This window comes from Caretta caretta, chromosome 7 (genome assembly GCF_965140235.1).
Source record: "Caretta caretta isolate rCarCar2 chromosome 7, rCarCar1.hap1, whole genome shotgun sequence".
Classification (NCBI taxonomy): domain Eukaryota; kingdom Metazoa; phylum Chordata; order Testudines; family Cheloniidae; genus Caretta; species Caretta caretta.
The window spans coordinates 90602384-90863946 of NC_134212.1; the positions used below are offsets into that span (position 1 = coordinate 90602384).

At 41.2% G+C, this 261563-nt stretch overlaps 2 protein-coding genes and 1 long non-coding RNA gene across 16 annotated transcripts; 1 reads left to right on the top strand and 2 right to left on the bottom strand.

Annotated features, from left to right (window-relative positions):
- Window positions 1–1125: 1125 nt before the first annotated feature.
- Window positions 1126–209267, bottom strand: SGMS1 (sphingomyelin synthase 1). Of its 14 annotated transcripts, XM_075130922.1 has the most exons (13): window positions 208843–209267; window positions 159306–159432; window positions 113911–113970; window positions 93281–93359; window positions 56117–56173; window positions 50989–51108; window positions 43716–43754; window positions 35348–35487; window positions 34143–34996; window positions 17945–18062; window positions 8474–8627; window positions 6722–6888; window positions 1126–2713 (listed from the first exon to the last, which is right to left on the bottom strand). In XM_075130922.1, exons 9-13 carry the CDS (start codon window positions 34781–34783, stop codon window positions 2534–2536), a joined length of 1260 nt encoding a protein of 419 aa, XP_074987023.1. In that variant the 5' UTR covers window positions 34784–34996; window positions 35348–35487; window positions 43716–43754; window positions 50989–51108; window positions 56117–56173; window positions 93281–93359; window positions 113911–113970; window positions 159306–159432; window positions 208843–209267; the 3' UTR covers window positions 1126–2533. The 14 variants fall into 14 exon arrangements, with proteins under 14 accessions (XP_074987023.1, XP_074987025.1, XP_048712914.1 ...); XM_075130924.1 differs by lacking the exon at window positions 159306–159432 and having other exon boundaries at window positions 113911–113968; XM_048856957.2 differs by lacking the exon at window positions 159306–159432 and having other exon boundaries at window positions 113911–113972.
- On the top strand, window positions 136696–177552 carry LOC142072808 (uncharacterized). The gene is made up of 3 exons (XR_012669382.1): window positions 136696–136756; window positions 175585–175699; window positions 177447–177552. It is a non-coding gene; the product is annotated as an uncharacterized LOC142072808 (long non-coding RNA).
- On the bottom strand, window positions 184065–186974 carry LOC125639565 (uncharacterized). The gene is made up of 3 exons (XM_048856973.2): window positions 185567–186974; window positions 184675–184921; window positions 184065–184261 (listed from the first exon to the last, which is right to left on the bottom strand). The coding sequence occupies exons 1-2, from the start codon at window positions 186087–186089 to the stop codon at window positions 184710–184712; spliced, it is 735 nt and encodes a 244-aa protein (XP_048712930.2). The 5' UTR covers window positions 186090–186974; the 3' UTR covers window positions 184065–184261; window positions 184675–184709.
- Window positions 209268–261563: the final 52296 nt, after the last annotated feature.

The following is a 261563-nucleotide window of genomic DNA, read 5'->3' on the forward strand; positions in this document are numbered from 1 at the left end:
GTGTGGGTGATCCCCAAAATGTCACAAAGCCTAAGCCATTATCAGTAGATATGGGGCTAGGTGTTTCATCAGAAGATGAACTGTTTTTTCTTACATTTGTCTCTTCTCTTGATGCAGCTGTAATTGCATACTGTCTAACAAATCTGTGGACCGAGGCCCTTGTCACCACTGTACAGATGGCAACGATAGGAACATTTCCCATAAAAGGAAATGAGGATGGATAAGTGCACTCTTGTTGAATGCAGACAGCTTCTCAGGAAATTTGATATCTTTGGCAGCATAGGTGTGACAATGAAGCTTGCAATCCATTTAGAGTCGTCATGCTGCAATAGGATGATGTCCCATTTGCTCTGCATAGGATATGAAGAGCTGGTAAGAAACTCAAAAGGGTTTTGTTCTGTCCAGGTAAAAGGCTCATCCTTGTGAGCATGTGACTTTGGAAGAGACTGACAAGTATGTAGACTGATTTAGGTGGAAATCAGATAAGACCTTGGAAAGGTGCACTTTTTTGTCATAGATTATAGCATCTGGGGGATCTGTTATCAGCATGTGCAGTTCCCCACTACTCTAACAGAGGTGATGGCCTCTAACAGCCACTTTTGCTGAGAGGTGTAATAACGCAGCAGGAGGCTAAGGGTACAAACGAGGGACCCATAAGAGATGACAACAATAAATAAAGGAGGAGGTGGATTCCTGATAAGGGGAAGCCCTTCACATGTTGTCCTGGCACATGCACCAATTCAGAGATGACAATATCCTGTCTGAGATCCATACTAACTTGTCCAGATGGTGAACCTCAGAGAGGTAGATTGACTTGAGCTATGCCTGTGTGTACAAGCAATCATGTCACCTAGGAGCTTGAAGCAATTCCTCATTGTGGATCACGGATGATCCTTGTTCGCCACATGGAGGTCTGTCAGACATACAACCAGACTTTTAAATATTACTACTATTCCATAGTATTAATGCACTGACTTGTAAAATGTGAACACTGGCTAAAAATGAATGCTGTTTCGATAAAGTCCAATTCTGAATCCATTCAATAAAACACAGAAAAGTAAAGACAAGGCTCTGGAGTGTAAACCTACCGTTAAATTTAAGACATATTGAAAAGATAAAAGAAAATACATTTTTTAAAAGTCTCTTTATTTTCCTTCACCATTATTGTTTTACAATACAAATATCACCTTGTGAATACACAAAAACCCTACAGAAGATAACTCTGCTTCACATAAAATACCGAACGGCTATCTTCTTCATTCTTAAAAATCTATTTTGTTCTGCACATTGGCAAGGATATAATAGAATACTTCCCCAAACATACAGTATGTATGGTAGGAGTGAAACTTAGAGGTACATGCAGCTTCTGCACAAATATATTTTAAAGAAATAGATTATTTTTGTTGTTTTTCAACAACATTTTCATTAAAGGATGGAGAAACTATTCAATTTGAAGTCAGTGATCAGCTGTAAAACTCCTGAAAAAGGGAATCCATGGCTGTTGTCTTGACAGTTAAAATCCAGCTACTGAGTAGATAATAAAATCAATTTAAATCTTACATTTTACTATGACCTGCCCACAATGTGTGAACAAGATCTGAGCCTTTGATTTGGTTTTTCCCTACTAATAGCAATTTCAACATTATAAGTAAATTTCCAGTTTAATTTAGTTATAAATGTAAAATTTATTAATGTATACAGTACATATAATTGTGTTTTCATGGAATATTTTATTTTAAATAAGAACATCTAAGACTGCCTACTGACCATACAATCAAGACAAGAAAGGCACTAGAAACATAGACAAATCTCTCTCTTCCGAGAAGCATTTTTTATTTTAACTCTCTTTTCTCTGACATGTAAAAATCTTTTTAAATTTAGTTTTCATACATATTTTGAAAAATAAAGTTAGGAAATACTTAGAAAATCACTTTACAACAGAATATTATTTTTTGCACTTTTTGACACTGTCACTGCAGATTTTACAAAATCAAAAGTTACTAAACCTTTCTGTGTCTTATCATTTTATTTGAAACATTGGTGCAACAGGTAGAAAGAGGTTTAATTTTTCCCCAGTCAGGTATTTAGAAACCTTCATATACACATTTGCTAGAAAATGGCTTACAGCCCAATCTTTGGGGCAAGAGATATGAAAAGTATGTTTTCCCAAGAAAATAATATGTTTTATTCCCAGATGTGACTGGAAAGACCAGAACCTATGATATAAAAGTTTTCATTTATGCTGTTGCATCCATATACAAAGGAACATGGTGATGGGTAATGTAAATCCCAAATCTATTAACAAGAAATGTATACAGTGCATGATAAGTTAAATTTTCTTTATTGTTGTCCAACGCAGATCCTTTGGAGAAAAAAAAAAAGATCACAGTGCTTTCCAGGTAACTGAACAGGTTAGGTGAAGGTAATGGTTAAAAGATAAAAGATTAGGGAGCAGTTCACTTTTTTATGGCATCTTCTCTCATGGAGTTCTGAGCACTTTGGACAGTTCCTTTCCCCCCACTTTTTACAGCTGTTATGTGTCATTCACCAATCTGCCGTATTTAGTTTGCCTACCGAGATACAGCACTGGCCAGGGGAAGGGCCAATGGTAAGAACGAGGTACAATTCCTTGAACATTCTTTTCAAAGTACTGGAAGGGCCTGTACCACCACACCCGTGCAAGGAGGTTAGTCTGGGAAGCTTCTTTTAGCACCTGCACAAAGATAATTAGGAAAAAATAATTACAAACAAGCACAGCAATTTCTCTCATTACTTTAATGCACACTGTTTGCCACCATCTTCTGCAATTCTCCACAAATTTATTGTTTAAATTTACATAGTACTTGCCTCCTATCTCTATGCACATTTACATTAACAATATGAACACATACCAAAACCAATCTACATTGACAAACTTCAGCTGGATAAAAATAATTATTGTTCACATGCTTCCTATCCACTGCCCCCGAAAACTCTCCTTGAACATGTCCTAATAGTCAAACTGCAGTTCCACTGGGCCAAGTGAGTAAGCAAGTTATGGATTTGGGAGCCCTATGAGAACTCTCTGTCCTCTAGGGGTTGTCAGTTCCACACTAACATCAAGTCTCAACTGTCAAGGAGTTGTCCTAAGTGAGAGAATTTTTATATACAGCTGGAGGATCCAAACTATGAAGAACTTTCCAGATTAAAAGAAACATCTGTAACAATACGATGTATAAAGCAAGCCGGTTTTATGGAGCACAGGCATGTTTCCTGTGTGAAACACCAGTAAATAATTTGGTGTTCAAGCAACGCAGTAGGTAAAGTTTCTGAGTGGTTAACCCTTAGCTTTTCAGCAACCCAGTCTGGAGGTTATTGAAGCATGAATGACTCTGGAGATATTCATACCCAAAGGGGAAAGTCACAAACTGGCAAAAAGCACACTTGGCTTCTGGAATCATCTGGGAATCCAGAAACAGGTAAGGAATCAACACAATCTAGGGTTGCCAACTCCAGGGCATGTCTATACTGCCCCACAGTTTGGACTAACGGGTGATGTCAGTAGTAGTGCTCCCCTGGTAGAAGCTGTGGGAGCAAAATTAAAGGTCCTGAGGTCACACTAATGTTGCATCAGTGAGAACTCAGGACCTTTACATTGTGACTACGGCATCCACATGGGGGAGTTAACAGTGCAGTACTTTGGTGTGCGCTGCTATTCACATCACTCCTTAGTCTAAACTGGGGGGCAGTGTAGACATGTCTTCAGTAACAAAAGAAAGACATACCCAATACAGTTAAAGTGGCTAACAACCTCTGCCATAACCTCTTTTTGCTTTCTCTAATCCTCAAATACCTCTTGACTCTTGTCTTGGGTCAATTTAAGCCAGCTATAGTTCAACCAAGTCAACTTTTGGACAGACACTGAGGCAGCACAGCAACCATGCTGTTTGGAAGGTTCGATGAATTAGTGATTCCAGTGCCAAACTGGGCAAGCACCATATTAGCCCAAGTAGGAAATATAAGCAAGTGGCCCATATAACAATATTTCATTTTCATTCTATCTCGAGAGGCTCATAGGCAAGATAGACCCATTCCAGTGAATCCAGGTTAGAAATGGGAGACCTCCTTCATCTACAGTCAGATGCAGCCAGCACAGCGGTGCCAATTTCCAAATTGCATATGGGCTAATGCTGAACCACATACTGGACAGGAGAAAATAATGATGATGTACTGTAATTGAACCAGCTTTCAGTAATACAGTGAAAATAGAGGTATAATCCACGATCACGGATGGCAATAATCATATTACCAATTTACCTTGTGTTACACAGCATGAACTGTGATGTAGACCCCTTGTCTTGTGCCTCTGGTATAAGATTCCTAACAAGACTACAGAACTAATATCACACACTTGATCTATACCATAAAGATGATTTCTTCCTATCTAGAGTTCTCCTACTCTTCAGGAAAAGGACTGAAGTACCCAAGTCCTCTGAAGTCAATCCTGAGCCTCCATATTCCCAAACTGTACAGCACTGCTATTCCATCACCCTGAAATGGCAAATGAAGTATCACAGTTGCTGCAACTAGATGCCGAGTAAGGACTCTCAAGACAAAGTGAAAGGACATTTAGAGAATGATTTATTCCTCAGCTGAACGTAAACGCAACAGTCCACAACCATCGCTACTATGTAAGTCTTCCATCACAAAAGAACCATCCTGCCTGGGCTAGTTGGTATCAACACACACAATATTTGACGGATTACCTTTAGTCTCTATTCCTAAGCACACTTAATGATTCCCAGAACCAGTATATGCCGATATATCATCACTGTGAAAATTGGATGACAGGATAACCAATGTTTTTCTGTGCAATGAAGTACAGCATTTCCCATAACAAGACTTTTGTAGTGTAATTTCCACTACTATGCTTTAAGTTAGCTTTCACTTCACCAGTTTACAGTTGCAAAATGCACTGATTCATTTTTCGAAGAGCAGTAAACCTATCAGTACCAGGTTTGTATTATAATATAAAAAGTACTGTAATGCCTTAAGCTTGCATTACTTTTTATATTATCAACTTAAAACGATTTTGCTGCTGGCATTAATTGTCAAGACCATATATCGCCATATTTTCATGTCATAAACCAACATCTAGCAGCTTTCTTTTCCAACAAACAAACAAACAAACATATATATATATATTCCCCCTAGTCAGAAGCTTTGGGTATAAACTAGAAGTGATGGAACATTGATGATTCACAGAACATTCATACTTCAGCACTGCATATTGGCCCTGAATAAGCATATGCTCAAGTGCTATGCCGAACTGGAGCCATAGCAGGCATATAAGGAGAGAATGTGTTAAAGGATATCTAATCAGGATCTCAATTTTCCAAATATAATACTTTTACACTGACCTATTATCTTAGATCAAAAGAGACTCCATTCCTATCTTAGATTTTCTGAAGATCAGCAAATAGTTTTGAGTAAAAATAGGCACTACATTTTTGCCCAAGTCTGAAGTCAGTCAATGGATTTTCCATTTAAACCGGGACTCTACATTACTGAGCCTTGGCAGACTAAATTAAAAATAAGTCAGTCAGCATTGCTATCGGTTTAACTCCACAAGACCCTCGAACACATGACGGTAGCATTAAAATAATGAGATTTTAAAACAAAAATAAATTGTTTAGGTCTGTCTTCTGATTTTTGAGCTTTAGAGTTGTAAAAAAACAAATTCCTCTACCCACTCCACATCCCTCTCTGCTTCGTCCCCAAATTTCTCTTTCTTTCTTTCTTTCTTTCTTTTTCTTTCTGTTTCATATTTCTGGCTCCCTCCCACCAGCTCTCCTTTATTCTTCAGATCACTACAGCCTCACGTAAGCTCCACTATCTCCTGCCTGGACCACACATGAAGAATGTGGACAGCCTAGGCTGAACAGATAGCAAGTGTCAAAAATCGAGACGGTGGTGGGTGGTAATAGGTGCCTATGTGAGAAAAAGACCCAAAAATCATGACTGTCCCTATAAAATTGGGACATCTGGTCACTCTAGGGCAGCCTGGCTTCTGTCCCATTATTTTCAATGTGAAAAGGACAGCCACCTTTACTAGGTGCAACTTCACTTCCACTTGCAGATGCTTTAAGACAATGGCTCTTTTTACTCAGAGCAGCCTGGCTTCAGTCCCATCAAAAGTAATCGTGACAGACATTTCTGAAATGGCTAAAAGTGCACGAGCAAGCTACAGCATATCTGGAGATCAAGAAAAGCTTTACCCCTCTATCACCCCCATTAAATTATGAGTTGTGCTAATACCGTAAGAGTGGACAATTTTGCTTTCTTCACCTTGCCCAAAATTCAAAAACACACATCCTTCAAAAGTGAAAATTAAATAAAAAATGAAGGCAGACTGCTTGTTTGGCAGGCTTTCCCACATTTTTGGTGATCACGATAAGAGTGATGGAGCCCACTGGCAGGGAAGAATAAACCTGTCATGCTTCTCTGCCATCACTGGAAGTTCTGTAGTTTTTTATTTTAAGTGTTCTGTACAAGTTTGGATTTTAGGAATTCTTGGGGTTTGTCTTCTGTTCTCTCCCGTAAGGCACAATGTGAGGGGAGAACAATCCATCCATATTTCCTGGTTAAAAGTTTCAAAACAACATATCATAATTCATCTATTGATGTACTAAAGAAGGAGATGAAGAACCAAGGAGAACCAAATATTTGGGTGAAAACTCACTTGCTGATTGGCCATTGTGTGATACCACCAAAAAAGTCTTGTAGTGATGTAGTAAGCCACCACCACATCCACAGTGTAGTGGTCATGAGCCAAGAGAATACAGAACATCCCAATTATGCTAAGAGCCCAACAAATCCAATGATACCACCAAAGTCGCCGAGGTGAATCTGAAAGCAAGAAAAATAATCACTATTTAATCACATAAAAGAATGCTGATAACATTACTTAAACACACTAATTTATTACTCTGGAAGCCAGTAATTTATAATTAGAAGCAGGAGACTGTTAGACAACAACAACTGTGCACATGAATTGCACAATAAGACTTTGAGTGCAAAATAACAAAATATTTAATGTTTACCTCTCAATTTGAAAAGTAATCAGTATATTTTTTTAAAATGTATTCATAGGTGTGGGAGAGAGAGCGAGAGTCTGGAGCACTGCGCCTGCTGTAAGATCTGAAGCCTGAACCACAGTCATCAAAGTTAAGGCATGTCATGAACCAAAGTTAAGCTTTGAACTTTGGTTCAGCCATGTATTACAGCAGATGCTACAAGTTTACTGTCTGACGCATGACCTTGGCAAAAGTATTGCTAGTGTTGCTAAAACTCAGGCTCCTAAGAAGCAACAGATACTGGGTATGTGTGTAGACACACTCTAAAAAAAATTAGCCCGGGTACATCCTGACACCAGATAAGGGGGGTTTGACATTAGTGATAAATAGGGATGTTTAGCCGAGATGCTTGGAGCAAGATACAAGGAGAGGTAACAAGCAGATGTCATGAAACACATAAGGTGGTACATAAGTTGTTAGTCTACAAATGTCAGGGTACTTCACCATAACCCTTTATGTGGCCTAGGGGAAAGCAGACTCTGGCTGCTGACTACCACTCCTTCCCATTGGGCACTTGTGTTTGCATACTTGTAACCACTAGTACTGTGCCCTGAGAGCAATAAATCTTTGTCACTGAACAGTGCATGTGGTCTTTCTTTCTGGGTAGTACTATCAAGGTCTGCTGAACCAACTCTCTTTGCAGGGCTGGGATAGCATACGGAGAGAGCAACATGCATGCCAACTGACAACAGTCAGATACTAAAAAAAGGAAAGGCTAATTGAATCCCCAAAAAATTACACCAGTGACTATTTTGCTAGTTTATCTCAGTCTATAAAAACAGAAGTATGTATAACCTTATAAAGTACTTTGGGATTGTAATTATACATACTACAAGGCTACTGTAATTCCTTTTTTTCCTATATCCTCTTCCCTACCATATTGTGTGTATATGTAAACTTTTGGGCCTGATCATCTCTTCAGTTGTATGCATACAACTTCCAGTATCTTTGGGAAAGTCACTTAGGTTTTTTGTGCCACATTTCCCATTCTGCAAAACAAGTATGCTAATATTTACCTACTAAACTGAGGTATTGTGAGGCTTGTGCTTTTCAACGATTAAAATACTTGGATCAAAAGCACTATATTCACTGAGCATGAAGTATGTTTTATATCATGTTCTAGTCAAAATATACTTTAATAAGAATGAATAATCCAAGTATAACTCATACAGTAGTGTTATTCCATTTTCACCTGTTTTCTTAGTCAATAAAGCATATATTATTGTCTTACATTACTGAATAGACTTGAACAAGCTGGGTTTTTCACTCTAATTCTATTAATGGATTGAGACAGTGAACATTCTTTAATCATTAATTATATACAAAATTAAATTCCATAAACATTGTAATGAACTTACACTCTTTGATAAATAAATATGTAAGCGTTAACATGACTGTGTGGCCGCTGTACAGATAGTCACCACACATGTTGTGGGATCCTGTGATAGATAATCCCCCTCCAGCAAGCAATTTCATTATCCTTCTCAGGTGAGACTCCCAATCTCCAAAGAGCTGGTGGAAGAAGAGAAGAACATATTTAACCAAGATTATTTCATACTGCATTAAAGATATGAAAAATTAACATAGATTAGGAGAGAAGGCATTACCCTACAGGGTAATGTCAAGCATCTCCAATTCAATGCTGAACAAGCCTGACTCCCAGTGATGCTAATAGGACTTGAGGATGCTTACTAATTTGTGTGATCAGACCCTTTATCTCGGTAATTTTACACATGAGCTATTTAATGAGAAAAAAAAACGACTGGTTCCAAAGACTACTGCCAAACATCTTTGAGGCATAAGAATGAGACTTTAAGACTACAATACATAAAAATGGAAAAAAAATGAATTGTTTTCAGATTATAACATGGAGAAAACACTACTGGGATGAAAATGCATGCAGTGTTACTTTACTTAAATAGATTTATATTTTCTAAGATAGGAAACCCAAAATTATGGAGACTTCCCTTAGAGAAAAATTTGCAGGGCCTTCCCCTTTCTCTGCAAATAGCTAACGGTTTGGGGAGAAAAGGAAACTAACAAATAGCCAGCCTTAACTCATTCACTTTCAATTAAAATAATCAACATGACATATCTTTTTGGTATTATACTGGATCAAAGCAATAACTCCATAGTTACTGCCATTACATCTAGCAATTAATATGCCATGATTTTAGAGTGTTATCAGTTATGGTAACACTAAAATAGGTAACATGAAATCATTTTCTCTGGTATTCATAAGTATTTATAAGTGCTGCCATTTATGACATTCTTCTGCAGATGTTTTGCTGGCAACATTCAATATTGTTCATTACTGTAAGGAAAAAATATTCTAATGGGAGCTTTAAATTCAGGTAATTGTTTAGTTTTCTCAGTGGGAGCTACACAGCTATACCTGAGAATACTTTGTAAGCGCCGTAGATATACTGTAGAATCCTGGGAAAGTCGGAAAACAACTCCTAGCAAAACAGCTTTTCTATCTCCTTTACAGTTACATCTCCAGAAAATAGTGAAGTGGTCACTCTTTCTCATAGATGAATGGCAAAGGAATTAAGTCAACCAGGCAAATAATTTGTACAGCAATAGTAAAAGGTCCTCCAAATTTAGCTTATTTTCTAAGAATGAGACAGAACCCAGAAGTTAAGGTCAGGCAGCCAAAATACAGAACTGACAGATTAATCAAATGTATGTAGTCTTGCCTAAATCCAATTCCTAGAATACAGGGTTTTTTGGAGCTACGCTGGTTTCTATTGGCAAACAGATGTGTTTGTGGAGGAAAAAAACAGGTTATTTTACTACATGAGCTATCATGCAACTTACTTACTTCTTCCAATGAATAATGGACCAATGCAAAGCAAAATTCACAATAAAAATTCAAACATTTAACAGCAATGAAATATAAACACAATAGCTATAAAAACATGGAATAGTTTCCTGGGATTACAAGATGACACACGAAGCCAGTGGTTCCCAAACTTGTTCCGCCGGTTGTGAGGGGAAAGCCCCTAGAGGGCCGGGCCGGTTTGTTTACCTGCCTCGTCCACAGGTTCGGCCGATCGCGGCTCCCAGTGGCCGCCGTTCGCTGCTCCAGACCAATGGGAGCTGCTGGAAGTGGCGCGGGCCAAGGAAAGTATTGGCCGCTGCTTCCAGCGGCTCCCACTGGCCTGGAGAAGCGAACCGCGGCCACTGGGAGCCGTGATCGGCTGAACCTGTGGACGAGGCAGGTAAACAAACCAGCCCGGCCCACCAGGGGCTTTCCCCGCACAACCGGCGGAACAAGTTTGGGAACACTGCATTAAGCAGATCAAGCAGCAGGAACATCTATCTGTAGCACTAGTAAAATCCTATACATTGAATGCCACAGATTGCAAAAATGTACTTTACATACCAATGTCTCTTTTCTTTGAAAAAAATCTCATCTAACACATATTCTGAAGTCCAACGCCTCCACAAAAAATAAGTATGTTAAACAGAAATCAAATTCTTCCAGTGACAGACTGCAATTTTTAGGTGTTTTCATTAAATCTGGTAACCTCCCATTTTCCTTTTAATTTGATAATGATAAACTGTAAACAATTAAGATGAATTAAATAAAGTCCCTTAGTAACAATATTGTTCCTACAGAAATTAATCCAATAGTAAATTGGATGAATTGTCCAATTTAATGAGCTTGATTGAACAGTAAATACCACCTTAACAGTCATTGTGGTGTGATAACATCTGAAATTTGACACAATGGTTTCGGCATAAAGAAGAGCTGTAAAGCTGTATAGTTCTGGTTACCCATATTCCCCTATTATTACCCACTCCTCATATGGCTACCACCCAGTGTATCCAGTGTTGGAAATGCCTCCATAAATTATGTACAGCATTTCCAGCTCTGTTGTATCATTTCCACAAGTTGGCGCAAACATCAGCAAGGAACATAGGACATTGGTTGTACGTGCAGTGAGTGCTAGATAACTACATTTGCTCACTTTGTGGTATGGCCATTTCCCTCTGGCTGTGGAGCCAGGCCACCTCGGCACAGATTTAATACAATTCAGGGCCTCCTTTACCAGGCTGCTGAGTGTTCAGGAAGGTAGAGCAGATCTCACACAGAAGACGAGGAAACACCATCACTTACTGGCTGTTGTTCACTATTCCCATCAATGCAGAAAAAACTGAAAGCTGGTGCCTTAGCTGTCTCCTGGGGAAAGTCAATCTGCGAACTATCTATACCCTCCTATCTCCCCAAAAAAGGAAGATAAAACCTGTATTCATTACACTCCTCTGAAGAGTGACTGAAAAACCCATTTTTTTCCAGTAACCCCCTCTGCAGCAAGGATAGGGAAAGAGCAATTGACACAGTGGTCTATGAACGGAGCAAAATTCTCCTGCCTATCACAAGTATTCAGATGCATTGGGATGAATAGGATGGGTAGGTGACTATGTGGAGAGGCTGGGGAGACTGGTTAGAAAAAAGAAGAAAGAGGGATTTTGGGAAGAAGTGAGATTACTGGAGAGAAGAAGAGTAAGAAATGGAGAGATAATAACTGACGGAATAAAGGAAACAATACAGAGAATGCAAGGAAAGAGAAACCGGTGCAGGGGTGGGGGCGGAGAAAAGTGTTAGCAAGGGACAAACAGGTAATGAGAACTGAACAATGGAAGAAATCAAACATTAATAACTACAGTATGAAAGAAAAGTGAGATGTGAAAGACAGGAAAGAAGCTTTAAAAAAAGGCAGAGTGGCAGAGTTTTCAAAAACATTTTATTAAATAGAAAGATGATTGATGAAGTACTACCACAAACTAGACACATTCAGACTGTTTCCACAAACAAAAGCTTATTAAAAACCAGCTAAAACTGCTAAGAGCAAAACATATTCACACAAACACACAATACAAAAGAACTTACAAGTTCTGGAAAACTTGTTTGTAATACTTTAACATCCAGTCACAACATTAAACATACTCCACCCCTCTCCCAAGGATACAGACACACAAGAGACTCACCAAATTAATCCAACTCACACTGTAATGAAAAGCTTAACCTTTTTCAGCAACACTATAATTTATATTTATAGCAGACATAAATGGGAAAGCGTGTGACATGTTGTTCTTTCATGTGGGAAGCATAAGTTTGGAGTTAAGGGTTCGGCATTGCAGTGTCTCCCTGCCCCCAGCCTGAAGCAAGAAACAGTGTACAGGCTTCTCTGACCTCTAATGAAGCTCTGGTTCTTCGGAGGCTTACTATCTCCCTCTAGCTTCAGCTAGCCCACTGGCGTGGAAACCCTGTCTTCCACCCCAAGCACAAGGGATTATCAATGAGAAGGACAGGGCTGACCCGTGGCCATCTTTTATAGTTAGCCCTTTTCTCTCCTCATGATTCCTACTGTTGACCTCTGTCCACCTATGCTCCCTGGAAGACATGGATGCATTGAAGTATCCATATACCACATATGTCCTGGGACTTGCTTCCCGTTCCTAGCAGCACTGGCAGTCTGACGAGCCTTCTCTGGCTCACCGGAGTGGGCTTCACTGCCAGCAAACCACAAGCAGTTTGACTGTAAAATCTAAGAGGCCTCAGAACATTAGTCTCCACTTTTCATTTTGAAAGAAATTTAACTAGTGTAGCCCACAGAGGAGCTGCATGTGCATGCGTGCAAATTTACTTCAATTTAAACAGTAGGTGGAAGGGCCAGGTAGATTTCCACATATCTGACTGGGTTTATCCCTTCCTCTTGATGTTTAAACTATCTATGCAATGAATGATTTAGGCTCAAAGATACTTCTGGAGATTTTTTTGTTTTGTTTTGCCTTTGGAATGTACCATATATATATATACACACACACTTAAAAATCTATTTCTGAAGATTCCACTCCCCCTCCAAACAAAGGTTTTGGCTCCTTCCAGAAGATCATTAACTGTTTTATGGAGTGTTTGTAAGATACTGCCTGGGCTGCTCACACCTGCTAGAGTGACTCCGATCAGATATTTTAATTCATTCAAAAGAGGCCACTAATGGAAGTAATGGAATTTTTTTACACTTTGTTGCAAGCATAACAGGGGCATATTAGTCACTCAAAGAAAAGACTGTATTGCATGCCCACAAACTACTGGAAGTGTAGGATCTAACGGCTTAGTATATTAACCAGCTAGGATCTAATGGATTAGTGTAGTAACCAGATAATTCTTCATGCTGTATCTTAATCTAATTTTAAAGAGGTTCACAGCCTATAGTAGCCATGGTAACCACTTAATAATTAGAACAAAACATGTACTACTTAAATCAGTCACTACTGAATACATTTGTCTTCTGAAGACTAATATTTCTTTATTTTAGAGCTCATTCTTGTTTTAAAAACTCAACAGAAGGCATGAATTGTACTTTTCAGACAGTTCTAACATTAAGGATCTGTTTAGTGTCTTTCGTGGTGATTATACTTCCTGCATTACTCATAAAAGCCTAGAATTCTCCCAAACACCAAATAATTTATTTCAAATCATGTTTGACTCAGATAAGGAGATGAGAAGGGGTTTTCGGGATTGAAAATGTTCTGTATTTTACAAGGAAGTCCTGAGAAAGATCAAGAGAGGCTAATCAATATATCAAAACTCTGCAGTAATGCAGTACAGTGCAGGTTAGTCCTTGTTATAAAGGTCATTTAAAACATTGGCAAATCTGCCTAATTTCTGTTGAAATAAAGAATGTTCCTTTTCAGAAATGGCAGATTTACTCAGTTTGGAATTATAGTATCTGTTTTCTTTTTGTACTTATAGTGGCTCACTGTTTAATTGACTGATTACACATGTTGCCAATTTCTCCTTCTCATGTCCCTACCCATTCCTCCATTTACAAAGACTTATGTCTCCAAGCAGCCACATACGATTTGGCAAAGACTGCACTGTCGTCATATAAGCAGAGCTAATTTCCATCATTGGTCAGCACACTCATTGGAACATTTTCTCTTGGAAACCAAACATTTTGGGTTTGTCTACTTTAAGAACATGTAGGCATTTTTCTGCATCAGTGCAGTTCCACCCATAAAAGAACAGTAGCAATACTACTGTAAAGTAGGTTAAGGGGTTTTGGACTTTTAAGATGGCCTATAACTAATTCTGCTCTGGAAGTGGAGTTTCACCAAACCAGAAAAATGTGGACGAAGCCGTAGAGAGCTTGTACGTGGGAGGTTTCAAATAGGCTGATTAGATTATTTCTCTCAAGTTTAATAATTACCATAATTAACATCTAGGCTGGCGAGGGATAGGAATGCTATGGAGAGACTGAGAAAGCACTACAGCTTGTCTTCAGTTTTTGTATCGCTTAAATTATATTGGTTTCAAACTGGTATAATATAACCCCCTTAGTGCAGATGCAATTATACCCATATAAAGGTGCTTATGCTAGGATAGCTTAGTCTTGTAAATTTAGGGGAGTAAGTAGAGCTGGGTGGGAATTTGCCATAAGAAAATCATTAAGATGGAAAATTTACTGTCCACAAAATCTAATTTTTTTATTGGAAAATTTCTGTTTTTCAAAGACTCTTTGATTTTCTACTAGAAAAATGGAAACAAGATATTTCTCATTGGGTCAGTTTGATACAAATTGGAATATTTTACTTTGTTTAACTAACCTGTAATGCTTTGTTTCAAATCAATTCAACAAAACATTAAACTGCTGTGACAAAGCTCTGTCCTTGCCTCCGTGGGTCCCGCATTTCCTGGCGGATTTCGCTAGCCTCAGAGGCTCACTGTGACCCTCCACGTAACCCTTCTCTTTCTAGAAACAAGGGAAGCCATTTTCATCATAAGCCAGCAAGGGAGGTGAGGAGAAGTTATCCTTCCTTGCACAGTCTCTGTTGTCTCCCAGTCTCAGTGATTAATCAGGGGGCAAAGGTTGGGGGGGAGAGGGGAGAGCCCGGGCCCACCCTCTACTCCGGGCTCTAGCCCAGGGACCCTAATAGTATCAGCTATGGTAGCTGACCTTTTAGAAACATGACATGTACAATTCCCTGGGCTACTTCCCCCACAGCAGCCCTCACTTCCTCAAGCTCCACTTCACCCTTACCTCAGGGCCTCCTTCCTTGTGCCTGATATGGTGTGTAATACTCAGTCTCTCCAACAGCGCAACTTCCTCCCACAACTCCTGACATGAACACCCACCTGACTAACTGGGAGGTTTTTAACTAGCTTCAGCCAGCCCCTGTTTGGCTTCAGGTGTCCCAATCAACCTAGCATTCTACCTGCCTTCTGGAAAGTTCTTAATCGGCCCCAAGTGTCTTAATTGACCTGGAGCAGCTGCCATTTCACTTATCCTGGTACCAGGGATTTGTTTAGCCTGGAGCTAATATATCTATCTCCCACTACTTTTCTATAGCCATCTGGCCTTGCCCCGTCACACTGCACTTTCCTACTAGTGCATTGCCTCATGGGACCTACAGGTCAGGCTCTCTGGAGGACTACAAATCCCACAATGCCATCTGGACTCCTCTTTGATGAAACTGTATGGGGACTTGTGAATCGCAGATATAGTCCAGCTGTGAAGCTTGGTCCTTGGGGAGAATAGAGACCATCAGGCTCCCAAAATACAACTTCCATGTTCACCTAAGTGGTGAAAGAACAGGTTAAGGACAATTTAGAAAAGCTGGACATGCACAAGTCCATAGGGCCAGATCTAATGCACCCGAGGGTGCTGAGGGACTTGGCTCATGTGATTGCAGAGCAATTGACCATTATCTTTGAAAACTCGTGGTGATCAGGGGAGGTCCTGGATGATTGGAAAAAGGCAAATATAGTGCCCATCTTTAAAAAAGGGAAGAAGGAGAATCTGGGGAACTACACACTGGTCAGTCTCATCTCAGTCCCTGGAAAAATCATGGAGTAGGTCCTCAAGGAATCCATTTTGAAGCACTTGGAGGAGAGGAAGGTGATCAGGAACAGTCAACATGGATTCACCAAGGGCAAGTCATGCCTGACCAACCTGACTGCCTTCTATGATGAGATAACTGGCTCTATGGATATGGGGAAAGTGGTGGATGTGATATATCTTGACTTTAGCAAAGCTTTTGATATGGTCTCCCACAGTATTCCTGACAGAAAGTTAAAGAAAAATGGATTGGATGAATGGACTATAAGGTGGATAGAAAGCTGGCTAGATTGTCGGGCTCAACAGGTAGTGATCAATGGTTTGATGTCTAGTTGGCAGTCAGTATCAAGCGGAGTTGCCCAGGGGTTGGTCCTGGGGCTGGCTTTGTTCAACATCTTCAATAATGATCTGGATGATGGGATGGATTGCATCCTCAGCAAGTTCGCGGATGACACTAAACTTGGGGGGAGAGGTAGATACACTGGAGGGTAGGGATAGGGTCCAGAGTGACCTATACAAATTGGAGGATTGGGCCAAAAGAAATCTGATGAGGTTCAACAAGGACAAGTGCAGAGTCCTGCACTGAGGATGGAAGAATCCCATGCACTGCTACAGGCTGGGGACCAACTGGCTAAGGGGCAGTTCTGCAGAAAAGGGCCTGGGGATTACAGTGGACGAGAAGCTGGATATGAGTCAACAGTGTGCCCTTGTTGCCAAGAATGCTAACGGCATATTGGGCTGCATTAGTAGGAGCACTGCTAGCAGACCAAGGGAAGAGATTATTCCATTCTATTTGGCACTGGTGAGGCCACATCTGGAGTATTGCGTCCAGTTTTGGGCCCCCCAAAATTGGAGAGAGTCCAGTGGAGGGCAATTAAAATGATTAGGGGGCTGGGGCACATGTCTTATGAGGAGAGGCTGATGGAACTGGGCTTATTTAGTCTGCAGAAGAGAAGAGTGCAGGGGGATTTGATAGCAGCCTTCAACTACCTGAAGCGGGGTTCCAAAGAGGATGGAGCTAGGCTGTTCTCAGTGGTGACAGATGACAGAACAAGAAGCAATAGTCTCAAGTTGCAGCGGGAGAGGTCTAGGTTGGATATTAGGAAAGACTATTTCACGACGAGGGTAATGAAGCACTGGAATGAGTTAGCTAGGGAGGTGGTGGAATCTCCATCCTTAGAGGTTTTTAAGGCCCAGCTTGACAAAGCCCTGGCTGGGATGATTTAGTTGGGGTTGGTCCTGCTTTGAGCAGGGAGTTGGACTAGATGACCTCCTGAGGACTCGTCCAACCCTAATCTTCTATGACTATATGTGTCAATGCGCCACAATGGGGAAAATACAGTTTAATGTCGAACTAACTTGCAACGAAGCATCCTACCTGAGTTCAACCAACAGAAACGAAACACTAATTTCAGGAATGATGAAAGGTTTTGTTTCGATCGAAAAAGGAGAAAACATTTTAATATTTTTGAAATTAAGTTTTTTGGAATATTTAATTCCATGAAAATTTTCCAAATGTTAACTTTTCTTTTCCATTCGGGATGAAAATACAAATGCTGAAATACTGGAATTTCCCATGAGATGGAAATTTCAAATTTTGCTCAGCTCTAGAAGTAAGCTACAGTGGTATATGGCACCTCTACATCAGTAACTGCATCTCATTATAGGATGTACAGATGCCACTATCTCAGAAAAAAAACAAAACAAAAAAGTCACACCCCTAATCAAAATAGTTAAAAATTGACACAAACACTGTAAATTAGGCCTGAGAAGGGAGTGCTTTGCATTGTTCAACAGCTAGCACCCCGATTGACAAATTTGCAGCATTGACGATCTGTGAAAAAACGTCCTTGCCATTCCAACTTGTATGAGAGTTACAATCAACAGGTCTGTTCACAGTTATTAAGGATCTCTGGCGTGTGGAAAAAGGAAAAAGAACAGAAGCTACCAAATGGAATTGCAGTGAGAAAAACTTACCTTTGGAGAACAGTTGAAATGCATACCGGGTACTGGCAGTGTAGTTACATACATCGTAATACACCGATATAGGTATAGTGTGCCAACTATACAGAAAAATCTTCTGCTAATAATAGACCTGGAGAAAGGGGGGAAACAAGTGTCATTCTAAGGAAACAAATTCTACCAAGATTTGTCTAAAAACATGAAAGGCATCAGTCTAGAATATCATGTTGACAATTCAAGCTCAGTAATTTTAATAATGCTTTATGCATCTACATCAGCTTTCATTTAAAACTATTAAAGAACTTTACAAACAGTAGTAAATAGAAGGTATCTCCCATTTTACAGGTGCAAAACAGGCACAGAATGCAATTAAGATTACACAGTAACTCAGTGGCAGAATTAAGTGGCAGAATTAAGACTAAACTCCAAATTTCTAACTTTTAGTTCTAAACACTAACCTACGATCGCTTCCTACCACCATTCCTCATAAATACAAATAACTCATAGTTTAAAGATAGCAAACAAAGCCAGTCCAAAACTAACATAGGTTTCTAGCCAGAGGCTGAATTCCTTTAATCTCTACAGAGTATCTCTGCATCTACGAACAGTGAATTATCTTCCAAAAGGAGCAATCATATTCGATTTACTCATATACATTAAAAATTGTTACTCATGAAAGAGAATCAGCAATCTAAAATACAGAAATACAATTATTACAAAGCTGAATTAGACCAACCAATGACAAAAGGAGGTTGTTTACTAATATCGGAAGTCCTTTGAAATATGTGGTCTGTATCTGTATTCAACACATGGATATGCATGAGCATGCATCCGAGTCCAGACATTTTACCGAGCGGCGTCCATTGGCCCTCATATCCATAGTGGGTCTTCTTGTGTTTTCGAGTGAGGATATAAGAGGTACTGCTGGTTGACGTCCCCTCAGTTTCTCTTCTCATGGTGAATCCAACCAGACCAGAAGCAGAGGGGACGGAGGGCAGGTAGTGGAATACAGATAGGGAGTGGAGGGTACCCTCAAGTCTTTTAATGAATGAAGAGTCAATCATTTTCTTATTAAAGAGGTTTGACTCATCAAAGGGAAGGTCCTGCATAGTATTCTTCACTTCCCTGGGAAAGCCCAAGGATTGCAACCAAGAATCCCTCCTCATAAAAAAACCTGTGGTCAAGCTTCTGGATACTATAACTGTTGCATCAACTTCAACCTGAAAAGCTCTTTTTGCCACCAACTTGCCCTCCTTTAGAAGGCTCACCCAACCTCGATCGGCTCAGGGAAGGAGCACATCTCTTATGGACAGTTCTTGACAGGCATCTGTCCTTGCGCCCATGGGAACGCCCTTTATTCTCATGGGAAGCCCTGAAGGAAGAGTCTTTGGTCTTTGAAATTGAAGGCTCTGCTCCTAGGCATGTGCTCATTTACTGAGGCTGCTGTAGAGGAGGGTTTCCCTGCCCCAGATCAGAGGGGGGCCTCAGGGCCTTCTCCATTAAGGGTTTCCTAAGATGAAGCTCACAGGGTTTGCAATTTATTGGTGGAAATGATCAACAAACACAGAAGAAATGTGTGTCTCACCCAGACAGTAGACACAACATTGGTGTTCCTTTTTGACAGCGAAGGATCTAGTGCAGGAGATGCAGTTTTTGAAGCCTGGGACTTTGGGCATAGGCCCAGACTGCAGGGAGGTAGTCCCCGGTCCTGGGAAGCAAAGTACACAAATGACACTAAAACTATAGCTGTACTAAACTAAAAAGAATAACTATATACTATTTTATCTGCAGGATCTCTGAAAGCTGAAGAAAGAGAGAACATTGAATTCTGACTCAGGACCATGCGGCGGTAAGGAACTGAGGGGGTGTCAACCTGTACTGCCTCTTCTACTCTTGCTCAGAAGCATGAGGAGACCAACTGAGCATATGTGGACCAAGAGACACAGCTTGTTAAAATCTCTGAACTCAGGTGCATGCTGCACATGTGTACCCACATGAGGAATACAATAGGAACCAGCACTTGAAGAAGAACTGGAGGTTTAAATACCATGGATCCACAGTGGACTCATGAAAACACAATCAGTCACACGTTTCAAAATTTACCTCTATAATTACATCTGCAAGTTTTATCCATTCAGGTTTGAGTGTGAAAAACTGATCATTAGCTGTCACCCTAATTGCAAATTCATGTTAAAAATGAAATGCAGGCTTTGCAAGTACCAATGGCACACAAAATACAAGTATAACTTTAGGTTGCAGGTTGAGGCCAACCCAAAATTTGGCCCACTTAGCCTTCTGCTGCCAACTTTCAATGTAATTATAGTAGTAATAACTATAATAACAGTAGCAATAATATTAAATATTGGCAAGCACATATATGATACATCAGGATTAAGCCTCACTGTGCTGAGGAAGAGAATCACTCTGAGATATTCTCAAAAACAACAGATAAAGGTTAGAGGAAAGAAACTTAACATAGAAGAAATCTGGTGAAGAACTGGTACAACCTTATGTTAGTTACATGTTATGTTGGTTTTGCTTTCGTAAAATAATCAGCATTTAAAACTGAGGAAATGATGGCAAACTAGGCTTGCAGTTTCTCATCCAGCCAAAAGTAGAATTCTTAGGTAAGATCAAACATTATCCTTTCTCCCATACTGTCTCTACTTGTGTCATAAATATAAAGGGAAGGATAAACACCTTTAAAATCCCTCCTGGCCAGAGGAAAAATCCTTCCACCTGTAAAGGGTTAAGAAGCTAGGATAACCTCGCTGGCACCTGACCAAAATGACCAATGAGGAGACAAGATACTTTCAAAAGCTGGGAGGAGGGAGAAAAACAAAGGGTCTGGGTCTGTCTGCGTGTGATGCTTTTGCTGGGGATAGAACAGGAATGGAGTCTTAGAACTTAGTAAGTAATCTAGCTAGATATGCGTTAGATTATGATTTCTTTAAATGCCTGAGAAATTAAGCTGTGCTGAATAGAATGGATATTCCTGTCTGTGTGCCTTTTTGTAACTTAAGGTTTTGCCTAGAGGGATTCTCTATGTTTTGAATCTAATTACCCTGTAAGGTATTTACCATCCTGATTTTACAGATTTTTTACTTTTTACTTCTATTAAAATCCTTTTTCCTTGTTCTTAAGATCCAAGGGTTTGGGTCTGTGGTCACCTATGCAAATTGGTGAGGATTTTTACCAAACCTTCCCCAGGAAGTGGGGTGCAAGGGTTGGGAGGATTTTGGGGGATAGACGTTTCCAAACAACGCTTTCCTAATAAAGAAACCCAGATAAATGTTTGGTGGTGGCAGTGGAAGTCCAAGGGCAAAGGGTAAAATAGTTTGTACCTTGGGGAAGTTTTAACCTAAGCTGGTGAAAGTAAGCTTAGGAGGTTTTCATGCAGGTCCCCACATCTGTACCCTAGAGTTCAGAGTGGGGAAGGAACCTTGACAACTTGCCATACAAGGCCCCAGGTATATTACTCTATCATTATAGCACTTTCCATAGAATACTTTAAGAGAAGCTGTCTGCAAGAAGATTATATAGTAAACATACTGAAAAGTTATCCCTTCCCACTCTTGCTGCTCTCCTTCCCCAGACTGTCTCTGTTAAAGTAAAAACTTCGTATTTAGGCAAGGATTCCTAAAGCATTTACTTGTGACTGCTTTCAAATTTCACTTTTTTAAAAGCACTTAATCCAGACAAAAACACATCTAATACCATTTAAACAAGTAAAGTTTCAAAACAACCAGTAGCAAACTGAACTCTTGTGAAACTCACAAATGGCTGACAATTTGATTTTTAATGGCTTTTGGCAGAGTCAATTAGTTGCAGTACTATTGATCTGACTACAGCATGACTCAACAATGCTAGATTAATATTACAAAAGAGATTTAAATGCTTTGATGGAAAAATTTCAAACAATATATTGTGTACACACATATCTTTCAGACAAAGAAGGATTACTTCCTCTTGAAACAGTAAATATTTTTGCAAACAGGAATACACTAAAGAAGGTTTAAGGTTGTACTATCAGACTATATCTCCATGGATGTAACTATTGCAAACTGGGATAAGGGCATTATTCCATTAGAGAGATCAATTTCACTAAGGAGCAAAAGCTGAACTCAAGGCTGAACATCCACTTTATTAAACTATATATAGCTCTCTGATTTTAGTTCTATTTAAACTAACTGGTTTAGCAGACTCTGGGCTAAAGACACAGAATAAACTGTAAAAGGCAAATGTGAAGTAAAAATTCAATACCACTGTTTTTCTCAGGCTGGAAATACTGACAAGATTGCTGCAACTATGTATACCATTATAGCACACCAAAGGAGAGAGACTCAGACAATATTTTTAAGTTCACTAATTAACAAATGGCTACTAACTTGTAATATACTTCTGAGACCCAACTGTGAGGAGTTGCACTAGAGTGTAATGGTTTTATGCACTGTAGGTAGATAGCTTAAATTACAGGTGGATTCTGCAACCCTTAGTCATACTCAGTAGAGCTGTGCCAATTCATTTTTTGGTTTGCTAATAGTTCTGGAAAAATAAAAAAAATTTGGCTCTGGTTGAATAGAAGCCAATTTTTATTTATTTTATTTTTTTTAGCATTTTCAATGAATTGAAGTCTGAAAACTTTAATTTAGGGTTGAACAAAACATTTAATTTGGAGTATTTTTAATAAAAGCAAAAAATGAAGGCTAGATTCACAAAACCCTTTATATGCAGTACTTCAGTGATTAGGGCATTCATCTGGGATGTGAGAGAAAGGAATTTCAATCTCCACTCCGGAGCTGGGACTTGAACCTAGGTCTCCCCGCTCCCCAAGATACGCTAAGCACCAGGCTATTGGCTATTCTGAGGGTCTCTCTCCTGTTGAAACTGTCGCACTTTATACAAAATACTTATACATTTACTGTGATAGACTGAATGACTCCATAGCTCCAATGGTTAGGGCACTGGGCTATTCGGTGTAAGGGGGGCAGCACCACCACTGTTTTTGAGAATGGGAATCTAGCCTGAAAAGTCAAAATATGTTATGAACATATGAAAACCAAACAACCAAAAAACAAATAAAATACTCCATTGCGCACACGTTTCTCCTTGGGAAGAGGATAAGAGAACAAACACATGACAGACATTAGTTACGATGCTTAAACCACTACTGGCAAGCTCGCAAATACTATGGTGATGAAATCAGTATATAAGTCTATACACAATAGAACAGAATCCTCTCATATAATGCTATTGATGCATGCATCACTAGTGGGCACAGTTTGCTCTTCAAAAACAAAAAACCCAAGCTAATTTAATTTACATTTCCTAGATTTATGAACGAAATGTTAGTATTAAATTCAGGATGGTTCAGGGTGTGTGACTGTAATGAGCAACATTTTCAAAGACTTAATTACCGGTTAATGAGTTAATGACAGCATAGAGTAAATGACTAAATATTATTAATGTTGGCCAAAAATATCCTCAAAGTTCTATATTATTATTTTCCATTTTTATATCATTATATATTATATAAAAGCTAAGAATTAAGCCTCTTGGCTAAATAACTTATTCATATGCCATAGCATTATTGTTGAGAAAATAAAAGCTAGTCAAATTAGATTATCTCAGATAAATCCTCTTGTTAAATGTATTTAGGATTAAATCTATTTATTATGGTTTACAAAAGTTAAAGGAAAACTGATTCATGGGGAAGTATGATTTTCCAGTTAGAGAAGTAGTCAGGGAGCTTGGAACCCCAACACATATTCTGGCACCAACTCATTATGTACCTTTGAACAAGACTCTGATTCAGCAAAGCATTTAAATATGCTTAACTTCCCTAAAAAGGGATGCTTTCCTGAATTGGACCCTGAACTTCAGGGCCTCACTGTGCCCATACAAAAATGGAGATAATGTTTAAACAACAAGTCAAAATGTCATTTGATATATTAACATACAACCTATGGTAACATATCAGGGACTTCCCAGTTATCTTCACTATCCAGTGGAATAATTATACCTATGAATGCTTTTTTCTTTGTCTCCATGGTTACTTTGTCATCTCAGAAGATCAGGGATTACTTCTGATAGTTTGCCTGAGAATAATCCAAATGGTCTTTTAATTACTAACAGCTATAAAGGTAAAAGGCAATGAAGGAAGTTGTATTATAAATATCCTACTTATGATGTCAAAGATTTCTGGTCTCCTTGTTAAAAGGCTAATCACTTGATTGAGCATATATGGGTTTGGAATACTTACCCAAATGCCAGGTTTTTAAACTCATAACATAGCTCTCTGAATCTTCTTCCTCTAAAATGCTCAATTAGTTATGTTTCTGTAGGGAGAAAAGTTTAGCCACAAATCTAGGAGGCAGCCAACTCAAAGAACTGTGGTTCATCAAGATGTTGCAATCAGTGTGCAACCCACACTGTAGATCCACATGAGCCTCATGCACACAAAATCAGATTTTTTTAAATCAATGTGCCTCCTTCCTTGTGCTCCTCTGTGAGGTCAAAAGGGCAGAGAGGCTATGACCCTGCTTCAGTTCCCTCACCATTCGAAAGCTGTGATAGCTAAAGACTGAAAGTGGAAATGGAATGTGGAGATGAACAACAGCTTGAAGACCCACAGTTACTATAGCAAACGTAACTACTCTCTTGAGTCCGTGTCTATGGATCCCACTGTTGGTGACTGGCAAGCAGTATCCCCTTAGGATAGTGAGAATGAGGAGTGTCAGCTATATGCAGTATTGTAGCCATGTTGGCCCAAGGATATTACAGAGGGTGAGGTAATATCTTTTACTGGACCAACTTCTGTTGGTAGGAGAGACAAGCTTTAGAGCTACACAGAGCTCTTCCTTGAAAGTTTGTGTCTCTCCTACCAACAGAAGTTGGTTCAATAAAAAATATTACCTCATCCACCTTGTCTCTCTAAGCTGACACTCTCTAATGCCAGCTGGAAGAGCTGAACAGTGATTGTAGTCCTGCGCTCCTGAATTTGGCATCTGATCTAGCCATTAGGCTCAATGCATAATGCTTGATAAAGGTCAGTGGGTTACTCCACATTGGTGCCTGGCAGATCACGGAAGCAGGCAGAGGATGTTGTTTGAGCTGTGATGGAGTGGGCCTTGATGTTCAGTGGGAGAGGTATACAGTGAGATATCTTGTGTTGTCCTCATACAAAACAAAATAGTAAAATGTGAACTAAAGACCATACTTAACAATAGTTATCTGTTAGGATATAGATATTCAGGCCTGTCTGTAAAGGCCTATACTCTAAGAATTTAGGTGTATTCTTATCACTTGGCTAGTTACAGAGGTATAAAAGAAAGAATCAAAATCACTGTCTGCCCGTGTAAGGTCCTTCTCTTACTGTGACAGTCTGAGGCCCTGTGCTTCAGCTAAGATCTTTGGCTAAGCAACAGAGGCAGCCATAAGCTGGGAAGCAACCGGTCACCTCCTCACATTCCAAACTAGTCACATTGAAAGAAGGTGCTATTGGGCTGTTAGGAATACACTCCTGTCCTGATAATGCCTACCACCTCCAGAGAAAGGGAAGTGCCTAGAAAATGTAAAAGGAAATTTAGTTTGATAGCATCCTGTCTGGCAAGAACTCACTTATCAATAGCTGGGATGTGAAATCCTCATTTCTTGTTCTATCACTGTAGTCCTCATTTCCCTATTGTTTGTCTGTATAATCTCTGTCTGGTTCTGTGATTGTTTCTGTCTGCTGTATAATTAATTTTGCTGGGTGTAAACTAATTAAGGTGGTGGGATATAATTGGTTAAATAATCATGTTACAATATGTTAGGATTGGTTAGTTAAATTTCAGTAAAATGATTGGTTAAGGTATAGCTAAGCAGAATTCAAGTTTTACTATATAGTCTGCAGTCAGTCAGGAAGTGTGTGGGTGTGCGTGGGGGAAATGGGAACAGGGAATGGGGGTGGGGAAATTGGAATCATGTTTTGCTAAAGGGGGAAATGGGAACAGGGAATGGGGGTGGGGAAATTGGAATCATGTTTGGCAAAGGGCAGGAATGGGAACAGGGACACAGGTGTAAGGCTCTGTGGTGTCAGAGCTGGGAAGGGGGACACTAAGGAAGGAAACTGGAATCATGCTTACTGGAGGTTCACCCCAATAAACATCGAATTGTTTGCACTTTTGGACTTTGGGTATTGTTGCTCTCTGTTCATGCGAGAAGGACCAGGGAAGTAAGTGGGTGAAGGAATAAGCCCCCTAACATCTCCTTTCCTATCTAATCAAGTAGGTCTCTCCAACCCCACCCCAAGATCAGTCTGTTGTAGAGCTGATGGCTTTACAGGAATCAGGAACCAAACTTTCAGGAAAACACCTCCATGCCACAAGATGTTTTCTCTGTGAATGGATTCAGAGTGCACCTTCCCATTCTGTGCTATAGTCTTTTATCTTTATTCATAGACAGGGCGAACCCCCATCTGTTGTAATGGTTTTTTTTTTTTACTTCCAAGTGGTTTTGTCTGTTTGCAATTGTCTCTGATAGTTTTCCTTTGATAGCCTTGGGATGGAGCAACTCTATAGTCAACAGAGCCTTGCATTACATCATTGGCTATCCAGGGATAGGTGACAACTCCCACCTCCTTGAATGGGCCATCCCGGAGACATATTACCCGGTGACTACTCTAAGGACACAATGCATACTTTCAACATAGGCACATTATTCATTAAAATATTACCTGAACATATATCTCACAATAATTATGAGTCTTGAGAAGTTATGTGCTTCATGTAGATACCTTACATGTTACCCCTTATGGATAAATATCCTGCAAGATGGGTGGCAAAGAACAAAAGTCCCTTTGGCAATAGGCCTCTGTGTCACACACCTCTTATTCTTATGGAACCACCTAGAGTTCTGGTGTGAAGCCACTGAGGAGCATGATCTCCTTTGGAGAGGATGATATGCTTCATGACATGTGGGAGGATGATCCTCAGCAAGGCCAGTGTGGCCACGTTGGCATACTGTACAGGCACTGGTCAGGTTGGGGTAAGCCGTTCCAGTGCCACTCCTGCACCAGCTGAGGTGGCGCTCTGACTGGGGGCTTCCCAATACCCTCCTTGGGGGTCATTCTACAATACCCAAGAAGAGGAATCTCTGCTCTAAGCCGGTAAGAAGGAATAGATCAGCAATGGCGAGGAGGAATACATTTCCTCCTCAAAGGGCAGCACGAAGGGTTGATATGGGCCCAGTATCTGGCACTGCTCTTTTAAAAAAACCCTAATCTTGTGCACATGCATATGCACGGTAAGATTGATACTGACACGTATTCAAAGAAAATAAATTATAGAGTGTTGTCTTCATTTATAGGACAAAGTGATTCAGAAATCAGTACTACTATGCTCACATTGCTAGATTTTCATTGAATGTTCTGTGAGAATACATGGAATTATTTTGAACCAGACTTAACTGTACTGTGCTATCAGAAGCTAATACTGTGACAGAATACACCCCTGTATTCACACCCTACACCCTACTGTAATAATCTTTGTACAAGATGTGCCTTGTGCGGTATCATTAGAAACTTATAATTTGGTGGTCAGTACTGTCCTGATAAATTATGCGTGGCAACATTATATGTGGAATTATAAGATTTCCCTGTATGGTGTTATTAACACAATCCAACAGCCTCACCCTGGCAGAACTGAGCAAACAGGTTTGTCCTAAACAAAGGAATGTATGTGTGCCTTAATTTGCATTTAAGCACTAAACAGAGTCATCAAGCTGGAAGGGGAAATAAAGGAAGCTCAAACAGGTGGGGGAAAAGAAGCCAGCCAAGAATATCCTTCCACGCAGACTCTTTATCTGCTGGTTCTCAGCTGAAAATGTTTTTCAAAAAGGGGGGGCCTGAAACTATATAAGGGAAGCACAAACACCCCAAGGCACCCCCCAACCCCGTCTCCCTGCCCATCACATTCTATGCACCTAAGACAACAAAGGAAATAGCCATTGGACTCTCAGGGAGGTTGGGGTGGGGGTGGGTTCCTGACCAGAAAGAGTTTGGTCAGTAATCTTGCTGGAAGCATGTGGTGAGAAATTTTGCTTGAATGTAATATGGTTTGTTAAGTTAGGAACTAGAAATTGTTTTATCTTTAAAAAGAACAGGAGTACTTGTGGCACCTTACAAATTTATTGACTAACAAATTTATTTGAGCATAAGCTTTCGTGGGCTACAGCCCAATTCATCGGATGCATGCAGTGGAAAATATAGTAGGAAGATTTTATATACACAGAGAACATGAAACAATGGGTGTTACTATACACACTATAACAAGAATGATCAGTTAAGGTGAGCTATTACAAGCAGGAGAGAAAAAAAAAACCTTTTGTAGTGATAATCAAGATGGGCCATTTCCAGCAGTTGACAAGAATGTGTGAGGAACAGTTGCGAGGGGGGGGGGGGAGAATAAGCATGGGGAAATAGTTTTACTTTGTGTAATGACACATCTACTCCCAGTCTTTATTCAAGCCTAAGTTAATGGTGTCCAGTTTGCAAATTAATTCCAATTCAGCAGTCTCTCATTGGAGTCTGTTTTTGCAGGGTTTTTTTTTGTAAAAGTGCGACTTTTAGGTCTGTAATCGAGTGACAAGAGAGATTGAAGTGTTCTCCGACTGGTTTTTGAATGTTATAATTCTTGACGTCTGATTTGTGTCCATTGATTCTTTTACGTAAAGACTGTCCGGTTTGGCAAATGTACATTGCAGAGGGGCATTGCTGGCACATGATGGCATATATCACATTGGTAGATGTGCAGGTGAACGAGCCTCTGACAGTGTGGCTTATGTGATTAGGGCCCCCAATCTGAAGCAAATGCTCACCAGCAACCACACACCTCACACCAAGAACACTAACCCAGGAACCTATCCTTGCAACAAAGGCTATTGCCATCTCTGTCCACATATCTATTCAAGTGACACCATCATAGGGCCTAATCACATCAGCCACACTATCAGAGGCTCGTTCACCTGCACCTCTGCTTCAGGCTGGTGTATATAAATCTCCCCACTGTATTTTGCACTGAATGCATCCGATGAAGTGAGCTGTAGCTCATGAAAGCTTATGCTCAAATAAATTTGTTAGTCTCTAAGGTGCCACAAGTACACCTGTTCTTTTTGCGGATACAGACTAACACGGCTGCTACTCTGAAACCTGTTTTATCTTTGTTTTTCTTGTAAACATTTCTGAATGTTATGCCTCATTACTAGTACTCACTTAAAATCTCTCTCTTTGTAGTTAATAAACTTGTTTTGTTGTTTTATATAATCCAATGTGTTTAAGTTGAAGTGTCTGGGTAACTATTTAAGATAAGAGGCTAATGTATATTATAGTGCAGGGGTCGGCAACCTATGGCACGTGTGCCAAAGACGACACGCGAGCTGATTTTTAATGGCACGCTGCTGCCTGCCGAGTCCCAGCCACCAGGCCCGCTCAGCCTGCTGCTGAACCCAGGCTGGGACCCTGGCAGGCAGCAGTGTGCCATTAAAAATCCTGCCCGCCCCGGCCCGCTCTTCTCCGCCCTCGCCTCCCTTCCCCCAGGGCAGGGTGAAGAAGCTTGGTCCTGCCGACTGCTGCTGCAGAGTAGGCAAGCTCCGCCATGCCTCTTCCCCCAGAGTGCTGGTTTCCTGCCCCTCCTCTTCTCTCTTCCTGCCCCTCTTCCTCTCTCTCCCTGCTGCCGAACAGCTGATGGCCCTTGTGAGGGAGGGGGAGAAGTGGAGCCTGGTGAGTTGCTCAGAGCAGGGGGCTGGGAGCACGCCCACGACCCCAGCCCACACCCCCAGCCCTCTGCCCTGATCCCTGCACCCCCCTCACACACCTCCAGCCCTCTGCCCTGACCCCTCACCCACCCCAGCCTCCTGCCCTGACCCCTGCATCCCCCACAACCCCAGCCCTAACTCCAGCACCCCCCCACACATCCTGCCCCCAACAGCTCTTCTCCTGACTCCTGCACCCATTGGCCATTAGATTGACTCGAGCTACGACAGACTGGTAACTATAAAGACCATCTGCAGGATGTGTGTGTGTTTGTGGTGTAACTGAATGCATATGCATATGTATTTTCAATAAATGCTGCATATTACCTTTTTCCCTGAAAAAATCCCATGTGCTTCTTATAACCATAACATGTGTCCTTATTTTCCTTCACAGATGTACCTATTAATAATCATCAAATGATAGCATCTATACACCTCTCATCACCCACATTTTCAACTTTATGTCATGTCCATGCTGGGCATGGTAGCTGTTCAGCAAGAGTAGGTTTAAACTGCAAACAACTTGGCAACAGATCAAGTATAATTACCTGACACATTACCACCCCAGGCAATGACTGGGGGTGGCAAGGCACTGGTTGACTTGTGAGTCATCACAAATATGCGTGGAAAGAAAGTAACATCTAGGAAGGCAATACAAGGAAAATTCATCCTTTCATTTTCTGGAAGTGTAGAAACTTTTGATCCGTAAGGCCACAGGAGACAACCAGAAAATGGGAATTGTTCCTGGACACCAGGGAGGATGTGGGAGGTTGGAAGGTCTCAAATGTAAAGTTCTCTCTCCTCCTTAGGCTAGCTAGCTGATAGGGGCTTTGGGGCAGTTGATACTCATACTGATTTGTTCCCACATTTTGTACCATAGCTCCTTCTCCCCCACCCTTTCAAAAAAAGGAAACACGAATGAGACTGGCACAATCACTTTAAGACCTATAAAAAGAAAGCAATGACAAGAGAGACTCCATGGAGCCACTCAAAAGCAGAATTGAGACCTATTCTTGACAATGTCTTTTTTAAATATATAAACAAGCTATAGAACAGTCCATAGCCCACTTCTCTCACTAGAAGGGGTACTCCTGATCATATTTTATTCTGTTCAACATGTAGCGTACATAAATGTATTACCCAGCATATATGCATATATGAAGCAGGTATTTGTGCACCACCTGCATGAGCACCTTGGAAATTTGGCATTAGATGAAGGGATTCATAGTACTTTGGAGAATATTTTTAAAAATAGTAGATCCTCCTGAAAAGAAGTTGAAGTCTATTCTGCTAGTTAACAGCTCTAATTCATTTTCCTGAAGACGACAGCAAAAGAGCCTTTTGGATGGTTGTACTCTTTAAAATTGCGCATTGCTTCAAGAGCTGGAAGTCTGAATATAGTTTTGATTCCAATTGAAATAATTCACTATTCATAGAAATGGCACCAACACCAAAGAGCAGAATAGCAAAACAGAGGAATGGGTGGAGAAAATGTCTCCCATGCTAGTGGCTGAGTAAAATTTTATTGCATTGAATTTTCCAAGCATCCATATTTTGTTCAGTGTAATGCTTGAGGACATCTGGAAGTCGTTCTCATGCCCACCCACCCTTTAGTGTTGGAAAGACCTTTACATATGTCTGCAGAAAAGCTGGAAAATTACACAATTATTTAAACAGAATTTTTAAAAAAGAGATTTTACCATTGAAATGGTACTCTATCAGAAGTTTGATTTAAAAAATAGTATACAAATTCAAATTTGATAGTGTTTCTTTAAATTGGAGTTGCTCAGATTAATCCCTGTAAACTTTCCTGGAATTGTACTCTTAACAGGAACACCAGAAATTCCCTAGCAAATCAGAGTTATTGCCCACCAAGTCCGTTTTCCTGTCTCTGCCAGTGGTCAGTACCCAGATGTTTCACAGGAAGCTTCAAGAAACTCTGCAATGGACAACTATGGAATAATCTGCCCCAAGATAAAGCTTCTTCTTCACCATGTTAGTGGTCCATGTCTGTTATTTCATATCTGTCAGAAGTTCATATCTGTTATTTTTTAACCTATCTGTCATAACTGCAGGTATTCTCATTTTATATAGAAATGTATAATGCTTTTTTGAATTTTGCAGACATCTTGGTCTCAATCATATCTTGGGGCACCGAGTTCGACATGCAAATATTCACAATGTATTTAAATATTTATTTTAATCAGTTTTAAATTGATTGCCTTTCAGTTTCATTGGATGTTTCCTTGTTCATGTATTATGAGAATAATGTACCCCTCCATTCACTATTAAATATTCATATCGTGTCTACTTGCTCATCTCCTCTTAACTGAACAGTCCTAATTTTCAACTTGCCTCACATGTAAGACTTTTGGTGTATGCCAACACTCTGATAAAAAACCTGTAGCCTCAGAGCCTGGGTCATTTGATATGGGCTCGTGGGGCTCAGGCTTTGGGATTTTTACTGCAGTGTAGACATTTGGGCCCGGACGTTTGGGCCCTCAGCTCTCGGACTTCCTCCTATGAGACACATGAAGGGAGCTTGGAGAGAGGGAGAGCTGAGCAGCTGGCTGTGGAAGAGAGAGTTTCAGTCACTGGCCCATTTCCCTCAGCCCCATACTTCTAAGTTTGCCTGAAGGAAGAAACAAAAATGGCCAACAGAAAATTACTGCTGAGAAAATAAGCCAGGCACCAGACTCTAGGAGAAAAGATGAAGGGGTAGAGGGAACATGTGGACTGTAGAGATGGGAAAGGCAGAGAGTACTGATGGACTGTAGGGAATAAGGGGATTAATTATGGGGGCTCAGATATCGTGGAGTTGGGCAGAGTATGAAACCTTTTCAGAACAGAATGTAGATGGATGAAGGAGAATTGCTTCACTGTATGAAAAGAAAAGGAGTACTTGTGGCACCTTAGAGACTAACCAATTTATTTGAGCATAAGCTTTCGTGAGCTACAGCTACAGCTCATCCGATGCAGTGAGCTGTAGCTCACGAAAGCTCATGCTCAAATAAATTGGTTAGTCTCTAAGGTGCCACAAGCCCTCCTTTTCTTTTTGCGAATACAGACTAACACGGCTGTTACTCTGACACCTGTATGAAAAGAGGAAAGTGAAGAAATGTGCGGGCAGCACGATGGATGAGAATATTAACTGATGGTAGGATGCATGGAATGCCGGGGATATAACTGATACAGTGATAGGGCAATTTTTGGATTTTTTTTTTTGAAAGGGAAATTGTGGGAACCCACTTTGATTTATTAAGCAAATTATATGAAAGTTTCATGCAATTTTCACCCTCAGGCTTTTCTGCCAAGCCCACGTAGACAATTCTGACATACTCTGTAGTCAAGGGCCATGAAGGTTTATGTAGCATTCTATTCCTTTCAATGACACGCTTGAACATGTCACTTTGCTAGTGGCCATACTCTGTGAGCACCCACTGATGTCATTAGTGTTCAATTCTGTCCAATGCTGATTATCTAGACTGCTTTTTGGATGTTTAATAGTTGGTTTCTGGAACTCAAATATGCTTATTCTTGCTCTTTGAAAAGTGACAAGCTATGAAAATCCTGATACTGGTAAAAGTCAATGCTTTGAATGCTTCATTGACAGAGCTTAACAGGAGATAAATTTGATGTTAATCAGTTACCAAACTGGTTTATCTACTGGTAGTCTAAGGTGGACGTTATCTGCCCCATCTCATGGAAGACAAATCCCATATATCTTAAAATGGCTAGCTAAAATGCAGAAATCCCAGAACTATTCATGTGGTTTTATTCACATGATATAGTTTGTACCTTTTGTGTGTTTTTCACTATATTTGTTTGTTTATCTTCTTTTGCACTTTTAAAAAAGAGTGATATAATCTTTTTAGCATACGTCTTCACTATGGCATTAAGTCTGGTTATCTACACTTGAGCTGGCCTAACTCAACTGAGTGGGCACACTGACAAACTGAACATTTGAGGTATGCAGAGTGATTCTGAGAGCAGCTAAGGAGTTGTGCTATTGAGCTGCGTTAATTCGAGCTGCGACCTAGTTTGAGTTAAAAGCACCACCACAGTCAAAATTTAATGGTTTTCGTGTGTGGCCAGGACTTGAATTTGGGGCAACACCTGAGTTCACTCTGAAGTAAAGACAAGCCCACATATTTATACTAACTACAGTATTTAGGATTAGCTCCATTCTGTACTTTATGAACAAAAAAAATGTACACTCCAAAGAAATCTATATAGACTATGTGATAAATATTTAGATTTTTCTGAGTCTGCCAAGAGTACATTGACTTTAAAAAAGTCATCACCCCAAGAAAATGAAACACTTAAAAAGACTACAAAGATTTCAGTTTTATACCTTAAATACCTGCTTCTCCCAAAAGCGATTAGTATATCAAACACCACCATTGCAAAAAATTGTACTTACTTGTATTTTAAGAGCAGCCACTGAATTAACCAGAGTCCTACAAGGATCATGCCATTAATTTCACAAATAGAAAAGGCCCATTGTACACGGTTAAAACGGTCAAAAAATGCATCTGGTAGGGGACGCTGCACCTCCTTGGGAGGCACTCGTTCATGAACGACTGAGATTGTCACTGTGGTAAAGATGAAACAAAAAAGTGCATAAAGAAAAGCCAGTAAAGTCTTCCCCCACTCCATAGGATACTGGGAACGCTCTGGCTCTGGCATGGGGATCTTTATCATCTCCTTCCTATATCCATTTGGCATCCCATTCAATTTGATTTTAGTGCTGAAATCATTTTCACTCGTGGTGACATCTGTACTGATGCTGAGGTGCCCATTGGCATGCCCATTTTTGTGCGCCTCAATTTGGTGCTCCATTTTTAAAGTTTCTATCATGTACAACAACCTCTGCCCACTGTCAGAAGACACACGTGACAAAGGTGGCTTCTTAAAATCCTCCTTAGTTAGATTGATCAAATCCTGCCCAGTGTAAAATTCCAATGGTTCACAGTATTCTGGCACAGCATTCTCCATCAGCCAATTTGCCACCTCTTTGGGTGACCAGATTGCCACTTCTTTCATTTTGTCAGGCAAATGCATGCAGTCTTAAGTTTACTTTAAACCAGGCAGCAGTTGCTATTGTTCCAATATAACAAAAAGCCTCTTTTTGGCTTGTTCATCCTGTCAGATGTGCAGCAAAAACCAGTTTGGCAAGTTGACAAGTACAAGTTTCTAAATACTTTGTACAAATACCAATATACGGTGGTCAGTCCAGGAAATGGTTCATCTTTTTTGCATTTATACTCTTCTTTTCTAGTGAGAAAAAAAAATAAAAGGTGTTAAGACAGTGGTAACCAGTAAGTTTGCGTTTTATGTTCATAAGAAAAAAATAGCCCAAAGAAGCAATATCTAGATAGGAGCATGAAGAAAGAAGTACCTTTTAAAATTCAGACAAATGCATATGACTTTTCTTTTCAAGTTTGTTTCTGAATACTCAAGATAGTTACTAGTTTGATCTTCTGTATCATTTTAACAGTTAATATAAAGTTGTCTGGGGCAGGGAACCTCTTTTTGTTCCATGTTTCTACAGCACCTGGCACAATGGGGTCCTGGTCCAGAACCAGGCCTCCTCGAGCTAGGTAATACAAATAGTAAAATCATTACCTGTTCATCCATCAACTGTGTGATCTTACTGATGTAGCTCCTGTCCTCTTATACCCCTTCCATACTACTGTATGTTATGCTCATTCTTTGGAGTCTGATCCAAATCATGCTCATCTCAAGATGCTTTCACAAGATTTTAGCTGTAAGTATAGGTAGTCGACTGATGATGTGAGATTTCAACCATGTTAAAGATTAAAAATCACAAGTTTTTGGTCCGACTGAAATCTGAACTGGAAAAATAGACCCTTCCAGTTTTAGATTCAACATGAAATCTAAGCAGATAGAGTGGTTTTAGATCCATGATGTAAATATTAACTGTCCAAACTTTGCAATAGTTCTGATATAAAGTTATGGTTTATTATAATTTGTAATTTTAACAGTACATACTGACTTAATTTTAAATAATCAACAAAATAAAATGTACAGTACAAAGCAAAATGCAAGCTATAAGTCATAGAAATGTAGGGCTGCAAGGGTTCTCAAGAGGTTATCAAGTCCATTCCCTCCAAAGCTGAAGCAGAACCAAGTACACTTACACCATCCCTGACAAGCGTTTGTCCAACCTGTTCTTAAAAACTTCCAGCGACAGGGACTCTACAAACCTCCCTTGGCATCCTATTCCAGTACTTAACTATCCTTACAATTAGAAAATTATTCCTAATATCTCACCTGAATTTCTCTTGCTGCGAACTTAGCCGATTGCTTTGTGTCCTACCCTCAGTGAACATGGAAAACAATTGACAACCATCCTGTTTATAACAACTGTTTACATATTTGAAATCTGTTACATTGCCCCATAGCCTTTTCTTCTCTAGACTAAGTATAACCAGTTCTTTCAACCTCTCCTCATAGGTCAGGTTTTCTAAATCTCATATTTTTGTTGCTCTCCTCTAGTCTCTCTCTCCAATTTGTCCACATCTTTCGTAAAGTGTGGTGCCCAAAACTAAACAAAATACTCCAGCTGAGATGCCACAGCCCAGTGCCAAGGTGAGTAGAGTAGAACAATTAACTCCCATGTCTTACACACCTGTCTTACACACATCTGACACACCTGTTAGTATATCCCAGAATATTTACCGTTTTTTTGCAATTGCATCATATTGCTGGCTCATATTCAGTTTGTGATCCACTATAATCCCCAGACCCTGGCCAGTTGTTACTCATTTTGTAGTTGCACATTTGATTTTTCCTTCCTAAATGAGTACTTTGCACTTGTCTTTACTGAATTTGTAAGCTTGTATGATTCAACTCAGAATCAATACTATGCTTCACATCTCAGCTCTTATAAATGTTTACAGTGAAAACAAGAATACATTTATTATCAAAGATTTAAGATTAAAGGGACTGTAAGTAAAAATACTGGAAACAAATGGTTATATATGAATCAAAATCATAATACACTTTCTAGAGACTAAACTTAACTAACAGGTTAACCTCCTGTCCAAAGAAGCTCACCTCTGCAGAGTTTTCAACCAAGTCTGCCTATGGTCCTGTTTTCATCAGTGTAAATGTGATGTCAGTTTACTTCCTAAGTACAGGATAAAGGGGTGTCTGTTTGCCCCTTAGATAGAACCCCAAAGTTCATTGTCTTTACTCTTAGACAGGATAACCCCCTGTAGTTTGTTTTCTCCTGTGTGCTATTTCCTGTTGATTTCACGTCTCTTGGTTAGCATTTGACTCTGTACGTAAAAGGGCATCCACTGTGTTAGTATGTAAGCTAATCATTGTAAGCTAATAGAGAGACAGGTGAATTAACATCTCTTGTCTAACAAGAAACATGTTTTTTTACCTCTGCTGGTGACTGACATCTTGATTCAGACTGTAAGAATATATTTTCAGTATACATGCAAAAGTATCTGTACATATATTTCATGATGATATTAATAGCCAGTGTGACTCCGGCTTTTATTTGAGACCTCACATGATATTGTTTGGTGAACCAGAATGTATATACCAGAATCAGGAGATACCTGTCCCCTTCTATATTCCCTTGACGGGTGGCATTAAGAGGTTCTTGGATCACAGAAGACGCTATTGCAACCAGACGTAACCACTCTTAAAAACATAAAGGAGTATGTACAGGCTAAAACCATGTGATAGATCAGCGTAACGGCAATTTTAGGGAAGTGGGTTTTGCCAAACATCCTGCTAGAATATATGCTAGAAAGCAAACTTCTCCAAAGAGTAGGAGAAGAGTTGCATAATCTATTACAACCTGCTGAGTAAACAGTATGCTTTTAAAAGTTATCTAAAGATATACTAGATTAATAGTTTATGGAAAAATAAATATTTACATATTTTTCACGGGGCCTCTTTTCTCAATGCCAACATTAAATCCACAAATACTCCATGCTGCTAGTAAAGTAGATAGGACTGGGTGATTCTGAGTTGCTGCAAAAACTGCATCTGAAATTCATGGCATTCTGCCTGGGTATTGCTGCTCATATTTTATGAGAACTCTCAAACCTCTTGTCCAAATGCAGAACAAGAAAGCACTCCATGGTACCATCCCCCCATATGTATGGTCTATGTTTGCCACATAGCAAGGCCCAGTTTGGTAATTTCAGCTTCTTGATACCTACAGTAGCAGACTAAACAGTCTTCCATTGCATGATATAAAAGCTTCACAAAGGGTAAGGGAAGAAACATGGGAAAAGCAGGCAGGTAGGGATAGATTTTGAAATCTCTGGGGGGCAGGGAATGGGAACTGCACATTCAGGAAACCATTTGAGTTAATTGATTAATCTGACGCAGAGAAAAATAATCCACATTCACTATTTTTCTACAGATATGAACATTAACTAGATAAAGCCAGATGGACAGTTACTTGTTCCTTTAAGGGGAATCAGGGTCCAGTGTGCATTCTGAAGGTCCACCTGAGAGTAACTGACTGTGTCAGGTGGCTCCCTAAAGGTTAATTGGGGAAGAAAAGGGGATAGGGGAAATGTGGGAAACAGAAACAAGCCCATCGAACCCTCACCCTGATACGTCCTACCTCCCTACACCTGGACCTTCCGCCAAGCCCCCCTCTACCTCCGCCCCCACTAAGCCCAACCCGCTGCTCCAGGACCATCACCCCATCAAGCCCTACTCCCCCAGCACCCAGATCCCCTCCACTGAGCCCCCCATATCCAGACCCCCCTGCCAAGTTCAATCTCCCCACACCTCCCTGCTGAGCCCCAACCACCGTCACCTGGATCTCCTGCAGAGTCCCATTGCCCCTGCACCTGGAATCCCTCAATAAGCCCCTGTGCATCCAGATCTCCCAATAAGCAACCCACATCCAGATTGCCCCACACAGAAACCTCTCACCCCACATCTGGATCCCCTACACACTTGAATCCTGCTGGGATAAGCCTGCCCACCCACACCTGGTATGCCTGGCGCAGAGGGACAGGGCCCTAGGGTGTTTCTGGGGCAGGCCCAGCCCTTGCACTGTGTCAGGGGCAGATGCAGCCTCACTGCCGAGTCCCTGTACTAGGGGAGGTGGGGGTTTCAGAGTAATCTCCCACCTCAATGCAGCCAGTGGCCTGTGGTCCCCACTGCCACGCTGGAGCCACATTTATTTATTGACAAATAAAATTTGCAGAATTTTAAAATATTGTGCACACACTTTTTGGCGCAGAATATTTAATTTTTTGGCACAGAATTCTCTCAGGAGTATATATTGCATTAGTAATGCTCTGAGTTATTCTATCCCCATTAGAGTTAACGTTACACCTTTGAGAATTAGGTTGTCTGGAAAAGTAAGTTTATTAAATCAAGTTCTCATACTTTTGGGACTTACACAGCTTGCATCTTCCACTCTCTGGAAACAGGCTTAATCTCCCAGGCTTTGCTCTTAGTGTCAAACACACTTTCAATCTGCCATACCTTATTCTTAAAAGGAACAACTCCCATTAAGCAAGTGCAAATAATAAATGCAGCTGTAAAGCCAATATTAACACAAAATCCACATCACTTTAAATGCACATCACTTCTACGGGTCACTTTCCTCATATCCCACTGAGGAATACACTAAGAAACTGCATCATCTACTCAGAACACTCCCTACACTAAGACAGGAACAAATCAACATACCCTTAGAGCCCCGACCGGGGCTATTCGATCTACTACCCAAGATCCACAAACCCGGAAATCCTAGACACCCCATCATCTTGGGCATTGGCACTCTGAATGAAGGACTGTACGCATATGTGGACTCTCTACTCAGACCCTACGCCACCAGCACTCCCAACTGTCTCCGTAACATCACTGATTTCCTGAGAAAACTACAAAGCATTGGTGATCTTCCAGAAAACACCATCCTAGCCACCATGGATGTAGAGGCTCTCTACACAAACATCCCACACACAGATGGAATACAAGCTGTCAGGAACAGTATCCCTGATGATGCCACAGCACTGGTTGCTGAGCTCTGTGACTTTATCCTCATGCACAATTATTTCAAATTTTCTGACAATATACACCTCCAGACCAGTGGCACCGCTATGGGCACCCACATGGCCCCACAATATGCCAACATTTTTATGGCTGACCTGGAACAACACTTCCTCAGCTCTCGTCCACTCACGCCCCTTCTCTACCTATGCTACACTTATGACATCATCATCACCTGGACCCTCGGAAGGAAACCCTGAAAGAATTCCACCACGATTTCAACAGCTTCCACCCCACCATTAACTTCAGCCTGGACCAATCTACACGAGAGGTCCATTTCCCAGACACCACGGTGCAAATAAGTGACGGTCACATTACCACCACCCTATACCAAAAACCCACCGACCACTATGCCTACCTTCATGCCTCCAGCTGCCAGCCCAGACACACCACACAGCCAAGCATGGAGGTACAACCGCATTTGCTCCAACCCCTCAGACAGAGACCAACACCTACAAGGTCTTCACCAAGCATTCTCAAAACTACGATACCCGCATGAGGAAATAAGGAAACAGAACAACGGAGCCAGACGTGTACCCACAAGCCTCCTGCTGTGAGACAAGCCCAAGAAAGAAACCAACAGAACTCCACTGGCCATCACATACACTCCTCATCTAAAACCTCTCCAACGCATCATCAGTGATCTACAACCCATCCTGGACAACGATCCCGCACTTTCACAGGCCAGTCCTCGCCCACAGACAACCCGCCAACCTGAAGCATAGTCTCCCCAGCAATGACACACCACACCATAGTAACTCTAACTCAGGAACCAATCCATGCAACAAAGCTCGATGCCAACTCTGCCCACATATCTACACCAGCGACACCATCACAGGACCTAACCAGATCAGCCACACCATCACCGGTTCATTCACCTGCACGTCCACCAATGTAATATAAGCCATCATATGCCAGCAATGCCCTTCTGCTATGTACATCGGCCAAACTGGACAGTCCCTATGTAAAAGGATAAATGGACACAAATCAGATATTAGGAATGGCAATATACAAAAACCTGTAAGAGAACACTTCAATCTCCCTGGACACACAATAGCAGATTTAAAGGTAGCCATCCTGCAACAAAAAAACTTCAGGATCGGACTTCAAAGAGAAACTGCTGAGCTTCAGTTCATTTGCAAATTTGACACCATCAGCTCAGGATTAAACAAAGACTGTGAATGGCTAGGCAACTACAGAAGCAGTTTCTCCTCCCTTGGTGTTCACACCTCAACTGCTAGAAGAGGGCCTCATCCTCCCTGATTGAACTAACCTCGTTATCCCTAGCCCGATTCTTGCTTGCATATTTACACCTGCCTATGGAAATTTCCACATGCATCTGACGAAGTGGGTATTCACCCATGAAAGCTTATGCTCCAATGCGTCTGTCAGTCTATAAGGTGCCACAGGACTCTTTGCTGCTTTTACAGATCCAGACTAGCATGGCTACCCCTCTGGTACTTTAAATGCAATGTTTAGCAAGATAAAATTACAGCAAGAACTCCTGGGTCCTTATATTAACTTTCATACATGTATGTTTTTTCCCCACTCCCCACGAATCAGCAGCAAAGTCTGAACTCACAAACTTCAGAACCATAGCACAGATTTCTTCTACTTCAACAATAAGAGTAATCTGTATTGAAAAAGCATGCTGAACTCCTCTTAGGGTGACCAGATAGCAAGTGTAAAAAATCAGGACAGGGGGTGTGTGATAATAGGTGCCTATATAAGGAAAAGCCCCCAAAATCTGGACTGCTCCTATAAAATCAAGACATCTGGTCACCCTAACTCCTCTGTATGGCCCAGCCCATACAGTGAGCCAACACACCCAGTAGGTTACGCAAATACTTGTAAGGTGACACTGAAACTCTAGGTATTAGGATTTTTGGTTCACTTCCTGGCTCTGGGAGCAAATTTTACGGACAGCATAGCCAGTTGTACCACCTCCTGCATTTGCGTCATCTGCAGCGGCTGAATCTGGCATCTTTGGATGGAAATGCATAAGCTTCTTCCACTTAAGCTAGAGGGCCAGATCTCTTTGTATGAAAACTGCAGTGGAGTCATAAACCTCTGTATACGGTTTAGCTGCTAAAGGGTGACTGAACCACACTCATCTAAGCATCAAATTTGCCATGTTCCTTCTGAACTATTGTGTGGCAAAAGCAATTAGACTTGGCTCAGTTATATCAGAAACTCTAATTCTATTCTCAGTTCTGCCCACAGTGGGTGAATGAGGTTACCTTCTGCAAGGTCTTGGTTATCCAATTTGGGAAGTAGGTGAATAATAGCCTTCCCTCAAGACAGCACTCCTTGGTTTATAGTAAGGCTTGTGGTGTGCACAAAAGATGCAGCAATCAATAGAAGAGCTGGGACTAGAACTCATGGTACCTGGACTTGCAATCTAGTGCACTTTTCCGTAGGTTACAAGCACTGTGGGGGAGTCAATTTCTCTCTTATTTTGCTTCCTCAAAATCATGCAATGGCCTGAACTTGGCACATCAGCAAGACTGCTTGCAGCAGGAGCCGAATCTCATGACTCAGGATAAATCTGAGAGAGTTGGCAACACTGACCAAGGTTGCCAAGAAACACAGCGAAATATCTAAGAACTGAAACCAGCCCGTCTAACTCCAAGTCTCATGCCTGAGTACAAGATCACCTGTTCCTCATTCTTGTTTTATGTTTTCATTCTCTCAGTGAAGTCCTTTCCTATCAAGGCAACAATCATTACAGAAATTAGTAAAGTAACTAATAGCCAATTCAAAGCTGTGAATAGCTATTAACCAATAGCCATGCAGTTTTGAGCTTTCACTTTTATTTTTAAAAAGCTTAATATCTGCACAGGCAGTAACAAAGTATTTCTTAAAACAAAGCTTAAAACAAAGTATTTCTTAAAATAAAGTCACCATCTACATTATATACATTCTAGGACTGCACATTAGCTTGCGGTTTTAGTGACATTACTTTTATTGTTAAGATCCAACAGTAAGTAATCAAAAACAAACAAAAAGTCTTCCAGAAATTGAGTTTATCTTCCTTTAGCAAACCCTGTTTTTGAAGCCTAGTCAAGTCGACAGTGTCTATATAATAAATATTAAACAAAAAGAAGTCAAAGAAGTTACTGTAACAGTCTGAATATTAATCAGTGATAGATTTTTGTGCCTAAAATATATATAACCAAAACTATCACCAATGCTGGCATGAAACAGTTTGCCTTAGTACTTAGGCTGTAAACTCTTTGGGGCCAGGACCGACTCTTTTGCTCTGTATTTGTATGACTATCATTGTGGGGTCCAGTCCATGACTAGAGTTCCTAGACACTGCAGTAATACAAATATTAACAACAGTAACACCAGTACCATTCCACTACCTCAGCGGTAATATATCAACAGGCCAACAAACGTACGTAAGATTAAAAAGAAACTAAGTTTATAGCCAGAGCATAAAACTCTAGTGTGTGCGTTTCCCATCAGGGAGAGAAAATTTATATCTACAGGGCATATTTCAAAATTGCTGCGACTCCTCCCAGGCAGCCTTGCCTCCCGTCATCTTGAGATTGTACCCTGGATGATTGGCAGCTCTCAGGCATACTGATTATATAACAGAAGGCTTTAAAACATTACAGTAAAAGTTTGAGTTGGTTTACAGCACTGCAGGCATCACCAAATGTTGAGCACAAGACTCTTCAGCAATTGTGCTGTTGTATTTTGAGACAGTTGCAACCTCTGAGTAGATTCAAAGCAGCGGTTCTGGAACTAGGGGTGCAGCAGCACCCCCTGGCTTGAAGTGGTTTCCATCATATACAGGGCTTGGAGTTTTATTCTATAGCTTTCAGCACCCCCACTATAAAAATTGTTCCACTGCCATTGATTCAAAGGGTAGCCCGTGGGGGGAACACATTGTAATAATCAGATTAGAGGTAATAAATACCTGAATTACAGTGACGAAGTTCACATTCTGAATGGAAGACTGCAATGGAAGATAAAAAGATACTCTCAACACAGTTGAAACAACTTAAATGTTCACCTTTGGAAAGAAAAAGGATCTTTAATATCACCAAAAAGAAAAGGAGTACTTGTGGCGTCTTAGAGACTAACAAATTTATCTGAGCATAAGCTTTCATGAGCTACAGCTCACTTCATCGGATGCATTCAGTCTTTCTGCGAATACAGACTAACACGGCTGCTACTCTGAAACCTTTAATATCACCTTAACTGATCAGCACATCTTTAACATTCCAGGGAGAGAAAAAATATTTTCTAAACTACTAATATAAATCCACCCACAGTTGAAGAATTCAGTTAAAACCTATACATTTAAACGGTAACACAAACAGAATCACACAGAGATAAATGACACAGGTGAGAAGAACTGAGTTACAGTTACACTGATACCTTAGTTATGTCAGATTGATAGTAGCTAAAACAATTATCTTCAGGTGACATTTGGGATATATGATAAATAGTTATCTAATAAATGCTTTTATAATAACAATCATTCTTTGCATTATTTATGAAAAACTCAAGGATGAAGATCTCTTTCATTCAAACCTCATTTGTCTCATTTCCTTCCATTCAGTTCTTCTATTCATACCCATAAAACTAGTTTATCTACGTAACTTTTCCTCCTCTTCTGCCTGCTTCTCTGAAGTAGTTATGGAGACACTAACAAACATTATTGTGCTAGGCTTTCACCTGACCCACAATTTTGTTAACCAAATAGTTGCTAAGCCTTTGTTATGTTACTATGGAAATACCACTTTATCTGATTCACTATTGACGAATACAATCTGGGCTAACAAAAAATATACCGTACATTGCCAGTACACATTATCAGCACAATACATATATCAGTATGTATTGTGCACTTAATAGTAATAGAACAGCAGTTAAATATAACAGCAGTTATATAGCCTAAACCCTTGCTCACTTACGCTAAGTATCCCATAACTCCTTGCATTCACTGAAGTAAGTTATAGCTTGAGCAAATAGGGAAGCTATCAAGATCAGAACAAATGAATGTTTTACGAGAGCAAAAGGAAAGGGTCTTACTCTCATAGGCCTGTACTGGAATGTCCCAAAGAAAGAGGTCAAGATATATGATTTTACTACCTTAGTACAGACCTAAGAGGAGTCTTCATGTCCTTTGGGACCTGGAATACATGTGTTCAGAACAAAGAGATAAAGGGTACAACATGGTACCACAAAAACAGGTAGAAAGGCTGGTTAAATCTAGTTTCAGATGACGTACACAGTATTTTTACTTGTAAACAGGTAGGGTATAAAAAGATGGCTTTAGGGGAATAACTTTGGGAGCACACCTGCTATGTGCTGCACGGGACAGCTTCCCAGAGCCTGGTATCATACTGAATCTTTTTCCTGTACTCTATTATTATTGGCTTGTAGCAATAAACCTGACTGATATTAGTTATTTGGTCTCTTGAATACATTTCCTAACAAATTAAGTGTAATCCAGCAATTGACTACGTCATTTATCAACACTGTTGAGTTTTCCTAACAAATTACTTTCTTCCCACTGTACACCAGAAATCAATTGTGTTTTCGCATAATATATATAACCAATATTCAGACATCACTCTCTATTACATAAAAGAATTGAAAGAATATTAAAGATTTAAAATCGAGTACTCAAAGCTAGGACATGCCTGAATTAAGGGTTGCCTGTGTATTCAATCCCCTTGTGTGTATGCATTAAGAAACAGCGTTCAATTACATGATCACACACTTCCCCCCACTTCCCACACACAGAAACCTTGGCTCCTACATTCAGCCTTTCTCCTGTAATAATGTATTGCCAATTCTTGCATATTTATCACAAGTCACAACATTCTGAGAGATAAATGAATTTCTGATTTTTATTTTCTCTTGCTCAGGATTTCCATCACCTCTCATTACTATCAATAAGACTGAAGCCACAGACTGCCCTCAATAAAATGACTGACAGGACTCTTTAATCTTCGCAAGTGCAGCTAAGGCTCCCCTTAGCAAAGATGGTCACCTCCCATTGTTTCCAGTGAGGCTGAAACCAGGCTACTTTCAGGTAAGATGGTGGTCCTTTAGGTACCATGTGAGGGGACAGGAGAATGTGGAGGTGCTGAGAATGAAACTGTGGAGGCAACAGTTAGCATAAATGTGTTGGGAAATGGAACAGGTCACTGAAGAGTTGGGCATGTAAGGAGCAATAGACAAACTAAGGAAGGCACATGGGAATGGAGTATGGACGAGAGGGTAGGAGATGGAAGGAAAAGAGAGGGAAACATGGAGGGCAAATGCATGTACGAGCAGGTGGGGGACAAGAGATTGTGGGGAAAAGTGAGTGGGACAGCTGCTTATCCTGTCCAGGTAGAGAAGGGGAAAGAATGGCAGCTCCCCACATGCTAGGTATAGAAGCTAAAGCCTGCTCCAAGTAGTGAACATTATGGGGGTGGAGTGGAGGGAATGCTAGGATGGGAATCCCAGCTACTGCCTTTTTACCCCCAAGGCACAGCCATGAAACATAGGGAGGCTTTTACCCTACAGCAAGGAAAATCCATGTTTAGTTTCTCTCTCAGTCTTTTCCTGACCTTGTTGGACCTACATACTGTGTGACAAAACCAAAGCATTTATGCTGTGCCAACCATCACAATAATGAGGTATCTGCAATACCAGGCACAGGTTGTGTGATAGCAAGTAACTAATTTACAGTAACTACCTTGATGTTTTCAAGTTTACATCACTAAATTAAATGTTATTTAAAAGATCCTGAGATAAAATGAGCTGAAATCTAGGCTATTTTTGAACAGTTGAAATATGCAACCCATCTTCCACATCAATACAGCCATGCATAATAGACTTAAGCTTATTTTAAGAGGAGTGAAATTGACACAAGACTAACATACTACTCTTACACAAAGAAGTCAATTTAAGGTTGCGTGGCCAGCCTGAACACTGGTATTTCCTAATTTTTGAGTGCTTGATTTAGTGATTGAGTGCTTTTTTTAGATTCTTCCTCAGAAACAACTGCTAACAGCAGTAGACTTCCTTCCTATATGTGGACAAAGCCACTGGAGGATGACAGACTTTACTTGTAACCTTGTGAAACTGCTCATTTATCTGTAAAAAGTGGAAAGCAATATTTGCCTGCCTCCCTGCCTCCCAAGTCTATGGATATAAGGTCTTGCTGAATAATAAAGGATATGAATTACACAGGTACCTATACATACAACAGCTAAGACTAGAACTCACAGTCTTCTCCTGATGCCCAGCACAGCATCATTTCCCATAGGCTAAAGGGGTGTCTGCTGCTGTGTCCTGGCCAGAGCTCAAGTTCTACAGAGCCAGGAGGCATGCTCAGTGCAGAAGGAGGGTCAGTGATGCTGGAATATGCTCATTGCAGAGCAACTGTCCGAGGTTTTAGCAGAAAGCCTCTCAAAACATCTACCAATTATGTGCAAATGGCAATTTTTGAGGCTTATACCTTACCCAAATCTGGTTGAATTTTCATGGAGACAATGAAAGACCCCAGCAATAGCCCCGTCAAGATTCTAGTTTTCATTCAAAACCATGGAGAAGCTGGAGTTCAAAGAAGCAATTGAAAAAAATTAACATTACCAAAACTCTCCCTTCCCCAAAATATACCTCTTTCTTGGAAAGGGCTGCACTTTGTCCGAGAATTTCAGCCAGAAGCAGAGAGCGAGAACAGAAAGCTTCCACCCAAACAGTTAAAATTTGGCGAAATTACAAGTAACCTAAAAGAGAAGTGCTTACCATAGGAAGTGTTAGGCAACCTTAAATACATGTGTGTCACTGCTAGCTCCACTATAATAGCATATCTGAGGTGTGAGGCTGTATGGAATATTGGAGACTGTTTATAATATTAATGTTACCAATATTATAAAATTGCAAGGAATCTGACCAGATATGCTGTGTAAGGTATCTGTGAAAATGCTGTTTTCCCAAGTATGATGATCTTGTTTATGTTTGTATCACCTTTGTATTGTAAGTTATAGATATGTATGATATTCATATTTCCAAAATTGTGCTTTGTTTCTGGGTGACATCCCACAGACAGATTGGCATCAGCAATGCCTAGCATCAAGCGTAATCAGCTGTACAATAAACCCATTGAAAGGAGCCAGGGTATACACCTTATGACTCAACAGGACTTGTAGGGGCATGCCTATGGACAGAAAACTTTTGCATGCCCATGTGCTGTATAGCCTGTATTTGGGACACAGGAAGTACAAGCCACATGGCAAAAGGAATATAAAAGGCAGCTGCGCCATCTCCATTTTGTCTTCATTCCTGCTTCTTACCACTGAACTACTTTTCTACAAACTGAAACTCTGAACAAAGGACTGAATGAACCATCCAAGCTGTAGATGTGTTCCAGAAGGACTTTCAAGCTAGCAAACTCACCAACACTGCTAAGAACCTGATATATGGACTTTGAAGTCCCTGTATGTATCTGATTGCTTTACCATTTAACAACTCTCTTCTTGTTCTTTTTTCTTTATAATAAACCTTTAGTTTTAGACACTAAAGAATTGGCTGGCAGCGAGGTATTTTGGGTAAGATCCAACCTAATATTGACCTGGCAATTTGGCTGGCCCTTTGTGGTTCAGAAGAACATTTTGTAATGAGCCGAGTTTTTTTAATAACTTCCCATTGCACTGGACTGAGGTGCTGACTGGGAGCCAGAGAACTGGAATGCAATAATGGGGACTGCGTGATTTCTTTTTTTAGATTCTTGATAACCAGTGTGGGGAATCAGGAACACAGTTTGTGACTGGCTGGTGAGTCTGACTTCAGTGTTCTCCACCAGTTTTGGTAGAATCTGCTCTCATTTTGCAGCCTGCCCTGACGTTGGCATTTTCAGTGAGGGCAGCCCAGGCACCCCTGTGTCAACTGTGGTTTATTTAAAATATTATTTTATTGTATTATTTGGGAAATAGTATGACTATGTAATAAAACACTTATATGCATTATGAAAATGAAATCAAACTACCAGGTTTCTCTGTGGTTTATTTACTTATTGAAAATTTGGCTAATAATTATCTGCACTTACGTAAGCATTGTATCTAATTAACATAGAAGGTAACACACTATTGATACCAGCTATCTGATAGTTTGGAGGGGTGAGGCGCATATCACACCATCAATAAACCCCTGTGTAAATTGAAAATAAAGGGTTTTTCCCTTAATTGCTTGTGAATGATTGCTGTCTTACTGATACTGAAAATGAAACTTCTTTAAGTATCTATAGAAGAAAATGGTTAGATGCACGTATAGTTTCTCAAACCAGAGGTGAGATCATTGCCCAAATCCATAACTGTCTGCAACTTTGCAATCTCCTTCCTTTCTCCCTTGGAGAGCATTATTCTGTCAATCACATATGAAAAAAAAAATTCTGAACAGCAGCACAGCGTACAGCGAAAGCAGTCGAGCTAGGCTGCAGACCCAGTATTTTTATTAAGGTAATTTCCTAAATGTTAGGGAACTAGCTAGTGCCTGAGGAGAAGCTGTGCTTATTTTGTAAATTAGGCAGAGTCTTAAAAGTAAAGATGGACTGCAATGCTGTGGAGTCTGTTCAAGAAACTCCCAGGAAGCCAGGACTTTTACACAGACAGGTCATTGATTACCTACAAAACTGAAAACTGTATGGTGAATGACTGGATAAATGGACACAACTAAAAAGCTTTCATTTTTACAGCTTAAAAAATATAAAGTAAAAACTTCAAGAAAAAGTAAACACTGGAAACCTGACTACTGTTTCAGCTTTATCTAATTACAGATGCTAAAAGTACCTACACATAAATTCTTTGAGTTCCTGCATATATATATATATGCACTTGGTTTAAACAAGCCCTGGGAGTCACATGTAGCACATCACCACGTGTGCCACTGGCAGAATATTGAAACCTGTGAAAAAAATTCTGACCTGTACCTGGCCCAGTGACAACACAAAAAATACTTCTGCCAAGGTATCCTGTGCTGTAACACATATATATAAAAACTGAAACATCTGTCTAACCGTCTTCTGCTAACCATCCAGAGGCACTGTGTTTCTGGTGTTTACTTATGCATGTAGATAGTGAGGTAGGACCATATCTTCTTCTGTGTTCCACATAGGGGACTGCATACACTGTCCACACTCAGCAAATATATAATAATAATAATTATAATGTAGCAGCATATCTCCAACAATCTAATTTTCTTAGTTGTAAACTGCTGACTATACCCACACAAGCAAACAAAACATTATAACTGGCCCTTGATTTTCCCCGGAAGAGGGAGGGAAGAGCTGTGCAGTTAGAAGAATCTCAAGCCAGTAACTTAGGATATTTAATAATTAAAAAAAAATTATTCCAGACCGCTGATGTCATATCTGTCATCTAGAAAAATTGAATTATTAAAATTTCTCTCAGGTTCACAACAAGGTAAGTAAGAGCTTGTGTGGCGCCTCTGTTGAAAAGTATGGGGCTGCATCCCCCCCGAGTTTATATCTTTGCTCACACTAGCAAAGTGGTAAAGCACACATCTTGAGAGAAGAAGACAGCCACCTGACAAGTAGTAACTTTCCTGCACAGGACAAGCCCTGATGTGCCTTTCCAGGCTCAAAAGACCCTATGCAACTATTAGAAAAAGTATCGGGGGTGGCCGTGTTAGTCTGTATTCACAAAAACAACCAGGAGTCTGGTGGCATCTTAAAGACTAACAGACTTATTTGAGCATAAGCTTTCGTGGGTAAAAACCCCACTTCTTCAGATGCATGGAGTGAAAATTACAGATATAGGCATAAATATACTGGCACATGAAGAGAAGGGAGTTACCTCACAAGTGGAGAACCAGTGTTGACAGGGCCAATTCGATCAGGGGGGATGTAGTCCACTCCCAATAATAGATGAGGAAGTGTCAATTCCAGGGGAGGCAAAGCTGCTTTTGTAATGAGCCAGCCACTCCCAGTTCCTATTCAAGCCCAAATTAATAGTGTTAAATTTGATCTTCTGGACTTCCTGCTGGAAATGCCTGATCAAGTAGGAGGAGTGCATCAGGACATAATGTGGGAGTAGGGTTGCCAACACTATTTCAAAAACAAGGGACTGTTTTCTTAGCACCGCCCACCCCACCCCACTTCTCCTCTTGATATTATTATATTATTAATATAGTATTAATAATAAATAATAATAATAAGCAGTACTCACCTACATTTGCCAGGAGTAATTTCTTGCTGCTTTTTGCAGCACTCACCAACTCCCAGTCTTGTTGCACAGAGATTAAAAAAAATAAGGGACGTCCCTTGTAATAAGGGACTGTTGGAAATCCTGCATGGGAGTGAGATAAAAGACAGGAAATTAGGAAACTGCTTTTTTCTCAGATGCAAAAGAGGCTGGGGGAAGAAGAGAAGGAAGTGAAAAAAACCTGGACAAAATCAGCAAGAAGGAGATTAAACTTATTTAGTCAAGAGTGTTTAAAATATATCACATAAACAGATTTTATTTTAAAAACTTTAGTATGTAAGTAAAAAGGCAGAAAATCCTTAATTTAGCATAGCAAAAAGCCATGATTGATGGAGGGTCATCAACATTTGTGATGAGCTTCAGGCAATCTAAGTATCAGCAACATAAAAATGTTTGCCAAACGAAAAATAAAACATTTTGCTGAAGAAATAAATCTGATTATTAAGCTTACAAAGGAAAATGTAAAGGAAACTATGAATAAAAACTATCAAATGGTCTGTGAAATATGTACACTAATTCAAAATATTTTACAAAACCAGCCATAAAAAGTTAGTAGAAAAAAACCCTAAAAAAACAACAGTACAAACATGTACAATAGTCTTATCGCATTTAATGTTTATGACAAAATTAATTTTTTTTCTGCTACAAATTCATTAGTTGGTACCTCAAACAACTATTTCAGTAACAGAGAAAAAAACAGTATCCTCATTCAAACCACTCTTTCCTTATAACTAAGGCAAAAGCAAACAATTTCCTCACAGAATTGAACTTGCACAACTCACAGCCCGAGCCTCACAATGCTAACATTTATTTTCTCTTTTAAATTCAACTAGAAGAATAGGTGACACCCGTTCTTCCAAATGAAAATCTTCTGCAGTGTTTTTTGGACTGTATTGTGCTTAATAAAGCTTCATATGAAAGCAGATGTTCAAAGGATACGGTTTAATATTTTATGTAACAAATATTGTATTACCAGTAACATATTACTTTAAAAAGTAGTTTCTGGTGTGGAAGTTTGTAAACATCCACCGATCCATGCTACAGCGAGAAAGAGGCCAGGAAACAATACTCATTCCTAATTTCCAGCACAAATTAGAAACAATACTTGAACACAGATCTTCTCTATCATGTATTGAGTCACACTGAAAATTGGGTGATTTGGTCTGTATTTCAACTATCTTCTGCTTCAACAATTGGCAACTGTAAAGTTGTGGGTAGGGTAGGAAGAATCCTATTGCATGAGTAGTCTCAGACAACCAAAAATCCAGTTAAGAGACAAAAAATTAATTTCTGATAGACAACTGTTAATCCTTCATTTTCATCCTGGATGAAAAGACTAGAGTTTGATCTGCTGGCCTCTTGCCTCCACTTCCTAGTGAACATGACCAACCTGCAAAACAAATAGGCGCTTGCTGGGTTTGCTATTATACAGTTTTTTCAGCTACTTATGGTGTTGCCCCCTCCCGTCTTGGGAACAATGGGATAGCTCGTTTCTGCTCCCAACCTCCCTGCAACCACAGGCCTGGGAAAGGGCAGAAGAGAAGCCTGCCAGAGCTGCCCCCCAAAGGAGAGACGACCCCACCCCCACCCTCGAGCTGCAGGAGGAGCAGAACTGATGTGGGGACTGGGGATAAACGGATGTGGAAGCTGGGAGTCTGAATTAATTGCTGGCCTGGAGGGGTGGGGGGTAGGGGACACAATTAATTAGAATTTTGGGGAGAAGCTGGAAGCTCTGCACCATTAGGCAGTCAGTGAGAGCTCCAACCCAGGGGCCAAAGTTACTTTATTCAATACATTTACAAGAGTTGGCAACACTTACTGTCACACACATTGGAGGTGGGCAGAGGGAATTCCAAAAAAAAAAAAATCAAGAGACAGACCAAAACACACAATGATAATCTTTTTTTAAAAATGTATGATGGGGGGGGGAGAATCTGACTCGATTTTTGAACTATTGGGCTTGGCAATACTATAGCTGAATTCCATATGGACTTTGGGAAGAGTTCACATTAATTATTATGTATATGCCTTCTCAAAGCACAGGATCCTGTACAGCAGTTCTTTCGTAGAGATTACATGAAACTGTGGCAAAATTAAGGCCAGTTTTCATTTTCAGTCTCAGGTGTTAGTCATGTTAGTCAGTCAGTGCAACCAGGGTTTTTAATTGTAGGTCAGATCAGATCACATGTTTTTTGCCCTTAAAAGAGAGAGAGACAACAAATATAGAACTCAATTTTAACTAACAACCTATGTAGAGAAATCACTCAGACTAGGACTATGGTGATTTAAAAATAAACCAAGACCATATTTAAGATGCAGCATTTCTTGTTACTTAGCTACAAATTATGTACAGTATGTAAATCTTAAACTATCTTAGATAAAACCAAAAACATGTAATTCAGTGGCTATCCATAAAAACTCACTGTCTGGCCACCATGGCAAAATGGCAAATTATGGTCAAGGTTAAGATTTTGTCACAGATAGGTTTACTAAAAGTCAAGGATAAGTCATAGGCAATAATACAGACTAACACGGCTGCTACTCTGAAACCAGGCAATAAAGAAAAATTCACAGAAGCCTGTCCCTGACTTTTACTAAAAATATCCATGATAAAATGGGAAGGTACTAGGCAGATGCCAAATAGCAGGGAGTTCCAGCTCCCCCACCTGAGGCAGGGAACTGCGGGGTTCCCCCCTGCTGCTGGTGGGGGTCGGGGAGCTGTGGGGGTCTCCCCGGCTACCAGTGGAGGCCAGCGAACTCCAGGGGTCCCCCATGGCGCCAGAGCTGAGGGGTACCCAAGGGTGTACCTATTACAACACTGTTGTCCCCTGTTATGGTTTAAAAACATAATTCAGTGATACAATGTAGATGGATCTTAACCATGTGTTTATAATTTAAATTTAGCTTAAGCACATACATATAGGAACAAAACATTTCATTTCAAGTATTAAATTACTTCTACTTCTATGTCTCTATTTTCATGTCTCTTTATAGAGCAAGGAAACTGCTACTGGTATTTAATTTTGAATGTGTGATTCATGCAATTGCTTATGCAAAAGTACTTAAAAACCTAGAAACCCTGTTTTCTTTCTTGGGGTGGATGAAAATTAGACCACTAATGATATATCTTAGTTATATGTTCCTTAACATATTTAGTCTTCTTATGTCAATATTTACATCTTGATATTTAAAATGCAATAAAATTAAACACACGCACTGCCAGTCCTGACAACGATAAAACTCCTACTAACTTCAACGGAAGCAGGTTCAGACCCAAAATTTTCTACTGCTGAGTACAATACTCATGACAATTTGAAGACCTACAGAGATTCATAATTTATTTTGTTTCTCCATGTAAAGTCCAATACAGAGAAAGGTAGTCTAGATTTTAATTTCACATTTTCTATCCAAATTCACTTAAGTGTCTTCTGGCCGAAGGCTGAGTAACATTTCTGTGAAGTTTCGTAGATCCCAATCCACCTTTGATTATGCAAAATCACTGCAGTCTTACTTTCTATTCCAGCTCAGCATTTAACCATATGCACACACAACACTTTGCTTCAAAAGTGTGTAATAGTCACAGAAGAAATTAGTGTTTTCAATGTGCTTAATATTTCTACATGTCATGTGTTAAACAAGTTTTTTTTAAATTTGGAAGAAAATTTTAGACAATTGCACTTCCATGAAGGAAATAAATGGCCATTATGTCTGCCCCATGAGAGCAGTTAAATGATTTTCAAGGCCATAATCTAAATTGCCTGAAGGAAATAGAGCTTGTTCACTGAGCAGTCACAAAATCTGGGAAGCATTTCTTGTTTTAAGTATTAGTAGCAACATATTGTAAAGGTTACTGAGACAGTATATATGTATGAGATTTACACAAATAAAAAAAAGATACAGAAAACAGGATTTCAGACATGTTACTCATATCAACTATAGCACTGTTCTAGAAATTCTGATATTTTAATGAAACCATATAGAGATTAGCATTTCAAAATGAAGTTCTTCTATCCCTCACACATGTTTATTTTCTAACATCTGGTTGCCTACTTTTTCTTTTATCTTCTGTTTTACATAAAGGTATTGGAGTTGTCACCCAGGACTGTGAAAGAAATATTACATTTCTTCCTACAATATTTATAGAAGTATACATTAGCAACCTGTCAACTCCAGTTACTGATTCCATGGCATATGTTGTGTTGGGTTCTTCTCAACCATCATCCCTCTTTCAAATAATTACTTCATTATCTGCCATACGAAGAACTAAAGACTTTCTTTTTTCTGCAGCAGTAGTTTTTAGTCAGTGATGGTGTAACTTGTGTATTTTGAATACTTCACATTAAAGTCACCCAAAAGCTCTAGTGACAGCTAAACCAGAGATTTGCAATGTACAGTTGCAGACTACAGTTTAAAGTACAGTATAAAATACTACTAGATCTCACTCACTTGTCTCCCTACTGGCCTAGAAAGTAGGTTACATTCAAATAATTCCAGACTTAAAAAATGAAAAATACTCTTGGGACATAAAAAAAGAATGATACTTATCCTATTTCCATAAAATTGTTATAAACATACTCAAAACACAGAGCATTTCATTAAATGTCAATCAGCAGGTGGCTCAAATATTCTACAACTCTCAGTAATGAAAAATAGCTATTTTCCCTTATGTGCATTTGTAAATTTAAATACAATGCTTCTGAAGATTTATAAATGCTGTACCCTATAAACTGACACAGAAGCAACTGCTCTGTCCATAACCTTTACTGATTTAATATTTAAACCTGATAGACTCTAGTTACCCTATACCTGACTCCCGGCCTGTTTAAAAACACAATGTATAATTAGGGATCTTTGGAACATAATAGGTCTGATTTCTCTTCACTGATGAGGCAGCAGTAACTTCACTGAAGCTTAGGGTTCCCACCCTCCAGGATTGGCCTGGAGTCTCCAAGAATTAAAGATTAATCTTTAATTTAAAATGTCACGTGAAGAAATCTCCAGGAATATATCCAACCAAAACTGGCAACCCTACTGAAGCTAAGTCAGAGATAGTACAAAATTCAGAAATTGTTCATGAAATCTGCATACTTACAGTAACTGGGCTTGCTTTTTCCTTTCCTATATTTTAAAATTTGGAAGTTTACACCATCTGTAAAAGAAAATTAACACAAGGTTTTATTTGAACAGTTCAATGGTAATATTTCCTCTAAATTATTCTAAAATAGACTGTCTAAAATATGAAGTTTGTAGTACTCTAAATAATATTACCATTATAGAAAGCAATATCCCAATATTTTTTGCAATATTTCATCTGTCTTCCACATTATGATTTTCCATGACTAGGGCTATGATTTTGTCACGGAGGTCACGGAATCCGTGACTTCAGCCTTGGTGACTGGGAGCTGCAGGGTCCCGCCACCTCCTGCAGTAGCAGAGAGCTGTAAGGTACTCCCGACTGGGAGGCAGCGGGCCCCCAAGCTCCCAGGCACCCTGGACAGCGGGGGTACCCCAGCAGCTCCCTGGCCGCCGCCATGGGGTGGGGATACCCTGGCAGCTCCCCACTGCAGTGGCAGCAGGGGGATTCCCACAGCTCCCCACCACTGGGAAGGGGGTAGGGGGACTTTGCAGCTTCCCTCTGCCACTGGGGGCAGGGGATCCTGGAGCTCTGAGTCCCCATGGGTGGTGGGGGCCCCGGAGCGCCAAGCCCCCCCACAGCTGCCCTGTCCCTTGCACCAAAATAGTCTTAGTTCAAGTAAGACTATCCTATAAATAGGGCCCTTATGGAGGGCCCTTCATTTTTATTTTATTTTATTTTTCCCAGGAATTTATTAGTGTTTATTACCACAAGAACAAAAACAGGTGAAAATCAGTGCAAAAAACTACTGTTAATTTTTCTAGGTAAACATCAGCGTTTATTTTGGTGAACCGAAAGACAGGGGGAAAAGTATTCAGTAGATTAATGCTTTGAACTCCGAACATCAATGTGGTTTGCCGCAGAACTAGAACAGAACTCAAAACACAATTCCACCTCTAAGTTTAAGAAAACAATATCTCTCTAATCCCCAAATATGTTGGATCATATTAAAGAAGTTCTGAATTAAAATCACAAATGAGTTTGATTCCCCAGAGTTTAAATTCCAGGGTATTACTAATTAAGAGGTCTCTTGGTTTTTGGTGCTGTTTCTCTTCCTCTATGTGTGAAACTTGCAAGCTGCTAATTGTGTTAGTACATTCTAAGACTGAGTCTATTCTCAAAGCAATTCACAGAGAGAGAGACTCAAAGCAATACTCTAACAACAGAAACAGCACCCAGAGACTCCCCACCCTTTTGTTGTATTAACAATTGTGATTAAAATAGAGATAGAGGATGTATGTGGATGGATGCTTGGTGTGGATAATAACTGAATGATCAGGGAGGTGCCAGCCTAAGAATCCAGTGTCCATTGGCTGAAGAAGGCGTCAAGTGGAAATAACCAGAGGACCCCACCCGGAGGGCAGACTGGAATCCACCCAACAGCCTCAAGAATGGGAGAACCAAAGAACAAGATAACATCTTGGAGCCGTCAGGAATGTGCTATCTGCTGATTGATTCAGCAACAGCATGATGAAGCAATTCCCATAGACTGGCATAGGAAGAAATTCCTATAAAAATAGACTCTAAAAAGTGAGAACTTTGGGGTCTGATTCTGCAAACCAACTTCCAGGAGCATCAGATGAGCATCTGACAAGGCCCTGCTCCCTCCTCATGTCCAGGCCACCTGGCCAGTGGCTTGGCATGAGCAACTCTAAGGCTGGTAACTATGATAACAACCTTGCAGAACCTCTGTGTGTGTGTGTGTTTGTATGAATGAATGTGTGAATAAATATGAGATTGAATGGCATGTTATAGCTATAACTAACTGCTTACTATGATTCTTTCTGTATTCACAATAAATGTGGTATTTTGCCTTTTTCCCTTTAATAAGATCCTGCTGGTTTTTATTTTATTGGTACAACATATAAAACTTTTCATCTGAATAAACAGTTTACTGTTGTAGACTTAGAACTAATTGCCTTTAAATGTTTACGTTTAATAATTAAGCCGCACCATTTGCAGCGCATGCACTCAACTTCATCCTTTTCTCCTGTTTTTGTTTTTTCAAACTTTCAAATACTGTACAACTTTGTGTTCTGAAACATATTCTGATACAGATTTTCATTCTCTTCCCATTTTAGTGTGTCAGATCTTTAAACCGTTATCTGCAAACAGCTTGAAATGTGTATGTGGTGGGTATGAGATTCATCAGTACATTCAGATGCGCACGCGCTACAGAGCTCACATGCGTGCCTGTTTATTGTGTGTATCTTCTAGACTAATACATAGCCTTCCTTCAACAGGCAGCTTTGCATAAACACACAGACTAATGTATGATTGTATTACATATATCTCATGCAATGTATTCTAGTTTCCTAATAAAACAAGTTTTTTTTATATATTTGAATGATTAAAAAGTAGGGTGAAAATCAGAAAAAAATGAAAAATACCTTTTGTAAAACCTGGGAATTTTTTGGTAAAAATCGGTTTAAACTGAAATTCAAGGGTCTTAAAAATAAATTAAAGATGTGACCTTTGGTCCAGGTAATATTTCACAATCTATCAAAACACAACTGGCTATGTACAGTGCCACACAGCTCCAATTTATTTTACTCTGCCTCTGCAAATTACTAATTGCTCCAAAGCCTGTGACCATACAGCCCTTTCTGAATTGTGTAACATTATACATCTCCATGTTGCTCTCAACATTTAAAAAAAACTTAATGAAAGAGATGATCTGAGCTGGATTAGAAACTAAAAAGCTGCTTAAATCCTTTACTTACTGGATACACATGCACAGACATTTGAATAACGATTTAATCAACTAATGGAGGTACGATATTCGAAAGAGTATATTGGTAAGTGGACAAGGTTTACACATCAAAGTAGCTAAAAACCCTGTAAATCCTGAGGGAATTGGAAGAGAGGAAGATGCCAAGCTATATTATCCCCCTCTTATCTGTTGAACACATATGTAGCCCCAAATAAATTCTAACACTGAACAGGGAACTAAAATCTGTGGTTGGTGGATGCTGCAGCTTCATGAATATTAGCTGGAATAAAATCCAAATTAGTGTGATTGTTAATGAAAGTAAGGTGATAAAGTCTGAGAGTTTTGGCCTGGTGAAGATGCCTATACAAGCTTGCTGGTATTTGCTTCTGCTGAAAGAAGTCCTGAAAGCTTCTGAAGCCACAGCTCCATCACATTTGGGGAAGGCAGGGAGAAAGAAGCATGTTAAAAAGATGACACAGAAATATAGTACGATGACAGACAACAATGTAGAGCACAGCAATTTATATATCATGCACTTGTAGTTTTGATTTTTGATTAATGAAGCAGCAGTGGTAATAGGGTATAACTGAGGGACTGTCTACACTTAAAATGTTGCAGTATAGATACTACCTATGCCAATGAGAGGGATTTTCCCATCGGTATAGGTAATCCACCTCCCTGCCTACATGGGGACTGAGGTCATCTTAACTATGCTGCTCAGAGTGTGGATTTTTCACACCCCTGACCGATGTAGTTAAACCAATTGAAGTTTCTACTGCAGACCAGGCCTGAGATACAGGGATATTCCTAAACCAACTGTCAGCAATAAAGACTGGTAAAAATGTTGAAAAGCGAAGTTGAGACATGCCAAATAACCTATTTTCTTCACGTATATAGAAGCAGAGCCTCCTCAGATTCATCAATACAGTGCAGGAACCTGTTTTGGGGTTTGTTTTTTCAGATGATTGACATCAGTACTGTATACCTTAGTGAACAGAACCCTGAATGGAAGCATTTTTATATAATTCATCCTAGTACAGTTAAAGCATGGAAAAAAATTAGACAAATTGAGGTTCATTTAAAACAGTGTATTCCAAAGTATGGGGAGTACAAAGGACTATCAAAAGGGATGTTGCTGGGACTCCACTGTGCTCCAGTCTCAGCTGTCTTTTTTAACATTCGTCTTCACTTGTTATGGTAGCAAAGAAAACCTTGCCACCCAACCCGCAGGTAACCGATGCGGTGATGTCTGCCTGAAACAACAGCTCTTAGTGAACAGCCCCAGTCATTTCAGTGGATGCTAATTCAGATGCCAATGATGATACTTCAAAATGTCAACTTTGTGAACAATTTTGTTCACTGAAACCTGTAAAAACAAGAAGCAGTATCACAATACGAGTATCTACACAATCTACTCTGAGTGACTGTTAATTTTGCCTTGGCCTTCAATACCACATGGTAGGGATGAAGGGAGATGTGTCTGGTTTCATTTTCCTGAAGGAGGCCTCAATTTTCAAAAGGCGGCAAACACTGACTGAAGCCATGCATGATTTATAATTCCAGAAACGAAAGGGTGAGAAAAATATTTTTAAAAACTCTAAGCTTAAAGAATCTGTTAGAAAGATAAAAATCCACATGGAAGGTTATACAAATTGTCAGAAAGACCCTTGTAACTATTAAAACCTGCCATGTAAATAATACTGACATTTTGAAATACTAAGAGAAAAAATGCTCTGGCCTTTTTTGGAACTTATACAACATAGTTTAAAAGTGTTATATTCGTTGCGTTCTGTCCATTCCGTACAGCACAAATACTTAAATGATTTTTTTAAAAGCAAGTGCAGTATTAGCTGACCTAAAATGACATGTCAGTTCAATCTTCAATTTAGTTTTACAAATACCTATATTCACAAGTTCTTACTATGGGAATACTCAAAAGCCCATCAGAAATCCTGATTAAACATGGATGTTATTTTAGGTGGTACAATAAGAGCAAAAAAATTTGCTTTGAGATGTGGATATATTTTATAGCATCAAGGGCAAAAATAAAGCAACTTCAAACATGTTTTTTTTTTTTTTTAAAGTGCTCCAGGCTGAATTATTCTTCAAAAACCAAGTTATAAACCCATATGGGGTCTAAGACAGATATGCTGACTGACCAATATATACAGAACAATAGATAATACTCCGTAGAACCTCAGATATGAACACCTTGGGAATGGAGGTTTTAACTTTAAAATATTGGTAATTCTCAACAAAATGTTATGGTTGTTCTTTCAAAAGTTTACAAATTAACATTAGCTTAATATAGCTTTGAAGCTTTACTGTGAAGAAAAATGCTGCTTTTAACCATCTTAATTTAAATGAAACAAGCACAAAAACAGTTTCCTTACCTTGTCAAATCTTTTTTTTTTTTAAACTTTCCTTTTATTTTCTTTAGTAGTTTATGCTTAACAAAATTCTGTACTGTATAGGCTTTTTCTTTTTTCCCTGCTGCTGCCTGATCGCATACTTCTGGTCACAGGTGCCATCTTTCCTTGGTGCTGGTGGGTGCTCGGGCCCCCTCCCTGTCCCCACCCTGACTTCACCCCATCCCTGGCCCTATTGGACCCCTCCACAAATCCCCGCCCCAGCCTCGCCTCTTCCCCAAGAGTGCCGCGTTCCTCCCCTTCCCCCCTCCCGCCCTGTTTTGAGGTGCAAGTGCTGGGCGGGGGAGGGGGAGGAGAAGCAGGCCGGCGGTGTGCTCAGGAGAGAAGGCGGAGCGGAGGCAGAGGTGAGCTGGGGTGAGGGGGCGGGGCGGGGAGCTGCCGGTGGGCGCAGAGCATCCACCAATTTTTCCCCATGGAAATCGGTGCCTATGCTTCTGGTTGACAGGTCAGTTGGTAACTCAGAAGTTCTATTATACTTCAGTTGCAAGAGAAAAGCATTTCTGAGACACAACTATTAAATTTAAAAATGATCACATGCATTAAGAATTTGCACTTTTACTGTTCCAAGCTAAAAAAAACAAAACAAAAAAAACACCACACCTTCAGTTTCTTTTTTTGGTTCAGGATGAGTCAAGTGTAAATGAATAAAAAGTGATTATTACAGTGTGTGAACTATACTAGACCAGTCACTGCATTTATAGATCTAATGCAATTTATGCTGTCAAGCTTACATACAAGATTGCTAAAAGTGACAATGCACGAGTTAAGCCTTGATAGACACTACCAACCCAGCAGCACACTGTATCAGTGGCTGCAACAGAACAGATAGCACATCTCACTGACCTCTGCCTACGATGAGTAGGATCAGACGGCCTTCTTACTTTCTAACAGTCATGATGGAATTTTTAAGAGATGCAATGTGAGCTGTAATGATACCCACCTTCCTCTTCCATTCAAATTAGTAAAATGGGGGAGTGTAACAGTTTGGAACCATTACAAGATTCTGGGAAAGGGGACCACTGTCAGACCAATCCACCCTTCTCTTGCCACCAGAGGATGACAGATGTAGGGAGAGAGAAGGCATGTACAATATCAGCCCAAGTCCAATGAGATTCCATGAAACACTCTAATCTGAGATGGGTTTGAGACGGTGGCTGAACGACTGTAACAGCACTCATAAAAACCACACTGTTTGCCTAATGGCGGTTCTATTTGAGAGACTCAAGTTTGATTACCAATAGCAGTCTCTTCTTGCCTACTCCATTAAGACCAGGGAGTGCTGCACAGGCTAAGTATCTTCATCTTAAAACAAAAAAAATTACTGATATTTTTGAAGTGCTGTGGTTACAAGTAACACCTAAAATTACTATAGCTGGTAGAGAAAACTGGACAGAGAAAGCATTTCTTTCATTACTTAGCACTTTGTGGATTCAGTTTCCTGTTTGCATAAGATTTGCACCCAGCAAGAAGAAAGAGAAACATTTTAAAATTAGGGAACTGTGATCAAAGTTGTTGAAATTCTCATTATCCACCAAACTGTCAAGTCTTTTTTGGATTCCACCCAACATTTAGTCTACATAACCTCTCGGACAAAGTTTATAGTACACTAGTATTTCCTTTCCTCATATTTAAATTTGTTGAATTTTCAGTCTCTGAATGCCCTCTTGTTCACATATTATGAGAGGGTAAATAAGAATGCTTAATTTCATACCATTCATGATTCAGATGGCAATTTTTTCTGATCACCACAAGGCCGTGATTCTTAATGGGTCAGCTTGCTAGGAATTTAACAATGTTTCAGGTTTCATTTTAGAGAACAGCCTATTGGGTGATTAAATCTGTGGCCTTACTGGTCCAAAATGACAATTGCTGTGTGATTAAAATCTTGATGTCCTAGTGAGATGACAGAGCTTGTAGTTTGGGAAAATCAAGTAAATGACTCTCTTTTAAAATAATGTATAAGAAACTTGTAAATTAGAATACCCTACATTTGGCATCAAAAACAAAGCAGACAAAGTAGAGGGATCATGGCGCAATAGGCAAACACTCAGACCAGATCAACTCTTTTAAGCCTAACTTTAGGTTTACCAGTCTTGATAAATCTCACTATTTTTCTTTTCTTTTTATATCCTCTCCCGTTCCCTCCCGTTCCGCCCTTATTCTGTAACACAATAACATCCATAAAAAATGTTATTTCTGCCAGTACACAGGAATATTGTTCAGTTTTTTATTGTAGTTTTCTGCTTGTTTCATCCTATGAAAACCAACTGCTGTTACAAACCAGCAGCTTCTATCTTTTCCAGCCTACTAAACGCCAAATTTTAAGAAGATCATCTTGGTTACTTGCCTTATTAAAATATGCATTCCAGATAAAAGTACAAAATATTAAATATGGACACACATGTAACCAACAGACTGGTACTGTGGGCTCACAACTAAATAATTTACTTTAATTGGAGTTGTGAGTCCCAAGGTGAGGGCTCATAAACTCTCCTGCCAGTTAATTGACCTTGAGGCTTATCTAAAAGCAACTGTTATAAATGCAATATTTGTTCTTAAATAATGTAGATTTAAAAAAGTATACTTGTTTCATGTAATCCGATACAGCAAAAATTTCTCCCTCCTATGAATTATTCAAGAAAGCCAAGGTGGTAAAAGACTGTTGAACATTAATTGTTGTTTGCAGTGTACAAGACAAACTCTGTGCTGCTCAAAAGCTCTCTCTTTCACCAACAGAAGTTGGTCCAATGAAAGATACTACCTCACACATCCTCTCTCTCTGTTGAACATTAAGTCACTTCTCAGACGATTCTCCAGGTCTCCTTACCAATTAATTATTAAACCTCTTACAAGGAAGAACACACATTAGTTTAATAATTAAATCAGAGTGGCTGAGAGAAAAGTTTCTTTAGAAATCTCCCAATAGCAACGTGGAAAGACAAAAGAATTTTCAGCTGCCTTTTTGAAACCGATTGTTTGAAAATGAGTGAAATACTTAGGCATGTGCACAAAATGGAACAGAGTGTGTTTGCAATCTCTTGAGTCAGTGGTTTCTATTGACTACATGAATGTAGCAGCTCTGCGACCGCTGCTAAACTCCTTCACAAAGTTTCACATGAAAATAGTGATAATATATGTCCCGCAAATCAGGGGCCTCTCTCAGAGCTATTATTCCAGGCTGCACAGATTCAGGCATACCATACTGAATCAATTTTACACTCTTCACATTTTTAAAGGTTATTTTCACAGCTCTGAGGACAACAGACTGAATTTTTTTTTCCCAAAGAAAACTCAGGGCTTCCCTACATGGGGATTTACAAGAAAATTAATCCCAATTAACTAAGGCATTGTCTATACTAAAGGGAAAAGTCGATCTAAGCTACGCAATTTGAGTCACGTGACTAGCGTAACTCAAATCGATGTAGCTAAGATCTACTTACCACGGGGTCCGCACTATGCGACGTCGATGGGAGACACTCTCCAATCGACTCCCCGTACTCTTCTCGATCAGGTGGAGTACAGGAGTAGACGGGAAAGAAATCAGTGGTCGATTTAGCGGGTCTTCACTAGACCTTCTAAATCGACCGCCGCAGCATCTATCACCACAGCACTGATCCTCCAGTAAGCGTAGACAAGCCCTAAAGATATGAATTAAAAGTGGATTAGTTAAACTGCATTAAATCCCTGTGTGGACACTCAAGGTATGTCTACACTTAAAATGCTACAGCCGCACTGCTGTAGCGCTTCAGTGTAGACACTACCTATGATGATGGGAAGAATTCAGCTGTCGGCACAGATAATCCACCTCCCCGAGAGGTGGTAGCTAGGTCAACAGAATTTTTCCAGCAATCTAGAACTGTCTACACCAGAGTTTAGGTTGGTATAGCTATGTCTCCCAGGGGGTGTGGATTTTTCACACTCCTGAGACAGACAGAAATGCTGATGTAAGTATCTAATGCAGACAAGGCCTCATTCAGAACTGATATGGTCTTGATTTGGTTTAGCTTAATTCTCTTTCAAAGTGAAGTAAGCTAAATTTAATTTACGTCATTTTAATTCTGAAGGAGAACACCCACACTGGGATTTAGTGCAGTTTAACTAATTCACTTTTAATTCACACCTTTAGTTAATTTGGATTAATTTTCCAAAGCATCCTTGTGTAGAGAACCCTAGGTTCTGGGACACAAGACAGCAGCTTCAAAAAATAGCAGTGGTTCCACAAAATTCTAATTCAACCACTTAACTGGGAAGTGAATTCTGAATATTCGCTGCAAACCCACTTGAATAAATATACTGTAAGAATAATATTCCAACTGGTCTTCACAATTAGTGCATGTTCTAAAACATTCTCTCACCTGAGTTGGCAAGCTGACTTTTAATTGTACTTGTGATGTTCACTCTACTTCCAATAAACAACACCAAAATGAGTTTAAGTTAGACTGTGCCTAATTGCATGAATGGGTGACCAAGAGAGGGTGGAGGACACAAGAATCCTCCCTCTCCATACTCCTGGAAAGGGAACAAGACAATAAGCAAGGACCAGGGAATTCTAGCACTGACAGAGCTGGTAAAATCTTGGAATTGCCATTTTGCAGGGAATTTCTATGTTTTGAAATTTGTTTTCATTCTGATTTGAGACAAACCCAAATATTTTTGAAATTTTCGGCCCAATGGAAAATCCAAAAAAAAATTCACTTTCTGCTGTTTCAATTTTTGTTTTGGAATTTTATGTTTTTTCTTCATTTTTAATTATTTTTTACATTATTTCATGACATAGTAGAAATTCTGAAATGAAAATTTTCCAAAATGAAAATAAAAATTGGTTTCAAAGTATTTTCCCTGTCCACAGGCACTGTTGCCAAAACTGATGTGTTTTTTTTTTTTTTTAAAAAGTGTTTAGAATGAAAAAGGCCTTTGTAAAAACATTTCCAAGCAGCTCGACAAACAGGGGTAATAGCAATCCTGGAGGTTTGTGGAACGGGAACACAACGTAGATGGTTCAGAGGAGGAGAGATGAAGGAGTGCACAGTACTTTATGTAGAGGTACAACAGATGCCACCACTGACTGCTCAGAGGGACTGAGGGAAAATGCCTCCAAGAGTCTCTACTGCCAGGATGAAACCCTTTCACAAACACATACCCCTCTTTATCTATGTGGCTTTATGCCTTAGCCTGCAATCTACCCAGAACACGGAATAGATCATTGATTAAAATTACTATACTCTTGCAGGGCAGTAAGAAATTACCAAAGAGGGAGGGATCAGAGCTCGTGAGAAAGCTTAGCAAATGGAGAAATAAAAAGGAAGAGCTACAAAGTTTTTAATTTCCTACAGACTTTTTCGTTCAGAATGTATGTGAGCTTCCTATATTTGAAACTATTGCAAAGGTAATAATTTTATATTGGCCAATGAAACACTCCATAGTGTCACACAAAATTTTATATTCCTAGAAACCAGAAGTATTAACCAACACATTTATTTAGCAATGAAAAATCATCTTTGCCTCTTATCGATTTAGCAAGTCTTCTCTAAAAGTCTTATATATTCTGAACGCAAACTGAAGTTTAAAGTTTACAGCATCATCAAATTTACTATAAGAATTCTGTGTAGTTAATTTCCATTATATTCCATTTCTATTTCAACTCATTGTAATACTGGAACACCTGCTTAAAATGTGTATAAAATGACTGTCAACCCCATATGCAATAGGTCTAAAAGTTATAAAAATATATATATATAAGAAAAGCATCACACTTGTTTTCTATTTCCTGAAGACAAAGGTCTTACCAGGGTGCTACCAAGCATTCTGGGCTAAATCTGATTATGTAGGTCCAAAGAAAAGATACTAGCTTCTTCCACAGCTTTCCTATTATGCTATGGTTTAGGTGCTATTTTAAATCCTTCTAATATCTCCTGTTGCTGCATCATGAGCAGCCCATTGCCATGTTGTCTGCTTCAGGCTATACAATATCCTTCACCTAGGTGTGGTGTTTTCACTTGTACTTGTGACAACAAAAAAATGTTTTTGACATCACTGTAGGGCTTTCACCCTCTGCTTTATTTAAGGATGATGTCTGTATGCCATACTTGGTAGAACAAGCTATGTTAAGTCCTTAAAAACAAAACAGACAAACAAACCAACCAACCTAGAAGGGAGATTACTTTTTATGGTAACAACTTAGCCTTTCAAAGGCTCTACTCCAGTCTTGACTCTTCTCTTTCCCTTATCAGATGGAACAGTCTACCTCACTTGGATTGAGAAGAAAAATTGTCGAGCAGCTTCTAATTTTTTTTCTCCTCCTTAAATGTTTAAGGAAACTTTATCTTCAGCAAACAACCTTAAAACTTACATTCCTAACACTGTGTTCAGTTTTCTGATTATTGTTTTAAGGTCTCTGTGGGATTTCAGCAACAATGATGTTATCTGCATCTCTGAAATGACTCAGGTACTTTCTACTGCAAAAACCTTGAATGGAATGAAAAAAATTTCAGTTCCACCTACCTATTTGTTCTAAAAAAAGGCTTCTGGGTAGCAGTCCCTCCCTGTTTCAGAACGTATTGCTCATGGTATTAAAAGCCAGATTCACTGGTATACAGTTAAGAGTCTCTGAGGAATGAATCATTAAACTGTTCATGCTTTGGTTCATTTCTCATTGAGCCTTACATAAGCTACCTAACAGACCTAAGCAGAAAAGGAACTGTGCTGTAAAAATTAGCTAGCATTCAAAACAATGTTAGCTATTTCAGAAAAAAGAACAGGATTACTTGTGGCACCTTAGAGACTAACACATTTATTTGAGCATAAATAAAAAATAAAATAAAATAAATGTATTCGTCTCTAAGGTGCCACAAGTACTCCTGTTCTTTTTGCAGATACAGAGTAACATGGCTGCTACTCTGAAACCAGCTATTTCAGAACTTATTTTTCCAACTTATCTTTGTCATTTTTTGTTTTTGACTTCAGCTCTAGCTTAAAACCTATACCTCAGACTTTTTTCCCTTGACTCAGGCCCACAAGCTGAAACATTGTAAGCTAAAAGGTCGATTGACATTTAAAAAACACCTTATGCTGAAAGGCTCCGAAAACCAAGATGGATCAAAGCAGTGCAAAATTATCGTGCAAAAGAAGCAACGGAATATTTTAGACAGCTTTCTGACAGAACAACAGTCTCAACAGTCTAGTACTGAAATTCTCTGTGAACCATACAAGCCCTTTTTCTTCTTTTCAAATAACGTTTTAAAAATGACTGGAATTGTTCATCTGAAATAAGTTTTATCATTATAAATAAATTATGGCCTCATTCACCAATTAGCTCATAGACTGCTGCAGTAAGCTTTATAATCACTCAAACCAAACTACACTGACTGGATCACTAATGTGCTGATGCTCAATTATTTCTGTGAAGAATGCTACAGAACATTAAACATTAACAACAGTCTAAGCCTACATTACCTTTCTCCAAAATAAATCTAATTCAACACTGTATGCTTCTAGTTTAAATAATCTTGAATTACTGGATCATTTCCCCTCCACTTACCTTCTTCTCTAATGACTGAAATAGAGCTAAGTTATGACATATTTTGGCACAATATACTATTAACTCAATAAACACAATTTACTCAATAAAATAAATGTGCTGAAATTCTATTTTCTTTGATACAATGTTAAACCTGTAGTGCACTTCTCAGGAAAATAATGTGTGATCACTTTAAAATCCCATACAGGACACTGGCAGCACAGAGAGTTTACTAAGAAGTTTGTGTTTTACAGGATTCTGATTTATTGTTTAAGAACTGCCAGAAGAATGCTTATCCTACTAGCTCCTATTCTCCTGCAGTGGACCACCTGAAACAGACTCCCTCCTAACCATGAATCCACATCCTCTCCAGCTATTATACTGTTTAATTATTGGAAGCCCTTAGGATAATATGAAGATAAAAATAAACTTACTTTATTGCAATTCTCTTCCGGGATGTAAGGTTTAATAGGACAAAAATCTCTTCATTGCCTGCAGCAGCCCCAACTTCTCTAATCGCTCTGAGTCACTTTGCTATTTCCTTCCATTCAAGTTTGACTCTGGTTTATTTATATTAGAAAGCGTATACAGAGCTGTGTAGGGTGCTAAAAGATGCAACAAAGCTACTATCGACCACATAGGCAAGGAATATTAAAGTGGTATTAGCCTCAATTTAATGAAGCTTGGTCTACATTACAAAGATAGTTAGATCGATATTAGCTGTCTTATGTCAACTTATGTCAGTGGCTATACTACAGCCTTGCTCCCACCAATTTAAGTGCCCTACTACACAGACAAAATAAATCCACCTCCATGAGAGGTGTAGAGCTTATGTTGGCGTAGGTAAGGCAACAGACACTGAGGGCATGGCTACACTTGCAGATGTAGAGCGCTGTGAGTTAAATCAGCCCTTGGAGAGTACAGTAGGGAAAGTGCTGCAGTGTGTCCACACTGTCAGATTCAAGCGCACTGGCGTGGCCACATTAGCAGTTCTTGCAACGCCACAGAGAGCAGTGCATTGTGGTAGCTATCCCAGCATGCAAGTGGTTGCAATGTGCTTTTCAAATCGGGGGGGGGGGGTGGAGTGTGACAGGGAGTATGTTGTGTGTATGCAGGGGGAGACAGTGGGTTTTTGGGGGGCTGAGATTGTGTCAGCATGATGTCTTGTAAGTTCAGACAGCAGCAGACCCCCCCCACTCCCGCCTCTCTCTCTCTCTCACACTCACAGCAAGCAACATTCCACACTAATGGTTGCTTTGTCCCAGAGCAGATAAGCATGCCAGCTGTCAGAAACGGAGTTTTGAAAGGGCATATCCGCATTCCTGCAGCCGATTCCAAAACAATGACACCTCGTTCACACTGATGCTGGGGCATTTCAGCCAAGGCGCAGCAAGCATTATGCTTCTCGTGGAGGTGGATTACCAGGAGCGCTCCAGCTGCAGCGTCCAGGGGCTCTAAGTGCCTTGCCAGTGTGGACGGGTCATGAGTTAGGGTGCCTGGGGCTGCTTTAATGCACTCTAACTTGCAAGTGTAACGAAGCCCTTAGTTACTTAAACTGGCTGTTGGCTAAAATTGTTGTCAATTTCAGGGAGAGCTGGAACCCTGAAAATGACAAGAAAGGCTGATAGGTTCCCTGCTGTGAACCCCACACCTAGCTCACAGCTCAGGCTGTCACCCTGGGATGGGTGAGGGGCTCCAGCTAGAGCCCAGCTGCCTCCTGGGCTCTGGGCCCTCTCCGGCGCTCCAGACGGGGACCGGGGTCAGGGGCCTGCCCTGCTTCACATGGTTCCTGGAATCAGCGGCATGTCCCCCCCTCCAGCTCCTACTCATAGGAGCATCCAGGGGGCTCTGCAAGCTGCCACTACCCCTGCCAAGCACCACCCCCGCAGCTCCCATTGGCCAGGAACCACAGCCAATGGGAGCTACAGGTGCAGCACCTACAGACAGGGCAGTGTGCAGAGCTGCCTGGGCATGCCTCCACGTAGGAGCTGGGGGGGGGGGGGGGAAACATGAGCTGCTTCTGGGAGCTGCTTGAGGTAAGCACGGCCTGGAACCTGCATCCCTGCACCAGCCCTGATCCCCCTCCTGCCTTCCGACACCCTCGGTCCCAGCCCAGAGCACCCTCCTGCACCCACACCCCCAGCTGGAGCCCTCACCCCCTGCCGCATCCCAACCCCCAATTTCATGAGCATTCATGGTCCGCCATACAATTTCCATACCCAGATGTGGCCCTCAGGCCAAAAAGTTTGCCCAGCGCTGATCTAGATGCTTGATCATAATAGAAGATTTTAACCTAACAAACTCTTAACTACTAGTATTTAGAAAGGTAGATTATGTCCTCTTCTTTTATGAAGGAAAAATAGGACATTAATTTGTTGTAGCACAGAAGGTTGCAATCAAGAAGAAAAGTTATCTTTTAAATTTAAAAGAAAGGGAGAACTACATTTAACTAGAACCTATATAGTGTAGATATTTTTAATGAAACAGCCCACAAACAATGAGAGAAGAGTTTCGTGAAGGAAATCTAAAACTGCAGAAACCTTATCTCAGGCCTGGTCTACACTTAAAAATTAGATCGACCTAACCACGTTGCTCAGGGCTGTGAAAAATGTTATGCCCTGCATGCCATGGTTAAGTCTACCTAACTCCTAAATTAGGCACAGCTACATCAACAGAAGGATTCTTCCCTAGGGAATTTTTAGTGCATACCACTCACTTGTACATGGACAATACATTACAGTGCTTTAGCCGTAAGGCACGTTATCCCACCAAGTAGACATGCCTTTAGAAAGACAATGAAGGAGGATTATTTGGTCTTGGGAGATCTCTGAATTTCTGTAAATTAATGTAAAGAAGAAAAAAATGCATATTTTGGGGGAACCTTTCAGCCTCAGAGTCTTGAGTCCCTATTCAAAATTTTTCTTAATTATTAGTTTGTTATTAAATGAGATACTTCATGTGTAGTTAAAATGTGGTTTGATATTTTCTCTAGCGCATTTTTTTTTTCCTGAAAACATGAAGTAGTCTGAGAAACATATTCATTCTCAAGCCATGGAAAAAAGGTACAAAATATCAAATTATGCCCTTCAGCCCTGAGAACAGGTTGCTCTGGTAATGGCCATATTTATTTGCCACTAAGCCTAAATCCAAATATTGCTTGGTGCCTGAAAGACCTAAAACCACTAGCAGGGATGCTGTTACAACTATATGCCCCAATCTCACAAATTATTACATGCGGATAGACCCCTACACACATGTAACACTTTAGTGAAATCTTAGTTCTGGTCATGAGCAGAAAAAAGGTTTACAGTGTATTTCAAAACAGATAATGATTCAGTTATAGTGATATTTGTGGGGTTTACTTTTTGTTCAGTAACTTTATGCATTTAAACTTTTATCATTGCTTTGGTCTAGATGATTTTTGGGGGCAGATGACCAAAATTTCACAACTCACTCTTAAGTTCATCTTCATCTCAGAAACAGCATCTTTATAAATAATCTTACAAAATATAGAATGAAAGTGGAACGGTTTCCAGAAAAGAGTCAATTAAATGCTCAGATAAGGAAGTGGGTGACAAAGAGGAAAGGAAAGGATAAAATTAAGCGTGCCTATCATTTGAGGTTCTCAATGCACTTTGAACACTGAGCCTTATAACATCTCCCATAAGGTAAATTAACCATATAAAAATAGGCTAGCTGAGGCATAGAGAGGTCAGAAGAATGCTTTGACCTAGATCACAGCATGGTGAAGTTCCATAATGACATCCTGATGGACCCCAGAAGTCCTGATAAGATCACTTTATCCAATTACCAAATCAAGCTTTCCTCTCCTTGTTGAAGGTGGCTAAGTTATGAGGGGGCAATGGACGGGAAGTGTGCTATTACTTGCAAAGAAATAGGGATAAAGCCCTTGTATAGATGTTTTTCTACAGAAATTCTGTTATAATTAACCTTTCCTGAGAACTGGGCCCCTATTTGGAAGATTTTAATATATTCAGGGCTGTATTTCACTTTCATTCATACACAGTATTTTCATTTTATATTTATAGTAGGATTTAAGTGGTTCCAAGTAATAACAGACAGAACAAAGTAAGTTACCAAGCAAAACAAAACAAAAACACACAAGTCTAAGCCTAACACAGTAGGAAACTGAATACAGATAAAATCTCACCCTCAGAGATGTTCCAATAAGCTTGTTTCACAGACTGGACCCCTTCCTAGTCTGGGCCCAATCCTTTCCCCGGTACAGTTCTTGTTAGCTCCAGCTCAGGTGGGAACTAGGGGATTTTTCCTGACTGGAACCCCCTTTGTTCTGTTCCACCCCCTTTGTTTCTTGCCCCATAAACGGTAACTTTGCCGCGCCACTGTGCCGGGGGAGAGGGGGGGGACCATTGCTGCACACAGGCGAGCCGCATAGGGGCCAGGGCGGAAGCTGCAGTCTTGGAGAAGACCCTCTCTTGATTCCCTGCTCACCCTCAGCAGCGAGATATCTTCCATAATTATCACATCCTGTGGAAAGTGTGAGGACAGGAATGATCATCAGCCCCCCACCCCGCCCCCATTGCTGGCTCTCCCCAAGAGCCACGTCCCCAGGGTCCAGCAAGGTCCAGGAAGAGTGATTTACCCAGCCCCTGTTTTGGGGGGTCCTGTGGCTCATTTGTGCTTGCCTCGGGTCAGCCAGTTAGTGACAGATGTGTGAGTACTGGCTGTGTTTTAAATCACTGAATTGGTGTTCTGTGTGTTGCAAACAATAGTGCTTCTGTAAAATGTTGTGTTTAAACTTCACAGAGATGACCTTGGGAGCCCAGCCTCCCTCTTTGTTACTGGCAGCTGAGTGGTTGCACAGAATTAGAAAGCAGCCAAGAAGAACTAAGGAGGACTTTCTGCGTGATGTTATGATGCACTCCGCGGCCGAGAAACAGGAATTGAAGGAGTGGCGGGACAGTGAGAAGAGAGAATGAAAGGAGAACGCGGCACACAAGAAAGCAGCCCCTGCAGCAAAACTCTTTCCCATGCGCCCCTCCCCACATACACCGCCAACACACTCTTATCACCTCCTGGCTCCACTCTCTACCCACAGCATTCCACTCCTCCCTCCTCACAGTCCAGTACTCCCAATATCCACTGCACTCAACACCCATCTCTCTGCAGTTTGGCCCTGCTGAAGTACAGCACCCGCTGCATCATACTTCAAAGGAAAAGGTTGGGTATGATCCCTGGACATACACAAAGAAAGAGGTGCTCTGTGGGATAGCTGCCCAGAGTGCACCGCTTTGAATAGTGCCGCAAGTGTGAACACGCTATTGCGCAGGCAGCTGTCAATGTGAACACACAACAGTGGTTTTCCTTCGGCGCTCTCTGAATGGCACAGTAACCATCGGCGCTGTAACTTTTCAAGTGTAGACGTGCCCTAAACGTTACTCCTGTTAACATAAGGGAGTGAGCTGGATTATGATCCTTCTCATGGCATCAAGAGAATTGTTCAGTTTTAACCATTTACACCTGAGCAGACCTGCTGAAAGGAAATGCAGTTGCACAGCTCTCATTTGAAGACATATATGTGAAGACAATGGGATTGCATGTGTGTAAGAGCTTGGCGTACGTAGCTTTTATTACCAGGAGTGCGAGTGAGAGGGAAACTCATCTTGACTTTCAGATTCCAGGTTAAGTTTGCAGGACTGGCTGTTTACAAACAACAAGATTGTTTCTTTCCTAACTCGCCGTGTAGTATAATTATTGAGGCAAACATGTACCTTAAAAGACTGTTTAAAAAATTACTTTTTTAGAACAGAACACCAGAGTTTAAAATAAGCCTCCTAATATATTTGCACTGCAATACTAGGGAGACCTAAAATATTTAACAAAAAATCTATTCTGGAAAACCCACAAAAGTGACTGATTTATAAGCATCTTACTGTTTAACAATGAAGAAACTCAGTATGTTCCCACAATAATGCATTTCCTTAATCTGAAGCAAACTAAATGCTACCATATGCCTGTTGGGAGGTAATGGGTCCATTTAGAGCTGGCCTCCTTCTCTGCTCAAGGAGGATGACCTGTATTTAAAGGCTCCATATCCTTCTTCCTTCCTCCCAGGTAATTCTTGTCAATCACCCTGGTAGGGAAAAAACACTACCCTTTATCCATCTTGCCTTTTAAACCCCCGGGGAGGGGGGAGGAGTGGGGGGGAGAAGACCCAGCTCCTCAGTGGCCATCATTTCCTGTAAAGTTGGCTAGCAGCCTGTTCTCTTGCCTGTCAGAGGAGGTTTCCTAGCTACACCAGATGTGCACTCCTGAACAGCCAGATCTTTATATTAATTATCCAGGCAGCCCAGAATGGTAAGTTACTTTGTTTAGGAACACAGAGTCTAGCAGCTATGACATAGGGTTCTATAGCTTTAATTTATGTAGCTGACAACATGACAGTAGCTAAAGCTTTCATGGTACGTTCCCTGTCCCATCCCAAATCTCATTCAGCTGCCTTTAATTTAGCTATCTTGGATAGTGCAGAGTCTCAAAATACTACAGTCAAACAAAGGAAAACTGGATCCTTATTGGTATAAAGATTTATATTGGTGTTAATTAAATACACTAATAGTACCACCAGTTATAGCTGAATGAACAAACAAGTGCTGATTTTGAACTTAATTGATTAAATTTTTTAAAGTTTTGTTTTCTGATGCAAAGACAGTAAGAATGATGATTTCTTATCTGTCCAAAGAATCTATTACAACATACAAGATCTTTCAGGTCAAAAAAATCTGTTTTTGTAGGGATAATAGCTTTTTTCAAGCTGTAGGTTGGCTGCCTTATGCTGATTTTCTCAGTTGAATTTACTGAGAAATTTTATTATATGAGAAATAAAACTAAAGATGCATTCTCATATCAATAAACACCCAAAACCTCTTACTAAAAGAGTTATTGTAACTTGAAGTTATGTTCAGTAATTACTTTTATTCACCAAAATCTCTGAAATATGGATATGGGATATGAAAATACATTTCCCATTATCTGATCATTCCTATCTTTGATCATAACTCATGAGAACAGCCTACCAAAATCAGTATAAGATTCTTGAAGGGTTTTTGTTTGAACAGGACATCAGTTACAGAGTCATCATAACTGCAAAACCCCAAATTCATCCATGTAACATATGAGTATCACAGAAGTAATTGTTTCTTAAACTTCATAGACAAAATAAATACTCTGAATAAAGAACCTAGCATTGTAAAGTTAAGTACAGAAACTACAATTTTTAAAAAGCATGAACAGATCCTCAATGCTAATCTCAACAAGCCAGAACCACAGCCCAAATGAATGTTCAGCTAAACCGTTAAGAACCAAACTGAAGTTCACCATATACAATACATTTAAAATGAAATTTCACTGATGAGTTACAGTAACTACTGATTGCCATTGCACAACGTTTTGTAAACTATATTACTATTTTTGCCCCCAGGGCATTCTGCATGGACACTTTAGGCAGCTAGATTTAAAAACCAGGCCCAGAATAAATATCTCCTGCATACACAAAGTCGATTGCCTAGAACAGCATTTATATTACTCCTCTCTCTCCATAATGGCAAGTTTAGATCTATGCAGGAATCTGAATAATTCTTAAGTGTGTGTGATTGTTAGTGTTTTTCATGAGCTTTTTACCTTGGGGACCATTTATGGGGATGAAATAAAACAAGATACAGGCTTCTCATAATATTTCACTATACAGGAACTGAAATACTGTGGGAAAAACAACTATTTCAGACACAAATGTTTCCCTACGCATAAATAAATCTAAAAATGTTCATATATATGATCAACTATGCACCCATCCCTACTCAGGACTACAGAAATGTATGAAACTCTCAGACTCATAGAAAAGTATGGTATTTCTCTAAAGTTGCATTTGCACTGTTTTCCTGTTTAAATTTAAGGTGTTTTCCTCTGTTAAGATGTTTGATCAGTAAAATTTACCAATAAATTTCATCTCAAATTTTAGAATTTATCTGTAAATTTTGGATATGAAGCCCATGTCTGCTCGGTGCCTAAATCACTTCTGAAAAATGGGACTTAGGGGCCAAAGTCACTTGGATACTTGATATTTCCTTAATACTTAGATTTATTTTAAAACTTTTTTTTTAGACACTAGGTTCTATGAAGCAGGAACTCTCTTCCTATGTATTTGTTCAGTGCCTGCCAAAATGAAGGCCCCAATCAGGGTGCTAACAGAATATAAAATGTTAAGATTACTTATTCTTTTTAGATATGCTGAACAGCAATGACACTAAGTATTATTACTATTATTTTGTGATGCTACTAGCAAATGAGTAGTTTAAAAGCACAGTCGTTAATTAAGTCAAAAGACCTCTGATGGGTAGTGACTTCCTCAAGGTCACACAAGGCAGAGATCATATTACCCAAGAAACCCACCTTCCATCGCCATAGTCTACCCACTAGACCACAATGCACTGCTGAATTATGAAAACTGTATTTGCAAATTAGATGCAGGATTTCAAACAACTTCATTATTTATTTTGCAGTGACAATGTTCAACTCTAAGACTTCCCTCTGAGAAAATCTGCAAACGTTCACAATGCTAGCTGATAAAATCATTGTGACAACTCATTAAATTGATAGCACTATAAAAGTACAGTTTACAAAAAGAAGAACATACGTAAAAGTAACTGTCCTTCCTTTTTGTCCTTTAGTCAAGTCAGCACACAGATGATTATAATAGAACCCTAATTTTAGGAACTAATTGTGGATGGAGGACTTCATAAAATTGAACATCTCAGAGCTGCAGCACAGTGCATCACATCACTTTTTTTTCCCATGTAGAGCAATTTCCAATACACTGGGAGCTGCTTGAGGTAAGTGCTGCCCAGAGCCTGTACCCCTGCCCCACTCCTGCGCCCCTGCCCCAGCCCTGATCCCCCTCCGAACCCTTCAGCCCCACCCCAGAGCCCACACTCCCAGTCGAAGCCCTCACCCCTCCTACACTCCAACCCCCAATTTCATGAGCATTCATGGCCCACTATACAATTTCCATATCCAGATGTGGTCCTCAGGCCAAAAAGTTTGCCCACCCCTGCACTAGAGGGGTGGCTGACTTGTTCTTCATCAACATAATGTTCATTATGTGATTTTCTTTCCCCACGAGGAAAAATGGTTCATATTACTGGTCATCAGGAAAAACGAGGTTCTACTGTACTGCCTACTAGATGCTAGAAGGTGTATTGTAAATTAGAGCAGTTTCAAAGCTGCTGTAAATTGTGCTTCCTGAACAACCCCCCACCGGCTCTGCTGCCACTACCGCAGGATTGGCAGAGCACAGCATACTTCTGTTGTGCCCTGGCAAGCCCACTATGCTGGTGGGCCATGAGTGAGTGGGGTAAAGCCAGCATTTCGAGGAAGTATCTTGATCAGATTAGCTAATCTGCCATACTATTAAGCCACTCAGGGGTGGTTTTTTAGGATCTCTATTTCCCATGGTGAACATGTTCCCTGTAGGCTTGCAAAATAATATGTATTCTGGCTAGGATATGGGGGTTTTCCTCCTATTCACTACGAGACCTGGCAAATCAAACAAAGCTGTATCTCCTGCTTGTCTTAGGTGGCCTGGTTCCAAGAGCACATCCAAATATACCAGTAGCGCAAATGAGGAATTGTACAAAGATACATATAGGGCTGGAAAATCCTGGATGGTAAATTGGCAGAGCATGCCACAGAATGAGAATGAATGTCCATTCCTAACTCAGAGCTAGGGATTGTGCCCCCAGGGGAAAGATTTTCAAAAGTTAAAACCTCATCATAGAGCTTTTGTTTATAAAGAAATACCAAAATAGTCATTCCCAAGCGATCCTCTTCAGTGGAAGTACCATGGAAAGCATAAACCCCTATAAAATTGTTATATGGATTTCCCTTTCCTTTTCCAATATTTCTTTTGCGAACTAAATTCTGGTCTACACTGCAAACTTATGTTGGTATAATTAAGCCACCCTGGGGTGTGGAAAATCCACACGCCCTGAGCAATGTAGTTATACTGATCTAACTCCCAGTGTAGACAGTGCTATGTCGGCGAGAGGGCTTCTGCTGTTGACATAGCTACTGCCTCTCAGGGAGATGGAGTACCTATGTCCATAGAAGCTCTCCCGTCAGCATAGATGGCATCTTCACTAGGCACTACAATGGCATAGCTGCAGTGGGGCAACTGCAGTGTAGATAAGCCCATACTTGCAGTGCAAACCTAACCCAATATTTCCCTCTTAGGAAAGAATTATGGCCATGATGATAAATTTAAGATCCTAACACTCTTTGAAAATGGGAATTGGATAAGATCCTTGCATCATTGTATATCCAGAGAAGTCTGTTGCTGTGCTTCTATGGTGATGTGCATCTGCCATTTGAGAGTAAAGTTTTCCGTAGCTATGAATGATAACATTTGCTAAAAATTCATTTTTCTCTTCCAAACCACATGGCAAATCTCTTGATTTCTGTTGTGATCGTCCTAATCTCATGGAACCCCTATTATTTCAATATGGGAACTCAAATTTTAAAAGCAACGGTTTGATAGTTCTCCTTCTAATCCATCTGACAGCCAGTGGTACAAAATGTTGCCCACTGGCCAGACTAATTAGCATGGCTTGGATCAATCCACTTGCCAATAATGATTGGAAGATTTACTTTGCAAGAAGGAGGTCATCAATCTCTGAAGAATGTAAGGTTTGATTACAAAACATTTCTATTCTTGTTATGAGAGTTCCATGTAAAAGCAGTATGTGTTGTGTATGTATCATTAATATCATATAAAGAGCACTGTCTATTGACCTATATAGAATAGCTCCGGACAAGACAGACAGTAAGAGTACAACCAGCACCTAAAGACAGACACACATATCCTAAGAGCAGTGCCAAGCTCAGACTCTGCAGTGCAAGGACAACTCTACCACCTCAACCATCGTTTAAGAATTACCAAAGAACAACTGTCCTCATGAAGGCCTGAATTAGTATCACTGCATGTCTTCAGTTACAAGTGCTGCAGTGATGAATGTGAAACAGGTTCACTTACTAGTGATCCTCAAATTAACCAGTGCAGTGCCGAGAATTTATCAGCATAGAAAACACCAGAAGGTTCAATCATCAACAGAAGGGACACAAAATAAAAGCATGCAAAATGCAAATCAAGCCAAGCTGCCCAGTAACTTCAAAGATGTTAACTGAAATTATTCATTTCCACTTCAGGAAGAGGTTTTACAGAAATTCTGTATAAAAGTAAAAGCAACAGGAGTACTTGTGGCACCTTAGAGACTAACACATTTATTTGAGCATAAGCTTTCGTGGGCTACAGCCCACTTCATCTGATGCATGCAGTGGAAAATACAGTAGAACGATTTTATATACACAGAGAACATGAAGCAATGGGTGTTACCATACACACTATAACGAGAGTGATCAGTTAAGGTGAGCTATTACCAGCAAGAGAGAAAAAAAAACTTTTTGTAGTGATAATCATTTTTGACTGTTACTATTCACAACTTTGTGAGCAGCAGTGAAACTGGCAAAAATCATTGTCACTGAGGCTTGGGAAAGCTGAGCAAGCAACAGAAGCAAGCACTGGAGTTATCCATAGGGTAGGAGAACAGATGCTGGGGAGAAACAGGTGACTGAAGACCTCTTCCCTTCCCAATTCTGATGACAGGCAAAAAGTCAGATTCAGTGGTAAGAGTAATGGTAAAAGGTGGGAGTGAGGTGTAACGGAGAAAGTGTCTTCTCACTTCCAGAAGCTTGAGAAGATAGAGCTACAAATTTATCAGCTACCTAGCCTAAGGCAAATATTAAAGATCAAGCCTCACGGCAGGATTCAAGAAGATCAACCAGATAGGAATTCCCTCCTCTCTCCCAGCAGACTAGGGCTGGAGGGAGGTGTGAGGGGAAATTGCATTCTTGCTAGAATATTGCTGTTTGACCTCAATCCTAGGGTCTCCACTTCACCCCCACTTGCATCTGAAACCTACTTCTGATTAATAGACATATGTCTATATTTTAAAGCCGTGCTTACTGACACCTACTAACTCTATAGTCACACAACTCATATCCTCCTCAGGGACAGAATCAGCAGCTTCATTTTAATGAGATCCAGAAGACGGGCTGAAAATGCAGGTGAGACTTCACTTGTTCCTTCTGCAACCAATAGTCCCACGAGTCACCATTAGTCCAAGTTTTACTTTAAAATATCTTTAAAAGATATTTTTTTAATTTTCTGAATTCAACTTGGTTCCAAATCAGGTACTAAAACATAGCTCCTCTAAGAAATAAACTGATGTGCTTTTTACTTTGTGTAAATTCACCTACAGTAGTTTATCTTTAAATGCAACTTGCCATCCTCCTGGTAAAAGAGTAACCATTATAAAACTTACATTTTATTCTTCACCCAAAATAGACTTACTTGCCTACAATATTTTAAGTTATATTTAAATTTCATCAAGAAATATAAACCTATAAGAAATCCTATATAGATGTTCTAATTAATATTTCAATAAGGGGAGGAGTTTGGGAGAGAAGGAGAAAAATGTATTTGTCACAAAATGAACAAACAGTATCACGTATTATTTGGAAAATAGTTAAACAAAAAAAGTCTAGAGCTAGGGTTATACTCTCCTTGAAACTTGTTCAGCTCAGCAACAGGTTTTCCCTGGCTCCAATGAGGGAAGAATAGCCCCATGAGTCACCAGGTTTTCTATAATACTTGTGTCACCTAGTTAAACGCTAGAACACCGGTTCACAAACTGGGGTCCACATACCACTAATGGTCTATGGAGACCTGCCTATTGTTTTTCCACATAAGCAATTGCCACAGGGATGTTATGGAACTATTAATTGGATGGGAGAAAGTCCACATACGTACCTGTGAGAAGGAAGTGAAGCTGTCCATAAGACTCAAAGTGATATCCAGGCTACGAAAATGTGAGAAACCCCCTGCTCTAAAATACCTTATAGAAAGACACCTACTAATTTATTTCAAAATAAAAAACTATAATCCATAACCAAACACCCAGTATTTTCACCACCATCTTCAGCCTGAACTGAAATCAAATATTCACTAAGGAATCTTGGTAACAAATTTAAAAAAATACATAAAACTGAAAGTGTAAGTAAAAACTCCCTCCCCTTTTGGAGATATTTACTCTTCAGGTAATGACATGAAAGGCAGTTAACATTCTAGCTGGCCATTACTTGACTAAAAGTGGTCTTAATGCAGTTCTAATACGGTGCCATGTTTCAAAAAATCATGTACTCTTGACATTTTAAGATGCAGTAGTATTTTCTTCTCTACCCTTACTCTGTTGTGCAGTCTCAGGCCTTCTGCTATGCTTCGGACACATCTTATGATTAAAACAGGATCGTTCAGAATTTAAGATCTACTGATTTACTGACATTTTTCCATCCAATTCATATGACAGGATTTTTCTCCCTTTGGCTTTGTTGCTAATGGTCTGGGAGTTTCCCTTTTTTCTTATTTTAAGTGTCAACTCATTTAGAGTTTGTCCATTCAGCAAGGACACATATCTATAAGATCAAACTTCAGAATTCCAATTGAGTGTTTCAGCATGCTTTTTACAGATTTAAAAATTTTATTAAAGTTAATGTTGAAAATCAAATTTACACAAGTTAAGAGGGAAGGTACTGTACATACTGGGTCTGGCTTTGGTTATGGGGGATTGCAAGTATAGGTTACAAGGTTCATAAGGTACATACATATCACAAAACCAGCATAGATCCAGATTGGGGTGTGGGAGTTTTTAAAAGTGTCAGTGGATAAATGGGCTCGGGTACGCCACCCATGGACTGTATTAAGAGTCCAAGTCAGTATTGATGTAGAGAGTAAGTACATGGGTGATACTAAGCTCTCTCCCCTCCAAACTACAAAGTTCATGTTACACTTCGTCTCTACTGAATGCTCACAGTTCACACAGTTTTCAAACTGTTTCCTCTGTATTTCACTTTTAAACTAAAAAGAAATCATAGCAAAATCCTCCCTAAAAGCAGCTACAAACACCACACACCTGCTTAATTCCACACGTACAGATAAAGCATTTAAATAAAGCATTCTCACCAAATACACGCCGGGCTCAAGGATTGCTTCTTCTCCAGCTGTATTTTCTCAGTGTACCGTGTACAAATGATGTCAGCAGCACTTAAGACGAGAGGCGGAGAAAAAAGCATACTGGGAAATCCGGTCCAGCTGGAGAAAGCCTGTGACTTATGTGGGTGGGTGGAACTCTTTCCCGTTATAGTTCATCTGATAGAGATGATCCATTTCACTATAATTTGCAGAGCTTAGAAGAGTGGAGATAGACGTGTCTATAGAAAGCAGCTTTCATGGTATGCTGGGTGTGGTACTGCTTAGCTGGTTTAACCATGAAAGCTTTAAAAGAATGAGTCAACCTACTGAGCTTTTAAAACTAAACATTTTCATTGTCTGCTAAAGAAATGCATTCTTCCGCGGATTTTTTTCAGATGAGTTAACACAATCTGGAGTTTTAAATTGCTTCTGAAGTTTACCACAGTTTCATGTGGCAGTTTACATTTCACTTTAAATGTGTTCCAACTCTTACCAGCAAAACAATCACTTATATGTATTTTTTATTAATCAGTTTACAAACTTTAGTACAGCACTCTCAAATCCAGTAATTGTATTGAAATATCTAAATTAATTTGATCAAAGCTAAAATTCAGCATGGCATTGTACATGGAAAATAAACTAATAAAAAAACAGAAAGCAGGGATAAAGTATTATATCACAAAGCTCAGAACCAGGACGGAGACAAATGTTCATTCTCCAGCACACAGACATCTGAATCTAAAGCTGCTGCCCTGACTCGGAAAGCAAAAACTCTAACATGCTCTGACTTCCTTCCAGACTACATAATACTAGATGCAACATATGTCAAACTGCTAGAAACTTGCTGCTGGTTTTTATAAGGCAGACAACACTGTTATTCTGTGAAGCAGTATTTCCTAATCCTCCTCCCCACCTGACACCGGAGAATATTTTGAGGGGGGAGGTGCAGGAAAAAGAAGTGGCTGGGTCAGCCTGGGAGGAGAGACACATACAGAGTACAAATAAATGTGCTGTTGCATGTGATGGCTCCTTGCCAACAAGGGAAATCAGAATCAGAGAAGTGAATGGATGAAAAGGAGGTGACAGCAACTGCATCTGGGCATAGTGCAAGGGTACATGGCAGGATATTCATCTGCCAGTTCAAGCTGCGGTAAGATCAACAAAGGATTTCTCCATCAAAACCTTTCAAATATCAAATATCACCACTACACCACTCTAATACTAGAGGTTACGACACATTAGCAAAAACTAGACTAACAGGAAAGGAGTACTTGTGGCACCTTAGAGACTAACCAATTTATTTGAGCATAAGCTTTTGTGAGCTACAGCTCACTTCATCGGGGTTTGTCACAAATTTAGGGCTTTCAGCATTTATGTAGTATGATATTAGGTTAAACAGATTTTAAAATGAAAAATTAACTCTGAACTAATCTTACTAAAGTAAGGATTCCCCCTAAAGAAATGTTCTTGCTGAGTTTATCTCCTCCAGCATATAGGCAAATAACACAGTGCACAGCGAAGCCAACTTGCAAGAAAAGCCAGACTTTGGCAAAGATAGAAAAGGCAGTTCATTCTCCTGTCAGCTGGAAATCTATATGATCCATTGGCTGAATAAATAAATGGGATGTGTCCAGGGTGATCAAGTTCCCTGATGAACAGATAAAATTCCATGTAAGAAAATGGATTAGTTAATGCTTCTACAAGCAACAAAACTCATCTTGTGTGGTCTGTGAACCTCAGAGAGCACCTACATCACAATTAAACACCTGCAGCTGGCCCATCTTCACAGAACTCAGGCTGTGGGGATATAAAATTGTGGTGTAGACATTTGGGCTCAGAAGAGCCCAGGCTCTGGGACCCAGTCCCCTCAGGGGTCCTACATCTCCAGTCAGAGCCCGAATATACATTGCAACTTTTCAGCCCCACAGCCTGAGCCAGATGATGCAGGCCAGCCGTGGCTGTTTAACTGCTGGGTAAATGTACACAGAGAAAAAAGAGTACCATACTATGTCCCAGCAATCAGTGGAAGCCTGGCTGGAAACCATCTGTTTGGAGGAAGAAGCGCAGCTCTGAAACAATACAGAGAAATTCCCTCCACGCACAGAGCAAATGGATACATGTGTTTGAGGGTAGTATTTCTTACATATATTAGGCCTGTTAGTCTTACCTAGTCTGTCCTCATTCCTGAAGATCCTGGAGACTATCGGGACAAAGCAACCCTTCAGTCTGCATATACCCCTCCATACATTTTTCCATAATATGAGGACACAGAATGATAGGATTTGAAGGGACTGGAATGATCATCTAGTCTAACTCCCTGCCAAGATGCAGGATTTGTTGTGTCTAAACCAGCCAAGACAGATGGCTACCCAGCCTCCTTTTGAAAACTTCCAGTGAAGGAGCTTCCATGACCTCCCTAAACCTGCTATGCTGTAATTTGAACCCACAGCCTCTTATCCCACCCTCTATGGCAAAAGAGTTTTTTCCATCTTTTTAATGGCAGTATTTTAAGTATTTGAAGACTGCTATCATGTCTCCCTTAATCTCCTCTTTTCCAAACTAAATACACCTAGGTCCTTCAACTTTTGCTCATATGACCGCATTCCATCCGTTTGATCGTCCTTATCACTTGCCTCTAGATCCTTTCCAGTTCCTCTACATCCTATCTATACATTGGCATCCAAAACTGGACAAGGTACTCCAGCTGAGGCCTAACCAGTGCCCAGTAGAGTGGTACTATCACCTCCCATGACTTGCATATTATGCATTTTTTAATGTTAGGGATGCCAGAAGACTTCTGACTGCAGAAGACCAAACACCCCTGCCGCGCCTCAAGGCCCTGTCCCTTCCCCAAGGCCCCAGTGCCGCTCACTCCATCCCTGCTCCCTCCATCACTCACTCTTCCCCCCCTTTGCTCATTTTCACCAGGTTGGGCATGGGGTTGGGGTGCGGGAGGGGGTGAGGGCTCTGGGGTGGGGCAGGGGGTTGGGGCGGGGGGGATGGGCTGAAGGTTTGGACTGTGGGAGGGGGGTGCAGGCTCTGGGAGGGGGTTTGGGTGTGGGAGGGGGTGGGGCAGGGAGTTGGGGTGGGGAAGATGGTTCGGGGTGCGGGCGCCTCCCCGAAGCAGCCGGCCTTTCCCTCCTGCTCCTAGGCAGAGGCACAGCCAGGTGGCTCTTTGCGGTGCCCCCGGCAGCAGGCACCGACCCTGCAGCTCCCACTGGCTGCAGTTCCCGGTCAATGGGAGCTGCGGAGCTGGCGCTTGGAGCGGGAGCAGTGCGAGGAGCCCCCATGGCCGTGCCTCTGCCTAGGAGCCATAGGGAAATACCAACTGCTTCCTGGAGCCATGGAGAGCCAAGGCCAGGCAGGGAGCCTGCCTTAGCCCTGCTACGCCGCCAACCAGACTTTTAATGGCCCAGTCAGAGGTGCTGACCAGAGCCGCCAGGATCCCTTTTCAACCACGCATTCTGGTCAAAAACCGGACGCCTGGCAACCCTAGTTAATATGACCTAAAATGTGCTTTTTTTCCAACAGCATTGCGTTGTTGATTCATGTTGAGGTTGTCATCCACCACAACACTCAGATCCTTCTCAACACTGCTGCTGAGAAGACATAGGGGCTTAAGTTAAAACAATCTGGTTTGTCATTGATCTTCGAAAATTTCTGATAGTTAAAAGGTATATGACAGATTTGAAAAAATTAAAAAGCACCCTGTTACGTCAGGGAACATAAACAATCATACAGTGACTGTCAAAAGTAATCTTGGGGTGTGCACATTAAAATGGCTGACATAAGCAGGAACATTTGCAAAATCTTGGAGGAGAAAGTTCAGCTGACAACCAGTATAAGGGTGCTAGGGCCAGTTATTGGAGTTGATTATAAATAGGCTTGAATTTGATTTTTTTATATAATTTTGATGGATAATATCAATGTTTATTTTTAAGATTTTCTATACTTATCAATTTAAATGTTCACAGTTGTGGGAAATTATGGGGGTCAGACAATTTATTTATGACAGTAGACACTGAGATGCAAAAAGTTAAAGCTTTGAATCATTAAAACACAAATTCTCATCATATATGCCAAAACATACTAAATAAATAGCCTTAAATCAAACTCTAAAAAGTTTTCAAGCAGCATTTTTCTTACTTGGCCTATCTGTAAAATTCAATTATCATTGATGGAAATATTTTTCATGCGCATGCGCACAGGGAAATCAATGTTTATCAACATTTACCAATAAAAATATAATCCTTCCAAGCCTGATTAAGGCAAAGAGGGCAAAGTGAAACTCAAATTGGAGAACTAAGTTTATGCCTTTTTGTTTGTTTAGTTGTCCCTCGCCCACTTTACAGTATAATACGAAAAGGCAACCTTAAAGGGTTTTTTAAATTTAATTTGACTTTTTCCACATTTTTTTCCTGCTTGTTTTTTTTCCCTTGGAACTGTCAGGAATGTCAAGTCTAGCCTTCCCTATTTTTGAGGAAGCAGTCTGAGGTCCCAGAGGTGTTTCTCTCAGGCTTTAGTTAAAAGGAATGGAGTGTTTAAGTTTTAATGAAGGCACATTTGCTGCTAATAATTTCCCAGACATTTGATTTTAATTAGTTAAAGAAAACAGTTTTACACAATACAAACAAAATCACTTTCCCTTCTTAGGTTTCAGAGTAACAGCCATGTTAGTCTGTATTCGCAAAAAGAAAAGGAGTACTTGTGGCACCTTAGAGACTAACCAATTTATTTGAGCATAAGCTTTCGTGAGGCTCACGAAAGCTTATGCTCAAATAAATTGGTTAGTCTCTAAGGTGCCACAAGTACTCCTTTTCTTTTTCCCTTCTCAATTAATCAGGTCGGACTTGCATGGTATTTAAGAAAAACAGGGGAGACAATATCTGATTTGCTAATATAAAACAAAAGCATACAAATACTATTTGTAACACACAAACAAATAGAACAAACCTATTCTGGCAGTATCCATGTTTCCTTTATATATCAGCTGCCTTTGACTCTCCTCTCCACAATACACTGATAGATGGATTTACTCAAGCTGGTCTCTCCTTTCTCTGTAAAATCTCAGGGTAATAGTGAATAATTGTTCATCCGCCTCAAGAGCTCACCTATTCAGGATTTCAGCAAGTTCAGGCATGGATAAAGTCCCTATTAGACTGCAGTTTTAGTGGCTGGTAAGAACACCCAAAGAACCAGATAACAGCATTTGCTAAAAATGCTTTTTCTTTTTTCGGAGGAATGGACAAGAATGTTGTGATTTTTTTTTTCAAAGGTAGATCTTATCACAGTTCGTTATCCATGTCTTTGTCACCTCCAGGTTGAATTACTGAAGTGAGCACTACACAGATAATGTTAATCTTAAAATATACTTTAAAATAGAAATGCTTAGATCTTAAAGCCATTCAGAAACTCAGAGCTAGGACAGATCCAGTCTAGACACTTTCTAAGTGGTATTTTCTGAAGGGACTGCTTTGCATTAGTTCTCAATAATCTGTACTATCTACAAAATGATTTCCAGGTCACACTTAAGGTTCTGGTTGTTGCCTCAGCACTGGGGATCATCTGAAGCACACAACAGCTTTTAAAAATCCCTAATTTGAACAGTAGTACATTCTCATCCAGTGGTTCTAGGCTTTGCAACTCACTTCTACCATGATCCACCATAACCTCAGAGAATAATGCAAGACTCTCCTGGTTACCCAATTTTTTCCCCAGAAATAAGGGGTGGACTGGGTTTGGCTGGTATTATGGGATCAATAAAAGGCAGTGTGATTCTGGAACTGAGGTAGTCTTTTTAGGAATGCCTTTTAATATGTTTGACTATTGTGTGCAGTTTAAGTATTGTAAGTGCCCAGCGAGCTGCCAATAGATATTTATTTAGCTTTAAACAAATAAATAAGATAGTAAACTTGGTTATGACATCTCAAAGTATTTGTGAACTCCACTTCATAGCTCCAGCTTCCTGGAGGATAAAAACAAGTGGGTGGCCAAAGAACTGTTACCTTGTGTGTGGTCTCCTAGATTTCAGAAGCGAGATTTGCAAGCACTGGTGCCAGGGACAGAGGTCGCCTGCAGTGAGCATGAGTCAACAATGTGGCTAACTGGACGGGATGCGATATGGTGCGCATCTCAAGGCTGTGTGAAACAGTGACATGTGGAGGAAGTCTACCCTCTAATGATGCCCATTTGTTGTGTTTACTGTTCATGGTGATGTGACTCTATGGTGCTTCGCACTATGAGAGAATGCATGTATGTGTGGTTTCTGTTGGAATAGAGGGAGAACACCTGTCGATACTGCCTTCTGTCATACTGTCTTCACTCTGCTTCATCTCCTCCTTCCCACGTGAGGCTCACTTAGCACAACAATGAATGCAGTATATATGCATAAAGAGGGGAGGACTGACTCTGAAAGCTGTCCCATTTTCCTTGTGCCGGTAATAATTTTATATTAGACACATGAGAGGCTTCTGCTCCAATCACTGACAGCATAAACTTAATATTAAATTAATATTGCAGTAGCTCAAACTATAGGGAAAGAAAAAGCACAAATATCTATCTTTGTTACTTTGCTCACATGACCCAAATATCCCATAACAATTTGTTACATAATGTCAGTTTGAAATCTGATAATTTATCTTACTGAGATAGTATTCAAGAAAAGGGTTCAAACCACTGAAATTTAAATCCCCAAATGGCAGACTACAGAAACTAGAGAGAGGGCTTAGTAGCTCATCTTTTTCTTCCACCTATCAGTGTGGAAGTTGCATAATGGCAGATGAATGCAAGTAATGCACAATACAAGGAATAATCTGAACTACTTATTCTCAATGCTAAATTAACTGTAAACATTGAAGAAATATCTGGGTGTCATTGTGAAGGTCAATTAAAACACCTACTCAACATGCAGCAGCCGTCAAAAAACTAGCAAAATTTTACGATGTGCTTGCAGTGGGACAGAAAATACGATAACTTCAGTGCGCACTCACCTGGAGTTTTGTGTTCAGTTCTGGCTACCCTATTCATCAATCAATGTAGGAATAGAAAGGATTTTGAGAGGGAGGGAGGGAGGGAGCGAGGGAGGGAGAGAGAGAGAGAGAGAGAGCGAGAGAGCGCGCGCGCGCGCGCTGTGAAAGTTAGAGGCATGGAAAGGCTTTCATATGAAAAGAGACTGAAAAGATTGGGACTGCTTTAGTTTAGAGAAGAGGGGGAAAGAGGAGAGACGTGATGGAGGGAAATAAAATACTGAATGGTATACAGATGGTATATTGGGAATTCCTATTTACCTTCTCTGACAAGAACAAGAAGATACCCAATGAAACTGAAAGACAACAAATTTAAAACTGATAAATAAATCCTCTTATTTATATGTAGCACAATCTATAGAACTCATGTTGCAAGATGTCATTGAGGCTTAGTCTGTAAGATCTTTGGGGAAGGCACTACTACAGGGATGACCAACCGGAGCCGGAGAAGAAGCCAGAATTTACCAATGTACATTGTCAAAGAGCCACAGTAATTTGTCAGCAGCCCCCCATCAGCTCCCCCACCCCGCTCCTAGTGCCTCCTGCCCACCGTCAGCCCCGCCAATCAGTGCCTTCCCCTCCCTTCCCACACCTGTTTCATGCGTGCAGGAGGCTCTGCGGGGGGGGGGAGGGGGTGGAGTGAGGGCATGGTAGGCTCAGGGGAGGGGTGGGGGCAGGGCCTGCAGCAGAGCCGGGGTTGAGCAGTGAGCACCCCCTGGCACATTGGAAAGTTGGCGCCTGTAGCTCCAGCCCTGGAATCGGTACCTATACAAGCAGCTGCATATTAACTTCTGAAGAGCTGCATGTGGCTCCAGGGCCGTAGGTTGGCTACCCTGCACTACTGTCTTTTCACTAGTCCCTGTGTGTACAGTGCTTAGCACAAGGAGGCCTGATCTTTAGCCTCTAGCTACTGCCACCAAACAAGTAATAAATAGTAAGACTAAGAGCTCAGTTAGTAGTATTCAAAAACAGACTAGTAATTTTTATATGGATAATGAAGACATCCTCAGTTACTTTAGGCTTCATGGCATAAGGCAGCCTCTCACAGGCATTAGAAAGAAACTTATTCTATGGAAAATTTATTATGGGTATTTTATCAACTTTCTTAGAAGCATCTAAGAGTATCCACTCTGAGACAGGATACCAGACTAGATGGACCATTGGTCTAATCTAGTTTGGCAACTCTTATATTCCCATGTTCACTTCTTATATTTTAAAGTGCTTTTTCCAATGCACCATGCTAACTACTTTTAAAGTTTATCAGAAATGGATAGTAGGATCTCTTCTACACAGGGAAATTATTGGAAAATAAGTCTGCAAATGTGTGCATCTGTTCATTTCAATTACAACTATTAACAGCTGTATTACTTTGAGGTTTTACTGTCTTCAAAACATTTTCAAAGCAATCTTAAGTAATATTTGAAATTAGTTGGGCACAATATAGGTCACTTTAAAACATATGATACTGAAAAGCAATTTAAACAACACCTTCACTCCAACAAGCAATCAAGTCTCTTTCTATGAATATATATCAGTCAACTACCAGAAACCACTTGTTTACTCAACCATTAACAAATTAAACTAAGAAAGAGATCGCTTCTCATTATTAAAATGTTACTGTATATGCTGAATTCTGCCTGGTGAAGCAGGATTTTATTCCACTGCAATAAATGCCATCTAGTGTTTTTTTCAAGAAAAATCACAATCTTTCATTCAGAACTTCTCTCTCTCTCTCTCTCTCTCTGGTTCAGATAAGGGGACCCAAGAATTCAAGCTGTGTAAGAAATCCAATTAGATAAATGATTTCTCAATAGACTTAGGCAGGCAACAATACAACTTGCAGGATTGCACTGATTCATGTCAACTAGTGCAAATGGATTTTGTGAGAGTATGTTATGTGTGTATTTGGCATCAGACTAGGCATGGCCTTATGCTTGCTTGATTCCTTTAAACTTCAGCATCTTTCCTTCTATAGTAGTATTCATTTGACTTTTAATTCAAACTACTTTTAAATTTTAAGTTTACAGAAAGCCAGAAAGGAAAAAAAAAACAGGTACCAAGCTTTATAAATAAATAGACCACACACATATAAAACATATCAAGCAAAAAAAAAGGAAAAAAAAAATCTTAGGATTTTTCACTATTGACTTCAAAGGGAGCAGAATTAGGCCAGCACTGAGCACATCTGAGAATCCACATATTCTCCTATACTTCAACAAACATGGACAAATGATTTTAGAGTTTTATCAATGTATAAAGTCATGCTCCATAGATTTTTCTGCAAGAATTAAATACACCATTTCGGGAATTTTTTCTCGAGATCTTCCTTAAATTGACAAACCATTAATGATTTAGAAGGAATGTGGTTAACAGGCCATTTTTTGGACCACCATCAAATTAAATGATTATTTTGAATGTTTTCCAACACAGATATTTTAAAAGATTTAAATGGGAATTATGAAGGCCTTTTTACATCATCCTTTTTTTAGTGGACAAAGTATTGCCGAGGATCCTGTGAAATGTATGACGAACACAGACATTGTAACAAATCTAAGCATCCACAATTTACTGGGTCAACCAGCTCACAAGCTGCAGTATTTAAATAGGCTGAAATTACTGCTCAAACTAAGAGAGGTATAGTAAAAGAAATGGGAAACTGGGGACAGGAATACATTTTGTACATCACTCTACACAGTGTCCTTTTACCATATGCCCACAATATTGTATGTAGATGTGTTGGTTGGGTTACCAAATACTTGCTCAAGCCACTCACTTGTTTTATGAACCAAAACACATTCAAATAAAATAGCACTAGAAAGGGATCTCAGGCTTCAGAATACTCTTCATATACAGTAGTGATATGAAATTCCAACCACCTGTATCATTCACTGATAACAGCTAACACATTGCAAAATCATTTGAAACAAGGAACTGGTTTTATGGACAGTAATGGAAATTCAATAAATTAGTATAGTTTCCAAGCATGTATCACTCTCAATTTTAGCTCTTAGTGAACACTTGACAAATTTATGACACTGAACAAAAAATACTCTTTGAAAGGAATTATTTAAAATGAAATACTTTTGACCTACCCAATGAACAGATAAATCCTAATTACAGAATTACAAACAAACAGATAAATATGAAAAAATGAATTTAAATAACCACTACTTTTAACCTGTAGGTAAATTTATTGCACTTTTCCCTGATGATTATCCTTGATGCAGGCTAGATGATTTTGTCCAACTGCTTTTTTTTAAAATCAGGTATGATATATCCAAGCTCAGTTAAATCACCTATATAAAGAGAACACTCCTTACCTGTAATCTTCTTTGTTGTACACATCACATCTTCCCTCTAGTCTCCAAATTTGTTAGTGTTCTGCTATTGTATCTCTACCTACCAGAAAGCAAAGAGACAGTTCAGTTCTCACAAACATTTTTGTCATGGATTTAATATCAAATTCTCCTAACACTTCCTTATTTAGATTCAACAAAAACATGTCTGTATGTGCCACAAACCTGTATAGCTTATATAAGAGCTTTCCTTGATTTTACCCATTTATTGCACCAGCATAATTATCCAGCATGTATTTATTCAGTTGCTTTAATTACTCCCTATCACAACCAAAAACAATATCAGGAAATATGGTGTTATAAAAGAGTCACAGGAAGGAATATAGAAAATTCTCTCTTTAAACTATTCTGGTGGTTTTGCGCAAGTTCCTTGATTGTTTCTATTGCCGCCGTTTAAAAGTCAAACAAATACATTCTCTGATCCACCAAGAGATGGGGGCTGCAAAGAACCCTAACAAGACCTTAAAGCTTTGACCAGAAGTTCTTGTATAGGAGGAATATGACTAGCATCCAAAGAATGAAACAGATACTTTTTAAGGAGAAATGGTAGAAACACAAATCCCACACATATTTTTCTGTAATTCTATAAACCTTCAAGTACCAGGTAAAAATAAATTGGGGACTAACTACTAATGATGTGCTTTCCAGAGATGCTGAGCCCTTGCAGCTCCCTTTGTCTTAAAGGGAGCTACAGGAGCCGAGAACCTGTGAAGACCTGATCACTAACTACTGTAATTCTACCCAAAGGTACACAAAAATCAGTGGAAAAAGCCATTCAAACTCCCCTGTCCCACTAGATTACATGAAAAAACTTGTCTAGAGACCTGTCTTTAGAGTCAATAACATTCAGAGACTTGGGAAACACATGAAAGTCCCAAAATAGAGTAAGCACGTCTTGCACCAAAGCACAGACTTGATTCCAATGTTTTAAGTCTGAGATCTCCAGCTCCCATAGTGGATTCAGGGGGGGTGGGGGGGGGAGGAAGAGAGAGAGAGTGATAGGCACCATTTCTTCATCTTTATGAACAATAACATGGTATTGAAAGGAGGAGCAGACGATCAAACGAACAACAGGGAGAAAACAGCATGGAAAGAAAGGGAAAAGCAGCGCATGAGCAGAGCACTGTTTATGGGATGAGCAGTGTGGAAGGAGTATTTGAAGAACTGGGCTTATCACAGAATGGTCTCTCACTGAGATGGTTAATTGATTCTGGCTGGGAGCTTGGTTAAATGCTTGCTTAGAAACTCCAGCCCTGAAAGACTTTGTGAAGCTTGGGAGTTGAACCTTGGCAAAGGCCTGCTCCACCGTTAGAAGACTTAGCCTGGAATTTAAGTTAGCTTTCAGGAACCTGGCCTAGGCAGAGGCCTTCTTCCAACCTTCAAAGGCTCAGTTTAGTCTAGAGACAAGGCAGAGAGCTAAGGAGGAGATGAGAAACCCACATCGCATAGTAGGTCCAAAACTTTGGATGTCAAAATTAGAGATGGAATCATGTCATGAAGCTCAAATCTGGATTCCAGCTTTCCCAGACCTCAGGAGTATTCAGATTCCTGTATTCTGATGTAAGCCTATTTCCAGTCACAATGTTCGGCATGGTAAATGTTGTGAATCCAGATGACTCTTTGAAGAGAGGTGGGAAAGAAATAGGAAGGCAGAGATCCAGCTTCAGATTGCAACCAATTCTGAGCCAAACATGTATCCCCCTTCCTGCAACATCAGTTCGCTGAATGGGAAAGAGAAATTGAGGGAAGTAGGAAGGAAGAATTAAAAAAATACAACATAAAAAAGGAAAGCCATTTAATTTATTTAATACTTCAGCTGATTTAAAATGCCAATAGAATATAGCCTTTATTAGAAGTTGCCACCAAAAATTTGATTTAATTTTCAGACCATTTATACAAGAAAGGTGTTCCCAGCATACTATAGAACACATCTCATGCTTTGGCAACTAAAGTTCAAAAGAGGAATACTGTGTCATACTCCACATGAGTCACTATCTTAAAGTGCAAAGGAAACAGAGTTTCCGTTCCCCTTCCTATACTCTGATTAACTTGGTATAATTCAAAACTAAAAAGTCAATTTATTTCAAGAATTCTCTTTCATGTCAAGTTTTTCCCCAATACAAAAGTGGACTTAAAAGTTCCCTTTATACACATAAATATGCATTTGCTTTGTTAGTGTATATATATCTGTATATGTACAAGTCCAAAACAAGATTTTGATAATTCTGCCTACCAACAATCCAACCCCTTCTGGAAACTCAGATGAATCACAACACCAGTTTTTTTCTTTCTTCAAATGGATCAAGAAATATTTGACAGTATGAGTGTACAGATACTACACAACCTTTGACTTCAGTTTGTGTTTTGGTTTCCTCTTCATAAACATCTAAAATCATGTCTCAAATAAGGACTGAACACAAAGCAAATCTCATCTACAGCCAAGCTCTACAATACAACCGCATTTGCTCCAACTCCTCAGACAGAGACAAACACCTACAAGATCTCTATCAAGTGTTCTTACAATTACAATACCCACTTGCTGAAGTGAAGAAACAAACTGACAGAGCCAGAAGTTACCTACTACAGGACTGGCCCAACAAAGAAAATAACAGAACGCCACTACCCATCACCTTCAGCCCCCAACTAAAACCTCTCCAACACATCATCAAGGATCTACAACCTATCCTGAAGGACGACCCATCACTCTCACAGATCTTCGGAGACAGGCCAGTCCTTGCTGACAGACAGCCCCCCAACCTGAAGCAAATACTCACCAGCAACCACTCACCACACAACAGAACCACTAACCCAGGAACCTATCCTTGCAACAAAGCCCGTTGCCAACTGTGTCCACATATCTATTCAGGGGACACCATCATAGGGCCTAATCACATCAGCCATACTATCAGAGGCTCGTTCACCTGCACATCTACCAATGTGATATATGCCATCATGTGCCAGCAATGCCCCTCTGCCATTGCCAAACTGGACAGTCTCTCCGTAAAAGAATAAATGGACACAAATCAGACGTCAAGAATTATAACATTCAAAAACCAATCGGAGAACAAGTCAATCTCTTTGGTCACTCGATTACAGACCTAAAAGTTGCAATTCTTCAATGAAAGAACTTCAAAAACAGACTCCAACGAGAGACTGCTGAATTGGAATTAATTTGCAAACTGAACACCATTAAATTAGTCTTGAATAAAGACTGGGAGTGGATGGGTCATTACACAAAGTAAAATTATTTCCCCCCCTACGGTTCCTCACACGTTCTTGTCAACTGCTGGAAATGGCCCATCTTGATGATCACTACAAAAGGTCTCCACCCCCCCACTCTCTTGCTGGTAATAGCTCACCTTACCTGATCACTCTTGTTACAGTGTGCATGGTAACACCCATTGTTTCATGTTGTCTGTGTATATAAATCTCTCCACTGTATTTTCCACTGCATGCATCCGATGAAGTGAGCTGTAGCTCACAAAAGCTTATAAGTAATAAATAAATAATTTTAGATAAATAAATAACAAATAAATTTGTTAGTCTCTAAGGTGCCACAAGTCCTCCTTTTCTTGAAGCAAGTCTTATGTACTTCAGTTTTCAAACAGCTTCAGTCTTTTCCCATCCTTACTTTACATCACTGCGTAAGAAGGCTGTCTTTGCTGTTAGTTGTATTATTCCTCTCTGAGATGTTCCAAACAATCCTAGTAATCACTTTTACTCTTAGATTAGTAAACTGGTCTTCCTCTGAAGTTCAGCTGCCTTCTTAAAGAAAGATATTTAACTTAATCTAAGCTTTTTGAAAGTGCTTATTACATTCAGTCTCTCCACAAGAGTACCCAGAAAGCTGAGAGCAGAGAGTTCAATGGGCTGCTTTCTTCCTTGGAGTTGGTTTTCTGAAATGATATTGCATCTTCAGGAAAACAGTGCAGTCTTTCAATGGTTCCTTAAGAAATAAGTCCTCTTTCTTCCTAGGAAAAAGTTTAAAGTCAAAAGGTTTAAAGGTAGTGGCCTGTTAGCTAGGCATCTGTGCACTAACTTCATGCTTTTTGTACTACCTTTTTTATACATCCCTCTTACACTCAATGGTGCAGTGTAGCTTAGTGATGGGTAGATTTAAAGACTGTAATTTCTTACTACTTTGGTTGGAGAGGTCTCTTCAGGGCTGTTTCATGCAGAGAGTCTGATCAGATGTGTTAACAACCCTCTATTTTATCTCTGGATGACAGAATTCATTTGCATCGCAGACACCTATTTCACAGCTCACTCCAGTTAAAACTGGAAAGCCAGATTCACAGAGCCAGTTTCAGCTCCCTGATTCTGTGTGTGGCCCTCCATGCAAGTTAGAGCAGCCTGGGGGTTAACTCTAAAGTGCACAGCTGTCAATGGTCCCCAAGGGACCATGCGCTCTTTTATCCTCATCTGGTGCTGTGTGCGCCACTCACTCCTCTCTAGAGCTGCAGGGTAGATGACCCTGTAAGAGCGGTCTACATGGTCTCTACACGCGCTGGGTGCCCCACCATAAATACTCATCTAGGAGGATAAGGTTGGTTTCCATTCTCTTTGTGAAGACACGTGAGTGAAGAAAATAATTTGCCCCAAAATCTCTCATTAAATTTAATAGTCAGGAACTTTTTTAGATAATACTAATCTAAGATTGTCCTGCTGAATATATATACACACACAACAGCAGCCTTTCGCGATGTACGTTTTTCTGCTGTTGCTAGTCAGGCATGGCTTTTTCTCTTTGGAATATCCTTCATAACTTCAAGATTTTCCCCTGTGGTGGCTGAACTGTGACAAGCCTGATTACGAACACCACAATTTACATTATGGAACTTTAAGAATAACGTCCATAGATTCTTTATCAGAGATAATTAATAAAGTTGTATTGGATAACATACTGTACAGTTACAGTTTCACTATCATTCAGTTTGAAACATTTTCAGAACATAAAAAGTATTATGCATTTCAAATAAAACAGGTATTCAGCACTACCATGATACGTTTCAGATGTGTTTTAACAAAGAATAATGAAGCTAACAATAAGTTTATGAAAAATCTCCATTTCAGTTCAGCATCATATGTTTGAAAGAAATATTTCCACTTAGTGGGGACTTTGTATGGTGACCTGTGGCACACAAAGTTTCATTCTAGATTGGAAGATGGCATTCCCAGCATGGGAAAGAAAGGAGTGGTTGCACTTATTACCTTTACTTCTCCTTGAAAGCAAAGGCAGAGGAGTCATAATCCACAAGATACAGAGGTTACAATGTACAAGGCCTATTCTGTTACAATTCTTCCTCACAGGAAATAAATCCCAAAACAAAGAGGATCTCCCTTTTACAGAGAGAACACATGGTTCCTGAATCTTCGTTACTAAGTGCCACAAGAGGCATACAGCGTAGTAACTAATCTCTATTTGATGTTCTCTTAATACATTTGTTTTTTCCCCAAAATTATGTTTTTTATTGTTTCCTTTAGAATCGTTATCTCATAGTTTGCTTTTGTATATTGATGACATCATAAATGTAGTGAATAAAGTTGTTTTAAAGTTTTTCCTTCTTTCAAAGTTTTGGTGAAGTGAGCATTTTAACATATATTAGAATTTAAAAATATTAAAAATGTAATGCTCTAGGATAGATTCTGCAACTATTACTCCCACTGCACAAGAAGCAACTTACTAGCCAAGTAATTTCTCTGATTTAAAATTGGACTGTGTCTATAGTAAGATACTAGTTAATATGCATAAATTTAAGCATGTGAGTATTGCCATTGAAGTTAAATGTTTGCAAGATTGGGATCTTAATCTTCTGCTCCTGTGATGACTTTTTATTTATTTATTTTTAGAGGGGATTTTATAATTTACTTTTAGAGGAAAATTATCTGACACCCTGTCTGCTATATACACAAGCACATTTTTCGTTTCCATTATACATCAAGAACATATGCACTTTTTCTCAGGTTCAGAAGGAAGTGGGAAGCAGACCAATTAAGAGTCTGTGGGCAAAGATAAAAGGTGTAAAAAATAGGGGCAACATCGTGGCAGAGGTCTACTATAGACCAGCAAACCATGATAGGGGAGGTAGATGATGCATTTCTAGAACAAACAACAGAAATACACAAAAGACAAGAGCTGGTTAGTTATTGGGGACTTTAACTACCCAGACTTCTGCTGGAAAAGTAATATGGCAAAACAGAAAATTTCCAGTAAGTTCTTGGAATGTGTTGGGGACAACTCTTTGCTCCAGAAAGTGAAGGAAGGAACCAGGGGACAGCCACTGTAGACCTGAGTCTGACCAACAGAGAGGAACTGGTAGCAAATCTGAAGGTGGAAGGCAATTTGGGTGAAAGTGATGATGAAATGATAGATCGCACAATTCTAAGGAAAAGAAGGAGTAAGAGCAGCAGAACAAGGACTATGAACTTCAAAAAAGTAGATTTTAACAAACTCCCAGAACTGGTAGGTAAGGTGCCATGGGAAAAAAATCTAATGGAAAAAGAGTTCAGGAGAGCTAGCAGTTTCTCAAGGAGGCAATATTAAAGTAGGATGACCATATGTCCTCTTTTGGCCAGGACAGTCTCTTTTTTCAGCCCTGTCCCGGCCATTTGGCAAAACTGGGCATTTGTCCTGTTTGCTCTTGCCAGCCGATCATCAGGTATTATAGAATATTAAAGAATATTTACATAAGTTAGATGTACTTAAGTCAGCAGGGCCTGATGAAATTCATCCTACAGTACTTAAGGAACTAGATAAAGCAATCTCTGACCCATTAACAATTACCTTTCAAAACTCATGGAGGATGGGTGAGGTACCAGAAAAGTAAATAGGGAAACAAAGAAGACCTGGAGAATTATAAACCAGTCAGCCTAACTTGGATACCTAGAAAATTATTAAACAGTTTGCATGCACCTGGAGGATAAAAAATTATAAGTAATAGCCAGCACGGATTTCTCAAGAACAAACCAATTCAATTTCCTTCTTTGACAGGGTTATGGGCCTAGTTGTTAAGGGGCAAGCGGTAAACAGAGCTGGGTCAATCCTTTATGTCTAGTGGAGACCAGCCCCTGGTGTCTAGCTAACAATTGATCTTTCAAGTTACTGACCCCTTAGGAGGTGCTAAACACCTTATAATTCCATTCAACAGAATATCAGTGCGAGCAGAATGTGCCCAGCTCCTCCCAGGAGGCAGCTTAAAGAACATAAATCATGTCTTGCATTTACATAACTTGTGAATAACTTTCAAAAAGTCACTACGGACATTCTATACTTGGTTAATGGAACCAAGATGTACCACATTTGTGCTTATGTGGGCCACAACAAACCAAAAATTGAAAAACCACTGCACTGCAATCAGAACGAGTTCATGTAGAATGCAGGTTTTCCACTGAAAACAATCTACGTGCCTTCAGTTGATATGCCAGGCAATGCTTATTTATATTTTAAAATAACGAATTTGGCAAAAGAGCACTAAAAATTGAACTGAACACATTGCAAAATGGTTTCTACCTTTTTTAACCATGTTCCTGTCTCACCTAAATATTTATTTTCTCAGATTTAGTCTGCATTTTTATACCTTCACAGCACAATTACCTAAGTGACAATGTTCAGTTCTATTTACACTGTCTATCAGTGTTCAAACATGAATCTCAGTTTCTTATTATCTGGAACTATCTATCTGGAGCCAGCACTTTCCAGTAGAACTAGAATCAGATGCAAATCAAAAAAGATACTGAATGTGACTGGTGTTGGGTGATCTGGGCTAGAGTTAAAAACAGAATTAGCCAAATTTATTGTCTATGCACCCTCTGTGCAACCCCACTGACTCTTTTGGAGTTGCACAGAGCACGGTGGATAAAAATCAATGATTTGTTTTTTTAATTAAAAAAAACGGATTTTTTTTTTATGAAATGCTTTTTGAGGGAAAAAACCTATCTAAAGATAATTTTAATTAAGATATATTATAGCTCAAAGACATCTCATTGTGGAATAGGGATTATAAATTCTAATTCTATAGTATGAGATAATATATTCATGTCATGTTTCAGAAAAGTTTTGTAAATGAGTTCCAATAGTTCATGGATTAGGGACCCAATCTTATGGGGTTCCAGGGGCTTCTGTATAGATTATTTAGGTTAATCTTTCTATCTACCCAATGGGACTCAGTGCTCAGTCTAGAAGATACTACCAGAGATGCTTAGTTTTGCAGTTCTCAGACTGTGGATTTGTGTCTCCAGAGATAAAATGCTTGTTAACAGCAAAAATGTTTTCAAATAAATAAATAAATAATATATAGAGGTGAGAACTAGCAGACCTCAACCCTATTGTCCCTCTGCAAATTTGGGTACACAGAGTTAATCCCTTACCTCTCTCTAAAAGTGCAAAGTTTCAAAAACTTCAATGAATAGAAGATTATTGGGGACGGAATAGATCTGGACAAGGAGAAGAAGTCTGGAAGTAAATGTGAGAAGGGAGGGACAGGCAGTAGAAACAAAAGTGAAACTGTTTCAGCAGCATATTCTAGAAGTCTTGAGGTCTTTCTCAGTGTAGCCTTCATTGATTTGAGATCTACCATACCATACCATTCTCTCACTAGAAGGGAAAACCTATAATGGCAGCAGGCCGTAAAAGAGACCCAGTTTGGGAATATTTTAATGAAGTTCCTCTACCTACGGGTAAAACAGGCATGCGTGCAAAATACAAACAGTGTGACTAAGAAATGCAAGACCTGAATGAAACAACATCATGAGAAGTGTTCCTTCTCAGGAGGAAGTTGCGTTGAAGATGATGAAAGGAACATGTCTGAACATGCAGGATCTTCAGGTTGGTAAACTTTTTTATGGACTGTCTGTCTTGCTTCTGGACTATTCTTGAATTCTCATGTTTGAGCAAAAATTATTGTTGTTACTCTATGGTACTATCATTTTAGATGCAGCTGTTTTAAAAAAAAATAAATAGCTGAAATAGGCAGATCTTCCTTTTACAATTTCACCTTTAAAGTAGTAAAGAGTGTCAGTGAATGTAATGAGTAATACTAAATGAGCAGTATGGTAATAATAATTAAATAACTGCATGGACTTATTTTGTTTAGGAGAATCCATCCTCAACGTTCAGGATTCTGAAGACTATCCACCTTCAAGATCACCATCATTTTCTATAGTTTCAGAGTTATCTGCCAAAGATAGTGTTTCAGTCACATCATATATATCACATAACCACAATATATCATCTGTAGTAAAAAGAAAAAAAATCTCTATCATCCAGAAACAGACATAGATAAGTTTGTTATAAGAACCAATAGATTACAAAAAGAGGTGTAATTGATGAAAAAACTGCTTGGGTTGTTTATGCAACAAACTCTCCTTTCCGTATGATTGAGAACCCACACTTCATTAACATGGTGCAGTCATTAAGACCCGGATACAATCCACCCTACAGAGCAGATGTCACAGGCAAATTGCTGGATAAAGTGTATGAAAGAGAAATTGAGCAGCGTGCAAAAGGTCTAGAGCAGGGGTAGGCAACCTATGGCATGTGTGCCAAAGGCGGCACGCGAGCTGATTTTCAGTGGCACTCACACTGCCCGGGTCCTGGCCACCGGTCCGCAGGGCTCTGCATTTTAATTTAATTTTAAATGAAGCTCCTTAAACATTTTTAAAACCTTATTTACTTTACATACAACAATAGTTTAGTTATATATTGTAGACTTATAGAAAGAGACCTTCTAAAAACGTTAAAATGTATTACTGGCACCCGAAACCTTAAATTAGAGTGAATAAATGAAGACTCAGCACACCACTTCTGAAAGGTTGCCGACCCTGGTCTAGAGGGTAAAATTGTTAACCTGAGTCTTGATGGGTGGCGCAATATCCACAATGATCCTTTTGTATGTGCTTGTGAGACAACAGAAGACTAACACAGCTACCCCTCTGATACTTGACACCATGCAAGGCACTGCATTTAGTCTTATTGAGTGGAAATCCATCAACCTCATGAAGAAACTTGCACAAGTACAGACAGATATCATCTTCCTTTTCAAATGCAAACGGATGGACATCATAACAAATGAACTGAAGGTGAAAAATCCATTGGTCTGTGCAGTATGTAGATAGCAAAGTGAGAGATTATGCCACACACTATCAAAGAAACTGAGGAACCACCTGATCACCAGATCCTATACAGCAAACAGGAAAACATCAAAAAAGAGCTCTCCAACTTGGAGACGCTCATAAATAACCAACCTTCCTTACAAACTGACTTTACTAAAATAAGACAGGAGATCTACATTACACACTTCACCTCTCTACAAAGGAAAAAGGACTGTAAGCTGTCTAAAATCCTACCTGCCACCTGGGGCCACAATAGTAGTACCCCTAACTCGCCCAGCAATATCATCAATCTACCCAGCTACACACTCAGTCCAGCAGACGAGTCTGTCCTATCTCGGGGACTCTCTTTTTGCGCCACCACCCCCACAAACATGGTACAGTTCTGCAGTGATCTGGAAGCCTACTTTCACTGTCTCTGACTCAAAGAATACTTTCAAGATAACACTGAACAGCACACTGATACACAGATATCTTCCCACCAACAGCACAAGAAGAAGAAGGTCACATGGACTCCTCCTGAGGGTCGAAATGACAGTCTGGACGTATACATAGAATGCTTCCGCCGACATGCACAGGCAGAAATTGTGGAAAAACAACATCGCTTGCCTCATAACCTAAGTCGTGCAGAATACAATACCATCCACAGCCTCAGAAACAACCCTGACATTATAATCAAAGATGCTGACAAAGGAGGTGCTGTTGTCATCATGAACAAGTCTGACTACCAAAAGGAGCCTGTCAGACAATTCTCCAATACCAAATTCTACAGGCCACTTTCCTCAGATCCCACTGAGGAATACACTAAGAAACTGCACCATCTACTCAGGATACTCCCTACACTAACACAGGAACAAATCAACATACACTTAGAACCCCGACCGAGGTTATTCTATCTACTACCCAAGATCCACAAACCCGGAAATCCTGGACGCCCCATCATCTCAGGCATTTGGCACTCTCACTGAAGGACAGTCCGGATACGTGGACTCTCTACTCAGATCCTATACCACCAGCACTCCCAGCTATCTCCATGACATCACTGATTTCCGGAGAAAACTACAATGCATTGCTGATCTTCCAGAAAACTCCATCCTAGCGACCATGGATGTAGAGGCTCTTTACACAAACATCCCACAAACAGATGGAATGCAAGTTGTCAGGAACAGTATCCCTGATGATGCCACAGCACAACTGGTTGCTGAGCTCTGTGACTTTATCCTCATGCACAATTATTTCAAATTTGGTGATAATATACACCTCCAGACCAGTAGCCCCACAATATGCCAACATTTTTATGGCTGACCTGGAACAACGCTTCCTCAGCTCTCGTCCACTCACGCCCCTTCTCCACCTACGCAACCTACATTGATGACATCTTCATCATCTGGACTCATGGGAAGAAAACGCTGGAAGAATTCCACCACGATTTCAACAGCTTCCACCCCACCATCAACCTCACCCTGGACCAACACGGAGGTCCACTTCCTAGACACCACGGTGCAAATAAGTGGCGGTCACATTAACACCACCCTATACCGAAAACCCACCGACCACTATGCCTACCTTCATGCCTCCAGCTTTCATCCCGGACACACAACACAATCCATTGTCTACAGCCAAGCGCTGAGGTACAACTGCATTTGCTCCAACCCCTCAGACAGAGACCAACACCTACAAGATCTTCACCAAGCATTCTCAAAACGACAATACCTGCATGAGGAAATAAGGAAACAGAACAACAGAGCCAGACATTTACCCACAAGCCTCCTGCTGTGAGACAAGCCCAAGAAAGAAACCAACAGAATTCCACTGGCCATCACATACAATCCTCAGCTAAAACCTCTCCAACGCATCATCAGTGATCTACAACCCATCCTGGACAACGATCCCTCACTTTCACAGGCCTTGGGAGGCAGGTCAGTCCTCGCCCACAGACAACCCGCCAATCTGAAGCATATTCTCACCAGCAAATACACACCGCCATAGTAACTCTAACTGAGGAACCAATCCATGCAACAAACCTCGATGCCAACTCTGCCCACATATCTACACCAGTGACACCCTCACAGGACCTAACCAGATCAGCCACACCATCACTGGTTCATTCACCTGCACGTCCACCAATGTAATATATGCCATCATGTGCCAGCAATGTCCCTCTGCTATGTACATCGGCCAAACTGGACAGTCCCTATGTAAAAGGATTAATGGACACAAATCAGATATTAGAAATGGCAATATACAAAAACCTGTAAGAGAACACTTCAATCTCCCTGGACACACAATAGCAGATTTAAAGGTAGCCATCCTGCAGCAAAAAAACTTCAGGATAGGACTTCAAAGAGAAACTGCTGAGCTTCAGTTCATTTGCAAATTTGACACCATCAGCTCAGGATTAAACAAAGACTGTGAATAGCTAGCCAACTACAGAAGCAGTTTCTCCTCCCTTGGTGTTCACATCTCAACTGCTAGAAGAGGGCCTCATCCTCCCTGACTGAACTAACCTTGTTATCCCTAGCCTAATTCTTGCTTGCATATTTATACCTGCCTCTGGAAATTTCCACTACATGCATCTGACGAAGTGCGTATTCACCCACGAAAGCTTATGCTCCTATACGTCTGTTAGTCTATAAGGTGCCACAGGACTCTTTGCCACTTTAACAGAAGAAGGGAATGTCTTCCTTACAGAAACAATTGATATATCAGGAAATGCACACACAGCAGAATACTTACAAGAAGCAGCAGTAAAAAGTATAACAAACTGAAAAAAAATTCAAATGTCTAGTATGCAACTTGGTCACAGACAATGCTGCAAATGCATCAAAGATGAGAAGAAATTATTTAGAAGAGAGTCCCAAACTAGTAACATACGGTTGCAGTGCTCATTTGATGCACCTCCTAGCCAAAGACTTCAGTGTTCCAGAAATAAAGGCTAATGTTGTTGAAGTTGCAAAATACTTCTGTAACAACCACTTTGCAGCAGCTGCTCTGAAAAAAGTGGGAGGCACCAAGCTAACTCTCCCACAAGACGTGTGATGCAACTCAGTAGTGGACTGTTTTGAGCACAATATCAAGAACTGGCCTAATCTGAGGACAGTTTGTGAACAAAATCGTGAAAAAATAGATGGCACTGTCACAGCCAAAGTTCTTAACATTGGGCTTAAGAACACATGTCGAGTACCCTGAAGCCTATTTCTGTAGCCTTGAACAAAATGAAGGGAAATAGCTGTTTTATTGCTGATGCTGTTGAAATTTGGAGTGAGTTCTTAAAAAGAGAAATATGCAATGACAGAGTTCAATTACAAGCATTAAAAAAACGAATGGGACAAGTACTAACTCCAGGTCATTTTCTTGCAAATATTCTCAATACTCGGCATCAGGGTCAAGCCTTAACTGCGGAAGAGGAGTTGGCTATGACATGGACACCCAGCAATCATCCCTCCATAATGACAACTATAATAAATTTCAGAAGTAAGGGGGAACCATTCAAGAAATATACATTTGCTGATGATGTTTTAAAGAAAGTCACACCAGTGAACTGGTGGAAGTCACTTAAACACTCGGATTCAGAGACTGCTGAAGTGATAATCTCACTTTTAACAGCAGTTGCTGTCTTCTGCCAGTATAGAAAGAATATTTTCTTCCTTTGGACTAATTCATTCCAAATTGAGAAACCGTCTGGGAAAAAGCAGGAAAGCTTGTTTTTCTTTTCCAGATTATGAACAAACAGGAAAATGAAGGTGAAGACGACTGAGTTAGCTGAGTTAGTCTGATGTTGACCTGGCTGACATAGTCTATTTAATTTTTGTTTTGTTTTTAAAAATATTTCCTCTATTTTAGTTAGAAACAATTTTAACAAAAACAAACCTGATTTTAAAAAACTTGAATGTTTAACTAAATTCAAAAATTCATATGCTTGTTTTGTTAAAATATTGTATGTTTGCTGTTGAAGAAAAAAATCCAGAATACATAATGTTGTTGTTTTAGTTAAATAAAACGATTTAAATGTCTGTCTGGTGATGTTCTCCTCCAAGAGGCATGGCAAAAAAATCCTCCAAATATTAATGATTAACCTGTTGAACTGGAGATAGTTCACCTCCCAATGACTTCATAAATATCTGCTTCAATTACCGTTGGTAAATGAAATAACCGAACAATCATTCATTTTCTGATATAGCTGTAAAACTAATTGGAAAACTTTTCAAAATAAATCACTTTAAAAATGTATAGTGTGTACCTTCTAAAAATGAAACTTACAATTACCTCTGAGATGTGAAGAATACGTATTAAGGTTATAACAACCAACAAATCACTAGTATAACAACTAAATAAATCACTAGTCAGGAAGACTCGATTTAATAATGGATTTCTACATAAAAGTGCACTTTTATGTAGCTATCCATGATTAAATCGAGTCTTCCTGACTACTGATTTAAATCATGATTTAAATCAAATCCACCCTAGTTTGCCCTTCATTGTCACCGTATTTTAGTAGCACATGAAAAGACAGAATCTGACAAAGCAAAATGTTAAAATATTAATACCCAAAATACACTACTTATAGATGCTGTTCAGACATGTCAAAAGACAGGCCCTGCCCTGAGAACTTACAGTCTGAAAGGCAAAGTAAAAAACAAGGATTAGAGGTGGAATAACATTTACAATAAATATGAACAGGGTAATAAAAATAATAAATGCAACCACAGTACAGCACATGATTATTGGTGATCAGAGTAAGTAATAGTGCTTATTGTCATTTAATTTTCAGAATATGTGATGAGGGATACAGTAATATTAGATATCCCTACACTAGGGACAAATGGCACATGCACACACTCAGATTCACGCATGTACTTCTCATGGAAATAACAGGGAGCCACATTGACTCGACCAAGGGCAGAGTATGTCCCATAGCATGTGCACATGCAAGGACCATAAGGCAGAGAAAAGTGCCAGTTATACTGTAGAGTAAACGCTATACTAACGTAACGTAACTCAAAATATTTGGTAAACAATGGTGCAGTTACATCCAACAGTCAGAGGTTAAACAGCATCCAGTCAGCCATATTTCTCCATTCAAAAGACCTACTTTATAAAAATATTGATGATTTATGTTGCAGCAATAAGAAAGGCTTCTACTATCTACCTTTCCACCCCCCTATGGCAAAATAGGACTGAGAAAGCCTGAAGTAACAGACAGAACTAAGGATTTTCTGGTTTTAAAGCTGTATAAAAAGTTAAATAATTAACCGACAATAACCCTCTGATGTACACCTATATATAATATTACTCCAATTTTTACAGATGGGGAACACAAAAACTGAGTGACTTGCCCATGGTCACAATATTTATGGGGCAGAGCAGAGAGCAAAACTAAAGAGTTTATGGTTCCTTGCCTCCCACTGGCCTTCTAGTCCATGTTTTCTATAAACTTTACTCATCTGATGCAGATTAGAAATACAGATCAGAGGACTTTCTGTTTGCAGCTAACCTGCTCTGGAATCTAAATTCTTGCTGGTTTTAGAATGTGAAGAAAACCAGTGTGTTTCACATGGGTCAACAGCTGCAGGCACCCATATCACCTGCTAGCAAAGCCAAGGACTTGGACAATGAAAGAGCTTTTCATATTGTCACAAACTAGGAAATAATTTTTCATTTGCATCAAATTTATAATACACTGCTTGTAACTCTGTGGCTAAAAACATGTTTAACAACTACACAGTAACCACTCTAAAATACAAAGCGTATACCTGCCTTGATTCACAAACCAAATCTAATTACCTAATCAATTCAAATACTAACCTGAGAAAACTTCCATTGTAACCCCTTCTGAAGTGTGAGACTAGGAAGCTGATTATTAAATACAGTTTTCCAATTACAGCTTTGTACACTTGTTTTAGCCAGTCTTCTCCATCCTGGTTTAACCCGATATGAACAGAACCCTCTATAATTTCTGTAAATATTAAAAATTACTATTTGTCCCTTCTATGCCGAAGTCAACCACAGCAACATAACCAGGCGTCAAAACTCAGGAGTATTGTGTCACCTAAACATCCTACCATCGAGTGGTTAAACATTTTCTTAGGCCCAAAGTCAGCAAGTCTCTTAAGCACATGCCTAGCTTTAAACACTTGAGTAGTCCCATTGACTTCAACGTTTAGTACCTTGTTGAACTGGAACATTAATGAATAAAAACGCTGCTGCTGCTCCCATTCAAGTCAAGGGCATAGCCAACCACTAACTTCAACACGTACAAGATCAGGTTCAAAGTTATATAGTTCACTTGAGTTTCTAATGCTGGGATTACAGCAGCATTTTTGAGAACAGTTTTTCTTGACCCAAGCTACGAACCTTACCAAGCTACATGTTATTAAGCAGCAGAAGTGCCATATCTCATCATCAGCCTGTAATAATCAAATAGTTTTGTTAAAAGTTTCCAGATACCACGAAATAGAAGCACAGCCAAGATTTAGGTGAATCATACCCTAGGTTCACTAAGCAAGATGCACAAAAATATTTTAGAGTGACAGGACTCATTTTAATGCTTCCCTTGTAAATTAAGTAGTTAGTCGTTTGCGTTATTCAAATATCGGTTTCATTTTAACTCACACTGTGCTGGACTCTCAGTATGTTACAGATACAGTCCCATATATCTGTGGGCAGGTATGTTAGTATTGTACTACAGGGAAACAAATGCTACAAGCAGATTACTACAACAGGTTCAATTTCAAGGGAATCAGAGACATTTATACTTAATGTAGATTCTCTGTTTAATGTCAAGTACCTTTTCACAGAGTAGCATGGCATAGAATTGATGTTGACAAGTAATGGTGATTTGGATCATGGAAAAGATATTATGGATCTCAAATAGAAATAGAATGCCTATAAGCTTTCAAACTGCATCCTGAATTTTATATGAAATTTAACAGCCATCCCCACAACTCAGGCTTGGGGATTCAAATGATTCTCTACATGTTTCAGGAAGTTACCTATTTCTGAAGTTCAAATTTAAGATTCTAGATGTGCACACTTTTGCTGCAGGTGCCTATTAGTGCAACTGATAATTCTTCATTTTGACTTGCTTCACATTTATAGGGTGGACTACTTTACTATCTGTGAGAGTATCTTCATACTCTCTACGTAGTCCTAAAGCTATTCTCATCATTCCTTTCAACACTCCAAGACCACATACATCTAAGTCTTGCCAATTCTTTCTGCATAACATCTCTAAAATCTCTAAGGACTTTCCTATCCATCCACATAGATAAAACTCTTGTCCAGGCTCTCAGCTTGCATCTCGATTCTTGCAATACCTTTTTCTCTGGTGTAGACAAACATAATCTTTCCCTACACATAACCATTCAGAAGGTTGCTGCAAAGATCATTTTCTAGCCCATCGCTTTGACCATGTCATTCTCTCTTTGCATCCTGTTAACTGGCTCTCTGTTCTCTATCCTATCTAACTACTTGTCTTCCCTTTCAAGGCTCTTCACGATGATCTATCTCCACTCAATCTATCATCTCTAATTCAGCATTGAACGGTCTACTCCCGTCTCCTATCAGCCTTCCTCCACTGCCCACTTGTTAAATTTTCAAACAAGCACTTAACGATACTATCTACACTGCAGTTAGACACATGTGGCTGGCCCAAGCCAGCTGACTTGGGTTCCTGAAGCTCAGTCTAAGGGGCTGTTTAACTACAGTGTATACTTTCGGGATCTGGGGTCCTCCCATCTCCCAAGGTTCTAGAGCCCAGGCTGCAGCCAGAGCCCAAAGATCAAACCGCAATTAAACAGCCCTCTACCCTGAGCCCTGCGAACGTTAGTCAGCTTGCATGGGCCAGTTGTGGGTTTTTAACTGCCATGTAAACATACCCTAAGTGCTCTCTCCCATGCTGCCCTGCATGGAAGAAGCTCCCTGTAAACATCCACAGTTACCTCATCATCCTACCTCATATCTCTCCTTACTACTCTCCTCCACCATGAGGTCTTACCAAAAAAAACCCCAGAAAACAAAAAAACCTGACAAGTAAGTCTGCTGGCGAGCTGAGACCACAGCCTATCATGCTGACCAGTATTATTTCACTGTTTCCTTGTGCTCTCCTGTTAGTCTGTCTGTATCCATCTGTTATCTCTTGTTTCATGCTTAGATTATATGCTCCTTGGTGCAGAAACAGTCTTTTTGTTCTGTGTTTGTACTGCACCTAGCAAAATGGGTCCTGGACCATGACAGGGCTCCTAGACCCTACTATAATAAATATATCTCTAACATAGCTTGCTACAAGCAGCAACACTCAAAGCTGGCCCACACTCTAAGATCCTTTGGACTAGCACTTCTCAGGTTTAAGTTCCTCTTTTTGAAAACAAGTTCACAAAATAAATGCTAGCCACACTGGTGATAATCACAGGGCTACCAGATCACATACAGTCCACAAAATCTGGTATCATTCCCCTCACTATGACCCTTGGAATCCCCTGGACCTCCCAACTAATTGTGATGAGAACCCTCTTTTTTTTGACTGTAGTAGCTTTACAATAACATGGAATAGTTTTATTTTAAATAAACTGAGTAAATAAGCATTACAGAAAGCACCCAGAAGCAGGAAAGGTAAAATATAAAAACTTAAAAAAAATATAGTGATGGTAGAAAAATACCAAGCAGACATTAAACACAACAGACAAACATGAAAAAAGTGATGTCAGTGAGGTTGAATGGATGCCTGAGAGGGGGCAGATCCACACATGAAATCTTGTATTCTGACATCTTCTCCTCACACTCTGTATTACAATCACAGGAAATGGTAGTTTCACACTTTGAAACTTGGTGCTGAAGTATTTGTCTTGGCCTTAGAATCTATTTAATGTTACTATCTCTTACACAGATCACCTTTTACAAGCCTTCAAATGTGAAATGAACTTCCCTACTACTGTATTCTTTGTTTAGAACCATCCAAAAAACCAAACCTAATTTCAACTAAAAGTCCTTCATCCCCTTTTCAGCACAATCATAATTATACATTGAAGTGCATAAAATGGTGAGAAGCAAACTCTCTACTCTTAGTCAGAAAAAAGACTAACCAGTTAGGAAAAAACTAATTTCTGGTTCACATTTTAGATGCAAATGTGAGATAGTATCTTCTGCCAGACTAGAAGTGTATCCTTTGACTACTTATTACCTAGCACAATGGGATCCTGGTCCATGACTAGGGCTCCTCAGCACTCCGGAAATATAAATAAATAAATAAATAAATCAATAAATAATAGTTTAGTGATCCATATCCTGCAATTTCTTCAGTCTCTACTGAAGCCAATCAACACTTGATCAGAGTAAGGTCTGAATAGGGACTGCAAGTCTGCCTCTATGCACCTGAACCTATGAGTAAGGCTGTGTGTCTGTCATGTAGGTCATGGATTCCGTGACTTTCCATAACTTCTGCAGCCAGTGCGGCTGGCTCAGGGGCTGCCCCTTGAGACAGCAGCAGTAGTTTAGGCACGGGAGGGGCAGGGTGTTGGACAGCATTTGCCTTGGGGAGGGGAGCTTCAGGGACATGTTGATAGGGGCTGGATAGGGAGCCTGCCAGCCCTTCCCCCGACAGCACCAGCGGGGGTCCCGGGCCACACGCCGCTGCCCCCCTGCAGAGATTCCGAGTCACGTGCCACCACTGCTGCCTCCTCCCTCCCCTCACCCCTCCACTAGCGCCAGCAGGGGTCCCGGGCTGCGCGCTGCCACCTACCCTCCACCCCAGCACCAGCAGGGGTCCTGAGCTCCATGCCACCGCCCGCCTCCCCATGCCCAGCACCAGCGGGTTCCCAGGCCACCTCCGCTCAGCACCCGCGGCCCCCAGCCTGAGATTTAGTTAGGGGTATATAGTAAAAGTCATGGACAGGTCACGGGCCATGAAATTTTGTTTACTGCTTGTGACCAGTCCATGACTTTTACTAAAAATAGTGACTAAAACACAGCCTTACCTATGAGGTACTGAGCACTTACCTTGGGGCTTTATTTGATCATAGTACAATGATTGCTACTGTATATTACTACTTCTATTTTCTTAAAATAAAAGATACTGTACCGGATATACCACTGTATAATTGTATTACCTTCACACACAACTGTATATTAAACCCAAATTGCCAAATGAAATTTGCGTCAGCATCTCTCAAATAAGTCAAGACATAATGCAAGTGTTCACTAAACGCAGACTCTCTAGACTTTCAATCAACAGCACTTCCCATAATGGATTCAATACTGTCTAGCAATGTGTCTAAGTTCTCAGGTCCCAAGCCTTTGGAGTAACTAGTTTCTCACCTCTAAAAACTCAATTTTAATTGAACTACCCCATAATAATGGGCTTTTTTAATCAACTTGATTAAAAGTATTTTGTCAAAATTTGTTAAATGCTCCAATGACAATTTTCATACAAGTATATTCTTTGTTGAGCAGCACACTTGAAGCAAAAAATGGAAAAGAGAAAGGTCATTTACCTTTAGAGTGTCATTCACCTTCCCAGATTAATCTATCATTCTTCAGACCTCTCTCTCTCTCTCTAAGAGAAAACATAAAACAAAGATCATTTTAACTTTCATGTTCTCCTTTAAACTCTTTGGCTGATTAAGACAGACTTCTTCCAGAGCAAGTACCTTTAAAAAAGTTCACTTTATATACACATGAAGAAATATAATGAAGAAATAAAGCACTTCTGTAGATATGTCTGAAAGTATCTGACGAGAGAGAGAAAGAACAGGAGACAGGAATAAGAACTTTCATTTTATAGTCCTGCATTTACCACAGACTGTAAGCAGTAAACTGGTTCAAGCAGTTAAATTCAGGTACACACTAGCTTCAGCCCTCCAAGATACACAAGCATTCTGAAAACATTCCTACCTATGGCTTTTTGCACAACAGTCAAACTAATTACCTCTACTTGTAATTGACTGAAAAGCTCTGGTTATTTATGACTAACAATGTTTTGCATTTCCAATTTACTTAGAAATTGTATAAATAACCAGTGTTAGCTGATCTTTAACTAGGTCGACAACTTACAACACTATAATGCAAGTGTCAACATACAGGTAGTTTCCCCATTCAATGTTATGTTTAAGAAGTATCCAAGAAAGGTTTTCATAATACACAAATAAAACGGCATTGGGGAAATGTCTTAGTTCTCATTGCATAAGTTACCATAGTTTATAGATATACACTAATATTTGTTGCATGACTTCACTTAGAGGTAGGTCAAACCCAGACTTGGCAAGATAGAATGAAATAAGCTGCACTTGTTTTATGAACTGTCATTCAATTTTATTAGTACTTGTTGCCTCTGCTTGGCCATAGATTGGAGAAAAATGCCACACACTGTAAGTGCCGCTTATTGGTATGCCCTTGTACTCGCCAGCTACATCTAAATCCTGCTGTTACAGAGGCCAGAAACAGTGAATATGATTATTAATGGGCTGCTGAGAACTGATTTTCAGAGGCTATATGGGTTTTATTTCCTAAATCTGTTTATATGGCCTCAATTCTGCCCCCAATTGGATACCCATTACAGTACATTTCTACTCCAAATATTTACATTTACAAGTTATATCTTAATATTCTCCTCAAAATAAAGATATAGCTATTTAATTTTAGAAATCTTTTCAATTTATAAAAGGAGAGAAAAAACTCACTTATGGCTCCTACGACCAACACATATAATAGCCACCCTCAACCTCATTTTGTTAATCTCATTTCTTTGAGGAATATTTTCCAAATAAAACCTTCAATTTTCAATGTAGAAATATCTTAAATATCTTCTCCTCCTACTCTGACAGTCCAAATTAATTTTGGCTTTTTTAGTCAGTTCTCTTTGACCTACTCTTCAGAACTTACTGGGACTGTATTTCCTTAATCATATTTTTGTTCTCTTTTTATCCAGTGCTTCTCTTTTTGTACAATAATAGGCATTACTGTTCACAAGAAATTCAGCTCCATCTCATCTTCAGATTGTTCTCCCTGAGTTTCTTTTCTCAGTGCAAGGGTGGAAGATCTTTTTACTTTCTTCACTGAGAATAAAACTTTATTGCAGAAGGTCAAATCCTTATGTCTCTTTCTAAACTCTTTACTGATTTACTCACTCAGATTCTGCTTTAGCCATAATGCCAGAGAACATAGGTCATTATAAATTTGTGGCCTTATACTAACATACTAACTTTTATTTCCTCATCACTGCATCTTTACTTTTTTTTTAATTAGCATAATCTGGAAATAATATTCCTTGGGGGCTTCTAACACTTGCTGAGGAAAATAGAAAGTTTGCCTTATTACTCATTATTGCATTTGATGAAGTGAGCTGTAACTCACTTACGCTCAAATAAATGAGCTTATGCTCAAATAAATGGGTTAGTCTCTAAGGTGCCACAAGTTTTCTTGTTTCAAGTTTTTCATTTTCTTTTTGTGGATACAGACTAACACGGCTGCTACTCGGAAACCTGCCTCATTACTGAAACCTCACTCTTGAAATGCCGATTCAACAGATCTTTTCCTATACGCGACACAGTGAACTCCTTCTCTTGAGGTTTCCTGACCCACCCTTTTATCATTGTATCTTTCATGAGTCTCAATTTTCTTACCATACCTTCTCTCCCCTCCCTTTGTTTCCCCCACCCATACCTGATTTTATTTGCTAAACACAGTTATCAGCACCTGTGACTAAAGGGCTCACTTTTTCTTTTTCTGGTACATTTTTCATCAGTCAACTCAGTGAGTATGTCTGTTCATTGGCCATTAAGCCCCACTAGCAACTGAATTTTTGTTCATGACACACTTTTCCTTTTCAGCATTTGCAGCCTTTTTGTCAGATACTCCACTAGTCCTTCAGACAAAGGCCATCCTCCTCCTATTACTGGCTCTGCATTTCTTGCCTAAATACTGTTTCATGCTTTTAGGGAAGGTCATTGAATATCTGTAGAGCTGGATTTTAATGGAGGACATAAACATAGGATGGGAGCCTGATGGAGGTGAGCTTTACATCTCCCCTCTTGAAGCCACTTTTCTCGGCTTCCACACTTAGGTGATCTTGCTTTCCCCAAAATGGGCTCTTGTTTACTGACAGGAGTACACTAAATTAAGTTTTATCTTTAGAAAGCCTGGCCTCTCATCAGAAAAACTGGTTTATTTGTGAAAGGGACTGTGTCCTCCACAGGGACAAATTCAATTTCTGTTGCTTGCTATAACAAGCGAACAAAAGGAGGCATAGTAACAGCCCAAAAACTTGCATGCAAATGCCAACTATTCCCTAATGCAGGGAGCTGTCAATGTGAAATTACATTACAATAAACCCTTTCAGAGTCTTGGAACATGTCAAGCGGATGAATGGTACAACTGGAACTTCAGGATTTTGGATTCCTCCCACTTCTAACCCACACAACACCCACCAGCAAGCCCATTTTCGCTTGGCAGCAATAAAGTATAAAACACGATATCATACCAAAATTAAAACAGAAAGTAGAACCAACTGAACACAAAAAATAGCAACAGCACACACTTGCTTCCTGGACTTGAAATGGAAATCAAGATCATTACCATAATTATGGTCAAGCCAATTTATTCAGAAATGCCACAAAGAACATCAGTACCGAAGTGCTTCTTTATATAACGCATTAACATTGGTGTTTTGTTAAAAAGGTAATTTTAGTGCTCATGAGTGGTGTCAGACGGAAAGGATTTGAAAATGAAATAGACTCTTTGGTTCTTGTACCAGAACAGCATAGACAGCAACAGTATGGGCTTCCCCTTTGGTATCCATCCATTGAATCCAATTCTGTCCTAGAGAAATGACGGTAGCATTACCATTCTCAGTTCCTTCATTCAGCCAGCCAGCCAGCCATTTAATGCCAATGTGTTGTTAAGTTTGTATAGCATAGACGTTATCCCACTAGGAAACCGATGGACCAGATATCATTTGAAACATGAGCCTAAGTGCAAAACTGAAGACTCAGGGGAGAAAAAAAAAATGTGTCACTAACATGTTCGTTGTAACAAATGCTATTAATTATTTTTACTAGGCAAAAATTGAAAGCCACTAACCTTAGTTATACTTAAAGCCATACCTTAACTGTAAGGGATATGTAGACTTGCAACACTAATCTTGGAAATTCACATTTACTTTGCATCATGAACATGCTGGGGGTTGTTAATTAAAAGCAAACGGTTTATTCTAAGAAGGAATCTTTTATGCACAATGATAGAAATATTTTAAAAACTGATTCTTAAAGAAGAGACAAAACACCACAGTTTGGATCTAGTACCATACTTCCCCAACATAAGACAGTGTTTGGATCACGGTTTTAAAATGAGCCTATCCCTATTGAAATGTCTTGGACTATAAATGTCTCTATATAGATAAAACCTCATGCATAAATGAGATTTTCCCAACATTTCATAAACTAACTCTGATAAAACCTAGAGGAAAGTTGAAGTCTAAAGCTGCATAAGAAAATATGGTGCCTCTCTCTTCACAGACTTTCCAAAGCTCATGCCACTTGTACAAATTTATTAGGAAACAGAAGAACTATCAGGTATAACTCAATATTAAATTCTGGGTCAAAACAGTGTCAAAACAGAGGGTGTAAAGATGCTGTACAGAGCTACCCCATATGTCAAGGTTCCTTCCCCACTCTGAACTTTAGGGTACAGATGAGGGGACCTGTATGAAAAAAACCCTAAGCTTATTTTTACCAGCTTAGGTTAAAACTTCCCCAAGGTACAAACTATTTTACCTTTTGTCCCTGGATCTTATTGCTGCCACCACCAAGCGTCTAACAAAAACAACAGCGTCTAACAAAAACAACAGGGAAAGAACCCACTTGGAAACGTCTTTCCTCCCAAAATCCCCCCAAGCCCTACACCCCTTTCCTAGGGAAGGCTTGATAAAAATCCTCACCAATTTGCACAGGTGAACACAGACCCAAACCCTTGGATCTTAAGAACAATGAAAAAGCAATCAGGTTCTTAGAAGAAGAATTTTAATTAAAGAAAAAGTAAAAGAATCACCTCTGTAAAATCAGGATGGTAAATACCTCACAGAGTAATCATATTCAAAACACAGAGAATCCCTCTAGGCAAAACCTTAAGTTGCAAAAAGTCACAAAAACCGGAATATACATTCCATTCAGCACAACTTATTTTATCAGCCATTTAAACAAGACAGAATCTAACGCATATCTAACTAGATTGCTTATTAACCCTTTACAGGAATTCTGACCTGCATTCCTGCTCTGGTCCCGGCAAAATATAACACAGACAGAGAGAACCCTTTGTTTCCCCCCCACTCCAGCTTTGAAAGTGTCTTGTCTCCTCATTGGTCATTTTGGTCAGGTACCAATGAGGTTGTCTTAGCTTCTTAACCCTTTACAGGTGAGAGGATTTTTCCTCTGGCCAGGAGGGATTTAAAGGTGTTTACCCTTCCCTTTATATTTATGACATGCTCCCCAAAATCACAAATAGGGTGAAACGCTGGCTGTGATTTCTTCCTGGAGCTCTAGGAGAAAACAGAGTTAATAAGACACATGCACCTCTAAATATACTACCCAGTATATAAAGACTAACAATATTTTTCACATCTCAAGGACGATTTTAACCAGTTGATTCTGGGAAACTTTCATGGGAGAGTGCATCAGCCACTTTGTTAGAAGTTCCTGAGATGTGTTGGATGTCGAAATCAAAATCTTGGAGAGCTAAACTCTACTGAATAAGTTTTTTGTTATTTCCCGTGGCAGCATGAAGCCACTGTAGCGCAGCATGGTCGATTTGCAAGTGGAAACGCCGTCCCCAAACATACGGGCATAGCTTTTCCAGAGCGTAGACAATGGGGTAACATTCTTTTTCACTGACTGACCAGTTGCTTTCCCTCTCAGACAGCTTCTTGCTGAGAAACACTACAGGATGGAATTTTTGATCCAGTCCTTCCTGCATTAAAACTGCTCCCACACCATGCTTGGACGCATGGGTGGTTACTAGGAATGGTTTGTCAAAGTCTGGGGCCCTTAGCACAGGGTCAGACATAAGTGTCGCTTTAAGCTGGTTAAAGGCCTTCTGACGCTCTTCAGTCCACTGAACAGCATTTGGCTGTTTCTTTTTGGTTAGAACTGTCAGTGGGGTGGCAATTTGGCTGTATTGCGGTTCAAATCACCTGTAATATCCGGCCAAGCCTAAGAAGGATTGGACCTGTTTCTTTGACTTTGGGACAGGCCACTTTTGGATAGCATCCACTTTGGCCTGTAGGGGGTTGATAATTCCTTGACCCACCTGGTGTCCAAGGTAAGTCACTCTGTTTAGGCCTATTTGACACTTCTTAGCCTTAACAGTTAGTCCTGCCTCCCTTACGCGCTCGAAGACTTTTTGTAGATGTTACAGGTGTTCTGCCCAGGAATCTGAAAATATGGCCACATCCTCAAGGTAGGCAACTGCATATTCTCCTAATCCCGCTAGGAGACCATCTACAAGTCTTTGGAAAGTGGCGGGTGCATTCCGCAGCCCGAAAGGGAGTACATTAAATTCATACAGCTCGACATGTGTGGTGAAGGCTGACCTTTCCTTAGCAGATTCATCTATTGGTACCTGCCAGTACCCCTTGGTTAAGTCCAAGGTAGAGATGAACTGGTCCCGTCCCAGTTTCTCCAATAGTTCATCTGTGCGTGGCACTGGATAGTTGTCTGGGCGAGTTACAGCATTTAGCTTACGGTAGTCCATGCAAAAACGTATCTCCCCATCTGGTTTGGGAACTAGAACCACTGGAGATGCCCACGCACTTCCAGAGGGGCGGATTACACCCATCTGTAGCATATCCTGGATCTCCCGTTCTATAGCAGTTTTAGCTTGAGGAGACACACGGCAAGGTTGGACTTTGACTGGGTGAGCATTACCTATGTCAATGGAGTGGTATGCCCGTTCAGTCAGTCCTGGGGTGGTTGAGAACGTTGGCGCGTAGCTAGTGCACAGCTCCTTGATCTGCTGTCGTTGCATACGCCCAAGGGTCATGGAGAGGTTCACCTCTTCCATACCACCAGCACTTTTCCCTTCGTAATAGAAACCTTCAGGCCACTCAGCGTCACCTCCTCCCTGGGCTGTAAACTGACAAACCTTTAATTCGCTGGAATAAAAGGGCTTTAGAGAATTAATATGGTACACCTTAGGCTTTCGGTTGGAGGTGGGGAATGCTATGAGATAATTAACAGCTCCCAGGCGCTCCTGGACCGTGAATGGCCCTTCCCACGACACTTCCATTTTATGGGCCTGGAGCGCCTTTAAGACCATGACCTGGTCCCCTGTTTTGAAGGAATGCTCTCTGGCAAGTTTATCATACCAGGCTTTTTGCTCTTTTTGAGCATCCTTTAGGTTTTCTTTAGCAAGGGCTAAAGAGGTTCAGAGGGTGTTTTGTAGGTTGGTTAGTTAGTTCCTGGAGAGGATGTAAACCCCTCCCATTGCTCCTTCACGAACTATAATGGCCCCTTAACCTCGCGGCCATATACAAGTTGAAATAGTGAAAACACTAAACTGGGATATTGTACAGCTTTGTAGGCAAAGAGCAACTGCTGCAACACTAGGTCCCAATCGAATTTACGTATCATGGCCCCCAAAGTCCCATTACATTTCTCCACCAGGCCATTTGTTTGATGATGGTAAGGGGTGGCAACCAAGTGATTCACCCCATGAGCTTCCCAAAGGCTTTCCATAGTTCTTGCCAGGAAATTGGTTCCTGCATCTGTGAGGATGTCGGCGGGCCAACCTACCCTGGCAAAAATGTCTACTAATGCCTGGCACACACTTTTAGCCCTGGTGTTGCTTAGAGCTACTGCTTCCGGCCATCGGGTGGCAAAATCCATGAAAGTCAGTATGTACTGCTTTCCTCTGGGTGTCTTTTTCGGAAAAGGACCCAGAATATCCACAGCTACTCGCTGAAATGGAACTTCAATGATGGGGAGTGGCTGGAGAGGGGCTTTGTCCTCATCTTGGGGTTTTCCCACTCTTTGGCATACCTCAAAAGACCGGACATAGTTAGAAACATCCTTGCCCATTCCCTCCCAGTGGAATGACCTCCCCAAACGGTCTTTAGTCCTGTTCACCCCAGCAAGGCCATTAGGATGATCATGGGCCAAGCTCAAGAGCTTTACCCGGTACTTAGTTGGAACTTAGTTGGAACGTAGTCTTCCTGGTATCCCCCAGAAAGAGTTTCCTTGTATAAAAGTCCTCTTTCTACAACAAACCTGGATCAATCAGAAGAGCTGAGAGGCGGTGGGTTGCTCTGTGCCGCCGTCCAAGCTCTCTGGAGGCATTCATCTGCTTCCTGTTTGGTCTGGAACGGTTCCCTTGATGCTGTAGACATCAGTTCCTTATTGAATTGTGGACCTAGGCTTGGTCCCTCTGGAAGCGATGTAGGGGATGGGGCTGTTTCCGTTGACTGTGAACCGCTCTCCGCTGGTGCACTATGTTGGGGTTCAGGCTCCGGCTGCTCCCGGTTCAGGTTCAGCGGGGCCCTCTGGTGTTGGGGTTGCAAGTACTGGATTCAGTGCTGGCAATGGGTCTGATGCTGGTTGTTCTGCTGGTTCCGGTTCTGGGACTGCTCTGTCTGGGTCTCTGGGACTGGATCCACTACTTCTGTTGCAGACGTTGGCATGGGGTCCAGGTCCATCACCTCTGACCGGGTCCTGGTAGAAGTTTCCGGAACAGAGCTAGGCATGTCGGCTTGCTTAGCCTGGCTGCGAGTGACCATTCCCACCCTCTTGGCTAGCTTCACATGATTGGCCAAGTCTTCCCCCAACAGCATGGGGATGGGATAATCATCATAGACTGCAAAAGTCCACGTTCCTGACCAGCTCTTGTACTGGATAGGCAACTTGGCTGTAGGCAAATTGAAGGAGTTGGACTTGAAGGGTTGAATTGTCACTTGGATCTCTGGGTCGATTAAATTTGGGTCCACGAAGGAAGCATGGATAGCCGACACTTGTGCTCTGGTGTCCCTCCACGCGGTGACCTTCCTGCCCACACTCACAGTTTTCCTCCGCTCCGAGGGTATCTGGGAGGCATCTGGGCCTGAGGACCTCTGGTGTGATTCCGGTGCAATGAACTGTAATCTGTTGGGGTTCTTGGAGCAGTTGGCCTTCACATGCCCCGGCTCATTACATTTAAAACATCGTCCAGCTGACGCGTCCCTGGGGCGAGGTTGGTTGCTGGAGAATGGTATGGCAGGACGATAAGGTGTCTGGAGCATTCCCTGGTGTGTAGTTGGGTCCTTGGGCTGCACCCAGTAGTAGGGTGTGGTCTGAGGGTGTCCCTTCTGGTATCCACTCTAACTGCGACCAGGTTTGTTCCTCTCTCCTCCCTCCACCCATTTTGTTCCAGCTTGCCCCGCCTCTCTGGCGGTCTGGGACTGCTCATATCGATCAGCATAAGAAACAAGACTTTCTGCTGAGTCCATTTCCTTATCCCATAAACACTGTTTTATTTCCTCCTTGGACATAGTCAGGAATTGCTCCTGAGCTATCAAATCACACATTCCGTCAAAGCTAGTGACACCCCTTCCTTAGACCCATTTATCTAACAGATCCTTCATCTGGTTTAGATAAGCCACATTACTTAGTCCAGGCCCTCTTTTAAGGGTTCGAAATTTTACTCTGTACGTTTCAGATGTAATTTGAAATTGCTTTAAAACCAAATCCTTGAACTTATAGTCAGAAGCCTCATCAATAGGCATCTTATTGAATATGTCCAGAGCTCTTCCAATTAATTTTGCGACCAGTGTGGTCATCTTGTGAGCTTCAGGAATTTTATGGAGAGTGCAGAGTCTCTCAAAGGTGAGAAAATATTCAGCAATATCACTGGATTCATCATACCATGGACACAGTCACTCCCATTTGTGGATTGTTGGGGAAGGATGGTTAGGGTTATCCAGTAGATTCCGCTCAGCCCTTACCTTCTCCAACTCCAGTTCATGCTTCCTCTTTTTCCCTCTCCTCCATTTCTTTTTCCCCTCTCCTCCATAGCTCTCCTGTGAGCAGCCTCTTGGTGTTTTTCTGCCTCTATAGCTCTCTTGTAGGCAAACTCTTGGTTTTTTTCTGCCTCTTTCGCTGCCTCCATAGCTCTCCTGTGGGCAGCCTCTTGTTTTTTTTTCTGCCTCTCTCGATGCTTCCAGTTCTCTCCTGTGGGCAGCCTCTTTGGCTGTTTCTGCCTTGGGCTCTGGCATGTTTGCCTCTCTGTTTTTAACTAACTTTATACCCAAGAGTTAGAAATAAAACAAACAAACAAAAAACTTGGCTTGTTTGAGTAGGGGCATTAGGGAATGAGAGCTGAGGAAGCGTTGTTCTAAGTCAGCCATCAAAATGTTGGCATACTGTGGGGCCATGCAGGTACCCATAGCAGTGCCACTGATTTGAAGGTATACATTGTCCCCAAATCTGAAACAGTTATGGGTGAGGAGAAAGTCACAAAGTTCAGCCACCAGGTTTGCTGTGACATTATCGGGGATACTGTTCCTGACAGCTTGTAGTCCATCTTTGTGTGGAATGTTGGTGTAGAGGGCTTCTACATCCATAGTGGCCAGGATGGTGTTTTCAGGAAGATCCCCAATGGACTGTAGTTTCCTCAGGAAGCCAGGGGTGTCTCGAAGATAGCTGGGAGTGCTGGGAGTGTAGGGCCTGAGGAGGGAGTCTACATAGCCAGACAATCCTGTTGTCAGGGTGTCAATGCCTGAGATGATGGGGCGTCCAGGATTTCCAGGTTTATGGATCTTGGGTAGCAGATAGAAGACCCCTGGTCGGGGTTCTAGGGGTGTGTCTGTGTAGATTTGTTCTTGTGCTTTTTCCTGTCCAGATCTCTCCAGAGCTAGACATCTCTAGTGCAGCAGTCTTAAGACAGTATTTTCAAACAATTTTATATTATTTATAGGAGCAAAGCACTGTTGTGACATTTTTTTCCATACTAGAGCTAATTTAAAAATGGGGGATGAGGAAAAGAGATCAGCAAAATATTTCCCATTTTTCATTGAAATTTCAGGTCCGTGAAGTGTGACATCACTTTCCAAAACCTACAAACTCCATGTACTACACAGGGATACACAATTTAAAAATACAAAAACCACACTCCCGTATTAGCTTACTAGCACTGCTCTGAACTGCCATGAAGAATAACCAAGCTTTATTTCCAGTCCATGCTATGCTCTTGCACCTTGAGCCAATATGTCTAAGAGTTGTGCCTGGGCAGCACTGGGGAAGCAAAATGAATAGACAACAGGAAAAGAAACAGTTCAACCATCATTCTAAATTTTTATGTACATGACGCCTAGAGATACAATATTACAACTGCTAAAACATGGGAAATGATTAGAAGCAACATTCTAGGGCTTTCACAATGTTGACACACAGAGGATCATATTACCAAGAGAGAAGATGGCTGCCTGACCCCTCGTCTCCTCCACCCCCACGTGGCTCCCACGTATCTAAGCCATAACTGTCAGAAATTTACTCATTAGAGGAGGGAGATCCTTTTTTGTTGTGTTGTTATGAATCCTGCTGGGAAAACAGAAATGTGCATCAACCTAATCCTGAGTATCCAAAGAAAGGTAATCCAACAGTCTCTCACAAAGGACTTTGTAGCTAAGAAGAACTTTTTAACTACCAAATTTGATCTTTTATCTCAAGATATACATGAGCTCTCTAAAAATGTGGGAAAAGTCAAAGCTCCTTTGACCTATTTAGATAACAAACTACAAAAACATGCCACACAACTGAAGGAGGTTAACACGGAGAATGCTTCCTTAAGGCAAAGACTAACCAGTCTTGAAGAAAAACAGGAAGATCTTGAAAACTGATGATGCAGAAATAAATTGCAGTTCCTGGGGGCATCCTGGAAGGTGTGGAAGGAAAAAACATGATTAACTTTTCCCAGAATACATTCTTTGAGGGACTGGATTTGGATCCCGGTTTACCTTCCCTGGAAACTGAAAGGGCTCAAGTGACAAGGGCCAGGAGGAGAGAACAACCCCAGACCTATCATCTGTAAATTGCTAAGATTTAATGACAAAGTTAAACTGATGTGTTAGGCAAAAAGGAATTCTTGAATATCAGGATTTAAAATTTTCTTTGTATCCAGACTTCTCTGCAAGTTTAAGCAAGAAGAGAGCAACATTTAATGTCATCAAACAAGCTCCCAGGGGATCACATATTAAATACAGTTACAAATATTCTGCGATTTTCATAATGAAGAAGACAGACTCATTGAAATACTTAAATACCAAATCAGATGCTTGGCAAGCACTATAGGAATTGAGACCAGATCCCACTCTGGTAACAGCATGATCCTCTCATAAGGAAAAAGAAATTGCCAAGTAGAAGTCCTGAAAAAAAGGATCTGTGATTAGGAAAATCAGGCAACCCATGCACCCCTTCTCGCTGAAATAACTGGCATTATTTCCAGAGAGACAAGGTGGGTGAGGTCATATCTTTTATTGTACCAACTTCTGTTGATGAGAGAGAAACTTTCAAGCTTACATAGAGCTGACCTGAAGAACAGCTCTCTGTAAGCTTGAAAGCTAGCCTCTCTCACCAACAGAGGTTGGTTCAATAAAAGATATTATTACCCCACTACCTTGTGTCTCTAATATGCTGGCACTGACACGCCTACAACAACACTGCATATAACATACGGCATTATTTCTGACAGAGCTGATGTCTCAGTGGTACTAGGAGGATGCTGGAACACGGTCATGGATGACATCATAGACAAATCTCAGTGCTTTAGGGGAAAAGCTCAGCCCTTTGCAAGCCACTCATTATCCCAACTGAAGGATATTTGGACACAAGCATCCTACAAAGCATGACTACACATATTTCTCTATGGTTCATGCCTCCTATTCCAGATTAAATTTTTTATGATATCTACAGTTCTACCTCCTGCATGTCTGGGGGCAGAAGTTGGTAGACTCATAGACTTTAAGGTCAGAAGGGACCATTGCAATCATCCAAGTAGTATCATCATCTCTGATCATGGTCCAGTTTTTCTTCATATAGACACGGGTCATAGTACTACAGGAGCCTCAAGAGGGAAGTTAAACACACTTCTACTCAGAGACCTTAAATTTCTTCAGATGATTGAAACATCCATCACCAACTTATTGCAGGCAAATACAAATGCCATCTCCTCTACTATAACTTTATCGGAAACACTGAAGGCTACCTTAAAATTTGCATCTGGAAGGAAGGAAGGAAGAAAAGCAGAGGAGGTTGCAAAATAATTAGATGTTGCACTTGCTCAGTACCTCAAAATACAAATACAATGGATGTACCGTCCACCCAGATTCAATTCATGCTTAATAGAATTAAACAGTGGCATTATGAATTGTGGGATAAAGCGAGCAAACTCCTAGCAAGGAAAATTAAAATGGCTTCCTCTAACAACATTATATCCCCCTTGTTACAGAATAGTCTTTCCGTACCAGAACCTGATAAAATTAACATATAATTTGAAGACTTTTGTGAATCCCTTGACATACCTCACAGTGAGTTAAATTCCAGTCTATTTGACAATTTATAAATACATTGTCGCTATCTACCTACAACAAGTGAAGCAAGCAATTGATTTCCTCAATTTGAGCCAAGATTCTGGACATGATGGCTTTACAGCAGAATTTTATAAGACGTTTATCAACCAAATAGTACTGATACTGTCAGAAGTCTAATGAAATATTTACAAAAGAAATAATATCATAAGACATGAGGAAAGCGATGATTACTCTAATTCTAAAAAAAGACAAGGTCAGTCTTAATTGTGGCAACTGCACCCAATTTCTCTGTTTAACACAGATTATAAAATTCTGACAAAGATTCTCATTTCACACTTAAACAACATTGCTCCATCAATCATTCATGCAGACCAGGAGGGTTTTATTTGCTGCATATTAGGGTCAGACAATACTCGGAACATGTTCTACTTAATTTGCAAGGCACAAACAACTGGGGCTATACAAATGGAAGGGCCATACCTCTAAGCAATCCTGAGAAAATTAGGATTTGGACCTAACTTTCTGATCTGGATTGACATTATTTACAAATCACCCTGTGCCTTTGTTTTGACTAATAGTGTTTTCTTCTCCACTTTTCCGTTACATCAAGGAATGTATTGAGGGATGCCGTCCATTGCCTCTACTATTTGATATAGCCATGGAACAACTAGCAGCATAAATCAGACAGAAAGAATTACCACTCCACTGAAAGAATTACCATCACGATAAAGACTACAAGATTAGTCTACAGACAGATGATATTCTTCTCACTCTCAAAAATCCTTCCTCTTTGATTCCATCACTACCAACTGCAGTAAACTATTTTGGTAAGATATTACAAAATCCTAAAGCAACCAGGGTAGGGCTCACCCGTATGTCAAGCCTCTGTGTTTCGGACATTCTAAAAGATCCACCCTGTTTGAGTAATGCCAGGAAATAGATCGCTACAGCATTTATAGTGGCCAAAAGTGTCATTTTCCAAAAATGGAAATCTGCTACTCCCCCCACATTCTTTGACTGACTGAGCTAACCAACACTATCCTCATGGAAAAACTGACAATGTATAGGGGCACAAAATCCAACTGTGAAGACACCTGACCTGGTCCTTCATGAAAGAAGAATTACAAACTGACTTCAGATAGATTAGGCTTCTCATGCTTCATATGTGTGTGTGTGTGGTGGGGGGGGGGGGGTGTTAGGGAATTACTCATCGTATAATTATCTATGAATATTTCGTATTGTTATATTGTTAAATACATATTCCTGTTCTGTTTTCTTTGTCGCTGTATTTGAATGTCTGTATGGATAAATTAAAAGTTCTGTAAAATAAAACTGAAAAATGTTAACACACTGGGCAGTTGCCTACAGCTTTACTTTCTTCGGAACCATCTTTGCAGTGTCATTTTCTTCATCCTTTTTCTAAAATTTCTACTGCCACCTGCAGCTTTTCATTGGCTTTATACCTAATAATTGAATCATGAAACATGGTTTTATGTACTTGCTAAAGATAACTGGTTCTCTCCTTTGAGCCAACCACATTCGCTATTACAACAGCTGTCACATGCAGTTTTGTTTCATTTGCAGCTTAAACAGGCTTTTGCTTGGAACACATCAAAGGCAAGAAATAACGGTGTCTGGAGTGTTTGGGGGCATTTGTTTGTTTGTTTGAAACTAACATGTCACTTTCTCAGCACAATAGCTGCCATCTGCTTAAAAGCTCAGAAATGTCAGTTGTTAATAAAATATACTTCAGATTGTATTTACACTTTTATTTATGGTAAGAAATGTCTTCACTTCTGGACTGAACAAAGTGAAGAGAAGGGGTTTGTTTGTTTGTTAGTTTTTAAGCACAGCAACTAATTAAATGAAACCCAACACCCTCAGTTTCTCTTGGAGAGGTTACAGGCAAATAGGTTACTTTGACAAATTTTATGGGACTGGCCTCAGATCCAAAACTTCTGGTTAAGCCACATGCAGAAAAAATCTTCAACACAATAAAAATTCAACATAATATATGGTGACATTGCACTCCATATGCTTTATGAATGTGAGTATGATTTAACTGGAATACGCTTTATGCAAAAGGTCTCTTGTAAGGTATCATTACAAAGGTAATAACCTACTGAATATATTCATTCTATTTGTATGAATGTATCATTCTTGTATCTGAAACTAGAAATATGAATTATTACTCTGAGGTCCTATTGTAATTATGCAAAGTGTGGGCCATTAATGGTGGCATAGGATCTTGATGGAACAATTGGTCATGAATGGGTTTATTTACCTGCAAGCCTTCCTGTGTACCTGAGGTGGGTAATGAATAATGAGGTCTTACAGTGACATGTGACTATGTCACATGATACTGGAATCCATCTTAAACCTGGTGCTTTTCCATTTAGGAGGAAGGGTGGGAACCCAGAGAGACACAAAGGATTCCCGCCTTTGGCCAAAGATATAAAAGGGGGTGGAACAGAACAAAGGGGGCTGCCAGTCATGCGAAATCCCCTAGTTACCACCTGAGTTGGAACAAACAAGAACTCTACAAAGGGAAAGGATTGAGACCAGATTAAGAAGGAGTCTAGTCTGTGAAAGAAGCTTATTGGAACATCTCTGAGGGTGAGATTTACCTTTATTCAGTTTGTTAAATGTATTAGGCTTAGACTTCAATGTTTTGTTTTATTTTGCTTTGTAACTTACTTTGTTCTGTCTGTTATTACTTGAAACCACTTAAATCCTACTTTTTATACTTAATAAAATCACTTTTGTTTATTAGTAAACCCAGAGTAAGTGATTTATACCTGGAGGAGCAAACAGCTGTGCATATCTCTCTATCAGTGTTATAGAGGGCAGACAATTTATGAGTTTACCCTGTATAAGCTTTATACAGAGTAAAACGGATTTATTTGGGGTTTGGATCCAATTGGGAACTGGGTGTCTGGGTGCTGGAGACAGGAGTACTTGCTGAGCTGTTTTCAGTTAGTCTCCGGCTTTGGGGACATGATTCAGACCCTGGGTCTGTGTTGCAGCAGGCTAGTGTGTCTGGCTCAACAAGACAGGGTTCTGGAGTCTCAAGCTGGCAGGGAAAACGGACTCAGAGGTAGTTTCAGCAAATCAGGTGACAGTCCCAAGTAGGTCTCTGTGACCAAACCCATCACATATATATTATGGGAAATACCACTCCTTCAGCACAATACAGGCTACCAGCTATTCAACATATTAACTGTAGCTACCCAGAAATGTACTGCAATACTGTAATTCATGAAAAAAGGAGCCGATCACTAAGTCATGGCCAGACAAAATGCAACGAAAATGAGATACAGGACAATTACAGCCATTCACTGAAGGAATATTTTACCTGTGCATGCTGTTTTCATATTCATTTCTCCACTGGCTAATTCAAGACCTTCATAATACTCAATTCTAAACACACAGCACAACCCCACTTTATCGAACTCCAGTTGCAACCTTTGGGTTTACACAAACTGAAGTTCTGCTCCTGTAATGTTTAGAAACTGTCGGAGAATCTCCAGAGCAAACCTCTCCTCCTCTTTTCTGGAGACTTGGCTTGCTCTGTATGTTCAGCAGAGACCCTGCTAACTGAACCACTGATTTTACAAAGTATGTTCAAGTACTTTGGAAATACAGGAGTTCCACTGTGTGAGTGTTCCTATGTAGGCAGATAGACATACAAATACACACAGAGAGAGAAAATAATTCTTGCACTTATCTTTCCTTAATTAAGACAAAACACAAAAAGTTAACGTTTCACCTCTCTCTTCTTTCCTTTCCAGAAATAAATTATCTTAGTGCTTGTTTATGGGAAGTGGGTCACATAGAATTGGAACTGAGGGCCCAAGTTGCACTATTCAATTCATTTTTCCATTTGGCTATATACTTCAATTTATTATGAAAATACCACAATCCTGTTGAACTAAAACGCAGGAAAACTTAAGTATGAAAAAAACTTATCATTGTCTTCTGTTGGCAATAGACCTGCCTTTTTCCTGGACCAATATAAAGGAACCTTTTCATCACCTTCCTTTGTCACAATGTAGTCTATTGTTTCTGTTTAACCATGTAGTACTTCTGATGTAAACACAAGAACACTAAGCTCATATTATCATGCCAGACAGTGTATAAATAAAAATCAAAGAGAAGGTAATTCTGTTCCATTATATTAATGACAGTGCTTTGGATTAAAAGCTTGTTCTGAGCATAAAGAAAGACAAAGGTAATTTTCTACTTTCTGTGCATCTACAAAAAGAATATAGATACCATCAAACAGAAATGTTGTAACATTTTCAAACAGTGTATGTCTGTTTGTTCTATATCAGACTTATAAAAACTGTTAACAGTTAAGGTTGCTAACAGCAAACACTACCTTGCTCTCACTCCCAAAATCCAGTAAACCAAAGGTACGCCATAAAATTACATAATCACCCTCACACGTAATCATGTCACACCACTCAAACACAATGTCCCTATCCAAGGTAAATCAAAAATAATCAGCCACAGTAACCACAAAGAGTCAATATTGTGCAAGGCATAAACCTAAACCTTAGAAGGCAGGCAAGTATTTCCCCCATTTTACAAATGACGTAACTGAGAAGTTGCACAAGGTCATTTCTGGCTGAGAACAGAACCCACATATCTATAATGGCAGACCCAAGTCTAATCCACTTAATCATCCTGCACTACAGAATCAATGTGCCATATCTAAGAGCAACCACACTAAGGAACAGAACCCAGGTATCCTGATTCCCAAGAGTCCATTTTTTGTCTAGCAAGTATTTGTCACAGTCATTGCCAGTTTTAATGAAAACTACAGCCTGAAAGGTGTGCAGACACTCTGTGAATCACATTTTAAGATGGCATCTTGACAAGGAGAGCGGCATGAAATAGCCAAAAAATCCACATTTATACAATTTCAATTGCACCTGCTACTAAAGCCTGCAGAGACTGCTTTCTAGATAATCCGAAATAGAGGAGAAAATGTTTGATATTCTGTTCCAAAATTTCTTCTCTTCTTCAGTTCATCCAAAATCTTATTTGCAGGGCAGGTGCCTGTTTGTTTGCTGAATTAATGAGACTGGTGTCATTACATCAGGATTTGCACTATATATAATATTTAAAAAGAGAGGTGACTGACAAAAGAAGTACAGAAGAATTTGGCTTTTATCAGTTTCCAAAAAAATAATGCTTTTGTTTTCACCATGCTACAAAGCTTTCAAGATATGCAACTCATTAGATTTGTAGTCTATGAGCTTTTAGGTCAATCAAACGCCTACACTGTAGTTAATTAATGTAGTATATTTATAACTTCACTTTTAAATGAGATTTTTAGGCACAGAATGGAAAAATATATAATCTATTAAAAACAGCAGTTTATATTAGTATTTCTAAACACAGTAAAACCATTAACTTCTCCAGAGAGATTTTAGCAGGCTACATATATTTCTAATTATAAGTTGTTCAGTAGCTACATACATAAATTAATAGACTGAAAACAGCTGATGAAACAAGTGTCATGTCACAAGTTCCCAAGAGCAAGCTCTTTCAACACCAGGCACTTCATTTAAGTAATTCTCTCTCATGTTGACTCCCATATTCACTAAACACCACTAATGTTTGACAATGCATAAAACCTTGGTATTGTGCACTTTCCAACTAAGATCAAAAGACTTCAGAACCATTAATGAATTTAATTTTACAGCAATCCTCTAAGGGAGGTGATATTATCCCCATTCGACCCATCAGGCATAGGGAAATAGGGCTCAATCCTAGGAATAGCCCAACTGAACTAAATAGGATTACTCACGTAAGTAAGGGCTGTATGATTGGGCTCAAAATGACTGACTTAAGATCACAGAGAATGTCTGCTACACAGCATGTATAAACAACATGTGAGATCCTGGTCCCATCAAAGTCAATGGGGTTATGTCATTGGTGACAGGATTTCACTCCGAGTCTCCTGTCATTGAATCTTGACCTTCAGTCATAAGACCATCTTCCTAAAATGGCCATTTTATTCCAACCAAAAGATAATACATTCTCAAAGGTAAAACCTAGTTTGCAAATCCTACAATTCAAACATGCAAGCTTAATATTTTAAGACATTTACTATTGTGTGGCAGCGGTGGCTGTTTCAATTCCTCAAACAGCTATAGTCACAAAATGAGGGGAAGAAAACTTCCAAAGGATCTAGTTGAACAAGGTTTTAAATTCAAAATCGACACTTAAACTGGCTTGTTCATTTTCGTCTGTACTGTCAAAACAACTGACATAACCTATTATGTCAAAATGTAGCCCTGCACCTTCATAGCTTGAAGGCTACATGTGGTACTGCTAAGGTACTACAAGACTGGTTAGGGACCAAATCCCATTAAAATAGGTGAATGAAGTAAAATAAGACCCACAATACCAAGAGTGAACTTAAAACATTAAAATGCTTATCAATTTCAAAGATGAATAATTTCCAATAAAGTAAAATAATTCATAACAGGCATCAGTTCCTATGAAAGTTAAACAAATCCTCTTAAAATTCACGTCTTTCTTTTCCTAGGAAGAAGAAGAACATGAGAAGAGGAGATTGATTTTATGTTAACTCTGAAAGCAAAGTAGCTTAAATCACAATTACCTACAGCTTTTGAAATTTAGAAATGTTTGCACTGTTGATCATAATTTTGCAGCCAAACTACCATCATATAAATGAATTGTAAAGAAAAGATGTCTAAATTTTGTTTCGCCGAAGAAAAACCTACCTAGAATGAGGGGGGATTTGATAGCTGCTTTCAACTACCTGAAAGGGGGTTCCAAAGAGGATGGCTCTAGACTGTTCTCAATGGTAGCAGATGACAGAACGAGGAGTAATGGTCTCAAGTTGCAGTGGGGGAGGTTTAGATTGGATATTAGGAAAAACTTTTTCACTAAGAGGGTGGTGAAACACTGGAATGCGTTACCTAGGGAGGTGGTAGAATCTCCTTCCTTAGAGGTTTTTAAGGTCAGGCTTGACAAAGCCCTGGCTGGGATGATGTAACTGGGAATTGGTCCTGCTTTGAGCAGGGGGTTGGACTAGATGACCTTCAGGGGTCCCTTCCAACCCTGATATTCTATGATTCTATGATTCTATGATTCTACCTGTTACATTTTGCAGGTTCACAGGGTTTGCAGCTGACTAATGGAGTAGAAGATCTGTCATGAAACCAATACAACTTCTAATAAGTGGGGTCTACTTTGGCAAAATAGAACAGTTATTCCATTATACTCACAGCCTTTAAGTTTAGGACCCCTAAAAGAAGCATTCCACTTACGAAAACATACATCTTTGCTTTCTGTGTAGGCTATATTACAGCAAACATCTAGAAACTTATTACATAAATTAGCATATGTAAACACAGTGACAGTAGAGCTCACCAAGTTTTTCAGAACGTTCATAGCTGTATCAGGGGACAGGTAGCCTGGCAATGAAGTCACCGAGTGGGGGGTTTGTGGCTACCGGAAAAAGGGTGCTGGAGGTTATAAAATCCTGTGCAAAGTCTGCATGTTTGTTTACTTTTACGGTTGTGTGCCTCTGAAGAGTTATACTGTAAACCAGGAAAAATCACACATTGGGTGGGATTCTGGGGTACATGCAAGAGTTGCTGAGGAGGCTTGGGGGATTCAGCACTACTTTCAGGACTTAGCAATTGGACTGTGGGGGATTCCTACTGCCAAAAGGGTGTCAGACATAAGATCTGCTCCTGGAGTGTCTCTCTAGAGCTCTACAGTGAGGTACAGTTTCTAAATTCTGCCTGGCCCCAACACGCATGTGCAGTTCCGCATTTCGATCCCCCTCGCAGCAGTCTGGCAAGTGTCTAGCCAGGGATGTTCAACCAGATCTGTGAAATACAGTACCTAGACACAAGGGGCGGAGGCGGCATTCTGTGGTGGCCTAAAGCACCACTATAATACAAATAATTAGTATGAGAAACTCATTTAGCAAAAGACAAATAAAACTTTAAAAAATACAAGAAAGAAAAGTGTGTGAATAACACATTTAAAAATTTTCACCAATGAGAAGTCATACTTTAATCCATTTTTCAAACGGTTTAAAAATAATGCAGATCTGGCTTGCCAAATTCCAATGCACCATAAAAAGGAGAAACTGACAACCTAAATCCCTGGAGAACAGCATTTATGCCAGAAACGGTAACAAAACTGCAGTGTTAAAAAGCATTGTAAACATTTCCATTTTGAAAAAAATAAATTTGAATAACTAATACATTTTCTACTAGGAACCAGAACATTGAATACTGAAGACTCTCCACAAGAGATCTAAATTTAGAAGAGTCAGCATTAAAGTTAAAGCAGAAATTCTTAATTAGAGTAACAATGCTAGTAGACCTTCTGGTACTCTGGGGAAGGGCAGAAGTGGATCTTCAGGTAGGACAACTCTATGAAGTAAGTCCTATTTTTATATGTCATCCAGAACATGTTAACATGGTTTATGAAATTACGTATTTAGAAAGTTCATTAAAGTCTTAGAGAAATCTACATCTGGTACTGCCAGCCACAAAAGTAAGGATGACAACAAAAATATCTAAGCACAAAGGGGAAAAAAAAGAAAGCAGGAAAAGCTTCTTTCATGTTAGGAAAAGGGCAATTTATTTTTGAACTGTTTGTTCAATCCTGAATATCCTCTCCTTCATCCATTTGAAGACCAGGTTGCATTACATCATTTGAAACCTCTTATAAACTACAACTTTCCTAAGAGATTGCCTTCTCCACCCTCTTAACCTTAGTGACATTGTGGTAGATTGCTATACATTAACAAACAAAAACAAAAAACAACCTCCCATTTTCACCCAAACTTAGGTAGGTCAAATCTGAAACAAATAAAATCTTTAGCTTTTTTATCTTTAACCATTTTATATTCCACATTTGCAATACCAGCAAATGTAGTAATGGGAAAATATTTAACATAGAAAGTCAAAGGGATCATATAAATACTCCTAGTCAATTTTGACTATCTATCCTGGTCAGTTAAGTTCCAGAGTGCAAACTTCATACCTGCAATAAGTTACCAATTTATAGGGCAGGTCTACACTTAGAGCGGCATACAGAGTAAATCCACAGCACTCCCAGCAGTATAAACAGCAGTGTAGACAGCGAGGCACTGCTTAGGTGAGTAGAGACACACCAGAATTCTAGGGCAGGGTTTCTAAGTCTTTTTCTTTCTGGGCCTCCACTCCGCTCCTCCCACCAACATGCTATAAAAACTCCATGGCCCATCTGTGCCACAACTGTTTTTCCTCATATAAAAGCCAGGGCCAGCACTAGGGGGTAGCAAGCAGGGCAACTGATCAGGGCCCCACACCACAGGGGGCCCTGCAAAGCTAAGTTGCTTGGGCTTCAGCTTCAGCCCCACATGGCATGGCTCGCGGTTTCAGCTTTCTGCGCTGGGCCCCAGCAAGTCTAATGCTGGCCCCGATTGGCAGACCCCCTGAAACCTGCTCACAGCCCCCAAGGGGGCCAAAGACCCTGGGCTGAGAATCACTGTTCCAGGGCTTATAACCCACACAGCTGTCTACATACCCAAGCCATGCCTCCAACATCTTCTAATATGCTATTATTACAGTGTCATGCTGCCTCCCCCTGCTGGAGCCTTCCCCTGGTGCATTGAAAGTCTGGCAGGTGGAAGCTGTGGGCACCCCTTCCTGCTGTGTTTCCCCTGCAAGAGCCTTTCACTGCAGTGTGTAGCTACACAATGCAGCATGGACACAGCCTGCCTTTCACTGAAGCATGTAGACAAGGCCACAGTAAGTACAGGAGACTATTCTCCCCATATCTTAAAATAAAATTTGTAATATTGTTAGGGCTGAAGAAACGCCATACTGAATTTGTTGTATATTAAATTTTAGGGTAATCCACATAAACAATATTCCATGCCTGTCTCTTCAGGTTTAATCAAATATGAGCCCAAAGAGCTTTAAGAGTGTATGAAAACATAATAGGAACTACCAGCAAACAAGAAGTTAATTTATTTTCCTATCTGTCACACTGTAAAGTGGCAAACTAACAAGCTAAACTTTGCTAAGAGCTACATGAATAGCTTTGTATAAGATGGTAACCCATTTCCAAACTAAGTCTTCATTAATATCTAGTATCACAAACCTACTTTTTTCCCTCATATCTCCCCATGGGTCTATATGCCAGATTTGTGATTTTTTTTTTTTAATAAGGAAATTAAAAAGTAAGAGCTGTTGAAATAATCCGTTTGTGTTGAGTGACTGGTAACCACAACACACACAAGGAGATGGGTTTTGTTCTAACAGATGCATCACTGGTGTGCATATTTCTTAGTTTTCAATGCTTCAAACAGCAAATTCCTTTCTATGAAGGACTACAATACAGTTTGTTTTTAAAATGTCCATTTTACCATGTGCAAGTTTGAGAGTACACAACTGAGGAATATTTACCTATTCATTCTTGTTTCTCTGTGACTTTTTGGAGTTTTCATGTTGACAAAATGCTCAGTTGCAGAAACTTATTTTAAAAACCTATCTGCTATAGAATAAAAAACTCCATATATTGCACAAGTCGTTTTGCAGTGGCAGAGCATGTTCTGCAAGCACTGAAGAAAATAATAAGCCAGAATAATCAATCAAAATTATTTCATTTCTCTAGTTTTATTATTCATTTCATTGGTCTTGCCAGGTCTTTCTGCATGTTGAAAATAAATATTCATGAAACCTCCTACATAGAATTCTTCCTAGTTTTGTGCAGTTGTTAAAGTTGAAGAAAAGACACCAGAAGAGGTCAAACTGATTCTGGTTGTGGTGTTGATGAGTCTCTAAGTCATGTGATGATGCAAAAGCATCTTGTTGAGACAGGATCAGAACTTGAATTGGACTAGTTCAGTGACTTTCTCTCCCCCACCCTTCCTTGCGATGCATCTTGTCTTCAGGAATCTTAGGTTTCATTTACAAAAGGAAGGCTCGAGCTATGGTTCCCAAGTATGGGATCAGCATAACTGAAGCAGTGATATTTGCCTAAGAGCCTGAAACAATTTCTCAGGGATTAGGAGCAGCACAGGTGCTGGAGATGGGGAGGCATGCATGCCCCCCCTCTTTAAACAGGGCCATAGACCTCCCCAATTTTTAAAATCTGAACACGTTCACAGCTGGGAGAGAACATACCATGAGCCAGCTGGCATTTGGGTCACTCTGCGTTGAGCTGCATGCTGGGCCCTCACCTACCAGCTATTGAAACTGCAGCAGTAGCTCCTCTCACTGCCAGGGACCAGCCAGGTCCGGGAACCAGGATGGACCTGTCACCCAAAGGCGAGGGGCTAGCCAGCAGAAAGGATAAAGTAAAGAGTGGGGGTGGGGGAATGGCTCTGAAAGGGTCAGGCTGGTGGGTGACCTCCCTTGAGTGTTCCAGGAAGGTCAGGTTGGTGGGGCAGGCATCTGGAAGGCAGAAAGAAAGGTCTGTTTGCCTCACAGTATTACTGGCCCAGTTTCCCCAGAGAAACACCACAGCTAAGAATTTCTTTCACTTGGCAGATCAGCATCTGGAAGGTTATTCCTCACTGTTCCCAACGGGCCAGAAAGTTACTTTCTAGCACTTGGTGGAGGTGTGAATGGATGTAGTTTCCAGGTTTTTTCCGCGCTTCTGCCTCTACCGACCAACCTAATAACAAAAATACTCAGAAAGGAGAGTGAAATTTTGTTTTATATCCTAGAACAACATGCAAACCACAGCCAAAGTTCCTTCGTGTCTTATTTTCTATCTCCTTTCCTCAGAGAGATCCTCAGTCTCCTTTTATACCCCGAAGTTAAAACCTCGTCTGATATGGCTGCTCACAGTAAAGTCAGTAAAATGGCTCTGCACTTTCACACTGGGTCTGATGTCTGAGCCAAAGGCAAAGGAAGGTATGTGATTCTGAGCACTGTAGGGGATATCACTGAACAGAACACACACACAGCTGACCTGTAAGTTTCCCTTTTGGGATGGGAAGCTACACCTCTGGTTATTCTATTCACATGGAAACTAAATTTGAGTAATGACAGGTTTCAGAGTAACAGCCGTGTTAGTCTGTATTCGCAAAAAGAAAAGGAGTACTTGTGGCACCTTAGAGACTAACCAATTTATTTGAGCATAAGCTTTCGTGAGCTACAGCTCACTTCATCGGATGCATACTGTGGAAACTGCAGAAGACATTATATACACAGAGACCATGAAACAATACCTCCTCCCACTCCACTCGGGAGGAGGTATTGTTTCATGGTCTCTGTGTATATAATGTCTTCTGCAGTTTCCACAGTATGCATCCGATGAAGTGAGCTGTAGCTCACGAAAGCTTATGCTCAAATAAATTGGTTAGTCTCTAAGGTGCCACAAGTACTCCTTTTCTTTTTGCTAAATTTGAGTAGCATTGCAAACCTGTGCACCAGGTCACAATCCCACTCAAAAGTACACCCCCGCTACCCACCATACACAATGTTGCAGTCTTTCTGGCACCACTGATGAGCAATTGTTAATCTCATTCAATTTCTATCTCAAACATCCTTTTAAATCACAACTTTTTCCCTATTTCCCCATCTAGTTTTCAAATTTTCTTTAGGATTATCTTTCCCCTTCTCTCTCAGATACCTCCTCTACTCTCTGTCACCATCCGTTTTCTTCCTTCCTGCCTTCCCAACTCATTTATTTGGCCCCACATTTTCTTCATTTCTCCTAAATTCAGTTGTCCGCCCATCCACTTCACTACAGAATCACAAGGGGAGAAGGTGGTGACAGAGCCAATTATTGCACCTGGGATCTTTTTCCTGAGGCCGTTGGGAAATTAATGGAAGACTGTGTGTCTTTCTATCCTGTTCTCCTGTGGAACTGGTGGGGAGGGTTCCTTTCCCGCCCCCCCCTCCCGGAGAGAAGGAAAACTAAAAGAGGAAAATCTTGTAAGAATATGCAGTCATTTCTCCATTCAGGTGCTGATGCTACTTCACTAACTAGTGGGAAGGCTGAGAGCCCCAGAAACTTCAAAACTGACACCAGCTCCTCCTGACAAGTCTGTTTCAGACTCCAGGGTCAGGAAAGTCTTCATTTTACAAGCCATTAAAAAGAGTGAAAACTGTACCTCTGATCACTCAGGCAAAGGACAAGGAGAAAGAAAGGGACAAGAGCTCTCTTATTGCTTTTGCCAGAAATAGTGCAGCTGAGCTCTATCCACAGCATCTTGGGAAGATTCTCTTTAAAAATAATATGGCTCAGATGGACTGTATGGTTCTTGAGTATGCCATCAGAGTGTGAAGTGCAATTTTAGAACAAGAGTATCCTATGACAGTGCCTTAACATACAACCACACAAGTCATAACTGCTGTAAGACAAGACCACGGTGCACACAGTGAACAGTACAGGTTTTCTGGTATAGGAATTTAACTCATTTTCTGAGGAGGAAACTGTAAGCCTGAGAGGTAGAATAACTTTAGAGCAAGGACTGTTGCTGAGCTCTCAACTAAGGATTCCAGAATCATTATACCTTTAAAAACCTACTAATTAATCCCAGGGCAATAAATTTACTAGCTCCAATGGCTAAACCCATGGAGCTTGTATCTTGGCAAGTGAATTCCTCAGAATTTTTCCTTTTATTCTAAAAATGGCCCCGGAAATTAAATGCAAGAATCTAGAGTGGTTTCCAACCAAAACTCCAGAATCAAATATTCCTGAGTTTATAAGTTGTTGGGGGTGAAAGTTGTTTTCAGGGTAGTGTCAGATTCTAAAGTCAGATCCAAATCTCATAACTGAGTTGTATTTCCATAATTGACTGATACAGCACAATGAACACAACACTCCCACACACCACACACTCTTCTCCTCTCCTCCCCACCCCGCCTCAGCCCAAAGTTACCCCATCCCTTATTAGTGTAGGTGTGGGCAGAGAGAGGGTTCTTTTCAAAATTCAGAGCTGAACTTTGCATCTTGGATCCATCTTCACAAAAAAGTGACTATTAGTGCAACATTAAGTTTACAAAGCCAACCACTCAAAATAATAAACCAATTTTTTATTTTTTCTCCCACAACTATGCCAAATTGCACACATGTAGTATTTTCTACTTCATCTCTTGAAAAAGTAAACATCCAGGTATTGTTCATTACTAGTACCTACTATAAAACACAAAAGACATGTAATTAAGCCAACTCCTCATCACAACAGAAGCCTTAAACTTATCACATTCCTTGACTTGAGTATTTCATTTCAAGACCTTAATGTGGCATTAGTAGTAGGGAGGCTCTAATTTAATTATAATTAAGGTGATTCTGTATTATTACAAATAGCCTTTTCCTGCCCAACCCTTCAAATTACTTCACAAGACTTCATTCTGGCAGCTTGTTTTTATAAATGTTAGACTTGTGCTAACAAAATAACCACAGAGTTATGACTCATCATCAAACTCAACTTCCTACTGTTAAATACAATTGACCTGTTGTGCGTGAAGTCTATAATTATTTGAAAATACAAGAGGTAAGTGGCTACAACTTAAGCATCTGACTCTACAGCTTACTCACATCATTGATACCATTCACTTCAACAGAACTGCCACTAAAAATCTTGAGACCAAGACTGCTAGAGAATAGAAAAAGTTATCCTGAGGAGTTCTGCAGCTCTGGCATTATACTTACTTGTCTGCTTGTCTCTTTGGGAAAATAGTCGTTGATCATGCATTAACCAAGTTTTCAGAAAATCTAAAAATAAGAACAGATTCTTAAATGTGGGACTTGTCTACAAGGTGGGGTATTGTGCTCTAGTGGGGTGTGATTTCTAAAGCGCACTAACGTGTTGCACATTATTTGGTCCATGTAGACTCTGCTGGTGCATTTTAACAAAGTGCTGTTTGAAACAGTATCTACATTAAAGACAGGTTTCAGAGTAACAGCCGCGTTAGTCTGTATTTGCAAAAAGAAAAGGAGTACTTGTGGCACCTTAGAGACTAACCAATTTATTTGAGCATAAGCTTTCGTGAGCTACAGCTCAGAAGTGAGCTGTAGCTCACGAAAGCTTATGCTCAAATAAATTGGTTAGTCTCTAAGGTGCCACAAGTACTCCTTTTCTTTTATCTACATTAAAGTGCACTAGTGCACACCAGCATGGTCTACACAGACCAATTAATGTGCAACATGTTAATGTGCTTAGAAATCACACCCCCGAAGATCACATTTTCCCATTATGTAGAAAAGTCCTTAGATTATCTACAGCTGAAAAAATGTTCCTAAGCAATCTGAATGAGCTATGTGGACAATGAAAGATCTTAAAGAGATGACAATAAAAGACAAGTGACTATTTGGGGAATACGGCATGTCAATTCATTCCTTTTTTAGTAATAGCATTTATGATTCTAACAGTTACTGTGAGTTAGGTCAGCCATTTGTAGCAGGGACCTGAGAGACAGTGACCACATCTATCATTACAAAGTTTCACCAGTAAAATTGCTGCCCACCTACAGTTGCTGACATTAGTTTGTCACTTGACTGTGTTCATACATAGCTGCCTTTGATGGTGCAGCACATCCTCACAGTGACAGATTGTTTCCTGCATTTTAGGTAGGCAGCCCAGTGAACACTGTGCCACTGCCTGAAATTTTTGCACTGAATTGTAGGGTACCAGTGCTGCTCTTGGTGAATTAGGAGAGTTGGGGTCAAATTCCCACAATTTCTTCTGTTCCATCCCATAATCTGTTCTTATTCACTCTGGTTTTCAATCTCTCTGCCATTTCACCATCAGAAGCAGAGATACTGAACAGATTAGTGCAGCAGTCTTTTCTGGTTTAGTGACAGAGTGACTAATTCTCCTGTATGTGTGGAAATACAACTTCCACCACACCAGATGGATTATGCAACAGTGAAAATGAGAAATGAGAAGTGGATGATTCAGAGAGTGAATGACAGTTGCTGGCTGCTGCAGGCATTCACTGACCAGCTACACACGTGGAGAAGCACTTCTGGGTCTGTGAAGGGATGACCAGCAATAGCTGCAGAACTTTTGGATGAGGAAGGCCATGGCTCACAACTCCAAGACTGAGCTCACATCACCTGTCCAGCACAAAGACATTGAAAGAGAGCTGCTTTGACAATTGAGAAATAGGTGGTAATCATGCTCTGGAAGCTTGCAATTTGGCAGTGGACAATCAGTATGGTGTTGCAGAATCTATGGTGGGAGACAGTCATTATTCAGGCGTGCAAGGCCATTAAGTGTATCCTGCTGCATGACTATTACTCTGCATAGTATGCAGGAAACAGATGGATTTAATTGGCTTCCTTAATTGTGGTGGAGCAATAGATAGGATTCATATCCCATAATTACTGGTGTTCCTGCTTCAGACTACATAAACAAAAAGAGGTACTTTTTTTTTTTAAAGCTATTACAACACTGACATTAACATTGGGTAGTATGAGAAAGAACGTGATGCTTACATACTTAGAAATACAGATTTTTTTTTTTTAAGTTCCAAGCAGGAATGTTTTCCTTTATAAGTTTCACTCCCCAGCAACATTCTGCATTTCCTTTGCAATGTCTGAATGAAGATCTATTATTCCTGCAGTAATTCTGCATCTGGGATAGCACTGCCACATCCCCATAAAGCAGAGGTGGGCAAACTACGGCCCTCATCCGGCCCACAGGACCATTCTGCCCAGCCCCAGAGCTCCTGGCCCGGGAGGCTAGCCCCCAGCCCCACCCCTGCTGTTCCCCCTTCCCCACAGCCTCAGCTCACTGCGCTGCCAGCCCAGTGCTCTGGGCAGAGGGGCTGCAAGCTCCTGGGGCAGCGCAGCTGCAGAGCCCAGCCTGACCCGCTGCTCTGTGCTGCTCAGTGTGTGGCTGGCTCCAGCCGGGCGGCGCGGCTGCCTGTCCTGGTGCAGTCGCGCCACCAGCCACCGGTGCTCCAGGCAGCGCGGTAAGGGGTCAGGATAGAGGGCAGGGGAGCTCAGGGGGTGATCAGGGACGTGGATAGAGGTCAGGGCGGTCAGAGGGAAGGGGTGGTTGGATGGGGCAGGTGTACCTGGGGGGGGGGCAGTCAGGAAGGAGGGGAGTTGGATGGGGCAGCGGGGGGGCAGTTAGGGGTGGGAGGTCCGGGGTTGGTCAGGGGACAGAGAGCAGGGGGGCTGGATAGGGCAGGGTCCCGGGGGGCTGTCTGGGATCAGGAGGGTTGGATGGGGCAGGAGTCCCGGGGGGGCCATCAGGGGGCAAGAAGCAGGAGGGGTCAGATAGGGAGAGGGGGCCGGGCCACGCCTGGCTGTTTGGGAAGACACAGCCTCCCCTAACCGGCCCTCCATACAATTTCTGAAAACCGATGCAGCCCTCAGGCCAAAAAGTTTGCCTGCCCCGCCATAGAGTCTGAGGAAATCCAGAGCTTCTCTCCTGAACCAGTGAGCAACATGCAGCTTCACATGAGGCCATACTGGTAAGCATGCAGGAAGAGAAGCATTTCCAAAACATGCTGGGGATTTTAACGGAAAGAGGGCAGGTGAGCTTCTGGACACTGTGACCCCAGGGCAGCAGAGTTCAAAAATTTAACCAGAACCGTGACTGCCACAAGGACAGTGGAATTGTGGGATTGCTGCTGGTACAGGTAATGCAGCATCCACACAGGCATTGAACCACTGGAAGAGTGCCAAGAGGCAGAGGTAGTTTAAATTGACCAACAGAAGTTCACGGTTTGGTAGCAGACAATCAGGAGCAAGGTGAAAGAGCAGGCATGAAACAGGACTCAAAACTGAGTGTGGACTCACAAGGCTACGCTAACAAAAGGCAAATTTTACTGGTAAAACTTGGTAATGTAGACCAAGCCTGCATCTAAAACAACAGTTCTACACTAGTGGAATAATAGAATTGCTATCTACAGAATCATTGACTGTTAATGACACTCTGTGACATTGCACTCCATATGCTTTATGAAAATATGCTTGGAATGTGAATATAATGTAACTGGAATATGCTTTATGCAAAAGCTCTCTTGTAAGGAAGGTATCATTACAAAGCTTATAATCTACTGAGTGTGTTCATCCTATTTGTATAATTGTATCATTCTTGTATCTGAAGCTAGAAATATGAAGTATTACTCTGAAGTCCTATTGTAACTATGCAAAGTGTGGGCCATTAATGGTGGCTTGGAATCTTCACTGATCCCATTAACTAGGACAATTGGTTGTAAATGGCTCTGTTTACTTGTAAGCCTTCCTGCATACAGTGAGTGCCAGCCAGTGAGTAATGAAGTCTCACAGGACATGTGAACATGTCTCGCGATACTGGAATTCATCTTAAACCTGGTGCTTTTCCATTTAGAAGGAAGGGTGGGAACCCAGAGAGAGACAAAGGATTCCCGCCTTGTGCCAAAGATATAGAAGGGGGTGGAACAGAACAAAGGGGACTGCCAGTCTTGAGAAATCCCCTAGTTACCACCTGAGTTGGAACAAGAACTGTACCAGGGGAAAGGATTGGGACCAGACCTGTGTTGCAGCAGACTAGTGAGACAAGGGTTCTGGAGTCCCAAGCTGGCAGTGGAAAACGGGCTCAGAGGTAATTCCAACACGTCAGGTGACAGCCTCAAGGGGGTCTCTGTGACCAAACCCATCACGCCTTCTGCCACCAACTCAATATGGCACCGCAGCATGGAAAATCCAAGAACAGGAGGAGCAACAGTCGAGGTGTTACAGACTGCTTTTTAAAACAGACATGCTCTCTGAGCAAGGGGAGCCATTTCATCACCAGAAACAGAAGGACAAAGCTGGAAGAGCAACAAGGCAAGAGAGGCTTTTCTTTTGCCCCAAGGACACTGACCAGAACCTGAGGACTCTGGGTCATGGCGGAGATTTGCATTCAGGTGTTTGTTTTGTTGGATCTGTACTCTGAGACAATACAAGAGAGTTCAAGTGTGTGTGTTGAAGCAGTTCCTGTGCAATGCCTGTTCCTTACACACCATGTGTCCCTGAGGAGATAAACTGTAAACCAGAGCACCCACAAGGGTGGAGCTCTGGGGGAAGCATATATAAACGACAGGAGAGGTTTGGGAGGTTCAGCACTGGTCTTGGGGCCTAGGGCACTTGGACAGTAGAGTCTTATGTCCAAAGGAAGGGCTTCACACAGAGAATCTTCCCCTGGGAGCATGCCTATAGTCAGAGACCACACTTGGACTCTGCCCAGACTCAGTTGGCTTGGATGCACAGGGGATCTAAAGGTTGGGTCCAATTATAAAACAGCGTGATGACTGGCCACTAGGTGGACTCAACCAGAGTTGTAAGAACATGTGTATTTATTTTAATGGGGTTTTTTTGTTTTTTTTTTGTTTTTTATACATACACACACTTATCTCATACTCCTGCCTTAGGACAAGCATGTTACTATCAGGCTACCTTTAAGGGGACTTCTCTTTGCATTTTTCAAAGGGTGTAAGAGAGAAACCATGAAGTTGAGATATCATGCAAATCTCCTAACATGCTGCTCACATCCCTCACACCTGAAGTATTTATTAGACGTGGGAAAACTTGTTAGTGCATCTTATAAATAATTAAGTATGACTATACACCAGTGGCTATGTAAACACAAAAATAGAAAGAGTTAAATATTTAACAAGACAATAGAAAGGAAAAAAATTCTTGTATGAGAGCTAACCTAACGATGCTGACTATGTAACAGTTAAGACTGCACTACTGTGCATTAATTAAAACACAAATAAGTCACCCTGCTACAACATATTGAATGATCTGTAAACACTTCATCTCAACATCTATGGAGAGAGGGCTATATCTATAGTGTCTAAACCGACACAGGAAGAGAATCTGCTGGAGACAGACAAGACACTTTTATGACTAAAAGCAAAGGGAAGACAATCATTATTACTACTGAAAGCAGTTGCACAAAAACGTGACATAGGACACTAAACAGGCGAGTCTAAATTCAGGACAAATCTGAGAACACAATAAAAAAGATTCACCACATTTTTGAGCAATTTCAAAACTGTAACAAAATGGAAGAAATGAAAACAAGTCAAGTGGACTGCTTACAAACTCGTAATTCTATGGAAAGCAGAGCATATGGATTCAGGCCTAAATCCGTTATTTACAAATAAAAACTTTTGAGTTATGTAGCACTTACATCTCATTTTAGATAAATAGCTTTTTTTACTAGCAGTGTCTGTTTGGCCTGCGCATGCACCCTATGCATTCACATGTGCCCCACAGTGAGGCTATACAGAGCTGTGCAGGTGAACTGCCCTCAGTTCCTTCTCTAGCACAAAGTCCACCAAGGAAACTTTGAAGTAGAGGGGATGGAGGGTGGATAGTACAGCACCCACAGGGGGACACATTTCAAAGAACTACAATTACTGCACAGGGTGAGTAACCTCTTATTTTTCTGTGAGTACCATCCCTATGGATTTTCCACTGATTTCCAAGCAGTATCTTTAGAAGGAGGAAAGAGCTTTGGAATAGAGTCCAGTATTGAGGACAGGACTGCACTGCCAACTGACGTGTCAGAGGCATGGACCAAGGCATCATGTTTGGTGAAAGTACATTCTGAAGACCACGTACCAGCTCTGCAAATCTGTTACTGGAATGTCCTCAAGTGGATCCACAAATGTTGATTGTGACCTTGCAGAACGGGCCAATCCCCTGGCAGGAAGGAGGAGGTTGGCAGCATCATAGCAAGCAAAAATACACCCTGGAATCTACCTTGATAGTCTCAGGTAGAAATAGTGGATCCCTTAAATCTGTATGCAAATAGAAACAGTCTGGAAAGTTGAGAGCCAGTGTCCTAGACTACTGTACCCCTTTCAAGAGTCTGATTTGTCTTGCGTACCCCAGGTTTCACCTCACTCGAAAAACTACTAGCTTACAAAATCAGACAAAATATATAAAAGTGTCACAGCACACTATTACTGAATAATTGCTTACTTTCTCTTTTTTACCATATAGTTATAAATGAATTGGAATATAAATACTTACATTTCAGTGTATAGTATATAGAGCAGTATAAACAAATCATTATCTGTATGAAATATTAGTTTGTGACTTCTCTACTGCTTTTTATGTAGCCTCTTGTAAAACTAGGCAAATATCTAGATGAGTTGATGTACCCCCTGGAAGACCAGTGTGTACCCCCAGGGGTACACGTACCCTGGTTGAGAACCACTGGTCTAGGAGACCTCCAAAATGGTTTGGTCCATCTAGATAGAAGACCAATGCTCTTCTCACATCTAAGGTATGGAAAGAAGCTCCCTGTCCTGAGCTACGTGGTTGGGGGGAGGCACAGGAGAGGAGGTAAACCTCCTCATGGATAGTCTGGTTCAGCTGAAATTCAGACATCACTTTAGATAAGAATTTAGGGAGTGAACCTAGGGAAACCTTGTCCTTGAAGAACACTCTGAAAGGAGGATCTGCCATCAAGGCCCTGAGTTCTCTAACTCTTCAAGCTGATGTGATGGCTATTAAAAAGGCCATCTTCATAGATTCAGTAAGGAACAGATCACCTTTGGATAAAAATCGGTGTCTTGTGAGACCTCTGAGATTTAGACTGACCCACTCCCAAACTTGAGGGAAAAGGTTCCCAAATCCTTTAATGAACCTTTGCATTATAGAGTAAGAAAATACTGAGAACCCTTCTATTGGAGAAGGGAATGTTGTTAACACAGCCAAATGAACCTTGACTGAGCCACCTGATAAAGCTGTTCTCTTCAGCTGCAGCAGATAAACCAGGATAAGCAAAAATGAAGACTATTCAGGTCTGAGTTCCAGATGCTCACACCAAAAGCTAAATCTTTTCCACTTCTGAAGGAAAGTACTATGGGTAGATTCTTTTGCAGTTTAAGAATACCTGCCGTACCTCTCCAGAGCAAGTAGATTCTATCCCCACAAACCATTGAGGAACCATGCCTGTGGGTAGAGAACTTCCAGGCTGGAATGACACACTCAGCCAACATCTTGTCAAAGCAGATCAGGGATGCATGGAAAATTGATCATTGGACCAGGAAACAATTGAAACAGGTATGGGTACAATGCCTGTCTCAGCCATGCTGGGACTAGTAGGGTAACCTTGGCTTTGTCCTGCTTGACCTTGTTCCTCACCCTTAGAATTAGCGGTGTTGGGGAAAATGCTTAATACAGGCCCTTCATTCAAGATAGGAAGGAGGCATTTCGCAGAGCATGGAGGCCTACACCTACACTGTTTAATAGAACAGACAATCCTTTGTTTGTCCAGTGGCAAAGAAGTCCACTTCCAGACATCCCCACATTAAAACAGGTCATATAGGATTTGTGGATTCACTTCCCTCATGAGCTCATGAGAAGTGTCCCTGAAGAGGGATGGGGAAGGTAAGGTTCGGGGGGAGGGATGTAAAGTGGATGGCGTATCCTGATGTAACCCTCTCCAAAACCCATTTGTCTGTAGTAATTTATTCTCCTGCTTGTTGAAAATGGGAGAGTCAGTTTCCATATGGGGGGAGGTGGGCAAACTACTGCAGCTGGTAGACTAAAGAGTGGGGAAGATTCAAAACCTCAACCAGCCCAGTAAAACTAGTCTTTTGATGACAAAGCTGGTTGTGTATTTGAACCAGATAGATTTGTAAAAAGAAAAGGAGGACTTGTGGCACCTTAGAGACTAACAATCCGATAGATTTGTGGTTCTCTTCCTGCAGAACCAGTGCTTCTTTCTGTGGGGGTTCAGTAGGACTTTGGAACAAGAAAAAAAAGACAAACCCTCAACCAGCCCAGTAAAACTAGCTAGTAACTGCCCCTCAGAAATGACAGCCTGACATACTCAGATAGTACGGAAGCTTGCTCGTAGCCATATTTAAGAGTTACAGACTTCCCCACTCCACTGGTACTGGAGGAATCTGTAGCCTGAACAATAATGGATAGAGATGTCAACGATTCCAAGACCATCGACCTGGGGGGAATCAAGGTCTTTCAGGGGCAAACTCTCAGCAAGGTGAGTTGTAGCTCCTCTCTCTGGGACCTTTGGAGGTCTCTGAAGCCTTTCCTTTTCTAGGGGAGGGATAAGCTGACGTTGAAGAGGCAATGGATCTGCCTGGAGACTAAGGTACAGACGGGTTCTCCTGACCTGCCTTGGAAACAGTGTGAAGGAGCATTCCACCATAAGAAGCCCCATCTTGATTTCCCGGTTCTTCCTCATCCTGGATTTAAGGGCTAAACAGAAGTTACACTTTTGTGGGATGTGTGACTCTCCCAGACAGCAAACAAACACTCTTGGCCTCCAGCAAGTCAAGCAGCATTTGAAGCCCAGAGAGCTGAACATGCCCGCCTGAGGAAGGCAATCGTTACCAAAAGGGGGAGAGAGGAAAAAAGGCATAGTCCTCACACTAGTAAAACTAAAAAACTATACTAAGCTGTATACTAAGCTAAACTTACTCTAGAAATTTTTATAGACAAGGTATGCTCAAGGTGGACTCTGCTATAGCTCCATCTCAGGAGCTTTAGTGCGGGGCACAAGGATGTATAGAGCACATGTCCGGACTGAATGAATACTGCTAGCAAAATTCTCCGATTGAAGGTGCGTGGGGCACATGAGAACCAGAAGTAGAGCACCCACAGGGATATTACTCAAAGAAGAAGTTCAGCCTCTGTTTACTCCTTATTTGGGAAACACGGAGAAAAGAAAGGAAGACTGCAGAAGAGTAAAATCCACAGAGATCGGCAAGGATGTCTCTCTACAAAGACGTCCCTCTTTGCACTTAAACTCCATTCACACATACAGTATTTCAACTACAGCATATAAAATACAGCTCATGAGTACTTTTCATGATGATCTCAGAACCAATCAGCCAAAATGCATTTCCACTAAGTTGTCAGCAACCTTAATGGGAAAAGTGAAAAGTTATGACTGCATGCAAAGCCCTATAAAAATCGATACAACCAAAATCAGTAATACCAAGTTAAACATAATTTCACCTAGCCTGACATGAAACAAAATATGAGAACAAAAGTTGTAAAGATTACTCCTGCTCCTAAAAGGAATAATTCAATTATAACAGATCCAGCCAAACACTAATAAAAGCATATTTACGTTAGCATTTTAAAGCTCATCGGTCACTTTTAAAAACCTCAGAATTTGCCAACTGTTACTATTTTTAACTACAGTTAGAAAAAGTAGTAACTCAACTGTAAGATCTTGCCACAGCTGTTGACTTTTAAATTGTTAAACTCAGATGCTGTAAGAAAACTAAGAAATCCAGATAAATTTAAAATAGCCATGGAAGTCACACAAGCAGCCAACAAAGCCAAAGGGGGGTTAGAGGGGAAGTCACAGAGAGGAACTGCTAACAAAAGGGCAGCAAAAATGGTTGTTCATATGTCCTGAGTAAGAAGGACTTGAACCAAGCTCTACTGGAGTCCCTGTATTGGTGACTGTAGACTTTCTCTAATCTGTCCTGAAAGCAATTAAATCCCCATCTCAGGAGTGATTTAGATGGAATCTCAATGTTGAATAATGACATCTCAACTTGCTATCTCAACTAATCTGGAAATATATGGGGGACGTGGTTACTACTCAACTCTCTAGCTTAGGTTAAAGACTATATATATTGCAAGTGAAGCTGGTGAATAATGGATTTTTTTTTAATTTGCTGGTAATTCTGAAAAATAAAGAACAATCTCAGGTCAAACAAAATGTTTTATTTTTTAAAAAAAATCAAAATGTTTTGTTAGATTTTGGCCATTTAAAATGGTTAGATTTTGACCCTTTTGATAAATTTTTAATAAAAACTAGAGGAAATTTTGAAACTGAAAGTCTTTCTAAACTGAAAATACCAAAACATTTAGTTTTAAAATGTTAAGATGAAATGTTTACATTTTGGAGATTTTTTTAGAATTTTTTTAACCTAAACAATGAATTCAACACAAATTAATGAAGTGTTTCGGTGTCACCCAATCTTCACTTTTTTGCAAATAGTTTTGGTCAAAAAATTTGCTCAGCTCTAACTGCAAGCAAGAAATTTAATCTGTTGGTTTATCAGCAACCAATGCAGACAATCAGGGTAATAGTCACTTTATTTGTTCAGCATCGCCTGCTAAATGTTTACTTATTCCCTCACCCCTTTACAAACAAATTACAAGTCTCAGTGTCAGTTTCACGGGAAACCAACTGGAAGACAAGATGAAGAATCCACAGGTGTCCAAACATCCCTCTATGTAATCTAAATCAGGTATGTAAAGGCATACTACTGCAATACTTTACCTATTACTGTCTTGTGACGCGGCACCCCATAATGCTTTATGGAAATATGCTTATGAATGTAAATATGACACAACTGGAATAGGTTTTATGCTACATATGCCATGTAACATATCTCTGCAAAGGTTCTGATCTACTGAATATATTCATCCTATTTGTATGCCTGTATCATTTTTGTATTAGAAGTTATGAATATTGGCTGTGTACTTGTTTGATTTTAAGTAGCCTTAGTAAGGCATTTGGTCAGCTTCTTTAGAAAGGAATTTGCAAGTGAAGTGTCCAATCAAGAAACACTTAACGGACAATGGATCTTGGAAGACTCCAATCCTTATAAGAAGTCTACTTGAGGACATTCAAGGTAGTACATGAACAATGGCTGCCACCGGTAAAGTTCTGAATTATGCATGGACATGTGACTTGTCCATGTGACTCCAAAACTCCATCTTGTGCTGGGATTCTACACAGGGGGAGGGAGGGGTCTCCACCCACAAAAGAAAGTCTATTTAAGCCCCTGGGAGACCCCTCCATTTTGTCTTCAGCTGGCTCAAGAGAGAGCCTCTCCACCCCCAAAGGATACCTGAAAGAAACTGGAACAAAGGACAGTAACCACAGGGTGTCAGTGATTGCTGGACCCAGACTAGAAGGAGGCTAGTCTGTAAAAGAAACCTACTGGAACATCTATGAGGGTAAGATTTCATCATTAATCACTTTCTTACTGTATTAGGTTTAGACTTGTGTGTTTTATTTTATTTTGCTTGGTAATTCACTTTGTTCTGTCTGTTATTACTTGGAACCACTTAAATCCTACTTTTTGTATTTAATAAAATCACTTTTTTATTAATCCAGAGTATGTATTAATACCTGGGGGGCAAACAGCTGTGCATATCTCTCTATCAGTGTTATAGACAGCAAACAATTTATGAGTTTACCCTGTATAAGCTTTATGCTGGGTAAAACGGATTTATTTGGGGCTTGGACCCCATTGGGAGCTGGGCATCTGAGTGTTGGAGACAGGAACACTTCTTTAGCTGTTTTCAGTTTAGCCTGCACAGCTTTTGTGGGATATTGTTCAGACCTGGGTCTGGGTTTGTAGCAGGCAAGCTTATCTGGCTCAAACCAGGCAGGGTTCTGAAGTCCCAAGCTGGCAGGGGAAACAGACTCAGAGGTAGTCTAAGCACATCAGTTGGCAGTTCCCAAGGGGTTTTCTGTGATCCAACCCATCACATGTCTAATCCAGGATAAAGTTATTAGAACTGCAGTTCCCAAACTGTGGGTCGCAACCTCAAACGGGGTTGCAGCGATCCTTTGTGTGTGGAGCACATCATGCTGCTCCACGCAGTGTGAACTTGTATGTATTATCCTGTGCACAACAAGACCTCATATACACACCATACACAGAAGGTCACGCTGTGCGGAGGACACCATTTTTTCATGCAGCATGACCTCACACTTGATGCATGCAAGGTCACCCTGCAGAGGATCCCCATGTCACGAGACTTCACTCATATGGCGTGTGTGAGATCATGTTTTTTCTCTTCAAATGGCATCCTCCATGCTGTCTGGGGTCCCAGCAGGAAATAATTCATTAAAATGGGGTCTTGCCGACAAAAAGTTTGGAAACTGCTGTTCTAATAACTTTATCCTGGTTTAAACAGTAATAGGTAAAATCTTGCAGTAGTATACCTTTACTACTTTGGATCAGGCCCATGACGGGTAAAAAGAAAATGTAACATTTAAAAAAAAAGAACACTGAGACCTATAACTATAGCTATACTTAACATATCGAACAGATTTCTGAAGCCAATAGCGTTCCTACCTGTCAATTTTTCAATGAAAACCCTAAAAGCATATACTTATGTTTGACTGCAAATGTTCATTAGTGAGAATTGATAAACAGCTTCAAAGATGGTTTAAACATCTTAATTTCAACACCATGAAACTTATCCTCACTTGGGATAAAATAAGGGTAGTTCCCCCTAAATCAAATGAGATACTCCAATTTATACCAGCTGAGGGCAGTACCTCTAAAACAAGCAGCACTGATGAGAGAAGGCTGAACAAGCAAAAGTCATTTTAGAAAGCCAAAATCTAACAGCTATAGTAAGACTGTTATACAGTGTCATTGTTATACATGGTCAAATCAAGGCAAATGAAAAGTCCCAGATAGCTCATTTAATCTGATGTTTTTTATATGACATCACATGACTGGCAAGTGTGAGGCAGCATCTTTTTCTAACAGATTTGCAAGAGTATTAAACAAATTAAAGATGAGAAGCCTCATCAAACTGCTCTGAAACACCAAAAACTAAACTGGCAGAGTGCTGCTGCAATGAACGGTCTAATAGTTAAGGTTATGAAAATTATTTCTGCATCCATGAGAAGAGAAAACCAGGCTGGACAAAAACAGCAAAACGCAGAGTTTATATTTATAAACTTGCTTTGTCACATTATCCCCAAACTAAGTCAAAAGGCAAAGGGCAGGTCCTACAGCTACTGCACAGAACCAGGTTCAAATAGAAAATGACTCACGTCTTTGACTGTGGGCTTCATCTGGTATGGAAACAGGAACTGCAATATCAGATCAGACCAGTGAAATAACGAATCCACTCTTCAACAGTGGCCAGTACCATATGGTTCACAGGAAGATACAAGAAAGTCCATACTAGACATTTATGGACTATGATCCATACATTTGCTTGCATATGTCCTACTCCTATGTTTTTCAAACATGATGCAGTGAAGCCTACACAAAGGACTACCTTCTAATAGGAATTTCCCTGTCAGTTAACTCCTTCAGAGTGCTTAAGACTAATTTTACAATTTATTTGAGCTTTTACAGACCAACTTTACAAGGAAAGCAATACATTCTAGTCCCCAGATGACCACTTAAAACCATTTTTAATGTGTAACAGTATTCCTAAAGAGGAGACTGAAACAAGACTTAACAATTCTATCCTTGTGTGCACTAGTTAACTCATTTTGATGATATTTTTACATATGTACAAACTGGAGTCTCACTCAAAACCAAATAAAGCATCTTTTATTGCAGAGTTCCATGTACTTACAATATATTGATGTGCAAGAAAAATGTATAACTTTTTTGTCCTATGCAAGTGTTGCCTATTTTATTGTCAAACATGCAGTGTATTCAAAATATACCAGAAACTGAAATACTTACAAACTGTTACATGAATAAGTCTTTTCACACACAAGTCTGAAAACAGTAGTCTGCAAAAAAACTTCCAACAATAAATTATCAGAAGATACAGACATTTAGTTATATCAGTAATAAATGAACTACAGAGGAAATGAGTATTTGCCGACATAACAAGAATATGACACTGACAGATCAGGTGCCAGTGCATGCTGAAGCCAGGCCAATTCACTTGTGTATTAGTATAGATCAAAATGATTGCTAAATGTCTTAGAGTGTATTTTGTGTTTAAAACTTCCTGAAAACTAATGGGGTGTTACTTGCATTGTTTTCACTTACCTTCAGAAGCAAACATTTACATTGTGTATACCCCTGTAATTAAATAACCCATCAAAGGAGAAAGAAGCCTTATAGAATGCAAGGGCTTGTCTACATTACCCGCAGGATCGATGGGCAGTGATCGATTCAGCGGGGGGTTGATTTATCGAGTCTAGTCTAGATGCGATAAATCAACCGCCGAGCGCTCTCCCGTCAACTCCGGTACTCCACTGGGGCGAGAGGCAAAGGCAGAGTTGACTGGAGAGTGTCAGCTGTCGACCCACTGCAGTGAAGACACCGCGGTGAGTAGATCTAAGTACGTCGACTTTAGCTACGTTATTCACGTAGCTGAACTTGCTTAACTTAGATTGATTCCCCTCTTTTCCCCCCGCCCCAATGAAGAACTGTAAGAGAAAAGAGCTAATTTCAAACAAGTGGTCATTGTGTGGGATGATTGGAGGTCAAAGACTCAAAATGCATTCCTCACTCTCGGTCTTCAAAGGAAAAGCCCACATGGGTAGTCACCCTGTGAGCTTTTTTTCTGTGACAAGAAGCTGTAAGTATGGATTCAGGGAAAGATCCTTCTGTTTGGATTCTTACAGGGAAGTGTACCAGATGCAAAGCAAAGATCCCCAGAGACAAAATGGTACCCTGAAAAGACATTTGGGAAACTGGCAGTTTATTACATCATTGCCATCATTTTGAATTACAAACTATGACTCATCTGTGTATATATTTTACCTGCTTTCACTTCTCAGTAACTCTCACTTCCTTTCCTTAGTTAATAAACCTTTCGTTAGTTTTTACTATATAATTGGCTACTAGCATGGTTCTTGGTATAAGATCTAAAGTACCAGTTGATCTGTGATAAGCGACTAGTCTCTTGGGACTGGGAGCAACCTGATGTGGTAAGTTTTTTTTTTTTTATTTAAGAGACCTATTATCAAAAAGTCCAGTTTCAATAAGTGGTTAAATAGAGTGGAGAGTCTAAGGGGACTGTCTGTGACTCCATGGTAAGATTGGTACAGTGATCCAGGAGTTCACATTTGTTACTGGCTTGGTGAAATCTAATGATAGAACACACTACCAGCATGGTGCGTCTGCCCTGTTTTCTGACCATCTACCCTGAAGTAGGCACTCACAGTTGTGAGCCACTCCAGACAGGGTGACAGACACTAGATACTTAAAGTAGATTTATTCCTCATTTGTATTGCAATAGCCCCCAAACACCCCAATCAGAATTGCTGTTGGATGCTATATAAAAGCATAAGAGGTGCCCCAAAGAGTTACCAATTTAAGATTTAACAAGTGTGCGTAATGTACCGCATGAGTGAAAATGAGTGGCAGAATAAGGGTAAAAATGATACAACGATAAAGATACCATTTCAGCAAGTGTCCAGTTAAGTGTCCATTAAGCTATCAAATGATTTGGACATTTGTTCACCTTTTCCGAAAGAAAATGATGTAAAAAGTTATGAAATTAAACCAACTCATTTCCAGTACTAACAGAAATGCAATTCAAGACATTCTAAGGACTGCATCCTGTTACACAACTATTCTAAATCCTTGGATTTAATTTTCTCAAAAAACAAAGATAAATATTGCCCATATGTTTTTCAGCTACCATTATTTTTGAAAATTGGGGAAAGTGTGCAACCATTAGCTGGTAGTCTTCCAGTTGAGTACAAATCATTTAACAACAAGAATTCAAAACAGAATCCATTGCTAGATATACAGCTGTATCTAGAATCAAACCTTGCTATTTACCAGGGAAGAAAATGTGTCTCTTCTACTGGATCTCTGCTTATACATTCAGCCTGCTGAACTTACATTCATCTTTAATTAGCAGATGACTAAATTATTCATAGCATCTGTCTATGAAAGGTGAACAGAGAAGTTGAATTAACAGGGTGCTAGTGGCTGCTGTTGCCTGGAGAAGATAATGTGTTCCATCGTTAATATTTATGTAACTGAAAAAGTTGGCAAGGATTTTTAATGAGTCTTTGATGAAGTCAAGATCAAAGTTTTACGGAGGTTTGTCCAGAACAGTCTCATTGCTACTACTCTTCAGAAAACAGCAACTTAAAATTATTAGCCCCTGCCACTAGTAATCTACTTAAATGTGAGGGATGCAAAGAAAACCATCAAAATTCCTTCAATGTTAGCAACATGTTGAGCAACCGAATTTAAGTGTTTTTCTTTGTATATGTTTTGTATCTTTGCAATCAATATTGCTGTACATTGACCATATTCACTGTAATATTAATGGAGTCTTAGAATCTAGAGATGCAAAGTGCTATTTCCTTATATATTCTAAAGCATCATCTCCTTTTTAGAGATGGGGAAAATCTATTAGAGAGAGGTTAAAGTTGACCTACAAAAGATTTTTTTAAAGCTAGGTTTGTGCATCTTTATGCTAGATGAAAGACTGAATGTTATTTTTCTATCCTTTAAAAAACAAACAAACAAACAAAACACACCTTAAAAATATCAGAAGCGTCCAGTTTAGTTTTTACTGATTTTCTGGAAGGCGTCCAGGAGATGAAAGGGATGTAAATCTTCAAATGAAGGAGTCAGGGTGCTGAACCTTTAATAAAAGGGCTTCCTTATTGGAAATCTTAGTCGCTGAAGTAAAATGTTTGTTAAACATCAGAGTTTTAACCATTCTCTCTCAAAATCCCTTCTCTTAGCAGCTTTACTTTCATTCCCTTGGCTCATGGTATCACTCTCTCTAGTACTCTATGAAGAGTCAAAGTGCCTAGGTAAGAATTGAAATCCCAATGGAAAAACAACAAGAGACACCTTGCAGGAATTTTTTATACACAACTTAAAGGATCATAAAGAAACAAAAACATGTATACCATAAAGCATCAGAAAAGGTCAAAAGCCCAATTTCTTTTCCTTTTGTAGAGCATCTCACCTGCCAAAGTCACACAGCAAGAAAGGCAAACCTGGTAAGAGAAGCCAGGTTTTGTGTGGCTCACAGTCTGGTACCCTTTCCAATGGGCCACACTGGTTCCAGCAGCAAGGACAGCAAAGGCTTGTTATAAAGAGTCCCATTAGAACAATTACACTTTATTTGCATCTGGTTTTTGGTCTTATATTTCACCAAGATGCTTAATATTAAGAATATTTTCATTTCTAACCTGCCTTAGAACAAAGAATTTGCTGCATTAAATGCTGTAGTTTCTCCCTACAAGCAAAAAGTGTGCCTAATGCAAAAAGCAAGGTGACACAGGAAATGTCTAAGCATATTGCCTTGATTTTCTATCATATTCTCTATTAAGTCAATACTATTGAATCAAAGCTTTGCTTGAAGAAACCATCCAGTACAGCTTCTAGAACAAATAGCAATACTGAATTAATTAGTACAATGCTTCTATATATGGGTGTAAGTAGAGGCAAACAAAGCTCAGACTGCTTCCAGACATGTATTGTCCAAACCGCAGCATCAAAAAGCTGAATGAATGGCAATTAACTAAAAAGTCAAAGAAAGTAGTCCTCCAAACTTTAGGTAATTTTAGTACTGATTTACAGTAGTAGATAAAATATTACCCAAAGTGATGGCAATGAAGCAACTAAATTCACAAAATACCTCTTGAAAGGCAAAATGAGATCTAAATTACAGGTAAGACATCTGTAATGGGGTGGCACTCACCTCACTCGAGCGTCCCCTTGTTCAGGTGTGTGCCTGCACCTCTCAGTCTGTGGTGATCCCTGTCAGTGGTTTCTCAGGTGATCTCAGTGAATTGGCCCTCTGGCCAAGTCAATACACAGACTGTGGGCTTTCAACAAAACAAAACCATTTTCAGGATAAACAGTTCAATGATAAAAAGTCTCAGTCTGCAGTCTTTAAACAGTCCCAGCCCTGGTATTGAACCATACTCCCTGGAGGCAATGGTTTTGCCCTTTCAGCCCTAGCTTCCCAGCTGGGCCACTAATTATCTCAGTTCCCCTTGTGGGGGTGTATTAAAGTCCAATACAGCTCAATGTTTAGTAAATTGCTGACCCTCTTCAGGGCCTTCAGTCCCCTCTCTGGAAATAGAGTTAACTCCCTCCTAAGGGAGTATGCTATTCCACCTGTGGCTGGTGAAGAGGGGACCCAGTAATGCCCACCCATTACTCCAGGTTCCAGCCCAGGAATCTATGAATAGCAGCCACGTGCCGCTGTTTCCCCTTTCAACTTCTCATAATGCTGCTATGATTCCCTGGGCTACTTCCCAGGGATATGATATGGAAGGGGGGGGTTCAGCTGTTGTGACCTGCACTGGATGTGCCATGTTTGTCTTTCTTCCACAGGACAGAAGCGACTTTGTCTGTACAAAGTGCAAGCTGGTCTCCATATTGCAAGAGAAGATTGAAGGTCTGGAGCAACAGATAACGACCCTGCGTTGCATACGGGAAACTGAGGATTTTCTGGACAAAACTCAGGATAGGCTTCTAGGGGCACAAAGCTCTACAGATACAGAGCAGGTTGCACAGAGGAGCCAAGAGGCCAGTGAAGAAGCTTGGCAACATGTGACCTCCAGAAGAGGTAAGCGGAATGTCCGGGTTCCAGTAACACAGACACAGGTAACTAACCGCTTTCATGTTCTCTCCACAGGTATCGTTGCAGAGAGCGGACCAGATGATATGTCTGGGGCGAGAAAGCAGAAGGAGACTCCGCTGGTTGGAAGGCATGAGATGCGCTGTCCTGAGGTTGGGAGTTCCACGACCACCACTCCCAAGAGGAGAAGGCGGGTGGTGGTGGTCGGGGACTCGCTCCTCCGGGGGACTGAGTCATCTATCTGCCGCCCTGACCGGGAAAACCGAGAAGTCTGCTGCTTGCCGGGGGCTAAGATTCGCGATGTGACGGAGAGACTGCCGAGACTCATCAAGCCCTCGGATCGCTACCCCTTCCTGCTTCTCCACGTGGGCACCAATGATACTGCCAAGAATGACCTTGAGCGGATCACTGCGGACTATGTGGCTCTAGGAAGAAGGATAAAGGAGTTGGAGGTGCAAGTGGTGTTCTCGTCCATCCTCCCCGTGGAAGGAAAAGGCCTAGGTAGGGAGCGTCGAATCGTGGAAGTCAACGAATGGCTACGCAGATGGTGTCGGAGAGAAGGCTTTGGATTCTTCGACCATGGGATGGTGTTCCAAGAAGGAGTGCTAGGCAGAGACGGGCTCCACTTAACGAAGAGAGGGAAGAGCATCTTCGCGAGCAGGCTGGCTAACCTAGTGAGGAGGGCTTTAAACTAGGTTCACCGGGGGAAGGAGACCAAAGCCCTGAGGTAAGTGGGAAAGCGGGATACCGGGAGGAAGCACAGGCAGGAATGTCTGTGAGGGGAGGGCTCCTGCCTCATACTGGGAATGAGGGGCGATCAACAGGTTATCTCAAGTGCTTATATACAAATGCACAAAGCCTTGGAAACAAGCAGGGAGAACTGGAGGTCCTGGTGATGTCAAGGAACTATGACGTGATTGGAATAACAGAGACTTGGTGGGATAACTCACATGACTGGAGTACTGTCATGGATGGTTATAAACTGTTCAGGAAGGACAGGAAGGGCAGAAAAGGTGGGGGAGTAGCACTGTATGTAAGGGAGCAGTATGACTGCTCAGAGCTCCGGTACGAAACTGTAGAAAAACCTGAATGACTCTGGATTAAGTTCAGAAGTGTGTGCAACAAGAGTGATGTAGTGGTGGGAGTCTGCTATAGACCACCGGACCAGGGGGATGAGGTAGATGAGGCTTTCTTCCGGCAGCTCACGGAAGCTACTGGATCGCATGCCCTGATTCTCATGGGTGACTTTAATTTTCCTGATATCTGCTGGGAGAGCAATACAGCGGTGCATAGACAATCCAGGAAGTTTTTGGAAAGCGTAGGGGACAATTTCCTGGCGCAAGTGCTCGAGGAGCCAACTAGGGGGGGCGCTTTTCTTGACCTGCTGCTCACAAACCGGGTAGAATTAGTGGGGGAAGCAAAAGTGGATGGGAATCTGGGGGGCAGTGACCATGAGTTGGTTGAGTTCAGGATCCTGACACAGGGAAGAAAGGTAAGCAGCACGATACGGACCCTGGACTTCAGGAAAGCAGACTTCGACTCCCTCAGGGAACGGATGGCCAGGATCCCCTGGGGGACTAACTTGAAGGGGAAAGGAGTCCAGGAGAGCTGGCTGTATTTCAAGGAATCCCTGTTGAGGTTACAGGGACAAACCATCCCGATGAGTCGAAAGAATAGTAAATATGGCAGGCGACCAGCTTGGCTTAATGGTGAAATCTTAGCGGATCTTAAACATAAAAAAGAAGCTTACAAGAAGTGGAAGGTTGGACATATGACCAGGGAAGAGTATAAAAATATTGCTAGGGCATGTAGGAATGTTATCAGGAGGGCCAAATCGCACCTGGAGCTGCAGCTAGCCAGAGATGTCAAGAGTAACAAGAAGGGTTTCTTCAGGTATGTTGGCAACAAGAAGAAAGCCAAGGAATGTGTGGGCCCCTTACTGAATGAGGGAGGCAAACTAGTGACAGAGGATGTGGAAAAAGCTAATGTACTCAATGCTTTTTTTGCCTCTGTTTTCACTAACAAGGTCAGCTCCCAGACTGCTACGCTGGGCATCACAAAATGGGGAAGAGATGGCCAGCCCTCTGTGGAGATAGAGGTGGTTAGGGACTTTTTAGAAAAGCTGGACGTGCACAAGTCCATGGGGCCGGACGAGTTGCATCCGAGAGTGCTGAAGGAACTGGCGGCTGTGATTGCAGAGCCATTGGCCATTATCTTTGAAAACTCGTGGCGAACCGGGGAAGTCCCGGATGACTGGAAAAAGGCTAATGTAGTGCCAATCTTTAAAAAAGGGAAGAAGGAGGATCCTGGGAACTACAGGCCAGTCAGCCTCACTTCAGTCCCTGGAAAAATCATGGAGCAGGTCCTCAAAGAATCAATCCTGAAGCACTTGCATGAGAGGAAAGTGATCAGGAACAGCCAGCATGGATTCACCAAGGGAAGGTCATGCCTGACTAATCTAATCGCCTTCTATGATGAGATTACTGGTTCTGTGGATGAAGGGAAAGCAATGGATGTATTGTTTCTTGACTTTAGCAAAGCTTTTGACACAGTCTCCCACAGTATTCTTGTCAGCAAGTTGAGGAAGTATGGGCTGGATGAATGCACTACAAGGTGGGTAGAAAGCTGGCTAGATTGTCGGGCTCAACGGGTAGTGATCAATGGCTCCATGTCTAGTTGGCAGCCGGTATCAAGTGGAGTGCCCCAAGGGTCGGTCCTGGGGCCGGTTTTGTTCAATATCTTCATAAATGATCTGGAGGATGGTGTGGATTGCACTCTCAGCAAATTTGCGGATGATACTAAACTGGGAGGAGTGGTAGATACACTGGAGGGGAGGGATAGGATACAGAAGGACCTAGACAAATTGGAGGATTGGGCCAAAAGAAATCTGATGAGGTTCAATAAGGATAAGTGCAGGGTCCTGCACTTAGGACGGAAGAACCCAATGCACAGCTACAGACTAGGGACCGAATGGCTAGGCAGCAGTTCTGCGGAAAAGGACCTAGGGGTGACAGTGGACGAGAAGCTGGATATGAGTCAGCAGTGTGCCCTTGTTGCCAAGAAGGCCAATGGCATTTTGGGATGTATAAGTAGGGGCATAGCGAGCAGATCGAGGGACGTGATCGTTCCCCTCTATTCGACATTGGTGAGGCCTCATCTGGAGTACTGTGTCCAGTTTTGGGCCCCACACTTCAAGAAGGATGTGGATAATTTGGAGAGAGTCCAGCGAAGGGCAACAAAAATGATTAGGGGTCTGGAACATATGAGTTATGAGGAGAGGCTGAGGGAGCTGGGATTGTTTAGCCTGCAGAAGAGAAGAATGAGGGGGGATTTGATAGCTGTTTTCAACTACCTGAAAGGGGGTTCCAAAGAGGATGGCTCTAGACTGTTCTCAATGGTAGCAGATGACAGAACGAGGAGTAATGGTCTCAAGTTACAGTGGGGGAGGTTTAGATTGGATATTAGGAAAAACTTTTTCACTAGGAGGGTGGTGAAACACTGGAATGCGTTACCTAGGGAGGTGGTAGAATCTCCTTCCTTAGAGGTTTTTAAGGTCAGGCTTGACAAAGCCCTGGCTGGGATGATTTAACTGGGAATTGGTCCTGCTTTGAGCAGGGGGTTGGACTAGATGACCTTCTGGGGTCCCTTCCAACCCTTATATTCTATGATTCTATGATTCTATGATTCCCCATGGCCCCCTCACCTTCACGAATGCTTCACCCTTACCATAGGGCTGAAGTCTTGTACTCAGTCCCAGTAGCCAGCCAGGAGCTCTCTCTTGCTCCCCTGGTCCCTGCCAGCACTCAGCAGTCCATGGTACTACAGCTCCCTTACTATAACATTTCTTTGCCATTTCTCTTAATTATGCCATTGAAGCTTCCCCAATTTCTACCCTAAGGCCTACAAAAAGCACTAATAATTGTTATGAGGGAGAAAAGGAATAAACATTTTGGATTTAGAAAGTCTTACGCCAATATTTCCAATCTGGATGCCTAAACTTATATTCCTAGATCCATATTTAGACACAAAAATAAATGTGGCCTGATTTTCAGAAGTGTGTCATAAGTCATAATGACATCAGTGGGTGCTGTGTGCACACAGCATGTCTGAAGATTAAGCCACTTCTATTTTAGCACCCTTTAAGATTTAGTAGTCTACCCTTAGGCACCAATGGTTTTCAAACATTGGCTTTAATGTTCACAAAACAGGGTTCTAAAGGTCTCAGAAGTGTAATTTTGATGTGGCTCATAAAGATTATGGATTCTGTAGTTACTTGACAAGCTGGTTCCTTAAATCACAGGACAGTTAAACTTTGTATTGGCAACCACTCTTACTACTCAACTAATGGCTTTAACCCTTATGTACAATCTAAGTGACCTTAGAGAGAACATCTACAGCTTACTTGCAACTTCTTCTTCTTTTGTATGGCTGTACAGAGCCGCAACTACAATTTCACCTAAAGTTTATTAAGCCAGATGGCTATATCAGGAGTGGCAAAATTCATAGCAGGGATGCCTCTTTCATATTTATAAATTGGCAGTAGGTGGCGATATGTTTGATGATCTGTCATGGAGAGCCACACACGCAAGCTGGGGAGTCCTTGATTTTCCATTTGTGCATTAGAGGTCTGCTTCTACCATGGTTGGTACAGATTCGGTTCTGAGTTGACCAAGATGAGCATGGAAGGTCGAACCCAAGAACCTTCTGAGTAGGATCCGGCACAAGGTGCTTATTCTTTAAGTTGTGTTTAGCCCATTCTACTTTCCAAGCCTCCTTCTGATCATAGCCTGATTGCATGAGGCTAAGTGAATGTTCCCAGAAAGATGCTGGGGAGGGGGAGGGGGGGGCAGGCGCACTGTCAAGGTCTTGGTGGATAGGAAGACATCTGTTTTCCTGGATTCGCTGAGCTTCACAGAGTGTTGCAGAAGTTTGGCATATTGACGAGGGAGCAATGTTAGACAAAACAGGTAGCCATGGTGTTGGAGTCAATTTAAGTGTTCCAATGATTCACTGCATCACACATCACTGTATTCAGCTGGCTGTCAACAAGTCATGTGTGGCTGCATCTGCTCCATTCCGGTGCACAATATTCAGCTATCGAATATAAGTGTCATTGCAGATGTTCACAACATTCATGCCAATGCACCCTAGGTTGTACCTGCTAGTTTCTGAATTATGCTGGCTCTTGTTTTTATCTTTGCAGCTACCTTCTCAAGGTGATCATGGAAAGTGAGGGTGTGGTCAAGTTTCACTCCAAGGTATATTGAGGCGTAATCATGTCACACATTTTTACCACAGAAAGCTACTTTCACTGTGTTTTTGGCACTCCTATTATCGAGATGAAAAGTGCTTGCTGCTTACTATTATTTTTCCAGGGTTTGGTTTGAGTCTCCATTTCCAGAAGTATTGTTCCACAATTCGGAGGTCCTCAGTTAACAGCCCTTTCATAGAATCATAGAAGATTATGGTTGGAAGAGACCTCAGGAGGTCATCTAATCCAAACCCCAGCTCAAAGCAGGACCACCCCCAACTAAATCATCCCAGCCAAGGCTTTGTCAAGCCAGGACTTAAAAACATCTAAGGATGGAGGTTACACCACCTCCCTAGGTAACCAATTCCAGTGCTTCACCAACCTCCTAGTGTCATGGAGGTTTGGTGCTTGGATTGTCATGGCAAGATCATCTGCATATCCAAATTTTTGTGATTTAATTGGAGGCATGTCACTTATGTAAATATTAAAAAGGGTTGGCCTGAGTACAGAAACTTCTGGTAGCCCACTGTTTATGGTATGGGGTGAGCCGGTCTTATAATGCAACTAAACCCATAGGCATTTGTTACTCAGCATGGTCCACAGCCGGCAAAGTGTTTGGCAGCAAGGTATAATTTTTGCAAGTTTCAGCATCAGGGCCTTAATCCATACAGTATCATACGAAGATGACAGGTCGACAAATACTGCACCAGTCTTTAGTTTTTTTCTGATAGCCAGCCTCAGTGTGAGCTGTAAGTTCCAGAACTCGGTAGCAACAACTATGTTTTGGTCGAAAGCCTGCCTGTTTGACAGGGATAATTGACTCAGTAAAAGGGCTCTCTCATTCTTTTGATGATGATACGTTCAAATCGGCCGATAGCTTCCTACTTCATCAGTGGGCTTCCCAGGCTTTGGAATGGTAATTACCATTGCCTCACGCCATATTTCAGGGATCTGTACTGTCCTTAAGGTAGCAGAATACAATGTTGCTAGCCATTGGAGTCCTTTGGGGCCAAGATGGTGGAAGAATTCTGACAGAATACCATCAGGGCCTGCCGACTTCCACTTTCATTCCTAGAACCCTGCACAGATACACAATTAAAATCCGTGGGCAGGGGTCACACGCTGCTGCATGGCCAAGACTCCTGTCCGGGAGCATGAGAGGGACAGCTGCCGGTGAGCCTGGTGCCCACACCAGTAAGTAGGGCTGGAGGTGGCACAATCACACTAGAGGAGTTGCCTGGGCTGGGCGCTGGCTCCTGAGAGCGGCAGTCCAACGTACTGCTGCTTTTGCCGTTGCACTTCCTGGTCCGGTTGCTGGCCAAACTCCTGCTGGGCTCAGGCATTGTCATTAGAGCCCTGAAGCTCCGCAGACATCTGCTTTATATCCATGGATATATATTGTGTATCCGTGCAGGACTCTATTCATCACGGCAGGTCCTTCTTTTACTTCCTCAATGCTGATAGTGGAAGGTTCTCCTGAGGGGATTGATTCAAGTGTCTGGTAGAGTTGTTGGTACACTTCTCTTCTTGTGTGTTTATCAAGTGGTCCTTTGTGTGCTCCACCAGTTTGGAGGCTACTGAGTTTGCCCAGATTTTTGGTGGCCAATACTCTGCGGGACTAGCGGACTCAAAGCATCACAGTAGTGTCCAGGCTCGATGGCTTGAATGTGTGAAATCAAGGTTTTGCATGCAGAAAAGCCAGGAATGGCATCTTACTGTGTCAAGGGAGCGTAGTGGGGTTTTTGAAGTTTGAGAGCTCCTGGTCTGAGTGCTGGGTAGCCCTGGTTTTGGCCATTTTGTGCTAGGGACTTTATATATGTTGGTAATGTGGAGCTCCCCTACTTTGATGGTTGTGGTAAATGTGGTCTCCCCTTCAGTTGGTGAAATAACATTAAAATCACGTGTCCTTGATGTATATTGGCAAGCCATATTTCGGATGATAATGGCGAGTCATTAGGTTGTATCCATAGGTATAGTAGTGCCTAGCCCTGTTGGTCACTGCTAACATGGGTCTCTTGCAATATGAGGATGTCAATATTGTGAGTCTTCAGCAGGTTTCCAAGCTACTTGAATTTTGCCAGTAAGACTTCTTCAACATTAAGTTGCAGGATTCTTGGTCCAGGGTCTATTTGATACATTGTGTGGCCCTAAGGAAGAACGTTAGGATTTGTTGAGTTGCGATGACCGGGAGATTACTGAGCCATTGTTTGGTTGCTGAGTTGATGGAATTTGTTGTGAAAAAAAAGGGCTTAAAAAAATTAAACAGAAGGAGATCTTCGTAGACCTTAAGTTTCAACCCAAAAATGTGAACAGACTCAAAACAGCTTTTGAGGGTCATCTTAAAAACAGAAATTTTTAAAGATATACTGGCATTTGCTCATTAAAAAGTCAACTGAATAGTAGATTTAAGTATTTCTAATTGAATGTTGTGTTTACAAATGAACAATTTTTACCTTTTACCTGGCAGGACACTTGTCTGAAGGACTGAGTAACATAGGTACTCCTATACTGGACAGTGGCCCAGCTACTCTGGCATTCTTTCTCAGACAGTGGCTTGTACCAGATGTTTCGGAAGAAGGTTCAAGACGTTTGTGGCAGACAGTTATGGAATAACCTACCCAAGAAGCTTCTTCATAATCCCAGTAACTTTTAGTATGGAGACTCATGAATCCCCATCTTTTTCTCTAATTAAAGTTCACTATATACTCCAACTTTTTGTTTTCTGAGGCCTGGTCTACACGGTTTTTGAGCTGGTATAGCTGTCTTGGTTAAAGTTGAGTGTGATTTTTTTTTTTTTTTTTTGTAAAACTTACCAGTACAATCCCTACTGGGGAGACAGTTATGCAGGTATGTACATGCCTTGTAACAGACAGTAGGGCTCATTCTCCTTCCCAAATGGGAGTAAGCTATAGTGATTGTAAGTGCATCCACGCTAGAGGCTGTACCAGTTTAACTTTACTGACATAGTTAAAGAGGTACCATTTATGTGTTTAAACAAGCCCTTAGCCAATTTCTAATCCATGACATTACCTCTCACTCGATAGCTACTTAATTTCCTTGTTAGCATCTGAGGAATTTTAACAAAAGCTTTTGAAAATGCAAGAAAATGTCATCTCATTCTCCTTTATCCACTATTTTGTAGATATGCTCAAAAAATTCTAATCAGTAAGCGACATAATTTTCTTTTTCAGAAGCTGTGTTGGTTTACCCCATCATCATGTTTAAGCAAGGAGTTTTACCATTCAATTTTTTAATGTCAACCACTTTTCCTGGTGCACAGACTCACTAATTTGCCATTCCCTACTACCTTTGGAGAGCGATAAAAAGCACTTGCTACCATACAGTCCTGTAGTATAGTAGACAGTTTTAATGACATTGCATATTACCAACTGCTCAGACACTTCATTCCTAAATCCCTTCAAAACTCTGATGTATATCATCCAATCCTGGTTATTTGGTGCTATTTTTTGATTTGTTCAAGTACCTCCTCTTCTGACAACAACATCTGTTATTACCTGAAGAGGATAACTTATTACCATAACCTCTATGGTGACGACTAATGCAAAGTAATCATTTAGCTTTTCTGCAATGTCCTTATCCTCCTCAATTGCTCCCCTATGTCCCCCATAGTCAAGCAGATCCACTAATTTGACTGCAGGCTTCCTGCTTTCGATTCATTTAAATTTACTGTTGTTTATGTCTTTAGCTATTTGCTATTTAAATTCCATCTTAACCCCTCTAATTTCCATTTTACATTCGAAGTTAAAGATAAAATGTTAGTGAAGGCTTCTCAAAAAAGGGTTTTGTTAGGTCTCATTTCTATCATAGGAAGACCGTTGGTAGTCTACATTTCTGAATTTTTCTTCACCTTATTTTAAATTAATACTCAATACAGCTGGCAGCATAGGAAATGCATATGACAAGGGCTAGTTGTCTCCTTCATCTTTCTAATAAGGAAAACAGTTGTCAAAGCACCTCATATGCTGCCCTGGCAGGACTTTGAGCACTGGAAAGTTAGTTGTAACATTCTGAAGCCCTCAGAAGGCTGCACTATTATGAATTATTGCAATAAAATAAGGTGACTCAAACAAGTTTTAACCACTAAAATATCTTAGTTTGACTTTTAATGGTATCATGTTTCATGATCAATGAACTACACGTGAAGCTGCCTGAGAGAAAATGAGTTTGAGCTCAAAAGATGCCATTCTACACACAAAATTAATATACTGAATTCTCAATAAAGAAATCCTGCTGGTTAAAATGTAGTGCCTACCTACAGTTGAGACTATTGCCCATGTGACTATTTTCAGTTATGAGAGTCACAAGACAATGAGCACGCTAAAATATACTTGCCTCACACTAAGCCACTTACATAGGCCAGTCAAATATTGCTTTTTTTTATATATAACACAGAACAGCTCCAACTGAATAATTAATGAACTTGTAAGTCTTGCCTCACAGATCATGCTATATAAGGAAACATTTTAAAAGGTGAAAACTGCAAATGACTCCATAAACTGAAAAACTAGTTAAACATTCACAACTTCAAAACACTCAATTTGATCCTCAGAGCAAAAGAGCACCCTTAATAGTGAGAGGGGATGTGAGTTTCAGAGGTCCATTGAGGCACAAGCCTATATATTTGGTTTTAAAAGACTTGATAAAATCAGACCTTGAGTTTAGCCAGTATTTCACTATTATCTTATGTAATATTTTTGCTATACACCTTTTCACAAGCTACTACAATACTTCCAAAGTACTACTGAATTTTGCACCAAATAACTATTCATTTACAATATGAGGTCCACCTTTACCACAGCAACTACATGCTGAGAAAGCACACGTACAGAATTCCAAAGAAACAGTGGTTATTTAACCACTCCAAGTTTGGGTTTAGGAATCTTTTTATTTGTATTGCTTTATTTCTTCATTTTCAGTTGAACCATACCCATCTTGTGCCCCATCACCTGGAGAGAAGTGGGAGGCAGTTTGCGACTGTGAGATAAGCACGTAGTTGTAGCAGAAACACCCAGCCTATTGGCAGTGAAATGGTTAACAATATTGCTATGTAAACTGTCATTGTTATGGTTCAGATTTAATACTCTATTTATATGACTGGAGCAGTTCACACATCAGCTTTTGTTTCAAGATGTCTAGAGACTCATGAAGATATCACATTAGTTTAAATTGGGCTCTCTCATTTTCAAGGTGCATTGTGACTATAAGGACTAGAGATACATAGAAACTCTGCCCTAACAAGTCGAGGCATGTAAAAATAATTCTTATTTTAACATAAAAGTTGGAGGAAAAAAAAAATCAGTAATTTTCCTCTGAATTACAGAGAAACTGAAAATTTCTACTTTACTTCTACTTAACTTCTCTGAGACACTTAACATTTACTAATCTGTAGCAAATTGTGACTAGTTAGAAAGTTTGTCCCTAATTACTATATCTTCCTAATCCACCACTTTCCAATACAGATTTTGGAAGGTACTATCTTATATTTAGGTATATAACTAAAAGTACACTTTCTATGTCATGCATGAAGACCTCCAGTCTTAATGCCACTGCAGACAAACAGTGCTGAATTAGTTCCCTGATTTGTCTAATATACAGATCAAAGGTCTAATCATCTTTTTAAAAAACTGATGCAGCAGTTATACAATTTCTTCTCTGTGTACAAGAGGGTGTCCCTGTGAGGAACAGTGACAGAAAGTGTCATTTCATGTGGCTTTCCTTGAAGATCTGGAAAGCAGGCTGCTGCCAAAGTTCTCCAATAAGAGAATTAATGTTTTCTATTTAATCAAAAACAGTTGAAGATGACACTCAATGAACATGACAGGACTTTGACAGCTGCAGAAAGGGCCTCTTGTGGGATGACAAATAAGTGACTCTTTAGACAGGTTAGAGACAGGACGTCATTTAAATCTGGAAATTGACAACCAGTCATGAAGGCTCAAAGTTTAAGTCTAGTTCATTCTACCACGGCTTCGAGACATAAGGTTTCTTTTGGGCACTGACAGCCTGAGATTCCCCCTGAGGAAGAGGGAATTAAGATATAAGGAATCCAGCTTAGAGGCACAAGAAATCTCCAATTTATATGGGAATTGTCTGCCCCTACACACAAGCCCACATAAGAAAAAAAATCCAGCTTCCTTTATACTGAAATTCAACTTTAAAATATGATGAAATACTTTGAGTTTTAGGCATATGCCTTGATAAGAAACTCACCAACGTTCATTTTGCCAGTGACATAGCACTAGTTGTCAAATCAATGAACAACCCAGTTGCGGTACTTAAAGCCCTGAAAAGCTCAGCATCACAAGTCAGCCTAAAAATTAATTGGGGTAAAACCAAAACTCTTCCAGTTAGTGATTTCAAACACACGGAGGGCTCTAGCATCTTAGCAGGCAACCACCCAGTCAAGATTGGTGGTGATTTTACCTGCTTCAGCTCTGTTTTTGATAATATCAACAGCATCAAGAAAGAACTTGAAGTCCACAGTGCAAAAGCGTAGTCAGTAATGGGGAATCTCATCAAGAATGTCTTTTGCAAACTGAACAGTCTGTTAAGTAGAGAGACAAACTATGGCTACACAACAGTGGTCTGTATTCTGATCTAGGGGACATGGCCACTCACTGTCAAGATTGAAAAGATGTTGGACACCATTCCGATGAAGCATTGTCAAATGAACAAAAACATCAAACAGTATGAATTCAAGTCAAATGAATAGATCCATTTTCTAATTTAACGGTCCTGTGATTTCAAATGGTTGCCCTACGCCAGGGGTGGCCAACCTGAGCCTGAGAAGGAGCCAGAATTTACCAACGTACATTGCCGAAGAGCCACAGTAATACGTCAGCAGCTCCACATCAGCCCCCTGCCCCCTCCAGTGCCTCCCCCTTCCTGCCATGCCTCCCACCTGCCGTGATCAGCTGTTTTACATGCACAGAAGGCTCTGGGGAGTAAGGGGAAAGAGGGCGGGCACAGCACATTCGGGGGAAGGGGTGGAGTGGGGGCAGGGCCTGGGGCAGAGCAGGGGGTTGAGCAGTGAGCACTCCCTGGCACACTGGAAAGTTGGTGTCTGTAGCTCCAGCCCTGGAGTTGGTGCCCATACAAGGAGCCACATTTTAACCTCTAAAGAGCCACATGTGGCTCCGGAGCCACAGGCTGGCCACCCCTGCCCTATGCTCTCCAAGGTGGCATGGTCATATGCACCAAACACCTACCAACTTCCCTGCAAAAATCACCTTTTACTTTGACCCAATAAAAGCAGGATGGGAAAAAAATCCAGAAGACCTAAAACAAAAAGGCTGGATGGAGCCAGACACCTGTCACTCACAAGCCTTTAATCCCGTAATATACCAGATTTGGCTCGGGACAGAATATCACGAAAGCACATGGGGGGGAGGGATAGCTCAGTGGTTTGAGCATTGGCCTGCTAAACCCAGGGTTGTGAGTTCAATCCTTGAGGGGGCCATTTAGGGATTTGTGGCATAAATTGGGGATTGGTCCTGCTTTGAGCAGGGGGTTGGACTAGATGACCTCCTGAGGTCCCTTCCAATCCTGATATTCTATGATTCTATGATTCTACATCATGCATTTAGTGGCTTCTATGCTGTCCAAAAGCATAAGAACAAACCTAATCTAACCTTTGCCCAAATGGCCTCTTCTACATTGCAGAAATTTACAAAACACAGTTGTATTGATGTCAGAATAATGGCAGCCATTGTGTTCACAAAGTTCTAGCAGCCAGACCCATTTTTACCTCCATTTTAATTGAACTTGCTCATAAGGAAGAGTAATAGAAAAGGTAATAAAAAGCGATCCAAGTCAACATAGAGTTGTCAGGCGAACCAATGAGAATTTTGTATAAGTTTTTCCGTATGCATGCAGTTGTTTCACAGTGCTTTCCATCTGAGGATCTCCTAGTGTTATATAAACATTAGTTAACTTAGCCTTTCCATGATTTCTATGAGCTGGATCAGGTCTTATATGAGATTGATACTTTTTCTATTTTAGGTACTTACATAGCCCCCATTACTGTGTAACTGAGAGTCTCAAACACTCTAACGTATTTATCTGCACAACAACCCTGTGAGATGTGTAAGTGCTATTATTCCCATTTCACAGATACGGAACTGAAAGAGAATAAAGTGGCTTGCTCAGGGTCACACAGGAAGTCTGTGGTGGAATAAGATCTGACCCTGGGTCTCCCAAATCCCAGGCTACAACTCTAATTTCTCTCTCTCAGATTTCAGGAAAAATGGTCCACTGGTTCAAGTGCTGTTATGGTCAGAAAGAATTGTGAATATGTAAAAATAACATTTGCTTAATCAAGAAGCTCACTGTGTATATTGCATCATATCTGCTTCCATTACTGGTGTAAAAAACCCTAACATTTTGTCTGATAACACTGCAGAATCAATACAGCTATGGGAGAGTGAGCAGGACTTTTCTGGCTAGCAAATCACCAACATTATTAAACTCCAATGATGAGACCAAATACAGCAGGACTTTCAAATCCCAGGCTGAGTTCACAAGAGTAGCAGTTAAAAGACGTTTTGTTTGTAAGCAAGTAAAATATGCACAAACGTATCCCCGCAATGCCAATTTAGCGTCACTTTCAGAGTAGAATCACTCTTGAATCTAGCTGTTCATACGGTTTTGTGCCCATTCCAAACACAGAATGATTTATATCTTCAGTTACCTCATCCCCCTTCTAGTAACAACTGAATTAACTATTCCTAGAAATATAAAAGCAGCAGATATTTGCAACTGGAAAGGGGTATCTACTAACCAAACCAAAGTGGTGGCTCTTAACCCCTGCTCCTAGGTAGCCAAAATCAAGCTGGTGCCTCCTCCCATTTACCAATACAGGAGGGGCAGAGTGGCCATGACTCCAACAGTGATTTGCAGCCCCTGGTTGAAAACTCATTTTAGAGCAATTATTTCAGGCTGAGATTTTGGCAGGCATCATATCAGTTTGTGTGATTTTCCTATTTTTTAGGTTCTCTCTGCAACCATAAAGGTTAGAAACTTGTTTTTAAACTAGTAGCAGAAAGTCCATGCTGTCACAGAGGTGTAATTTGTAAAGTCGTGTATAAAAAAGCCAAAAATGGGGGCTTTTGGTTCCATGTGCTGTGCTGTAGTAAGCAATATTGCTGTTTGTACATATTCCCCTAAATTTGTGCACAGAGCTATCCCCCAGCTGGAGGTATAACCACCTCTTTATTACCCCTTGTAGCTGTTACTCCCACCTTCTCTGATCAACTGTCACTTTCCAACTGCTACAGAACCTTTGGATTCCAACATTCCATCTGGTTCTCAGACGGGCCGGCCCAGTGATGATTGAACCGGGTGATATTCTAAACAAAAAGAACTCTAAGCCATCCTTGTAGCTGCTTCTATCGCTTCATATTGACTCAGATATTCTAGACTACAGAGTGAGAATCCTGTAAAATCTGTGCTCCTTACAGCTGGTGGTGATTGTGAAGTGTAAGCTGCGGTGAGGGGCTGTATGTGTGTTAGGGATAAATTGTGTGTTCTGGTTGTATTGCTGTGTGGGTGGTTCTGAAGAACTAAGGCAGCTGGGCTTAGACTCCACCATCTGTGCAGTCTCCTTCATACAACCAATGAAACAGTCACATGCAAATTAGCTGCAGAGTAAGGGTTGTGCTTGGTTAACCTACCTTTTTATCACAACAGTCTAGGACTCTTGGCACGGCATAGATACATGCCCTACTGCCATTGTACACAGCACTGGTGTAATCTCTAAAGTCAAAATGGCTGAGAAGTTAAAAACTGGACGGTAACAGACAATGAAAGACAGTGATGATTCAGCCTGGTGCTATTCCGAACAAAGAGAATTCTCAATCAAACATGTAGCTGCTTCTATAGCTTCACACTAATTCTACAGATATAAAAGGTTTCAGAGTGACACACAGAAAGAATTATATTACACAGATGACAGAGTAAAAAAGGGAGAGAAAAGGAGGGTGGTTACAATCTGCAGGTTGAGAAACCTTAAACTACTGGCTTTCTTCCCCCATGTAGGAGAAGGGAACATCTTATTTCTTCAAATCTTATAAATTCCAATATGGAACATCAAATGAAAACTAAACTTTATTTTCCCTGCAGGCCAGCCATTACAGGGCTACCAGTTCAGATGAAGACTCTTCTCCTTGATTTGCATCCTATGTACATTAGATTTAAACACATCAACGGAATCAAAACAACTTTGACCTTTACTACTGTAAGTTTTTTATCTGTATAATGTGTGATGGGTTTTGTTTTTTTGCTATTTAAAGTGTGAAAAAAAAAAAACAGGTCTAGGAAAAAATAACTCAGTTATCCCAGATTATCACAAAGGGCCATTTAACATAGCACCATTGTTGCAAGCAGAGCTCAACAAGTGGCCAAAAACACAATAGACATTACATTTCCTTTTGACTGTAACAAACAGTCTTTCCCATTGAAAAAAAACAACAGGGCAGCAAAATTCCCAGCTGGAGAACAACAAACTAAGGATCTATTCACAGCATTGTCTGAACTGACAAAATGATAATGCTGCTGTCTAATAATATGGAAACGCACAGCAGCTATCTCATAAAATGTCCTCTCTTAAACTAGAATTAACAGATCCACTTGCAGAAAGCATTTCTATTAGACTTTGTTCGTCAGTTCCTAATATATTTCTCCACAACAGAACCTCATCTTAACAAACGTCAAGTCACTTTTCTTCAGACATCCTTTTGGTTTTTCTCCTGGGCATCCAGCAAAGTTCAGTAATATACTTTGTGGATGAACTACGAGAAACTGATGACTTTTTTCTCCAAAGAGATTATAAACCCAGAAGGAACCGTAGCGATCATCTCGTCTGACCTCCTGACTGACAAAGTCCTTGGAACTTCCCTGAAATAATTCCTGTTTGAACTAGAAATAAACAGATAACAGTGTTTGAAATTGTATTTATTAAAAATTCTGAAGCAATTTATTCTTTAAACACAAAAATAGGGGTGTTGGTCCTACTGTCCTGGCCAAATTAAAATTCTGGTAGTTACATTCTGCCCACCTGTGTTACCCATACATTTTCAACTTGATACAGCATTCTGTTTCAGTTCTTGTCCTAAACTGATGTGTTATGTTATATAACACCTTGCTCATATTACAACCTAGCAATGGCCGCATTCCAAAGGTCCGCTATAATCAGTTTATATAGTATGCTAAGTATTTTATTCATCCAAGAAGATCCCAGTGCTATGTAAGGGTTACAGAGAATGGATATTTCAGCAATGTGTGTAATAAAAAATTAAAATTTGATCATCAGACACAGATTAATCTGGTGAAGAATTGGAACAGCTTTGTTACAGGTTTTGTAACTGAGGATAGAAAGAGAGGAAGGAAGCAGAAAAAGGAAAGAAGGAGAAGAGGAATAAGTCACCTGCCTCGCCACGATGAATAGTTTTGGGTTTTGTAGGGATCATGGTAAAGTGAGCTTTAAGGACGGATGTGGAGGAGGTTAAAGTAATAGATATCTGGATTTTATCTAGGATTTTTCCCATGCATGAGGGCGAGAGTAGGAGAAAGCATGGAGGTGTTTAGGAAGGAAGCTGAATGGTGGACTGTAGAAGGCTGGGAATACTGGCAGAGCAAAGGCAGGGATCAATCTCATGATAGGTTACTACCTCATCTAGGGCTGGACTAAGTTATGAAGCATCTTAAAAGTGAAGCAAGAACTTGTATCTGATGCAGGTGAAAGGAGAGCCAGTGGAGGGACTCAGAGTGGGATGGATTACCACAGCTCCTCCAGGATCTAAAAAATAGTGGATGGTGATTAAGGCAAATCAACCAGATTATAAGCTCCCGAGAGAAGTATCACCACCAGGGGAGGCTTGCATATTGTGGTTCAAGCTGGATTCTCTAGTGGCCAACAGACAAAAGAAGGACCTTTGGATAAATATCCTGAATTTCAACTGATTCAGGCCTTCTTTCTGATCCAGCATTCAGACAGCACTTTCTGTCCAAGGGTGGGGAGGAGCCTCCAATCTTTGCAGAAGGTTTGGAAGAACTTGATCTACTAGAGGCCCACAGTATTGATGGGTGACCTATGGTAAGCTTTTAGCATGTGTATAGGAACTTGTATTTTTTTTATGCTTTCACTGTAATGCTTTTACCTTAAGAATAAATGTGCTTGCTCAGAAGAATCTGTGTAGTAACTTATAACTGTGGGCAATATAGTTATCATAGCCTTTGGAGAGAAAGCAAAGCACAGGCACTGGCCTATTTAGGTAGTCTTTAAATCCAGGGAGCTGTGCAGCCTTAAAACCCTTGGTCAGGACAGAGTAAGATACAAGTCTCTGCCCAGGAGCAGGAAACCTTTAAGTGGGTGTCCTCAAGGGACCAAGGAAAGGGAATACAGGTGCAGCAACCCTCTGACAGCCTATTTTATTATTTTTAAGATATGTTGTCTCTGAAGTGCTTTAGCTCTAAATAAATAATGCTTTGCTTTAGGAGGTTGTTTGGTCACTGATTACATGGTCATTGCCCCAAAGAGAACAGAACAACAGGGTCTGGACATAAGTCAGACTTGGTGAGGTGATCACAGTTGATACACAGAACACTACAACCTGCCACCACATCTGAGGGTGGGAGAATTGGATGATTCCATCCCAAGAGGAAGGTGACAGTCTGAGGCCTGAGACCTAGAGGGCATGCACATGGAAAGACCAGGAGGGGTCAGAGGCACAGTTTCCCTGGGAATTAACAGCATGTTCAATAAATCTGAAGATGAATGGAAAGAAGAGGGATTGGGTGATTATTTGAAAGAAAGCATCAAGGGTGGGTTGTTTAAACTAGAGAAGACCAAAGCATGTCTGTACTGGGAGGGAAAGGAACCAGGTGAGAGTGAGGGGCTGAGAAGAAGAAAGAGAGGTGGTTAGAGCTCAGCAGGAGAGAGAGAGAGAGAGAAATTAGCAAACAAGAAAGATGAGGTCACTTGGTCTCTTCTATTCATTTTGTCTTTTCTGTCCTCTCCCAACAAAGGATTAAATGTTCCAGGGCTGCTGAGAGGTACTGACGGAAAGACTAGTATAAAGTGTTTGTGTCACTCTGGTGTTGTAGAGGAAGGATAGTGTGCTGCAGCAGTTCAAGCACAATCCTTCTATGTGAGAGTTTACCACAGAGTGGGTTCTGTACACATATGGAGCAAGAAAGTTTCCCACACTCCTGAACTTAATTTAACTCTGGGTAATGAAATTTAACCTTTGTATACCCAAACACACATCTTAAACATTCATATCCATCCCAAAAGCAACAAAGTAACACACATAACATGTGAAAGAAACTATTACAGAAAAATGTTCTCTGAAGACCAGAGTTTTAAACACTAAGACTATCATCAGTGACAAGGAGCTTAGTATTCTGCACTGGACATTTTTCAACATAAGAGACCTATAATTTGGTACAACTTAAATTCGCCATCCTGGTCCTATAAAGTCAGACAGCAGGAATATTAAGGATGTTACAGTTCCAGGAGCATCAAGAGAGGCCCTGTTTCTAGAGTTCAAAGCTTTCCCATTTAGTGGTGTCTCCTTCCCTGACCCATTCTACTACCAACAATAGTTTGTAGTTTGCACAGAGCGCAATCCCTTAAACCCTGATCAAGGTATTTACCCTGATTCAAGTGAATTGCAGAGGCACAAAACAGAGAAACCAGGAATGAGGAGGACTGAGGGAAGCAACATGGGTGCACTTTCTTACCAAATACCAGGGTACCCATTTATAGAAAACCAACACCCTTGAGTCTCTCCTCTGAATACACTGCTCCTGCAGTACAATTAAACACATTTTTTCTGTAAGATTGAGTGGCCCCTCAATTATTCAGATCTTCTTCACTTCAGTTTGGTAAGATGCAAAGGAGAAATGCTCTTCTTCTGTCTACAGACCTTCTTGGGGCTTAATTTCCTGTAACTCTGCCAATGAATTTAAGCAATGCCCAACCACAGCTAGACCCACCAGTCACACTCTTCCATGAGCAGTCAAATTGGCCATTACCCTCCATCCCCAACACTACCATTTTAAAAACATATTAGCAAAATAAACAAGGGGACAAAAAGCTTGTCCTCTTCTAAAGTAGTGATGTGTAAACAATTTCTGCTATTGCAGTAGCTCTACCATATAGATTTGCAGCAAAATGCTACTAAATAATACACTTTTGAAATTAAAGAAAAATGCCAAAAAAAATTCACTGGATGGCCAGCACTGCACAAAAATACTTTTCACCATATTTCTTTCATTACAGTAAAAGCTTGCTAAGACATGACACAAGCTATTTCTCTATAGAACATTCAAATATACAAAATGAAGCTTTAATTTGTGCTGTCTCCAAAATTTGCCTACTTTTCTACTTCTGACTTCAACTGGAGTAGATCTGGGGCAGTTAAGGAGACTAAATAAGCAAGCAGGCGCTGCGACAGAAGACATTTTGTAACATGTAAAAAAAAAAGAGAAGCAGTTGAAGGAATCTTTACTATGAAACTAGGGTTACCATATTGGAACATTCAAAAAAAGGACACTCCAAAGGGGGTAGGGGATTTGCTTGCGTCCCCCTGCCCCAACTCCACCCTTTCCTCGCCCCCATTCCAACCCCTTCCCCAAAGTCCCCACCCCAACTCCGCCCCCTCCCTATTCCATTGGACCCCTTCCCCAAATTCCCACCCTGGCCTCGCCTCCTCCCCGAGCACACCACTTTCCCCCTGCTCCCCACTCCCTCCCAGCTGCGCGAAACAGCTGTTTCACTGTGCAAGCGCTGGGAGCTAGGGCGAAAAAGCGGGCACACCCTCGACTGATCAACAATCACTCTCTTTCTTGAATGATCAACTCGTCTTTGGGGAAAAATAATAACGACAAAATCCCAGACATTTTTAAGATATTTAAAATTCCTCCCGGACAGCGATTTAAAAACCAAAAAACCGGACATGTCTGGGAAAATACGGACGTATGGTAACTCTAATGAAACAGATTCTTTAAGGAGTGCTTAGCATTCCTAGGAGGAGAGCAAACTAATTCCAAAGAGAAACACGCTTGACTCCAACTATACAAGAACCTGAAGCTACTTACAGTACTTGAACCATGTAGCTGAGGTACATTTAACAGAAAAAAACAAGGCTCTCAAGGATTTGAACCCCACACAGTTTACAAACTGGTTAAACATCACTTTACTTCTGACACTGACAAACAGTCATGCACACCTTTCCTATGAAAAGGCAGGTTCTGAATCAGACTGCTAATAGAGTATTTACAGTGTTACTTTTTCTTTAAAAAGAACAATTGCTTTATACAGCATACAAAAAAGGAAATATATTCCATTGCAAATATTTCAGCACCATTCCAATCAAAAATCCAGCACATGACACTAAAAACTACAGCTTAGCTTTCCATTTTTCTTTACACAAGCAAAAACAAGGTTACACTGGATTGCCTAATCTGTTTTGTGTAACACAGAGCATGCAGAAAACCAACATATCAAAATATCTGCAGTGTTTCCTGAAGTATTTCCAGTGAAAACCCTAATGTTGTATTTTAAGTTGCGAGCTTCAGTGTGCAATGAAAAAAAGAGAGTGAAAAGTCTTCTGAACTCCAGGGAAGTTTGGTCTTTATCTTAAAAGGCCACATTTTACCTCCACCCCCTGCAAACATCCCTGAAACAAAATCACATTGCTTTTCAGGTGTGAGCTATCTCCCCTCCTTCATATATCAAAAAATAATTTGCAAATAGGTCAGTACAAAACTGAAATGGAAAATTAATCACATTTATTAAATCTATTTATATTTTAGTGAGTTCAGGCCTCAAAGTGTGCCAAACTGACAACCATACAGACTGTAGTTCTATCTGAAAATCAGTACAGCATGAACAGTAGGACAAATTTCCCTACACCATTTCCAACCTTCAGCTGGATACTCCACCTCAGGAAATTGAAGAGTAGCTTAATCTCCATGTCCACTCAGTTCCTTCTGCTGACAATTCGAGAGTAGCTGTGACATGAATGCCATCTAGTTTGAAAGAGATCCCCAGCTCAGTTCACACCAACCAAAAGCCATTGTATATTAACTACTTTATCATCACAAAGCTCAAGCTAGCAATTTAAGAGGTGTACTGTATTACAGTGACAGGTTTCAGAGTAACAGCCGTGTTAGTCTGTATTCGCAAAAAGAAAAGGAGTACTTGTGGCACCTTAGAGACTAACCAATTTATTTGAGCATGAGCTTTCGTGAGCTACAGCTCACTTCATCGGATGCATACCGTGGAAACTGCAGCAGACTTTATATATTGTGCCCACATATCTATTCAGGGGACACCATCACAGGGCCTAATAACATCAGCCACACTATCAGAGGCTCGTTCACCTGCACATCCACCAATGTGATATATGCCATCATGTGCCAGCAATGCCCCTCTGCCATGTACATTGGTCAAACTGGACAGTCTCTACGTAAAAGAATAAATGGACACAAATCAGATGTCAAGAATTATAACATTCATAAACCAGTCGGAGAACACTTCAATCTCTCTGGTCACGCAATCACAGACATGAAGGTCGCTATCTTAAAACAAAAAAACTTCAAATCCAGACTCCAGCGAGAAACTGCTGAATTGGAATTCATTTGCAAATTGGATACTATTAATTTAGACTTAAATAGAGACTGGGAGTGGCTAAGTCATTATGCAAGGTAGCCTATTTCCTCTTGTTTTTTCCTACCCCCCCCCCCAGATGTTCTGGTTTAACTTGGATTTAAACTTGGAGAGTGGTCAGTTTGGATGAGCTATTACCAGCAGGAGAGTGAGTTTGTGTGTGTATGGGGGTGGGGGGGATGTGAGAAAACCTGGATTTGTGCAGGAAATAGCCCAACTTGATTATCATGCACATTGTGTAAAGAGTTGTCACTTTGGATGGGCTATCACCAGCAGGAGAGTGAATTTGTGTGGGGGGGTGGAGGGTGAGAAAACCTGGATTTGTGCTGGAAATGGCCCAACCTGATGATCACTTTAGATAAGCTATTACCAGCAGGACAGTGGGGTGGGAGGAGGTATTGTTTCATATTCTCTGTGTATATATAAAGTCTGCTGCAGTTTCCACGGTATGCATCCGATGAAGTGAGCTGTAGCTCACGAAAGCTCATGTTCAAATAAATTGGTTAGTCTCTAAGGTGCCACAAGTACTCCTTTTCTTTTTGTATTACAGTGATTTACTACTCCCTTAATCTAGTCCTTCACTAATTGTTTTCTACACCATATTTACTTCCAAAATATCTATTCTGCTTAGTTTCACTTGTAACCCCTAAGGGCCACACTAAATGAAGATATATATGACATCCTCAGAAAAGTTATAGCAACCTCTCCTCCCCTACGCATAAAAATAGAAGCTTTGCATGAAAAAAACTACACACCAGTATAAATTAGTTACTGTTCTGAGCACGGATGAGTGTACAAAAGAACAAATACATTCAAGGTCAGGTTTTGTGGACGCAGGAATTTCCAGTTAGTTTTATTTCTAGAGCTGTGCAAGTAAAATTTCTCACAATATGACCTGGCTAAAAGAGGAAAGCATAATTTTCAGTTACTGAAACAAAGTTATGCCTCACAGTAGAAGGGCTGCTAGTCAAAGTTTCTATTTAGTTTGTCAAGGCATTTGGTCTCCCCTTGCTTATGAATAATGTGTGTGTGTGTGTGTGTATATATATATATATATATATATTATTATTATTGTTATAATTAGGACTGTCAAGCAATTAAAAAGTTAATCATGATTAATCGTGAGATAAAAAAATTAATCACAATTAATCACAGTTTTAATCACACTGCTAAACAGTAATAGAATACCTTTTATTTAAATATTTTGGATATTTTCTACGTTTTCAAATATATTGATTTCTATTACAACACAGAACACAAAGTTTACAGTGCTCAATTTGTATTATTTTTTATTAAAAATATTTGCGCTATAAAAAACAAAAAGAAACAGTATTTCAATTCACCTCATATAAATTCTGTAGTGCAATCTCTTTATCATGAACTTAGAAAAGTAGATTTTTTTTCCCCACATCTAAGTGCACTGAAAAATAAAACAATGTCAAATTTTAGAGTCTACAAGTCCACTCAGTCCTACTTCTTGTTCCTCCTTTAGTGGAGTCTTGGGGCATGGCACAGGAAGAAGGGGTCAGTCCCCAGAGTAAGGGCCCAATTGGAGGCAATGGTGGGTTCAAGATCCCTACCTCTCTGCCGGTGCCGGAATGGGAGCCACTTTCTCTTCTTTTCTCTCCTCTTCCCACCCTCCGGAGGCAGACTGGGTTACTGCATCTGACTGGACACTGACAAGTCCCTCTGCAGCCCATGCCTCCCTCCGACCAGATGTATGCTATTAACGCGTTAATTTTGTTCTCAGTTAATCGCAGGCATTGACTGAGATTAACTGACAGCCCTAGTTATAACAAATATTTCAATGGGAAAAGGGCAAAGAAAGAGGGATAGCAATGGAATAAAAGAGAGAGAGAGATTCATACCTACCAATTTCCATCCCAAATTCTCTCCCAAAGTGACTGAAGTTTGATCACGAATTAAATAGTGAAATTTCACATTTAAGTTATATTGTCAATACTTTAAAGCTCACTTTTAGCTTCTGTACTCACACTAGCAGAATTTATGCTGCCACAATGATGTACGTTTCACATGTTGCTCTTCCTCAAAGTCACAAGCTATTTTTAAAATGTCCCTGTTGTTATGGCTGTGTTTTGTGTGAAAGTAGTGTGATTAAACAAGCTGTGAAGGGGAGAGGAGAGAAAAATAGGATAGCTTGATCAAGTAAGTAAAAATCTCCAGTCTGCAGTACTGTGTCTTGGGAGCGCTTGAGAAGTTGGGGCCTTGGCTACACTTGCGAGTTACAGCACAAGAAAGCCACCGAGAGTGCTGTACCTCACTCCCCGTCCACACTGGCAAGGCACGTAGAGCGATCTGACTCCGCGGCTACAGCGCTGCTGGTACTCCACCTCAGTGAGTGGAATAATGTTTGATGCGCCCCCGCTGGGGCGCTGCGGTACCAGTGTGGATGCCCTGGCCCTATATTGCGGGGGAAAGTGGGTTGGAGGTGACATGGGGGAACAAGGGAAACAGTTTTGGGACAAGGGCTGCGAAGGTGGGGCGCAGTAGTGCTCCGCCTGCATGGCTACACACACCTGGATCGAGTCTGCTTGGCGCTCCATGATGCTTATCAGCAGCTCTGTGCTTTGTGCCGGCGATCCACGTTCTGCTGGCGGACCCTCCTTACACTCTCCAACCACTCCTGAACTTTTTGATTTTCATTAAGGGAGTGCTGCATGACTTTATGCAGCATGTCCTCTTTGCTTCTACGTGGCCTCTTCCTGATTCTTTGCAGCCTCTCGGCCAGTGATAACACGGACAGCTGAGATCTCAAGGTTGCATCTGTAAAGGCAAAATGTAACACTTAACCAAGGCAGAATTGTTCACGCCAGACAGAGCAATGATTCCCCCATACTTAAAGGAGGGCAAGCACAGTCTACACAATCGCATAATTTGCCTGTCCCAAAGCGAGTGCACATAACCCCTAGGAGCACCAAAATGGTGAGTAAGCATAGGGTCAAGGGGGAATGATTCTTTCATGGCTGTACTGTCCTCTGGGTTTCTGTGCCTTGGGGAGAGCCAACAGCTGCAGGGGTCCCTATACCAAAAACTGTCCCCACATTTTCCACAGGAGTTCATCCTGGAAGGTATCTTGCTGCTGAGGGTGACCTGGGAAGCAAGGGAGGGTCTTCTACTGCAATGCGGCTTCCTGTGTGCAGCAATGGTCCCCCGCCCCTCACAGCACAGTGGTGCAGACACATTAGCCTGACTGGGACAAGGACCACAGTGGCTCTCCCAAGAAACCTGCACAAGCGCATTGTCCAAGTTCTGGCTGAGACCTTTGAAGAGATCACTGAGTCCGATTACTGTGATTTGAGAGAGCACATCAACGCCCTATTCCGCATATAAGCATGCATGCAGCCCTAACCCTCCTCATCCCAAGAGCCCGCACCTAATAACTTCCTTTCCAAAATAAAAGCCGCTTACCAGGAACCTCCTCTGATGTTTGCCCTTCCCCAAGCACCGACCACCGCGACTGGCTACCTTCCTCCTGGCTTGAGAACAGCTCCTGGATGCATGCTTCTAGGGATACTGGGGTATCTTCCTCCTCCTCAGTACCCTCGCTCCCACTTTGCTGCTCCTCCTCCTGCCCTGTTGCACTCGGCTCTGAGGTGTCCATGGTGGTACTCGGAGTGGAGGTAGGGTCGCTCCCAAGTATCGCGTCCAGCTCTTTGTAGAAACAGTAGGTCGCAAGGGCAGCACCGGAGCAGTTGTTTGCCTCGTGGGCTTTGTAGTAGGCATTCTGCATCTCCTTCACTTTAATGCTGCACTGCAGAGCATCACAGTCATGGTTCCTTTCCATCATGTCCCTTGAGATCTGCCCGAAGGTATCGTAATTCCTATGGCTGGAGCGTAGCTGGGACTGGACAGCTTCCTCCCCCCAAACACTGATGAGGTCCAGCACCTTGCCACTGCTCCATACTGGGGACTGCCCGGAGCTTGGAGGCATGGTCACCTGGAAAGATTCACTGAGAGCACTCCACGCCTGGCTGAGCAAACAGGGAGGGGATTTTCAAAATTCCCAGAGAATTTAAAGGGCGGGTCTGATGGTTGGTCACCTGAGGGCAGGGCAGTAGAGTTCAAAGTGATGATCAGAGTGGCTGGAACAGGCATTGTGGCACACTTCTGGAGGCCGATCAGAGTGCACTAACAGGCCAGGACGTCCACACTGGCGCCGCAGCGCTCCAGCGGGGGCGCATCAAATGTTATTCCACTCACTGAGGTGGAGTACCAGGAGCGCTTTAGCTGCAGAGTTAGAGCGCTCTACGTGCTTTGCCAGCATGGACGCATTGTGAATTAGAGCGTACTGGGCTGCTTTAATGCGATCTAACTCCCAAGTGTAGCCATGCCCTAAGACAGACTTTGGTTTGTAATAAATTTCTGAACCTAAAACTTATGCAGCATTTTAACTTGAGGCTTGTGTAAAGTTAGTTTGTAACATTAACTTTTGGGGCATCCTCAGTAGTCTCTTCCTTTTATCTTTACAGAGTCACTATCTATTTGGAAAAAAACTCACATTTGTCTGAAAGTTTTGTACCGTCTGTACTTGACCTATGAGTACTATAACTCAGAAATTAACAAAAAGATTTCTTTTTTTTCCACCTTGTTTATTCTGCATATTTGAGAATACTTTGACAAACCTAAAGAGCTCTGGGTAACCTCAAACGTTTGTCTCCCTCACCAATAAAAGATGGTCCAATAAAAGATATTACCTCATCCACCTTGTCTCTCTGGGTATGTCTAAACTGCAATTAAAAACCCATGGCTGGCCCATACAGCTCACTTTGGCTCATGGGGCTTACTTGGGTTAAGGGGCTATTTAATTGCAATGTTGATGTTCAGACTCGGGCTGCAGCCCAAGCTCTAGGACCCTGCAAAATGGGAAGGTCCCAGGGCCTGGGCTGCACTCCGAGCCTGAATATCTTCACTGCAGTTCAACAGCCCGAGCCCCACAAGCCAACTTAGCTGGCACAGGTCAGCTGCAGGTGTCTAATTGCAGTGTAGACGTACCCTCCAACACTTTGTGTACCGTTTCAATGTCTCCTCTGCATAGGTAAACAGTTCCTCCACTGCTAATAGACTTTGTAAATATCAACCAAAAAGCAAAAAACCCTTACGTACTTTTAAATAACTGCTTACAAATACTTTCAGAGCATATTATTTAAAAGGTACTCTGACAGAAACTGGATTTTTTTTAAATTAGTCAAAAATAAATTGACTGTCCCTTCAATTTCTTTCTGCCATGTAAATGACTTCAGAAATATATATATAATAAACACACACACACACACTAAGTATAGCATTTAAGCCCTGAATATTTTTAGCCAATTTAATACTGATGCCTACAAAGCCCACCAATTGAATAGTTTACTCTTCAGAATCCACTTTCCTGTTCTACTGTGCTGATGGAGAAACACCAACTATTCAACTACAGCTGCACCTGGACCCCAATGACGTACTCAAGAGAACTCATGCAGATGTAATGAAGAAAAATAAGGATGTTGGCTTAACCTTGACCATCCTCTGTCAATGATAAACCATGTCAGGTACAGCATACACAGAGTTATTTAACCTGTAATGAATCAGCAAAACATGCCCTCATGATCAGGAGGCTTGATTATTGCAGTTCCATCCTCTCTCTGTCATTGGCAGCTTGCTCAGCCTACAACAGCTGATTTGAGCAATCATATTACATTCACACTGTCTCTAAATTGGCATAAATAGTTTTTAAGGCCCTGAATTGTGTAAGTCTCACCTATATTAGAGCCTAGCTGACATTTATCTGCACTCTGATACCACTTGCATTTTAGGAATCTCAGCATCATGTCCCTGATTAGCTTGCCTTTCCTGCAATGAGCCCTAAAGACTGAAACTCTCTCCCTGCTTCTCTAATCATTCTTCTGACTTAAATATTACAAGTTTTTTTTTAAGTTGGCCTCATTTGTTATTCCCCACTTCCCTATTTTTTGCATTTCACAACCTCAATTGTGTCTGTTATTAAGGGAATACTTTTACTATGCTTTTAAATAATTATTGAATAAGTATGATACCCTTCTTTTCCCTCGGTGGGAAAGGCAGTTGGAATTATCTCCCCACCCTCCCCTCCAATCTTTTCTCTATTTTGATGATTAGGTGAGGTTTCCACTGTACAGCATATATGGGTGTTTGAACTTTGTTATACTTATTTACCTATTATGTTGATTTAAGTTTAATGTTCCACTTCCCTAAGCATAGATATGCTCTTTCATACAATCCAAATAAAATGAGGACTCTGTCATGGCAAAAGTGATTAGTTTTTAACTTTTTTGTTTGGTATCTCCAGTAGTTTGTCATCCACTTTGGTATGGTTCTTAAATACAGGAATGTGATTTTAGAAAGGCAAATAATATCCTTGTAGAAGATACAGTGATTTTAAAAAATGTCTCAATTCCTATTTGTGTCAGCCATGTCTTGCAGCATACCTACTTACTTTGCTCTATTGTAGATATCAGCATCTCGTAGTCTGAAAGCTAATATATAGACAGTTGGGGGTGAGGTGGTTAATCATCATTCCCATAATACAGCATTTATAATATATTGCTGCAGCTTTCCTCTTATTTCACTTTTTGCAAGGTTGGCCTCTAATACTTCTACAGATCGGTTAACTTCATGGACATCAACCCTCTAGAGAGAGATATCAACTGAACAGTGCACATTTTCTTCCATGTTAATGGGTAACTATTAATATGATAATACAGAAAGCCCAAAATAGGCTGTACAAACACAGATGCCCAAACACACACAAGAACGTACATTTAAGCATGTCTACCTTCCTGTACACTGTAACAAGTGACAGAACAAGGAACTGTAGTCAACCTTAAATAATTGTAACACATACAATTGGGTAAGTAATTTTCTGAATGATTTTCACTTGCATGAGATTTTATTTATGTTCCCCAAGCACATATGTACTTCACAGCAAAGTATCCAGCAAGAAAATACTCAGCTGACCAATGTCACTAACAAAAGAATCTATTGGTTTCCATGCAGAATTTAAGGAGTTTGTTTTGACCTATAAAGCCATAGGTCAAACCATAGGTCGAACCTGCCTACTTTAGAGACTGCCTCTCCCCATGCAAAGCTGCACACCCGAGATCAGCTTAAGCAATGAGCAAGAGCCCTTCACTTAAAAATAAGAGGGGAGATGCTGGTACCGCTTTCTTCATTAGGGGCCTTCAGATTTGGAACTTATTCCTCACTGAAGTAACCCAGATTTGAACATTCAAGACATGATGCAAGATTTTTGCAGGAAGCCTAAAGAAACAACTTGAATGTCAGACTCAAAAAGTGAAAGAAAAAAAAAAGAGTTAAACTTTCTGGACAAAATATTCTGCTTGAAGATGTGTGTATATATTTCCCACTGAAATCTGTTTAACAGTTATGTATTACCTTCGGGGACAGAATTTGTTTTTTTATTTTTACTCCATCTTTTTGAACCAGATTCCCTTGGACAATCTGTACTTTTCAACTGTTTTTGATGAGTTAGCTTACCTCCCCTTTATACAGTTTGCTTATATACACAGGCAGGAAGATAGCGGTTGGCAAGGCTAGATTCCTCCCCAAAAGATGCACAGGAGGTGTGTCTGCCTCAAAACTTCTCTCCATCATGGTCCAGCTCTGTGCCTAAGGATGGAACTAAGAAGCAGAGAGCCCAATACAGCTGACAAGGAACAGTGATGGCAGCACCCTCTTCTACCCTATGCCAGGAAGAGACACCTGGCAAGAAATACTGGAAAAGAACAAAGTAGGCAGACACTGCAACTTGTAGCAGTGAAGAGGACCCTATTAAGTGGTGTGGGGAGGAAAGGGAAGGTAGCAGTGCAAGAAATTTTCACTCAGACTAGTAGGATTAGTTCTCAAGCCAGTAGCTGTATGAGAAATATTTCAACTCCTATATTGAGAAGATTCTACTCTACACTGATGTAGAGGTGAGTCACCTTATGAACTACCTGTAACCGATTAACCCCATGAGGCAAGTAGAACTAGGCTCTGAAAGAGTAAAACTGGTTCTGAACAAAGTAACTTGGTAACTTAAAGAAAAGGAGTACTTGTGGCACCTTAGAGACTAACCAATTTATTTGAGCATAAGCTTTCGTGAGCTACAGCTCACAGCTCACGAAAGCTTATGCTCAAATAAATTGGTTAGTCTCTAAGGTGCCACAAGTACTCCTTTTCTTTTTGCGAATACAGACTAACAAGGCTGCTACTTGGTAACTTAGTAACTTTTCCCATCCCCTTATGTACGCAATTGTACTAGTCTCCACTATTTTAAACATTTTTCCAAGATAAAACAGTCTTTTGACTTACTGATACAAACATCTGAAAAAAATGAACCGATCCTTTTTGGGACTTTTAATTGGATAACTTCAGTACATATTAACAATGCTGTTTTAATAACATGAAAATGTTTACTTCTGGCTTCAGACCATATACACAGAATTATTCATAGTTCAGTTACTGTAATAAACCTCATGAATCAGCAATCGGTTCTACAGAAGACACTGGTGCATGCACTGATAACTGCAAATAATATGATAATCATAACTACAGATCATACGCACAAATAAAAACTTTTGGTAATTAAGCATTTGTCAGTTGTATTTAGTTTACAGATCATCATAACTCTCACAAGTTGTGAAGATGCTGATTTTGATTTTTCCATCATCAGAATACACCATTTCTTCAAAGTTCTACTGCAAATGGCTTTACATTTCAATTGAAAGTGATGTAATGTCTACAGAAGTGGATAGTGAGACTACCAAAATTTTAATAGAGAGCCAGATTCTGCAATCCCTGCTCAAGTTGACTAATTTACCAAATAGTCTCAGTGTAAGAAATGCAGAATTGCACAAATAGTTTGCCGATTGATGACTAAGACAGTGATGTTTCCTCCTCTATAGTAACCTGCACTGAAACTTTAGCACAGAGAAGCTGAGTGACTGCCTTTTCATTTGGAGAACCTTTGCAGCAGAAAACAGACCACCAAACATTAACTTCAGAAATCAAATTAAATGACAACGTTCACAGTATATCAAAGAACATGAGATACAAATATATTTTAAAATATATAAAAATAGCTGTATACATTTATTACTGCATGTGCTTATTTTTATCCCTTTTCCATCCCAGTAAACTAAACTAAACTGCTGAAATGTAATTTTGTGACTGATGCTTTCTTATAAAAATACAAATATTTACAACCATCTCTGTGTTACTGTGATAGTATAGATTGATCACACTTTTAAAAAAAAAAAAAAAAGATGAACAAAGCAACTTTGCAAACGGCACAAATATATTTTCACCAGGTAGAAGGCATTCTATACCCACAGCACTTGGCTCCCCATTCAGTAAAGAAGGTAAGCATGTGCCTAAATCACAATTTAGGATGTCACGCAGCATGCAAAAGCATAAAGAAAAAAAGAAAAAGAAACATACATATTTTAAAAAAAGTGACTAAATATCAACTATCTTCATTTACTTAGCCATTAGTTGGTAACTGTCTTTTGACAGTGGCCTCTATGAATTTGCCCATAAATGTGTAAGAGTAGAGATGCACAGTAGATTCCAGAGGATTTGTAACTTAATTGCAAAACAAATGACCTCACTAACATCACTGTGCAATAAAGCATGTTTTATAACAACAATAATAAAAGTATGCAACATCCCACCAGTAATAAAGACAACATTTAAAGCAACCCTTATCCCTAAAAGAGATATTGTACTGTGAAGCACAATGTTCACATAACAGTAAAAAAAACCAAACAAACAACAACCCTGAAAGTACCTACCCACCCCAAATCAAATTTTGAGACATCCCATTAAAGTACGTCTAGATGGAACTACAACCATTTCTTATCTATACACAAAAATAAATGTGTTTTCAAAATTACATACTTTGGTCCAGTACTTAAACATATTCATAAGTTCCCTTGCTACCTTCTTATTAATTCCACAAAGAATTCTTCTCCCTCTGTGTGAGCACTATCAAGAATTACAAAAACTGTTCCTAAACAACCCAAAAGAGCACTTTAAGCCCAGAAACGAATAATAGTGAGCTCTAATATACAAAGATTGCCATTAAAAAGTCAGCATTTGCCATAAGTCACCACACAGATATCACCCACTTGAGATATAGGGATAACTGATGATTGTTGGCAAATACTAATTTAACTGGCAACCAGTGTGCATGTGATAAATACACATTTTCCCCCCTTATAAGAGGATCATCAGAATATTGCTCTGAAAGATAGTTGTAAAACTTAGCACAACTCATACTTAGCGTTTGCAGCATCTTGCCTGAGAAGGTAACGAAGATCATAGGCTTATCATTTATGTATTTTCTGATTCTTTGCAGAGTATGAAGCCTTCAGTGTACTGGACCCAACCCTCTCGCAATGAATTCCATATCAAATCTTCACTGACTTTAATTCGAGCAGAATCTGACCCCTGTATAACATGGGAACATTTCCAACACCACATTATGAAAGCATTTATATTTACTGCCCTATTTAAAAACTGGTCATTGATATGCAATACATACACAACATAATCATTAGTTACATTCAAGGTTAGAAGGAAGGCAAGAATTACCCCAGATTCTTGAACAGTTCTGCTCCTTTCCCTTATTGGAAAAACAACACCGAGAGGTGTCCAAAGAGATCTCACTTCAATAGACAGGCATCCAAGGAGGAACAGTGCTGCCCTCACCCTTCCAACATAAATCATAGCAAGCAGAACAGCTGTTTTTAAAATGCTGCTTTCACAACAAAATGTTCAGTACATAAGATAAACCTTGTGAAAGCCTTACTTGGCATCTGATGATTTCTTGTCTAAAGGAGAAAAAAGCTTGGAAGAATACATGTCAAAAGACCCTATTCTTAAAACTTCACCAGAAGGCATGCCAGTAACTGTCAGGCCTAGGACATGTTGGCTCATTTTTATCGTATCATTTAATTGTATCATAGAATCATAGAATATTAGGGTTGGAAGAGACCTCAGGAGGTCATCTAATCCGATCCCCTGCTCAGTGCAGAACCAACACCAACTAAATCATCCCAGCCAGGGCTTTATCATAAGAGCAACTCTAATAATTGGGGGGGGGGGGGGGGTGAGAGTTTGGCGGGGTTAATAAAAGCTACATGAAGAATCTATATAAACTGAAGCCAGTAATATTGCTGTGGTAAAGTAAGAATCAACATTTTGTTGGTGGTTACGTGTCTACCCATAAAAATGCACATACATCTACCAAACCCTAGATTTGCATTCACAAATCCAGTAATTGCATTACTAGGTTCAGATCCCGCAACTAGAACTGTACTGACTCTCATGCCCACACAGAGTCCCAACAGAGTCAATAGGAACATGCCCTAGAGGTCTGCCTGAGCCTAATTTTAAAGACTCAAACCTGACCTGAGGACAGCTGACCCTAACCAAGATTGCCAAGTCATTTTCAGATCTGACCTTGAACCTGACACTTGTAGTTGGGTCCTGACAGATTTCCTGACAGATTTGGGTTGGCTTCCAAGGCTCTACCCTGCCCACTCAATCAGTGACTGTAGTATCAGGTCCCTAATGTGAAAATTCTGGAGCACAAGTTCATTCTTGTCAGTAGATGTATTTTTAAGATTTGTATTTCACAGTAAAAATAAAGCTCATTAGAGACATTTTAAACATTTTACCCAGCTCTCTCTCTACTCAAATTTAAATGTGAACAGTCATTTAGGAGTTCTGTGCTTGAATGAAAAGTTTTAATAAATAAAGTTATTTTTAAAGTTATTATTAATAAATAAAGTTCAGAAAGTTTACAAAAAAGCCTTCAAGAGCAGCAATTATTATTTCATGTCCCTCAAAAAATAAACAACTGAGAATAAATATTCATCACAGGGAGACCAATCAAAAAAGACTAGCTCTGGCCTTACTTGAAAACCTCAATCCCTTTTTAGAAGAATAAACTAATATATGTTTATAAAAAATCCATGTTTTAACTTATGGCATTCATTGGCTTTTCCCTACCTTTTCTTAGGCAGTTATTGTTACCCGAGGCAACCTGTATTGAAAATTGGTGATAAATAATAAAAGAGGGCTATGATAAACTGACTCAAGCCATGCATATAAGGGAGCTAATCCTGCTCCCAGGTAAGTACATAAATTCTGGAACAATTCTATGGAAGACAGTGGAGTTGCTCTAGACTCACACGAATGGAAATGGTTTCAGAGTGGTAGCTGTGTTAGTCTGTATCAGCAAAAAGAACAAGGAGTATTTGTGGCATCTTAGAGACTAACAAATTTATTTGAGCATAAGCTTTCGTGGGCTAAACCCACTTCACTGGATGCATGCAGTGGAAAATACAGTAGGACCACACACACACAGAACATGGAAAAATGGGTGTTGCCATACACACTATAATGAGAGTGTTCAATTAAAGGTGAGCTATTATCAGCAGGAGAAAAAATAACCTTTTGTAGTGATAATCAGGATGGCTGATTTCCAACAGTTGACAAGAAGGTGAGAGTAACAGTAGGCGGGAAAATGAGCATGGGGAAACAGTTTTACTTAGTGTAATGACCCATCCACTCCCAGTCTTTATTCAAGCCTAATTTAATGGTGTCCAGTTTGCAAATTAATTCCAATTCAGTAGTCTCTCGTTGGAGTCTGTTTCTGAAGTTTTTTGTTGTAATATTGCGACTTTTAGGTCTGTAATCGAGTGACCAGAGAGATTGAAGTGTTCACATTCTTGAAATTAAACATCAGTGTAAAGGTTTGTCGGACTGAATTTTATGCCTATGTAAGGGGGCTCCCCTTACTAACATTCAGTGAGGATGTTTTGGTTAGCTAGCTTCAGTACCAAAAGGGGAAGGATCAATGGGAAATCAGGCCCCTGAGACTGACAGTCCCCAGGGGCAATGGGGAGAGGCCAACACTCCAGGTCAGCCTGATTGACAGGCTAATCAGCAAGTCAGGAGGCCAGGGTGGGTCCCGTCCTCCCTGTGAGCTGGAATTGCCTGGGTTAGACAGAGTGGGGCTGAGCTAAGGAGAGAGCAGGGGCCCAAGCTGAGCTAGGGAACAGAGTCATGCCAGCCAGCGGGGCCAGAAAAGCAGCTCAGAGAGAGCAGATCCTGTGTTGGGAGCAGAGCTGCAGCCGCAGAGCCAAAGGGGCTAGAGAAGCAGCCCAAGGGGCTGGAGGCAGAGCAGCAGCATCAGTGATGAGGCAGAGTGAAGCCGGAGCTAGAACAGTGGAGCTGGAGCAGTCTGGAGCCAGGTGTGGTGAGCAACTGGGGCCAGCCAAGGGGCCAGAAAAGGGCCCAGCGCAGAAAGACAACCCCAAGCAAGGGTCCTTGCAGGCCAGACTGGGAGGGGGATCTTAACCCGACAGGGGGCTGATGCTGGGAAGAAGGGTCCCACCAACCAAAGCCTGGAGGTATGTGGCCACCACCAGAGCAAGTGTCCAACCCGCAGCATCCCTGCAGCCAGGGCCTGAAAAGAAGGCCTGGAACCTAAAAGAAACAGACTGTAAACTGCCCTGACGTTCCAAAAACAGTTTGTAATGTTCCCTGCCACAGAGCTGGTAAAAACAGGAGAGTGGGGTGGGGGAGAGAAAACCTTTTGCAGTGGTAAACACCCATTTTTTCATGCTTCGTGTGTATAAAAGATCTTCTATACTTTCCACAGTATGCATCCGATGAAGTGAGCTGTAGCTCACGAAAGCTCATGCTCAAATAAATTGGTTAGTCTCTAAGGTGCCACAAGTACTCCTTTTCTTTTTACGAATACAGACTAACAAGGCTGCTACTCTGAAACCTGTCTTATCTGAAAACATCCAACAGTATGGTGTCCTTGTTGTAGTGCAGCAGCTCATTAAATCAGAGTTAACCCTTCTATTGTTTTCTGATCCCGGAGCTGCAAACACACCTTCAGAGAATCTGCTGCATTTGTAATGGAAACCAAGCAGAAGTCCTTTGCAAAGCATGCTGCTTCATAGTCACAGGAGCACAGCCAGATTTTGGTTAATCTCTGGTGTGAGACCAGCACAACAGTGGACTTTACTAAGAGTACCAGGAATAACCACACATAGAACGAAGAAGCATGAAGAAGCTGGTAACTTTGCAAATTTACCAGACCAGTAACCAGTATAGGGAATGAATTCAGTTGCTCAAGACCAAGTACTGGAAAACCAGGGATCACAACCACACCTTGAGCAACTCAATGACATCTTGCCCATTTTATGAAGAGTTTGACTAGGTGCTGGGTACTGAGCTGACCACAGAGCCAATGGTGGTGCATGATGATTTGGTCAGCCTGAATGAGGACCTGCTGACCCCAGAATCCAGCATGGGAACAGATGGGAGCCAGCACCTCATGAGGCCAGTGAAGTGACTCTGCTGCTAACACCGGTCCCAAAGCAGGCTTAGCCACAGGAGCAGCTGCAGCATATCCGGGTGCCTTACTCAGAGGAGCTTTTCCATGCCCCTCTGAGGAACGGCTCACCACGTAACCAGGAATATAAAAAGAAGGGACAGAAGCTGCCTCAGAGCCTGGTAAGTTTCTGGCTCCATTTTCATGTTTATTAATATAGGAATGGGAGGATTTCCATTCTATGAACCAATGCAAAAGTTATTACAAGCCCCAGCTAGCAACATGTATCCACTAATAGCAGATTGGATGCCAGGACCTTGGCATCCCCCTGCCTCCTATAACTCTCCTCCACCCCACAGGTGGAGTTCAAAATGACAACCAGGAAATGCAAATAGTAAAAAAACGCCTTGAAAGTGAGTATTTACTGAAAAGCACAGATTTTTGCTAGTACATTCTTGTTTCTTAAAAATAATAACCTTACATTGCCTCAGTGGTGTAATTAGCTGCCTGGAAACAGTTCCTTCCATGGGGGAGGAAGGCAGAAATGTGTTTTATGTACAGATCTAGTCCATTTCAGTTAAATGTAATCCATAGGGGACAAAATCATTTGTCCCAAATACGACTGGGGTTTGAACTTTTATCCAGAAATGCACTTTGGGGCAAGGAGGATGACTGTGGAGTTCTGTATTTTTGCATGCTGTCATAACAAGCTATGCCATGTGGAAGTTAACACAGTATCCCATTGATTCCCTCATGAATTCCGACCCAATCCTGAGTACCGATAGCTGCAAACTTTTCTTCTAGCAGGAACTCCAGATAAATAGTCATGTTTCAGGTAAGGGTGCATTTTCCAGGACCACCTCAGTAGCTTCCCAGCCCACTCCACTCATAAATGTACTGTTCAATCACTAAATGTTTGACTACTTTCAGCTGCATACATTGCTGGTTTCCCAGCGGCAGCTTGGAATAACATCTCCCTTTGCCAGTCAGGCACCATCAGAATGTTATGTCCTCCAAAATGTGGAAATGAAACCTCATATGAAATGATAGAGAAACCTTCTGTAGCACAGCCACTGACTGCCCCCAAGTTGTTCTGAAATTTTTAGGGGAAAAGAAAAAAGAAAAAAAAACCCAGCTACAATTTTTAAAAAACTTACCCTTGTCTCTGCACTTCTTTCGCTGCAATTAACCCGGCTGGGTCTCTCTCACGAAATACTAAGGTTCAGTCTAGAAAAGTAATATTTTATATCCTTCGAATTCCACAAAGATTTTTTCTGTGCTCCTGTACGGAGAGCTATGTGAGCTATATCTTGTCCTATTGCAGGCCCCTCAACTCTACAAACTGCAGTACCTCTACAACTCATCCACATGTCAGCAGAAGCCTGGGCCAAAGTACCCTCACAAACCATTCCGAGAAAGAGCATTTCTGTGATGAAATGATGGCTGAAGTTCTGGACAGGGCCAAGAAGCAGGTTCAGTACCAAAGACAGAGGGACTTCTGGCTAGTGGAAAGGCATGGCAAGAAGCAAGGCCCGGGCTAGTGGGCAGTTTGAGGACAAGGCTGCTGTGAGGGAGCAGGCATTTGCTTTGCAGTTCCCAGACCAGGAATGGAGGCTAAGGGAGGAGGACAGAGCTTATCAGAAAAAACTGTCTGAGCCACTGCTATCATTAATGGCCACAAGAGTACCGGCTCCAGCTGCACCTGTACCACGTCCTGTCCATGGTACCCTGTGCTGCAGCTCAGGAATAGTTTGGACAACTCCATAGCTGGGTGGCTCATGCAATCAGACCCTATGAGCAGCTGGGTATGGAAACTGTGCCTCATGCTGTCCTCCATATTGATCCCCTCCCCTGGCGCCAAGTGCATGGCAAATGTGGAAGGAAAGGAAAGGAGGATGGAGGCCAGGGAGTAATTGAATCAGTTTTACATGTCCACACTACACTCCTTGTGTCGGCGGCATGCATCCAAACCAGGAGCGCTTGCACTGATTTAGCTGCCAGTGTGAGGCACTGTGGGATGCTGAAAGACAGCAACATTTGATGTAAGCAACACAGTGTCTATTCTGACACTGCGTTGACCTAACTAAATCAACTTAAGCGCTATGTCTCTTGCGGAGGTGGAGTTATTAAATAGGTGCAGTGTGCAAATTACACTGGTGGGAGCTACAGTTTAGCGTAGACGCTTACAGAGTTAGATTGACATAAACTGCCTAACTCTGGAGTCTAGATCAGGCCTAACGGAGAAAGATATATATTATCCAATGGCTGGAACCTGAAGCTAAACAAATTCATACTGAAAGTAAGGCATAATTTTTTAACAGTGAGAATAACTAACCAGTGGAATAATTTCCAAGGGTCCTGGTGGATTCTCCATCACTGACTATTTTTAAATAAAGATTGGATGTTTTTCTAAAGAAAGATGTTTTTCTTCTAGAAATTATTTTGATCAAGTTTTATGGCCTGTGCTACACAAGAGGTCAGATTAGATTAACTCAGTGGTTCCTTCTGGCCTTGAAATCTATGAGTCTATTCAAATAGCTATTTAAAATGAGCTTGAAATATCTTGCTAGTATTATGGCAGCACCTAGAAACTCCAGTCAGATCCCTGCTGTGCTACCACTGTACAGACGGATAATAAAGGAGACAGCCCCTGCCCAGAGAGCTTACATTCTAGATGTGAGACCGGATGCAACACGTGGTCAAAACAAATGGGTGAGGGAAAAAAGGGGGAAAATTAGGAAACCAAACAGAATTTTACAGAAAGGAGAAAGGTGTCTACATAGGAATTTGCACCACTTTAATTAACTTTATTTAAATACAGTTCTAGTTACATTGGATCAATATCTTGTGTAGGCCAGGGTTTAGGCCTCAATCCTGCAAAGACTTGTCTTCGTTCCAACAGTTAGCTTGAATTAGAATGATGGATCACACTCCAAAACACTGGAGTTACACAAAGTAATTTGACTAGCAATACAGCAATTGGATTTGCAGATTATGAGTTGTTGTAAATCAAACTGTTGCATCCCCACTGCATTACTTCAGCTTCAATCCACACACTACACCCCCAATGGGTAGGGTCCTACCAAAATTCCAGGCTGTGAAAAATACGTCACGGACCGTGAAATCAGAACTCCCCTATGAAATCTAGCTATTGGAGGGGCGGGGAAGGGGCAGGGCTAGGGGTGCTGTCGCTGGAGAGGGACAGGACTTCTTCTTCCCCTGCCCAGCCACTATCGGGGGTAAATCAGACCCACTTCTGGGTACCTCCCCTGGCTGTTGGAAGCGCCATGGCTGTGCTGCCTTCAGAGTCCAGCTCTGAAGACAGCAGCAGCAGAACTTCCTGTAGCCGGGGGAGATTCCTGGAGGTGAAGGCAGGTCTAACCTCCCCCATGCTGCTGGGAGCGCCCCCACCAGAGGCTCCTAGCTGCTAGTCCCAGATAGGCTGGGGAGGGATAGGACTTCCTCTTCCCCTGCACAGCTGCTCTCAGGGAAATCAGACCCTCCTCCAGGTACCTCCCCCAGCAGTAGGAAGTTCCGAGGATGCTGCCCGCTCTGAAAGCTCCCAGCAGCATGAGGGAGATCAGACCCACCTCCACCTGTGGGAATCTCCCCAGGCTTCAGGAAGCTCCATGGCTGCACAGAAGTGAGGGTAGCAATCCTGTGGATCCTCCCATGTCAGCTTTGTGATCCCCCAGAACCCCATTTTGGGTCTGGACCCCCAGGGTTATAACATTGCAAAATTTCAGACGCACACATCTGAAGACATGAAATTGACCCATTTTAAAACCCTCTGGCCATGAAATTGATCAAAATGAACTGCCAATTTGGTAAGGCCCTACCAGTGGGCCAACTAGCTCAAGCTTAAAGCATCACTGAACTTGAGCTAGAGATTTTTGTGTACGGACAGAGTTATAACAAATGTGCTGAGAAGGCATATCCTGAGAAACGACTATACAGGTTTGATTAGCAGCAGAGTGACAGGATTAGCAGTTATGACTTATCCTCGCTGTATTACTAGTTCCAGGTCAGCAGCACTCAAGCTCCAACCTATCCCCACTGGCTAGCTAGCTCAAGCCTAAAGCACCACTCAACTCAAGCTAGAGATTTCTGGATGCGGAGAAGGGGCAAAAGTCAAGTTATAACTTGAGCTAACCATATAGTGAAGAGAAGCCCTAAGAAGCCTCAGGAACAGAAAGTTCTAGAAATGCTCCATCCAAAGTAGTACAGATATAAATCAGCTTTTATAAGCTGCCATTGCTTCAGGTAATTGTCCCTCACCTACTTCCAACTCAGGTAAGCTAGGGATGAAACATTTATGATTCCCACCTTCTGTTAATAATGCCTCCTTAGTAGTAATTAAGGCCCAAAGAGGTTGATGACTGCAACAAGAACAAGGTCTTGCCCAGATTTCCAGCTCTTGGTCTGCTCTCACCAGAAATGGAACACTGCAGTCATTACCTCTTTCTTTAAGTAGTGTAAAATCCCTCTAGCAATAGCTCTTGGTGTTTCAGGAGACAAATGAAAAGGACCAGGCAGAGCACAGGAAGAAATAAGCCAGATTTAACCAAAATGGATAGTCTCATCTTAACGTACTGGTCTTTACGCAAAGAGTTCTCTGACAAAGAATAATGCTTGTGTATGCTAGTGCTTTGTATTCAGATGAGCATTAGTTGTGATAGCCACAAAGTTTAGGCCAACTCCATTGTGAGGCTTCAAAAACATGACTACATAATATGGCTCTTATGGAGCCAAACAATCCTGTTCAACCAAACAAGTATCATGCTAAGAGTTATTAAAAGAGAATCTATATTCACCATACCAAGCAACTAATCTAGCATTTTTTAAATGGGCTTATCAAGATTTTACAACCCAGACTGATTTACCCTAATAAGTATAATCTGATGGGAAAAGTCCCCTGGATTGTTTTAATCAGTATTTTACAAGATATACAGTGATTCCCATGAAAAGTCTTTATTCACCAATTGCTACCACACAGATGTCTCCAAGATTCCTTAGGGCTAGACTCCACGGGCAGTCTCTGTTAAATCATATGGCCAGTTGCTTGACCACACAATGGTTCATTCTGAAATATATTTAAGAGACTAAATAACCAATATCAATGAGGCTCATTGCTAAAATCAATAATATAGTACAGGGAAAAGGTTCAATATAATACCTTGTGCAGCATTTTCACCTTCACCTTACAGGAAAGGCGTGCTCCCAAAGTTACACTCCTAAAGCCATCTTTTTATGTCCTCCCTGTCTACAAGCAAAGAGGATATCGATAATGTGATATATATGTTAGCCCAACATATGTTGGTCAGAAGTCCCAATGAAGTCATACTTAGAATGCAAAATAGCTGTCATACCTCATACCGGTAATAACTGTTCAGTGAACGCTGATCACTAACAGCTGCATGTTTGTTTCCAATGTATTCACAAAGAAAATCTCACTCTGTGTGTGTGTGTGTGCGCGCGCGCACGCGTGTGTGCAAATAATGAAGGGGGCAATTATAAAGTTCCCAACACAGTCTTTTGAAAATAAAGTGTTAATCTCAGTCATGTTAAATTTTTAATTTACAGTTAAATTAAAATATTTATTGTAGACGTTAAATATTTAATTTAGAAGTTTAACTTATATATACACACCATTTCCTTATATGCAATAGGTATTAATTAAAAATAAAAACTAATGAAAAAATACACAGTTCTACACAGCTTCTAGGCACTAAGGGGAAAACAACAACGTACAGGATATAAGCAGCTTGGAACCATAATTTGTTATATACATTATAAATCCACTTTGAAAAAGTTCTGGGCCAAGTTTCATTCTGTGACACACATGAACCTGCAGTAAACCCTTAGACCTCAATGGAGTCACTCCAGATTTAGTCCTTTGAATACAAAAATGAAGTCTTTATCTTCCACTTTCAATCAAATAAAATTTTTGTATGTTCTCTCCAATTACGAAATCCATAGAGGTATAATATGCAACAACGTTATCTGCCAAAAAACTACAGAAGCTAAAATGAAAAGCATACATAATTTCAATCCAGAAGACAAAAATCAAGGTAAATCTAACACAGGTAGGGCTGCCAGATGTCCCATTTTAAGGGGGCCTATGTAGTCTCCAGTTAGAAGAATTGACCAGACACCAAAAGTCCAGTTATCACAATTCCGTTGTTGCCCCAGCCCAAGGCCCCTTTAACCCAAGAATATTGGGCCCAGAGCCAGGGAGGGGCAGAGCTGGAGGCCCCCAGGTACTAGTCCTGGCCGGCCTGGGGAGGGACACTTCCTCTTCCCCTGCACGGGCTGCTCTCAGGGACAGGTCAGACCCACCTCCGGAAACCTCCCCAGCTGCAGGAAGCTCCTCCCCCTCCCCCCACTTCCTGCCCCCATCGCTCCCTGCAAACTCTTTGCCTCAGAGCTGCTGATGGACGAAGGAGGAGAGACACCAGTCCCCTTCAACCTCCCTCTTCTCTTTATAGTAAGTTGAGCCTTTGGCTGGGAGCAGGGGCAGTTTTGTAGCATACAGTTTTGAGAAACTGGAAAGTTGGCAACCCTAAACACGGGATCCAATTCTACGGAGATCAATGGCAAAACTCTGACTGACTTGAATTGTGAAGGATCAGTTCCTTTTTTTGTTAGTTTCAAATTATTATAAAGAAAACTAACAATCATCATTTTCACCTACTCAGGACTCAAAATCCTCAACAGATTTGATGCAACCTCTATGAACTCTGTTGATGCAGGCTGATATATTGATGCCAGTCAATCTGAGAGAAAGGATGGTCTTGGGGTTAAAGCACTGCAGTGGAACTCAGAATGTGTAGGTCAAATTTCCAGATCTGGAAAGTGATCCTGTGCAAGTCACAATCCCTATGTAACTCATCAGCATGGCAGTTCTCCATCAAACAAAACCGTGACAGTACCACTTCTTTTCTCCCATTCCTTACTTGTCTTGTTCATTTAGATTGTAAACTCCTTGAGGCAGGGACTGTCTATTACTATGTATGACAACACCTACATTCAGCAGCAAATTGGACTGAAAAATCAATCTCAATAAGACAGATATCATGACCTTTAATACTGTCTCAGCATCACCAGTACGGATAGAGGATTATGTTCTCACCAATGTAGAAACATTCACATACTTGGGCAGCACCATCAGCCAGGACGGTGGAATGAGCCAGGACATCTGGAATAAAAATCAGTGAAGCCAGGAAAACCTTCAGGAGCTTAAATACAGTCTGGAAACCATCAAAATACAACACCAAAACCCAACTCAAGATCTATCAGAGCTGCATACTTTCAGCCAGGGTTGATAAAAATCAATGATAAAATGCTTTTTGAGAAAAAAAAAACCTATCTAAAGATAGTTTTCACTAAGATAATATAGCTGAAATTTCAAAATACTTCCATAACAACCACTTTGCAGCAGCTGCTCTGAAAAAAGTGGGAGGAACCAAGCTAACTCTCCCACAAGACGTGCGATCAACTCACATCTGTTTTGAGCACTATAGCAAGAACTGGCCTAATCTGATGACAGTTTGTGAACAAAATCGTGAAAAAATAGATGGCACTATCACAGCCAAATTTCTCAACATTGGGCTTAAGACAAATGTTGAACGCATGCCGAGTAGCCTGAAGCCGATTTCTATAGCCTTGAACAAAATGCAGGGAAATAGCTGTTTTATTGCTGATGCTGTTGAAATTTGGAATGAAATGAGTGAGATCTTAAAAAGAGAAATATGTAATGAGAGTTAAATTACAAGCATTAAAAATAACGAATGGGATAAGCACCATCTCCAGCTCATATTCTGGCAAGTATTCTCAATACTCAGGATCAGGGTCAAACCTTAACTGTTGGAGAAGAGGAGTTGGCTATGACATGGATATCCAGCAATCATCCCTCCATAATGCCAACTATAATAAACTTCAGAGTTAAGAGTGAACCATTCAAGAAATATACATTTGCTGATGATGTTTTAAAGAAAGTCACACCAGTGAACTGGCGAAAGTCACTTAAGCACTTGGATTCAGAGACCGTTGAAGTGATAATCTCACTTTTAACAGCAGTAGCTTCTTCTGCCAGTATAGAAAGAATATTTTCTTCCTTTGGACTAATTCATTCCAAATTGAGAAATCGTTTGGGACCTGAAAAAGCAGGAAAGCTTGTTTTTCTTTTCCAGATTATGAACAAACAGGAAAATGAAGGTGAAGACGGCTGAGTTAGTTGCAGAAGCCAATATTTTACGTTTCTCATGTTGACCTGGCTGACACAGTCGATTTAATTTTTGTGGGTTTTTTTTTTTAATATTTCATTTAATTATTTTAGTTTTTAGATTTTAAAAAACTTCAATGTTTAACTAAATTCAAAAATTCATATGCTTGTTTTGTGAAAATATTGTATGTTTGCTGTTGAAGAAAAAAATCGAGAATACATAACGTTGTTGTTTTAGTTAAATAAAACTATTTAAATGTCTGTCTGGTGATGTTCTCCTCCTAATACAGCATGTCAAGAAAATCCTCCAAATATTAATGATAAACCTGTTGAACTGGAGATAGTTCACCTCCCAATGACTTCATAAAAATCTGCTTCAATTACCTTTGGTAAATGAAATAACCAAACAAACATTCATTTTCTGATATAGCTGTAAAACTAATCTGAAAACTTTTCAAAATAAATCACTTTAAAAATGTATAGTGTGTACCTTCTAAAAATGAAGCCTACATCTCTCTCTGAGTTGTGAAGAATAAGTATTAAGGTTATGGAGTACTTGTGGCACCTTAGAGACTAACCAATTTATTTGAGCATAAGCTTTCGTGAGCTACAGCTGAAGTGAGCTGTAGCTCACGAAAGCTTATGCTCAAATAAATTGGTTAGTCTCTAAGATGCCACAAGTACTCCCTTTCTTTTTGCGAATACAGACTAACACGGCTGTTACTCTGAAACCTGTCATTATTAAGGTTATAACAACCAACAAGAATGCACTTTTATGTAGAAATTCATGATTAAATTCCTGACTAGTGATTTAAATCATGATTTAAATCAAATCCACCCTGCTTTTAAACTACTTTATAGTGCAGAATGCTGGGGAATGAGAAAGTATGACATGTCCAAACTGTCTTCATTCCATACAACCTGCCTCAGAAAAATCCTCCGTATCTTTTCACACCGAACAATCTCAAACCAAGATCTATTGACACAGTGCAGCCAAGAGGATCTGAGCACCATCATTGCCAGGAGGCGTTGGGTCGGTCATGTGCTTCTGATGGAAACTGATTACATCACCAGAGTAGCAATAAGATGGACACCTAAAGGCAAGCTAAAATGAGGCCACCCGAAAACAACATGGCAAAGAGCTGTGGAAGCCAAGCTGAAAAACCTAGGGCGCAGCTGGGGAACCATTGAAAGACTTGTCAGAAAGAGACAGGAGTGGAGGAGCTTTATCACTGCCCTAAACACCAAAGGTGTAATAGGAGCATGATGATGATGACAACACCTAGCAAACTGCAGACTTCCATCTTGATTGGTTCCTCTAGAAGCTCCTATAATATAAATAAGTCACAAAGACACTACCTAAAAAATAAGCAAAACTTGGCCCTTCATTCAGCAAGCAAAGTTTTATGGGCTAATTGGGAGGTGTACACAGGTCCCAGTGACAAATTTCTGGGTGGTATTCTGGGTAAGTTCTGTCTTTCTGGGTGGTATTTCTTCTCTTAGGTCACTAGTTTTATAAGCAATACCCAAAAACTTTAAGGGACATAATGTCAGTTTCATACTATTTTTAAATGTCTTTATTTGCTATACCACCACCTCAGAATTACAAGATTTTTGTACACTTTTTGAATATCTTTCTGCCCAGACATATAGACAGGTCAGTTTCACTTTCAGCTTCTAATACAATTGGGTCTGATCCTGCAAGGTGCTGAGAGTTCCCAACATCTACTACAGTCAATGCAGGATCCAGGCTTAGCTCAATGCTGGGATTATGAACGCTACAAGGCAGTGCTTATTTGTTTGAAAAATCTATTTTTCAATCTAGATTCCAGGAAGTCATGACAAAAGCTCTAAGAGCAATAGAGAAGTAAGTATTGTTTTACAAAAGTCACATCCGAATCCAAATTTGAGTGGAGACTATCCCTTTCCACAAAAAAGAAAGTATACACCTGTCATACTTTACAATGGTCATATAGTTGTTTTCCTTATTTATAAACTGTGCACACCAGAAAGCCCTGTAATTTCAGAACCATACTTCCATTTATAATTTTAAAATCCAATAAGGTAGAATATTTGAGTCAATATTAAAACTTTGGGGGGTGGGGGGTGTCTGTGTCTCCATACACTTCTCCTGACAACAGAAACTGGAAACCTGAAGTTTCCAGGCACACTAACCAAGTTCCCTCTAATTTTTGACAGGCCCCGTGTGCACAAAAAAATTCTTCTGTGCAAATTTTTGACAGGCCGTGTGCACAAAAAATTTATTCTGTGCAAATTATAGTGCTTCTGTGCAAATTTTTGTGCGCACGGTGTTTCGCTGTGTGCAGGGGGGGGTTAGGATCTGTATGCACGCGCACAGTTTAGAGGGAACAGTAATACTAACCCATACCTGTGGCCCAGTAACACACCCCTCACTAAGCCCTCACCCACCCCAGCACACTACCACAAAGCACATTAACCATCCCCAGCCTTGTAACACCCCCCACCTCGCCACAAATCAATGGGTCTTGAGCTAGGACTGCTGACTCAGTGGAAGCAACACCAGGGCTCTTCAGTACAGGCCTCTACAGTCACATAAGAAAACAAAAATTAGCCTTTTTTTGTGTATAGAAGATGGGAATTCAGATGAGGTCCTTATAGTTTGACGCCAGTATAGGCCTTAGAAGGGCTACTGTAAACAGATCACCCTTCCTGGGGAGTTCTTGGATGGTTGGGCTACAATCCATGAGTCTTTGAGCTAGGACTGCTGAGTCAGAGGAAGCAACACCAGGATTCTTCAGTCCAGGCCTCCCCTACACAAAAGGGGAGCCTCCCTGGAACTGCGCCTCCAATAACCACCAAGAAACAAAATCAATCTACCTAAGCAGCTGTATGCAAGAGCCAGGGAGGAATCCGTTCATTACTGCTGCCTCCTTCACTTCTCATAGCTCTGGGCCTTGTGGGGAGCAGAAAGCCTGCAACCATTGACAAAAGAGAATTTCGTACCTATTGCTGAATTCCCAGCTCAGCCTGGAATTTCATCCCACAAAGATCTAGGTTGACTATTCCCATTTCACTGCTCCCGGTTAAAGCAGAGATGTAACCAACAACTGTGGCCTTAAGAGATGCCATTCTCCATCACTCCCTCCCTCAAGAATTCAGAACTTGTGACTGCAGCTGCTTATCTGCCCCAGGCTGTAACTCAAAAGACATCGCTGGGCCACTTTCATCACTGAAGATAATGTCCATAAAATCCTAAAACTACCTTTTGACTGTAGAAAGGTTAGTGACAAGATCATCCTTTTATATGCCCCCTTGTTGCAATTTGAGGTTCCAGACACTACAGCATTTAAAACCAACAGGGCCACATTCATTACTCTCTCTCTCACCACATACATACATACACACACACACACACACACCCCTCCCAACTCCAGCAGCAACCCTCACCTTGGCACTCTAAACCCCTTCATCCATCACCTGTGTGCCCAGCACACTAACCCTTTCCCTCAGCAGCTGCCTCTCCACTCTGGCTCTATGCCCCAATCCCAACTAGGTCTTCCCTAGTTCACTAACCTCTGCCAGCACCTCTCATCAGCTACCTTCTGATCTGGCACACGAAGGCTCCCAGACACTGCCACATCACAACACTGTAATCCAGACAGCAACCCCATTCCTTCCCGGCACACACACACTCTGACATGTCCCCACCCTGTCCTGCAACACTGACACCCTCCCCACCCTAACAAACCAGCCTCCGTGGCCCAAAAACCCTCCCAACACCCTAACCTCACCTTCCGTCCTGGACACTAACCCCTCACCCACCCCAAGGCGCTAATCCCCTCGCACCACAACCATCCCTCCACAATCCCGGCTCGCCAACTACCCCCTCCCCAGCTCACTAACCACCAGCCCCCTGACTCAGCTCGCTGCCCACACCAGCCCCGGCTCGCTGCCACACACACACACACACACACACACAGGCGCGCGCGCCCCCAACGCTCGCTGTTGCGGGCTCTCGAGGGCGCAGCCGGGTCCCAGGGACGGGGGCTGCCTCCGGGCACGGGGCCCTGGGCAGGATCAGGCCGGGTGGCCCCTGGCACTCACCGGGCTGCGGGCCGGGCCGCCTCCTGCAGCGGAAGCCCAGCGCGGGTGGGCGTCGGGGTGCTGGGGACGGGTCGCCGAGGCTCTGGGCGGCTGCAGGACCCTCCGAGCTGTGGCGCACGGCACGGCCACTGGCGAAGTCCCCTGGGCGGCGGCGGCAGAGGCCCGTAGGTCCCGTTCGGCGAGGGGCGGGGAGGGCTCACCCACGTGATGGGCCCGTGTCGTCCTGCGCAGCTGCCATCATCCGCTGGTCTGGCGGGCTCCGCACCCCCCCGGGGGGGGGGACCCGGCAGCGCCCCGCCCGCGCCAGCGGGACCCCCACGGCCGCTCCTGGAGAGCCGCCCACGCCGCCGGCAGCCAGGCCTCGCACACACGGGAGCCCTGGACGAGGCGGAGACTGGAGAACGAGCGAGCTGGGGAGGGTGCCTGCGCCTTCATGTCTCTGTGAGCCTGAGAGAAATGTGACGTGTGAACACTAGAAGGACGCATATAAAACATATACAAAGTGTTATTTGATAGCATGGATTGCAGTGTAAACGTAACGAGCTGTAACTAAAGATAAACACAGCCCAGGCGCCACCCCCGCCAAGTTCACTCAATACACTGCGAACGCACCTATCAACCACAAGGCGGCCAGACTAGAAGTTATAAAAGATGTAGGCCCGGGGCAGTCAGTGCACAGAACAGCACCAACGCATCACACTCCGCTGCCCCTGCCGTCAAAAAGGCCAGTTTGGCCTGACCCAGTAAAAAAATTGCCCAGGCTGAAAACAGGCCATGTGCGAGCGCTGTATCTCACTCCCAAAATTAACAGGGACCTGCAAAAACTGTTGAAAAGCTGCTGCAAAAAATCAAAAAGAGGAATCAAACAGGGACAATGGAAGGAAAAATGAAAGGCCATAGCGGAGGCTAAACAGCCTACACTCCTCAGGTGATGTGGCTCACAAAGTGATCGCTAAATAGCGCCAAGAAGCAAGACTCACCACTGCTCAAGTTACCCAAGTGCTTAGGGAGATGAGACTTGCAAACCATCCTCCAGGCCAGGGACACGGAATCACTCAGGGACAAATGTATCCTCCAGGAAGTGTCAGGGAGATCAGATTGGGAAGCATAATGCTGCATCTTGACTCAGAAACCATAGAGCTGCTTCTTGTTCTTAAGTAGGACCCTACCAACTTCATGGTCCATTTTGGTCAATTTCACAGCCAGGGGTTTTTAAATTAGTCAATTTCACCTTTTTAGATGTTTACATCTGAAATTTCACAGTAGAGTTGTAACCATGAGTGCGGGGGGGTCGCAAGGCTATTGTAGTGGGGTCATGGGATTGCCGCCCTTACTTCTGCCCTGCTGCTCGCAGAGGTTCCGCCTTCCGAGCTGTCCAGCTGGCTCTCTAAAGCCAGTGCAACAGCCAGCAGAAGTGAGGATCACATGATATGGGGGGGGTTACCATATGTCTGGTTTTCCCAGCAGCTTTGGAGACTGATAGCTGGAGCCGCAGCCTTTCCACTCAGGGGTGTGTATGTGTCAGCTCAAGCCACAGCCTCTCTGTGTGGGGTTTGTTTGTGTGTGTGTGTGGCTGTGTGTGACAGGTTGAACTGTAGCCTCTCCATGTGGGGAAGTGACAACTTGAGCTCTGCAGCCCAGGGAGGTTCCCGGAGGTGGGTCTGATCTGCCCTGGGAGCGGCCCCTGTAGGGGAAGAGGAAGTCTTGTCCCTCCACATCCCCTGCTCGGACTAGCAGCTGGAGTCTTGCACAGGGAAGGAGCCCTCACCTGGGCACCAGATTTCACAGGGGAGATCAGATTTCATGTTGCGAGAGGCATTTTTCATGGCCGTGAATTTGGAAGGGCCCTATTCATAAGTGGAAAAGAAGCATCTGTCAGACACTTTCAGGACAAGAGCCTGCCCAGCTGTAACCAAATCCTGGTCACAGAAGGAAAAATAGCTTGTGAAGGGAATGCAGGAGTGCCCTCTGCAAAAAATCTCTGCAGACACTGAGCAGATTATTGAGACTGTAAATCAGAGAGGCTTTTACCCAAAAAACACACAGATCAGACACTAATCTAAATAGTGATGGCTGCTGTCAACTCCAACTAAACCAACCAGGAGCAATCAAGCAGGTCAACCCAGCCTGGGTAAAAGCAGAAGAAGGTTCCTGGAGGAGATAGCCTTGGAGGGGAAAAGAGGGTTAAAAAATGTGTATTGTCCAAGAGCCATGGACTGTAAAATGCCTGGTTGGCTGAGCACTTTGCAGGAGTCACCAGGAGTTGAAAAGGCCATTGTAGAATGTAGGTAAATCGAGGGTAAGTAACCATGTCCAGCAGAACAAATGAGAGTCAAAGCCCATCTCCCCAGCATGACAGAGGGAAAAGAAAGCCACTGAACAGACCAAATGCAAAACGTTGACAACCTACTGACCAGGTCAATGACCCCATCTCTCTCATCTACCAGCAAGAACAGCAAATCAGAGTGAAACCAGGTGTAACCGTTCCAAAAAATGGTTGATGTGCTTCTGAATCCAGTCCAGGAGTTCTGATCGAGGGTCCAGATACAGCAGTAGGTGCTACAACATTGAGGTCATGAAGTTGTTGGCAACCAAAGCCTATCCCCAAAAAGGAAGTCCAGTAAGGAGCCAGCACCATTTCTGCAAGAGGCCTTGTACCCGCCACAGCTGTCTCCCATATCTATATTGTTCAGATCAGAAATAAAAAAAACACTTTCATCCCAGAGGTGCCCCCATTATTGGAATTGTGAGGGCAGCAATTGGGAATCACTACCTATTGCCAAGATCCCAATAAGATCAAATTGTTCTTTGCCCAATTGATTCGAGCAAAGGAAGCCTGTTCGTATACTTGCAGACAGGTGCAAAGTGCCTGCACATAACCTTCAGACATGATAAAATCTGAGATGTCATCAATATAGGCTGACAGACAAACCAGGAAAGCATCCGGCTCCCTGGGCAAAGGCAGGCCAGTCAGTGGGCTTCTTATGAGGTGCAAGAATGGCTCCAGGCTCAGGGCAGATAACATCCCAGACAGAAGGAACCCCTGAAGAGCGCGTCTATGTACTGGTAAGCAGCAGCGAAGACCCCCCATTAATCTTTAGGTTTCAGAGTAGCAGCCGTGTTAGTCTCTATCCGCAAACAGAAAAGGAGTACTTGTGGCACCTTAGAGACTATCAAATGTATTTGAGCATAAGCTTTCGTGAGCTACAGCTCACTTCATCGGATGCATACTGTGGAAAATACAGTGGGGAGATTTATATACATAGAGAACATGAAACAATGGGTGTTACCATACACACTGTAAGGAGAGTGATCACATAAGGTGAGCTATTACCAGCAGAAGAGCGGGGGTGGGGGGGGGAACCTTTTGTAGTGATAATCAAGGTGGGCCATTTCCAGCAGTTGACAAGAACGTGTGAGGAACAGTGGGGAATGGGAGGGGGAAATAAACATGGGGAAATAGTTTTACTTTGTATAATGACCCATCCACTCCCAGTCTCTATTCAAGCCTAAGTTAATTGTATCCAGTTTGCAAATTAAGTCCAATTCCAAATCTTTAAAACACTAAAACATTACAATAAAAAAAAATGAAGTAATTGGCCCAATCCAAAATGTTTCCAATGTTTTAAAAAGATAGACACGGTCAAGTCTATCAAAAGCTCTCTCCTGGTCCACTGCAATAAATCCCACATCCAGATTTAAAAGTTTGTGAAAGTAAAAATATAGAATCACAGAAATGTAGGGCTGGAAGAGGCCTCAAGAAGTCATCAAGTCCAGCCCCCTGTCTTGAGGCAGGAACAAGTAAATCTAAACCATCTCTGACATTCCCAAACTCCAATTATGGGAATTCCACAGCCTTCCTTGTTAGCCTGTCCCAGAGCTTAACTACCCTTACAGTTAGAAAGTTTTTCCTAATCGCTAACCTAAATCTCCCTTGCTGTAGATTAAGCCCATTACTTTTTGTCTCACCTTCAGTGGAGATGGAGAACAAATAATCATTGTCCATGTTTTAACAGCTCTTACTTAGCATATGTGAAGCCTATTATCTTCTTTTCTCAAGACTAAATATGCCCAATTTTTTTAACCTTTTCTCAAAGGGGTCATGTTTTCTAAACCTTTTATCATTTTTGTTGCTGTCCTCTGGACTCTGTCCAATTTGTCCACATCTTTCCTAAAGTGTGGTATTCAAAATTGGACACAGTACATCAGGAATTAAAAACAAGTGATCAAAAATACAGAGGTTAGGGACAAAATATGTTTGAACAAGGTGTATCAAACAGTCCAGATAGTTTTACAGATGATTTTCAAAGGCTGTGATTCGGCTCTTATAATCAGAATAGTGAAAGAGAAATAGGTCTCCAGTTCAGTAAGTCACAAAGGACCCCTTGGGCTGCAGGGTGATTACTGCCCTGCAGCAGATGAGGGGTGTGATGCCTTCCCCCGCCAGGCTGCCACCTGGAACTGAGCCCTCTGTGTCACCAATCTGGGTTCCCTCTTGCACTATGATGCTGTGACAAGCTGCAAAGTCCTCCAGGCTTGCACTCACACCAACATCCAAAAGCAGGGACCACCCCATCTGTGTTCATGAATGCTCTGGCCAGCCACTCATGAACCCATAATAGAGAGGCGGCAGCCAAAATATGCCCCCAGCTCCCCAGCCTAGGACCCCAGAGCTGTACCATCCTGCCCTGGTCAAAAACCTGACCAGTATGAATTTATTACGCAGTCCACCACTTCTACAAAGGAAAGTGGACGTGCACCAACTCTTGTTCCTGAGCTGAGATTTTTTCCCTTTGTACTTCAAACAATACACAGTGTTTTAGGTAAAATATAAAAAAGGTTTATTATCTACAGAAAGATAGATTTTAAAATATCATAAGTGAGAGCAAACAAATCAAAGCAGATTACTTAGCCAAGTAACAAAAATGCAAACTAAGCCTAAAATACTAGTTAGATAGGGTCTGAATTAGCAATATCCCACCCTGGCTGATGATACAAGCAGTCCACCGAGTTTCCGTACACAGGCTAGAAATTCCTTTAGCCTGGGACCAGCACTTCCCCCAGTTCAGTCTTTGTTCCTCGGGTGTTTTTAGTTGTCCTCTAGTGTGGGGAGTGAGGTCCAGTCATGATGTCACTTCCCCCTTTTATATCTTCTTCCAACTTGCTGGAAAGCTCTTTTGCTGTGACCTGTGTCAAACAGTTCTCATTGTGCAGTGCTATCTTGAAGAAGTTTCTATTGTACACAGTTCCTGGGGTAAACCTTGTGCTTCTGTGTATTTCTTCAATAAGCCATTAACATTGTTTGGCCTTTTTACTGAAAGGCTGCTTGTGGGTGTTCTTAACCTCACAACATGTTTCAGGAGTATATACATAGCCACACTTCATAACTTTACATACTATAGCACATACAATCCAACGAGATATTAATGTCTAGCAAATCAAGACTTTTAGAATGATACTTCACAAAGCATACTTTGTACAAAACGTATCATAATTATATGACAGTGGTGAATAAGGGGGTGCTAGGATGTCACAAGAAGCAGCTCCTTCTCTTGGACGCATTCCATCAGGAAGAAAATCTGAACCAATAAGATGCCAGAAATGTTCAAAAATTCAGAGGACAGCCTGTCAATACCTGACCTCTTGCCTGTACAGAACTGCTGGACCATAACAGAAAGTTTCTGTAATGATAGAGAAGCATCCAGACACTACTGTTTCCCACCAGTCAGACAGGGTTAACCCTGGTACGGCTTCTCTATCACTAGCACATCGTAGCTTCAGGCAAGTACAGCACACTGTAAAAGGAAACAGTTGCTTTCTGGATCTCTGCATAGTCAGCCATCACATAACTATCAGGCTGCCAGAGACAATGCGTCTGCTGGCAGTCCACAGTCTTTCTCTCCAAATCAAAATAAAAAACATGTGGCAGCACTGATATTATACAGATGTGTGAAATAGGCCCAAACCAGGGCTCCCTGCTCCTTCTCCTCCAGCAAGCACCTCAGAAGCTGGCACCTTCTCAGTAAGAGTCTGGTGGATCTGCACCAGGTTCCCCACATATACTTCCATGATGTCACATTCCAAGGCACTCATAGCATGATGAAAGGATTGAATAGCAGCCTGGCTATTCAAAGCTCCCAGAACACAGCAAACACCTGGGTAAAATTCAGGTCCTACAACAGTTTGGCATTAGAGCGCCAGGAGGAAGCACAAGCCGGAAGAGGGAAAGACTCACTAACAGAAACACAATGATGTTCAGACAAGTGAGTGGAAGACTGAACAGACATATTCATAGTTGAGTTCATGCTACAAAAGTGATCCAGTATAGTCCCTGAGACACAGTTGGGAGTAGCCCTCAGCCAGGAGTACTGCCTAACTACAGGGTGAGAGCACCTCCAGACATCCATTAACCCAAAAGGCTGAAGGACACAGTGCAGTCAAGCAAGGCCTGAGCAAACATCTGCAGAAAGGAGACAAGGTTGGTGGAGGATGTAATATTTTATTGGTCATAAATAGAGATGTCCACAGCAGAAATAGCACTCCCAATTAGCTCATGGCATATGCTGAATGAGCACCTGTATAGGGTCTTGTGTTTTTTGCGGTCCCAGAATCGTGCACAAACTAACACAGGTGAATGAAACAGCTTGCCAGGAAAAAAAAGGATCATTTGGTCAAGGAGTACATTCTTGGAAAGTGGGCTGAACAGATTGCCACGTGAAGGGGTTCTATGCTGATTCCCATCATGAAGGTAGCTAGGTGCTAAGATGACAGTCATTCAGAGGTGTAAGGGAAGCCGGATACTGCAGGAATGGGGTGGAGCTAGGAGACAGACAAGTGACAAGAGGGGAAGCTTGCCAGAGACCAGCTGTCTAGAATGAGCATAGTGGTGAACTGGCGACCTAAAGGAAAGGCTGGAAATCTGACTACTAGTTGATTAGGGAAAGATTAATGGATTATAAAGTCAGAAGGGGCCAATTGTGATCTTCTAGTTTGACCTGTATAACACAGTCTGTAGGATTTCCCTGAATTAATTCCTGTTCAAACCTTTGCATGACTTTTAGAAAAAAATGCAATCTTGATTTAAAAATTTTCAGTGATAGATAATCCACCACAACCCTTAGTAAATTGTTCTAATTTCAAAAACGTATGCCTTATTTCTAATCTGCATTTGTCTAGCTCCAACTTCCAGCCATTGGATCTTGTTATATCCTTGTCTGTTAGGCTGAAGAGACCATTATCAAATTTTTGTTTCCCATATAGCTATTTATAGACTGTGATCAAATCATCTTAATCTTCTCTTTGTTTATGTAAACAAATTGAGCTCCTTGACTCTATCAGTATAACACGTTTTCCAATCTGTTAATGATTCTTGGAGCTCTTTTCTGAATCCTCTCCAACTTAACAACATCCTTCTTAAATTGTGACACCAGAACTGGACACAGTATTCCGGTAGTTGTCACACCAGTGCCAAATACAAAGGTAATATACATACAAAAAATCACATCAGCCCTTTTGCCAAAGCTTCACTCTAGGTGGTCATGTTTAGCTAATTATCCACCATGGCCCCAAATTCTTTTCAGAGTAATTTCTTCCTGTAAACATGGTCTACATTCTTTGTTTCTAGATATAAGACATTACTTTTGGCCATATTAAAATGAATATTGTCTGCTTTCAGCCAGTTTCCCAAGCAATCCATATCACACTCTATGAGTTACCCTTCGTCATTATTATTTACCACTCCCCCAATTTTTGTATTATCTGCAAACTTTATCAGTAATGATTTTATGTTTTGTTCCAGGTCATTGATAAAAATATTAAATAGTATAAAACCAAGAACCTGCCTGAGCATAGTTCCCCACTCAAAATTAATTTTGACACCTGTCATGTGGCCAGTATTTAATCCATTTAATGTGTACCATGTTGATTTTGTATTGATCTAGTTTCTTAATCAAAAGTTCATGTGGTATCAAGTCAAATATTTTACAAAAGTCTGAGTATATTACATCAACACTGTTACCTTTATCAACCAAATTTATAATCTGGCCAAAAAAAAGAGAAAAGAACATTAGTCTGATAGGTTTATGGAAAATAAATACTATGTTGATTAGCATTAATTATATTACCATCTTTGAAATCTTTTATTAATTGAGTCCTGTATTAGCCATTCCAACATTACCTTTCTTCTAGTCTTCTGGAACTAATAAACACTAATGGGACAGAGAACTCATTGGCCTGGTCTTTTAAAACTCTTGGATATCAGTTATCAGGAGCTGCTGATTTTAAAATGTCTAACTTTAGTACCTGCTGTCTAATATTCGCCTGAGTTACATTTGGAATTAAAAATATTTCATCATCACATGATAGGACTACATCATCTGGCTTTTTCCCAAGTACAGAACAGAAATATTTATAGAACACTTCCACCTTTTCTTCGTTAATATTTATATTTCTTCCATTTACATCTACAAATGGACCAATATCATAGTTAGGATTTCTTTTGTTCCTAATATAGTTTAAACTTTCCTTCTTATTGTTTTTAACTCTGCTGGCCACAGATTTTTCCTTCTGTCCTTTTGCTTTCCTCATCAATTTTCTATAATTCCTAGCTTCTGATTTATATTTTTTGCTATCAACTTCTCCTTTCTTTCATATACACACACACACATACAGAGAGAAGGGGGAGGAAGAGAGAGATTATATATATATATATATATATATATATATATATATATATTGATTTTTGATAGCTGCCTTCACTTCCCCTCTAAGTAAGGATGGCTTTTTAACCAGTGTGGCTTTGGGGCCATTTAGTAAAAAAAAATTAAGCAATTACCACCCATATTTTCCCTAAATTCTGTCTCCCAATGGATTTGGCTCATAATTGTTTTCAACTTTGTGAAATTGGACCCTTTTAAAGCACCAAGTGTATATATATTACTGTTTTAGACTTTAGGCTGGCCTAAATAGATGGAGTCCATCAAGCAGACATCTGCAACAAGTGCCTGTGCGTCCCCAACATGACTCAGCCAAGTGACAAAGCCTATTGGAACCTCCAGCATAAAGTTGTCCTACTCACCTAATCCTACCAGATGAAGAATCCTTCCTGAAGCCTCTGACCTGACTTTTCTTCCTCTCCCTCCACACATGTGAAGTGGGAGCTCTTATATAATTTCTAAGGGAGAAAGCAAATGTGAAGGCAGTTGGCTCGTATGCTTGTATGATTGTACAACGGTCGCTGCACATTGGCAGGCATATGAAAGTTGGTCTGTCCTGATATCATTTGTACAATATCTGGAGCTTTGGCCATAGAAAAGTTTCTCATTTTTGGCCAATATAAGTGCCACTATACATCTATTCAAACATTTTTTCAATATCCTATTTGAACGTCCAAAGCACAGATTCTTATACTTTAAAGGGTAGCTCCGTCCAACCTCGTTTTAGTTACCAGGGCTATCAAATAATTTTGTTGCTTCAAATGGTGAAACAGTCTTGAGGAATGATTTTTCCTAAGTACCTTTAAATGCAGTCTGGTCCTTTTGGTTGTTTTCCAAATTGACTGAATTATGGTCTGATTTTATTGAGGCTTGGCACAATTAGTTTGCAAAAGAAAGTGTGATAGTTGCAGGGAATGGTTTCCATGGCATCTGTCAGAGAAATCACTAGATCATTTTCTAGGCTGGTTGCCATGTCTCCTGTTGGTGGTGCAAAGATGAATTCTGGAAATTTTCTGTTAGATTTTAGCTCTCATTCACTCTACCTTTCCCCGTTGGTTCTGGAGTTTTCCACATGACATCATGATAGAAGGAAACTTAATTTCCAATACGGCATTAGCACTTGTCACACTGATCCATTTCTCTTTATGTCTTTTTTCCAAGGTTTTCTTAAAGACATAGGCTGTTTTACATGGACCCATTTGGGAGGGTAATCCAAGAGCTAGTATAATCTCATTTATAATTTAGGCCCTGATTCATTAAGGTACTTAAGCATGTGCCTAAATTTAAATATGCAAGTAGCTTTATTTACATCAATGGGACTTAAAGTTATATCAATACAACTCTATTTACATCAATGTGCTTAAAATTAGGCACATAATTATCTTGTTAAATCGGGGTCCTGTTCCCTACTAGCAGAACTTCAAAACTGGATGAATCATATCCATAACTGGATGCTGTATTCTCATCTATCATAGAATCATAGAAAATTAGAGCTGGAAGAGACCTCAGGAGGTCATCTAGTCCAACCCCCTACTCAAAGCAGGATCAGCCCCAACTAAATCATCCCAGCCAGGGCTTTGTCAAGCCAGGCCTTAAAAACTTCTAAGGATGGAGATTCTACCACCTCCCTAGGTAACCCATTCCAGTGCTTCACCACTCTCCTTGTGAAATAGTGTTTCCTAATATCCAGTCTAGACCTCCCCATGGCAACTTGAGACCATTGCTCCTTGCTCTGTTATCTGCCACCACTGAGAACAGCCTAGCTCCATCCTCTTTGCAATCCCCCTTCAAGTAATTGAAGGCTGCTATCAAATCCTCACTCACTCTTTTCTTCTGCAGACTAAATAAGACCAGTTCCCTCAGCCTCTCCTCTTAAATCATGTGCCCCAGCCCCCTAATCGTTTTCATTGCCCTCCGCTGGACTCTCTCTAATTTGTCCACATCCTTTCTGTAGTGGGGGGCCCAAAACTGGGTGCAGTACTCCAGATGTGGCCTCACCAGTGCCAAACACAGTGCCCCTACTAAAGTAGACCAATATGCCATAGCCTTCTTGGCAACAAGGGCACACTGTTGACTCATATCCAGCTTCTCATCCACTGTAATCCCCAGATTCTTTTCTGCAGAACTGCTGCTTAGCCTATAGCTAAGTCCCCAGCCTATAGCAGTGCATGGGATTCTTCCATCCTAAGTGCAGGACTCTTGTTAAACCTTGTTAAACCTCATCAGATTTCTTTTGGCGCAATCCTCCAATTTGTCTAGGTCAGTCTGGACCTGATCGCGAACCTCCAACGTATCTACCTCTCCCCCCAGCTTAGTGTCATCCGCAAACTTGCTGAGGGTGCAATCCATCCCCTCATCCAGATCATTAATGAAGATGTTGAATAAATCTCTGCAAAAAGCAAGGTTTATTATTGTTTCCTCAGTACATATTCTTCATCTTGAATATGGATGAAACAAGTGGTTGGGTGGATTCCAAAGATAAAAGACTTCTCCTTCTCAGTTGTTTCCCAGTCTCTCTGATAGAACCCTAATTCAAGCTGGCCACTCACATATTCACTACTCTGTCACACATCACAGGTAGCACTGGTTGAACTGCACCAGTGCTTGAGCAACAATGGGGCATTTTTCAGAAAAGTCTCAGTGGTGAAAACCTTTGGGGAAAGACTTGTTGAGAATATTGATGGCTCCTGTATTGTGACCAGTGGAATATATTTCAAACCTTTATAATTAATGTGGGGCTATATCCTTTTATTTCATTTGTTCATGCCACAGTTAGCATTAACATTGATGCACTGTTAACTGAAGTGTCAGCATTTGGGACAAGAGGTACCATACTGTTTTACAGCTTCTTGTGACCTCTTGTCCCAAATAGCGAAACTCCTACTAACACTGTGACGGTGCTGCTGCAATAACAGTGGCATAACCTCCATGAAAAAGAAAGTCCTCAAAAATAATAATTTAACAAAATCCTAATAATTATTCCCCTCTCAAGAGTATTGTTTGCAGTGAGCGATGCTGTTTGGGATTGGCCATTGCTGATGGAAAAGCTAACAGGTTACAGACAAAATATTAATCTTGAGGATAGACAGCCTGGCTTTCCTAGGTGCCTTAGTTAGTCAACATGGACAGTTAGAGTGCTATCAGAAATGTTAGGAAACAACTAGTGTGGGAAGACCCCTCGCTTTAACTCCTGCTAAACCACTTCCTTGGATTACAATGAAGAACATGTTATCATGCACCCTCACCTCCAGGGAACCCCCCTCACGCAGGGGCAGCAGGTTTGTATAATTTTTGGTGGTGCCCAGAATGGGTCCAAGTTCCCCCCCCCCTTGTAAGCCGATATATATTTTTTTAAATAAAGTAAAAATGAACTGGAAATAGTAAGCATTTAACAGTTTCCCTATATTACACAATATCACTATCGTAAGAAAAAAATATTTAACTAAGAATATCAACTTTATTAATACTCTTGGATCAATAACCTTCAAAAGCAAATACTTTCTAAAATGAAAACAAAGTGTAACCCCTTCTATTGCGATGTTCTTCAGGAGACGGCAAACACTTTTTTGTCGTTGTTTGGTGGGGGATGGGGCTGCCCCTGGCCCAGCCTGGGGCAGGAGCGCTGACTGCGGGCGGGGTGGGAGGCGGGGTGTCACGACACTCACCCAAGCCCCAGCTGCTCAGGTCCAGGAAGCCCCCTCACCTCCCCTGTGGTGGGTGCCAGGGAGTGGCTGCCATCATGTACGCCTCCTCTCCTGCTGCTGCACCTCACTGTAGCCTCACTGGGGATGGGGGATGGAGCTGCCCCTTGCCAAGCATGGGGCAGGAGTGGTCACTGCGGGTGGGGGGGCAGGGTGTCATGAGTCCGACCTTCACCCAAACCCCAGCTGCTCAGGTCCAGGCTCCAGGAAGCCCCGTCAGAGTTGTCTGTCTCCTGGTGGGTGCCGGGGTGTGAGGGCTGCCATTACGTGTGTGCCTCCTCCCTCTGCAGGCGCAGTGGCTGCCTCAGCCTGCCGCTGGCACCGCTCCCTTTGTTGTAGCCAGCAGCAGCCAGTGAGGGAGCGCAGCACAGAGCGGCAGGGCAGCCACCCACTGCCCAAGGCGCAGACATGGGGGATGCACACGGGACCAGCAGGTGGGGCCAGGGGACACTTCAGGGGAGGCACATGGGGGCAGCAGGCGGGGCCGGGGAAGAGACCCGTCCCTGAACATTGGAGGAGTCAGAACCCTGGGCCCTGAATATTGCTGGAGCACAGACACCACAGGCCCATATAACTCGTCGCCCCTGCCCTCACATCTGGTCATGGTATTGCAGAGGTCCTCATCTCTAACACTCCTGTGTGGCCACTTTAAAGTTCAATCCCCTTCCACGGTAACAAAAAGGTCCAACTGTAAGTCCAAATAAATCTCTAAATAAGTAATTTATTTTGTCAATCTCAGGCCATTCTAAAGTCCTCCTAGATTGCTTCTTCCCCAGCAGGATTCCCAACACTGCCTCCCTTCCCCAGAGACACCAGCAGCTCACCTCAGGGATCTTCCTGCCACTTACAAACCATCTCAGGCTTTCCTCCCAACCTGCTTCCTTTGGGTACATCTGCACAGGGATAAAGACCTGCAGCACAGCCGTGGCTGGCCCCGGGGCAGCTGGCTTGGGAATAGAGGGGCTAAAAATCGCTGTGTACACATTCAGGCTTACGATGGAACCTGGGCTCACATTGAAGAGGTGGGAGGAAGATGTGTCACAAATAGAGGATTAATATTTCAGGCAGGAAAGCAGCAACAGGAGCAGACAAACTTTTAAGAAACTATCATCTTGTTTTCCTGCAAATATGTCCCAAATAAAAAATGGCAGAAAACACAAACTATAAAAATACAGGGCAATTTGTCTCTAAATAGACTGTTTTGCATGAGTTAGCAGTTGCTCTTTAGGTTGGGCCTTAAGGTTCTTCATTAAATGCAGTATTTGTGTTGTTACAGGTGTCTTTTTCAAAATATATTTACAAAATTTGCCCAAAAGTTGATGACATGTAAGCAGTATTGTGGGATAGAAAGTGGTCATTTTCAATTATCTTGGACACCAAAGTAATTTTACCCCCAAAATTACTAGTCTAGAAAGACAAGAAGTGGTAGGCCACCTCTTAATTATTTATCTTACTGACAATTGAGGAATGTGTGACTCCCACTGTTTTAGTCACAGAAGTTCTTTTACATACCTTAAGGGACATCATGACTAAAACTAAGCAAAATAATCAGTTAAAAAACAGGGCTATTTTATTATTAAAGAAAAGAAAACATTAAACAAACCAATACAAATTACAAAACACAAATGATAAACCAGTTACTTCAGTTACAATCTCTTCTCTGTGCCTTTCTGTGGGGAGCTCTTAGAGACACGTTTAAGAGTAGACGCACCCTTGGTGGGGGACATTCCTCTTTGTAAATTGAGACCAAGGTCTTAATTTTCCAAAATTATTGAGAGAGAGTTCAATCTTAGTGTATCAAAAGAAAATAGACTGTTTATAAATGAACAAAAGAAGTTTAAGGATAGGTAGAGCCTACTGGTTATTATTAATAACCAGACAGTTTGTAGAAGAGAAAGCTAAGTAATTTTACTAAATCCTATGAAATCAAAGAAGATATTTAACCAGGCACTTAGAAGAATCCATTTAAGGAGCTGTTTTGAGACAGACCCATTAATAAATAGTAAGAACCTTAAATCCAGTTGAATCCCATATTTTCTCTGGTTAGTTCTTGTCTCCTATCCAGGAATACATGGTCTATTGGCTTGGTGATTAACAGGAGAAACTGTTAATATTTTAAGTTATAACAGCATGTCCATATACTGTACCACTAAAATCATTAGAATAGTTTAAAAAAAAAATCTAATCCCTTGGTAGTGTCTTAGGGCTTGGCTACACTTGCGAGTTAGAGCGCATTAAAGGAGCCTCGGGCTCACTAGCTCACTACCCGTCCACACTGGCAAGCCGTGTAGAGCGCTCTGACTCCGCGGCTAGAGCACTCCTGGTACTCCACCTCGGCGGGTGGAATAACGTTTGGTTCTCCCCTGTTGGAGCACCGCGGCACCAGTTGGGACGCCCTGGTCTGTTAGTGCACTCTGATCGGCCTCCAGAAGTGTCCCACAATGCGTGTTCTAGCCACTCTGGTCATCACTTTGAACTCTACTGCCCTCCCTCAGGTGACCAACCATCAGACCCGCCCTTTAAATTCTCTGGGAATTTTGAAAATCCGCTTCTTGTTTGCTCAGCCAGGCGTGGAGTTCTCTCAGCGAACCTTTCCAGGTGACCATGCCTCCACGCTCCGGGCGATCCCCAGTATGGAGCAATGGCGAGGTGCTGGACCTCATCAGTTTTGGGGGGAGAAAGCTGTCCAGTCCCCGCTGTGCTCCAGCCGTAGGAATTACGATACCTTTGGGCAGATTTAAGGGACATGATGGAAAGGGACCATGACTTGGACGCATTGCAGTGCAGGGTTAAAGTGAAGGAGCTGCAGAATGCCTACCGCAAAGCCCACAAGGCAAACAGCTGCTCCGGTGCTGCCCTTGCGACCTACCGTTTCTACAAAGAGCTGGACACGATACTTGGGGGCGATCCCACCTCCACTCCGAGCACCACCAGGGACACCTCAGAGGCCAGTTCAACAAGGCAGGAGGAGGAGGAGCAGCAGCAAAGCGGGAGTGAGGGAGCTCAGGCGGAGGAAGACACCCAGGAATCCCTAGATACATGCATCCAGGAGCTGTTCTCAAGCCAGGAGGAAGGTAGCCAGTCGCGGCGGCCAGTGGTAGGGGAAGGACAAACACCAGAGGAGGTTCCCGGTAAGCAGCTTTTATTTTGGGAAGGACGTTATTCGGTGCGGGCTCTTGGGGTGAGGAGGGTTAGGGCTGCATGCATGCTTATATGCGGAATAGGGCGTTGATGTGTTCTCTCAAATCACGGTAATCAGACTCAGTGATCTCTTCAAAGGTCTCAGCCAGAACTTGGGCAATGCGCTTGCGCAGGTTTCTTGGGAGAGCCACTGTGGTCCTTGTCCCAGTAAGGCTAACTTGTTCGCGCCACTGTCCCGTGAGGGGTCGGGGGGACCATTGCTGCACAAAGGTAAGCTGCATATGGGCCATGGAGGAAGCTGCATTGCAGTAGAAGACCCTCCCTTGCTTCCCAGGTCACCCTCAGCAGCAAGATATCTTCCAGGATGAACTCCTGTGGAAAATGTGGGGACAGTGTTCAGTATAGGGGCCCCCTGCCACTGTTGGTTCTCCCCAAGGCACAGAAACCCAGAGGACAGTATAGCTGTGAAACTATCAGTCACGCTTGAGCCTGAGCTTACTCCCCATTTTGAGCCTGTGCTTACTCCCGTGGGTTATACGCGCTCGCTTTGGCACAGACAAATTATGCTATTGTGTAGACTGTGCTTGCCTTCAAGTATGGGGGAATCATTACTCTGTCTGGTGTGAACGATGCTGCCTCTGTTAAGAAGGTTGCATCTATAAAAGCAAAATGCAACAGAGATCTCAGCCATCCATGTTATCACCAGCTGAAAGACTCCAAAGAATCAGAAGGAGGCCACGTAGAGGCAAGGAAGACATGTTGCATGAAGTAATGCAGCATTCAAGTAATGAAAATCAAAAAGTGCAGGAGTGGCGGGACAGTGAAAGGAGGGTCCGCCAGCAGAACGAGGAGTGCTGGCACAAAAGCAGAGCTCTGGCAGCAAAGCACGGATCGGCTGATAAGCATAATGGAGCGCCAAGCAGACCCTACAGGCGCTCATAACCATGCAGGCGGAGCACTACCACGCCCGCCACCCCTGCAGCCCTTGTCCCAAAACTCTTTCCCTTGTGCCCCCATGTCACCTCCAACCCACTTTCCCCAACATCCGAGTTCTTACTGCCACCAGCTGCCTCCAACACCTGTAGCTTCACCACCCAGCCCTGAAAACTATGACCCTTACCCACTGCAATCAACCCCCATCACCATGCAGTATCGCCATCCTGAAGTGCAGCACTCATTGCACAGCACTCCAAACAGGAAGGCTGAGTATGATAACGGGACATACGAAAATCTGCGATTGTACCATTCCCCACCCTACGCCCTTGCACTTTGTGTTTCCCAAGCCGTTGTGTTTCTTTTCAATAAATGGATTTTTTGGCTTTGAAAACATTCTTTTTTATTGCATAAAGTAAAAGATACCTTAGCCCAGGAAAGAAACAGGCACTGCAAGTCAGCGTAGCAAACACAGATTCTTACTAACATTGGAACCACTGCACTTCACTCCCGTGCAGGCACTACACATTACTGGTGGCTTTCAGCCTCAGATTGCTCCCTTAAGGCATCCCTAATCCTTTCAGCCCCACGCTGGGCCCCTCTAATAGCCCTGCACTCTGGCTGTTCAAATTCAGCCTCCAGGTGTTGAACCTCCGAGTTCCATGCCTGAGCGAATTGTTCACCCTTCCCTTAACAAATGGTATGGAGGGTACAGCACGTGGATATAACTGTGGGGATGCTGTCATCGGCCAGATCCAGCTTCCCATAGAGAGAGTGCCAGCGGCCCTATAACCGGCCCAAATCACGCTCTACAGTCATTCTGCACCGGCTCAGTTTGTTGTTGAACCTCTCCTTGTTGGTGTCAAAGGTCCCTGTGTAGGGTTTCCATGAGCCACGACATTAAAGGGTAAGCGGGGTCTCCAAGGATCACAATGGGCATTTCGACTTCCCCTATGGTGATCTTCTGGTCTGGGAAAAAAGTCCCGGCTTGCAGCTTCCTGAACAGGCCAGTGTTCCGAAAGATGCGTGCATCATGCACCTTTCTGGGCCAGCCTGCGTTAATGTCAATGGAACGCCCACGGTGATCCATCGTTGGAGCCCTCACTGTTACTTTGGATCATAAGGAATAACTCGATTGCCAAACGTGACATGCTGGCGAGAGTCGTTAGCATACTTCTCAGCAATTCAGGCTCCTTTCCCGCAGACCGAAAGGGAAGACAGAGCGCACGGTACAAAAAACATTGAAAGATGGCACCAAATGTGGACGGAAGGACAGGGATGGCTGAGATGCGAACTGGTGCATCACAGGGTGTTGGGACAGGACCCAGAATGTTCTGCACCCCCCCCCTTCCCAGAAGCCACAGCACCAGAATGGGAAGAGGTGATCTGTGGGATAACTGCCCATAATGCACTGCTCCCAATGCCACTGCAAGTGCCGCAAATGTGGCCACGCCAGTGCGCTTGCAGCTGTCAGTGTGGACAGACTGCAGCGCTTTCCCTACTGCGCTCTCTGAATGCAGGTTAAACTCAAAGATGCTCTACATCTGCAAGTGTAGCCATGCCCTTAGTTAATGTCTTAGTTGAGGCGCTCCTTTGATTGGTTGCCTTGAGGTTTCCCTGATATTAGCTTCCTTTAGCTGTCTATGGCAGCTTGTTTGTAGGGATGGTCAGGATAAGTTGATGAGTGGTGATGTGTATAAGCGGGGTAGCAGAGGGTGTGTAAGATAGTGCTCATTTCAGTTTGTATACTCATCTCCTTTCTATTTTCATGAAATTAGAGGAAAATAAACCCCTTTTCATGCTTGTTTAGATTTATTTAAAATTAGTTGCTGTATTCCTTTCATTGACTCAGTACCATCATGGGTTGTTGTTAGGAGCCTCTTAGTCTTATGAACATGTAGTTTGTTAATACATATATGCATTAGGGTTGTAATTCTTCCTTGACAGTTGCATTTTCTTTGCGGCAGGAAATTCTCAGACCATTTTTAAATTTAGATTGTTAACCCTTTGTATTCAGCCCATTTTCTGAGATATTCTTTCAGTTTTATTAGAGTTCAACAGGCAATGAAATTGTTTTCAGGAAGTCGAAATACTCCTGTTTTTATATAAAGTTTTTAGTTCTCAAAATAGCCTTTTTAAAATTCAGTAATTCTTAAAAGAACCCTTAGCCTGAATAGTTATTAAAGAAGTTGTTGATCCTTGGTAAGTTTTGGAGAGATGATTATTTTTATCTTCCTGACTTGCGGGGAAACGGGGGGGGGGGGAAGAGAAGGAAATTGCTTGAGTTTGCCAGATAGCTAATTAATCAATTCCCCATTAATATGAATATTCTATACTCAAATGGCTTCTTAGAGCATTTCTTAAAAGTGTTTGCCATTTCAACATTTAAGGAATAGACAGAAAGGTTTAAAACATTTCCAACTGCATGTTTTTCCGAGAGGCTTTTCTCAATGACGTTTTTAGAGTGATTATAAAAAAATTCATTTCAAAAAGCATATTTTTGCAATTTTTTGTGGGGGCTTACTTGCAGACTTTTCTTGGGAGTGTAGAAAAGCTCATTTCATAAGCTAGATTTATTGCTCTGGCAACACATCCTTACTTTTTTGTTTTTTAATATATACACACATACATACACACACACGCGCACGCACAAAATCAGGTCTTTTCTTAAGACACAAATGTTTTACATGGTTTGTTTTCTTGAGACAAGGATTACATTTGTAGCAACAAATATTTTTTACAAAGGGAGGTGTCCTGGTCTTGATAAGATATTCTGGTTTAGTTACCTTTTAGACTAGATGGTATTTATCAGTTACAATATAAAATTTGCAGTTAAAACTCTTATTAAATATTCTATAGAAAGCACCTATCACACATCCACTTTTCAAAACATAGCATAATGACATTACTGTAAAAATTAAAGCAAAATAGGAATGAAAAAGAATGCATTCTGGAGTATGTATAAACACTCTTACGGGTAATAAACATGGTTTTATGGCTAAGAGGAGGTTATCTTCCTCACATTTGGCTTATCTCCTGCAATTTCTTCTGATGAGCTTGAACATTATATAATATAACTAAAACATATATAGGTAGTTTTATATTTTCAAGCATCCTTGCTACACATACTTATAGCTATCTTAATATTCCGCAAAGGTGCAGACAGGTTTGTAAAGGCCTACTATTAAAAGGATAAATTATAATTTTATTCATATTGTTTTTGCTTCAACGTTGAGGTCTCTCCACTACAGCAAATTCTTCTACCAACTGAAAGGCACAAGCCTATTATGCAGGAGAGGACACTGATCCTAAAGTAGTAGTAGTCTGTGGATGCCCTTTTTCTGGGTACGATCCAAAGCCCCTTGAAATCAATGTAGAGACTCCTATTAGCTTCAATGGACTTTGAATCAGGCCTTCTGGGAAAAGAGTGACTGCTGATCTGCTTTTAGCGTTTGTGCTGTAATCTACTTTCCCATTCACACTACTTCCCATAAAGCTGGCTGAGTGCCATCCTATCCAGAATGAAGGTGTTGTCTGCTGAAGAGGGAAGGAATAAAGACAGCAAAAACAACACTGGGGATAGAGTCCATGGTTTTAAAAAAAATGATGATATGACTGTTTGCTCCTCTGTAGTATCAGATTAGCATAAACTTTTTGTGTTTATTCTAGGCATTCTCTCTCCAAGTTTCTCCCTATAATATATACACCAAAGGAAACCCATATTAATTGGCAGGTGGCTTTTGCTTGCTAAATTAAAAGCTACGCTTACGTTTCACTGATAGCCCAGGAATTTTCACAATTCAGGATGTACGTTTTCCAGTATTTCCAGAATACTTCACCTGATTTTCCACAGTAATTGTCAAGGCGCAGATCTGTAGTCTAAACCTCAGGTTAGGCAAACCAGCATTGCACGGTTTTGTGCACTGTAGCAATTTTCAAAGCCTTAAATAATTAAGCAGCAGGGAGTGCTTTTTTGTTCTCAGTACAGCACCTAGCACAATAGGGTCCTGGTCCATGATTAGGGCTTCCAGGTGCTATGGTAATACAAATAATAATACAGAGGACAGCATGTATGAAACTGTTCTCAGAACAAATGAGAACTAAACATATGATAAATGAACCTGTCACATGGTACACTGTCATTGAGATGTCATGATTAAAAGAGAATGTCAATGGAACAAAACATTCATATAGGATAACAGTCTCCTACTGCTAGATAAATGCTGATGCACAGCAAAAAAACGTGGATTTTCAACAGGTAGCATTTGTTTGCAGCTCAGCTACTTTGCTGCTATTAAGTGATTAATGTTGTAGGTGCTGTCATTTTCGCTGATCAGTGACAATGCTCACTGAACCTCTCTTGAAAAATTGCATTCTGATTGCCACAGGTTAGACATATTTCCTCCATACTTCAGCCAATTAGAAAAAAAAATAAACTGTATTTCTGTAAAAAAATTTTTACACAATTTGTTGGAATATACTCTTTAAAATATTGGCAAAAAAAGATTTTTTCTTGGGAAAACACTGCTAAATTTGAAATATAATAAGAAACACTTATTCCAGACAGAGCAGTGGCAATACAGTAATGCATCACCATATAAAAGACCAAAGAAGGAGAAAGAATTAGCGAAGGAAGGGAAGAAATTCAAAGGAGAACACAATAAGTGACATGACACGAAAAACTTTAAAGTGATCAGATATAAAATGTATTTAATATTATTTGTATTCTGGTAACATCCCCAAATGTTCTTGCGCAGGCACTGTGAATTTTACATGTATAATATAACACAGCAAATGCCCAAAAATGCTTGTAATTATGCATCATTTCCACAGAAAATTAGAGGAAGTCACACTGCTTTCTGGGACCTGTTGTGGCCATCTAGACTTGGACTCATTCTGAGCATTTTAAGTGCCAAAATAAAAAAACAAATTCAAAATGAAGCTTTTTAACCTTCTAAAGCAAAACCTTTCATGTGGAGCTCAGCCCTGTTCAGTGGCTGATAAAATAAATACTGGCTTCAGCGGTCAAGAAGGCACAGCACTTACTATGTTTTTAATATTTCTATGTCAGTTCCTTCATGACTGTGGTGGTTGGATGGGAATGATTGGGTGGAATATTACTGGTGGGACAAGAGTTCAGTTGTGGCTCACTGCTGATTTGTTAGACTCAGGTGCCCCCTAGGGGAGCAAAAAGAAAAGGAGGACTTGTGGCACCTTAGCCCTGGTCTACACTAGAACTTTAGGTCGAATTTAGCAGCGTTAAATCGATGTAAACCTGCACCCGTCCACACGATGAAGCCCTTTATTTCGACTTAAAGGGCTCTTAAAATCAATTTCCTTACTCCACCCCTGACAAGTGGATTAGCGCTTAAATCGGCCTTGCAGGGTCGAATTTGGGGTACTGTGGACACAATTCGACGGTATTGGCCTCCGGGAGCTATCCCAGAGTGCTCTATTGTGACCGCTCTGGACAGCACTCTCAACTCAGATGCACTGGCCAGGTAGACAGGAAAAGAACCGTGAACTTTTGAATCTCATTTCCGGAGACTGCGGGAACTGTGGGATAGCTACCCACGGTGCAACACTCCGGAAGTCGACGCTTGCCTCGGTACTTTGGAAGCACTCCGCCGAGTTAATGCACTTAATGCACTTAGAGCATTTTCTGTGGGGACACACACACTCGAATATATAAAACCGATTTCTAAAAAAACGACTTCTATAAATTCAACCTAATTTCGTAGTGTAGACATACCCTTAGAGACTAACAAATTTATTTGAGCATAAGCTTTTGTGAGTTACAGCTCACTTCATCGGAGCCGATAGCAGCAGTGCTTAAGGCTAAGCAAATACTTTCCATCCCTCACCTGTTTAGCCTTCTGTACAATGCCAAGAGTGTAGGAAGGAGTTTCTCAAGGTATATATGAGAAGAAATGTGAAGTTCTGGGCCAAAAGGGGACTGTTTGGCTTAAGATTTATTACAAGGAGAATAGGCATATGAAAGAAAAAGTATACAGTGTGTCAATGGAGCCTTCAATATCTCTTCCTTTAAATTTGTCCTGAAAACACTCCTTCCCAGAAAGCTATGCCCCACCATTTCCCTCAGAGACAAGCGGATTAAAAAAAATTACAGAAAAAAACAAAACAAAAATATGTGGCTCTAACCCAAGGTTTGCTTACTTTCACTACTCCGCCACTTCCTTTTGTTCTGTCCCAGCCCATTTTCTTCAGGTCTATGATCAATCTAGACCTTAGATTTCTGGGCTGGGACATAATGTTCACATTTTCTGCATTGTCCACCCCAAGCTTTCAAAAGGAAAACAGGAAGGAATTTTTCACCCCATGAATAATATTGTACAAGTGGCTAGGCACAGTAGAAGTGAGGATTGCCATCCTTTCAAGCATCAGGTATTAGGTGTGGAGGCAAGTTATGAGACTTGACGGATTAATTAACTACATGGAACATGAACTAATCCAGTGTGGTAAATCTTGAGCCAAATTTATCAGAAGTCCATCCTCCAAAGCATGTATGTCCAGTGCACTCCACACAGAAAGCAATGGTGCACATAGGTATGCTATGCCCGATCCAATCCCCCATTTTCACATACACAGGAGTAGTCACACTTTGGAGAACGATGAAAGCCCTTAGGATCTTACAATCTGTACCATTCACAGAGTATTTCCAGGAAGACTTCTAGAAATTGCTTCTTCATTGACATTTGGGTGTAGAAATGCATAGCTGATTTAATTAGGCCACTCTACTTTGCCAACTTTTGTGAAACATATCCCTTGTGTCTGCATCACATGACGATGAGCCAAAGGAGTAGGAATGTGAGCTAACTGGTTAATATATTGCTTAGCTCTGTGCATGAATCTTTCCCTAATGCCTCTCCAGTTTTCTGTGACTCAGTACGTGTTTGTTAGCATTATAATACGCTTGGGTGGAACCTTAGTCAGTATTCCTGAATTCAAGGGAAAGAAGAACAGACTGAAGTGAAAGGACATTATTCTCTCCTCTCAGATTATTTTTCCTATTATTGCATACCAAGATTGTGGCAAACTAACTGCTCTTGCTAGGAAAAGAAGCAATAATTACAGGATTTTACGTCAACTGCTGGGGCAGCACAGGTTCTCTGTTACATGTGCAAAACATAAGATATCCTACTTCCTTCAGGCTAAACTTCCACAAGACAAAAGGAAGGGTTTTTTCAGCCAACACCCATATTTTTAAGAAAAGGCTTTTCTCAAAGCCTGCCTTTCATATTCCTCTTTCTGTGAGCTTTTCAGCTGTCAGTTTACATCCTGGATCCCCTGAAAACCAGATGTGCGCTCCTAGTTCGGCTTGTTAAGGTTCCCCTCAAGGATCTCCTACCATTCATTTTGGCTAGCTGCCACTTAGGCCCTGAAAGAATCCTACTGCTCTTCCCCTTGGCAGTTCCAGTAGCGGCACAGTGCTCTGAAGGTAGGAAGTGTGGCGGCAACTGCATGTGCGCAGCAGGATGACATCATGGAGGGGAGGGCACTGACACCATTACTTTTTTCAGAGTAACAGCCGTGTTAGTCTGTCTTCGCAAAAAGAAAAGGAGTACTTGTGGCACCTTAGAGACTAACCAATTTATTTGAGCATAAGCTTTCGTGAGCTACAGCTCACTTGATCGGATGCGTACTGTGGAAAGTGTAGAAGATCTTTTTATATACACACAAAGCATGAAAAAATACCTCCTCCCACCCCACTCTCCTGCTGGTAATAGCTTATCTAAAGTGACCACTCTCCTTACAATGTGTATGATAATCAAGGTGGGCCATTTCCAGCACAAATCCAGGGCTTAACAAGAACGTCGGGGGGGGTGAGGGGGGTAGGAAAAAACAAGGGGAAATAGGCTTGAATAGAGACTGGGAGTGGCTAAGTCATTATGCAAGGTAACCTAAGTTAATTATATCCAATTTCCAAATGAATTCCAATTCAACAGTTTCTCGCTGGAGTCTGGATTTGAAGTTTTTTTGTTGTAATATCGCAACTTTCATGTCTGTAATCACGTGACCAGAGAGATTGAAGTGTTCTCCGACTGGTTTATGAATGTTATAATTCTTGACATCTGATTTGTGTCCATTTATTCTTTTACGTAGAGACTGTCCAGTTTGACCAATGTACATGGCAGAGGGGCATTGCTGGCACATGATGGCATATATAACATTGGTGGATGTGCAGGTGAACGAGCCTCTGATAGTGTGGCTGATGTTATTAGGTCCTGTGATGGTGTCCCCTGAATAGATATGTGGGCACAGTTGGCAACGGGCTTTGTTGCAAGGATAGGTTCCTGGGTTAGTGGTTTTTTTGTGTGGTATGCGGTTGCTGGTGAGTATTTGCTTCAGGTTGGGGGGCTGTCTGTAGGCAAGGACTGGCCTGTCTCCCAAGGTTTGTGAGAGTGTTGGGTCATCCTTCAGGATAGGTTGTAGATCCTTAATAATGCGTTGGAGGGGTTTTAGTTGGGGGCTGAAGGTGACGGCTAGTGGCGTTCTGTTATTTTCTTTGTTAGGCCTGTCCTGTAGTAGGAGACTTCTGGGAACTCTTCTGGCTCTATCAATCTGTTTCTTCACTTCCGAATGTAAGCATTCTTCAACTACAATACCCACCTGCAGACGTTCTTGTTAAACCCTGGATTTGTGCTGGAAATGGCCCACCTTGATTATCATACACATTGTAAGGAGAGTGGTCACTTTAGATAAGCTATTACCAGCAGGAGAGTGGGTTTGTGTGTGTGGGGGGGGGGGGGGAGGTTGTGAGAAAACCTGAATTTATGCTGGACATGGCCCAACTTGATTATCATACACATTGTAAGAAGAGTGATCACTTTAGATAAGCTATTAGCAGCAGGAGAGTGGGGTGGGAGGAGGTATTTTTTCATGCTTTGTGTGTATATAAAATGATCTTCTACACTTTCCACAGTATGCATCCGATGAAGTGAGCTGTAGCTCATGAAAGCTTATGCTCAAATAAATTGGTTAGTCTCTAAGGTGCCACAAGTACTCCTTTTCTTTTTACCATTACTTTTACAGCTCTGTATTGAACTAGAGCTGGGCACAATTTTTTGTCCAAAACTATTTTTAGACCTGAAACATGTTCTCCGCCTCCAGAACTGCCAACAAAGCAAAAAGTCTGTTATTTGCACAGCTCTATACAAAACTGCAGCTCAGAGCAGATTTAGGAACTGTTGGTTTGATTTTATTTGTAACTGTTAAATCTGAATCATCCTCTCCCATGGAAAGTCCCTTTCTCCCTTAGACTTGAATCTCTGTAAGGAACCCCTCATCAAGTTCCTCTCCTTTCATTCTCTTGGGGACAGCTAAGGTTTATCCTCACCCACCCTAAAATGTTATTGCACTTGAAATTTCCCTACTCAGACCTCTGAACATATTTACTCTAAGTGTAAGCTTAACTATAGGATTGTGGATAAAAGTATGAAACATTCCAGTCACATATACTGATAAATGATGATGGGAAGAAATGAAAAAGGAAGACAGACTGAATTAGTCTTAATGAAAAGGCCTACTGATATAACTCAAGGACTGTGTTAAGATCATGTCTGGTAAACAAGGGAAGTGTGGGACCGGAAATCAATGAACCAAAGTCAGCATGTCACAAGTTAGGACTAATTGGTGGACAAAATAATGACGGAATGGGTTATTTTACCCATCACAGTCTTTTGAGGTACTTCAACACAAAAAAAAAAGGTGTTGGGAGGAAAAATTAGCAGATGCAAATACTAGCTAATGGGAAAATGGGATAACAGGAAGAAGCAGATTTCACTAACATGGCCGCCACACTCAGTCTTCTGGGGCTTTGGAATCCACTGTGAAACCACTGCGCCTCTGTTGTCCTAATCCTGAGACATGTCCTGACCAGAATGGGCCAAAGAGAGGGACCCAAATAACATCACCACCTCCAACTAAATCCCAAATACCATCTGCGATATGAAACTTTTTCCCTTCCTCTTCTTCCCCTATATGTCCTTTTCCTTCCCTATCTTATTTCTTCTCTTTCATTAGCGAGAAGGAAAAAGGAGGGATAGCAGAGCTTGACTTAGCTGGCCAAGAACGTATATTTTGCAGCATTGCTGTAAGCCTTTGGCTAGAAAGACAGCTAAAAGCAATACCCTTAAAACTTATAAGTTTGCAAAAGTCCTGAGAGTAGCAGATAAGACCGTGTGCTGTTCCTGTCAACACTTCTTTGCTATTCTTTCCTTTCTCCTTGTGCGTGCGTGTCTGTCTCTCTCTGTCTGGTTTTCTCCATTAGGAAACAGGGCTGGACTTTAACAACAATGGTCACAACCACTGAAGCTCATCTCAACTAACATTAGTTCTGATAACTGGACTAATATTGTGATGCCCATAAAAGAAGAGACATATCATGGTTAGCCTATTGCTTGCTTCTACCATATTGTACGTCACATTTTCTTAGACTTTGGCAGAGTAGCCAAAATTTAATTTTACCGTAACCCACAGACAGGAAAACTTTCAGATTAATTGGTAACAAACTTTTAAAAATCCTCATATCAGAGAAATTCTGATGCCCAAGAATGCATTTTCTCTTAACTCCAAACTAGGCATTGCAAGCACCAAACCATAGAATTATATACAGTTTATGTGGCCTGCATCCAAAGGGATGATGTTTGTTCCTGAATAGAGCTTGGAGTGATCAAAGTGGCAATATAATTACCCCATAGACCAACAAGAAATGCAGCTGACGTAATAAGGCTGAACTGAATCTTGCCAAAGCGTAGAAAAACTGTAGACGATTAAAAAGATTAGATGTTTGACATATGTTCGAAATTTAAAGATCACAGGTAACCCTAGTCCTAAAACAAACATCCAGTGACTTAACATGTCTTGTTACATAGACTGAAAACATCCACTCAAAAGTCATGGTGAAGCTTATTTGCTTTGTAAATTATATTGCAGTCATTGCAATCGTATTCAGTTTGGAGTACATTTGAATTGGCAGTCCATTGCACAGCTGTAACGATGTATATTAATTTTACAGTCTCTTTACCATCAGATCTCAGGTCACTCACTTCATAGTTTTGTTGCCTCACAGTCACTGAAGTGACAATGCTGTCACAATACAAGTTATTTTGAGTCAGTGGTATCAATTACTTTGTGATTATAATTCAGTTTCACAGTCACTACAAGTGGCGTACCAATCATATTATTTTTGCATCAGTGGTATAGTAATTCTACATTAATACCACCATAAAATTGTACTTCTACAGTCAAGGCACAAAATTAAAGAGATAGCAAACTAAGTTTTAAGGAAGACTGTTTTTAGAGACTGAGAAACGGTGTGATGGCCTGAAAATTCAGTCTGTATACAAAGTGAGATATCCTTCTTTTTCTGTGGGGGCCCTTATCTAACTAAGATCCATAGGGTCCCAACAACTTTTTTCATCTCAGCATAGGAATCACCTCAGGTTTTTGTTTCGTTTTTTCCTCCATACGAATCATCTCAGTTTTTCCCATCTCAGCATACCAATGACAGCCACCAACCAAGGCACTCAGCATCTTTTGTTCCACCACTGATGCTGAACTACAGGGCAGGAAGGAAGGACTGAACCTTATTTCAGCCTTGTGTATTTGTAAGGAATAACAAGCCAGATTAGAAAAGGGGGTTTTTGAATGAGTTGTGACACTAGGCAGTCTCTGAGCCAACTCAGTACTGCTGGAATCACTCAACAAAAGATACATAACCAAGATAACAGAATTTGTCTAAGATATGGATTCCAATTAAGATTCTTATTTAGCATCTGTCTCAGACTAAAAGAAAAGGAGTACTTGTGGCACCTTAGAGACTAACCAATTTATTTGAGCATGAGCTTTCGTGAGCTACAGCTCACTTCATCGGATGCCTACCGTGGAAACTGCAGCAGACATTAAATACACACAGAGATCATAAAACAATACCTCCTCCCACCCCACTGTCCTGCTGGTAATAGCTTATCTAAAGTGATCATCAAGTTCGGCCATTTCCAGCACAAATCCAGGTTTTCTCACCCTTCACCCCCCCACACACAAACTCACTCTCCTGCTGGTAATAGCTCATCCAAAATGACCACTCTCCCTACAATGTGCATGATTATCAAGGTGGGCCATTTCCAGCACAAATCCAGGTTTTCTCACCCCCCTACCCCCATACACACACAAACTCACTCTCCTGCTGGTAATAGCTCATCCAAAGTGACCACTCTCCCTACAATCCAAGTTTAACCAGAACGTCTGGGGGGGACGGACATCAGCCACACTATCAGAGGCTCGTTCACCTGCACATCCACCAATGTGATATATGCCATCATGTGCCAGCAATGCCCCTCTGCCATTTACATTGCTCAAACTGGACAGTCTCTACGTAAAAGAATAAATGGACACAAATCAGATGTCAAGAATTATAACATTCATAAACCAGTCGGAGAACACTTCAATCTCTCTGGTCACGCAATCACAGACATGAAGGTCGCTATCTTAAAACAAAAAAACTTCAAATCCAGACTCCAGCGAGAAACTGCTGAATTGGAATTCATTTGCAAATTGGATACTATTAATTTAGGCTTAAATAGAGACTGGGAGTAGCTAAGTCATTATGCAAGGTAGCCTATTTCCCCTTGTTTTTTCCTATCCCCCCCCCCCCCCAGACGTTCTGGTTAAACTTGGATTTAAACTTGGAGAGTGGTCAGTTTGGATGAGCTATTGCCAGCAGGAGAGTGAGTTTGTGTGTGTGTCTGTGTCCCCGGGAAAAAGGTGGGGAGGGGGTGAGAAAGCCTGGATTTGTGCTGGACATGGCCCACCTTGATTACCATGCACATTGTAGGGAGAGTGGTCATTTTGGATGAGCTATTACCAGCAGGAGAGTGAGTTTGTGTGTGTATGGGGGTAGGGGGGTGAGAAAACCTGAATTTGTGATGGCAATGACCCACCTTGATTATCATGCACATTGTAGGGAGAGTGGTCATTTTGGATGAGCTATTATCAGCAGGAGAGTGAGTTTGTGTGTGTGGTTTTTGGAGGGGGGTGAGAAAACCTGGATTTGTGCTGGAAATGGCCCACCTTGATTATCATGCACATTGTAGGGAGAGTGGTCACTTTGGATAAGCTATTACCAGCAGGAGAGTGAGTTTGTGTGTGTGGTTTTTGGAGGGGGGTGAGAGAATCTGGATTTGTGCAGGAAATGGCCCACCTTGATTATCATGCACATTGTAGGGAGAGTGGTCACTTTGGATGGGCTATTACCAGCAGGAGAGTGAGTTTGTGTGTGGGGGGGTGGAGGGTGAGAAAACCTGGATTTATGCTGGAAATGGCCCAACTTGATGATCACTTTAGATAAGCTATAACCAGCAGGACAGTGGGGTGGGAGGAGGTATTGTTTCATCATCTCTGTGTGTATATAATGTCTGCTGCAGTTTCCACGGTAGGCATCCGATGAAGTGAGCTGTAGCTCACGAAAGCTCATGCTCAAATAAATTGGTTAGTCTCTAAGGTGCCACAAGTACTCCTTTTCTTTTTGTGAATACAGACTAACACAGCTGTTACTCTGTAACCTGTCTCAGACTAGACCTTTCATTTTCAATAAATCATTTCCCTTTCTATTGGATGTCTGGGGATGTAGCCTCCAAACATTGCTCAAATCCAAAACTAGTCTAATTTACTTTATTCAAGATAAAATACACTAGCAGAGCTGACAGAATGGTAAAGAAGCCTGATTAATTAATTTTATTTGTGAATCTGAGCCCAGTATGAGTTCAATCCCCTGCTATTTGTTTTATTATTCAGAATGGGCATTCATGAAAGTGTTCACAAATCCTGAAGTTTTGAAGCTTGCACAAATGATTGTTTGTCCATTACTTTTTACCAGTAGTCCATTACTCATTAGCAGTTATTTGTTATTCTCCAGTTTAAAAGAATTCAGCCGTTCCATCAGGGACCAGATCCAATATCATGTGACTTAGATGATAACATCAGTAACAAATTGTGAACTGTCATTGAGTCCAGTTTGTGAACAGTAAAGGAAAAGGATCAATCAGGGTGAAATTCAGCCCATTCAAAGCCTTTGGGCAGCATACCTATCAAAACTGCTTATGTGGGACTTCAGAAGCGTATAGGCCTTGTTGAATTTCATACCCAAAAGTATTTGGTGAATACTTACGCACACAACAAATGCATTTGGAGAAATTAGGATCATTTTGTGAACAATTAGATTAAGATCAGGCTAAATTCATAATGAATATTATTCACACTGAATAACTTGATCCACTTTTCTAGGGGCTATAAACATCCACTGTTCAAGTTTTTAAAAGCTTTTTGGAGCAGGGTCCTTGTTCTTGTACATCCAAAAAGATTTGGGAAACCCATAGTGGCTATGTAAATAGTGACATAACTACCCTAAAAGTAAAAATAAAGCATAGCTATACAACTATGGAGTATGGCCCAGTACCTCTCTCCTTCTTTATCATCTTCTCACACCCTAAAATGCATAGGGCATCCACCAATGTCAGCTATTTATTTCAGTCTTGGGCTGGTCTATTCAGGCTTCAGAGTGTCATATTAATGGATTTAGCTTCTTTCTGTATTATGTTCCTTTAAGTCACCTTCTTTCTCTTTCCAGATGGTATTCATATCATGACGATGTGGAAGTCATGTTGCTGGCATCCTCAGAGCACATCCTAAATATGTCCACTATTGTCTTTTTACCAGTTTGATGCTTCAGATTGGGTTGCTCTACTTAGAATTTCTGATGTTGCAAGAAACTCATTCCAATGAACTAATTTTATCAAATTCCATTGTAGATTTCCATTACACTGCTCCATGAAGGACGACAGACATGATGGCTGTGCTTGTAATTCATATTTGTGTCAGTGCTAACTGTGCTACTTTTCCTGATCTTTTCAAGTTTATGAAAGTTGTTTGCTACTTTTGATATTTGTTGCTGGACATCTAGCATATTGCCACCATTTCCCCCCTTGTTGAGAACAAACCAACCTGATGTGTGTCCGCCAAAAGCTGGGTCTTTTCTTCCACTAAGCAGTGATGAAGTATTAAGCAGGACAACGTCATCAGCAAAAACAAGGTCATCTAACTGGGTTTTACCATTTGTCCATAAAATTTCTTGGTTGCATTCTTTGGTTACTTTCCTCAGGACAGTCAATGACCAGTTCAAACAAACAATAGTGGGGGCTATAACACACCCTTTCCTTACTCCAGTTGTCATTGAAAAGCATTGACTCCTGTTGTCCACATCCCTGACTGCACATTTGGCATTATCATTTAGATCCTTGATGATTCTCAATTTTGCTGGTATTCCATAGTATGCCAAATTTTCCAAAGACTGTCTTTGTGTATGCGGTCAAAAGCCTTTTGGAAATTATGAAATTTATCTCAAGAGGTTCTTGCCTTTTCATGCTTTGTTTTATAATACGTCTGACAAAACAATATGGTGTGTATGTGATCTCAGTAGCCTAAAACCTTCGTGTTCCTCTCTGAGTAAGAGCTCTGTTTCTTGATATGTTCCAGACTGAAATTGCACTTGATTTTCCCAGGCATTGAGATAATGTGATTCCTCTCCTGTTATTAGTTAGCAAGGCCTCTCTTTCACTGGGTTGGGTTCTTTTCTTCACTCCATATTCGATCCAAAACGCCAAGGAATGTTGGGCAAGGGGGATGGAGGGGGCTGTTTTGTCACTTGCTTTAATCAGCTTTCCACTAATGTTATCCTCTCCAGGTGCTTTCTGATTTTTATGTTTACTGATGGCTTTTCTAAACTTCTTCCATAGTAATGTCTCCTAAATTAATATCAAGCTCTGATGGTTGGTCTTCATCATGTATTTCTAATAGTTCACTTGGGCTTTATTTTAAAAAAGCCTGAAAATGTTCTGCCCATCTTTTCTGTGTTATTCTTCTGTACTAAGGAGACTTTCCATATGCATCTTCCATAGGCCTCCAATAGTACTAGTTTCCTATTAGCCATTTAATTTGTTTTATGGTTTTAAGGTCGTTAAGTAGCTCTGACCTATCATTATTATAAATGGATTTGTTTAAAAAGATAAGGCTTTAAAAAAAAAAAACACCTCTCTGTGGATCTAATTTTCCTAAGGATAATGGAATCATGCATATTCAATGTGTACATAAATACAGTCTTAAAAACTATAGGATGCACAAAGTGCTTAGGAATGCAAGTCTCATACTATGAGTGATTCAGCATCATTAGAGGTAAACTAGGTGTGGTTTTTTAAATCAGTAAGGCTGTATTAGTATAAGTTTTAATTGCAAAGTCAGAAACACTGATGAAAAGCATTTTTCCATGCAAGACCTCCTAATTACTTTATGTAGATGCTCGGTTCTGTGACTTGATGTACCCTCTCAATTCCAACTGAACTCAATAGGGGAAAGAGGATTGGGCCCAGATCCTCAAAAGGTATTTAAGTATCTAATTGCCACTGAAATCAAAGGGAATTAAATACTTTTGAGGAGCTTGGCTCTAGCTCTTCATAGCCTATAATTTACAAACTATGTCCTGATCCTGCCTGGAGAGAGAGAGAGCCTAACCACTGCACTTGCACAGAGCCGCACTGACGGCAACGAGGTGCAAGTGCCTATTAATACAGATCAGTTTGCAGGACTGGGCTCTAGCTGGCCATTAAACAGCACAGACAAGAGAACTGGTAATTCTAGTAAGAGTGTAAGAAAAATCAAAACTATTACTATTCTACTACGCTCAAAGGTAAAGCTTTCTTTTTTGTAATTAATATTTTTTTCAAAGTTTATTACAATCAATTGCATTCTGTAGTGAAAATACAAATGCATTTTTAAAAACAAACATGAAAATAACTTGCAAGTATACTGCTATATATGAACATTCAACATTTTTTAAATATACTTTTATAGGGTGGCAGACTTTTACAGCCTCCTGCCCAAGAATGCAGGGCTCTTCTGTTCAGTTATCCCAGGTTAAATGTGAATCAAAATCCAGGCTAAGTATGCTGAGTTACATTGGTAGGAAGATGGAATTACCTCTTAACAGGATATAAAGATGGGAGGAATCTTGTTTTTGCATGGAATGAGCTAGTACAGAGCAGATTGTGAAGGGAAAATTTAGGTAGGGGCAAGCTCAGGCTGTGGTTTATGCTGTGTTGTACCTCAGAATGAACAAAGGAAGACCAAACCCCAGGAAGGACAAACTTGGGGTGTGTGTGCTCTGTTCAAGAGGAGTAGGGATTCTGTCCATTCAGAGGATCAAAATGGCTAAATACACATCTCTTCATAATAAATACTAATGTAGTGCAGTTAAAAGGCATGTTGCATTGAAAAGGATTCTGAAGAAGGGAAGCCAGTGTTACACAGTGTTCAACTGGTAAAACAGCATCAGGACACTGCAACAATCTGGCTTTATATCTTCTTCAATGTAGAGTGCGGGGTCATCCAGCACTTCCTGAAAATAGAGTTCTTCAAGGAAGCGTCTAATAATCAATCAACCATCCAACCATCATCAAGTGTTCCCTACAATACCTACATTCTTAGTATCTTGAGGTGGGCAAAATTTGTAGACTGAAATTTCCTGCAAAAGAATGCAGATTCAGCAACACCACTTTATTTCAAATAGTCATGTCAGTTTCTCACAATTTTTCATTTTGAAAAAAATTCCAAACATTTCAATTGCGGTTTACCGTGCTTTTTCCATTTAAAAATTTCCTCTGATTTTAAGTGTTAAGTACTGAAAACTGTTTCAGATTGAACTAAGTTCTTTGTTTGACCAAAATGAATTTTACTTTGATTCACCAAAAAATTTTTTTAAAAAGTGTGTTATTTCCCCCCTGGCTTTTTCAAAAGCCTAACAAAACAAAACAAAGAATCAGTTATTCATCCAGCTCTGATGCTAGCACCCCTTTTGTCATATTTGAGAGCACAACGTTAAAAGATTAACTACCTGTACACTTAGCAAAAAGTCTTTCATACTAACAACTCCCTCCCCATATTAACTCTCCCAAATGCAGAGGAAAATACCTTAAGTTACCAAGCAAGTGTTCTCTTTCACTGTTTAGTACAATACAAAGTCTTGTGTACACCTTAAATGCAAGGCAATTAGATGTTGAGCAAATGAGAGTCTCCTATGGAGACAGGAGACTGCCTTGTACTTAATTCTTTTGGTGATATTTTGTTCCACTATCTCTTGGACACTCATTGGCCTGCATTCCTTCTATGTCTTGATATTCATATCTCAACAGAGTGCATATTTCACCACCCTGCATGTCCATGTCTCTCTTTGTAGGGGGTGAACTTGCCAATCCACTGGTACGTTATATGAACAAGGATTTATCTGTTCAGATGTAGCTTGCTTCCAAGTCCATGGTTTGTCCCCAGTAGTTTGATCTTGACAGGGTCTCCCATTTGTAGTTCTGGGAGATCCTTAGCTTGTGTGTCATTGTAAACTTTGGCCTTAGCATGTCTCTCCCTTTGTGTGCTACTCCTTCCACCACTGCCAGTTGTAACAATGCTTGGGCTACAGGCACCAAAAGTATGTTTTATATCAAGATGCACACATTGGATTAGGCTCTTAAAGCCTTCTGTGGGAGTGTTTCTCCACTCAAGAAAGGCTTCCTATATATTTTCTTTGCAGCTTTCTTTAGTAGAGTCTTAGCAATTTTAAGTGCTGATTCAACTTTTCCATTTGACTGGCTGTGGTATGACTATGCAATTTACCCAGGAATGAGAACTCAATCTCTTTGCAATTAAACTGGGGTCAGATCTCTGACACTGTAGCAGGCATAGTATCCAAAGCTGTGAAATGCTTCATTGCTTTCTCCATGTTGGTCGCTGCAATGTAGTCCAACAGTTCATCTAATTCACAGAAGTCTAAAAAGTAGTTTACAATAATGTGGTAATTTGTATGGTTTGCAATGAAAAGGTTCATTCCAAGTTTTTTCCATGGTCTTAGAGATGCTGTGCATTTTCACTGCCTCCGTTACTTGTCCTGCATTTCCTCACATGTATCACAACTGCTCACCATTTCTTTAATATGCTGGCAAGACATGACCAGCTAAAGAGATGGCATCTCTAGAAAGCCAGAGACATGCTTCTATTCCAGAATGGCTCTGATGTATTCTTGAGAGAATTTGTTCTCAGTCACGTCGATATTAGAATTCTAGAGCCTTTATATAGGATGCTATTTTGAACACTCAGTTTCTCTCTATAGTTCCAGGATTCTCTGCGAGGCAGGTGGGGTTTCTCCCCTGGTGTCTGGCCATCCTGACAGAAAAGTCAATGTGAGCCCTTCTGAATCTTTGTCTTATATAGTTTGTTCTCAGATTCTTTCTAGCTTCTGCCTTGAAACTGGCATGTCATAGGAGGCACCACTCACAACTGGTCTGGTGCCTCCTTCTGGGAATTAACTCTTGAGGCCAGTGCCCCCTTCCATGCCATCATTCTGTCTCTTTCACAAGTCTGCAGCTCGTCTGTCATTCCTGGAACCACAACATCCCCTTTGTGACTCAACCCTCCAAGTAAGTCACTCAGCATTCCCCTCTTCCAGGGTAACAAATTCCCTTCTCCCTAGCAGTTCTAGGCAGTCTTCCCTTCCACTGCCTCAGTGCCACTTCTCTTAGCCTTCACTGCTCCTTCCCTGGACTGCTTCCCCCTTCTCTCTTTGGGTGTACCAGCATCAAAAACCCCTTCCCAGAAAGGGACTGCTACCTGCTTTCCTACAGGCATTCCCAGCTGCCCCTCACTGCTCACCACTTCTGGGCTTTATACTAGCCCCACCTGTTCCTGCACAGCTGAGCCTACTTCTAATTAGTGGCATGCTCCCAGGCTCCACGTCCAGGTGCACCCAGTGGAGTTAATTGGCTTACTTGGTCACCTTACCCCCTTTTAGTCCTGTGTGGGGTGGTCACTCCATCACATGGCTGGCTGGGTTGATACTTTGTCTTTCTGTTTTCTATATTCCTTACAGGTTGAGGATCTCATTCTTTTTCATTTGCCCAAATTTCATGCTGCAAGGGTATTCTGGATAAGAAATCAGGTATGTACATCTAAGCTGTAGTATTGTAGTTTCCATAGTATGCTCTGAAGGCATTTTGGGGCCACTGATAGTGGCTTTTTAAAAAATGGTCTAGAGGCTAATCACTTTCTACTCTAATTGTTTCCCCATCCTTGAAAATACCGGTTGAATTTTTCACCTGCAAACACTATTCTAAGACATTCCTTTTCAATTTAGGCATGTCTTTGGTTGGTTGGCAACAGTGAGCTTGATGCAAAAGCTACCTGTTGTCCCTTTTGTCAGGTTGATGCCCTCAGCCCCATCACACTGGCACCATATTGTATGGTTGCTTCTTTATTCATATCATATGTTTCAGGATAGGATGTTTGTCACCATCTCTACAATTCCTGAACTGATCTTTAGGTGTGGACATCTGCTGTATTCTGAGTGTTTTAGAGTCAGGTCATAGCCTTTGGTAGGTCAGCAACTTTCCCACACGTACTGCAGTCAATTGAAACTTCACCTTGTTTTAATTTAATTTTAGATTTACTTCCCCAGTTTTTTTCTAGCAGACAGATGAGGGTTGTGATCTATCACAGTTTCCCCTATGCTATCTCCTTGTTCAATAGTGGACTATCATCCGCTGTGATGCAGATTCTTACACCTCCTATTGGTTCATCTTGCTGGTAGCACCAATATTCTTCTGATCCCAAACAGTATTCTGAACCATCTGTATCTACCTTGCACAACTTTGGATTGTTTTATGCTTTCCCTGTTCTACCTGGGCCATTACCGGTGTCTGATCCACTGATGATCTGCATTTGGATTGGAGTTTATTCATTAGCTTAGTATATGTCTAAAGCTCTTGGTAGAGATAGTATGGACTCTGCAGTCTCCTCCAACTTTCTGTATTTCTTTTCTCTATTACTAGTCTATCATGCATTTTAAGATTTGATAATTGCATAAGTCATCCATTTATGATTGGCAATATACCGATCTATTATTTCTCCAGATTCTTGATTTCAGTTGTTGAAAAAAAAGATATTTTGTGTAAGACATGTTTAGTGGGATTTTACATGGATTCTTTCCCTGTGCTGCTGACATACCCAGGTGCTAATAGATCATGTGGCAGCCTTCACTCCTTACAGCTTTTAGTGGGACTGCTTGTGAACTGCTGGCCTATCTCTTCCAGCCCAGCAAGGACTAATACCACACTTAAGGTTTATTCAGGTTCTTCCTTCCAGGTAGTTCCACTTTATGTTCCACATATAAACCTAGGCTTTTCCTCTGATCCAAGGTCTTCTGCAGAGGCCTTTCCCCTTGCCTCTCCACTACCTCCACTCCAGGGAGGCCTTTCCCCTTTTAAAAATATTATCCATCTTCCACTTTTTGAACTCTTAAAAGAGGAAATCTAATAACTTGTCACACTGCTGCACTTGTGGCCAATAAACAGTTTCTATTTACAATTGAAAATGCATCTATTAGCTCTATTTCCCCCCCACACACACACTTTGAAACACTTTTAACATACGTAATTACACTTCTCAGTGATGTGCAATTCAAGGACACCTCATTCCTACTAAAAATTGCACAGTGCTGGGTTAAAAAACAAGCCAAATGCCACACAGGACCTGTTTTAAGAAGAAATCTCAGTACTCTCATGCTTCAGATAGTTGGGATTAGGAAAAGTAAGGCATGAAGCTGATGACCTCATTACCATAAAACTTCAAATTAGTAGTTTTTAGTTTCTCAAAAAGAATGCCATTAGTATGATTATATAGCAAGGGAAATATCAATTTGTATACTTTTCCTCAAAATGTTTTATGATCCTATATAATGTTATTAAAACATATTATTAGACATTTTAATACTAGCCATAGAGGATCAGCTTTATTGAGGTCTTATTGTAGGGTATTCAGTCTGTATAGCTATTAAAGGGAGGGGAACAAATTTACCCTCCTCTTCTCATTAACAGACCCTGTCATGCCACAAAATATCAGTTATAAACTTGCAACACATTAGGAAAATTGTTGCATGAGGATATTGCTTTTTTTTTTTTTTAAATGACTTTAGGATGTGCAAAAAAAGTGTATCATCAATCTCTCACAGGTTCTCTGCGGCAGAAATCCGCTGGGCTCAGATGAATTATTCACATCCATATTGATTTTATACAAGAGCCAATAAAGTTTAGCTTGTAGGATTCTGATTAAATTTAATTTGAATCCTGTATATAAGACAGAGTCTTTCAGGAAACCTTAAGGCAAAGGCCAATCCCTTGTCTCAGTCATTCTAATGGAATAAACTGCATCCTTCTCCTCCAACTGACTACATAGATGCCAAGCAAGAACCTTACTTTTCTCCCAGTAAATTAGAGGCGACTTCCCTATATAATTTTAAACCACCTCCTTAGCTTGAAATTTTATCATTGGTTATGGTGGCTCATCAGCAAGGGGCTATGGTGGATTGTAATTCAATCATTCTCAGAGTTCACTACTGCAAATAGTTGCCTTTAAAAGCTACTTATAAACAAAAACACTGCCTGCTCTGTAGCACCCACTTCTCACTAAGTGTGACTCTGCTGAGGCCTGCCTCAGTCTTGCCTTCACAGCCGAGATATTTCAAAACATTTCCATTCTGGGGTCCAACTTATGAAGTCCTGCATAAAGCCTTTCAAAAGAAAAAAACCTTATGGTATCTTCACCCCAGTTGCAAGCTGGGCACAACCTGTCCTCCCGTAGGGGAGGTTTATCTTCCTGCTTTCCCAGCATCTCTTACCTGGAGTTCGGCCTTTTCCCACAGACCTGCCTCACTAGTATTTTGTCCTCTCTAGCTCAGAGGTTTGCAGGAACCTGGCTTTGTCATGCAGCCATCTTCCAACAGCCTTCAGCTGTTTCCCTGGTATAAGGCCCAGGTCCCTTCCCTTAAGCCAGTGGTGGGCAACCCACGGGCTGCATACGGGCCATCAGAGTTATCTGACTGCAGGCGGCGAGACATTTTGCTGATGTTGACCATCAGTAGGCACAGCCCCCCGCAGCTTCCAGTGGCCGCAGTTTGCCGTTCCTGGCCAATGGGAGCTATGGGAAGCAGTGGCCAGCATGTCCCTGCAGCCTACCGCTTCCCACAGCTCCCATTGGCCAGGAACGACAAACTGCAACCGCCAGGAGCCGTGCCTGCGGACAGTCAATGTCAGCAAAATGTCTCATGACCCACAATCGGATTACCCTGATAGGCTGCAGGTTGCCTTAAGCCCTATTGGGCAGCAGGTAATCCTCCCTGGAACACTGGACCCAACTCCTTCAGAGGGGACCGTCATCGTGTTACAACCATCTTCCTTCCAGAAAGATCTACGAGCCTCACATTTCATCTTCTTGCTCTGTTCCAGATCTTCCAGTTTTCTCAGGCTCATTTTTGCCAACTGGAGCCCGATATGTAGCTTCTCTGTCCTTATTGGTTCCTGATCCGGCAGTCTGCCTCAGAGGCTCTTGGAAGTCCTGTGGGCCAGTTTATTATAATTTACTGTTTTACGCACAGAAGTCAACTACTCTGCAAGAATGCTTGTACCCTTTTGTATTTCCTGCAGGGTTTTCTGCATTGTAGCTTTTGGGTTTCCCCAGGCTAGCCTCTGTTCTCTGACTGGGTCCTGGGCAGGTTATGAAGAGCCAGTTCTGTATTTGAAGAGTCTGGGAAATCTTGATTTAAAAAAAAAAAAAAGTGGGGGGTGGAGAGTCAACAATTTTACCATTTTCCCCCTCCTACAAGCCTGGTTTTAAGAGGCTGCTAGGTTGTTGATTTGGGAAGAATAGCAAGGTTTAAAGCTATCCTGGTGAAAACTTCTGCTCTAGGTCAGGAGCACACACCACACCTGCCACCACTCTGGGTTATGTGAACCTCCCCACAGTTTTATATTTTGAATGCGATGAAAGGGTATTTATTTTGGGTCAGAGTTAAGGGTATATTGTCTATACCTAATAAGAACAGTGTTTACTTATGCTCACTGTTATATCTTCTTGCTTTTAGAATGCTTGGGTTATGTAAAATGATGCATTTTTTATTTGACAAAATTCAGTTTTTAAATTAGATTTCTGGAATTTTCCTTATTTTAAGCACATTTCATACTTTATCTTGTGTAGATAAGTGAAGAAATAAGTTGTGGGTTTTTTTGTTCATTTTTACTTTTTTGATAAATGGATTGGAAGAGTCTCCACTGTAATGAGCAGGGCAAGTCAATAGTGTCTTCTACAGCATCCTGCCTCACTCATTGCACACCGGACATGGCTCATTACATGCGTAATGAGCCATGCATGAAAGCACAGCCTACCATTAGCCCAAGAACTGGAAAAATTGCTGACAAAGTACCAGTAATCAGGTCTAATGCTTCTACAGTCAATTCCTAACCTACTAGGTCATGGGTCCTAACAGCTGAGTCACTGCATTTCTCTGTGCCTTAGCTCATCTGAAAAATGTAGCTCAATGTTTCATCTGTCAATCTCCAACCACTCTGAAGTTGGAGAAGCATATGAGCCCATTTTATAGTTGCCTTAACCAACTACAGCAGAGGTGGGCAAACTACAGCCCACATATGGCCCGTGAGACCATCCTGCCCAGTCCCTGAGCTCCTGGCCTAGGAGGCTCACCCCCGGCCCCTCCCCTACTGTCCCCTCTCCCCCACAGCCTCACCTCGCCGCCGGCGCAATGCTCTGGGCAGCGGGGCTGCAGAGCCCAGCCTGACCCGGTGCTCCGTGCTATGTGGCTGCCTGTCCTGGTGCAGCCGTGCTGCCACCCACCGGTGCTCCAGGCAATGCGGTAAAGGGGCAGGGAGCAGGCGGGGGTGGATAGAGGGCAGGGGAGTTTAGGGGGTGTCAGGGGCATGCGCGGTTAGAGGGCAGGGAATGGGGGGGTTGAATGGGGGCAGGTGTCCCGGGGGGGGCAGTCAGGAAGAAGAAGGGGGTTGGATGCGGTGGTGGGGACAGTTGGGGTGAGGTGTCCAGGGGCAGTCAGGGGGAAGGAGTGGATGGATGGGGCAGGGGACCCAGGGGGGCAGTCAGGAAGGAGGGGGGGGTGAATGGGGCCGCAGTCCCCAGAGAGCCGTCAGGGGGTGGGGGCTGGGCCATGCCTGGCTGTTTGGGGAGGCACAGCCTCCCCAACCAGCCCTCAATACAGTTTCAGAAACCTGATGCAGGCCAAAAAATTTGCCCACCCCTGAACTACATAGACCTGAAAAATGTTATATAAGCCATGGTAGTCTAGTGCACAGGATGTCATGGTAACATTCCAAGCTCTGCCACAAACTGCTGTATCTTTGGCAAATCGCTTAATACAGGTTCATTTTCCAGATGGAGCAATGAGGAACAGCTTAATTCACCCTTGATCGTGAAGAACATAGGAAAAGGAGTAGTAGTTTTAGTACAACCTAAAGTTCTCTTCTGGAAGAGCCTCACTTAGTTTGGAAGATGACAATTAAGATATTCAATCCCCATGATTTTTGTCCTCAATTGACAAGAAGGCAATTTCTGAAATCCATTACCATTCCCGCCTTTGAAAACCGACTGTTGTGCTGTAAAACACTGAAAGAGTTAACAGTATATCTCCCTAAACCTGGAAGTAGTGATGACTAGCTTTAATAAAACACTTGGGATGGCTGAAATCATCCACATCTTTGTGAGCATCTTGCTTCTGTCTGCACTGCAACACACCACATCTTGCATGAACCAATGTTAATATCTATATTGTCTCAAATGTTGTGGTGTAGAGTAATTTTATTAGGGAAAATAGGGACAAAACAGTGTCCACGTCACAAAATTTTCAGAGGGGAGATTGAGTAGGATTTTAAAATTAATGTCTTCAAAGCTTTCAGAGCACAGGTTTCCCTGCCCCTCCATTTTTAGAACCACAAGGTGGATCACAATCCACGTTATAATGATACCATAAGGAAATAAACAGTTGTAGGGGGAAGCTTGGTGCACTAGTCCCTGGTAGATATCTGATGGTTGTCAGATACAGAAAGACCTTTATCTCATTACTAAATTGCAGCCAGCCAATTGAAGGCAACACGCTCACATGTATTGAATCCTCTATCCTGCTTCCACTTAAAAATCAATGGCAAAAATCCTCCATGGACATCCCAGGGAATATTATTGGCTTCAAAACTCTCCAAAACAAGAGAATCAATATCTTTGCTTAAATACAGCCAATTTACTTTCAATTAACCCATGCATGATCTTTCAATGGGATTTAATTATATGAAAAATTTGAAGGTCATTTTTGAGTTGGAGGGTGATGAATGTTAGGCATGTGTCAAAATGTCAAGTTACTGTAATTTGTCAAACACTTTGGTAGGGTATCTTCATATTTTGCATAAACATTCTCCTTTGCCTTCAGAGCATATCTGGGAAGGCTCAGGCCAAAGTTATAGGGAAGCTAAAAATAGAACCTTATAAATGGAGCTAATTGCAACTGTAACAATGGAGAGGCAATATTTTATACCATAGGTTCTCTGGCTCTTATCTTTTATTCAGTCTCATTCTAACCTCATGATTTCTCTATAATAGACACTCTTTGAAAGACTATTTCATAGGGAAGTGTCACACTTATTAACTGAATCAGGCTATTTCTGCTCTTGCACCAGCTAGCAAGATAGAACAATTAAGTCATGTGATCATAGAAAGGTCTTTACTGTGTGACTAGACATTTTCTGTGGTAAAGGATGCAATCGGCATGTAAAAGCTACAGAACAGCCATTGAAATAAGCTGTACTTTCCATAAAGATTTACTTCTTTTGATATGTTATGTAGCAAGAAGACATTTAAACTAAACCATTTTACAAAACAAGTTCATTATATGCCCACAGACTGCAATTTCTGCAAAATTGTGTGCCAAACTAAAAATAATTAAAATCTAGTTCCACAAACAGATGAAGATACAGTGTATGTGCTGGCAATGAGGGTCTACTGAAATCTGGCCGATAAATATTAGTATACGGTACCCTAAATAACTATCATTAAGGGCCAGATTCTGACAGATTTCAATAGGGAGGCTTAGGGGAGCACCAGCCTATGAGTTCATTGAAGCACTTTTTGCCTCATTTTCCCCACCTTTTTATAGCCTGCTCTGTCTGTCAGCATGAGCTTGACCAAAGCCAGACCTTCAGCCCAGCTAGACTTGGCAGACCACCTCTTCGTCACAGGTGCACGTCAACTGCTATAGTCTTTCCTCCATGCCTCATCCCAGACTCTTGTACCTCCAACAGCCCCACTGTCCAGGGGATGGCACACTCCTCCCCTCACTCACAGGTTCAGGCAGGCTGCAGCTTGACTGAGCCTTGCCCCCCACCGCATCTCCAGTCAGCCAGCTCCCAGAGGGAGGTGGAAGACTATATACTCTTCTCAGCTTTCTCACAGGCTGCTTCCCAGAGAGAAGGGACTTCCCATCCTCCTCTCCTCCCAACTGGTCTCACCCAGCTCCTCATGGAAAGCAGCTCTACTCTGCCCCAAAAAGACATATATTGTCATCTGAGATTGCCATTACATGAAATATATGGCAGAATGTGGGTAATACCACAGAGAGGAGACATACAGCTCTTCCCCCAAGGAATTCAGTCAAATTTAATTAACACTTTCTTTAAAAACAAGCATCAGTATGGAAGCACGTCCTCTGGAATGGTGGCTGAAGCATGAAGGAGCATACAAATGTTTAGCATATCTATCACGTAAATAGTTTGCAACGCCAGCTACAAACCTGCCATTTTAATGTCTATTCACAATGTCACCTGAAAGCGAGAATAAGAAACGGGCAGCATTATCTCCCGTACATGTAAACAAACTCTACAGGGGAATGAAAACCAGATAGCTACCTCTACATCTTCTCAGGTACATGTGTCCTGTTAACTTGGAGATGGACAGGATGTCATCTTTACATTTAATAATTTTAAGAGATAATGCATGCACATGCTGGTTCTTTCCCTGGATTGGGCTCATCCATGCTCTGCTGCTGGGAAAGGCTAGACTGCAGAGGAGCCCCCAAAAGACCCTACCCCACAGCATAGCTGGACTTCCCCACCCCAATCACCACCACCAGCGCATGTTCGTCCTCCTTGCTCCTCACAGCAGAGGTGTCTGTTTCAGGTTCCACTGAAGTATCCATAGGGGTCTGTGGGGTCTCTGCCAAGAATGGCATGCAACTTAGAAGAGCAGCAGTTCTGTGGTTCAGTGTACCAGATCTGTTGTTGGCCTCCCTGGGTTTATGGTATGCCTGCTACAGTTCCTTTGTTTTCACAGTGCATTGCTGCTGATCCCGGTCATACTCCTTTGGCTGCATCCCCTGTGCAATATGCTCGTTGATGTCCATGTTTCTATGATTGCTCCATAGCTCTGCCTGCACAGCCTCTTCTCCTCACAGGCCCAAGAGATCCAATACTACCTGACTAGTCCAGGCAGGAGCACATCTACAGCATGTAGCCAGCACAGTCAGATGGGCAGTGCTGCTAAGTTAGGGTTGCCAACCCTCTAGGATTGGTCTGGAGTTGCCAGGAGGTAAAGATTAATCTTTAATTAAAGATTGTCATGTGATTAAATCTACAGGATTATGTGCAACCAAAATTGGTGACCTTATGCTAAGTGTGCTCACCCAACTGGGCAATCAGGCGAAGGCATTTCAGAAATACTCATGGCTTTTAAGGGGTGGGGACACAGCTTTCAGTTTGAGAGCCCAGGCAATAGTAATGTTCACAATTGTGATCAAAGTGATCACTTTTGGGCAGTGTGGGCAACAGATGGAGGACTGTTAGTGTTATCACAGGTCATGCAATGTTTACACTTGCACAGCTTCAACCACAATACATCAGCTGTGGCTCAATGCAGTTTGGGGTGGTGGTGTTGCTGCCTCACCAGAGACTAAATTTGAACATAGATGCATGCATAAGTAGATGCAAGGTGATTTTTATCAACCTAATTTTGTAGTTTAGGTAAGGCCTATGTTACACAGGGCATTGCATTTTTCACAGCCCTGAGGGATGTAGCTAAGCCAATTTAATTTGTAATCATAGACCAGGCCTGAGAAGGTTAGACAGAACCTAAGGAGTTAAAGGCATAATCAGATGTTGAAGTCAGTCAGCTTCGATAGTCCAAAGATAAGGTTAATGAACCATTAATCACTGGAAATGAAGAACAGAATGCAGAGTTGACTCAACCTTTAGAAGTTTTATTTTTATCTTCTATTTTATCTTCATTAAATCCAGCCATGTCACCCATCAGACTAGAATGCCAGCAAGGGATTGAAACAAATATTCAATATCCTTGGGAACAAAGTGTGAATTGAATTAGTTTAAAAGAAAAGATTTACAGGAACCACCAAAAGTGATAAAATAAAGCTCTAGTTAAAGAGTTCATGGTCCAATGCATGTATCAGTACAGATAACTGAAAGGCTGATTAACTTAATACATAGAAGAAAGTCTGGTAAGACGGCCAAAATATTATGGAGTAAGTTTCAAAGTGGTACAGAGATTTAATCAGTGGGAGTCACATACCTAAATTCCTGCCCACTACTCAGAAAATTAATGCTATTTTAATGAATTCTGGGTAGATTATGGCTCCTGAAAGCAAAACATTGGTAGAGCACATGCCAGTTTCCTAATGGAGACACAAGCATAGGTGAGGAGGGATTAGTTTTTGGGTCAATGCTGGGACTGTGTTTGGGCCCTAACAGTATAGGGCAGTCCTCACGACTACTCTAAATTGCATCTAGGAACAGCCCAGGCATAAGAACAGTTCAGCCACGGCCTGTACCAAAGGCTCCTGCAAGGAGAAGTGTAGTTGTCTAAGACAACCCTGCACCTGCCAAGAAGGCCCTTAGGCTGAGAGTATTCCCCCATGGAGACATTACTGCTGATTTGAAGCTGCTATACTGACACAAAGAGGCTACGCAACAGGGGTGAGTTTCCCCTCAGTGCTTCAGAGCTTGCTGTAGGGAGCACGCTTGCTAATGGTCCTTACAAAACCTTTAGCGAAGAGGTGTCATACTCTCAGGGCTAGTCTACACTGGCAATGCTAAAGTGCTGCCTCAGCAGCACTTCAACATGGCTTGTGTAGTCACGGCAGAGCGCTGGGAGAGAGAGCTCTCCCAGTGCTCTTCTTAAAAAAAAAAAAAAAAAAAGAAAGAAAAGAAAAGAAAGAAAAAAGAAAAAACCCACACACACCCCAACCACCTCCCAGCTGTCTTGCTCAGGGTTTTTTTTTCACACCCCCTGAGCGAGACAGTTGCAGCACTGTAAATTGCCAATGTAGACAAGCCCTTAGTGTCACTCTCACCATCCCATCTGGTGCAGAGGAGGTAGCACTGCAATGTACTCCAGCTCCATCCTTCCATGCCCATGCTGGAGCATTCAGCAATGCTGGCAGTGCTAAAGGCAGCCCCCATGCTCTGAGTGCACAGAGCTACATTATGTCAGACTCCTTTCTGAGAGCTCTCTTCTCTCCAGTAACCTCCCCTCCTGTTCACTGGCCAAGTATGAGGTTGTTCAAGATAGGGGAAGCCTGCCTTGCAACCTATTACACAACTGTAGGAAACTGGGCCTGAGGCTCTTTTGTGTGCTCTGCATTGTGTGTGTTCACCTCAGACCAGACCCACTCAGAGAAACCACCAGGGCTAAGGCTTTATTCCGTAAAGAAAATGGAACAAAATTACAGTCCAGCAGCCTCCTCCTTTGCTTGCCGGCTGCCTGCTCCCAGTTCAGTCAGCGCCGAGATCTCTTGCTGGGAGGGGAGAGTGTACATCCTGGCAGGAACCAGGAAGTTCTCCCAACATGCCACAGTTTGTAGTCCACAGCTGCTGTTGAAGCACACCGAATCTTGGGAGACACTATTGCTACTTTAATTGGGCCCGTGGTGAATATTATTTGGCGATTTTTTCCCAGCAGTTTCACTTCGAGTTTACTTTAAGCCTACTTTTTTTAAGTCTGATAGGAGAGGTGCTGAAAACCCTCACTGCCCGCAGCACCCCCTGAAGTCATGTAGTGACTAAAAGATACCAGCCTGCTACTACTGGAAAGCGTACTCCTGGTTATCCACATATCAAATACAGACACAGGCAGTGACCTTGCAAGCTTCATGCACTACCTTACCCAGTGTGCTTCAAACTATTTCTGTTGTGATGATGTCTATGGGTGAGAAGGTAACTCAGGTGCCTGGCCCATTCAGTTCTTAACCTTTCCCCTGGGACAACTAAAAGATTTACCTACCAGATATGTCACCTGCCTTGGACACTGTGGCACTGAGTGATGGTTTCTAACTGGGATAGAAAGAAATGCACCCACATGGTTCCATGCTTCCCTGAGAAGGAGAAGAGGGTTGTGCTGGACCATTGTTCTTTCTCCATTTGTGTGAAGTATTGCAGCGTTCTAGTCTATCCCATCTCCTGTTCATTGAATACGGGAGGCTGCGGTTCGAGAAATGTAGTGTTGTGTTAACCTCTTTCTGTGTCCTCTGATCTATGTAGTGCAGTCTCAGCTTTCCTAATGTCCAGTCTTGTCTGGGATCTGGATAAGAACTAAGCGGTCTAGAATTTAGCCCACTCTAACTCAGCAAGATGCTGATTAGAAAAGCTCTTGGCTTTCTGGTAAGATAATCAGACAAGGCTAAGTGCCAACTGGCAAGGGAATTACAATATCATCCTGATACGGATATCTATATTCTGGTTCACCAAAAAGGACTATGAAGTCTTTTATTTAAAGCCTGGTCACTAATATCATTGTGAAATGTATGTATACTAAAGATATGTTCCTAAAGTCTGTATCAAGACAGACTTGACAAACAGTTTTCTGCCAGAAAAAGGATGTATACTCACCTATTTGCATGCAAGTGAAGCATTGTAAGTTAACAAAACCTGTGGGGGGCTGGGGGCTCATTAACATACAAAGTCAGCAGGAAGATGCTCACCAGAAGATAACTATGGAAGGGTGGGGCAGAGGAAGAGGGCCGTCTTGACTCAGATACAGAGAATAGATTTTGAGGAACGTAAGGAGAAGGCAAAGATGAGACCCCTTTATCCTGCACCTAAGTAGTAAATCACACTACCTGATTACATTAGCAAAAATGGGATCTCAACCATGCTCAAAGCACTGCTAAGCACATTTGGGGTGAGAAAGTTTTTAACAGGTTAGCCTGCTAAGTTTAGGCTCTAGAAATTATGTTATGATAGTGTTTCCCTTGGGTATCCATTTCCCTTTCTCACTGTCTTTTGACTCGACCCATTGATAATAAACCTAATGCTTCCACTAAAAATATATCTCAATGCAGAGGTATTATACAAGGAGCTGACCCTGAGCTGAATAAATTCAAGCTGGTGCATACACTGTTCCCATGGGGACAGCACATTCTAGGGTTAATGTGAGTGTTCAGAGGCTAAGGGCCTGGACACCACAGGAACACACTTCAAAGGGACTTGGGGATTGAGTATGGATATTGTTAACCTGCAAGGCAAAGGAAGAGCTGGCATGGCCCAGAGGAAATTGCTTGTGTGACTAATACAATGGTGGAGGCAAAGAGCTGACACCAAGTTAATCACAAACAATTCTCCCTCTGACTGGAGAGTAACAAGGTTTATATGAGTCTTGACGATCTCAAGGACCATCACACCTTGAAAAACCCACACCATGAAAAATGGTGAGGGGTGCCATGAGGTAAGGTTAACTAGACGCCAGGATCCCATCTTTGTAGATGGAACTTGGACCATTGCCCAAACACTTTGACTTGCTCTGTGTAACACCCCCTTCTCCCTCTTGGTTGGTGAAATTTAATGGGGGACACCTGGCCTTGAGGAGTCTCAAGATCACCCTTGCTTCTTTCAGAAAAGGCCAACTAATAGATACCCAAAAGAATGAAGTAATCACATCTATCTTCAAATAGCCTAAAAAACAATATTGTAGGCACATCAGAATTTTAGGACGAGAGCAGAAGTATGTTGTCCAATATAACTATTTAATTTGCTGGACTACTGCCAAATAGGTGGTTTAATCATGAAGAAAGGTCGGTCTTATTATACAGCTCCAATTTTAGAAAATTGAGGGCCATCCCAGACTGAATAGCTACCAAATAAATTGACAAGTTGTCATAAATATAAAGGGAAGGGTAAACCCCTTTGAAATCCCTCCTGGCCAGGGGAAAGCTCCTCTCACCTGTAAAGGGTTAAGAAGCTAAAGGTAACCTCGCTGGCACCTGACCAAAATGACCAATGAGGAGACAAGATACTTTCAAAAGCTGGGAGGAGGGAGAGGGACAAAGGGTCTGTCTGTGTGCTGCTCTTGCCAGAGACAGAACAGGAATGGAGTCTTAGAACTTTTAGTAAGTAATCTAGCTAGGTATGTGTTAGATTATGATTTCTTTAAATGGCTGAGAAAAGAATTGTGCTGAATAGAATAACTATTTCTGTCTGTATATCTTTTTTGTAACTTAAGGTTTTGCCTAGAGGGGTTCTCTATGTTTTGAATCTAATTACCCTGTAAGATATCTACCATCCTGATTTTACAGGGGGGATTTCTTTATTTCTATTTACTTCTATTTTTTATTAAAAGTCTTCTTGTAAAAACTGAATGCTTTTTCATTGTTCTCAGATCCAAGGGCCTGGGTCTGTAGTCACCTAGGCAAATTGGTGAGGCTTTTTACCAAACCTTGTCCAGGAAGTGGGGTGCAAGGTTTTGGGAAGTATTTTGGGGGGACAGACGCGTCCAAACAGCTCTTCCCCAGTAACCAGTAATTGTTTGGTGGTGGTAGCGGCCATTCCAAGGATAACGGGTGTAATATTTTGTACCTTGGGGAAGTTTTGACCTAAGCTGGTAAAGATAAGCTTAGGAGGTTTTTCATGCAGGTCCCCACATCTGTACCCTAGAGTTCAGAGTGGGGGAGGAACCTTGACACAAGTTATGCCCATCTCCAATACTTCCTCCTTTATAATTTTAATGAGATCTGACTTTTAATGCAGTGTAGGACAGTTAGAGTCACTTTAGCTTTTTAAACAGTGCTTCTTGATGCTCATCTTTCCATGTCACTCAAAACTGCTTCTCTTACCCTTTTTGAATAAAAGGTCTGCCTGACAACATTTTCATTGTGTAACCCCTATTGTCATGGGCCTATAACTGGTCTATAAAAATTGTACTGTGAGCTGGAACTTAACATAAAAAACCTGTGGGAGCAAGTTAGAGACAAATGTTCGACAACTTGATTTGGCCATAGGAGAGGTACAGGGAGAGAGAGATTGAAACCTGTGCTCCAGCAACTTTTGAGGTTGTTTTCTGGAAGAACCCTCCAAACTGCAAACTAAGTGTTTTTGATGTTTTGAAAGGAAAATAGTGTCACATTTATATAGTGTCTTCTGCTCGGCATCTTCTAGCATTCTATAGACATTCATAAAATTAACCACAAAATGCCCCAGAGAGGCAGGTATATTATCTCCATTTTACAAATAAAGGCCCACCCTTCCCCATAGGGCATTGTTTACATATGTAATAACCATTGACCATGAGAAGGCAGGTTAGTCTACTTGGGGACCAAAACACTATTTGGATTTTTTTTATGGCTGGACTAGTATTTCCTCATGGCATCACTGCAGTGTAGAGCATCATGAAGGCTCCAGGTGAGTGAGGAAGAAGGAACAGGCATCAGGTAAAGGGAAGCAAAATGGAAGTGAGGGCTCTGTTTTTCCTACAAGGACAATGCAAGTAACATCTCTCGTTTAAAAAGGAGGAGGGCGGGGGGGGGGGAAGAGAAACAAAGAGACAAGGAAGGAAAATGAAATAGACCAAAGTCACTTCAACTTTTAAAACATTCTCCAGGCATTGACAACATCACATCTAGTCAATACTGTACCTTGAATTAAGTTACCAGGCGAGCAGGATGAGCAAGAAATTTTAAGAGCAACCAGTAGTTTATGCCCAAATGGGGCCATTTGAAAATGTCTTTCATCAGGACATTAGCTGTTAAAGAAATATGTTACCACGCAGCGAATACACAACAAAGCAAGCAAAGCTGCAGTGGGAACAAGAGGCATTTTCAAGAAACAACAGCTGGATGTTTTCAAAAGAACAATGCATTAATTTACTAAATTGCATTCTAAACATAGTTTCTGTATTGAAAATTGATGTGCATTTAAGAAGAAACACCAAGCAAAAATGAATAAATCATACTGATCAGTGCCTTGAAACTAATTTGGCTTTGCTACAACAGAAAAGTGTTACTGGTCAGTCACTAAAAAATATGTTTTTGAAGTGGAAATAATAAAAACAAGCAATTCATTACTACTATAGAGGCACTGGAGTCAAACAGGAATGGGGTTTTCTACAGTCATCTTCTGCTACAATATTATATTACTGGCATGGGCACCAGGTTTGTATAATTTTTGGTGGTGCCCAGAATGGGCACAAGCAGAATCATCCGGTCCATAGGATGGACCGGGACAACGGCCCCAGGCCCCACACTTCAGGGGGACGTGGGGTACAGGGTGATCTGGGAGGTTAGCGGGGGACCTGGTGCAGCCATCAGCGAGCGACCTGGCACCAGCCCACCCTGCTCTGTTCCCCCGCCCCCATTCCACGCCTTCCCCCCAGCCCCCAACCCTTTCCGGCTTCCACCCCCTCCCCCCGAGCGACACTGGGAGACGGTGGAGCAGGGTAGGCTCACTCCCTGCTGCTGGCACCAGGCCCCCCGCTAATCCCCTAAGCTGCCATGTACCCGCGTCTCCCTGAAGTCCCCCCTCAAATCACAGTGAGCCCAAACATTGGTGGAGCTGGGCCCATGTAACTCGCTGCCTATGATTACTGGATGAAAATGACAAGTACTTTGTGAAGCTTCTTTGTTCAAGACCACCACTGTATCAGGTGGTCAAATGAGGTGTTAACTTTTATGAGAACACTCCATAGGAACTGACATAGGGTCAGATTTTCAAGTGCTGAGTCAGCACCCACATTTGCATCCAGATTTTTAAAACAGCTCCTCTACCATTTAGGCATTTAAGTAAGGGCCAGATATGCAAGAGTGCTCAGCACTGAGCAGCTCCTATTTTATGGCTCTGCCACCACTCATCTCACCTAAGCCATTGTTAGAATAATAAAGCCCCTAAGAGCATGGAGCTCTTCAACTATGGAATATGTAATAAAACCAGGCCTCTCCATCGATATCTTTTATGGGATTCTGAGAAGGAGAACTTTCTGTGAAGATCTTTACAGAAAGAACCCATTC

Excerpts from the sequence above, each read along its gene's own strand:
- SGMS1 (XM_075130930.1), bottom strand. The coding sequence starts at position 34,783 with ATGCATTTGCCTGACAAAATGAAAGAAGTGGCAATCTGGTCACCCAAA. Across the intron at positions 8,628-17,944 it reads ATTTCAACTGTTCTCCAAAG|CTCTTTGGAGATTGGGAGTC; the intron begins GTAAGTTTTTCT and ends TTCTTCCACCAG. Across the intron at positions 6,889-8,473 it reads ATATTTATTTATCAAAGAGT|ATTCACCTCGGCGACTTTGG; the intron begins GTAAGTTCATTA and ends TCTTGCTTTCAG.
- LOC125639565 (XM_048856973.2), bottom strand. The coding sequence starts at position 186,089 with ATGCCTCCAAGCTCCGGGCAGTCCCCAGTATGGAGCAGTGGCAAGGTG. Across the intron at positions 184,922-185,566 it reads AACATCAGAGGAGGTTCCTG|ATGCAACCTTGAGATCTCAG; the intron begins GTAAGCGGCTTT and ends TTGCCTTTACAG.